The sequence below is a fragment of the Poeciliopsis prolifica genome, unplaced genomic scaffold, assembly GCF_027474105.1.
Source record: "Poeciliopsis prolifica strain line A6 unplaced genomic scaffold, Auburn_PproV2 SCAFFOLD047, whole genome shotgun sequence".
Classification (NCBI taxonomy): domain Eukaryota; kingdom Metazoa; phylum Chordata; class Actinopteri; order Cyprinodontiformes; family Poeciliidae; genus Poeciliopsis; species Poeciliopsis prolifica.
In genome coordinates this window covers 3,504,528-3,730,788 of record NW_026562422.1, presented here as the reverse complement: position 1 = coordinate 3,730,788, position 226,261 = coordinate 3,504,528, and the positions used below count along the sequence as shown (strand labels likewise).

The following is a 226,261-nucleotide window of genomic DNA, read 5'->3' as shown; positions in this document are numbered from 1 at the left end:
CTGATAAAATATAGTATACCCATTAATTGGCCATCATCCCAGCTATGCTCAAATGTTTGTATTTTTCCCGTCATTCTATCACAGAGATTTCCCACGTGGTGATGATGATGCTATCCTTCATCTCCTGCTTCCCTGAAGTGATTCCAAGCAGATGGGTGGAGCTCCAGGACATGGAGCTCCATTCAGGCGGAAAGTACACAAGGTGTGTGTGGCAGACTGTTGCTTTGTTACACAAGATAACTGCTGACAGAAAGGCCATCGCATCCTGCTGGAGAGCAGCCAACAGGGCCGACCTGGAGCAACAACACGCCTCGCTGCAACAGGAACCACAGAGATAAGAGGGGACACATCGCATGCACACACACACAGGAATGAATATGGCAAATATTAAACACGACAGGATTTTGAATTAATACATTTCCTTTTTTGTCATCTGCGTGACAATTTGAATCTCTCTTATTATGTTATCCTTCTTTACAATGTTCAGTTCTTACCTTTTTCATTCCTTTTTTTTTTTTTTTTTTGTCCAGGTTTCTACAACCACAAACATCACTGTGTTTTAATGGGATTTTAAATAGAGGGGCATAAAATTGAGCATAATTGTGAGCCGGGAAGGAAAACGATGCAGTAAACGGGTTTAAAAATTGTTCTCCAAATCGAGAATTGAAAAGTGCCATGTGCATGTGTGTGTTTCACATCGAAGTGTTGAAGCTGTGGTAGATGAGGAAAAAACAAATGTGGCCAGAGAGGAGCACATTAACACCATTTTCACACATTTACAAGAGAAATGTGGAAGTTTTCCGATGCCCAAGATTTCTAAATTTGTGAGACAATATCCAGATGTCCACCTCCTAAACGTACCTCCTGAATTTCTGAGGACTGCTGCAATTTCTCACCAAAAGTGTTTGCCTTTACAGTCTTCGAAAGCAGTCGTTTTTGTTCCAGATCACTTTAGGGTTCCCCACCCCCTACAAATTGTAGACATTAAAATATCAGAAATATCCTAGTTTCAAAATAAAAAATGCATGCCTTTAATTATGGAAGAGCATTTTCGTCCTTGAGAATTTGCTGCTTTTCGACATCAGAGAACATCCAAGTTTTTTCTTGTAAAGATGTGAAATTAAGCTAAAGGTCTCTGTGGTTTTGACAGAAATTTACTCCTCTATGGCCACATCATTTATTTTCCTTGATCTAAAACACTCCCGGTCAGTCAGATTTCATAAAAATAATTTTTGTACAGCAATAGCCAAGTCGTGCTAACAAATATGCTTTGAACCAAACCTCTCCGTTGTAGGCTCAACATCCTGCTTTTTTTTTTTTTTTTATTGAGAGATTGTTTGAACATTTTGCACTTAACTCGGCCGAACTTGGTTATGGGACACCAAATTTCATGGTGTAAACAATATTTTATTACTTTATTATGTATTCGATTAATTGAAAGTTTAAGTTCTGAAATCTTTTCACAAATTGAAACGCAGGCTCGTAATTCGTAAGCGTACAGACAAACAGTTATCTTAGTGTGGGGACTCTTGACGGCCCCCTGCTGGCCTGTAGGCTCAGTTCACCAGTGGGCTGGATCTGATGAGGAATGAATCGGACGATGGCGTCACCAGCACAAATGGGAAAAGGCAGATCACATACAGATGTTTCCCAGGAGGATAAATAGTATTCAAGTAATTGAACGCTTTAAATCTTCCTCTAATTACACCTCAGGGATTTAGACGCAGACATCTGCCAACAACTGTACATCAGGGAGCTTTGCTGCAGCATGTCTGGAGAGGATGGCGGGGCGACAGAGGAGCTATCCGGTTCAGCCCATTTACCGTTTAATGGCCCTTACTAAAGTCTGCGTGAAACATGAACATTTTAAGGGTCGTAATAGATCTGTGACCCGAAGCCCTTCAGTTTTTACCCTGCCTGGCTTTCTGTTTATTACCATCCACTTCATGACAGCTGATCTGGTCTGACCTGTTGCTGTTTTACCAGAGAGCAGCAGAAACCTAAAGCCCAGCTCACATCAGAGCCCATTACGGTGAAGGGTTTGCACTCACATAGAGTTGGATTATAATGGATGAAATATGGCTTGAATTAGAATTACAAGATTAAAGAGTTCAAAATGGCTGGTGAGGTTAAGATCCTTCCACAGCATTTCTGAGCTTTCTAACTGAATTATGGGACTTTCTGAGCCTGACCAACCTACATTCCCACCTCCACCTCATTACTTCCTTCTGCTGTGCCTTAAATAACCACATATCTACAGCGCCGGTGTAACGGCAGCCTGCCTACAGAACAGCAGTCAGAACAGCAATGGATCTATCTACAACTCTCTGTCTAGATCTATCAATTTAGACCAAAATAAAATTAGCTATCCAGAACAAGCCATGTGTACAGAACCATGTATCTGGATCTGTCTGTCTAGATCTATCTTAGTGGCTCAGTCTATGTGGATCTATCACTCCATCGTGACCAGGGATTTTTTGTTTCATTCTGGTGCAGACCATAGAGCAGAAGTTGCCAGGCTTACTGTGGGCAAACTCCCATTGGTTGGGCAGCTTCCAGTTGGAAGATCTTTTCCATTTCTACATCGGCCCACTCTTCCAAGACATGACAGCATCTGAGCGCGGTAAAAAAAAAAAAAAAAAAAGAAGAAAACACAGTGAGAACTCCACAAACCTGAAGGAGAGGTGAATTATTCAGTGTTTCTCCCAGTCCAGCGAACATTGCTTTTTTTCTTCTTTTTTTTTTTTGAAAGCCTCTCAAGACCCTCTCGCAATAATGCTGCAACTTGGCTTTAGCTCCAGCTATAAGAGCCAAGCACACAGTGCCTCCCTCCCCAGATGAAAGAGTCATTAGGGTCCTCCGGAGAGGCCCAGACGGAGAAAGCGGCGGGGGCGTTTCGTTTGGTTGTGCTGCCTTGCCGAGCAGTCGGACTGTTGTGATTTTGTTGTCTCGGCTGTCACGCCCCAGTGGAAGGGAGTTAGTTTGTAGGACGCAAGAGCCCCGAGGATGGTGAAGAAATGCTGGGAAGGAAGAAAAGACGAGGCAGAAATGGCTCTCCTCTCGTCGTGGGGCGATAAGAAAGGGTCAAATAAAGTGGAGGGGATTGCGAAAGGATTCGCACCCACTGAATTTGTGGAGAGCAGACCAAAGGAATAGGCGAAAAGGCCTGAGTCCAAAAATCCATCAAAAAACCTCCAATAAATCAAGGAAATGTTTCTTTGTGTTTAAGCCTAATATGTCATTTTATTTATTATTACAGAATTTGCTAAAGTTGCGCTACATGAACAGTTTGTTGCCTTGGTGACTTTATTAAAAGCACAACAGGCTACAACCTCAGCGCACAGAAATAATTAGAAATCTATTTTTTTTTTGTGGTTTTTTTTTTTGGATTTGTTCGAAATGATGGCAAAAAAGCTCAAATATAAACACGTAGTCACAGTAATGTTGTAGCTGTCGACAGGTTAATTCTGTGAATATTTCACGACTTATTAAAAAAGCTCATTTGTGTTGGTCGGTTCGCAGACCCGACTTCTCAGCACCGGCCTCATTCTTTAATAGGGTTGATGTCCGACTCATTACAGAAGCTTAATATTTCTATGTTTTGTCCACATTTTCATACGAGAGACCATTATCTTGTCGGAACGATGAGCAGTCTTGGTTTCCACCGTCAAAGTGGTGCAACGTGCAAATAAAATAATTGGTCTGGATTGGATAAAAATGAACGAAAGTTGACGGACTATGAATAAAAGTGAGGTTTGTCGCCATCAGAACAGTAAATTTAAATGAAGAAACGTCAAATACTCTGTCAGAATTATGCCAGGAAAAGTGAAAAGTCACTTTTACAATTTGTGTGGTTTGAAAAAAAAAAAGATCACAAATTTAAATTGAAGTACTTGGCTCCTATTTTTAAATGTAACTGAAGTTGTATGTTGCAACTTGATACCTACCCGACAAATGAAATAATTCAAATGCATCACCAGAAGTTGAAAGTATTGATTTTCATGCCAACAAAACATATTTCATACACATTCCTCTAAAGTGAAAGACCCCTGGAAAAAAAAAACAAACAAAAAAAAAAAACATCCATTTGCATGCTTTTTATTTTTCAATAAAGAAAACTGTTCTGCTTCCCGCGCTGCTCACTGAAGAAACAGTCAGCAGACACGTTTCCAGAACAACGTCGCCTTCAAAATGCAGACATCCACCATTTCTCTTTAAAGTTTAGTATCATCCCAGTATTGCAAAAGCAGAATCAAAAAGACTTAAAGTGCGGGTCGTTCATTTTCGATCTGAGCGATGGCGACCTTTTGAAAGAAGAGTCCACAAAACGTTCAGCTTCCAATTGAACGCTTGAGACAGCGAAAGAAGTCTGGAGTGAATACTGCTACAGTTTTAAAACCGATTTATAACCACTGGGGTTATTGAAGAAGAGTCTTTTTTTTTGGTGTGTTTTGTAGAAACAGTCCAGACCTAAATATGTCGCATTCACTGTAACAGATAGCAATTAATGATAAAAAGACGGCGACTATTTATATTGCAGGAGCAGGAATAAACGGTAACACTTTATTATGTCATGTCAATCATAAGACTGATATAACAGCTGTCATGAACGTTTATGACTGTAGTCATGAAGCGTCATTTGGTAAATAATGAGACTTTTTAGACAAAGTTTACACTTTTGATTGACTTTTAATGTAAGTGTCAATGCAATTCTGCATATAAATGTAATTATTTACCAAATAATGCCAAGTTGACACTTTTAATGACACTTTTAATGCAAACCTGCATTAAAAGTGTCATTTACCAAATGGCTCTTTATGACAACAGTCATAAATATTCATGAAGACTTCTTCGTGTTCATAACCGTGTCCTGTCGGCCTTACGCACACCCCTTCAAATAAAGTGTTACCGAATAAACATTTGGATTTTGATTAATGCACCTGTAAGCCACAAAAAACACAAATGTTTAAACATAACAGTGGATGTCGTTGGGTAAGAACTGAGGATTGACCTATGAATAATATTAAATGGACACTATTCAATAGAAAACACTATCGTCTGTTATATTCACAACAAAACGTTATGAGTGACATCTCTTTTCATTGTACAATCCTGAGAGTCACAGAAGGCATTTAACAGTACTGTAGCACTCAGTATGGCATATCGAGGCGTGTTTGAGGCCCACGATGAGTTACAGTAGTGGAGGGAACGTGAAAGCCAAACGAAAACAATGAAAAACTAATAATAAACTGCAGTAATCAGAGATAGCACGCTTACTTCTGCAATCCCAGCTTCCAGGGCGCTGTGCCTGTAGGCAGCAAATCCTTTATGTGGTCACAGTGGCACCTGCTTCTGGATTGTCTTGATCGATGGATCTTTCTTACTCTCTCTTTCATTCTTCATCTCTCCGTCCCCATTGAGCGTCTCAGGACGTTTTCCTGTTTCTTCATGCATGCCGAGAGGGGGGAAACTTCAGCACTGCTCCAGTTCTGCTCTGTGGCAGCAGAAGGGCATAATAAACCAACGCTGCAGTCCTTCAAACATATTTCCAATTCCAACATGGCCGAGCGCCGAAGCCCGCAGCAGGGAATGAGGAGTGTGTGTGTGTGTGTGTGTGTGGGGAGGACGAGGGGGGGGCGGTTCGTCAGTGTGAGAAGAGGATTTTACTGCTCAGTGGGACACACGCTGCGATCTTTGCAGCAGAAATAGTGAACCACCACGCCGTTGGGATACCTGGCAAACGCACTGAAAGACAACCAGAGGATTTATTATTATCCTTCCATTCCAAGCGTCACTAAAACTACAAAAACTGAATGTAACCTGAAAGGACTACTACTGTGCTTAATAAAAGTTAGCTCCGCTCCTCCAGGAAGTTGCGACTATTAGAACTATTAAAGGGAACGTATTATGCACAACTCATTGTTTTCTACTTCCATCCGGGGTTCTACTCCTCCTAAGAGCAGTCCAAGCACTTAAAAACAAACTGAAGAAAAAAAAAAAAACACCCACTCCTTTTTGGCAGTAAATGCAAAATAGCACAATGGCTGCTGGGAAAAAAACAAGCATTTTGTTGTTGACTAAATATTTAGAAACCGCTTGATGCGTTCTTGTTGCTTGTACGGAAGGCTCCACCTTTGCTTTTCAAAGATGTATGGTTGTGTAATTGCACGTCTGTTTCTGTAAACAGACTTTAAAACATCTCATTCTAAAAGGAGCAGAAGAAAATCTCACTATCTAAGAATTACTTTGTGCAAAAAGAAAAAATCTAAAATGTAATGAGCATGTTTTGCATAGACCAGTTCAAGGAAGCACAATAGGTCACATTTAATTCAAGTTCACTCATCAGTTGCAATTTTTCCACAAATCTGACCAACGTCCTCCAACATGGTCGCTTCTAACATGATTTCTGGGGAATCCAGGAGGGATTTTATCGATTGATGAAACTGACAGTGTTTTTTTTTAATTGCCCGGCGTGACACATGGAATAAGACAACCTTTCTTTCATCTGACATTCCCACACCATCATGCATCCCAAAAAGTCAGTAATTTTAGGCCACACACAAAAATAAATAAATAAATAAATAAAAAAAAATAAAAACATCGCAACATCCTGGAGGGAGATCAGAGCCCTTGATTTTTCTCTTATTTTCAAATATTACTAACACAAAACTCATGTTACCTGTTTCCTATCTTCTTCTTACAGACTCTGCAGGTTTTTTCTTCTGTTATGACACATTTAACCTGCTGGTGGAAGATTCGTTCTTCCTGCACCTGAGAACAGACACAAAATCAGCTTTAACATCTTTTCCCCAAACATCTTTCAGCAAGACAAAAAAAAAAAATGGAGAAAAGAACAACCATCCATCAGATGACATCATCCCAAGAAACATCGATGTTTCAGCATAATGAAGAATCCCCTGAATGATCTACACCAGAAAGTTTTCAAGTATTGTGTAAATGTCCAATCCCTTCAGGATTTTCTTTAACAGAGTATCAGATTCTGTTCTAAAAAGGCCCCCAGGAATAAGCCTGAACAAAATCTCTCTGCTAAGGCATCTCACTATCAGTCGGGTCTGCTATAAAGACATTTCCCAGATCTCACCCTGAGGAACTCGGCCTGCAGCAGACTCTTCAACACCTGGTTGCAGCGTTTCATTTGGGCCTTCTCCTCCAGGACGCTCTCCAGGAAGACCTTAATCTCCCGGATCTGAGTGTTTGCTGGGAGCAGATTGATAGCCTGGAGAAACGGAGGCCACAAAAAATACGGGTTTAAAAAAACAAAACAGGTCAACGATTCAAAAACGTGACATGGGAAAAGAGACACGCTGCGAATCTTGCCAAGTATTTTTGGTCGAGTTCCTAGTGCAAATATTTTGGTACACTTGAAATGAGACAAAACTAATTACTAGCTAACTTTTCAGCAAGCTAGCTAGTTTTAAGTGAATAATTCGTTAATATTGATGAAAAACTACTAGTTCCACTGGCAGATTATTTCAAATAAAACTTTTTGTTCAGTGAAACAATCTGCAGTGGAACAGTGGGCTTTCCATCGATGTTAAGGAATTTATTGACTTTAAAAGAAGCTAGCTGATTGAAAAGGTAGCTAGTAAGCTAGTTTAGTCTCATTTCAAGTGAACCAAGATGTTTACAACTTCACCAAAAAAACCTGATAAGATGTGGTGTTTTTGCAGTGCATAGGTTGTTTTCCTAATCCATGGGGTCTTAATGATTGAAAAGACATATTACTGAGTGAAATTCTGGATAAATTAGCGTCGATGCTGCATGTACATCTTCTGAAGAATTAGGGCAAAAAAAAAAAAACAACCCAAGGCTGTATCTCAAGTTTGTTACTCAAGCCTCTATCTTTTATTTATGGCAAAAGTTCTGAACTGAAGTGCAAACTAGAAAAGTGCAAAATGTACAAGAAGTGATTACCTTAGTGGTGTTGAGCTTGCTGTGGTGCAGCTCCAGGACATGCAGAGCTGCCTGCAGGTTGGCCTGAGGCTCAGTGAGCTCCATCTTAATGGGCCCCAGGCAGTGGGCGTCAGGGGGAGACAGGTACATGCGCAGCAGGGACAGATAAACCTGCGAGGCAGAGTCACAGCACTTCAATCTTCCCTACATTCAAGCTCTGTCTTGTTTTAGCTCAATTCAATCAGAATAAACGAGCTACGGAGGAAGACACTGAGGTTTTACTTTTAGATCATTCGAGCAGCAAACGAGACAGAGAAAGTGAGAGGACTTTCAGAAGATAACAGGAAGGCAGAGTTGCTCTGCTTTATCATTTTCTGAAAATATTGGACTAGTTTTGTTAGATTTTAAGAGACTACTCTCTCTAAAACATGCTGAGTGATGTCGTTTCTGCTTCATGTAATGAATACAGAACATCCAGGAAGACTAGAGAAAAATTTGAACTTTTATTTTTATGAAAAGATATTTTAAAAAGTCAGCTAAAATCAACATCAACAGGTTAGAACTTCATCAGAAGTTACCCTCATTTTCTGCACCTACATTTATATTCAGTTATTAGTGGGACAAAGAAAAAACACAAAGAGACTGAAGAAAATGTTTACCATTGGAATATAAAGTATTTAAGCTCTACTTTACTAAAACACCATTTATAAACTTTTTTCCCAGCCTGTAGAGAAACTCATTCATTTCTTGCCTGTGATTAATTAAGATGTTTTTCTTATTATCTCTGAAAAAAAAGAAAAATAATGTATTGACATTGTGGTACAGTGCAATATTTGCAATGTCATCTGCAAACATTACGACCAGCCTGATTTTTCAACCTGTGAAAGTTGAAGGGTCTCAGAGCAGATCCCTGATGACCTTCAAACCCATCTGTGACTCCCACAGCACACCTCATCACCGTCTTCCTCCTCTCTCATTTCCTTCACTCCCTAACTCACTAGCTCTCATCCAACATCCCTAACAATTGGACTGAACACCAACAGCCAAGTTATAAATGTAATTCTTTGAGCTTTAGTTTATATACTAGATTTCTCCTGTTTCGAAAGATGTGCTGTAGTTTCTCTGCTGTGATGATGGCGTTTATTGCAGAATGTGATAAAAACAACGGCAAAAACAAAAGTACTTACATCTTTGTTTCCTTCCACTGAACTGTTATAATGCCGGTGGCAGTATCTATACGATGAAAGAAGAGAAAATCATCATCAAGGTCTCAAAGACCCAAAAAATGCTCATAGTTACAACAGTTCAAATGAGTCATCCGCTCTTATAATTCACAGAAAGAAATTTGGCAACAAAGTGATTCAGAATCAGTAGACATTTGCTCATCTTAATTCCAGCGAGCGCTCAGAAGGCTGCTGTTGTTTGAGGTGGGGCGAGGCGGCGTTTGCACAGGTACTCACTCTTCGGCCATGCGGGTGTCGTTCAGGACGTGAACATATATGAAAAGCGCCTGCTCGTGTTTACCCATGCGACCCAGGAGCAGAGCCCGTTCCTCCAGCAGCCCTTCCAGATGCAAAACAAGGAGAACAAGGTCAGCGAGGCAGCCGAAGACTGGCGGCCTGCAGCGCTACATTTTTCTAAGATACTCTGAGCAGAAATAATGGGAAACACTTGAAACTTTACTGCTGTTCAATATGTAATCTTATATAACTTGTGTTTTTATATGTGTAAAAAAAAAGGCTTTGAAATGAATTAACACATTTTCAGAAGCGGCAGAGCTTCGGGGAACATTTCCTACCATCAAATGGGAAGTCGCTGATGAGTCTGGCAGATTCATAGCTGGTGGAAATATCCAAAAAAGTCAGCAGCTTGTTCCTGAACTCTCCCAGTTCACCTTGCTCCTGGCCGGCAGGAACGGCAGAAACCCCTACAGACAACAAAACCAATCTCATCAGCACAGTTAGTGAGACGATGGACATTGAAAAAAAAAAACGATCAGACGTTAAGAATTTTAAATGACCGTAAACTCCCTTTTTTTTGTTGTTGTTTTTTAGAATATCTGCTGATTATGGCGTTTTTGATAAAGTAAACATAGCAAATGTGTTATTTATAGTGCAGTTATGCATTGAGCAACACATGGAGGTACCCGACGCCAACACAGTCTGTCTGTAAAAACTTAAGATGCGTATTTGTTGACCCATTCTAATCACGATAATCCCTGAAAGAAAAGTCGTATCTCATGTTATGGCTTGATTAATGGAGACAAAGCAATGAACCCTTTACTGCCAGCAGTTTGTTTAATCTGCTACTTTTAATCTCTTTTCTAACACTAGAGGGCAATCATGCATATAGGAACATTTTACTGTGTTAAAGAGAAAACTTGCTCTCTAAATGTACAGACTTTCCATTTATCAATGCATAAATGACAGGACAAGTACCTCAACTTTGAATGTCTGTTTGTGTCATCCTACCATTAAAAAGAATGACACCATCTTTGGTTGAAAGTGAAATTGCTCAGATTGGATAAACAACCCCCGCCTCCAACAAACCTTCTGGCAGTGAGTTGAGGTACTGCTTCATCAGGCCTTGTACCCTGCTCAGATACAGCTGAATAAGCACATTGTGAAACTCGGGGCCCTTCTCGTCCCACACATAAATGATGTGCTCCAAATACGGGACGGCCAGCTCCACGAAGCCTTCCTTCAGGAACTGCAGCACTTTGTCTCTGGGCAAAGTCTCCACCTCGGGCAGATCTTCAGTGAAGATCTAAAGAGGAGGAGACAGTTTCAAAACAAGCCAATGTAAAAAAAAACAACAACAAAAAGAACCCAACAACAACAAAAAACAAGATATTTAAGTAACTTGAATTTCCTATTAATTTGTTTGCTCACTTTCAAGCCGTCCTCAGGACAGATTTTAAGCACCCAGGGAGAAAACTCCAAGATTATCCCCAGATTCTCTGATCCTGTGAGTGAGAAAAGTTCACAAGGTGGGGAATTACAAACAGTTGAATGTTGTTCAGTTTATTTTTCTTCCACTTCTTGATATCGCCATACTTCATGTCCATCACATAAAATCCCAATAAAACGCGCCCAACATTGCGGAAGCAACATGAAAAACACTTGGAGAATTTCAAGAGGTACAAATCCTTTAAACCAGTCAACCCGGCTGAATCTCACCCAGTCGTTGGAGGTACTGGACGGTTCGCTCATGACCTTTCAGAGGAGAGTTGGCCTTGGTGGATTGGTCCAGCAGGACCTGCAAGGCTGAAACAGAGCAAACAAAGTGAGAACAACAACATGGATGACAGGACAGCGGGAGGGAACGCGTGATTAGTGGTTTATACGGCACAGCAGGATGCCGTGTTTGTGACATAATCCAGCACATCCACAACGTTAGCTGGTGGCTACAAACAGCTGCTTTTAATTCAGAGGTAAACTTGAGCAGCGTGACATCACAGGCATAAATCAGGGCAGGCCAATTAGGACCAGCTGCGCCCGCAGCGTCCAGAATGGGCCGAAACCACTAAGAGCAAACCGCTGTGATTCAAGGAGGAAAGCTGTTCTGGCCGCGTAGCCTCACAGAGCTGATTCCCAAACCCCAAAGGATTCGGCTTTGTTACGAGCAGCTAACCGGTGCCTGGCGATGTTCTCCATCCGTAATGGACCAACTGGGCTTATAATGGCTGCATTGTGCAACTCTGAGCAGATATTTGAAGAAATGATCGGATCTGGGGCCAAATGAGACGGCAGCTGACAAACATGGAGCAGGCTGACATTGAAACCGCTAATTTAAAACCCGAGTCTCAAAGAAAAAAAAGTAGATGATGAAGCGGATCACTTGTTCAGCTTTCCACTGTCAAGCTGAACAGTTTATTTGCTGTGGCAAATAAACGACACAAAACAACTCAGACTGGAACGACAGCTATACTTCAGCTGACTCATAGTAACTTTCACATTTGAATAAAACATTTTATGTCCTTAATTAAACAAAGACGAGGACTGTAAAAAGTTGATGTTTTAAATGCGTAAATCATAAAAGGTGATTTAGATCTACCGCTCTATTGGATTCCCTTGACTTATCAAAGAGATGGACTTTAATCAGCCAAGGGAATCCAATAGAGCGGTAGTCATTGTTCCACCTTCGTTCTTTCTAGACAGTCCGTAGTAAAACATTTTATTACTGCAAAAGCAAAACAATTTTACAAAGTATTTTTTTGGTCTAGTTCATTGTGCAAATATCAAGTTTTGTATACTTGAAATGAGACAAAACTAACTCATAAGTAACTTTTCAGCAAGATGTAAGAGTTTTTTTTTTTAAAGTAAATAATTTTATAATATTGACAACAACAACAACAAAAAAACGCTTGTTCTATTGGCGGTTTTTTCCACTTACAACAGGAAAATCGTCTTGTTATAAGTTAAATAATCTGAACTAGAACTTTTTCATCAACTCTTTCATCCTGCTGAAAATGTACTTTTAAGCTAGTTTTCCTTCATTTCAAGTGTATCAGCATATTTTTTGTAGAAACCAGACCAAAAATATTCGGTCAAAATTTGTGTTTTTGCAGTGATGGCAATCAGTCAAGCATTTCAGCTCTCAGCCAGAACCAGATTGTTCTGGGCTAGACTTGTTAAAGCTGCATTATGTAATTTTCCATAAAAAGTGTTTTCAATGCATTTGTTGAAACTGTCACCATGTTGTGACTGTACAATATGATTCAGTTAATCTGTGAAAACATTGAGCTCCTCTTCTCCTAGTGCCAACTCAAAACAACCAATCGGGTCAAGGAGGCGGGGCTTAGTGCTGTCAATCACAATCTTGTGTTAAAAAAAAAAAAGATATAAGTCTGTGTGGGAGAAATTGTTCGCTGGGAAACTGTTAGTTTCCGTGAAATAGTGGTGAGAAAAAACACGTTGCTGAAAGAAGTTCTAAGAAGACAAATGGCCACAAGAAAGAAATTTGAGGTGTATCCAGTGACAGCTGCCTACCTTTTTGGTGCAAGCCCTTCTTTTCGTAGAGAATGATAAGCTCGCTGTACTTCTGAGACTTCTTCAGAACGTACTCGCTCTCCTCAATGTGGCAGTGGTTGTTCTCCAGTCGAAGGAGGGGGGAGACGAGGGCCACGTTGGTCTGCAAGGGACAGACGAACAAACAAAAAACAGCGTTTAAAAACCATCACTGCCAATACAGGACACCGGAACGACCTCTGCCTCATCAGATATGCAACAGTTAAACAATCAAAAACACAAAAAAGTTGTTCTGTTGTCATTCTACGGATGCATCTTCCAATTTCATAGCACATCTAAAAGTGAGGTTGTGTTTTGTTGTAGATAAGGTTTTCTTATCTCTACGTCAAGATTTTATGAAGTAGTTTTCAGGTAGATTATCAGTGGACATTAAAATCAGTGTTACTTAATAATAATAAGATTAGAATAATAAGCTGCATCTGAATGAACAAAAATTGACACTGAACACATAACTGTAGTGAAACATGGTGACGGCAGCATCATGGTGTGGGGGTACATTTGTTTTGAGGGGGCTGGAGTGAACGTGCATCTTCTATCAGTAAAGCAACCCTTAACAATCAGCCAGAGTTACAGATTAATGACCCAGTCAAAGTCCAGACCTGAACACAAAACAGAATCTGAAACCAATCTTGAAAAAAGTATCTCCATTTGATCTGACTGACTTTAAGATATTTTACAAAGAAGAAAATAAACAAATCTCTATCAGTAGATATAAAGCTGATCAGGACATCTCCAAATAAAATACTAAAATCAGCAGTGATTGATGATTGTTGCAAATGAACGCTATGTTAATATAAATGTACAAACTGTACGCTGATGCTTGTGGTCATAATGTGACAAAATGTGAAATAATTTAAAAGCGTGTGAAGTGTTTTCCAAAACCATGTGGAATAAATAACCAGATGTAAGTGAATAATTGACAAATGTCACTTTGGTCTTACGTGCAGGTAACATTTGAGCAGCGTGGTGTCGATGATCTGCAGGAGTTTTTTGCGGCTCTTAATAGTCGGCGTTCCTTCCATGAGCGGAGACGTTGTGGACGGGCCGGTGTCATTCAGCTGTTTGACAAGATGACTACGTTTCTTTGAGAACCAGACAAACAAAAGAGTTTTACCACAATTTATATTATCCCAATGTTTAAGGATTTCCACATAGGCAGAGTATTTTATTTAGTGTCTTTTGTAAACACACACCTGGGTGAGGTAATCAATAAGAGCCAGGTGAGCTTTCTCCAGTTCGGCCCCAGACAAGCTGGGCAGAGGGTTGGGGTAATGCAGCTGTTTGCGGTAGTCTGAAGGGAGCAGGTCCGGGTAAAGTCCGATCACATGCGTGGGATCTGCCGGCCACGGAACAAATATGTAAAATGACAAGATTTAAAAAGCATGTACAGCACATTAACGCAATAGGAAAAAAAGAAGGCGGCAAGAATTCTGTATTATCAGCCGTTCAGTGTTTTTTTGTTTTAGTTAAATTTTTACAGAGGATATGTGACGCTAACATATGAGCTCATAAAATACTGTTTCAATAGGAGATATGAAACAGTGACAAAATAATTAGAAATGATGGAATAATTACAAATTTGCATCGAGAATTGATTCAGCAAACGTAAAAACGATCCTTTAAAATTTACAAATAAACAAAAAACAAAGGGAAAAGACAGAGTACTTAATTGATTTGAGTTTTTGGGAAATTGATGCAACTGAGAGTGAGTATGTCTTGGTTTCTATTATTTTCTTGATATTTTACTGACAATTTATCATTTTTCATATTATCTTTGTCAAACTTATTTTTATTTTCTATTTTATCATTTAAATATCTATGCTGTTGTAATTTGGTCGGGTGAGGTTGTTGCATAAATAAAAGTACAGCTGCAGTATGTTGCATAGATTTGACCCGTGTGTGTCCCATTCGTGCTAGAGAAGTCATACCTGTACCAAGTTTCGCAAACACCTGCATGGAGTCATCAAACTTCTTCTGGCAAAACAGATTGAAGGCGTAAAGATTCTGGATGTGATGTATCTGCTGCTTCTTTTCACCATCTGAATCGTCCTTCATTTTCTACAAATGAAACAAACAAACAAAAACTGGATTTCTAGGGTAATTTTATATTCCACAGGTAGGCTGAATTCTCAGGGAAATAAAACGTGAGCTCTGCGGTTCGCGCTTACCGCCAGCTGAAGAGCGAGCTCGAACTGCTTGTCCTGGAGAAGCTGCTGGATCTGGCTGGCTATCGACACCGGCACCAGGCGCCAGACGAAGTGGTTGCTGGCGACGTACACGATGTTTGGCCTGCGAGAGACGGGAAAAAGCATTTTAGCTACAAGCATCGGCAGTAAAGATGAGAAAAACCCTCAAAATAAAATTGTTCTCACTTTACATGAAAAAAAGAAACAAATTGCAGGCCAATGGTTATCAAAATCTACTTTTTACTACCCACCTTTGCATTTATTTTATTATATACAATTCTTCAGGCTCAATGTTTGAGCTCTTGATTGTATTTCTAACTGATCATGAAAGATCGGCTCTGCAAGCGAGCGCCTCAAAACCTGACATGCAGAAACTTTTGATTCCTTTTAATCATGACTCAAAACATGACTGTTTAATTGGAAGAGCCAAAGATTACTTAAATACTTGGCATGTTTCTTTCTTTCTTGTCATTATGTCTTATTTGCTTATGCTTTCCTTGACTTTTTGATGCGTCGTTCCTCTTTGTTTTAGTGCCTTCTTGTTCTGTTTTCTGTACGAATCTTGATATTACTCTGCATTTGAACGGTGATATACAAGTAAATTTAACGTGCAGGTACAAAACGGGAGTAATACGGGATGAAATGGTAACGTGAACATCTGGAATGGGGCAACAAATTGGTGAAGAGGGGGAAAAACACAAACTGACTCAGTCCTCTTCGTTTCTAATAATTGCAGCCTCCAAATTGCAGTGCTTAAAATGTGGTCAATTTAAAAGCCATTATGAGAGTCTCGCAAAACAAATTTATTTCCCATAGTGGAGAAGCACAAATAAAAGCCAGAACATTTACTTGAAAACAGATTATTACAAAAAAGGTCAGTCTACTATGTCAAAATAGACAACAGTTTTTTTTTTCCACTTTTATCATCTCGTCTTGGTTTACGGCTGTGAAGTTGGTCTCACCCTGCTGAGGTGATGAAGCGCGGCCTTTGCAGCTCCACATTCTGCACCAGCAGCCGAGGTTCTAAGGTCCGTATCTCCACGTACCGCGGGAGGACCGCAATGATGTAGGGAGGCTGGTGCTCTGCGGGGATTAAAAGAAATAAAGTTATATTTATTTGTTTGCGTTGAACTGTTTTTTTCTTTCCAAGCTTAAAAGGAAAAACAGGGTTATTACGAGAAAGTTTGTGACCAGGACTAAATGAAACAGAATTTAATGGACCAGGAACTAAGGACACACCGATCCACTTTCTTTACTTCCGAAGTGAATTTATTGCAAATTTAGTAGCTTCACAACACAACTTTTATTTGTTCAGTCAGTGCAGTTAGGAGTATAACAACTAATGTACAATAAATAATTAGCTGACAAAAAGAATAGGTTGACTACCTTGGTCAAACATGTAAAAATGAACTGCAACAAACATTTTAAATGGTCAGAAGAACTCAAAATATAATGTCAAATACACCGTGTTCATATCAAAACAGCAGCTCTGGGAAGGTTTTCTGACATCCTGCAAAGAAATTCAAGCAGAAACTTTCCACAAACTCACAAGTTCAATGGATGCAACAATTGTGCAGGTGACATCAAAGAAGGGATCCTATGTTAACATGTAACTCATGAGAAGAGCATATCAAAATTAGAACTAGAATTTCTTTTAATGTCAGTCTGCACAAACAAAGCACAACAAAATGTAAAAAAATAGAAACTCGAAGTAACACAGAACAGCTGGGATGTGAAGAATAAATAAAATGAACAAAGATCCGGTTTCAGATGGAGATGCTGTGTGCAGAGCAACAACAGCTGTTGGGTAGAAACTGTTTCTTAGTCCGTTTGTTCTCGACTTTATTGCCCTGAAACGGATCAGCGCATCTCTAGTTCAACAACACAAACAAAAGGAATCTCTTTATGGAAATTCATAATCAGTGAGGCTAATTTATCTGCAAATCCAGCTAAAAGGCAACAGTTTTTGTAGATATGATTCACCTTGGGAGAAAAAAAACAACAAAAAAAAAAACCTTCAGGTTGTTTATGGACAGTCGAGCGGTTGAGGCCGGTCCGTTTAAACAGATCTAAAACGGCGCTGCTCGCGTCCGCCTCTGCCTTCCAGCTCTGCTCTGCTCTGTTCTGTATGAGGATGAGGAAATTGAAAGCTGCATAAAACCAGTGCTTGGAGGCTTCATTTCCTCTTGCTGTTTTTCCGTTCTGTATTCCGGTGAGAACAGAAACGCACAGCATCTTAAACAACTACAGAGCTCATCATGGACCCTTAGTGAACTAGTCATGAGGTAAACGCTTCATTTCCCAACACGCGGAAGTCAAAAAATGGTTGCGACAGATAAAAGACAGCTAATCTAGACTACAGCGGAAAAAGAAAAGGGTAAAACTTGAGCAAATACTTGACTTGGGCTTAAATATTACTTGACTATACAGAACAACTCAACAAACAAGCCAGTGGATGAGTTAAAAAATAAAACTACCATGTAGAAAATTGCTCAAAAAATATTAAGTATTAGGCATTATTAAAAATGCTGAAATTTTTTAAATCATCTGAATAGAGTTTAACAGTAGGAATTTGAGTCTGGACAAAATGGACTTAAAGTTTTGTCACAATATTTTATGTTAATATTGAGATAAAAAATAAAAGTGATAGAACCGTCCATTGCTTTTTTTTTAGGAAACTGTGATTGCAACTGTGTGCTACAGCAATTATGGTCCCACAGAAACAAATACTGCTCTTGAAAAACATTTCCATTTGTAACACACTTCTTTAGGACACTCTATCTACATACAGTGTGATTTCAACTAATCCTTGTTTCGCAGAACAATTGTGTTTACACTGACTTCATAATTTATTTTATTGGTTATTTCTGTTGTTTTTGTTTAATTACTTGGGATATTTAAAATGTCTTCTTGTTTCAGAGTTAAATCTTGGTAAGTATTTAGAGCTTGATGATGTGTTCTTGTATTATTATGCCATTACTTACTTGAAACTGGTCTCAAAAACAACAATATTATCGTTTATCGCAATAACCTCTGGGATAATTTATCATCCAGCAAAACTTGTTACGGTGACAGGCCTCTCCCTGGCTTTCAAATATGTTTACAAATTAAAACCTGAAAAGTGAGGTATACATTTGTATTCATCCACTGTGAATTTAGTAGTTGCTGTTTGGTAGTTGCAGTCCATTTAGGTATGGCTGTTTTTTTGTAGTTTTCATTTCTTATTTAAGCCACATAGATCTCTTTTCTGAGATCTTGTGCATGACTTCGCCTTTTGCCGTCTCTTCTGATTAAAGTCAAGCATATGTCAATGCTGGGGAATTACTCCTTACCCATGGCGATAGGAATATCGGTCCAGTTCAGGGCGCACTTCTGGGTGCAAACTCCTTCTTCGTTAAGCACCACGGTGAGGTCGTCCTGCCCAACAGCCACCTTCCCATCAGCCAGCGGGGCAACGAGAGGCTCCAACTGTTTCCCAGTGGGGAACAGCTCCTTGATGGAGCCGCGGCCATCCAGCTGGTTCGCAGCAAACAGAGTCCAAATGTGAGATTAGACCAACAAGCAACCGATTTCATTCAAATATAGACATAACCTGTGAAAGATCTTACAAAATCACCATAAAATCAAAAATATGATGAGAAAGAAAGGCACATATCAGCTCATCCATTGCTAAACACCTCAGATACAAACATATTTGGTGAAGTGCCGTGGTTTTTCATAGAGTAACCAGACAAATGTTACTAAACATTCTTAATCTAAGAACGTTTAGATTGAACATTTGACTGAACATCCTAGGATGTTCAGTCAACTCTCCTGAGAACTCATTTCACTCGCAAGACAAATCGCTGAGGTGCTTTTCACTAAGACATACCCGAATGAGGTAATAGTCCCGTTTGAAGCCAACACAGATGGAGTTTTCACACCAAGCCATGGACTTGGGAACATCTGGCACACCCAAGTCGCCCTGAGAAATGGAAACAAAAACAACGAGACGCCAGAATGCAGTGAAGTCAAAGGGGGCTGTGTGGAAAATTGAAACTTACATTACACGCACAGGCGCGCGCGCGCACACACACACACACACACACACACACACACACACACACACACACACACACACACACACACACACACACACACACACACACACACACACACACACACACACACAGGCGACTCACTGGGGTTTGATGAAATTTAATTTACCTGCAGCTCATGGAACTCTCTATCTTTCCAGTAATACAGCTGAAGTTTCCTTTTCACCGCTACACACATTCTGAGGCTCTCTTCTCCGGAGCTCGATTGCTGAAGATTCAAAAATATATACATAATGTTTAATTTGACACTAAAAAAGCCACAAATGGTGGTTACTTTATATAAACGCTTCAATTTTTTGGATGGAGGACAGCAGATTAGTTCATTTCAGTAAATTATGAAATGTGTTACAACTGTTGCGTGGCTTTTTTTTCCTCCCTCACATTTTTACCCTCCATATTTTGTCTCACTAATGGTTCTGCTTTCAGGTTCCCACTTGGCACAAAGGATTCACGGTTTATCGTGTTCAAACTTCCTTTTCTACACACACCGAGAACATTTTGACTACTCTGACAGCCATGAACTAATAATCCTTACGAAAAGCTTCAAACTGAAGCTAAAATGAAAAACAATCGACAAATAAAAAGATAATTTGCAGTCATTAAAAAACTATTCATAGACCTCAAACTGATTGACAAAATGCACTGCATGTTATTGGTATTTCAAGTGACAGTTACATTTAACTGTCAAATATAAGAGAAATGATACATTTCTTTCTAAACTTTATACAAATAAAGTTCTGAAATCATTCTCCATTAAGCTTCTCATCAACCTTGGTTTGCTTTCATGTCCCTGCCTCTACAGCATGGTGCTGCCACCACCATGACTATGGAGGCTGTGTGTTCAGGTGTGCAATAGTTTCTACACTCTAATTTCTGACAGCACTCCTGAAAAATGTGAAAAAATAGTTATAATGTTTTACAACCAAACGCTGCTTTGAGCTTTTGCATAAGTTAGTCTTTGGCCGATGTGCGTTAATTGATGATCATGATGCTGTTTGTTGAGTAATGTCCTGGGGGCAACAGGGGGAATCAACATAAAACACCAACAAAACACAGAAAAGTTGTGTTTTTAATGGCAAAAACAAACAAACAAAAAAGTTTAGATCCACAGTTTCTGGTATGCAGCTGCTTTTGCAACATTTTATCTCCAACCAGCTACATAATGTGTTCGAATAAACCAGAGTTGAAGAGCTGAAGCCAGAGAAACTTTAACTGACCTGCAGGTCACATGCAAACAGCGTGGTTCCTTTGGCCTTAGACACCACAGTGATCTGCTGGAAGGTCAGGAGGTCATGGACGTGGATGTTGTTCTCTGGAAGGCACGAAGGAGGTTTAAACAACTTGTGCAAACAATTTTGTTGCACCTCCAAAGAAAAATGCAAAAAGAACAACTTTTTTTTGGTTGGACTGGTGCCCCCAACCTTTAACAATAATAATAATAATAATAATTTCCAACACAAACATGGCAATTATGAACAAAATATTGCCGTTAGATACGTAATGTTGTGGTGGTAAAGAAACTGCAAAAACATATTGTTGCACTTTAAAGCTGTGGCAGGGAAGCTAAATAAAAAAAAGTTAGGTGCGCCAGTGCAAAAAGTTAGTCTGGAACCATGCACACAGCAGTCTTAATCTCAAATTTTTAGAGACTATTTTTAAGTCAATAAGCAATAAAACAAGAAAACGGATGAACTTCACATTTATGACGAATAAATAGTAGGTAAATATGATGCCAAAACTTACCCAAAAGACTGACGAGAATTTTATACTGAGAGACGACATACAGCTGGAGAAAAAGAAACAATAATGATGTTAAAATGCTTTTTAAACTGAACTCAACGAACCACAGATTATTTAAAAACATAAAAAACAGATTTATTTAGAATGCTACACATATGCACGAAGATGCCTGATGCTTCCTCACGAACTAAACAACTCATTTGTTCTGGCGTTGTTCCCAGTTTTCTCTTACCTGTTGAATTTTCTTGGAGAAGTTTTTATTAGACTTTTCCAAAGTCACCTCAAACCGGTTGGTGGCTGAGGAGAAAACAAATTAGGCATATTTCCCACTAACACTTTAAAAAATGTATATCAAAAGTAAACCTCCAACACTCAGTCTGTTTTACCTGCATCCTTCTTGATTCTGTACAGGAGAAGATGTCCTGGTTTTGTTCCAACAAGCAGCCAATCCTCTGCAGGGGCAAACACAGGGACAAAGTTTGAAATATAATGAGTTTTAAAACAGAATGTCAGTCTACGAAAAGTGGACCTGTTTTTTTTTTCCACGTGTTTTTTTAAGTTATAGAGCAAAAAATTAGACATGTTTTGATTTTTTTTCTTCTCTAAACTCTAAACATTTTGAGTGCATCCGTAAGTTGATCTGTGAGACGGAAACAGGATTAAAGCAAAGTTAAACTGTTGGCGGAAATACCTCCCAAAAAATATGTATATCATGACGCAAAACAACAATATTAAGCCTAACAGCTTAACAGAAAATCAACTTTACAACAGCGTTTAAAATCAGGGCCAACTTTTTGATTTGACAATGTTTTGTGTGTATTAGCAAGGACAGAAAACAAAAAAGTTTTACAATTACAGGGTCAGACATTATTCTGGAACAATCTTCTTATCCAAAGTTGAGTATCAGGCACACCCTTTTTATAAGTGAAAATTATTTTTATTTTTAAAATATTTGTATTTGTTACATAGTTGCTGTAGTAGTTCAACAGTTTTTGTTAACTTTTCCAACTTTTTCTTTATTTCAACAACAAAACAAAAAAAATGTATATTTTTATTATTATAAAAAATGTTTTTTGAGGTTATTTATATTCCTCACTCCTTTCCCAGACTTCGTATTCATACTGTGGCATCCATCCCAGCCTGAGAGATGTGAGCTGGGACACTCGGGACATAAAACCCACAGAGGGACAATAACCCTCTGGAAGATACTCACCCCACGCAGCAAGACAGTCGATCTGAAGAGGAAGCTTCTCTAAAATAGGCACTGGCTCATACGCGTCGTGCATCTTGAAGCGGTTTTGCTGACTCTCTTACACAATGTTTCTGCTGGGTAAATTGCCAGACAACAGCTGACGAGTCTTTCAGGGTGATGCAGCTTTTTAAGTCGCCATTAAACGCCGGCCGACCAGTTCCATGTGTCCAGAACGACCGTAGAAATTGCAGTCTGGTAAATCCTGGTATTCTCGGACAAATATGACAAGCGAACACTTGGGGTGATAGCCAGCTGTCGCCCCAACCAAACCATAACAACAGCTGACTGTTAGCGAGCTAGCTCAGAAGTTAGCTAGCAACAGCTAGTGGTGAGCATTGTTTTCTTTCAGTGAAAAGCGAGCCGAGGCCGCCATCTTTCTAAAAGACCCAAAGTAGCCGCCGGTGACAACATACACCCAATAATCGACGCAATAAAACTGAGAGTAGCAGCTCAGTTTTTAACTTCCACTGTTGCTTCTCGCCGCTTCCTCACTGTTGACAGCTGCGCGAGCGTTTGACAGGCACGTGACTGAACTCACGAGGACCGAATTAAAGGGGCAGTGGCTTTTATTTCTCCCTCCACCACAACTAAAGACAGCAAGAAGATTATTCACAAGGTGACCTTAAATTATTTATATATTAAATTTGATACTTGTAGGAATTAAGAATATTTTTTTCAAATATTTTATACTTTATTTTTTCAAATATATTATCTGTATGCCAGGAGGCCTGCCTGTGCCATCAGCAATAATATTTAGCTAAATATAATAATTTAGCAAAAATAACTTTTGCTTCATTCTTTGTTTCTTAATTTTAGCATAGAAAATTAAGAAAGAAATTAAGAACACTTAAGTGTCAATGAAACTGATTAACAGTCACGCGGCAAAAAACTAAGAAGGGAGGAGTTTACCGCTTGGAGAGCAAAGCGGGATGAACAATGATGAACACTGATTCAAAAAACCTATCCATTCATTCATCCAACCAAACAACGCTTTCACTCACACATTCACGCACTAAGGATAGTTGAGAAGGAGGAATACTTACCGTTTTGCAATGTTTTAGAGTGCGGGGGAAACCGGAGTACCCGGAGGAAACCCGCGCAAGCACAGGGAGTAACATGCAAACTCCGTACATTCTGAAGGTTCCGAGCTGGTCTTGAACCCGGACCCTCCGGACTGCAAGGCTCAGCGCTACGAGCTGCGCCACTGTGCTGCCCAGTATATTCCAAGGCTCCTATTAATATATCTTTGTAGCTTTTGACGTCACCGCCATTCTTTCCTGAAAACGTAGAACAAACATCCATCCGGGGTCTTTCCTCGTCATCATCCGGGTCTTTCCACATGACTTCCGGTGACAACAACAGCACTTGTGTGTTGCCCATGAATACAGTAGCTGTCATTTACTACGCGCTCACAGCGGAATTAAAAGCAGCTATCTATCACTTCCACCTCGTTACAGCGTCACTTTGTTTCACTGACACCAACACCACCATCGAACTAAAATGGACATGAACTAAAGTGAGATGGTGTCACGAACACAATATGGACATAAAACATATCTCGCTGGCTGACCCTTCCTCTCCAGGTAGAAATGAGGTTATTAAATCAATTCTTAAACTTAAACGACCTTTCTACAGTCACTTGCTAAAGCTACGCTAACATATCGCAAGCGTCTCTGGTTACCTAGCAACATGCTGGATTCCACTTCCTATTTTGACCTTTCAGAATAAGAGTGGTGATAAAAAAATATATAAAGAATACAAAATAAAACATGCAAACTAAAACTATGGCAGTGAAAGCAGCATTTATCTGACGTAAAAATGTAGACTGGTTGGAATCTTGTTTTCACTAAACTCCTTAACAGTCACCCGGCAAAAACTGATAAAGAGGCTCTGTGGAAGGAGTTTCCCTAGTTAACTGAATTTATGAGGAATAATTTTACCACGATAAGTTGGTCCTTCATAAAGAAAGAAAAATATTAATGGATTAAAAAAAATATTAGTTGGGCTGGACAAACGACTGGACAATTATGACAAGATAAAAGTGTAGAAGACGTCAGTACGCATGCGTGATTGGATGGAGAAAATCACACCAATTCATGGATGGACAAATAAATGAATGGATGGAGAGACAACGAAACGGACACGTTTGTGAATATATTCTGTGATGGATGAACATTTTAGACCACAGTAAATAAAGACTGGAAATACAGATATTACTTTACCGTTCATTAAGTGCAAAAAACAAAACAACACAAACTCATATTTTCATAGACGTTTAATACAAAGTTTCTCTGCAGAACATATGCAAAAAAGCTTCACAACAGATCCAAGTCCTTAAAGACTGTCAAATATTTCCAAACTAAAATATTCTTGACTCTTTATAAAACCAGAACGCAAGGATTCCAGAATATCTACACATATTGTCATAAACTGAGGAAGAACTAAAACTATATTTGCAGTGTGACTGGTAAAGCCTTGCACGATTATAACAGTAACTAACTATTCACTAATTTTCTGATTTTTTTTCTTTAAATGAATGCCTGAATTGGAGTGAGGTGCTAAAGTAAGCATCTATCCAATTACTGAAATTAGCCTCTAACATACATGCTGTAAATCGTGTGTCATAAACATAGGCCCACACCACATCGATATGAGGGGTGAGATTCTCTGGCTGCCATCCTGAACGCAACAATTTTTAATGTCAAAAGCAACACAATTTGGCCTTTCATAGACTATCCATCCATAACTTTACAAGTGAGTAATAAAGGAAATATTAAAAAAATAAAATAAAATGCAGCTCCTTGAGATAATCTGGGTAAAAATAATCTGGATAAAAATAATCTGAGAAAATGTACTGTTTAAATACACTGGCAGGAAAAAGTCTCTGTACCCCTCAAACATAGATGACAGATGATAGATTTCCGAAAGTCTGGCATGCATTTGTGGTCAGCCCCATTTACTCATACATCCCTACATAAAATCCAATCTCATGCAAAATCACCTGTGCAGTAAATATAATTAATCTCAATATAATTCCAGTTGTCCAGTGAAGGCCTCAGGGATTAAAATACACAAATGAGCAAACAGAATGATGACAACTGAGAGCACAGCAGACAGAATGTGTCGGCAGGGTGACGATTAGTCATGACCTCCGCAAACATGATCTTTAAGGCAAGAAGGAAGCCAGCGTTGAAAGGAAGTCATAAGAGCTTCTGCTTACAGTTTGCCGTAAATCTGTGCAAGGAAGAGAGGAAACACGTGGAACAAGGTGATCTGGTAAGAAGAGACCAAAACTGAACTTTTGACCTTTTTGCAAAATGTTTTTAAATCAGGCGTGTCCAATGTGTGGGCCAGGGGCCATTTGCTGCCCTTGATAACAATTTTCTGCAGCCCCTGACAACAAGTCAAGAGTGGTAAAAGCAATTGGTGACCCCAGAAATTTGGAAAATGTCAGTTTTTTAAAAAAACGCAATAGTTTGAAGCCCCTTTTCATATTTATGATCTTTAAACATTTACAGATTTTTTTCATTTCGAAATGTTATTGTTGAGCAAGAAAACTAAAAACAACAGCACCAAAGGAAATCATTTTGAAGTTAATGGATTTTGTGGCCCACTTAAAGCTTCCATTTGCCAGTTTTGGCTCTAAGGACATAAAGTTTGAACACCACAGGTTTAAATCAAAGCATGTCTTGGAATGGCTCAATCAAAGTCTAGACCCAACCTCAAATGAAAATCTGTAGAAGACTGGAGCGTTTAGGCTGTCCAACCCACCTGACGGAGTTGGAGTTCAGTTATTTACCTGTAAGAGACGCACCAGAAAAGACCTGCAGCTTTAGTTGCAGCTAAAGTCACACAGCACTGGCTCAGTGGGGTTGAAAACAACCTCATGCCATATTTTTCCACATATAAAAAATAACATTTTAATCCTTTTTTTAGTTATGCACCATCTTTTTTGATATACCAATCTAATATTTTCCCCATTATCATGTGATCAATTATGAAACACATTCTGAAAACAATTTCAAATAAGAGTCGGCACGTTCTGTTTAAGTGTCAGAACTCTGTGCCGACTTCAACAACAATACCCTGCTGTTTTCAGCACTATATGACATTTTCATGCTTCAGCATGTTCCAGTCGATCTAACGCCATTAGTAAGACGTCGTTGGATGGAAGATTTTTACCATCAGTCATATCCGCCTTAGTTGCACATGGTACCAATTCAAATATCACGGGAATAGGTTTCAGAATCTTATTTAACGTGGAAATGATGTGCTCTTGAGCTTACCCGACAGTGAAGACACAGAGGTGAAACAAACAGAAATGCTCTGCTATACATCGTCTCCTTGTTCTAACACACTATTTACACTTCTGAGCTGAACACAACTTGTGCAAAAAAGAAAACAATAAATAAATAAATCAAATATAATTTTCTTCCATGTTCTTTTTGGTGATGACATTTCTATCATTTCATTCATTGCTGCTTCTTTTTCTTCTTGCTTTTTCCTCTACTCCATTTTCGATCGCTCCATCTTAGTTTTGAGGATCTCCTACAAGAAAAGCACAGAGATTTATGCGCAAGAGTCAGCGTGACAGCGAGATAAAGGGCAAATTAAAGGTCAACGGCTGGAGGTCTTTAAATAGTGCAAACTGTGACAAGAATCATGGGATTGGCACGAGGGGGAAAGAAGAAGACTTTACCTCTTCCTCATCCAGCATAACAGGGAGAGCTCTGAATGAAGGGGAAAGAAGACGAGAGCGTTAGCATGTTGCTGACTATATTTCTGGACTGCTTGAATGCCCATACACTGTGGAATTCAGGCCAAAATGAAAATCCAAAATGATTTGAGGTGACCAAAATGACTGCAGTGACAGACTTACACATCAGCAACGGAGGTAGGAATGTTTTCTTCTACCCATTTCAGGTCCTCATCCTGACAACAAAAATGCAACATTTGACATAATTTAAAGCTTGAAGAGCATGACTGAAGACATAAAAATGACAGAACAACAGAGTCTACCTCTTTATTCAGAAGTTTCTGGGAGCCGTTGGCGTCAGGTTTCGAGCCTCGCATCTTCATTCCTTCTGGACGTAAAAATAAGGAAAGCTGAGATAACACACACACACAGATGATGACCGCCATTGGTTTTAGCCGTCAGGTTGTCATCACAACGCGCTAAATCTGAGATGTACACGTGATATATATATGTATATAAAAGAAAAAGGGACGCAGTGCTTTGCTGCTGATATTCAACACCACGACAACTACAAAATAAGGTCAAAGGGCATCACATTTCAAGTAGGTCATAGATGCTAACTTGACTTTGACAATCTGAACATGTAGATGTGCTGCAGAATTCAGTGTGTTCGATTCTTTTTTTAAAATGGCAGGTGTTTAAATTAGTGATAAAACTGTTGATAAAAACATAAGTACTTCTTACCAAAAGCTTCGTTAATCATAGGCTCCTTGGCTTCATCTTCTTCATCGTCTTCGTCAATAAGAGGGGAATGAGAGAACCTGGGGGCAAAAACCCAACCCAGGCTAAATTCAGTCATCAGCTCAGTAATTACAATTCATTGTCGCTTTTCCGAAGTCTCTCTAACCTCTGGCTGTTAACGGATGGTCGCAGCAGCACCATGATGACCAGCAGCATAGTGGAAAACAGGAGGCGCCAGAACGCATCGTCTACCCACAAGTCCCGCCAGCCCTACGAGGGAGAGAGTCGACACAGAACGCAACGGAAAGTAGGTTCGCGTTCTCCTCTCCACAAACTAAACAGAATTTATCAGAGAAAACAGAAACCGACCCTCTGACAGTCGACCAGCCGGAACACCTTGGTGGTCCAGATGATGAATATAATGGAAACTGTGGACACAGTTTGAAGCATGAGCTTTTCATTTCTTCATTTATTCACTGTTTTAGCCTGTGTAACTTTCTTTTTATTACCATCCACTCCAGGATGGTAATAAAAAGAAAATGTAAAAAAATGGTGATTGATGGACATAATGGCAGAGGCATGATCTGGTCTGACCTGTTGCTGTTTTACGATGCGCCGAAACCTAAAGCCCAGCTCACATCAGAGCCCATTATGGTGAAGGGTTTACACTCATAGAGTTGGATTATAATGCATGAAATATGGCTTGAATTAGAATTACAGGATTAAAGAGTTCAAAATGGCTGGTGAGGTTAAGATCCTTCCACAGCATTTCTGAGCTTTCTAACTGAATTATGGGACTTTCTGAGCCTGACCAACCTACATTCCCACCTCCACCTCATTACTTCCCTCTGCTGTGCCTTAAATAACCACATATCTACAGCGCCGGCGTAACGGCAGCCTGCCTACAGAACAGCAATGGATCTATCTACAACTCTCTGTCTAGATCTAGGTGTCCAGATATATAGCTCAAGATCAATCTATCTACATTTACCCTGACCTAGCTATCTAAATAAAGTTATAGAGTTAGTCCTATCAGTCTGGCTTTATCTGTATTGATTCAGCTAGCAAGCTAGAAAGATAGTTAGAGGGATTCACAGCAAGCTAAGTAGCTAGCCAGGTAGTTTGCTAGCAAGACAGCAAAAAGTCCATAAAAATCTACTATTTTTCTAAATTCAGTTTTTTTTATACCAGAACTGGGAAATTGTAAAAAAAAAAAAAGGCTTGTTTTCATACTTTTTAAGGACGTGTAGAGAAACCTGACTTTTTATGGTAACTGCTTTCCTTACAATTCCTGTTCGTATGTCAGAAGATGTAACTTCCTGGAGTTTGTGAAAGAAGCTTGGCGTACCTTTTCAAAAGAATAACTGACAGTAAGAAAATAATAATCATCATCTAATTAAGCTAATTATAATTTGTGTTGTGGGCATAAACAGACGGCCTAGATTTGGAAGGGAGGGATTTTATTGTGATGATGAATCTTTGCTGATCAGTCATTGTCATACGTTAAGCCACTGGATTGTGAGGGTCTTTCACAATATAAAACAAAATAAATAAATACAAAATGTCACACTATCAGCTTAAGAGCACCAATTCCACTCATACAGATACACAAACAGAAACCAAAGATGAATTGTTTTGCGATTAACTCATGGATGTGTTCTATGAACTTGAGTACAAAGCTAGCTTTTGAGTTTAGCTCCCTTGTTCTAGCCCGGCTTCAACTCACCGACAACGAAGAAGATGAGCGTGTTGGTAAAGTGCTGATACAAAGACAGCTTGACTACATTTCTGCGGAGCTTCAGGAGGCGAGTGGTTTGTGACAAGCTGATGAAAATGTAGATGCTGATTAAGGAGAACCTTCTGAGTATACATGGAAAAACAATACTTATACAGGGAACGAAATACCACTGGGAGTTCCTGTTTGGACTTGAGCAAGCTCACTTCAGTGAAACAAACAAAAATAAGAAAGGATATCCACCACATGACACACGAGTCGATGAGAGAGAGGCTGAGATTAGCCACGAGGGCGACGGTCCCGTAGAAACCCTGGAGGAACGAGACGACAGTAAAGATGATCAACCAGATCAACGGAGCGCTTGTCTGAACAGATACTGAAGACGCTAGCTTACAGGTCAGTCATAGCAAAAGTATTCATGTGCAGTCATCATTTTTTACATTTTCAAACACTCCACCCACAACGCTTAATGTATTTTAAATGGATTTTATTTGACAAAGTAGTGCATAAATAAAAATTGGAAGGAAAGTTTCACAAATAACAATTTTAAAGGGGGTTTGCGTTTATATTGCTATTCATTTCTTTCATCCTCAGATGAAGATTAATCATTAATATTCTTTTAATTTTCTTTAATTAAAAGGAACTGTGAAAAGTCAATTAATTGAATTCCTTTCTTAGACAGGAACCCAGTTTCTCCATTATTATTATTATTATCGTCACAGTTCTGATTACAGAACTGTGTTTTAATTTAAGAAAACAAATGTAGAATTTAAGAAAACAAATGTAAAAATGTCAAAATTGGCCAAACGACCACATTATGTCTGTCAGAAATGATCCAGACTGTCCTGTTGTTTACTTTAAAAATCCTCATTATACTTCCTCACTGCAGTTTTGTCATATTGAACAGGTTACACTGCCACCTAGAGGTGGAGACCTAAAATTTATATATACATTTTATTTTTCGCACTCTGTGGTTGTAAAGTTCTAGGGATATGAATACTGTCACGAAGAACTGCTTGTTTAAAAATGTCTGACATAGAAAGTTTGTTACTTACGCCTGTCACTCTGAGCACTCCGTCCACAGAGGAGAAGAGGAGGTAGAGGAGTCCAACGGCCACCAGTCGGTGCACCGTGGTACCCAGCCGTGGTCTGCACCGCGGGGAGAAATGGGGATAGTTAAGCCGCAGTTCAAGCGCCGGACTCTTAGATTTTTATCTTTTGCAGCAGCTGACGCACCTGACTATGCCGTAACCAAGACTGACTATGAGAACCAGGATTCGAGCCAGGGATCTTTTGAGCGCAGAGAGCAGCTCGGCGAAAATCACAGCTCCCAGGACTGTGAAAACAGAAACCAAAATGCAACGAGATGGACTCGGAAAAAACGGAAAAACAAATACGGCCAGACCCGAGCAAACATGTCCGACCGTAGTCTCCTTTGTAACGGATGCTCTGGTATTCGGAGTAGAAGACGGCTTTCTCCAGCATGCCGAGGATGATGACGGCGCCGATCCAGAACTGGATCCGCAGCAGATCCGTCCAGTAACAGGCGCACCAGAAGAGCCAGAGCGCCCCGAACAGAACGTACACGATGCACATCACCATGAAGAACTGGGAGAGAAACGCACGCAGCTTCACTTTGAGGCGATTCAAACAGCAACCGAATGATGTGCAGCTCTGATAAAGAAAAAAAAGGTCAGCGTATCATTCAGGAAATAAAGATGCGTACGATCATCAGAGGCCAGTCTGCTGGGGACGAGTAGTCATGTGGTCCTTTCATCTCCACTTTCACTGAGGAGTTAAAAGGGAATCTGTCACTGGTGATATTCAGAAGCTGAACTTTCTAAACAAATAGTTTGACGCTCACTTGTGAAAGCAAAGTTGAGCTGCTCTGCTAAGATGTCTTCAATCTCCAAGCCGCGGACCACCGGCTGCACCTTCACTATGAACAGGTAGGGCCCGTCCACCCACGCTTTGGCCACCGCGCCGATTTCCTGGAAAACATCACTTTGCCTCTTCAGTGAAAATGAGCCAAGAACTTTCCAGTCATATCCAGATTTGAGAATTTTGAAACACAAGGCGCCGATCCAGAGCCAGATTTTAATTTGAAAAAATTAAAAATAAAAAAAAGTTCACCTCATTAACAGATGCACCATTTTGCCGATATCAATATCCGATATTGTGCTGCTACTATATCGGTATAAGCATTCCAATATAGTATTTTTATATTTACTGATATATACATTTCCCTACACGTTCTGCACCATTTTAAGGTGACAACACCACCTACATCGCTTCCCATAATCCTGTGCTGTGTCACTATCATTGTCCCATTACTGAAACACAAACAGCAACAAAATGGAAATAGACATCAGTTTATTTCCAGTCCTATTTATCATAACAATAAAGATAAGATAAAAAAGTGACTAACATCGACCAATGCAGATATCGGTGCCAATATATTGTGCATCCCCAAGTTTTCAACTACCTAATTTTGGTTTTGCATGGTTGGGCATTTATCGTATCGTTTGTCATTTATCACATATTTTGAAAAATGTATTATTATGATAAGAATTGTGATTTATTGTTGTCTCAATAAATTTCAACTGGTGACGTTAAAAAAGAAAAAAAGGACTTTATTTTTATTTCCTCAACTATTTATTCCAGAAAAGTATCAATAAGTATCAGTAAATTTGAAAATAGGGTAAAACGCAGTTACTTTGTGCATTTTAGTTAAATGTAATAAAAGCATTCCTCACCGGTTTGTCAGGCCAAGTAAAGGTCTGATTTGATGGATCACTCTGAAAGACAAAGTTACAGTAAACAAAGCATACCAATGAAACCGTGTTAAACGAGGACAGACATTTCAGACGGTGTGGTCGATGACCCACCTTTGGACTGGACAGTGGCTGATAAGGGTTGAAGTCTGGGAAATACACCTGCAAAAGAAACTTTGCTTTTTCAAACGTGTTCAGGTCCTGTCGGTGTTACTGGAAGTGAACACGTTTTGTCATCTTTTACCTTCGGGGTGAAGAGGTAGGAGCAGTTCTCGAAGTACATGTAGCCCTGACTGTAGAAGCCGCTCCAGCCGTCTTTCAGCATGTGGTCCATGCCGAACATGTTCATCGCTTTGTTGTCCTTCAAAAAACAAAAACGAAAACAGAACTGGATTTCTTCTGCAGTTATGATTTACTACACAGGCTGACACTTTCAGAAAATATACTTTGATAGCATATATTTGCACATTTGCCTATTAACCGCATGACCAATTGAAATGAGCTCGATAGTTTCCATTCTGATGTTCAATATTTTTTGAAGGGAAATTTTGTTTGCGCATCATAATCCATTTCATTTACGGTCTTAGTTGTGTGGTTCTTATGTCAGCTTAATTTATTGTGTTTGGTTGTCGTGTTTTATTTTGGATTAGCGATGCACCAATGTAACGATTCGGGCTGACATGGAATTATTAGCATTGCTAATAAATGCTATTTGAACTAAGAAAAGCTGCAAATGACGACAAAACAGTTCCTGGGTTTGGTGGGAGGAGTGACGGCTATGAAGTCCAGCAGCTACGCTGAGTAGAAAGACCAAACACCAACAAACAGAAGCACAGCTCACTGGTGTGTTGAAGACCTCATTATAGCAAACGGACGAGCGCAGGTACCAGCTGATGTTAAAGGCCAGATATTTTTCGCATGACCCCACGTCATTCAGAACTGCACAGAGGAGAGTAAACAGGATTATCAGACACAATCGGGAGCAAAAGCTCACAGTTTTAAACAACTTTCACTCATTATGTTATCAAGAGGGATGCAGGGTGGGGTGAGTTCAGACAATGACCCTGAGCGCACTGTTTTATTTAGTGGAAAAATGCCCAGGCGCAAAGAAAAGTGGACAGAGAAAAGTCGAGCCTATGGAGAAACACATGTTGTGATGCGAGTACTTACACCTCATAAAGATGGTGGTGTTGGCGTACAGAGTCTTCCGAAACACAGCGTCCTGTGTCTGAAAGCACAACGCAGACAGCAATTGATGAGACTTTATCTGACGCAGCAACTCGTCTTTTCTGGTCCTTGGACCTCTATGAGGAAACAAGAGGCAGTCCGGCGCTCAGCCGCACGGCAGTGTCTGCTTTTGCCGATTATGGATTCCACCATAAATGCATCGTTTTCTAATGTCAATTGTGAAATTCAAGGTTTTTCTACAGAGGATAATTTGCAAATATACAGACACAACTTTCCAGGTGTTTATTAACGCATACTGTTCATTTTTGGATCGAAGGAAAGAAAGAAGAAATAAAGACAGAAATCAAGAAAGAAAAACAAGAAAGAAAGATGTGAGGAAGGATGAAAGGAACAAAGGAAAGAAAGGAGAGAAGGAGGATGAAATTGATTAAGGAAGAAATGGTGCATGGACTGGTGCAAGGATGGATGGAAGGAAGGAAGGAAGGAAATAAGCCTTTCCTTCCTTTGTTTATCAAAGGAAGTGAAAATAGATTATCTTCATAAAAATATTTTTCAGTGATAACGCTCAATTACATGTAATATTTGCAAATGCCCAAAACTGACACAAGGGTTGGGATTGTTGCTGTTGGAGCTACTTTTTCCACTGTTGTTTCCATGACAGCGCAACAAATATGAAAAAAATATTTGAAACTACTAATTAATACGGTTACTGTATGTTTTTTAAGAGCTGCAGCTGCCACATTTAATGTAACTGGAGTTGAGATGAAGTAGATTTGATGGTTCTGAAATTCTCCTTCGTGACTTTTATTATTATTATTTACATAAATACAACAAAATATCAATTTATTCCATGTAGTCCATCCCTGACATTATGGATAACTGGATCGATTTCTTGGTGAATGAGAAAAGATGAATGAACTGAAGGACAGACATGCAATTAAATCTTGGAGCTCAAGTTTATCTCTACATCTATTTATTTCGCCTATAGCACAACGTTTAGCATCCCTGAATTTAGGAATATCTTAACAGCAGTTATTATTACATCTTTTAAAAACATTTTCATTAAAAGCTGCCAGGCGAAAGCCTGCCTTCAGTTTGCTACAGACATTTCGGATCCTATCGAAGGAAAATGCAGGGTGTTTTAAAAAAAATGACAAGAACATCAGCAGCCATCATTAGCCCTGCTGACAGCAGCTGGACCGGAGGAGCGCTTTGCTAGTGGCTAGTTAGCTGCCTTAGCTACCAGCTGCTGAACATTTAGCACGAGCCTGGGCTGTCACCGTAGAAACGCTCGCGCCGAAGGTGAAACACTGACCGAGTTGATGTTCACGCTCCATACTGAGACCTCCGCCGCCCCGCCGAGGTGAAAGCCGACCGCCAAGACCGCCAAACACAAGCGACGGAACTGGACATCGAGCATCTTGCAGAAATGCACAGCAGGTGAGACGGACTCGCGTCAGCCTTCAGGTCCGGCTGGACGATTTTTGCCTGTCACTTACGGAACCGCCACAAGAGGGAGACAGAGGTCACGAAACAATTCGACGCTGGGTTTCGTTCATCTGTACCTTCCGTTTTGAAGCGCACTTGTTTGATTTGAATAATAACAAACACGAGATATTCAAAGTAAAATAATTTTTGAAACAAGTACGAAATTATTATTCTCTTAAGAACGTATTTCAGTTCACATATAATTATGTGTTTAAAAACGGGAAAAAAAAATTGAAACACGCAACCCTCGAATAATTTTTTTCTTCACAAAATAGAAGAACTTAAGAGTTAATGAAATTTAATAGACGATGTTATTTTATGTACTAATATTTGTATTAAATATATTTATTTTTCTTACTAAATAAAAAATCCTGGTGTTATTATTATTATTATTATTATTATTATTATTATTATTATTATTATTATTATTATTATTATTATGTGTTTTTACTTCCAAGCTTTCCACTCACAATATGGCGGAGTCGCCACGCATCCACTGATACGACGTAGGTTATCGTTTTATTTTGAAATTCCTCACGAACGCTTGACTTTCGTTGCGGATTTGACGCACTCACTTCCTTCCTCTGCACGCTCTGCCTTCAGCTGTCAATGGGAACACCTTAACTCATAAAAAAAACAGTCACTGAGTTTCACTGAAGGAGAAAGGACGACAGTGAACAGCCGCTGTTTCTGTCCGAGTTTGCTTGAAATGGCGGCAAAGAGCGAAGCTGTTATTAGGTATTTGCATGTTGCTTTGTGTTGTGTCTGTCCTGCAACTTGACCTTTGGTGTATTTTGATGAATAAAACTGAATGGAAAGAGTTTAGACTTGCACATTTAATGCTTCCTATCAGCTGAAAAGTATATGGATCTACTAATTCACTAGATTGCAGGTTTATTTACTTTTTTATTCACCAATTTTTAAAAAAATAGCTGAGTAATGAGTGCAATCTTTATATATATCTATATAACTGGGTTTCAGTGTTGTCCCGAATGATGAGGGGAAGGAGAAATTCAAAAAGAGTGAGAATGTTGCTTTTTACAGGTATGTTAAATGACATTGTAACGTCATAGAACATTTTTAAGTTATTTTTTTTTCGATTGAGAAAGATCCATGCACTATTAAATATCCGTCTACTTTTGAGGCGACAGATCCAGGGTCCGAACCCGAAATACCGACTTCTTTTGGATTCCCTTGTCCTCACGGAGAAGGGCGCACGTTTTGAGCTTTTGGAAGACCGCACAAAGGTTGGTTTACTGAAACTCAGCAGGAGAAAAATATCCATGTTTTTTCCACATTAAATAGGCTTTATTTTGGGAACAATGTACTCGATTTACAAAACAGAGCCAGGATTAGTCCAGTGATAAACCCTAAAAAGGGTGTCAACGTTAAAACTTTTACGTTTTCCATTAAAAATACAAACGCCGACGAGCCCCAGCACAGGTCAAAGGTCAAGTGGTTGTCCACAATTGCACCAAGATATTTGCAATGTTGTTCATGTCCTGTGCTGTTTATGTTCAATCGTTCTTTAGAAAACATAATCCTCTGGCTGAGGGAAGCCAATGTTTGTCTGATAAGGAAGTTATTTTTGTGCCTCATAAAAATTGATGGCACTTCCTAAATGAGACTAAAGGTTGCTTTTAAAATAACCCCAAGCTCGGCAAAAATACTGAGGGTCAACTTTATTAAAGTTTAAAATTTCTACGGTAGCGTGAAAAGATGTTGAGATGTTATTCGTTTGCATCGTTTCACATCAGGCATTAAGGCCGAACAGACAGAGAGCACAAAATTACTCTCCATGCCGAAGACATTTGAATTTCTCAAAGCAGGTTGTCACCGACTCTCGTCTGTTTCTCATCTTGTCTTGAATTTCTGTCTTTTTGTGAAAGAAATTCAAGAATGAAGAAAATCCTGGAAAGAAATTCTATAAATTTCTTGGTGGAAATTCTCAAAATTTCACTCATTCTTCATGTTGTCATGTAGATAATTTTATGTTGATGACATTTATACAGTTGTACCTCTTTAGTATAATTTCTCTCTGCCTCTTTGGTCTTTATCATAAGGTCTTTACCCTTCCACCCAAATAAACAATTTTCTTCATGAACTATTTTTTTCATCCACAGACCAGACTCCTTCTTTCTTTGACACCTTGCAAAAACGACACCGTAAGGATTGTAATCGATGAGATCTGGCCCATTAAACCCCGTTACAGAGTTCCAGATGTGTTGACTGGGGAACCTCCTGGTGAACAGTAGGAGCTACTGAACTTCCAATATCTCCTTGCTCCGATTATGTTCAGCATTCCTGCGCATGTGCATCAGTGGAAACTCACCGTTGTCTTATTTGCAGGTTGAGAGTGGAGAGCAAGACGAAGGACTCCGCCACCCTCTCCTGGTCTTCGGGACGATACCGGGTCCGAATGTGGCACTTTCCTTTCCGGCTGGAGGTTTTGTGTGATCAGGAAGTGATCGTCACCTTCAACTCCAAGGACAAACTGTGGTTTGAAAGCTTGCAGAATAAACCCAGGTGAAGTTGTAAGACAATCTTTTCATTCTGACAAAGATGGTGCTCCTATAATTACTTAAAATGTCTTTTTATTTTTTGTAATTTTTTTTCTCTGGCATCATCACTATGTAGTAAGGTGAGGAAATACGAAAACTCAAACTGCAAATTTAGGCTGCTCTTTATGAAAACTTCATTTGGCCTCTTGGTCGCTTTCTGCTTCTGTTTCAGCTGGAAGAGGACGAGAATTCACTGTGGAAGGAGACTTTCAGGAACTCTGAGGACATCAAAGCAAACGGTTTGCACCAGCTTTCGGTTTTATTTCATTCTTTCGTTTTTGTTCCCTTCAATCTTTTCACGGTTGTCACGTAGCAATCAGAAACTTTGATATAGTGACCAAAACAAAGCACTGTGTTGCAGGTACAGCTATAGGTTGATGTCCTCTACGCCACATGATGTTTATTTTGAGGTTATTAATGTGATTATTAATAATTAATCACTATTGTAATAATCTACCAAATTAGCTAATTTAAACACCTGCTCCACTGATCATCTGTCAGAAAGTTGTTTTTTGTTTTTAACTGAACCGATATTCCACAGCACATCTACATGTTAAGGTTGTCAGAGTCAAGCTAGCACAGCTGACCTGAAGTAAAGGGAGCACAAATGCACTCCCAACTTTAGGAGGATTTTTATTTTAAAAAAGTAAGACCATGTAAGGTTTTGCTTCTCCTTCAAAGTTACGTTCTACTTTGTGTTGCTCTGTCACATAAAATGCCCTCAAAGTAAATAAAAGTTGGCGACTAAAACTGAAAAAAATGTGAAAAACTTTAAGTCATTGACTGATTCTTGAGCTTGTATCCCTTTGGTAACCAACTGCTTGCTTCTGGGGTTTTACCTTTATTATGACAACAAATCCTGAATGTTGAACAGTACATCAATAAATGCTGATTTATTGATGTACTGTTTTTTTATTTTTTTTTATTTTCTGTTCCAGGTCCCAGCAGCCTCGGCGCAGACTTCTGCCTCCACGGGTTCCAGCACGTCTACGGTCTGCCGCAGCACGCCGACAGGCTGCAGCTCAGAGACACCAGGTGACCAGGGTTCACTTCAACCGTGTCATCACTTCAACCGTGTCATCACTTCAACCGTGACGTCAACAATGTTTTCCTACCGCAGCGATGGCGAACCTTATCGGTTGTACAACCTGGACGTGTTCGCCGCCGACTTGTACTGCCGGCTCGGTTTGTACGGATCCGTGCCGCTGATGGTGGCTCACAAACCAGACAGGACCGTTGGCGTGTTCTGGCTGAATGCGTCGGACACCTTCATAAACATCCAGTACTCCCCTTCCGACCCTCGGGTAAGCTTTTTTCAGTGAGATGAGAATGACTTTTTCTATAATTGCTTATTTTTCAAGGAGGACAGCGATATTATACAGCTTTCATGTTCAAGAGTATTTACAATTTTAACCCTGCTTTGTAGTGGCATACACATTTTGTCATGTCATTGCCCCACATGCAGAGTTTGGTAGTAACGAGTTACATTTACTTGAGTAACCTTTTGGAAAAACAGATAAAAACAGAGGAGCATTTTTCTCTATGATGTACGTTTGACTTGAGTCATTTTATTATTAATTATTGCTACTTTTACTTGAGTAAAACTTCTGGATTCTCAACCCACTGAGAGTAACTTCACTGGATGAAGAATAAATTTTAGACTTCTGGTAAAGTTTCATGTGTTTTATATGAAAAAATGTTTTTTTGCCTGATTTTGTTCGTTCTTTTTTGTTTGTTTGTTGTTTTTTTTTTCAAGTTGCTTTCATCTTGTCTTTAAAGTTCTAAAATTTCCACATAAGTTTTGGTCCATCTGATGATGTAATTTTTAAATATTGAATGAAGTTTTGGATAGAGACTCTTCTTGAGTAGCCTGTGAACCAAATACGTTTTTGCTCTTGCTTGAGCAATTTTGTGGATGGCTAGATTTTACTTAAAAGTATGTTGAAGTAGCTCTACTCTTAAGTACATTTTTTTTGGCGACTCTACCCACCTGTAACTTAATTTTGTGCTCATTTTAGTTGAGCATAACAACCTTTGGGAATGCCATCTGGTTAAAAGTTGAACATTTTCTCCAAAACAAAAAGGTGGTGAATGGTTTAATGAAACTTTTTGCAATGCACAGCAACTTTTTCATGCACAAAATGATTCCAGCGCCAAACTCTCCATCTCGCAGGATGGTAAAACACCTCCGGTGAAGAGGCGGCGGCCGGCGCCCCAGACCGACGTCCACTGGCTCTCGGAGAGCGGGGTGATTGACTGCATGGTTCTGCTCGGGCCCGCGCCCCGGCAGCTCTTCAAGCAGTACGCTCAGCTCACAGGTGCACAAGTGGTTGCAAATTTCTTGGAACATTTGCCGTTTCTAAGAAAAAGAAGTAAAGAAAAATCACTTTTTGTTATCTGGCCATTAAGGATACCAAGCCATGCCGCCGCTCTTTTCCCTCGGTTACCACCAGTGCCGCTGGAACTACAACGACGAGGCCGACGTGAAGGCCGTGGACGCCGGCTTCGATCGCCACAAGATCCCGTACGACGTCATCTGGCTGGACATCGAGCACACGGACGGGAAGCGCTACTTCACCTGGGACCCTGCTCTGTTTCCCAAACCGGCGGCTCTGCAGCAACATCTGGAGAAGAAGAAGCGGAAGGTCGCTTGCCAAAATTCGCACAATTTACTGAATTTTCATTTTGTTTTGAACCCTTTTTGTGTGTTTTAATTTCAGATGGTGGTGATAAGTGATCCGCATATTAAGGTCGACCCTGATTGGCCGCTCTACCGTGAGGCCAGAGATGAAGGGCATTTTGTTAAGGACAGAGAGGGGCAGATCTTTCGGGGCACATGCTGGCCAGGTGATGCCTGACCAAAAACGGCACCAACCTCTGAACACTTTGACGAAAGGATTTTTCTGTGCTTTTTCTTCTAACTGGAGATTGTCTTTAACTTTCTGACAGGCGAGTCGTCGTATCTTGACTTCAGTTGTCCTGAAACCCGAGCGTGGTACTCCAGGTGCTACAGCTTTGATAAATACAAGGTGATGATCAAGAGAGAAAGTTTGGCTTACGAGAAGGAGAAATACATAAGACTGGCCCTTTAATGATCAGTGTGTTTAACACCTGCTCAATGATTGTTTTTTTTAAAGGTACTTGTAATCTGACAAACAAAACTCACCTGAATATGTATTCTGATTTTTTGAATATGACTATTGGCATTGCTGATCCCCCACAGCATTATGAGTTCTATACACGCCAGAAAATCCAAAAAATACATGTATTTTTAATTCAAAATGCATGATTGGGTTTCTCAGCAGGTCGATTCAAATATCAGGGCTAATCCATACAGAAATGGGTTCAGAAACTTCGCACAAGCCATGTTTAATCTGCTTTAATCAAACTCTGGTTTGTTTGTCTTGAAAGTCTAGTTTGTTTTTGGAGGTGTGAACACGCAATCAAACTCTGGTCAAGTGAACTCTGGTCTGGCCTAAAGACCCTGGTCTCGGTTTGGTTGAAGTGAACACTGGCGCGGTTCGAATGCAAGCGGACCAGACACTGCTCCAAAAGCAGAAAGTGGACAACAGCACAGGGCATTCTGGGTCAGAAGAGTCAAAATAAATGTGCAAGTTTAGCACTGCAGGGAGAAATGGCTGGTCTTTCACCGGAGACAAAAAAATGAAAATCCTACAACCGCTAAAATCTGTCGCTACACCTTTGTCGTTTACATTTTGTGAAGAGGGAAGTTGCGCTGATTTTCTTAAGTTTTTGTGCCTTTTCGTTCAGTGGTTCTTGGCGCAACAGCACCACAGGCGAGGAGGTGAATTGGTTTGAATCGTTTGACACAGTGCAGTGAGAAAGCGAACCGCACCGACAGAAAATGTAAAATATTATTGGAGAAGATTTAATGCTATCAATAGGCAAAGCATTACAACCAAGAAGCAAAAACAATAACGCTCACTGACTCGATCACATATTGTGATCCTGTACGTGTCATGAAGGGATCGACGGCGTCGCTGTTTGTGTGGAACGACATGAACGAGCCGTCCGTCTTCAACGGGCCAGAACAGACGATGCCCAAGGACGCGGTGCACCGCGGAGGCTGGGAGCATCGGGAGCTGCACAACCTGTACGGTTTCTACCAGGTCCGAGGCTCTTCTCTTCTCTTCTCTCCTCAGCTACATTCCCATTCACTAGCATTTACTTTTTAAGCTGTATCGTATCATTGTGCGCTCTTGCAGCACATGGCCACGGCGGACGGTCTGATGTCCCGCTCCGGAGGCTCGGAGAGGCCGTTTGTTCTCACACGCTCCTTCTTTGCTGGGTCACAGAGGCTGGGTGAGGGACTCAAACTGGATCCCTTTTTTAGAGTTTGTGTCTGAAGTGATCGGGCGAGCCCCCCCAAGCAGACTTTTTTTGCTTTCATGTCGGATGCAGGCGCGATATGGACGGGCGACAACGTTGCCACCTGGGAGTATCTGAAGATTTCACTGCCAATGGTTTTGACCCTGAACCTGACAGGCATTGCATTTTGTGGAGGTAAGCCGCCTGGGTTATACTGCTTAAATTGTGAATGTTGATGTAAGAAGAAAAAAACAAAAACAAGAGTTTTTGACAAATCTGAGCTCATTTTTGCAGCCGCTCTGTTACTTCAAAGAAACCTCATCACTTTTCTTCTAGGGGTGGGCATTTATCGTATGGCTTATGATATATAGTGATACATTTCTTAGCGTGATAAAAATTTTGATTTATCAATGTCGCGATAAATTTTAAATAATGATCTTTTAAAACCTTCCTAATCCTGTTCATGTTATCCAGATTGAAAAACTATAATTTTTTAAAAGCACTAAAACCACAAGACAAATAAAACAGGTTTTCTTTGCTGCTCAGCAATAAACAAAGCATAGAATAAATTTAATTAAACAAATAAAGAAGTCAGTTTTTTGCATGATAAAGGCTTAGAGTTAAATAATTCTTTTGGTCCAGGATAAAAATAACTAAATATTATTGCTTATTCTCAGCAATAACAACAATAATTGACTCACTTTTTCTTTAAAAATGTTTGCTATACTAAGCCAGGTTCAATGAATGAATTAACAGTAGATTTGACTTCTCTAAAATCAGTGTTTAAGTAGAAGTCAGTTGATAAATACACTTAATATCTCCCATTGGAGGAAGATTTTAATAATTTCACTCTAATGATTAAAGTTTCTTGTTATTTGTGTTTTTTGTGGGTTCCAGCTGATGTCGGTGGGTTTGTTAAAGATCCAGATCCAGAGTTGTTGGTGCGCTGGTACCAGGCGGGAGCTCTGCTGCCATTCTTCCGCGGCCACTCCGCAAACGACACAAAGCGGCGGGAGCCTTGGCTTTTTGGGGAAGAGGTCACCACGGCGATACGCACCGCCATCCAACAACGGTATGTACAATAAAGAAAAAAATTCATGCTTAAAATGCCACAATTTTCAAGTCTTGTTTGGATTTTTTTTTTTTTACTTAAATGTTATTTTTTAATATTCTTCAAAGGATTTGGCAAAATATAATCTAAAATTAGTGGAAAGTGTATTAACTGCATTGTTACTCCTGTGCTTCCAGGTACTGCTTGTTGCCATTCTGGTATACTCTCTTCCACTTCGCTCACACCTCTGGTCTGCCTCCAGTCAGGTTAGTGCTGCTGCCCTCTGCTGGTCACCGACAGAACTACAGCTAAAAACGAGCTGTGTTGGGTCTGCGTTCTGTAACCTGCAGCTCAAGAGCCAGTAGTGACTCTAGGGACCCTCCACAATGGCTCTTTATAACTTTGACTAAAAATTATATAATAATATGATAAAACAAGATGGATTTAGCATTTTATTTATTTTTTTTCAAGGAATAACTGTATTGAATCTCCACTTTTTAAATGTATTTTTGTCACTCAGTTCAAAACTTTGTGCTTTTGTATATTTTTCTTTTTGCACAAATATTAAGTATGCATTCTCTCTTTACAATTTTTATGTGTTTCCCTTAATTCAACCCCCCCAGAAAGTAAAGAAGAAAAAAAAGCTATTTATCAGCAATGGCAACTTGTCTTTTGTCAAATTTCTGTCTCTAAACATGTCTTATTTATCTGAACTGAGTGCAACTATGGCTCTTTGGCACGAATAATAAATCTAATCTTGGTAAAAGTAATCCGGTCTGCACAAAAAACTTAAACCATTCATTCTCTAACAGACCTCTTTGGGTGGATTTCCCAAAAGAGGAGAACACGTTCACCGAGGACAACCAGTACATGATTGGTGATGAACACTTCTTTGACTCACTTCTCCATATTGACATACTACACATTTGTTTTTCTGAAGTTTGTTGTTTTTGTCTCACTTAGGGGGAGCCCTGCTCGCCTGTCCTGTGACGGAACAAGGCGCTCAAACAGTCAAAGTCTTACTTCCTGGCTCCGACGAGGTGAAGCTGTTTATAACTGAAACCGTTTATGAATATGGGACACTAAAGATTTCTTTCTGTCGTAGATTTGGTACGACATCAGCTCTGCAAAGGCATACAAAGGAGGAAAGAGTTTGAGTCTTCCTGTCAACCTGGACACAGTAAGCGTTTACTGTGGTTTACATGGCGCACACCGTTTTCTCACCGTTGTCGAATTTGGGGAGCAGAATGTGCTAGAAGGCCCGAAAGATCAAATCTTGCTCCAAATAATGTGTTTACGGATAGGTTTACTTTTGACAGGTTCCAGTGTTTCAGCGGGGCGGCTCGGTGGTCTGCAGGTCAACGGGAAGCGGCACGTGTACGGCCGACTACCAGAAGCTGCCTCTAGATGTCACTGTGGCCCTAAACTCCCAGGTAGCAACTGGAACTCAAACTTGATGTAACAGTAGCAGCTCAGACCAAACAGATTTAAAATGACTATTTCCCAAAAACATCAAAAAATTAGTAAACATGCAGTAAATACTAGTATTTAGTGTACAACAAAATTTTAATACTACTCTATTCTACTTCATGATATCAAATTTACTTTAGTACATTTTCACGTATTTGACTCAAGAGACCTCTAAAAAATATGGATAGTGAAACTCTACAAGTTCTTGCTCAAAAATTCTTGAATGTCAGAATTAAAAAAAAAAAAACTTTAAGAAACATCGGGGTGAAAAAGCAATTAATTTTTGAGAGACCCCATAATTTAATATCCGCAAATTAAAACTGCGGATATTTTCTGCACCTAAATGGAAATACATTTAGTGTTCATGACTACATGTAGCATACAACACCATCTACAACAACTCTTTAAAATCTTTGACCTAATATGCACATTTAATTTCCTTTTGGGATCAATAAAGTATATTTGAATTGAATTGAATTAGCTTTTGCACATGTAGTTACAATGAGGCTCTTCTGATCTGCGTGTTTTTCAGAACACAACCAAATTTTGTGATCAATACTTACAAGATTTGGTGTCAGAGCACATTTGTTACATTTCAAAATCGTCCTCCATAGACAGACAAGATGTGTTTTCAGCTGCATCTTAGAGCGTTTGTTAGTATTCTTGTGTTTCAACATGGACCATTTCTACCTGCATTGCTCCTAAATGTTCAGGCCAGCGCAGACGGAGAATTGTACCTCGACGACGGCCACTCCTTCCAGTACCGTGACAATAAGGCCTTCTGCCTGCGGCGGTTCAGCATGGCGTCGGGCCGTCTGCTCTGTCGGTGAGTCACGCTCCTGAAAACGTAAAAAGTCTTGGACTGGTTTGACGTTTGCTGTTGCGGTTGCTTCTCCCAGTTCGGCCAGTAAAGAGGGGAGGTTTGGCTGCGACGCCATTGTTCAGGCTGTTTCCATCATGGGAGTGAAGAGCAAGCCAACCACAGTGAATGTCCACGTCCCAGGTGAGGACGTCCCCGAAATGAGCACATTTACCTCGTACCAAAAGAAATTTGAGTGTCTCGAGGGAAGAACTTTTAATTTTACAGCACATCTGATCTTAATACATGATAAAACCAGCTGGGATCTGGGATCAATTAAAGAACGATGTCAAAACAAAATAAGGTTCTTTTGTTTTGAACGTCGTTAAATTTAATGATGGCTGTTTCGGCTGCTTTCTGTGCAACTCTTCTCCAGCAGAGGAGGCCATACAGCAAAAACACAGAATCTTACCAAGTATTTCTGGTTTAGTTTCTTGTCCAAATATCTTAGTTTTGTCTTCAGTTCACTAACTTACAAGTAACTTTTCTGCAAGATATAGGAGCTTGTTTTAAGTAAATAAATCTTTAAAACTCATGAAAAAGTACTGGATATAAGTGAAATAACCTGCCATTGGAAAAAGACATTTTTTCCATTTTATAACTTAAAATGTCTTGTTTCATGGGCAGATTATTTCACTTATCACTTTTAATCAATATTAATGAAATATTGACTAGTTTTTTCTTATTCATCTTGGAAGGGTTCTAAAATATTTGCACTAGAAACTCGACAAAAAACATTTTGTCTTTCTCTGAGACTCAAAAAAATTTGAATTTTGAAACTCTATTTGTCACATTCTTGCAAAATTGATCAGCTCTAAATCAGTGATCAAGAGTGAAATATTTTTGATGGAAGCCTCCCAGGCAGACCAACTGGAGTCATGCTGAAGTAAAAATAAATAAATAACTTGCTTACTTTGTGTATCTGCAGTAGCCTTACACCACCAGAGGGGGCTCTGATCCTTCCCATGCCTGCCGTTAATTGAGTTTTTATTACAAATGCCACAAAAAAAAACACATATTTAGCAATTGTGGTGTTTCAATTAAGAAATGCAATGAAATTCACATGTGGATAAGTTTGTTCACGCGATAAGTGATCCTCCTACCACATCCTGTCGTCTTCTTTGTGGTTTCCACCAGTAGTAACATCTGGTTGTCAATCACGTGACTCATGTGATTTAAAAAAAAAATGCTTCCCTGCCAGTTTTGCAAAAAACACTAATTTCAATACAGTTTAAAAAAACCCTCCTCATTATAGCGCAAAAAAATGTTTAGTGAAAAGGGGGAACTTTTTTGAAATTGCCGCATTTCCATTAACCAAATACATTTTCGTAATTCCAGTTAGCGCAATCACATGGTCAATGGAAACACAGCTATTGTTAAGTCAATTTTGTAAGCTTGCCTTAAAAGTTGCTTTAATTCAAAGGTAAGCAAGCCTCATTCTGATTTTCTCACCAGGTGCTAAAGTCGTCTCTGCTTCCTTTGAGTTCCTGGAAGCCTGCTGCAAGCTCAAACTGAACAACCTGAACGTCAGAGCGACGATGGACTGGGACATCCAGATCGACTGATCCTGGAGAAATCCCTGACTGCTTTTCCTTTGGCACTGATTGGGTATTCCCGTAATGGGAATAGTCAGGAATACGAGGGTTGCTAATTTGGTAGGTTGAATGGGGCAATATTTGACTCAATGAATGTGACTGCTTGGACTGATGAACAGTTTTGTTGCTAATGGAGCTGCAGACAAATATCAACATTACTGTAATCATTTGAAGTTTCAAAGTCTGAAACTTTGAACTTTCAGATCAAAGTTTTTTTCCTTAAACTGCTGATTATATTTAATCAAATATTATTTTCGAAGTTCAGAAGCTAAATCTACTCTCTCCTGCAAAAATCCTCATCCTAACTAGAATGTTATCTTGTTTAAAATGTCAAACTTGACTAACATGTAAAGGGAGTTTTGTGGTGAAATATGAACACAAAGTAGCACATAATGTGAAAATGAAGGTAAATGATAAGTCGTTTTGAATCATGGTTCAGTCAAAGTCCTGATAGAGCTTATTGAGAATCAGTTGCAAAGTGATGAAAAAGAGCAAAGAAGAAAATAGGCAGCTAATATTGAACATCACAATATTTACTAACAAGATTTTCTGATATTTTTAGAATGACTCTAATAAAAAGATAAAGAAAAACATACTTGTAGGAGTCACAAAAAGAGGTAAGATCAGTCCAGATTAATTGTTAACATAATGGCAGGAAAGCAGCATAATTTAAGGCATCATCTGTTGAAAATTGTTGGGGGGTTTTTGTATTGCAATGTCACTTTGTCCTTTCCATTTTAAGAATTAAAAGAAGAAGAATTAAAACTTTAAGATGGTAATTAAAATGTTTTTTCTGATCATTTTGGCTTTAATGTGAGAATTCCAACTTTTTTCCTCACATTTCTGACTTTAATCTTCTGAGACAAAAAGTCAGAATTTGTTTTTTTTTTTCAGTGGCCTTCAACGTCTTCCATACAAAAAAGGGAATCAGTTCAAGAGAATTAAAAGAAAATTGTGAGGTAGCGTGTGCTTATTCTGACAAACTGAGATGTCAGACAATAAGCTCCAACCACATATTCATATTGATGAATGACTCCTTAATGTCAATACATATTCCGTTATCGTCAACATGTGTTATCTGGTATAGAGACGAAACGGTAAAGAGAATATAACACGGGTGTTGCTCCCTGTCACAGCGGCAGCCTGCTCTGGTTGTGCTGAGGCTGCTCAACGCTGAGCTCCATTGAGAAGAGGTTTAAAGGGCTTGAATGCCTTCTGCTGAGGCAGGGCATCCACCAAACGCTCTTTCCATGCCCTCTGGCCTTTGTGTCACCCAACAATGATGGCAGGGCGAGGGTCGACCAATGGGAACGCCACAAAACAGTCGATGTGGTCCGTGAGCTTGTGGCGCTTGTGCGTCCAGATGAATGGCCGCCCAAAGGTGAAACGTTTCTTTCACGCCATGTGTGACGAAGGGGACAGCGCGGGAGACGTCACGCAGAGGAACAACCAATCGGATTACAGCCGTTTGGATTTATGCCAGGGTTTTTTTGGCTTGTAAGACTTTCGTACAGGTGACCAGGGCCGTTTTTTTTTCCTACCCCCTCACAAAAAAATTTGAAGGTCTGCCGAGTGGAGATGCCATACACGCCATCTGGCTTTTTCTGCGACCGGTTGATCCGGGAACGAGAAAGGAGAGACGGGGAAGGGTCCCTGAACAAGCCCATCCGGTTCAACGGACAGGACTACAACACCCTGAGACAGGACTACCTGCAGAGGAAGACTCTGTTTGAGGATGAAGCGTTCCCCGCCACAGTGGAGTCTCTGGGCTTCAAGGAGCTCGGACACAAGTCCAACAAGGTCAAGAACATCGTCTGGAAGAGGCCTAAGGTAGGTCGGGTTGGCAGGAGGAAGGGCAATCTCACACAGTTGAATTAAGATGGGGTGGACCACATTTGGGAGGTAGGACTTGATTTTTTATTTTTTTTATACACAAAGAAAAAGAATTTGTGAGATGATGTTGGGATTTTGTCCAACCTGAGAAGAAACAAGTGAAGCTGTCCAGGAAGAGGCTTTCTACCTGTTTTTTGAATGTTTTTTTTATAGTCCATGTTTAACCTGAGGTTAACTTTCCTTTGTGTTTTGTTTCCGCAGGAAATCAGTGAAAACCCTCAGTTCATTGTTGGAGGAGCGAGTAGGACAGACATCTGTCAGGGAGATCTTGGTAAACTCTGTCTCGATAGATTTTTAAAAACACATATGGAACGTCAGCAGATCACCGCTCAGTCTTAAAGTCCTGTACTTCTCCATGCATTTTCAAAAGACGACTTTATTTATAATTCTTTAGAGTTGAACTGAAACGCCGGGAATCTGATTTTATTGTTCTTGCCTTGTTGACATTTGACGGTGGCCCGCTGGCTGAAAAATTAAACATCCTATAGCTTTTTAGATGGCATAGAAAGCAAAGAAATGATAAGAAGCTATTTCTAAATCAACTTTTTTTCTACAAGTTTGCATTTAATTCAGGCTGGGAGATAGCGAGCGAGAGCAAGACTTAAAGGAGATAACGTGGAAGTTTTATTTTATATGTTAAAATAATTTCAAAATTTTCCTGAAACAAAGACAGAGTGAACTTTGATTGATGCTAGCCATGTGAAAATGTCAATTATGTGACTTGTTCACAAGCATTAGTTAAAGCCAATCCGACACCAGCTGCTCTTCGCCTCTATAGGTTTTTTTTGACGGTTAACATTTGTTTGGCTGAAACAAAATCATATAAAAACGAGCGGCGATTTTTGCAACAGTTTCCAACAACAATCTGTATTCTCAATAGTAACACACCAAAAAAATAAAACCCTGTAGGTTATTTCATATCCCAGGTATCCCCCACATACGGCCTCTCTGTCTGCAGCAGCCTCCCCCGTTTTGTGCTTACTCTTTTGCAAGGGAATCCAACCGGCAGCACTTCCCATTGTTGCTCCGTTCACACAACAAATAAAGGGGACCAAAGAGAACAAAAGTCTTGGCAGACACTGTTTATCATTCCCCGTTGTAAAAGAAAAAAAAAAAAAAGCACATTGTTCTGGTGTGACAGTTACAAAAACACAACGATCAGCACTTTGCAGAAAACTTTCCCTCCTGCAGGACAAAAATGATCAATATATTCTGGGCTAAATCTAGTCACAGACAGAGGTTGTGGCTCACGTTGGAACGCTCTTCACCTTCGGGCATTGTTCAACGTTTGTTTTCTCTGTTCAGGTGATTGCTGGTTGCTCGCCGCCATTGCTTGTCTCACCCTGAATGAGAAACTCCTCTACCGAGTCGTTCCCCAGGAGCAAAGCTTCTCTGAGAATTATGCCGGCATCTTTCACTTCCAGGTGTGATCATCTACTTTTCTAGCCACTAATTGTTACTTTTGAGCCATAAATATCTTGCATTTTCCTGGGTTTTCCATGAAAGACCAGCAGCAATGATTGTGAATAAGAAAGCCAATTATACATTGTTTAGACTGTTTTTCTACGACCAATATCCGAAATATTTGTCTTGCCTTTAGCCTGCGTTCAGAAGTCTATTTATAAGTGTGTATAATTCCATTTCAGTCAAAGCCGAGTTGTTCTTTAGTCAAAGTTTGTCAGAGAAAATTCAACACTTGGAAATGCCACAGAGCCGACATTTAAAAAGAGTGGTAAGAAAAGAAAACAATGTGACCATACCAGCTTTCAGCAGTTCTGTGTGTTCAGTGGTCCAGTCAAAGTCTCTAGATCTCAATTCAGGTCAGAATCTGCTGTAAGTTGTGGAAATTTATGTTTGTAGATGTCCTCCATCTATTTTGACTCATCTTGCTCTATTTCATTGAGAAAAATAGACAAGAATTTAAGTTGTTACATGTGCAAAGCCGGTACGTTATGATTCCAGGCTAAAAGCTGGAATCGTAACAAGACATGGTTCTACCAGCTTTTGACTCTTTTGACACTTTTTAGATGCTTGAAAATTGTGTTTTGTTTAGTTTTTTTCTGCCACTGCTGCTTCTCTTGGTCTGTCACATGAAATCCAAATGAAATGTCATGAACTTTGTTTTTTGTAATGTAACAAAATATAAATGCGTGGGAAGCAACAAGGCACCGTGATCACAAAGTCCAACAACAAACAAAAGAAGAGCCGGTAACGAAGGGACCACCACACACACTAAGGCATTGTCATCTGTCTCATGTATTCAGTTCTGGCGTTACGGTGACTGGGTCGATGTCGTCATTGACGACCGCGTCCCGACTTTCAACAACCAGCTGGTCTTCACTAAGTCGGCCGAGAGAAACGAGTTCTGGAGTGCCCTGCTGGAGAAGGCCTACGCAAAGTAAGTCGTAACACCTTAGTGTCAAAGAGCAGAGGCATTCCGGGGTGCTTTCAGCTCCACTACTGCGTTTATCACGTCTCAATCATTGCATATAGTCTACATTACATTAACTGGTTTCTTTTGTTTCTACGTATGTAAGTTTGGATGTGTTTTGTTTATGAAGTGGTTATATCTAGTAGTTATCTTGCACTGTGTCAGGAATTTCTTTATCAATTAATTGAAACTATGCTGATGTAATTAGCTGTGAGATTATGAACTTTATTAATTTACTCTATGGACATATTTGTATGTTGCTTCTTATGTCAAAGGTATTGGAACAAACCTGGAAAGGTTCAATGGATAAAGATGGGATTGTTGGGACTGTGAAAGCTTCTAATTGACTTGATCAATATCTTTTTAATCGCGTCTCACCATTAATTGTTAGAGGAAGTTACAGGCAGATTTACAAGTCTTACAGAAAAGGCTAAACGCTGGCTTACCAAATGGTGCTAATGGCTAAATTGCTCAAGACAGACATTTGGAATGTTTTTTTTCTTTTTTGAAAACCTAAGAGGGGATCTTTGTGGTGTGTGCAGCTTTTGTCAGATCTTACTCTTCTCAAACCAGGCTTCAGGCGTAATAGGGTTGCTAGTACCTCCGGGAGTTAGGGGTGTTAGTTTGTAAGCCAATAGGAACTGTGGCTGTCATTGAATAAGACTTAAAATTATTTGCAACAGCCCTAGAAACGTAAAACTATTTGGAAATGCAATGTACATACCAGACGAAAGCTAGAAAGGCAGTGGCCCAACACGATGCCGTGAGCTGCTCCCATTGGGGTACTCAATGTGAAATGAGCAATTTGTCAAGCCCTAGTGACACAATTCTGGTTTGGAGTTCACATACTTGCCTGGATGTTCAGTAATGAGCCCAAAGTCTGAATAAGCATTAGAACGATCAAAGATCACCTCTACAGGGGAAGGATCTGAAACCTTGTCTCTGATGGGAACTAAAGTTGGGGAGCAAGCAACAACCCTACAAACCGAAAAAAAAAATTCTGATTTCTAGATGTTTCGTGACACAAAATTAAGTTATTTGGTCCAGTTTTTCTACTCAGTCTGGGTCGCACTGAGGAGATGTTGTTAGCAAGGTGAAGCTGTAAGAATTTGTGACTGAAGGAGACGATGACCTTTATGTCCGTACGGCATCTGACCTCACTGCGAAAAGGGCTTATTAGAAGGGTGTTCAGGAAGAACGTGATACCTAATCCTACATGTGTAGCACCAAGTCAATCGCCAAAAAGGCAACTCGCTTTATTCGCCTCATTAATTGATCAATGTACGTTGCCCCCTTTTTAAATAGACAGATTTAAATTGAAAGGAGAAAGCATGACCGAAGGATCTCTGTCGCCTGTTGCTCTGTCCAGGCTTCACGGCTCTTACGAGGCCCTGAAAGGCGGGAACACCACGGAAGCCATGGAGGATTTCACGGGAGGCGTCACAGAGTTTTACGAGATGAAGGAAGCTCCAAAAGAGCTTTATAAGATCATGAAGAAAGCCCTGGAGAGAGGCTCACTCATGGGCTGCTCCATTGATGTGAGAGACTGGTTATCTTACTTTGACCATATAAGATAAGACTTTTTTGGGAGTTTTTGTTTGTTAGAAGTGTAATCTGTGTGTTGCTTTTGTTGTTTTCTCATATTTTCTCTTGCTCTGTTCTTGGCTTCTTCTTGTTTTTTTGCTCAATGTTTGGCTTTAGTCTCTGGTTCCCGCTCGCTTTGAGACCCGCACGGTGACGGGACTAGTGAAGGGTCACGCCTACTCCGTGACGGCGGTGGACGAGGTAAAACCGCCGGCTCAACCGGAACGCGTTGACGTGTTCGGTTCCACGGCATGCGACTCACCATTTCCATTTCTCTGCATCACAACAGTGTAAACCCTCTCAGCAGAAGGACAACAAAGTCCGTCTGGTGCGTCTCAGGAACCCCTGGGGTCAAGTGGAATGGAACGGCCCCTGGAGTGACAAGTGAGGATTTCTTTTGCTTTCCTTAAAGGCTTTATCATTGGTCTCAGATATTTGTTGCTTGTTAAGGAACTTACATCTTCTTGTTTATTTCCAACAGCTCCAAAGAGTGGGCCAATCTCTCCAAGGCTGACAAAGACAAACTGCAGCACCAAAGCGCAGAGGACGGAGAGTTCTGGTGAGTGTCGGGTCACTGAACATGCGACTGCTGTTAAAATGTTCAGATTGATTTAAAAATGCTTCAATGTCCAATAAATGAACTGCTGAGGACTAAAAGCTAGTTATTGGTTGAAACCACCTTTCAATCTAATTTTAGCCCCCAGTCTTTGCCAGTCAGTTATCCGTTGTCCACAGCCGTATGCAGATGATCCTACTGTGTTTCTGTCAGATTTGGTTCTCCAAAACTTGAATTTTTCTACTTGGAAGCAAATCTTTTGACAGTGACGAGTGAAGGGTTACGCCTTCTGTGCACTGGTGTGCAACATTTCAGGGGTGGAAGGGGGAATATAAGGGTTGGCTGCTGTGAGATTTATTACAGGCTATCTTGTCGGACAAAATTACCAAATATTTGGGGGACTTTAAATACAGAAAATGTTACACTGGGCCACACACACACACTACAGTGTTAAAACAGCAATAACATTTTAAAAGGGCACTTTTCCTTTCTTTCGTGGTGACTATTGTACTTTCTGGTGTGCTTCAGGATGTCGTTTGAGGACTTCAAGAAGAATTACACTAAGATTGAGATCTGCAACCTGACACCCGACGCCCTCGAGGACGACAAGATCCACAAGTGGACGGTTTCTGTGAACGAGGGCCGCTGGGTCAGAGGCTGCTCCGCCGGAGGCTGCAGAAACTATCCAGGTGCGTTAAAGCTTTTTATGAATCAAAAATATCTGTGCAGTTGATTAAAACTAAAACAATATCAAGAGAGAAACACAAAAAGCTCAACTGTTTGGCTTTTGCAAATCAGTGCAAAACCATAAAAGGCCAAACATGAAGCTTTATTTCATGTGAACGTGAGAATATTTGATCGTTCCACATCTTCTGCAGACACCTTCTGGACCAATCCTCAGTACCGCCTCCGCCTGCTGGAGGAGGACGACGATCCGGAGGACAACGAGGTGGTCTGCACCTTCGTGGTGTCCCTGATGCAGAAGAACAGACGAAAAGAGCGAAAGATGGGGGCCAACCTCTTCACCATCGGATTCGCCATTTACGAGGTGACGGATTTTACGCAAACCTACTTTTGTTTGAATATGGAACCGATGCAATTCGATTGTGTGAAATAATAAACATCCAATGTGTTTCCACTGCTGCTTGCATCTCTCCACAGGTGCCAAAGGAGGTGAGGAAGGTGTCGACAAAACATTCGTCAACTGTATCCTGCATTCGTTTCGATCGATCATCAAAGGGATTATTGTCTCCGTGCTTTTACCCGTCGCTTCGGCTCATCTCTGCAGATGCACGGAAACAAGCAGCACATGCAGAAGGATTTCTTCTTGGTCAACTCCTCCAAGGCCCGCTCCAGGTCCTACATCAACCTGCGGGAGGTGACGCAGCGCTTCCGCCTGAGCCCCGGCGAGTACGTCATCGTGCCTTCCACGTACGAGCCGCACCAGGAGGGGGAGTTCATCCTGAGAGTCTTCTCTGAAAAGAGGAACACCTCAGAGTGAGTGAGCGGCCTCGGGGTTGTGATGTGGTGGGGGAAAAAACCGGGTCTGTAATGTACGACGGTGAGTTAGGGTTACTGAAGATAGAAAAAAAGAAACCAAACAACTGAAAAAAAAAAAACTAGGAAAAACCACGGAAATCTGTGGACTGCAAAAGTCAAACATTTGTGAGAAAAAAATTATCTCTGAAAGTTTGAGATCCTTCTCAGGAATTTCAGATTAATATTACAATGTTAATATTTTTTATTTTCGCATTGAGTTAGATTTTTTTTTTTTTTTTTTACAAAATGTCTGAGATCAATCTCAACATATTTTCTTGCAAATTTAAACTTTTGAAGTTCAGAAATGTTGATTTTATATACATTTTCCAAGCTTAATCTCAATATTTCAAAGTATTTTGGGAGAAATGAATTACTGTTTGTTTTTTGGGGGGTTTCTGTCTACAATGGCCATCACATGTTGTTGTGGTAAAGGACAAATATATATATACTTACCACTAATATATATATATATATATATATTTTAGTGGTAAAGGCCAATATACCTTTTGATATTTCTGATGTTTGTACATGTTTCAGAAGAGGGCTGGGTTTTTGCTGGAGGTGTCAGATCCTTTTCAGGATCCTTTTCCTAAAGTCTTCCTGAAATGTTGCTACAGGCCTTTTTTTTATGTATTAGAAAATAATCCATTGGAGAACATATTAAAATTGGGAATCAAATTATGTGGCTTGAAGTGAGAAAATGGCTGTAGGTGTTCGGTTTGATGCATTTAAGGACTGGAAAGAAATCTTTGGCTGACTGATTCTGGTAAAGCAGCCATGTTTATAGAGAATTATTTCAATTCTGTGAATCTTTCTGAAGTTAAATTCTCACCCGACCTTCGTCAGAGAGGTTTTAAAAATAAATGAAGCATTTCCAGCAGTACCCAGTCCTACTTCCTGCATGTCACTGGGTTTTGATTTCTGGTTGCTGCTTCTGCTGTTTTATGTTGTTGGGTTGTGGGCCACATGTTTGGGTGGGAAAGAAAAAAAAAAAAAAAAAAAAAAGAAAGCCCCAAGAGCAAACAATTTTAACGGCAGTTTGATTTGTAGAACTGGAAGAAATCTGCCCGAGTTCGAAGCTGTTATGGAATCTTTTTTAGGACGAGCGGCTTCCGATATGGGCGTGATCCGGTAAACGTTCAAACCACCTGATGCTGGAAGAGCCGGCCGCCGGCGTGAGCCGCCGGAGGACGAAGCGGCAAACAGGAGGGATAGATGTGCACAGTTCCTATCAGGGATGCTGGTGTAAATCTCTGGTCAGAAGTTGACACATTGCTTTGGAAACGTCTCATTCCAACCGTTTCCAGGCTTTAGAAACCAGAACCAGGTGAACACGTTTGGCTTCACCGCGGATTTTCTATAATCTGCACATGATCAGATCAGACATTCAGACTCAAAAGTGATTTTACACCCCAAAATCTGAGTTAATGCCACCAAACCAGAAGGATGTCCAGTGCAAACGTCTGGCATCATTCTGGCCATAATTTGGCTGAATTGGTTTCCAGGAATGAAGCTAGAACTTTGGAAAATTTCCAAACCCAATTTGGGTGTATTTTATTGGTCAGACACAGTATGAGTCAAAATTAGAAGCACCAAACCCAAACTTTCATACTCATGTAAAGAAATAGGACCGAACCCAAGAACCTGTGTTGACAGGTTATTCTGAAGAAGAGGACAAAAATGTAACTATTTGGGCTCGATGCTCAGAATTAGAAAAATCTGAGTTTGTTAAAGCTGAAAAAAAAAACAGTGCAAAACTGTTAAGCATGGCATCGATTGGCATTGGTTGGAAGAAGTTTGTCCAAACATTTGTTAATTTTGACCCTTAGATTTGAGGTACACTGCAAAAACACAACATTTTACAAAGATTTTCTGGTTTTGTTTCTCCTGGAAATATCTTGGCACATGTGAAACAAGACAAAACGAACAAGCAAGTAGCTTTTCGGCAACATAAAGCAGCTTGTTTTGAGTCAATAATTCCTGAATATTGATGAAAAAGTACTAGCTCCTCTGGTCTCACCATATTTTGTTACATTGCAACCAGAAACACAAATATGTTCGCTTGAATTTTAGTGTGAAAGTAAAATACAGTCGCGAAGCAGAAGGAAAATGATACATATTATTTTACAAATAAAACAACCCAGAAGTTGGACCAATTGCCGAGCAGAATCAGTATATATGGAAGCATTCATGGGCCATGAATGCTATTAAGTGTACTAAGATATTTGCACAAGAAACCAGACTGAAAACACTTTGTAGGATTTTGTGTTGTTTGCAGTGAAAATCCACAAAAAAAAGAGAAAGAAATCAAACACGTCTTCCCAATTTGAGTTTTTAAAACTCGCTGAAGTTGCAAGTTGTGTAATCATTCCATCCTGGAAAAAAAAGAACTGTTGAAATGAGCCATTAAAAGCTTGAAACGGCCGTGATGAGAGGAGGCTGGTACCAGGTACCAACATGTAGCTTCAGGTTCTGGATGAGATGCTGCTGGTGTCACCATGGTGACTGCTGTTTGTCCGTTTTCACCCAGGGAGATAGAGAACAGGATCGAAGCGGACCATCCGGTGGTAAGTCTGACTTCTCCACGCACCCGTTTTGGTGTCGGAGCGACGACGTTTCATCTTGTTTGTTTTGTTTCTCTTCTTCCTATTCGCTGCCTGGTTGCCCCGGCAGCCGGCTCCAGCCTCGGTGGGGGAGGAGAGCGAGGAGGACCAGCAGTTCCGGACTATTTTTCAGGAGATAGCCGGCGACGTGAGTGAAAAGACGGGGCAGAGACTCGCATGGTTTGTTTCAGGGTCGGCCGCGTTGACGGCGAAAGTGTGTTTGCGCATCAGTCCGACGCTCGTTCTCTCCCTCTCAGGACATGGAGATCACGGCCGGTGAGCTGAGGAACGTTCTCAACAGGGTGATCACCACGCGTAAGTCCAACACCTTCCACAGCTGCAAGACTTTGTGTGTTATTGTGCGACGCCTCGCCAGAAAGCGGCGGCCATTCGAGAGAAGAGCGCAAAAGGACACGCTTCTGCGTTTCTTCTAGAAACTCAGAATCTGAAAAGTGCGGCGTGCTTTTGTGTTCGTCACCTCGAGTCGATAAAACCGTATTTTGCAGCTCTCAGAAATATTTATTCACTCTTGTTTAGCAGAATAGCTTTTGAGTATCAGATATAGGTCTGGACTTTGACTAGGCCATGCTAACATATGAATTTTGCTGTCATTTAAACAGGGGTAATATTTTGCCAGTAAAATGTTTTTTTACACGCAAGATTTTAACGAAACCCTTAAAGAAAGGAAACGTCTTTATAATTGAGTCCCATCTGTAGTTACATGAAAATCTAGATGCAATGGTATGTTCACTCCTAAAATAGTTGAGATTTTCCAATAGGTCACTCCGAGGTTTGTGGTCGTTACTATAGTAAGAAAGTTCAAGAAGTAACTTTTCTTTTAAGACATTATTTTCATCCCCCATCTTGTTTTCCCTCCAGATAAAGACCTGAACACGGAGGGCTTCAGCCTGGAGAGCTGCAGGAGCATGATTGCTCTGATGGACGTATCCTTTGTATCGAGCGCATCAAGCAGGCCGTGTTGTGCACAGGAGACGCAACCTGCCGAGACCCTCTGGTCGGGTCGGTGACGGACGGTCACGGCGCCGGGGGCAACGTCTGGGTTCAGCCGAAAACTCCGCTCAGCCTTGAGAAGTCGGGTCCTGTTTGATACAATCGACGCGGGGCTGCAACTGATCATTATTTCAGTGACACCGAGTGTTACTGACGGATCACTCCATCCATTACTCTCACCATTAGTCGGATGAAAGACGCTCTCATTCTGCAGATTCTTTCATGTAACCTCCAAAGCCATTTTTTAATGTAATATTACAAATGCACTAAAAATCTAAACAATAAGAAAGGAAATGTTTTATTGCCTAAAATACAACAGTGTAGCATTCTTCCCTTAGCGAACCCTTGACCATCTGTAGCAAACGACGCTAAAATAAAACTTCTAAGATCAACATGTGAAAAGCTCAGGCCTCGACTTAACGTCACCGCAGTGTTGATTCATTTTGGGATTAACTCTAAATAACTATACAGTTCTTTTTTTGTTGTTGTTTTTTAACAAATGTTGAACTTGGTGAAGCTAAAACTACTTTAGTTTTTTTTCTTATTATCTTAAATTCAAAATTCAAATAGATATATGTTTTTGTACAGTTTTGGTCTAATTACCACAGCGAATATGCTGCTATTTCAACAAATGGCCTTTTAATTAATTGATTACTTGTTGGGGAGTATTTCAATTATCGATTAATGACGATTAATCATTTCAGCCCTATTTAGGAAAAAGGATAAAATACCATCATAGGAAGAACAGACTGGAAGGCCACTTGGGGTTTAGTGCCTTGCCCATTGGCATGCGCTAGAGGGAAGCTGGAATTGAACCCACAACCTTCTGACTTCTCACCCCGTTTTGAGAAAACGCTCCCCCACATCCCCTGTGAAATCCCTCACAAGCACTCAGTTTGGTCTTAACTGTGTCCACTGAAGATGGACGGGACAGGAAGACTCAACCTGCAGGAGTTCATACATCTGTGGAATAAGATCAAGCAGTGGCAGGTGGGAAGCGTTCACACTGGTTTATGATGAACAGCCGAATCAAAGGCAATCGCAGCGTCTTGTCGTCTCTGGCGTCAAGGAAAATGCTTTTTTTTTTTTTTTTTTGCTGGCATTTGTCATTACGAGCAGCTGGGCTGGGCTGGTTTTCCGTGGTTTGTGCGACAAATTCACATGTTCCTGTTTTCCCAGGGAATCTTCAAACATTACAACGCCGATCAAACCGGCAGCATCAACAGCTACGAGATGAGGAACGCCGTCAACGACGCAGGTAAGAACAGACAGGAAGTAGTTTGGGTCTTTGCTGACGATGCGTCAGGAAGGGGGCAGGGGATTAAAGTTTAGTTTGCAGAAGTTAAGAGAAGCACAACCTTTTCATATTGTGACACACACATTGCTTCAAAGTTTCATTAGGATTTTATGCGATGATCCAACAAGAAGGGGGGAAAAAAAACTAGAAAATATAAACAAGCCCTTTAGAAAAAGGCAACTTCTCAGGTTTTGTTGCATATCCACTGTGAGATATTGGTTTCTTATTTTCTTAGGTCTTAAAGGAAAACAAAAACCGACGTGACGTCACCTTCCTAAACAACGGCTTAAGTCATTTTTTTTTTTTGTCAAAGGAGTTGTTCTGTTTTGTTTTTTCACCTAAATAATTTTTGGGGGCAAAAAATGCCATAGGCTGTTGTTTACGAAGACGGTAATAACACACTTACTAACAACAGCTAATGTATTCAGTCCATTGTCTTCTGTAGGCTGTTGATATTTGTGAAAAATTATGTAAAAAAAAAAAAAAACAGTAAACAGGTTTCAGTTATTCAACTCAGGCCAGTGGATCTCATTTCATAGTGACGACAGGAGCATTATGTCTGATGTTTTATGACTCGGGCTGAAACCGAAAACTGCACCCTTAAAGTGCTCCGATGTTATCACCGCGTCACATTTTTGCTGTGAATAACAAGAATTAACAAAAAAAAAAAGTGACTGTGAGATTGTTCCTGGCCCGCAGCCTAAACTCATCCTGTAAATGTTCTTGTCACTGTACAGCCATGTGTCTTGTGTCCTGTCCAGGCTTCCGTCTCAACAACCAGCTGTACGACATCATCACCATGCGCTACGCCAACGAGAACATGAACATCGACTTCGACAGCTTCATCAGCTGCCTGGTTCGGCTGGAAGCCATGTTCAGTAAGTTGGGCTCCGATTGGGTGTTCCTGCAGATGGCAGTGGGACCACAGGAGGGAGGCGGAGAAGCCTGCTTTTTTTTTTCTTGTTTCTTTTCACCTATTATTGTCATACAGTCACAACAAAGTGACAGGTTTAACAAAAATGGGTGGAAAAAATGTGTTGTTTATAAAAAGTTGAACAAATGCTCAGCAGCACTTACAGTTCAACGTTTTCCTTCTCAGGGGCCTTCCAAGCATTTGACCAGGATGGGGACGGAACCATCAGACTCAGCGTCCTGGAGGTACGGAGCCATGATCACGCCTGCATGCGTCTGCAGCGCGACAGCCACATTAAACATGACACTAATGTGACAGCAGCACCCATTCTGACACATTTATCTGCCTCCAACCTGGAGTTTACATGCACAGATCATCTTCATCCTGAGAGACGTTTAGGTTTGTCTGCATGGATTTCAGTTGTTGCTCAACATCCAGCCTGAAGTATTTACCAGCACACAGAAATCCTTTTATATTTTCACATTTTTAATTAACTGAAACTGACATTCGTCTTGATCTGTAGTGCATATACACTTAGGTAAGGAAAAGAAACTAGTAAGTTTATTCCTGCGCTGCAAATTGAACCATGAGATTTTTTAAAAACATTTCTACAAAAAAAAAAAAAAAATGTTTCGTCTTCCTCCTCCGTCTGAAGTGGCTCCAGTTGACCATGTACGCCTAGACGGGCCCAGCTTCTCCCAGGTGAACTCCACTCCACACCAGGACCAGACCTGCCAGCCTTTACCTCAGAACTCGGTGTTCAGCCTGACCGCCGACGGCTTTCATCCACATCAACTCACCTCCAGGAGCTCCAAAGGACGTGTTCACCTCCACCGCTCTGTTCCCTCTGCCCACCACCACCTCGGTCTCTTTTCAGTTGCATTTTCTTCTTTTTTTGGACATCACCAGCCGTTGTACTGTTCCTTTTCTCAGGCAGCAAACAAAACCAACCTCTTTTTACTGTCACGATACCTCAGAGCCCCTCTCATGCATCGTGTTTTCTTCTTATCCCATTCATCCCTCTGAACGTTTCTCATATTCGATTCTCATCAGGTTCTTTTTAATCACTTAGTTTTGTCAAGTAAGAACTTTTTTTCTGAACCATGTTGCACACAGCTCTGTCCGTGTTGGAGAAACTCAGGCCTCCTCTGTTCCACCTCAGCAGGGCTTCGCTCCCGCTCACCGTCTTTTGGTTTTTAAGCTCGATTAAAGATCAGAAATATGGATTTCAAACATTATGGCAAAAAGGGTTGAACTGCAGTTTTTTGTGATTCACTCCTCTCCCCCCAAAACCCCCCACTTATAAAAGCTTTGGTCAATTGAGTGTACTTCATTTTTAATCCTTTTAACCCAATAAATAAATATGTAGCTGTTGGTTTGACCATGTCTGATTTGAACATTTCTTTGTTAAAAGACGACATTTTGTCTTTTATGTTGCACACATTTTTTTTTTATTATTATTGACGTCTTAGATTGCACTTCTTTGAAAAAAAGAAAAAAGTTCTTCAGAACTTTGATAACAAATGAAAAAAACTTGAAGAAACTCAGGAATGCCAGGTAGGAGGTGAACTGAACACTTGCAGAAACAGAACATCGCGCTGGTAAAAATGGGTGGAAACTGCCTTTAAAAATGCCGACTTGCGCTATCAGTTACTTGGCTATTGGCATGCGAGATGAAACTTTATTCTTCCTTCATGGTTCTTCCGGCCGACACCTCTTCTTAGCACCCTTCAGATCCACACTCCGCGAGCAAACCACCACCGGTGTGGAAAATAAAGCTCCTGTGCCTTCTGCTCAATGCTCCGATTCAAAACCAAAACAATAATAATAGAAATAAAACACAACCTCACTTCACGCTTGACAAACAAGGTTCACGCAACTGTGTGATTCAACACATTCCTTCAAAAGAAAAAAAAAACGAGGAGTAACTCCGCGCAGATCACGTGTCTCGGTTCTCAAGTCAGACGATCGTTGGACATCTGGGCGAGGAACAAATGTTAATAATGACAAAAAAAGTCACTGTAAGCAAACAAAAACTCCTTGATCAACTCCAACTGCACTCTTAAATACAGCCGAGGGGATTACACAGTAATAACGCACTCAGTCCTGTAGTAAACCTGAGCTTCCGGTAACTTAATATGGAGAAAGAAAAAATAAAAAAAAAATAAGTTCAAGTCGCTCGATGTAACACATTACAACTGCACACTTATTAAAACATCTCAGGCTCATGCCGCGTTACAGTGAATCTCAGTGATAATTCTAGATTTTATTGTTAAAGCTGCAAAAACCAAAGAAAAGAAACAAAACAAACGTGTAACAGATCCCACAAACCTGGGCATCGCTGGAGTTTCTTCATCAGTAATAAGAATACAAAAACTTTTTTTTTGCGTGTTTCTTTCTCTCGCTTTGGTCAGTGACAGTCGAACAAAAGGACGGGAAGGAGTGTTTCTGAGAGCGTACTTTAAAAACAACACGACCCGCCCTTCCTATTTGCGGCAGAACGCCGGGTTGGATTCCAACGCCGGACATGAAGGATGGAGTTTGACGAAACGCTCGTCGGGCTCCCAGGGAGCGCGGCGAGGCGTAGAAGGTCCCGAGAACAAATACCCCGCCCAATATGGGAGGTTAAATGAGGGAGGGGTTAAGGTGAGAGGGGAAGAGAGGGAGAGGGGGGCCAGTAGTGAAAATACGCTCCCACCGCCGGCCCATTACGGCTCCGCTGCGGCCTCTTCCTCGGCGTGTTTCTGCATGTGCAGCGTCACCATCTGCGAGAAGAAAAACGTGATGAGCTTACAGCTTTGACTCAGCAATCAAAGCTGATTAATCACTCAATCAGCTTTGTGTGATTAATTGGTCACTCAAAGCTGATTTTGTCGAATCCCAAGGCATCGATCAACGTTGAAGTAAGAAATCAGAACCGAATCGATTCATCAAATTCAATTTCGTAATCGTGACTGGAGTGAATGGACTCAAAAAATACCATAATTTAGCCAAATTATATATGCATTTAAGATAAAATCACCTTTGTATGTAAATATGTTCTTGCCAAAACTCCTCAAGTGGCCCAGCTTTTGCTTCCTCCAGTTCAAATCCACTAGAGAAATGCTACTGTATTCCCCTTAGGGCTATAAAATTCATACTTCATTTCTTTTCAATATTTATGACTAAAATAATTGTTAGTTTCAGCCTTACAAGTAAGGCAGCAGTTTTCTCCAGTTTAGATGCAATTCTAGCAAGAAAAGTGTCAGAAACCTGCTGATGGTTGCTCTACCTGCTTGGAGTTGCTGCGTACGCTGAAAAACTCTTCACAGTTTTTCCAGCGGCACTTAAAGCTCTGGAAGTTGCCGCTGGCGTGGCTGTTGACCAGGTGCTGCTGGAGGTGCTTCATCATCCCGAACACCAGCGGGCAGCCGTGCCACTGTGAACACAGCAGTCGCTCACTGCACACCGACCGACTGGAACGTCCAGATACTCACAGGGCGATCAATAAGCCTCAGAGAGGAAAATGGAACGTCTGTCACTAAGATGTCGCCGTATCTTTACCCAGCAACGGTGGTTCTGCGTCAGGTTCAGCTTCACGGCCTTCGTGCTGCCGTCATAACATCCTGTGTAGATCTGAAACAAACACAGAGGTCAAGATATGGTTGGACTCGATATTTCACAAAATCACTTTCATTTCAAAGTCCCTGAAGAAAACGCTGAGCTCTCAGAAGACATGAGACAAAATCTGGAGAATTTCAAGTGGCACGAATAAATCTGCAAACATATCCAAGCTCAAAATGAGACACTTTGGTTTTCTCACCATGTTCTTATGGATGGCCATGCACAGCACCATGTCACTGTATCCGCCGTAGACCTGCAGCTGCTCCTGGGACTGTGGAGACGATCGGCGTTTCCTGTCAGCTGCATGTCGGTTTGAAGCAGAGGCAGCGTTGCTTTTTAGGGCGTACTCACCTGCAGGTCGTAGACTCTGACCACTTTGTCCAGGCAGGCTGTGACCATCACTTTCCCGAGAACGGTCACCACAGTAACAGCATGGCTGTGACCCTTAAACGAGCGCACGAGCTGCCCTGTCTTTTTTTTTACACAGTGAATAAAAATCAAATATTTAAACTAGTTGATCGTCCTTCCCACCAAAACAGATCTGAAACGAACGAATCCATGACATGAACTCACGTGGATGTTGTGAGCGTACACAGAGTGATCACTGGACCCACTGATCACCAGATCATTCACCACCTGAAAGGGGAGACAAGATGGAGGAGGCTGTTCAAAGTTTAGCTGAGCAGCATACTTGTGTGTGTGGGTGTTTTTTTTTTCCTCCCCTCTCTTGTGATGAGCTTCTCCCCGCCGCAGCCCAGGACCCACCTTCATGCAGAGAACGCCCTTGGTGTGGCCCTTCAGCGTGCGCAGCAGCAGCCCGTCGTGGGCCGCCCTCACGCTGATGGTGTTGTCGTAGGAGCCGACCAGCAGGAGCCTCCGGGCCCCCTCCTGCGACGAGGCCAGACAGCTCACGGCGCGCGGCCCGTGGCACTCGAACGCGTCCATCTGCTTGTTTGTCTAAAACAATGAGCAGCGAGACGTGAACCCGGTCAAGTGGAGCTGGCGGCGAAGCGTCACGCCGTTTTCCATCCATCTCACACACAGACGAACTTCGGCGGGATGAAAACGCAATCGAGTGTTAAGAGGGGAAACTTTGGCGCGTGTTTGTCGGGCTGGAACGGTTAATTGTGATTAATCGTGTTAATGGTGATTAATTGTGAATAAGTGTATTAATTGTAGTTAATTGGATTAATTGTGATTAATCAATTATTGAAATACTCATCCAGTAAATAATTCATTAATCGTACATTTCTTGAGTATATAGAATCAGAAAGGTCATTGGCCGAATAAAAAGATCTTATATTTGGTTATAATTAAACCAAGACCATGGGAAAAAAATATAAGTTGATGCTATTACATTTTAGGCAAAATAATATTTATTTTCTTAATTAATAAGGAACTGAGTTGTTTAATTGCATTTTTTTATGTATTTCTAGTAGAAAAATGGTTTAAGTGGTCAAATGAAAAATCTGTAAGATGCACAAATTTTTTAATTAATAGTTAGAATAATTGAGACTAATTGATTACTAAAACAGTTGTTAGTTGCAGCCTTACATAACTGTGAACTAGTGACTTTAATTTTTCTTTTCTTTTTTTTTTCCCCAGGAAAAAAAAAATCTGAAATATCAGCATTAGATGGGAGCAGATCAGAACCAATAGAGCGATTCAAAGAGTCAAAAACACGTGACACTGTCTTCCTTACCTTTAGGTTAAAGGTCACCACGGTACCGTTTGCCAGACCGGCATACAAAGTCTTCCACCGGCTGTGGAGGCAGAGGACTCGGTCGGACAACGCGAACTGTCGCTCGAATTCTCGCGTCTGTAGAGAACGTTGAACATGCGTCAGCCTCTAAGCGCGGCTCCAAACCAGAAGGTCAGATAAGAACGGATTTGACCTGGAGACTGTAGCAGCGGATGGTCTGGTCACTGGAACCGGAGTAAAGGCGCTGGTGCAGGGATGGAGCCGCGGACACCAGCAGGCAGGTCACTTTGGAGCTGTGACCCTCAAACACACCGACGCATTTATGGCTCTGCAACAACACAACTCCGTTTAACTCCCGGAGCTGCAGGCGGGGAGGACGGGAAGCGCATCAGTGAGCGGTCACCCACCACCAGGTCGAAGGCCTGGACGGTCCGGTCTCCGGAGCACGTGTACAGCAGCCCGTTGTGGATCTGGAGGGCGTTCACCGCCTCTTTGTGGCCAGAGAACGTTCCTTCGGTCGGGACCTCGTCCTCCCCACGGTCGGAGAACGCGTCTAAAAATAAACGGAAATACAAGCATGACCCAGGCTGGGGGATCTCACTTCACCTCTCTGGCTTTTTATACCTTTGTCGTTTTGGTTGCTTCTTGACAAACTTTTTATGTCAACAAATTGAGTTGTTGACTTTTTTAATGGTTGTTGATAAGTTTGTATCACTGGGGGTATTTTTTATTTTATTTAAAATTAAATTATATATTTATTTTCATTATTATTCAATTAGTTTAATTAGATGGAGAGGAAAATGTTATACTGCATCTTTTGGTGTCGATTTGATACAGAACCAGCATCTCTTGCTACTTTATTATTGATCCGATATTGGATGTGATATTGGCAATACTAATATTTTGGATTGATGGGCCTTCTGTACTATGATGTGCTCAAAAACTGACGTGACAAATGAGGTTTCACTACACCAACTTTCCTTCATTTAATATTTCCTGAGGAGAACAAATGAAATGTCAACAGGACGTAATAAGATTTTTTTTAAAATTATGTTGAAATAAATCCAATAATTGTTTGATCATTTGAATAAAATAAGTATTAACAACCATAAATCATACAAGCGCTTAAGTGCAAAGAAAATTTGACTTATTTAAGGTGTTGATTCCTTTGCAGGTTCAATACAGTGAGCGACAAACTGGTAACAAACAGGACCAGAAAGGGTTGTGAACTGGTGAAAGAACAAAGTGACTCAGAGCTTTTGAGCAAAACAATCAATGAGTAAAAAGCTGCAATCTAACTCAATTTCTCACACAGTAACTGAAAATGACGCAACGTGTAACTTCACGGCTTGGATCGAATTAGCTGAATTATTTCCAATAAATAAATGTCTGAAAATGTATTGATAACGTACCTGATGAGGCCCTGGGCATCGTGATGGGAAAAAGCAAATCACTGAGGAGACAAAAGATTCTCACATCAGACTCACTGCTGAGGCAGAGAGGAAAAAAATCCAACTTATGATTCCATATACTTTCTGAAATGTCATTTTGAAAACTTATTTTCAACTTCAAGTATTTCTTGTCATTTCTACAGGTATTTATTTTACTGAACATTTTTAGGCCTGAGCAGCTAAGCGCTGCGAAGGCCTATTGTTTCTGTACTGTTTCTTATTATTATTATTATTAGGCCCGAGCAGCTAAGCGCTGCGAAGGCCTATTGTTTTCCTACTGTTTCTTATTATTATTATTCTGCCCCCCTAAAGAGGGGCCTTTTTGGGGGCTTTATCATTTTCAAAAACTCACCAAAACTTGGCGGACACGTAAAGGGAGTTTCAAAATTTTGTATTTTAAGGTCATTGCAAAAATCCCATAAAAAATGGCTCAATAGCGCCACCTACAAATTTTCAAAGGACCCTTTGCTATTCACTTACTTTATCCTAGAGACATGAAATTTGGTACACTTGTAGAGCTCCCCAGGACGCTCAAAATTTACAATTAATGTCATAGTGCAAGTATCACAGGAAGACAGCCATTTTGGATTGAAGGTCCAATTTTGAGGCCATTTTTGCCGTTTACAGCCTTCGTATTTGATCGAACTCCTCCTAGGGATTTCGATTGATCGGCTTTAAACTCGGTCAGTCTGTTCATAAGGCATGTCCCATCTAAAGTTATCAAAACGGTGAGTTTTTGAGTATGCTGAAGGGGGGTTAGCAGGGGTCAAAGTTCACCTACTCGCCGTAAAAAAATAAACTGCTATATCTCCTACACAGAAACTCACAGAGGCACCAAAGTTTCTATGATTGATCATCATTGGGTGTCCTACAATACCCTATGGTCGAATGATGACATCACTTTGGCCACGCCCCCTGAGAACAGGAAGTGTAATGTTTTACTGTGAACTTTCACTATCTGACCCCTTTGACCTCATCAACATGAAACTGTGCCCAGACACAGAAGACATGTTGGTGTGTTGAGGATTCCAACCCCGACCAGCTTCGATGGAGCAGGTGGGCGTGGCGGCATGGCGAATTGACCTGTAACGCCATCGCCATACGTTTTGCTCTCAATTCCACAGTTTCTGTTCCAGCTGCTCCAACCTCACAAGGATGGATCTTCATCCACTCCCCGACAGGAATCCATCACAATATTTGGTGGGCGTGGCCTAATTTCTCTATAGCGCCCCCTAGAACACTTTAAATGATCAGCCCCAAGCCATGCTTTAACCTACAATTACGAAACGTTGTACACATGTGTACCTTGTCAGGACTTACAAAAAAGTCTCTTGGAGCCATGGTCTAATCCCCACAGGAAGTCGGCCATTTTAGATTGAAGTTCAGATTTTGACCCCATTTTTGCCGTTTACAGCCTCCGTATTTGATCGAACTCCTCCTAGGGATTTCGATTGATCGGCTTCAAACTCGGTCAGTCTGTTCATAAGGCATGTCCCATCTAAAGTTATCAAAACGGTGAGTTTTTGAGAATGCTGAAGGAGGGTTAGCAGGGGTCAAAGTTCACCTACTCGCCATAAAAACATAAACTGCTATATTTCCTACACAGAAACTCACAGAGGCACCAAAGTTACTGTGATTGATCATCATCGGGTGTCCTACAATACCCTATGGTCGAATGATGACATCACTTAGGCCACGCCCCCTGAGAACAGGAAGTGTAATGTTTTACTGTGAAAGGTCGCTATCTGACCCCTTTGACCTCATCAACATGAAACTGTGCCCAGACACAGAAGCCATGTTGGTGTGTTGAGGATTCTAATCCCGACCAGCTACGATGGAGCAGGTGGGCGTGGCGGCGTGGCGAAGTGTCCTGTAACGCCATCGCCATACGTTTGGCTCTCAATTCCACATTTTTGGGCGCAGCTGCTCCAAACTCACAAGGATGGATCTTCATCCACTCCCCGACAGGAATCCATCACAATATTTGTAGGGTGTGGCCCAATTTCTCTATAGCGCCCCCTAGAAAATTTAAAATGATCAGCCCCAAGCCATGCTTTAACCTACAATTACGAAACTTTGTACACATGTGTACCATGTCAGGACTTACAAAAAAGTCTCTTGGAGCCATGGTCTAAACCCCAGAGGAAGTCGGCCATTTTAGATTGAAGTTCAGATTTTGATCCCATTTTTGCCGTTTATAAACCATTTCAGTAATTCGCCACTTGGGGTCAGTATTGCTCCACAAATGAAACAGCAGATAATCAGGATGAAGAACAATATCAGTATTTCGCCAGTAGGTTGTCAGTGTTCCTCCACCGATGATAAACAGATCCACGGGCGGATGGGCGTGAAAACTTTGTGAGTGTGTTGCCATGACATTTCTAAAAGGATAGAAATGTCTCAGATAATTTTTGTTGAATTAAATCATGCAGTAAATGTAGCGTTTTCTTACTTCTTACAAACCATTTCAGTAATTCGCCACTCTGAGTAAGTATTACTCCAACAATGAAATAGAGTGCTTTAGAAACACAGCTGAAAATGATGAAAAATGACGAACTGTAGTACTTCGCTATGTGCATATGATCGGCTGTAAATGTCACGTGGATCATCCGACTGACGCCAAATTGGATACGTATGACCTTTGTTGACCTCTAAAGAGAACAACAGCATTGAAATATATTTTGACTCCACTGCGCGTCCTACATTAATCCGCCAGCTATATTTCCTCGCTAAAGCAATGAATCTATACCACATTTTTTTGCATCGTCAAGGATAGCCGCCGAACGCATAGATGCGTACCGCCTGGTGGACGGGCGCGGAAACTGCGCAACAACTTCTGTCTTAGCACGTGCGCAGCTTTGATGAAAACTGAGCAACAGCTTCCGCGGTGCGGGCGGAGGAGCTGAAAACTGCGTGAGAGCTTCTGTGGTGGCTGGCGTGAGGCGGCGGTTGCTCGTACCCCGCGGTGGACAATAGGCCGGAGCGGCGCTTGGCTGCGAGGGCCGTTCGAGGCTGCTTGCAGCTTTAATTAGGCCCGAGCAGCTAAGCGCTGCGAAGGCCTATTGTTTCTGTACTGTTTCTTATTATTACGATTCTCCCTCCAAATGAATTGGCTTTTTGGGGGCTTTATCATATTCAAAAACTCACCAAACTTGGCGGAGGCCTTAAGCCTGTTTCAAATTTACGTATTTTAAAGTCGATGCAACAATTGCAAAAGAAATGGCTCAATAGCGCCACCTTGAAATTTTCAAAGGACCCTTTGCTATTCACTTACTTCATCGTAGAGACATGAAATTTGGTACACTTGTAGAGCTCCCAAGATGCTCAAAATTTACAATTAATGTCATAGTGCAAGTATCACAGGAAGTCAGCCATTTTGGATTGAAGGTCAAATTTTCACCCCATTTTGTCGTTTACAGCCTTCGTATTTGATCGAACTCCTCCTAGGGATTTCCATTGATCGGCTTCAAACTCGGTCAGTCTGTTCATAAGGCATGTCCCATCTAAAGTTATCAAAACGGTGAGTTTTTGAGTATGCTGAAGGGGGGTAACCAGGGGTCAAAGTTCACCTACTCGCCATAAAAAAATAAACTGCTATATCTCCTACACAGAAACTCACAGAGGCACCAAAGTTTCTGTGATTGATCATCATCGGGTCTCCTACAATATCCTATGGTCAAGTGATGACATCACTTAGGCCACGCCCCCTGAGAACAGGAAGTGTAATGTTTTACTGTGGACGGTCGCTATCTGACCCCTTTGACCTCATCAACATGAAACTGTGCCCAGACACAGAAAACATGTTGGTGTATTGAGGATTCCAACCCCGACCAGCTTCGATGGAGCAGGTGGGCGTGGCGGCGTGGCGAAGTGACCTCTAACGCCATCGCCATACGTTTGGCTCTCAATTCCACATTTTCGGGCCCAGCTGCTGCAAACTCACAAGGATGGATCGACATCACCTCCCCGACAGGAATCCATCACAATATTTGTGGGGCGTGGCCTAATTTCTCTATAGCGCCCCCTAGAAAACTTTAAATGATCAGCCCCAAGCCATGCTTTAACCTACAATTACGAAACGTTGTACACATGTGTACCTTGTCAGGACTTACAAAAAAGTCTCTTGGAGCCATGGTCGAAACCCCACAGGAAGACGGCCATTTTAGATTGAAGTTCAGATTTTGACCCCATTTTTGCCGTTTACAGCCTTCCTATTTGATCGAACTCCTCCTAGGGATTTCGATTGATCGGCTTCAAACTCGGTCAGTCTGTTCATAAGGCATGTCCCATCTAAAGTTATCAAAACGGTGAGTTTTTGAGAATGCTGAAGGGGGGTTAGCAGGGGTCAAAGTTCACCTACTCCCCATAAAAAATCAACTGCTATATCTCCTACACAGAAACTCACAGAGGCACCAAAGTTTCTGTGATTGATCATCATCGGGTGTCCTACAATACCCTATGGTCGAATGATGACATCACTTAGGCCACGCCCCCTGAGAAAAGGAAGTGTCATGTTTTACTCTGAACGGTCGCTATCTGACCCCTTTGACCTCATCAACATGAAACTGTGCCCAGACACAGAAGACATGTTGGTGTGTTGAGGATTCCAACCCCGACCAGCTTCGATGGAGCAGCTGGGCGTGGCGGCGTGGCGAAGTGACCTGTAACGCCATCGCCATACGTTTGGCTCTCAATTCCACATTTTTGGGCACAGCTGCTCCAAACTCACAAGGATGGATCTTCATCCACTCCCCGACAGGAATCCATCACAATATTTGTAGGGTGTGGCCTAATTTCTCTATAGCGCCCCCTAGAAAATTTTAAATGATCAGCCCCAAGCCATGCTTTAACCTACAATTACGAAACTTTGTACACGTGTGTACCTTGTCAGGACTTACAAAAAAGTCTCTTGGAGCCATGGTCTAAACCCCAGAGGAAGTCGGCCATTTTAGATTGAAGTTCAGATTTTGATCCCATTTTTGGCGTTTATAAACCATTTCAGTAATTCGCCACTTGGGGTCACTATTGCTCCACAAATGAAACAGCAGATAAACAGGATGAAGAACAATATCAGTATTTCGCCAGTAGGTGTCAGTGTTCCTCCACCGATGATAAACAGATCCACAGGCGGATGGGCGTGAAAACTTTGTGAGAGCGTTGCCATGAAATTTCTAAAAGGATAGAAATGTCTCAGATAATTTTTGTTGAATTAAATCATGCAGTAAATGTAGCGTTTTCTTACTTCTTACAAACCATTTCAGTAATTCGCCACTCTGAGTAAGTATTACTCCAACAATGAAATAGAGTTCTTTAGAAACACAGCTGAAAATGATGAAAAATGACGAACTGTAATACTTCGTCATGTGCATATGATCGGCTGTAAATGACACGTGGATCATCCGACTGACGCCAAATTGGATACGTATGACCTTTGTTGACCTCTAAAGAGAACAACAGCATTGAAATATATTTTGACTCCACTGCGCGTCCTACATTAATCCGCCAGCTATATTTCCTCGCTAAACCAATGAATCTGCACCACATTTTTTGCATCGTCAAGGAGCGCATCCGAACGCATCAGTGCGTACCGCCTGTTGGACGGGCGCGGAAACTGCGCAAAACTTCTGTGTTAGCACGTGGCCAGCGTTGATGGAATCTGAGCAACAGCTTCCGTGGTGCGGGCGGAGGAGCTGAAAACTGCGTGAGAGCTTCTGTGGTGGCTGGCGTGAGGCGGCGGTTGCTCGTACCCCGCGGTGGCAATAGGCCGGAGCGGCGCTTGGCTGCGAGGGCCGTTCGAGGCTGCTTGCAGCTTTAATTATTATTATTATTTTCTTCCCACCTCTTTGGGGGGCTTTTTGGGGGCCTTATCATATTGGAAAACTCACCAAACTTGGCGGAGGCCTTAAGCCTGTTTAAAAATTTTGATTTTTAAGGTCATCACAAAAATCCCACAAGAAATGGCTCAATAGCGCCACCTAGAAATTTTCAAAGGACCCTTTGCTATTCACTTACTTTATCCTAGAGACATGAAATTTGGTACACTTGTAGAGCTCCCCAGGACGCTCAAAATTTACAATTAATGTCACAGTGCAAGTATCACAGGAAGACAGCCATTTTGGATTGAAGGTCCAATTTTGAGGCCATTTTTGCCGTTTACAGCCTTCGTATTTGATCGAACTCCTCCTAGGGATTTCGATTGATCGGCTTTAAACTCGGTCAGTCTGTTCATAAGGCATGTCCCATCTAAAGTTATCAAAACGGTGAGTTTTTGAGTATGCTGAAGGGGGGTTAGCAGGGGTCAAAGTTCACCTACTCGCCGTAAAAAAATAAACTATATCTCCTACACAGAAACTCACAGAGGCACCAAAGTTTCTATGATTGATCATCATTGGGTGTCCTACAATACCCTATGGTCGAATGATGACATCACTTTGGCCACGCCCCCTGAGAACAGGAAGTGTAATGTTTTACTGTGAACTTTCACTATCTGACCCCTTTGACCTCATCAACATGAAACTGTGCCCAGACACAGAAGACATGTTGGTGTGTTGAGGATTCCAACCCCGACCAGCTTCGATGGAGCAGGTGGGCGTGGCGGCGTGGCGAAGTGACCTGTAACGCCATCGCCATACGTTTTGCTCTCAATTCCACAGTTTCTGTTCCAGCTGCTCCAACCTCACAAGGATGGATCTTCATCCACTCCCCGACAGGAATCCATCACAATATTTGGTGGGCGTGGCCTAATTTCTCTATAGCGCCCCCTAGAAAACTTTAAATGATCAGCCCCAAGCCATGCTTTAACCTACAATTACGAAACGTTGTAGAAATGTGTACCTTGTCAGGACTTACAAAAAAGTCTCTTGGAGCCATGGTCTAATCCCCACAGGAAGTCAGCCATTTTAGATTGAAGTTCAGATTTTGACCCCATTTTTGCCGTTTACAGCCTCCGTATTTGATCGAACTCCTCCTAGGGATTTCGATTGATCGGCTTCAAACTCGGTCAGTCTGTTCATAAGGCATGTCCCATCTAAAGTTATCAAAACGGTGAGTTTTTGAGAATGCTGAAGGAGGGTTAGCAGGGGTCAAAGTTCACCTACTCGCCATAAAAACATAAACTGCTATATTTCCTACACACAAACTCACAGAGGCACCAAAGTTACTGTGATTGATCATCATCGGGTGTCCTACAATACCGTATGGTCGAATGATGACATAACTTAGGCCACGCCCCCTGAGAACAGGAAGTGTAATGTTTTACTGTGAAAGGTCGCTATCTGACCCCTTTGACCTCATCAACATGAAACTGTGCCCAGACACAGAAGCCATGTTGGTGTGTTGAGGATTCTAATCCCGACCAGCTACGATGGAGCAGGTGGGCGTGGCGGCGTGGCGAAGTGTCCTGTAACGCCATCGCCATACGTTTGGCTCTCAATTCCACATTTTTGGGCGCAGCTGCTCCAAACTCACAAGGATGGATCTTCATCCACTCCCCGACAGGAATCCATCACAATATTTGTAGGGTGTGGCCTAATTTCTCTATAGCGCCCCTAGAAAATTTAAAATGATCAGCCCCAAGCCATGCTTTAGCCTACAATTACGAAACTTTGTACACGTGTGTACCATGTCAGGACTTACAAAAAAGTCTCTTGGAGCCATGGTCTAAACCCCAGAGGAAGTCGGCCATTTTAGATTGAAGTTCAGATTTTGATCCTATTTTTGGTGTTTATAAACCATTTCAGTAATTCGCCACTTGGGGTCAGTATTGCTCCACAAATGAAACAGCAGATAAACAGGATGAAGAACAATATCAGTATTTCGCCAGTAGGTGTCAGTGTTCCTCCACCGATGATAAACAGATCCATGGGCGGATGGGCGCGAAAACTTTGTGAGAGCGTTGCCATGAAATTTCTAAAAGGATAGAAATGTCTCAGATAATTTTTGTTGAATTAAATCATGCAGTAAATGTAGCGTTTTCTTACTTCTTACAAACCATTTCAGTAATTCACCACTCTGAGTAAGTATTACTCCCAACAATGAAATAGTGCTTTAGAAACACAGCTGAAAATGATGAAAAATGACGAACTGTAGTACTTCGCCATGTGCATATGATCGGCTGTAAATTACACGTGGATCTTCCGACTGACGCCAAATTGGATACGTATGACCTTTGTTGACCTCTAAAGAGAACAACAGCATTGAAATATATTTTGACTCCACTGCGCGTCCTACATTAATCCGCCAGCTATTTTCCTCGCTAAACCAATGAATCTGCACCACATTTTTTGCATCGTCAAGGAGCGACTCCGAACGCATAGATGCGTACCGCCTGGTGGACGGGCGCGGAAACTGCGCAACAACTTCTGTCTTAGCACGTGGCCAGCGTTGATGGAAACTGAGCAACAGCTTCTGCGGTGCGGGCAGAGGAGCTGAAAACTGCGTGAGAGCTTTGTGTGGCTGGCGTGAGGCGGCGGTTGCTCGTACCCCGCGGTGGCAATAGGCCGGAGCGGCGCTTGGCTGCGAGGGCCGTTCGAGGCTGCTTGCAGCTTTAATTTATTTTACTTTTCTAATCCAATAAAAAAAAACTACAGTTAATATTTGTCCAAAGGAAGAAAATATAAATTGCATACACATCAGAACGAATATTATATAAATATTTTTGCGACTTTTTTGAGATGAGCAAAGTGATTCTGAGCGGATCAGCAGCTGGTCGGAGTTTGGTGATAAAGAGAAATGACCCACCTCTCAGAGGATTTGCACAAATCCATGTCGCTGGTGGAGGAAACCTCGTTGCACGCTAGGCTGCGTGGCTCAGATTTACACTGGTGGAGCAGAGGTGGAGTGAGCGTAGTTTGGACGAAGGCGTCCTTCTGCGGCTGCTGATCCACTGCGCCGACCTCAAAGTTCTCTGCGGGAGAATTCCACTCCGCCTTCTCGGTTTTTACGGCCAAACGCGGCGCGCCGAGCGGGTTCCTGCTCCCCTCGTCCGTCGGCAGGCTGGAGGTGCTGACCTGGGAGCCGGCGCTCGGCCTCCTGCGCTGCCGCAGCCACCGCGGCCGGGACGCCTCCTCGTCCATCTCTGTGTCGCTGCTCTGGAGCTGCTCCGCTCCCTGAGCCTTGTTCAACACCTTCCTCTTCTTCAGCTTCCTCACGCGCTTTCCGTTCCTCAGCTCAGACGGAGAGGCTGGCAGGTTAAACGCCGCCGCGGGCGGCGCTGACTGGACGTCGGCGCCGTCGGGGAGCTTCGCCGAGGTTTTCCCTGGAGCCTCTGAGGGCCTTGCAGATTTTTCGATGGGTGATGGTAACTTCCCTTTACCTGGAGGGTCAAGGCTTCTGTCAGGAAATAATCCCGAGCTGCAGGCAGCACCTGCAGAGTTCCACATGTAAACCAATTGGATTTCATTAAAATAATCATGTAGCCTCTGATCGCTAACTGGTCTTACCCAGCGGGTTTGCGTTGTCCGGGGTGGTGCTGTGAGCGCAGGTGGTTACGTTGTGATCAGGGTCCGGTTCGGAGCTGACGCAGACCGGAGACCGGGGCTCCTCCTTGATGACGACCTTCAAAGGCTGGCTGGAGGAAGGAGGGGAGGCGCACTCTGTGGCGCGATTTGGACTGGAAACCCCGGTGGCCGGAACTACGGGACATTTGATGTGGGAGGACGATTCAAGCGGCTCCGCTCCAAAAGAATCCAAGTGTTTTTCTTTCGGGTTGGCCTCAGACGCCTCCTCAATAGTACCTAAAAAGACAAAATAGAAAACTCATTCCATCGTGTCCTACACATGCACAAATGATGGTAATTTTCAAAGGGGTGATTATAACGTTATTTTTAATTGTATATGTTTCACCTTGCATGCCTTTAAGCAGGTCTATCCGTTTGTTTCTCAGTGAGCTCATCTCCACAGTAATCTGAAGGGGAAGAAAACACATGGCCAAGTTAGTGAGGTACAAATTCATCACTACGCATCACTAATACACTAAATAACTTAAATAGTTGGAACAAATATAATAAAACTACCACGATACCGACAGAAGAACTGAATGCTACGTGCGTAACGAGGCATTACCTGCTGTTTAACCATCATGAGTCGCTGCAGCTCCAGGAAGGCCGCCTCCAGCGCCGCACGGGCCTGGATCAGGTTGGCGTCCACATTCTGCAAGGACTGACTCAGCTCCTCCTCCCGCAGAGACACTGCAAGCAGCTGGTCGATATGCAAGCGCTCTGCACCAAACACAGAGCACACCTCGGTGTCAGTCACACTTTCATGTGTGCAAAAGTTTGATGATCGAAGACGGGAGACAAACCTCTTTTTGACTTGACTTTTCTTCGTTTGCTGTCGTGCTCCAGAGAAGACAGTCCTGTGCCGGTAGAGTCCTGAACGAGACAAAAAAGTGAAGCAAAAAGTGAGACTTGTCGTGTTTGGAGGTGGGAAAATGCAACATTGAGGATGAACAGCTGCTTCCCAAACCCACCCCGGCCGCTCGCCGCCGCTTCCCCGTCCCGTCGTACTGCTCCGCCCCGGAGCTGCTGTCCCCCAGCGTCAGATCAAATTGCTGGAGAATCTTCGCCGCTGTGCAGTGGAGATCGCCCTTCTGGTTCTTCACTTCCGGCTGACGCTCCTGCTTTTCTGAAGCGGAAGGAAGTGTAGACCCCAACTCCTCCTTCTCCACCGTCTCCACTGATTTTAAGGATCCGAACACCGACGAATGAGGAGCCGCAGGTGCGAGACTGCTTTCTGACAAGGAGCGTTTGCGAGTTTTGCTCTCGGAAGTGATTTCCATCAGCGACTCCCACTGGAAACCCTCAATGAGGGGTAGACCGTCCTCCTCCTGGCTTTGGGACTCCTGCTCACATGGCACCATCTCAATCCCAAACCTATTGAAGGTTTAATAATAATAATAATGCTAAACATGTTAATTTAAATTAATGTTTAAACATGTTAATTTAAATTCACAAAAAAAATAACCGTAAACTTCAATTCTGAGAAGTGACGCTCACCTTGGCATGCCTTTCCCCTTGTCCTGCTTCTTTCGGACCTCCTGATAAACCTGCTCCCAGTTCACAGAGCGGCGTGCGCTCGCCGAGTTTATGAGTTGCCTCACGGTCGGCTTGAGGCCAGAATCCTTTTCCGTGTCGCTTCGCTTTGACTCGTTTAGGTTTCGCACGCGCCTGGCGATGTTCAGGTTCGGCTCGGGACCGGCTGCTTTGCTTTTGGAGTTCATGTGCTTGGTGAGATCTCGCTTTATGACAAGGGTGAGGTCGAGCTTGGACAAAGTGGTTGCGTCCGACCCCGACGCGGCTTGCGCCTCACCGATTCTGCCGGCGTTGCTCTCTGAGCTCTGCCCGGCCTCGGAAACCCGCATGGCCTCGGCCTGGGCCGCAGGGGGGCTGTGGGTCTCCGCTCCGTTCCTGTTCTCCTCGTCCCTTTTGGCTGTAGAAGCAGACTCTGCTCCCTCTGTGGTAGAGGTGCTCACGTGAAGGGACTGGACAAACGTGCTGTCTTCTGCAGACGCCGACGGAGCTTTTTCTTGCCTGAACGCAACGGGCGATGTCGCTTTTCCAGAACTTTCACTCGCACTTCTCTCTTTTAAAGGTTCCCCCTGATTCTGTTGCTCCCCAAGGTGGTGTGTTCTCTCCAAAGAGCCTTTTCTTTCAAAACCAATCTGCCTGACTGATTGGTCAGGCAGATTGGTGCCTTTTGAGCGAAAAGACTCCAGAAGGCACTTCTCCTGCCTCGATGTGAGGTACCCATCAGGCACCTTGGTCCCACTTTGCTTGCCACCTGGCTTTGATTGACTGGAGGCCTTGCTGCGCTGAGCTTCTCCTTTAGCCCCAGAAACTGAGGAACTCTTCTGATCAACTTGCAGTGATGGTTTATTTGCCTTCTCACTAGAAAAACCAGACATAAAATTTTGGTCGCCATCTCTCTGAGAACCGTTACCTTTAGTGCCGCTACAGCTTCCGTCACCGACATGGTAGGTTTGGGTTGTGGGTTTTATCGGATGCCTCCCGTCCTTGTCCACGTTTTGCAGACTTGCGTCCACAGGTGCGCGCTCACATTGGGGCTGTTTCTGAGGCTTCGAAGCCATTTGATGTTTCTCTGACGTACTTTGGTGGGTCTCTACGTGTGACCCGGACGCAACGGGGTACGGTGACCAGCGACAGCTTTTGTCTAGCTTTGGATTGCTGCCGAGTGTTTTAGAGTTTTTACTGTGGTAGTCTGAGTCGGCCAGTGATGCCTCTCCATTTTGAAACCTGGCGTCCTGCTGAGCATTTCTGACATTTCCTTTACCTTCAAAGCAGGTAAAAGTCTGGCCTAAATGATTTGTTGCGTTGGTACATACAGGATTACACCCCATGAAACTGTGGGGCCTAGCCGTTGGGGCATACCTGGCGATGTTGTTGTGACCATAGAGCCCATTACTGCTCCCTCCATTGCTGAGCCAAGGCAGTCGCCTTTGCTGACCGCCATTGCCCCATGTCCTGTTGCTATTCATCCTATTATTGGAAAACTCTACAGTTGCCCATTTCTGTAAACGGGGGGGTTCCTGAGCGTGCCACGTGGCGCTCCTCCACTGTTGGTTTTGATGCCAGTGTCTCGCCTCCTCTCTGTTGTCATCATAATAACTGTCCCTGTGCCAAGACCTGTGGTGACCGGGTCCACCGAAGCCCTGCGGAGGAGCCTGCCACATACGCTCCAGGCGGTAACGTTCCTTAAGTTGGTCTAGCCTCTGTTGAAACTCTTCCTTTCTCTTCCGTTCTTCTTCTTCTTTCGCCAGCCTCGCAGCTGCAGCCTCCTTCTCTTTTCTAAAAAAAAGAAAAATGAAGAAATGGACAAATCTTCAGGTTTGAACTGTGAACGGTGACCAGTCCATTGGAAACATGAAAAAGTAAAATCAGCTACTTTTTTCATTCTCCTCATAGCTCCAGTTAGACATTTCTCAAATTCTTCAGAGATCAAGATAAGGTGCATAAAAAGCACTGGAGCAGAGGTCTGAACCAACTTCTATCTAAACTTAAGGTTGGGGGAAGGAAGCTTTTCACCATCAAAATTAAATTTCTTTTCACATTCCAGACCCTCAAAAGACTGACAATGAGGTGTGTATTAATATGTCCAGAAGGCATTAGGTTCGAGCCCGGATCTGTTTGAACTCTGTATTTGCCGTCATGCCTTTTCTTTTTTAGCCTGCAGGCCTGACACATGACTCCGGCCACGGCTCAGTGTGAAGCTGTGGCTAAAACAGGCCTGGAGGAACCGCACAGCAGAATATGACTATACATGGTATATGTTGACAAACTGCAGCTAGTTGACTCACTTCTGTTTACATCTTAGTCATGTCGCAAAACCTGAGAAACAAATCGATGCTTATAGGGTGTTTTCACCAAAACTAAGCAGTCTAATCTGGTTTGTACCGTAAATAATGCTCTTTTGCTGACATTCATTTTAAACAATGAGTCTAATGTTACTGTAGATTGGACAGTCGGCTCACCTGATCTGTTCTTTTCTCTTTTCGATCAAGTCCACCAGAGTCTGGTCGAAGTATTCCTCGTGGTCGTTTCCGGCCCGCTGTTTGTCCGCCGCCTCCACGTTTTGTTTGTGCGTGGCGCTGGAGATGTGGTCGGCGTAATCGGTCAGGCTCACCACCTTCACCTCACACACTCTGCACTCGTGTCCGCAGTCGCTGGGGAGGGAAGGCGACAGTGGGGCTTCAATCGTTCCCGCAGGCATGGCTCTGATAAGGTCTGGTTACAGTTTGCTTTTTCCACCTGAAGAGCCCACAGCTGCACACCCTGGCTCTGTTTTCCCTAACTTTGAAGTCTTAATAAACTCAGGAAAGGAGATTACTCGACAATCCTTAATATAAATGATCCGATTCGTCTCTCGCAGATCAGGAGGTAGCTAACTTAGAATTGTCTATCGGTAGAGTCTTAATCATCCTGATCTCAGTGTTCCCGTATTCTCAGCAGGCTGTAGGTGGCGGAGCAGCCGGGCCGGACCGAGGCAGCGCGTCAGTCTAAGATGTTCGGGTCCGGCCACGCGGCACAGCGCTGGGACGCGAGGATGGAAGAGAGGCCGGCGCCCTCAGCTCAGTGCGTCTTCATGATGGTGTCCGCTGCGCTCTGGTGCTCTGAGGAAGGCGCCGTCTCTATTTGACCTCTCTCTGCGCCCTGAATGCCAGAGCCCAGAGCCCCTCCCGGATGACGGCATGCGTTAGCTCTGGAGATCCCGACCACCAATCGCCATGCGGAGCCTGTGAAACCGAAGCCGAGTGCAGCTGCTCACAGACTCCTTTTTAAACCTCTCCCAGGGATGCCATCCTGTAATGCTACGGGGCCAGTTGCTTTCCTGGCTCATTCTCAATTTCTTCTGTAAATCTGTGTCACGGGGCGCTGCCACTTTGAGGCGTCTCGTGCAGCTGGCGTGCAGCACTGAGATAGAGTTACGCATTTCTGACACGATATTTCTGCTTTGGCTCACGATTGCCACATTTCAGCAACTTGATTGTAAGTGTGTCAGGTCAGGACAATGTTATCCAAACACACTGACACATTTTAGCAAGAACTATTAATGTATATCTTTATTCTATAACAGCATATTAATGTCATTGTAGATGGAAAAAAAAAGAGAAAATTTTCACAAAATTGTTTTTGATTTTGAGATTCATTTTGGAAGCTTTCTTTAAAAAAACAGACTTGGATATTTCTGACTTTGGAAAGTTAATATTTGCAAGAAAAATTTCAGAAATGGTACCCACAGGGGACATAACGAATTTGTATTTTTCTTTTGCGTTCCGTCGCAATAATATACACCATGTTCCAAACTATTATGCAAATTGGATTTAAGTGTCATAAAGATTACATTTTTTGTTGCGCGATTAAATTTGTAGATGGTATTGTGTGTCAGGGCTCTTTGAATCACTATAATTAATTTCAGAGAGCTGGTTATATATATTTATATTTTAAATATATATAACCAGCTACAAAATAGGCCACCAAATATTGCAGTAAGTGAGGAAACGCAAAAGAAATTTTTTTTCCCTTGTACAGGTTAGGTCATGGAAGTAACGGGGACATCCAAAATGGCACCTCCTGGTTGCTCTTTTGGCATTTGCACCACAAATGTACTTAAAAGCAATCGATTTTAAATGTACAAAGTAGCTGTGACTGCATTCCAAAGTCATTGCAGGAGATATCTGGCTGTTTCCAGTGACTTGTTGAATACAGAGCAGGTTCAGTCACAGGTACAGAAGAAACAAGAATTATTTTAAAACTTTACATTTGAAAACTGATTCTTCCGCAAAGCACACGGCTTGCTCGGTGAAAACTGCCTTTTAATTCAAAATGTCACATTCAGCCATGAATTGGGCTTAATACACTTCGCCGGATTCGGCCGCAGTGTGGATCAAGGAGAATTGGGACACACTCGAAAACCTTCAGCGGGAACTGGCATTTGAAGGACCCGAGCGTGGAAGTGTGAGTTTTGGCCCCTCAGCAGCCTAAAAGCTCCACCTTTTAGGCTGCACACAACTCTTTGCATGCTTAACATCAACACTGACTCTCGGCAGCCAGCCACATTCTTTTGGTCATCTAAGCGGGAGTCACAAGATGGCCCTTGACTTCTGGTGGTCACGCCTGTTGTTCCGGACAGATTGTGTCTAAATATACACGCCGCAGCTCAAACAGCTGCCAGCGACTACCGACGTGCAAACACATTTCAGCAAAACTCCTTAAGGCTGAACTTAAACCTCATCACAGTTTGGACAGGAAGTGAGCTCACCGGCCTTTGAGCTTCTCCAGCTCCCGGTGGTGAAGCATGCTCCTCATGTGCTCGTCCATCTCCTGCACGTGAAACGAGACACCGTTAATTCAGAAATCTCAAGTTGTTCTCAAAAGATTGAACATTTTTTAGTAAAGGCATTCACTTGACTTTTATATGAATGCATTGAGCGAACACACACACACACACACAAAATGTGTGCATAAAAATGTCTGACTTTTCTTTCTTTTTTTTTTAACAGAAGATAAGCTTTCCGTAATCTGTACACAAGGAGACACTCACATTTTGCTGCTTTTAATAACTTATAAAAGGTCATGGAAGGGTCGGAACACTGACACGGACGTGGAGTAAATCCCATGTCGGGCTGATTACCTGCTTGGAAGCGCAGACGGTTTCACACAGGATGCACTGTCTGTGTCCCGTCATCTTGAATGCAGGTGGATTTCAGCCCATCACTGTGCAGAAGGAGAAACCCATTCAAATTTTAGAAGCACAAATAAAAGAGGTGAACTGATTGCAGCTTTCTGGCCGATCACAGATCTTTAAAAAGACGATATTGACTGGAAGATTTTTTTTTTAATTTTTATAAATGACCAACACTGCTTAGTGTTATAAGTTAGAGGTGAAGAAATAAAATTAATGAATCGCAGTTTCTTGTCCTCGGACTTCAGAGTCAATTTTAAATGCTCAAAAATCTATTTCAGTCTACTCATATTTTTTTCTAAATTATGAATAATTCTTAATATTTTTATTTAATAAGAAACAGGCACAACCCTAACCAAGTACTGGTAGTTTAATTTACAGAATTTCATGTGCAAACTTTGTTTTTATAAACGTTTGTTTAAAAAATTTATTAAATTTGATACAGTGGAGAGCTTGTAGAGTTGTTTTGAATAAATGTTGTATTTGTTTATAGTCTTTTCCTCTCATCACTAAAATAGCTGAAACATAATCTCTACATGGTTTGAACAGAAAAATCGTTTCAGAATCGAATCGTTACCCTGAAAATCGGAATCGAATCGCTAAACACTGAAAGACTCGCATCGCTAGTAAAGGTGACAAAACACTTACAATGTTCCGATTTTATTTTATAGCACTGAACAATCCCTGTGAAACAATACAAACTTAAATATAAAAAAAAAGCTCAGAGCCAAACTAATTAAAGCAAACCAAAAAAAAAAAAAGTTCTGTTAACCTTTTGTCACATTTTTAAATGTTTCCATTGCTCTCTGACAGGACCATGGCTGATTTTCAGACCTTTGTGGAGGCACATAAACTCAGTTTTACATTTACGTACCAGTGGATTTGCTGATCTCCCAAAATTAAGGAAATCTGGACCAATAAATCGATCAGCGCACTGCTAATTGATAACATATCATGTCATATGAAGCAAAGTGACCATATTAGCTGCGAACCGCGTGCTTTTGCAGAGTTGCTCCACAGCATCTGATGTGTTTCTGCAAGCTGTAACCTCAAATTCTTCAAATGGGTGAGGTAAGGCAACACCGGTCTATTTAGTGCCTCATCATCACCGCCACAATCCAAATAGAAGCAGAGTTCAGCCCCGGTTTCACTGCATGGTGCTGATAGAACAACTTTGTTGCCAGATGCCAAAGAGAGTCGCGTCTGGACTCGTCTGCCACTTCCAAAGGGGCGAGGATTTAAAACCAGCTGGAGTAAAAGGTGACGCCAAACATCAGCTTTCAAAACAAAAGCCTAAACTTTAATGAGTTCCACTGTGATCGTTTAGTATAACATTTAAAATCTGCCAATTTGAGAAGATATATTTTATTTAGTCACATCTCATCTTTCAATTAAAAACAAATAATTATAATAATTGAAAGTCATAATTAGACACCTTTACAAAATAAATAATGCATTTCCAAACAAAGCAAACCTAATGATAGATAAAGATGTTGACAACTTTTAATAAATAAAACATATAAAAAAGCCAAACACCAATTATTCTTATAGTTTGCCAATGTTTTAAAAAGTAACTGCAACAACAACCATCAAAGTTTCCATGTTTCATAAAACACAGAGTGACAAAGTTAAAGTTAATCTGTTAAAATTGCAATATTATGGGTTTTTATTTATTTATTTAGTAGCAGGATCAATTTTGCACTTGCTGTTTTAAATAAAAGCAAATATTCTGAAATTATTTAGTCTTGGTTTCAACACCTGCAGCTGCCTGCTATAATAAGGAATCTTAGAAGAAAATGATTAGAGTTTCTACATTTAGTTTGGCTTCAAGGAGAACAAAACATTATTGAATGAAATTGTCTCTCTACGTTTTTGCATTTAGCAATATCCTACAAAAGCAAGACTCTAATAAGGTAACACTTAAACTGCGTATTACAATTTAATTAGCATAACCTAAACATCACTACAGCACAAAAACAATCAGTTAGCCGTCTAACTGGTAGTTAGCCATCTAACTGATAGATGGATAACTACCAGTTAGATGCACAGTTATATTACTTTGGCCTTACAACATTTAATGTATTCATTTATTAAATGTGATTAGTTCTTAAGTAAAACATTTATCTGACTGTTTTCACCCGTGTTTCTAAAAGAAATGGACTGATTTGGGTAGAGGGTCGCAGAGAGTTTGAACTAGCTAGCAAAGCTATTTAGCTTAGCTTCTAGGAATGTGAAAAGGACCCTGGAAATTTCTAAAATACACTCCACGGCTCCAGGTGTACCCAATTATAAATTTTGTGTCTGCCTCCAACATGCAAATGGAGTAATACTCAGCAGAGAAGTAAGTAAATAAAAAAAAGTTCCCTTCTGAGCTAAAGCTAGCAAGCTGGAAACAGCTTGTTTTACGACCCCCACCAGTTTCACCACTTCGCCACCATGTGCCTTATTATATTATCGTGACAAGAGCGCAGCTTTTTTTTTAACCGTAGTAAGTAATAAAATATGGCTGTCGTTTACCTTCATATGCTCCAAATGTGTGCAATAGTATGTTTATTGCAGAAGCGAACAACAACATCCTCCTTCGAACTACATCATGTGATGCGTTCAAGAGCACAGTCTGTGTAGGAGCAACGGTCACCATCAAAAATTACGACTCCCTCCCCCAAAACAAGTTAGTAGGTCATCAATTTGATTTATTTTATGTCCATTTTTGTTTAGCTGCCATCTACGTTTGCGTATAAAACAGCTTTTTAAATTTTATTAATTTTTTTGCATATTTATTTAAACATTGATCTGTCAGTGTTAAATCACATTTGGAGACAATATTTTGGGTATGAAATTCAATTTATTTTCAAAAAATTGAACTGTATGAATACTAAAAATTAACAAATTCAGAATTTAGGTTTAATTCCAACAATGACCACATTGACACTTTTTCATCAACACAAAATGTGGAAAAAGAAAAACATTATATGAAAATAGAACATTTTTAAAATTAAAAACACTAAAAACAAAGTTTTCTATTGTTTTGCACCTGTGCATATGTATTAACTGTTTTTTTGCAACCAGGTTGCTGTGTATTGCAGACTTCTGCCCAGGTCCCTCATGAAAATGAAATCCAGATCTCAATGGGATTTACATGGTTATATAAAGGAAATAAAAATAATTTTTTAAAAAGTTCATTTTTTGATAATCCCTCTTAAAATAATCTAGGAAATGTTTCATACATTTTATTTGTTTGACAAAAAACATAAAAGAGAATCACTACACTACTCCCTTCTCGAGTTACCTAGCATCCACAACTGTTTCTCAGTTTCACTATAAAAAATACATACAAAAGGGCGTTTAAAGAATCTCATTTCTCAGCAACATTACTGAGTATGTGCAAAGTTGTGTTCCAGGGAATGTTTAGAAATGCAACAAAATATTTCACTTTTAAAGGAAAATACACCCAAGGTGAATTGGTGAATCTAAAATGCTAAAATCTAGCTGTGTACAAACGTTACATTCCAATCCTTAGTGTGAATTACTCTCCAATTATCAAAAATATATATCAATAACAAGGTTTAAAAAATAAAAAAAGCAGCATGTCTGATAAAAAAATAATTCACTTGAACGTTTCTCTTCATGCCAGCATGTGCGAGCAGAGTTTTCCTGGGTTGCATTTTAGCTTATGGGGTTTAGCTCCCTTGCTTTATGCTTCAGGTGTCTCTTGCGCATCTTAATAATCCACTTTACGGTGAGCTTGGCGAAATTTGCAGCCTTGAAGAGAGCCATGAAGACGACACAGAGGATGCCGATGGAGCTCCACGGATTCGCAGTCACTATCTGCACAGAAAGAAGCACGGCCGACTTGAACACCGACAGACTCACGCGTGCAGGCTATTCTAGCAAGGGCAATAATATCTCTGGGAAAACCTACCAGCCTGATTTCCTGAATGTAAGGATCTCGCCACTCAAAGACAACAAAGAAGAGCTGAACCGTCTGTTCTGATTCAGGTCGCTTGTCGTTGAATTTCACCACTCCCGACTACAAGAAGAACGGACAAAAGTCATGAAAACGCAGCCTCCGATAAAGACGTCTGCTTGTGTGTGAGCTGGTTGTACCTCTTGCCGAAACTCCACCGCTTCGCTGCGTCTGCCGGACGTTTTCACGAGAGACATTTTGACCCAGGTTCTGAATCCTCCAGAAAAGGTCCACATGGAGTAATTCCGCTCGCAGTCCCTCATGAACTCTGACTTGTTCGCACTTGAGGTGCCAGGAAAGAGAGGAGACATGAGCTGCCGTGTTCAGACTAGTTCAACTTCAGACACCTTGAAAAAGTATCTAAACCCCTTCAACATTTTCACGTTTCATCGCAACGACAAACTTCACTGCATTTCATGGTCTGAACTTCGAGGAACTTCCTTTCGGTGGAAGACTTTCAGGATAAAAACTAAAAAGTTGCCACTATCCTCTTGGCTGCTTCCTAATCTTTCTTTAGCCTTTCGGTTTTTGTGTGTTAGCTTGTGTGACATAATGTGAGAAGATCCAAAGGGTATGAATATGTTTCGACGCTGTACAGCTGTTTGATCACATGTTTCAGAAGATAACGGTGCGCTCCCAACAACCTAAAGCTTTCACTAACTTTTAAGTCAATTTTCACCTGACGCTACCGCTTCCCTGCGTTATCTGGGTGACGTTTTGTCATCTGTGCCTGTCCTTTTACAGAGGTACAAATATTTCGACGTCACCACAGCGATGAGAGACAGTTTGTGAGACGCACTGTTCAGCCAAAGGTTTACTTTGTGGTGATAATATACGCAAGCGTTAAAGTAGTCAGATCACGTTTAAATGTTTCTACCTAACATATAAAAGCTTACAATAAGTGCTCAAAGAAAAAGCTGATTGCTTTAAGTTCTACATTGAACTACAATACAGTGAATAGATAGCCTGAAAACGAGCCACCATTGGCAAACACTTGATTATTTCCCATGGCAAACAAAGCAGGATCAATACTTCAGGATTCGCGCTTACCTTTCAATCAAGTCACTGAACTTCGCAAAGAGCATGTATGAAATGGCACTGAAGTCTTCCCGGGTTTCATTCTGGCTGAACTGGATGAAGATCAGCTCTTTGTTTTTCACGTCCGATGGGCCACGGACCACCACGGCCCGTTTCTGTGACACGGCAGGAGAGAGGATGCGTGGCTGTAAATCAGCGGCTGCGGTTCACATGAAAAGAATTCAAACCACTTAAAGGGACAGTATTATGTGTTTTCATAGCACAGTCAAGTGATTTTGCTACCTTCAGTTTTTATAAAAACGCTGCATCTTTCAAGTATGACTTAAAAGAAATGTGAATTTAACCTCTGGAAATAGGGCCTCTGTCTCTTTAAGAAGCTTCTGTTCTTTCACAAACTCCGTCCTCAGGAAGTCATCGCAACATGGCTCCTCTTTTAGCCCCGTAACAATGTTTTTACCAGCACTTCTCTGAGCTCAGTAGATACAAATTTCCACTAGGCATTTGCTGATTGGTGCTGACTAGTTTGAAGGAGCTGAGTGAGGGAAGTGAAAGCTCAGAAGCATGAAAACTGCAGCTCCTCAAAGGCAGGGCTAGGTCCACCCTGGCGTTTTGAACAGCTGAATGGTTGCCATGGAGACTAAAGGATTTCTCAAACATGCATGAAAGAATCAAAGCAACACTCCAGATATGTTGCTTTGCGTCACGTTACAACATGATGCAAATCTAATCCTGCCCCTTTAAAAGTTTTTCCACATTTTTTTCCAATTAAAGCCACAAACTTCAGAGTATTTTTTGGGGGGAGATTTTATTTGATAGCCTCTCGAAGAATGTATTGCAGCATCATTGAAGATTTGAAAATTGACGTTTAAAGTTTCGAGGGGTGTGAATTAATTTTCGGGTCACATACGTTCGACTGAATCATTGCGTTCACGCCTTACCTGTTTGTTCTCTGTGAACGGCCCAAGGTAAGTCACCTCTGTGGTCTCACAGTCCCCTTCCTGGGGCGTACCAGGGTCCACTAGAGGTGGGATGTTGTCGTGGTAGTGATGTTTGCAGCTCAGCAGCAGAGCATCGTCAGGAAACAGAGCGATACCTGATCAGAGGCAGGAAAAAACAAAAAAATGCTAGGAATTTTTTACAGTTCAGACACTCTGACTTGACACGTACTTTAGAGTGCACTTGCTTAAATTCATTTGATCTTTGTGTTTGAATTTGTTTTGTTTTTTTTCAGACGCTGCAGACACAACTGTTTTGGATCAGTTGCCTGGCACCGTGCGTTTCAGCGCTGATGGTATGTAAAGTGATGCGATGCAACAAAAACGTGTTATATCCACGTTTAACACCTTCGCTCGCTCGTTATTTACACCAACTTGATTGCCGGTGGTGCTAAAAAGTAGGTGTGAAATAAAGCTTTAAGGTGCCAAATACTCTCCGTCTCCACTATGTAAACACGTCTCACAAACTGTTCATTTTACCTCAACGAGATTTAACCAAAGAAAAACACTTTCTCCACAGGTGGAAACATAATTATCAGCCTGGATGATGGTTACTTATGTTGTCGTATCACAACCACAATTCTCAGAGTATTTTATAAGGATTTTATGTGACAAATCAACACAAAGCTGAGTGTAATTAAGAATCAGCATGCGCTGTTAGAACGGTGTTATCGGATGCGTGGCTCCACATATCTGGAGAATGTTTTACTCATTGTCGTCGTCACAGAACAGCTCAAGCTCAATCTGTGAAGAGCTGCTGTTAAATCTCGTCACAGACTCTTAATCAAACTCTGACCTTATCTTTGAATGGGCCACTCTAATCAGCTTTCCATTGTATCTCTGGTGTTAGCGTTCAGAGTTTGGAGCACCATGTTTCTTCAAGGATCACATGGTGCTCAGCTCCATCCATACTCTGTTCCACTGGGATCGGCACGATGCAGCTGTCACTGTGTTTCGCCATGCAAAATGCTTCAGGGTGAGTTTCAAAATTGCGTTGTTGTTTCATCTAGCCTTCAGCCACTTTTTTTTTTACCATTACATGGCTTAAGAAAACCTAAAAAGATAAATTCTGATGGCTTTCTGTTCGGCAGCCTCCCAGATTTGGGGATTGAATGACAAATATTTATCCTATCTAGTAGAGGAACTGTCAGAATTAGTTTTTTATAGAGGTGCCCAGACCAGGCCAGTCCAAATTTGAATCAATTAATTTATTTTGGATTTATTTATCTCTTGGATTTTGCATGTATGTCTTTATTGAAGAGGATGTCTCTGTATGCCTTTCAGTGACGTGAACATGATTTGTTGGAAAGACAAATGGGGTGGCCCAACAATTCCAAAATGGGCCACGGCCCCCTGTGATCCTCCCTTGGCAGCACCATTGATTCTATCACCAATTTGTCCCAGTACTCCAAAGATTACCACGGCTCTGCTAATGTTTTTGTGCTGTTCTCATACAAACCAGGAGGAGAGAAGGAGTCCACTTCCTTGTAGCTGACCGACATCACAGGCTGATTAAGTTTGTCCAGAAAGTCGGAGATGGTCTGGTAGGCCAGGAAAATGGCCACGGCAGTCAGCACCAGGTAGATGAAGATGAGCAGCACGGTGAAGACGTTCTTCACGCAGGTTTTGCTGAATCTCCGCGGTGTACTGTTCTCTTTCTCATCACTCTCTGAAGTAGAATAAGGAAGGGTAAAATTACGAGGAAGTGATGCTTTGAGACAAACTGCTCCATGCTGCTAAGTGTGTCTACTTTTCTAACGTAAACAGATTAAACCGCTTGCCTTGTCCGACGATGCTGTTGGACTCCTCAGGAACCGTCTCTGCGTTAACATCGTCAACATCGTAGAAAGAGTCTTGAGACGGACGTCTGCCTTCGTCGTCTTCATCATTGAACTGTTTATTTAAAAGAAACAGAAAAGCGCTCTGGTCTTGACATAGCTTTAAATATGCAGAGTGATTAAACAGTTTATATGATTAACCATGAAGGCCCACGACTGGGTGAAACATCTTCGGCAAGTTTGTGACTGACTTCGCAAAAATAAATCCGCAGAAGCTGGCTTTATTTTGAGAGAGATGATTTCACCAGCCCTCTAATCTGATGAAATCAGCAGAGGTAAACAGAGGTGGATGACAAAACAACGATTAGTACCGCCCATGCAAAAACATGCATGGGCAAACCAGCATTCATTTTGATTATTTTCAGCCGATTTCCTAAAACCATTTTGTTTCAAGTTAAACATTTAACCGAACACGCGAGGGCAACGTATAGTTAACTTAGGGTTGATTTTTTTTTCATGCAGTGTGACTGATTTCACAATGGAAAAAATGTATGAGGATTTTTATTTTTTACTGTTACTTTGATACAGTCTTATTTTGCCACAACTAAATAAGCAGTTCTGAAATGTATTTATATTGTGGTTTTATATTTTAAAAATATTTCAAATTGTTTGCTTTGGTTATATGTTGTTGGGGGTAAATACTGTTAGGGTTAGGATTAGCCCTAAAGTTTGAATTTTATTGAACTGAAGTAACACCACATATTTGGACAAACTTTATAGACTCCACTAGTTTATTGCGCTGCTACACCAGCTCTACTTATTCTCTTAATGAAGCTAAAGTTAAAATCACAGAAGGAAACATTAGAACTGTAACATTTCATCACAGCACCGAATGCCTTTTGCCCTTTGAGTTTGAACAAGACCCGTCCAAAATGGCAACAGCTGAACGACGACATGTTGCTTTGCGGCGTGGTGCTACATGACTTATTATAGGACGTCGTCGACAGCAGAGTCACATGACTCGAAGAGAGTTTGTTTATGGAATATATGAAAGATAAAAAAGGGGGGGCAGCTGTAATGTTACCTGTTGGTAGGAACTCCTGCTTCCCGTCGCGGGCATTCCTCCGCTTTTCTTTCCCTTCTAACTGGAGCTGACGTGGGAAGAAAAAAAACCTTGAAGCTGTTTCTAATTGTTCGCAGACCTGTCTTTAAGTAACGCGTGCATGTTTAAGGAAATATCGCTTCCCGAGCCCAGGGGCGCGCGCTCCAGTTCACCGGCGTCCACTCCAACCCCCCAGTCTGGCGGCCTTGGTGACGACAACAGCGGCCCATCCCGTGATGGCACCTGCACAGGCTTTAAAGGCGGCTGTTTCCTCCATCGTTTCCTAAGTCTGATGGAACCAATGGCTGAGACAAAGTTCTGCTTCTTCTTTTTTTAAAAATATTTCCCCCCCATTAGAGGTCTTCACTGCCAGTCACCAGACAGGAAATGAGGAGACAGACTCAGCAAATGCCTCACGGTCGGGAGTCGAACCCGCGACAGCAGCCTCTGTCTGTATCCCTGAAATTCATGTTTTTACTCCAAATACCTTCACTCTAAAAACACTGCATTCCTCCCACCCCCAAATAAAACCACCAGTTTTTTAAAATTATTATTATTATTTTTTTCACCAAAGTGATTTCTTTTAGGTATAAATCCTTACCTGATGTATTTCTATTTACACATGTGTGTCCTCGTTTATTTATTATCTATTTATTTCCACAAATATCAACCACTAAAATGCAAAAGGATGTCCAAAGAGAAGTTGGGTAAAATGTAAGTCAAATTTATCATTTATACAACACATTTATACACCTTAAGTTTTCTAGTTTTATAGTCAAATAACAACATAAGTATAAAAATTTAAATCATAACAACAACAACAACAACTATAATAATAATAATAATAATAATAATAATAATAACCCTTATTTTACTATATAAAAACCTCGTTGAGATATTAAATCTCTTTTTCAAGAGGGACCTGGCAACATAACAGTGCCATTTACGTTTACAATTGACAACATCGACATTCATTCAGAGGAATCTATACGTTTAGATTTAAAATAATTTTTAAAAATGCATGCAATGAAAAAAATCCTAAAAACTCACATTACGTAGTTGATTGAATAAATATAATTCCCCAAACCTTTTCCGACAAGACTGGTCACATTTCCGAGCGTTCACAAACGCAACACCAAAAGTGTGACGAAAGGGAAGTTGCTGGATGAGTTTCCGCACGAGGTCTGTCCAAACAACGTCCCTGCCATGGCAACGACGCAAGTCTGGGTCCCGCTCGTGCTTCTTTCTGTGAGTTTAGCCGAAGAGGTTCAGCTAAGTCACAAACCAGACTCAAAACCTGTGCGACTTTTCACTGAGGAAGAGCTCCAGAGATACGACGGCAGCCAGGTAACTCCTCGGTATATGAGTGTGTGTTTATGGGCGCTCAGTTCAGTAGTGATAAGGAATAACTCGCTGTCTCTGTGTCTCCTGCCTGTTTCAGGAAGGCCAGCCCATTTACATGGCAATAAAGGGTGTTGTGTTTGATGTCTCCAAAGGAAAAGGTATTTTTTCAAAGAGTGGAGCACGCTGAAAGAAAAGAACTTCTAAAAGTTTAACCCAGACCAGTTTTCTGTCAACCCACATGACAATATTTACTGTGAATAATGCGTCGTTTGTTTGTTTGGCTCGTTCGTTGCAGAGTTTTATGGTAAAGATGCTTCATATAACGCTCTCGTTGGGAAGGACTCCACCCGAGCTGTGGCCAAGATGTCCCTGAACCCAGCAGACCTGACATCTGACACCGTGAGTACCATAAAAGGCCCGGAGGTGCCACCCTCTTCATTGTCCGAACCGTTTTCAGGCCGATATTTGTCCACACACAGAAGGACACCCAATCGTTCTTTTGTTTTGACAACAAATCTGCATTTTCATCTTCTTTCGGTTCACATGAACGCACCACTCCATCATATTATGGGGTTTTGAAACGGTCTATTTTTCACAAAGGGGCTTTTCATTTTTAAAGAGCAGTGACCACTAAATCTTAACAGATCGGACCAGACTGAAACTCGTTACACACACCATCCTGAACTCTTGCTTTCACATGATCATATCTGCCCCAAGCATTTTTTGATATCAGACAAAAAAAAAAGAAAAAATCTTTCGTAAAATGTGAACAGTCTTCAAATAGTAATGTCATTCTTGTTCCTCTTTGCGATTCAGAAATGATTTTATCTCAGCTACGTTTAATGGTTTTAGGCATAATTTTACCACATTTGAATATAAGTGCGTGCTTTGACTAGGACACAGAAAAACCGTCACTTTGACGACAGAATTCATGGTTCCGTCGTTTACATCAAGTGGTCCAGTTTCCAAAGAAGCGAAGCAGCCCCTCATCATCACACTACCACCGCCATGCTCAGCCATCAGCGTGATGTTTATTTTTCCTCTTAAGTGTGCCAGTTTTCTACCTGTTGTGTCTTATTAATCCTCAGAATATTTTCCCCAAAATTTCAGAAATCTTTTTTTTTTTTTTGTGTCAAAGCAATGAAACAATTTTTCTATTCTATAAGTAAGGCAGTAATTAGGTCTGGGTGTGGCTGATAAAATTTACTCACAGGTGATCAATCACAGGTATTGTCAAGAAGACAGTTGGTATTGTTCATCACTTTGGCTTCACAAAGTGCACACAACCAAACTTCCTGCTGTTGTCACCAGAACCTCATCATCGTCCTGTAACTCATCGGATTCAGATTCCTCTGGAGCGAAGACGACCCTCATGTTTGTCCTCATCAGTCGTTACCAGGTGAAGGTCGGCGCTCCGCGGAGCCGACACGCAGCGGAAACCAGAAGCTTACACACGCCTAGTGAAAAGACTCACACACACCTAACGTTAAATCAGGCCAAACCTCTCCTGTGTCAGGCCAGTTAGAATTGCTAGTTATCTCTATTTGCTAAATGCCACAATAATGAGAGGAAGAACATGTCAGAAATTTGTTTATGGATGTCTTCAAATTGGAGTTTTGGTAGCATTACCTTTTGTGTGATTTGGGTCAAACCTTTTCAGTTCACAATATGATAAATTATGATTTGCTAATCTAACTGAAGCATTTGCCTCAAGATTATTACAAAAACCAACTAAAATATCATTGGACCATTTTCTTTCGAAGCGCTTTGAGGCATCAGGCATTGAAATAAACATTTGAAAATTTCAAAACAAATGCATCTTAAACTTGACGATATGGATCAATATTTACATTTTGCATCTGTGTAATTGGATCGTCAATCATTAATCAGTATCGATCGATGCGTTGTAGCACCGCTGGTGGAAAGGCGTCCCCACAGCATCATGCTACCACCACCATGCGTGGTTGATGTTCAGGATGACGTGGGTATCAGAGTAAATACCATGAGTAGAAATGCACACCACACTTTTCAGATATTTTTTTTGTTTGCAAAAATTGAAATCGATGTATTAATATTGCTATTCATTCCACTTCCTTTCACGGACAAGCGACACGTTTTATCGGTCTTTCACAAAGGTACAAATGAAATTCAATGAAGTTTGAGGTTGAGATGTGATCAAAAGTAAAAACAAGGCGACAACAAAAAACGTTCAAACTAGTATGAATAGTTTTGCAAAGCACTATAAAAATGTATTTTTCTTTTTATCTTTCCGTGTACAGACAGGACTCACGGAGGAGCAGCTCCAGTCTTTGGACAGCGTGTTTGAAGGGACGTACAAAGCTAAGTATCCCATCGTGGGTTACACCGCAGCGCGTCTCCTCAACGCGGACGGAAGCCCCAACAAAGACTTCAAACCAGAAGACCAGCCTCACTTTCCAACCAGAGATGAATTTTAACGTCATCTCAGGTTTTTGTTTTTCTACTCTGGTCAAAAAGTGTTCCGATGATTATGTAAGATTCGTTCCCATTATTCTTACTTGTTGTGTTCCCTGTGGGTTATTTGTCTTCTCTGTTTTTGACAAATTTCTTGAGTCATCTAGTTTTACCCTACTTGTTGCCTGAAAGTGCAGGTATAAAAGTCCAGACCTGGAAGGTCCCTGCCCTGCAACTTTTAGACGCGTCTCTGCTGCACCACACCTGAATAGAATATTTAAGTCATTAGCAAGGCTTTGGAGAACTGATCTACACCAGGAGAAGGTAATTAATCCATTTCATTCCAGTGTTTTGTACCTATGGCACATCTAAAAGCTGCAGAGCGACCTCGAGAACGAGCTCTGGTGTTTGAGACTCCTGCCTTAAAGAGAGATTTTATTAGTGTTGCTGAAAATACCAATATTCATAGAAAATGTTCATTTCAAAAATGTGAAATAAACAACCTACTGTACTTCCCGACTCTGTCTGCATTCTTTTCTGTTTGCATTTGCACCACCCTTTAAAAAAAACAACCTGAAACCACCAAAGTCATTTCAACAGATATTTGATCACTGTTCTTGTTAAAAGTGAAGCAGCTCATTTAAATTGCTTAGTTTCTTAAATTGCTTTTAAAGGGGAAGTTTGACGTGTTTTTCAGCCAGATAGTATTATTTTATAGCGCAGTCAAGTAAATATATATGAAATATTACTTAAAAGAAATTTGACTTTGTCATTTAACCTTGTAACTGGGCCTCCACCTTCAGCAAGTCATCACAACATGGCTCCTCGATGGCTAGAAGAATTTATTATTTTTTTGCATTCCTTTGTGTGGGTTTTGAGTAAGATCAGCTTGATGTTTGTGGTTTCTTCGTGACATTAAGATGACTGCGGAAACCTAGTTTTTAGATCAGAAATAGTTTGCGCTGTGCCTTACGTTCTTTTATTCAACTCGATCTGAGACGTGCAGAAAACATCCATTGTTTTTAACTGCTGCGTGTGCTGCCGCAGCTTTCTCCCTGCTCACAGGAACAGAATTCATCCGTTTCCCAGCAGAGCTTATAGGTCCCACGTCTGAGATGTGGCGAAATATAAGAAGCACATCCACTTTCCGTAACCTTCTCTGATCAAAGGTCACAGCGATACAGCTGCTGAGACGGGGGGATTGTCTTTGGGTGGAGCTGTGTGTCCAGGCCCTCGCAGCGGAGGTGAGTCCCTCAGCTCCTCACGTCACTGTTCACACTCTGCCTGTCATGTCAACAGGTTTTTATTCCCTCTGAGACTTTTTTGCTATTTGTTTTGGTCTGCTTGATTTTTCTGAAAAGTATATTTAATACCTGCTTAAATACTTTCGACCAGACGAACGTGGCCCATCGGAACAAATATTCTAATTTATCAAATAATCAACTTGGATATGAAGGACTAAAAACTTTGGAGTTTATTGTTCATAAAACCTTATGTTGTTTTTTTTTAGTAATTATTGCTGCAGAAAATGGTTCATGTCTCCTGGTTGGATGGAGCGCAGGAGTTTTCCATCCGATCCAAAACTCAAGGGAACAAACTCCTAAAACGGGTTTGAACGTTTTATGGTGAATTAAATGTGTTTCACAAATCCCACTCCTTAACTCTATATTAAAATGATAAATAAGAGTCTTGTGGTGCAAAAACAAGCAGAAGTTACAGAACACAAATGTTCAAGATTAATACATTTTAAAAACAGCATTAGAAAAGCAATAAATCATGTGTAATAAAAAAAAAGAGATGTCGCTATTGTCAAGTATTTGTATTTTACAGACAGATGCTGGGTTATTTTCCTCCCTCCATTCAACTCGGGATTTATTACTGCTGTGTAAAAGCAACAATACTTTGGATGATGTAGCAAATAGAGGCCAGGAATGTTCAGCTGTATGGAAGAAAAACCTCCGACCAAAAACGGGGATGGAAATGTTTTATTTCCCGTTTTAGCTCCACTGTCAGGTTTGCATTTAAAGCAGACACACTGAAAAGCCCATCAAGTCACCCAGCCTCCAAAAAATGTCAAAGTTCTTTATGGTGACATAAAAGACATAAAATATGTTTTCTAATGCAGTTTTTTAAAGGCTAAAATATGTATGCGTGGCTAAAGACGCGTTAAAAGAATGCGGCAGAGTTGGCTTGAAATCTCTAGAAGTATATTTCAACTTTTTATTATTTGAAAGGAAGCAGGAAGTAAAGTCAATATGATCTTACTGGCTTTTTGTGTGAAAGAGAAGTGAAAGGAATATGGAACAAGTTTTCCTAAACATTTTCTACACAAAAATCTGACAGGTGTGGAGTCGATCTGTTTTCTGTTCCCCCTGAATAAAAAGCATCAGGTCCAAATACAACCAGCGTGTCTACAAGCTTTCTACTGTGTTTTAAAAACAGTTGATTTTGGTTTTAAATTACTTCCCGACTTGCCTCAGATTAGAACCTGGATTAGATTCCAGTCTGGCTTGATGGCCGGTGGATTGTAGCTCAATCCACCGTTTCTGATCAGCATGCTACTCAATATTTCTGCTGTCTTTTTTCATTGTTATCATTATATCTCATCTCCACTGCATGGTTAAATCTTTAATCTGCGCTTTTAATCTTCTGCGCAGGTGTTGGCTCGGGATGTAAAGAGTCTGGAGTCCCCTGCAGCTCGAGCTCGGGTTCAGCTTTACCCAGAGGACACAGAGAGGGAGCTGATCCAAGACGTCACCTGGAGGCTCTTCTTCCTGCAGGTGAAGGAGGAGATTCTCTCTGGAAATGTCTGCTGCCCTCCAGATACGGCCAAGATCTTGGGACTTTTGCGCAGAAAACTATGAGCAGAGCAACCAGTGAGTAACTACCTGCAGCGCGTCACACCTGATAATTCACCGAAACATTGACAGACTTAATAAGTAGCTTGATATCTGAAGTGACAAGAAAACACCTGCAGGTGCTTTTGAATCATTTCGATCAGTGGGGCCCAGCAGGGGTTCCCTATCTTATCATTCTAATTGGTTTGTTGTCAAAGTTGCTGTGCTTCATGTTGGGTTCCAGTGGGTTTTCGGAAAATTTGTGGGTCTTTGATTTCACTTCTATTTATTGATTGATTTGATTTTTAGCAATATTTTTCAAAACCTCAACTCGATTTTAGTTCAATCCAGTTTATTTCTAGAACGCCAATTCACAACAAATGTCTCAAGACACACAAAAAAGTCATTTCAGTTCAGCCACTTATACATTTCTATTGATCCTAGTTGTCAAACAGCGCAGCAGCTCAGTTTATTATTCAAATTAGTTTCAAATGTTTTCTAAGGAAGCCGACCAAACTGAATTGAGTCATTCTCTTCTATCATTCAAGAACATAATCATCTGTAATACTTTTTATTATCATTATTATTATTATTATTTTTATATAGAGTAAATTATAAATATGCCTCTCACTAAAACAGGAAAGAGGCTGTGACCTAAAGGTCGCGCAAACGCTGGACATGTTCAGTGTTTCTTACTTCAAGATGAAGGACAAGAAGAAAGCAGAACTGTGGATGCGGTTGGTGTCCAAATCGACATTTAGCTGGCTCATTTCTTTAGGTTCTGCTGTGCAAAAGCTACATTATGATTGTAACACCACTGGCTGAACATATTAATAGCATCCGCACACCTTTACATGCAGCTGTGGACATGAGGTCAACGAACCAGCATTGAAACCTCAGTCATTGACCTCGGTTGCCCTTTCCGTTTGAGTTGCACCTTTGACCACACTTGTTCCAAACAGCCATCGACACATTCGTCTTCGTGTCGCTATGGCAAGGATTCAACGTCTCCAAATGTTGCTGTTCTCACAAAGCATTTGCTTGTTTCACTTAGTTATCTTAAAAATATGTATTTTTCCAGATTGACCCCTTCGAGTCGATTTCTGTGGGCTGACATAAGACAAATCTATGACAGGGAACGGTAAGTACATAGCGGTTCCTGTGATCTGTGTGATGTGTCAACTGTGACATCATATTAGGAAAAAAAAAGGAGTAAATTTTCATCAAAAAATTCAGGAAATTTGAAATCAGTCTCAGAAATTTTCTAGGAAACAAGAAAGTTTCCACGTTTCGAAAGTCAAAATATTTTCTGGCAGAAGTACGCAGAAATTTTGAGATTATTGTCTCAAAAAAGCTTTTGAGACTCCAGAAAATGTGGGGGAAAAAATGTCCATTCAGAAATCTCCATGTTTTTTGGGGGGGTTTTGCCTCCCCCCCCAAAAAAAATTACAAAGTGTTTCTATCAAATGTTCTGATTTTCAAAAGATTTTTTAAACAAAAATTTCTAAGAAAAGTCTCAAAATTTCTGGGGGGATTTTTCTGAACATTTTCTGATATCAATCCAAACAATTTGGAGTTTCTTTTCCTTCCAACCTACTCCGAAATCTTATTTATTCTGGGAAAATTTCTTTAATTACTCTCAAAGTTTCAGTCGTAGTTAACGGACTAACCGGGTTTTCAATTCCCTATGTAAGTTGAACAGTGTTTCATGAGGATTTTATTTTATTTTTATTTTTTTGCAGAATTTGAAGTCGGGCCGAAAGAGCTTCCTGAAGCTTCCCATCGGCGACCAGGTGTTCCACCTGCTCCGCCTCACACACCACTCCGCTCCCCCCACATTGCTCTTTCCTGTGATGCAGCTGCTCCCTGCTAGCAGAACTGGTTGTCAATGCTGAGGTTAGTTAGCACAGCTACCGATGACCACGGGATAAACGTTGTTTTTTCCAGTAACGGTGCGTTGTTTCTATGCTATTAGCACATTTAACGCTCACGAGAGTGATTGACAGCGCTAAGACACTCCTCCTGACTCTGATTGGTTGCTTTTGACCGGGAGCGGTGCATTTGTTCAGACATCAATAGTAGCTAAAAGAGGAAGTGGAGGAGATTAATTTTTTTTTTCCCCCACAGATTATCCGTGTCATACTATCACAACATGGTGACAGTTTCAACAAATGTGTAAAAATATTTTTCAGTTACACACTGCAGCTTTGAGCTTTTTAGAAAGAAATAACTTTTGGTAACAGATTCGGTTGAGCAGCTCGGTGACAATACACCGAAAACCCTCCGCATATCAAATCCCGCTCCTGCTGTTATTCCTTCATGACTCATGTCATCTTCAAACAAGCTACAGAAATAGCACGGCCAGTGGTTTTGTAGCCCGGCGCTCTCCGATCAAAGGTCACACGGAGGTTTTAGGCGCTGAAACAGGTGATCTCCTTTGGGTGGAGTTGTGCGGCTCCCCCAACCCCCACGCTTTCTGTCACACCGGAGGTCAATCTGTCGGCTTGGTGTCAAAGTCGGTCCTCCCACGTCTCCGCGAGCTATCTCCTGAGTTCAAAGGACACGAGTCTTGCCCCGGGGTTTGCCAGCCAGAGGCTGTCTTTATCAGGTGGAGGTTCTACTGGGAGTTGGCCACTGCAGCCTCGGTCAGCCTGGGATACACTTTCCTCTGATAGGAGCCACAGACCAAAGCCAAGATGTCCAAACTGGTAGGATTCCTGCTGTTTTAAGATACATTTTTACTTATTGCTATAGCCGCATGTCTTCTTCCAGGTTTGAAAACGGCACGGTGAGGTTCTGTAGACTAAACCCTGCTCGTAACGCTTCAATAAATCATTTATGATGACCCGTATAAGAACAAAAACAAGCTGGAATTGTGGAATTGTCCATGGCTTCTTTTTTTTTTGCGCTGGCGACATTTTCTTTGCTTCTTTCAGTTGTAAGTTTTATCAAGAGCCAGTGATCCTTATTGTCATTTACTCATTAACCAAATGTAGAGTTTGACCCACGCTGCACACATTCCTCACACTGGATTACCCTCCAAGTGTTACTTGAACTCAATGAATCCGTCTGTGAGATACGTGGTCATGCACATAATGATAATAAAAAAGGAACAAAACAAACAAAAAAACAACTAGTGAATTGTGCTTCTTCAAGTCAATAATGACATTCGCCACTTTCTTCTGGCGTTGAGCAAAAAAAAAAAAACAATAATGAAAAATGGATGGTAGAAAAACAAAGGCGTGGACCTTGGTTATTGCCAGAACGGAAAAAAGATGCACCTTTTCTTTGAAGATGGACATTTTTATTAAACAGGAAGCAATATGCCAGAAGATACATTTTTATTTAAACTAAACAGAAACTTAATGCCAAAAGCATCCTCTTCTAATCTTCTTTGGATTGATATAGGGCTGACTGTCAGACTGTTGATTGTGTCCTTGTTTCCATTCATGAAGAAAATAATAAAAACTAAATCGAGCAAACAAACAAACAAAACAAGAACAGAATCTCATCCAGCAGCAATTCTTGACAGTGTGGTTCCGATATCGTCAAAATGTGTCCGAAATGATCGATCAAACTGAAACAACAGAGTTTAACGATTCATGAGTCTCAAAGTCTTCAAGTAAAAGTTACTCAAGCGTTCAGCGTGAGACTAATAAGGCGGGCCAAGCCACACTTTACAACAGCAGCTATGTCTTTGTGTTGACACTGCAAGGCCTTGATGAACACAAAATGCTGACAACATATTTCATTACTTGACTTGATTTAAGTAATCAATGAGCAAAATTACACGTAAAGCGAAACTGCATAAATTTTTTTGCAAAGTGGCTCTTTGCGCGTACTGATGCTGATGTCACATCCGCATGAGCGAAATGCGGCTTTCTTTCTTCCGCTTTGAGTTACCATGGCAAGTCGTATTTCAGAAGCAAATAAAGCAATACTATGAACATTGTTGTCTTCCTGATATAATGAGCCTTTAAGTTTTCATGGATTTCCAAACGATTCTGAATTAAGAAAAGTAAATATTCATCGCTAACCAGTTAAAGCAAAGTTTGGAGCCTTCGCTTCACTCCGGATCAGCTTCTTCAGCCTGAAACTGCCGGGGAGAGAGGGATGGTAAATAAAGGAGCCGTCCCCGTCTCATTTCCATGGAATCCCTTCTGTATTCAGCCTGAAAGAGCGAGTGCATGGGAACGAGTGAGCAGAGCAGAGCCAGACAGTTGAGCAACTTATCCGCCTGTAAACACCATCCTGCTTGAGGTCGTCACAAGAAGAACGCAAAGTAATAAAATGAAACAGCAGCCTTAAGGAACACGGCCACATTTTTCTAAAAGCAACAAGTCTGAAGCTGAACAGTCAGCTGAACTCGAACTGTTAACAATTACCAGAGCTGCCCTGCTGTTAAGCTATTGTCGTTTCCGCTGAGTCTGCGGCGACAAAGAAGATGGCAGGAAGTCGTTCACTGAAACCTGCCATTTTAACTTGAATCCATCGCTGCTCTGTAAAATCGTCAACCACAATTTCCCCAAAAAACGAGCATTTGGAGAATGCTCACACGCTGCCATGATTTTTAATGTCCCGTCGCATGAACAAGTGTATTCACGCGGGATTTTAATTTCCTGCGTAATGAAAATTCAATTTTTTCGACAGCAGCAAGACAGACAAAGATTTGCGTCCATTTGTAAGGGAAGTGGAAATTGACCAAAACTTCATAATTCTAATTTGAGGGTATAAGGATTTTCTTTAGCATAATTTTTCTTTTTGCCAATTGTATCATACTGTTGTGATTGATGTATATTCACTTGTGCTTTTTGTCATCATACATGGCTCATTCAACATATGTTTCCATGTAAACACAAATGTTTTGTCTTGATTTTTTTCTGCAAGGGTTTGTGTGATCACCGTCAAATTGCACGATTTTAAAATCCCGGCCCGTGTTTGCTTGAACGTCAAAAGCATTACGAAAACACCAAATAAAGATGTTATCTCATACATGTGATCACATAAGGTGGAAACAATTTAAAAAAAAAGCTAGTGATGGTTCCATAATTTGATGTTCCATTGGTTCCTGCCCAACCTTTAGTATGTTTATCTTTATGACAGTCAGGGTTTGTCCTGGTATGACTTCATTAAAACTGTTGTGTATCTGCTACAAAGCCCATCCCAATCAATGGTTTTGTACTGTGTTTTTTTTTTTTTTTAATAACCAGTTGATATGAATTAAAACTGAATCTTTTTTTATCCAATTTGCGGAAATCAATTCTTATGCAAACTCAGTTTCAATGCTGTTTGCTGCAACGCCGGCACATCTCGCAACGCCTTTGTGCAAGAGGCAAGTGCAATGATATCCAACCTCGTGCTCGCATAGCTGGTCTAAAGTCTAATGAGATAGTGAGCAATTATGGTTTATGAATAATCCGGTTGACAGATCCACATTGAGGGTGCGCTTTCAGCAAAACAGCCCGTTATTTATGTCCTCCATTTGTGGACGTGAACGCAGCCAAACACAGAATTTGGGCGGATGTAGAAACATTTCTGATTTAAAGAATGGAAATAAAGAAACGACTGGAAAGAAGACAGGTGAATCCTGTCCAGAGAGAAAGTTTTTATTTGTGTAACTTCTTTTTTTTTTTTTTCAACGTGAATGTAATCAGTAAATTGCCCTTTTTGCACCGCAGGTCAACGTTCGCGTCACTACCATGGACGCAGAGCTGGAGTTTTCCTTTAACAAAAGCACCAAAGGAAGGCAGCTGCTTGAGCAGGTCTGTATGCTGCAGTCGGCAAAGCACACGTCCAACGGCAACGACGTTTTACCGAAAGGTTATTTTTACTTGCGCAAAGCAAAAGCAAAGCCCACCTCAAAGTGATCGTGATTCTGGAAGATCTGCAGAATCTCTTCTCTCTTTATAGAAATGTGATAAGAGGAAATCTACTGTGGACAGAAAGGCCATAAAAACTCCAATCAGCATCGCATCATGAAGCTGAAATTGAACTTTTGATGTTACAACTGTGGTGGAAAACTGTACCCCCGGACCCCAAACCCAGTGTGCAAGAACACAAAATCTTACTAAGAAACTCTGAATAGTTTCTGGTGCAAATATTTTGACGCACTTGATTTCAGACCGAAATAACTTAAAAGTAGATTTTCAAGCCAGATAAATGAGCTTTTCATTTTCTTTTTACATCAACAGTTCTTTTAATGTCGATACAAAAACTGCTAATTCCACAGGCAGGTAACTTCAGTGTCTTGTTATGAGTGAAATAATCTGCCAGTGGAGCCAGTGCTTTTTCCATTTCAATCAATATTTAAACTGATTATATTTGACTTATTGACTTATATTTTAATTATTGACTTAAAACGATCTCCTGTGTCTTTGTTCTATTCCAGTTATCTTATTCTTAATTCAAGTGCACAGAGATATGTGCTCTACAGTTTAGACAAAAATACTCGGTAAGATTTTGTGTTTTAGTTGTGTGGTGGCAACGTTTTCTTAAGCCAAGAGAAGGAAAATCAACTGATGGTTGGAGTTTGATCCTTTGTTTTGAAGAGCGAGTAAATCACCGTGAGGAAAATCGCAATGTTTCAGCTGCTGCTTTTAATGTGCCTGTTTTAGCTGCCTCTCTAATGGGCGGCAGCGAAAAGTCCTCATGCTTCTTCTTCTTCTTCTTGTGTGTTTTGTGTGGTGCCGTCAGGTTGCCAGGACGATTGGCCTCCGTGAGATTTGGTACTTCGGCCTTCAGTATGTGGACAACAAAGGAATTGTCTCGTGGCTGGTAGAAGACAAGAAAGTGGGTTTTGCTCTGTCAGAGTTTTTCAGTGCTGCAATATCGGGCCGGTTTGAACTTTTTATTTTTATTTGACAATTGTTTTTTGTCTTTCGATTGTTTAAAATAAGAGAGCGCATGCGAATACGCGAGTTGATGTTTGCATTCTTCACTGCGACGCACCGTTTTACTTTGTTTCAATGCCATATAAAGTTGATTCTTGAATTCCTCTTTTGTGTCCAGCTGTATATCAACCAAAGTCTACTTGATGCTTCTTTTTTTATTCATTCATGCGCATCCCCTCTTTCCTGTGCCCATTTTGACCTCCACGACCTCGCTGTCCGTGCAGGTGACGGAACAGAACATAAAGAACGAGACTCCCCTGCAGTTCAGATTCCGGGTCCAGTACTACCCCGAGGACGTGGAAGAGGAGCTGATCCAGGACGTCACCAGGAAGCTCTTCTTCCTGCAGGTGAAGGACCACATCCTGTCCGACGAGATCTACTGTCCCCCGGAGACCGCTGTGCTTCTGGCCTCCTACGCCGTGCAGGCAAAGTACGGCGAGTACGACAAGTCGGTGCACCGGCGGGGATACCTCTCCTCGGAGCGTCTGCTCCCGAAGAGGTGAGCTCAAACTGTGGGGAATGCTGCGAGGCGCTGTTCAGAGACACGCTCTTCCTGATGCGTTTAAAAGAACAGACCCAAATCTGTTCTTTTAAACAGATTTGGGTCTGTTTAAAAGACTATTTCAATAGTCTTTGTTTCAAAATAAAGCCAACGTGAAGTTTTTGTTTTGGAAATCTGGTGTCAAAACACTAAGAAAGATTAAAAAACGTAGGGACATATACAAAAAAATAAAATAAAATAACACCAAAACACAAAATATGTGCTTTTTTGGCACTCCCTGAGCTCCATACAATGTCATTTTGATAAAAGTTCCTGGTTACTGATGTCTATCCTGCAGACTTTGTGCACAGATGCTTCCTGCTCAGCTTGAATGCTTTTTAATCATCCAGCCAACAATCTAACATTTCCATGGACACCAAATATGTCCATGTTTAGCTAAATGCAGATTCAGACTTAAGGATTGGGTCTGAAACTTCCTATTATAAAGTTAATGTCTCCTATGTATTCGTGTCATATAAACAATTTAAATTTAAAAAACAGAAGAAAAAAACAACAACAAATACTATCAGATGAGCTTGAAATAGGACCCTTATCTATCGATGTGTTGGGTTCTTCCAAACTCACGTTCCTCAGTTTGGTGTATTGCAACCTGGCAAAAAAAAAAATTATCTTAACATGTTTATTGCTTTATGTCACTCCGTGTCATAATAAGCTGTAAAATTTCAAGGTCCTATTAAAGTAAGTGATAATTATCCTTTCCAGCCAACCTTTACTCTCATCACTTTTAACTTGTATTTGTTTTTTTGCTGATATTAGAAACTTGAGCATTAGTACAGTATAGCATTGCAAGTGCACTGAGATACTTGCACAAGGCCAAAAAACTCTGCTGCTTAATTCATCAAAAAAAAAAAAACCAACAACACCTTTTTATGTGTTACATGACAGTGTTTACAGTAAAACAGGAAAGCGGTTAATATTACAACATTGCATCATGCCACTTAGATTTTGATGCAGTTTTAGATTCCTCAACGATAGAGAAACATGTCAAACTTGGACTTTGTTAAATGTCAATGTTCCCTTCGGAGACATGTATTTGTTTGTTTGTTTTTCCACATATGCTCCGAAATCATGCTCGCCGATCACCAGGCACTGTTGCTAATTTAAGACATGACAACAACAAAAAAAGGAACGGGCCTCCGGAGCCTGCAGCGTGTGTTCACCGTAGCTCTGTGTGCGCACGCGGAGAGATCCCGCTTTGAGCCGCGCGACTCTCTGACAGCCTGTCTCTTCTCTTAGAGTGCTGGATCAACACAAGCTGTCGAAGGAGCAGTGGGAAGACAGAGTGCAGGTCTGGCACGAGGAGCACAAAGCCATGCTGAAGTGAGTGAAGACCGAGGGACGCTTGTATGTTACTGCAAAACAAATAAAAACATGTTCAAAATAAAGTTTCAAACATTTTGACCTTCCATGAGTCAAAAAAAAAAAAAAAGAGAGAGAGAGGGAGAAAAAGAAATCTGACACGAACTGCATGACTTTGAAGAAATTTGACATTTTCAAATTATACATTTTTGGAATTCAACAGGAAGCTGAATTAGAAACACCAGGTCAGGAATTGGTGTTTCTCCAACACTCCCAACCAAAATCCAATATGGCTGCCTTCATGCTAAACATTGTCATTCACAAGAGGGGACAACATTAGTTTCAATTCTGCCAGTTTGTTTCTCACACAGAGAACTACACAAATCCTGTTTATGTGCTTGTTGCTACATTATTTAGAGGCACATTGTTGTTAGCTTGCTTTGCTAACAAATGAGACTGAGCTAATCAGCTAAGTCAAAGAATAAAAATGTGTTTTAAAAAGAGTTTTAGAAATGGACAATAATAACGTTCATCGCTAAGAGAACATTCTATCCTTAAATTTGTAATAAATAAATCAAATATAATCGTAATGTGGCATCAAAAGTAAGTGATGCAGCTAAACTGTGAGTTCCACACCCGTCATCCCAATAGACACACAGTATCAAAAAACTACACATACTTTATCAAATTTTGGAGGATGTTCAGCACAATGTGCTTTGTTCTCTCACAATTAAACCCACATTGTTTTAATATTCAGTTATTAAATGTATGAAATAAACTTGAGAAAATCTGACTTTGTGCGCTTGGACTCTACTTTTCTTATTTAATTCTAGCATATGGAACATAGTACTAAATTGCATGTAGTCTGTGTCATGCATTCAATTCTGTATTGAATGAATGAATGAATATGCCGGGGCTCTTAGTGGAAAACGACGCAAAAGCTCAGGAAGAGATGAGGAAAATCTGGGATTATTTCCAGTTTAGATCGTCCTTTTCGCCATTCAGTGGGAAAACGTGTCAATATCTAACGTCTCACAGTAAAAAATGTCTCTGAACGAACGTTTTTGTGACTCCAAACAGGGAAGATGCGATGATCGAGTACCTGAAGATCGCTCAGGATCTGGAAATGTACAGTGTTACCTACTTTGAGATCAGAAACAAGAAGGGCACGGAGCTGTGGCTGGGCGTGGACTCGCTAGGGATAAACATCTATCCAAAGAATGACAGGTAAAACCCACAGTTTAGGACTTTATTGCAAATGTCTTTATTGATATTCTTTTTTGCTGCTTCATTCAGCATTTTTTTTAATGTGTATTATCATTGTTCAGTTCAAAAGCTCAGGGTTATACTATAAGCCTTATTATTATTATGACCTCTGCTCATGTTGACTGTAAGAGTACATTGACCTATTTCTCTGCCGAACGTTTTTTTTTTGTTGTTTTTTTTTATATATTCCAGGCTCACCCCAAAAATTGGATTTCCCTGGAATGAAATTGGAAACCTTTCTTTTGACAACAAGAGATTTGTCATCAAGCCCATAGACAAAAGATCTCCAGTGAGTATTTCAACAAGTAATCAAAAGCGTCTTCACATTCTAAATACTGAAACATTAGATGGGGGAGGGGGAGTAGGAAGGAAGGAAACTTTTTTGACCTGTATAAAGTTTGCTTTTTTCATTCCTCTTGAAGCACATCATGTTTCACGGGACACCAGCTCGCATCCACAAGGGCATCATGCAGCTTGCTCAGGGCAACCACCGCCTGTACGCGCGCCGCCGCATGGCCGACAACATCGAGGTTCAGCAGATGAAGGCTCAGGCCAAACAGGACAGGCTCCAGAAGAAACTGGAGAGGTAGACGAGAGCCACTTTTTCACATTCGGCCCGATTGCTTACGGAGGACCAACCCTGCCACAATTCTGAATAAATACAGAAATGTATAAGTGCCTCATTAAAGTAATTGCAGAGCCAAAACAGCGGCTTGACAAGAAAATTCACGTGCCATTAAAAGCAACAAAATAAGAGATGCATCCGAAAATGCCAAAAACAGAAGGGAGAACAGCATCACCTCCTCGAATTCTTGCATAGTAGCCAAAGACTAGCCTGGAGAACGTAGCCGCAGAGCTTGATTTTGTATGCTTTGTTTTTTTATTTTATTTTTTCTCAATATAAAAACAAGGAGAAAAAATGGGAATAAATGATGTCAGGAAATCTCTTTTAGGTAAAAAAAAAAAGAAGGAAAAACAGAAATATTATAAAGGGAGAAAATGATATCAGTTTAAGAAATAAAACTGCAGTAAAGTCACTTGGACATAAATTTACTTTTATGGGAAAAACATGTTTCAAATATGTTTGGTTGGTGATAAATATGGGGGCAAAAAGGGGACTTGGAATAAATAAACAACAGAAAAACCCAACGCCCAAGAAAAAAAGTAGACAAAAATTACAAAGCTTAAAAGTGCTAATAGACATATTTATACCTAATTAATGAATCAGTTATTATACAAAATTTCTTCTTTTTAGTGACATTTTTACCATAAATCCGATTTATGGTAAAATTCTGGCAATCAAGCTGCCGGTATTTAACCGTAAATTAGAGACAAGTTATGAAAAAGTTAAAGCGGATATGAATATTTTTATAAGACGCCTCCTAGGATGTAGGTAATTAATGTCTGTGATCTTGACTTTTTCTTTTTTCTCTTCTTATTTTTTTTTTGCTTTGTGTGTGTGTGTGTTTCCTGCAGGGATCAGCTGGAAAGCGAGAAGAAGAAGAGAGAAAACATTGAGAGGGAGAAGCAGCAGATGGAGAGAGAAAAACAGGAGCTGATGATGAAGCTCTACGAGTTTGAAGAGACTACTAAGAGAGCGGAGCGAGGTGGGGCGCACCACGTCACACGCAAGCTGTCTAAATACAAACCGGGCTCAGAAAATGTTCCCAAGAAGAAAAGACAAAAAAAAAAGAACCCTCAGATTCAGCCTACGGACTGACACTTTTTTTGTTTCTCTCTCTCTCTTAATGTCGCCACGCAAAATTGATTTTACTGCCCTCTGCTGTCCCTCCGTTTGACTGACTCAGACCGTCAGCTCAGATATTCACATGATCTCAGACGCTGAAATCCACATCAACAGAAATGCATATTTAGAAGAAAAGGAAGAAGAAAAAAAAGACCTTCCCGAAGCGCCTTACCGACGTGTGGTGCCTAATAGATTTTCCTGCCTGGCCCCGCAGATCTTCAGGAGCAGCTGGACCGGGCCATGAGGCTGGAGGAGGAGAGGAGGAGGGTGGAGCAGGAGGCGGCCCGGCTGGAGGCTGAGAGGATGGAGGCCATAATTGCCAAGGAGGAGCTGGCCAGGCAAGCCGAGGAGCAGATGAAGAGCCAGGAGCAGCTGGTGAGTGTGCAGCGCATAAGTTAACCAATCCCGATGGAAGTACGAACGCACGTCAGGTGGTTCAGCTTCAGCTTCTGCTCAAGTCCAACCTGAGGATTTAGGGTGAAGCTCCACACCAACGAAAGTGTTGTATTATTTTTACTTCTTTAGGTGCATGTGTTTGTTTTTCTTTTAAATTGCCTGACTTGAAGTCGCTTCGCACTGTTCCCGCTTCAGGCTGCAGAGCTGGCCGAGTACACGGCCAGGATCACTGAGCTGGAGGAGGCCAAGAGGGCCAAGGAGGAGGAAGCTGAGACATGGCACATGAAGGTGAGCGCTCTCACCGGCCGTCAAGGCAAGACGACCAGGAGGTCAAGAAAGGCCCCAATCAAACACTGTCCTCCCTCTGTGATCTGTGAGACATTCTCAATTCTTTGCCTCTGGGAAAACAGTTAAAAAAAAACAAAACAAAAAATAGTCCCCCAAAAATTCTGTAATTGGTTACAAATACTTCAGTATATATTAGTGAATATGTGCAAAAAAAGAAATCTAATAATTCCATGTTAAAGTGAGAAAGACAAGAGAACATCTTATTTATGTAAAGCAAATAATTTTTTTTTCTATGTTCATATCGACATATTTTCTCCATCTAGTCAGAGCAAAACTGTTTAACAACTGTAGGAAAGTCTTAAAGTCTCCATAACAACAACTAGAAAGGGTTGTTCTTATAGGACAGAAAAATAACTATTAAACAAGAGAAAAAAAAATCATTAATTTTGTTGTCCTTCCATCACAACTAAATACGTTGCATCCTAAAGCTGTTGGGATGTTCTACAAAATGTTTTGAATTAATATGAGTTTCAACAACATTTCATTTTTCTTCAGGGACAATAAAATGTTTCTGAGTTGAATTGAATTGAATTAGTAACACACCAGGTGGGTTTGGCGTGAAACAAAGAGCTTCATTGATGAATTAAAACCTTTTAAAATAAAAACATAAAAGCCCTTTTAGTTTTTTCTTTCATTGTTGTTTAAAGCCTTTTCTGTCACTAGTGGCATTCATACAGACAAGCTCTACTTATCTTTCATTTGCATTTAATTTGAATTTATTTTAATTGCAATTACTTTTTTTTTCATATTCCATTCTTGTTGAGAATTTTTTGCTCAAATATCTCATTACACTTGAAATAAGACAATTTAAATCACTAATCACTTTCCAGCAAAATACAGGAGTTACTTTCCAGTCAATAGATCTTTAATATTGACTGGCTTTGGTTTTGTCACCTATAGCAAGACATTTTGCCCCATGTTTTAAGTGAAATAATCTGCCAGTGGAACTGCTAATTTTTCACCAATATTAAACAAGTATTTCCTTAAAATAAACTCCTGCTTTATGTAGGAGTTTCTTTCTTGTAAGTTAGCTTTGTCTTATTTCATGTGTACTGAGATATTTGCAATGAAACTGGACAAGAAATACTTGGTATATAAAATAAAATAAAAAAACACTTGATACCCCCCTTCACTGAACAAATGCACAGAAAATAATTGTCAGATTTATTTATTTTTTCATGTTTTTAATCCTATAAAAGCCAAGCTTTGCTTGCCAGATCCATTAAGCCGTAGCTTCAGTTTGAGTGTCACGTCTCCGCCGTCCTCCGCTGACGTGGTTTCCCTCTCACGGTTCCTGCAGGCTGAGGAAGTGGAGCAGAGCCTGTTGAGGACGAAGGAAGAGCTGCAGAGTGTGAGGACCCCGTCCAACTCGGCTCCTCCGGGTGGCTCCCATTCCCCCTCCTCCTCCTCCTCCTCCTCCTCCTCGGACAGCGAGAGCGACCACGAGCACAGCGAGGAGAACAGCACCTACAGCGCCGAGCTGCACTCGCAGGAGATCAGCGAGGACCACCTGGAGGAGGAGCGACTCACCGAGGCGGAGAAGAACCAGCGCCTCAGGAAGCAGCTGATGGTGAGCTCGGGTTCCAAGGACACGACCGAGATCAAGCAAACCGCGCTTCCTCGAGTTGGGAGCTCGTTTCACTTCGCGAGGCGCGAGAATTACATTCGCGCACCCGGACAAACAAATTAGTTAAGTCCTGAAAGTACACAATCGTCATCACTCTTCCAGTGATCTCAAGGTTGAAGTCGGATCGATGCACCAAGCTTTTGACTAGGAACTGCAGTAAACCGACCCAGTGCTGAAGAGGCATGACAGTGTTTCTAAGTGCAGTTCGAATGTTCTCACTGTGTCTGCGTGGGTTTTTTTGCCAGGTCCTCTGGTTTCCTCCCACAGTCCCGAAATACGCATGTTAGGTTAAATGGTGATTTGAAACTCTCTGGAGGTGTGAGTGTGCACGCTTGTTTCTAGTGGGTGCAGTTTTGTAAGCGCTGCAGAGGAAGCTGTTTGAAAGGTGCATCCATGCAGGTTTAAAAATTGACCCGCCTTCAAATGTCAATGGTGGATGGATGGATATTGCGACTTGCACCCTTATTTCTTAGTTTGCAGCACTGCCGTGGTTTTGAATCTAAAGATTTCCTGACAAAAGAAACAAACAAAAACAAGAGAAAGCAAACATTTTGCTTCTACACAGCTTTAAGCTCATCAGGCAGATTTCAACGGCCTGAATAGCTAAGTAGTAAGATGTCAGCTAAGTTGAAAACTAAGATGAGCTAAGATGTGAGTTACGTTGTAAGATGAGATAAGCTAAGTTGAAAATTGTAAGCTAAGTTGTAAGGAAAGCTAAGTTAAGATGTAAACTAAGCTAACTTCTTAGCTAAGCTAGTCTCTTTTTTCACAATACTGAAAAAAGATTGCTATTTGTAAATCTTTCAGGAACCTTTTTCTCGTAGCTCGCGAGATCAAACAAAATCTTTACCCATCAATTGTACAAATGAGACAAAAATAGATTCAGGAAGTGTTTTTCCATGATTTAATCACCATACCCGACTCTTCATCGCAGGACCTGAGCTCAGATCTGGCGCAATCCAGACACGACACCAAGAAGACCCAGAACGACCTGCTCCACGCTGAGAACGTCCGGGCCGGACGAGACAAGTACAAAACCCTCCGTCAGATCCGCCTGGGCAACACCAAGCAGAGGGTGGACGAGTTTGAGGCTTTGTAGAGAAGACTGCTCCAGAATACCTCGGGAATGATCTCCTCAGCGTATTACATAATGTAGTGATTGCACCCAGTGGTGGTTCTGGCCAGAATGGCGCCCTTGGCGAGGCTTTCATGCCCCCCATGACTCACACACACTCCCAAAAAGAAAAATCCATTCTTTACGGCATAGGAATATTTTTTGTGACATAAATACCAAAGATAATACAGTAAAAGTGTCACAACTCACAAGAGTTTTAGAAAAGTGTAATCAGTGTAGAATAATTATGTCTATGATTAACCATTGTGCTTTTCATGCTAGTTTTAATCTGAGGTCTCGGTGCACAAAAAGCATTCAAAATATTCGACTTTGCGTTTTTATAAAAGTAATAGAGAATTTCTGTCCAGTTTAGAAATATTACGTTCAGGTCTGGTTATCCAGGTCATTTTAAATGTTAAACTAAAGATGAACAAATGAAGTTCCCTTAAAAATAGTCAAGTAACCCTTTGACATAGCACTGGCCACTAGCCATTAGCTAAAGCTGGAGTGTACAACCATTTTATTCCTTTTGTGCTTACACATCAGGCAACAGACGGATCACCTAATCCCCATTGACCGAACATGCAAATAAACAATTTAAAAGACCTTTTTCCGGCTTGATAGTTACGCTGGCCCTACGGCCATGCCTCCCTGGGCAGTGTGCCATATCCTCCACAGCAAGCAACGCCACTGATTACAGTCATATGTAACTTTAAGATCCGGAATAAGGATGCTCTTCAGCTGTATGAAAGTACTTCCATGAATTTTACTTGACTGCGTGAAAGTATGACGACCACATTTTATCGTGCTGGAACATTTCTAAAAAGGTGTGGGGGGACGGGTTGTTTGTTTGTTTGTCTTAGGATAATTGCAGAGGACATATGTTAATCATAAATTGCAAAGTTTGCATTTGCCGTTTAGTTTTCTGAAAACCCGTGACTTGGGTTAGATTTGTTCAATGAACACAATATGTTGTAAACAACCGTCAATTGCTAATAAATAACTACTGCTGCTGGATCTGTGACTCGCCACTGAAATGTGTTGCGTATACTTTATTTGTACTTGTAATTCAGAAATCAAAATAAGTCAGTTTCAAATAATAATAAAAAAACTATCCAATTGAACCAGACTGCTTTCTCGAAATCTATTCACAAGTTGTTATGCCTTCAAATTTTGTATCAAACTGAACCGGAACTTTATATCAGTGCATGAATTTTTTCACCAGCGCAAAGGTCTGTGACTGGCACTACATTTAACTGAATTATTCACTTGAAAGCTGTGGAAGTGAACATCAGTGGTCATGGAGAGAAATGAGCTAAATCCAGCTCCAATCAGCGTCCAGTCCGTCCTAAATGCTGCATAATGGAATGACAGCACACTTTTCCAACACTTTTAAGGTGCATTCAAGTAACTCTGGTACATTGGATTGTCTATCTTCCAAAAATAACAACAGTTTTTTTAAAATGTTTTAAATGTCTGTCTTTTTTTTTTTAATCTTAGGAGACAATATGAACCATTTCAAGCGGTTTTATTTTTACATAGTCGTCTACCCATCCAGTCAGTTTTACAGCGGCCACTTTCTGTTTGTTTCTCTCGATTGAAAGGAACTGAAAACATACCAAGACTTTAAAACCGGAATACCGAACCATGATTTGTGTGTACATTTGTAGTCCTGGCCAAATGGGTTTATGCTGATGTTCTTACAAACAATTCAAAACACCAAACTCTTCCCCTCCACAAAAACAGACACTTCTCACCGTCTGACTGTTTTGGGTTAAACTTCTGCCCCGACCATTTGCTTTTACCCTGACAAATACAGTTGAAACATGGGAGTGTGGGGGTGATCAAGACCCCGGAGAAGTTCCCTGGTTACTGAAAACTGGAGTACATTTCCACACACCAAGGCCAACATGCATGGAAGAAAGCAGCTTTTGAAAACCTGTGCATCTTTGTGTTGGTTACCCAAACATGTTTTTTTTTGTTTGTTTGTTTTTGCCCAGCAGTTTTCAGAGTGTATAGGTCCACCTTTTACTGCCATGGAAGGTTCATTACATTAACAAATAAAACTGTAAGTATAATCTTTGGTACTCTTCCAAAGATTGCGGAGGGGGGAGAAAAAAAATTACAAGAGACTGAGTGGAAGAGGATCCATCAGTGTGAACTCTCCTCAATGTTTACATAGGGGAAGGATGGCCATCAGGTTGCTAGACGACCTGTGCAGCAACAGGAAACAGGATGTTTAAATAAACACTGTTTCCTTCTCCTTTTTTTTTTTTTCCACATTTCAGAAGATCATATCTAGTAATGTGACAAACTTCTCAGCCGAAGGCTGAGGCACTTTGTTAGTGAAAGCTAAGCGTTTAGCTAGAGCTGCCACTCCAAAAAAATTTTTTTAAAAAGTCTGTGGGATTGCCCTGCGTGTTTCTTCTCCTTCTTTCTTCTTCTTCCTTTTCTACCGTATCTAAATATAAGACGGTGACAAATAGTCCAAATAGCCTACAGTAGCAACCCAACTGTGATGTGGGGGTGGTGCGGCTCCATCTCCAAAAGTCTCCTCTGTTGGATCCGCAGCGCGTCAAGAGAAGGTCGCAGAGCGCCTCAGCTGGCGCGCGCGGCCGACTTTTTTTTTTTTTCCCACCCTCCCCACCTTTTCATCTCGCCGCCATGAAGAGACAGAACGCCCGGACGCTCGCGCTCATCATCAGCATCCTCACCTACCTGGTGGTCGGGGCGGCCGTCTTCGAGACCCTGGAGTCCAAGCAGGAGAAGAGTCACAGGAGGCGGCTGGACGCCAGGAAGCACGAACTCATGCGCAAGTTCAACTTGACCAAAGCGAACTTCGAGGAGCTCGAGCTCGTCGTCCTGCAGTTCAAACCTCACAAAGCCGGAGTCCAGTGGAAATTCGCGGGCTCCTTCTACTTCGCCATCACTGTGATCACGACCATAGGTGAGCGCAGGTGGGACAGAGCCTTTCGGGCTGTCCCCCCCTCCCCAACCTCCCGTCCCCCATCTCTCTCTAGAGTATTTCGTGTCGTCGCGGTTTGTTTGTCAGATATTTCATGGATTTGTCACGTCGCGCGCCAGGTGAGACGGCACGTTCTTTGATGTTTTCTGGGGTCAGAAAGGTGAATTGTTGCTCCTTTTGCCTGGCTTTTAGAATCAGCGACTTTACGTAGAAAACTAAGAATTATAAAAATTAAAGAAAGTAATATTTGCCTTCAGTTAGAGGAATAAAGACAACGGTGGATTATTCAATAACACAAAATAAATCTAATAAATTAGATATGCCAAATGAATGTGCTCACTTGCATTTTTTTGTTTGTTTGTTTGTCTTTTCATTTCACCGCATTTTTAAGGGGGGTGTTTTCTAATATATTTCTTCCCACCACGCTGTAAAAGTTACTCGGTTAACTTAATTTGCCTTAATTTTAGAGATGCACCAATCAGAGGTTTTGAGGCCAATTTCCAGTCACTGATTTCTTTGAAGCTTTGATATGACTAAAGTTGAGCTCTCTTGACAATTTCAGTTCAATTTTAATGAAATAATGTCCAGGTGTGTGTCAGGTATTGCCTGAGTTAGTGCCACGCGTTTTCTGTGAGAGATAGCGGTGGACGTCACGCAGCCCTGCAATGAACCTGCTTGCAGAGTTTGCATTTTAAGAATACCTGTTGGTAACATACAGGAAGCTCAGCAACAATATTGTATTTATTTGTTTGTTTTGGTCAAACAAAGCCATGCTTTCTTTACCTCAACGAGAAGAGTTGGTTTTATGAAAATAACTTTGAACATCAGGACAGGATCACAAGACAATGATTTCTATGTGGACTTGGCCTGATGTAAAAAAGTAAACCTATACTGGTTGTGCCACCAGGGGGAACATCAACCAACCAGCGTAACTGGATAGCCGGTAATGAGTCATTAATATCGCTGTGGGGGCATTTTCTGTCCACTTACTTTTGCCAGAATTGTTTTAGTTCACCGATATTGGAGGCTCGGCCTTTAACACTGCTGGATTTGCATTCATATTTCACTGTGTATATTGGGTTCTCTCTGGTTACTTCCTGTAAAAGTCCAGAAGTGTTCTAGTTTCTTCAGGAAATGTTAATGAAAGACTTAACGTGATGAAATTGCTCTACTTTATACAGAAAAGATTAAATTAATCCAAGTCCTAATTTAGCATAGTGATTATAACAACTGTAATGATGCTATGCCATACATGTTGATTTGATACAGACTCATCAAAAATGTAGATTAAACAACAAATACATTTTGTAGGTGTTTACAGGTGACTCATACGGTAAAGTCTTCTCACCTCAGCACTTTCTTTAGCGTCTCACTAAGAGGATATTTATCACTTTACTGTTTCTTTTACATTAGCTTTTTTTCTTTATCTGTCTTTATTTTAAAAAGACAGATCCTATATTTGCATTTGTTTAACCAAATATTAAACTAACGGACCCAAAAATGTACCATTAGCTCTTAAAAAAAAGCTTCTTCTGAGTGCGAAAAGGTCTAAAATGATCCATCAACAAAATGGTTTACCAACAAACTTGTTAGCTGTTTTGTTGCTGGAGCTCATTAATTATTCATGAGCAGAGGCATCAATAGGCCAAAGTCACAACAAATAACTCATTTTAGTGAAATAGAGAACATGTGATGGCGTTCATTGTCGACCAGTTCTTAACTTTTAAAATGTAGTGATTAGCACCATTAGCTCAGTTAGCATCTCTTACTGGAGCTGCACATAGTCTACACAGCTAGGTTGTAAATGTTCTTAACACGAGTCTTTCACAATTTCAAAATCATATAATTGATGGTGGATAAAACCATAAAGAGTTTAGACTGGCTAAAACAAGAAAGAAAAGTTTCTATTTGATGTCGTAAAAGTCGCTAACTGAAATTATCAATCAATTACAGACTCTAAAGGCAATAATAGGTGATGTAAAAGAGATTAATCGGGTTGTGGTATGCTTATGACTACAAATTATTACTATAGACATATATTTTTTTCTGGTAATTTATAGAAAAAAAATATTTTCTTACTTTTAGATTTGTGGTTTCGATGGTTTGGTTTTTAAGCCTGAACTCCACTTGGGAGCCTACAAGAAGTTACAGTAAAACAACTATTTAAACTAACTTTGTGTCTACAATCAGAAATACAAACAAAAACAGAAAATACAAATGCAGTGATTGATTTTATATTTACATTCTCTTCTGGCCCTGAGTGGAAGGGGAGGAGCTAGAGGTGATTTGACCTGGACAGATAGGAAGTGCTTTTGGCTCCAGGTGCGAAGACACGGACTCCGCATCCGAACTGAGCGGTACCTGAAGTGTTCTTGGACTGGAGAATTTCCGACCGTAGCATCTGCCGCTCAGTGAGAAGAGCAAAACAACATGTGCTTTCACAAGTCCCCAAAAAACACTCCAATTACAACAGGGAAAGTTGGTGGAATTGTTGGTAATTGATTAAAAAAGGGAAAAAAATACTCAACAGGTCTGAAAAGTCACTTTCCATTGTTAAGAGTGTAACATAAAGACTAGGACTGAACTTATAGTACTAAGAGTCTTGGTTTATGAGTGTTTAGTTTGCTGAGAATATTTACTATTTGGTGTTACTTTAAAATGACCAGTGAAAGACATCTGAGGTCAGTTTTTTAAGACCCATATATTTGCCGTCCTGCACACTGTTACAAATATGTAATGTATTCTCTCTCCTCTTAGGTTACGGCCATGCAGCACCCAGCACCGACTCAGGGAAGGTGTTCTGCATGTTCTATGCTCTGCTTGGGATCCCGCTCACCCTTGTAATGTTCCAGAGCCTGGGAGAGCGCATCAACACGTTCGTCAGATACCTGCTGCATCAAGCCAAAAAGTGCCTGGGAATGCATCAGACCGAGGTCTCCATGGCGAACATGGTGACGGTCGGCTTCTTCTCCTGCTTGAGCACTCTGTGTGTGGGCGCCGCGGCGTTCTCCCACTGCGAGGGATGGAGTTTCCTGCACGCCTTCTACTACTGCTTCATCACGCTCACCACCATCGGGTTTGGAGATTACGTGGCCCTGCAGAGGGACGACGCGCTGCAGAACGACCCGCGCTACGTGGCTTTCTGCTTCGTCTACATCCTCATGGGCCTGACGGTGATCGGGGCGTTCCTGAATCTCGTCGTGCTTCGCTTCCTGACCATGAACACCGAGGACGAGCGGCGGGACGCCAAGCAGAAGGCCTTGATGTCCGTGGGCAAGCCCCGAGGGGAGGTGGTTCGTCTTCTACCGCTCTCGACCTCAACCTCGTCCACCGTCGTAGCCAACGACGCCCCGAAGGCTAAAGATTTAAAAGGTGCTTACACCGAGGTGTTGCATTTCCAAACAATATGCTCCTGCTTATGGTACAGAAGCAAAGAGAAGCTGCAGGGCTCCATACCCACCATGATCCCTCAGGAGATGACTTTCTCAGATCCCTACTTGCAGCAGAACAGTACCTGTCCTCACTACATGGATCCTGGATCAACAGGCTGTGTGTGCAGTCCACGTCAATGCACCAGCATAAGCTCCATAACAACAGGCCTACACATTCTGTCTCCATTCAATCTGTTTAAAAGACGCAGCTCCGTTTAGCCTTTCACAGCAAGTGATGACAACACTTAACTTCAACTAGATGTACGTGGTGCTACAATCCTGGTATTCCAAGAGTATACTGCGCAAAAAAAAAAAAAAAAAAGGATTATGCACACAGCAAAGTCTTGATCAAATATGTAATGCAGACAGAACAGTCAAAAAAGGGTTTCATTTTGAGGCTTTGCGTGTGTGTCCTCAACAGAGTTAGGTCCAACCAGTTTGGAGTCACGGCACATGAACACAACGTGGTGCATGTTATGCCTATCGGATGCTCGGCTGGTGAAATCAACAAAGTGAGGGGACGGTGAAATGAAGAGAAACAAGAACTGAATCTTGTTTTCCCCGCAGCAAATAGGAATTTTGCAATTTCATTAACGAGTGTGGCATTACTTCCTAAATGTTTCCTTTACTCATGCTGTTCCTTCATCTTTTAAGTTTAGAGGTGTATCAACATATCCAGCTCACGAGACGAGGTGAGTTTATGAGACAAGATTTTAGCAATATTGTTGTTATAAAGAATCTCCATTTTTGTTCCACAGATATAGAAAAGGTTTCATAAATCACTTTTCCTCTCCCTTTGCTCTCTGTTATCACAGTACAACATTCCAGTCCATGTTTGACAAATATATATATTTAATGCTTATCTCTGTCTAAGGTGACTCTGATGCGGACAAGAGACAAGCAAATGTCTCCCTGCTTTGTTTAAGATACTATAAAAAAGCCCTTTTTGCTTAATGGAAAGCAACTCAGTTAGCTTTCCATTAGCACCATTAGCGGCTAACGATTAGCCAGATATGTAAACTTTTGCATTACATCACTACCGGTATATTAAAATTTTTATAGGCTTCTTCAAAATAATTTTGGATTTTACCTACTGCATGGGGCAACTCAAGAACGGCTTCCTTTTCGGATAAATCACAAGCTTTCATAGCAGGGATCCAGAATAATCACTGGCACTTATTTCACCCGACAAGGCCACTGGCTGGGAGTTTTTTACTAGACGGGCTTTGATGAGAAATGTGGCATTTTATGAACACCAGATTTCATGTCATACACTCTTACTTAGAAGACAATGCAGTTTGCGAGAATTTCTCACAGCATTCGTGACCCATCAGAACTTTACCAAGTCTGGAATAGTCGACTAACTTCATATGAGTCACATCTGTAGCTGGAACCCTGACTGTCAGTGCTCTCCAACCAAATTGCTGGTGCTAGGCACAAACTTATGTAATTTGTCAGGTGGAAAAGTCTAAAAACAATGTGGCCACGGACAATAACACATTGAAATATCCTTTAGTTTGATTGGTTTTACCCTAGAAGTAAACGACGTACCACGAGTTCAGTTTAATTACGTTCATCATCAATTTGTCTTAATGAGCTTGATGGACTGTATTTACTGCAGGTTAAAGTGTCTTGGTTCATTTTCTTTCATTCATCTGGTTGACTGGTAGCTAAACTGTAGTATTTAGATGTTTGATGTTCTAACCCATATTGCAAGAAAATCCCCAAAGCCAGAGCTGGAAACAAAAAGAAATGCATTGCGGTTCAGTAATTATCTCTAGCCTATATGTAACATTTATGTACTGAATAATGGAAGAAATATTTCATGTAGAATTGTCTGTCAATCAGAAAAAATTTATCAAGCATTTTAAAATGGCTAAAAAAACAACAACTAAAAACCCGCATAAAACACAAATGAGTATCTAAGGATATTTCTATTTGATTTCTTGGCAACATAAACCATAAATACACTCTTTCTGATTTGTCAGGGATGTTTTTAAAAAATTTCAAATAAGATTCAAAGTTATCATAAACAATAGTATCTGTAGTAAAATGCTTGCCGTGCTTGGTGAAGAATAACTGGTAGAAGCTTAGTCAGTCCCATCCTAATTTTAGCTCTTTTGAACAATAAGAAATGATTCTTATCAATTTGACACAGTGTTATTCTCGTCGATATATAATTTGTACAATTTCACTAGGGATGACAGATATGAATTTTGTTTCTGTTTTCTCAAACTACATCTGTGTTGCAATGCTACAACTTGGAGGCTGCTAGCCGTATCAGTCCGCCTTATCAGCTGCGACTCATCGATCGGCTCTGACTCGTTCGCTTTCACCGCTCAGACTGCTTACTCGCTTTTCTACAAACTTATGCCGATAAGACGTCTTTCTGCTGCAAATATAAAGAACCTTGAAAATTGGATCGAGGATAATTCTTTTAGCTAATTGTCATAGGTTAGCCGTTTTTTGCTGCCTGAGGTTATTATGCTAAACTAGGCTAATTATTTTCCACTGCACAGCACAGCATATTATTGCAATTTTTTAATGCAATATCAGTAAAAAATTATATTTGGTACAATATTTGGTAGCTATAATTCAGGCAATAACACTGCTTTCCAATAGTTTACACTTAGATGGACTTTCTGTTGTGTGTCAACAACTGAAATAGACGTCAAACGATTTAAGCTGTACAGATTCTAAAATGTGGCTTAAATCCAAATGTTAATTTCATCACAATATCCAACAATGACTGACAATGTTATGTTTTCCTAATATTACGGAGCTGTGTTTGACAGTATGCTGTGTCTACTTTGCTTTTCAGGCAGGAAAGTCTCTTAGGCATTTCCTTAGAGCATTTTCATTGATGGCAACAGAACACAGAGGATAGAAGACCTGCCGAAACGCAACAATACACATTACACATAATGTGCACAGAGATGTGCAGATCACATCTGGAACAAACAGTAGATTCAATTGTGGGTTGTTGTTTTTTTTTGTTTGCTTTTTTTGGAGTCTGTTGGGGCAGATGGGAGGGGGGTTACCATGTTGGTACAATGTGTAATTAGTTGGTTGTCAGTCACAGACAGCTTTGCTTGAATAGACGGAATCGGGATGATTGATGGTTCAGAAAAAAGTTCTCTTTCAGCTAAAGTCTCACGTATTCCTGGGTACAATTTGGTGGTTTGTCAGTGGGTGGGCATGATGCAGAGTCGCATTTGCTTCATTTCGAGGAGGAACGACTCCATTTTAACCCCTGAAGATGAATTATTTCGATTTGCTTATCATTGTATTCTGTGACTTTACAAATAAGCAGCTGACAAAATCAATCAAGGGGACAAACTGTACCCCTTTAAAGAGAAAGTACATCCTTTTTTGTCACTGTATTCATTATTACTTCAACAGATGACTGGGGGTTATAAACTAAGCATCTTTGATTTGGTCTCAGCTATTTAATTGCTCCATGAATCTTGCGATAAATTCAGTTTTAAGGAGCCTTATTGCTCATTGGAAAAGTTATCAAGTTTATTTTGTTGCAGAGCTCTGGGTAAGTGTCACGGTTTTACCAACACCGACGCTTTTCTACCAGTTTTCTCTGGGTTTGTAGAAAACATTAGAAATTCTAAATGAACGGCAACATCTACATATTTTGGCCAGTTTCCTAAGACACAATTTCACCACATATCTGTACTTGGATTTTTTAAATGTATTTATTCAATGTATTTATTTTATTTTTTTTTTTGTCATTTAACGTGTTTTACCGTTTGCTTTGTTGGGTGAAATCTGGGACTAACAGACTAAACCGGTGCACGTATTACATGCAAATAAGAAATGATGTGATGTCTCCTCAGAGGATGAAATCATGTAGCAGCATCAACCTGTTGTGCTGGACTGACATACACATTTACATATGATTATTAAAGAAAAGGAACGTATGCTTTCGATTCTTTCACCAACAAAATAAGAACCTATTGTTAATTGTATGCAAAGGTTTAAAAAAAAATACTTGAGCAATGACAGAAGCTATATTTCAGGAATATTAATTAATTTTACAGGCCTGTACATCAGCAAGAACAGGGAAATTAGAAAAAAAGTGCAGAACTCCAAAGAGGTCTCTCCCACTTCCTCATATTTTCTTGACAACAGGCAACAAAAATGTTCTTGCAGCTTTGGGAGAGAGAACAAAGTTCTTTGTTCTTGCAGAATACTTATGGGCCTTAAATCTGTCAACAGTAAAACATGAATATTTTGCCAATAAAATGACTGGTTTTGAGTTTTTTGTTATGTTGTTGATGTCCTTTGTGGCTTGATAAATTCTGACGTAATTTAAGATGCAAACATGTTCATAATTACATTTTGTAGAAGGGAGTTTCTTGCAGTCAAGGCAAAAAGAAAGCACACATATCAGTTTTACAGATTTTTGAACATAATTTACAGAGATAATTACCTGGTCTCAGCCAGTTTGTAGAATTAAATTAATAGAACTTCAAATACATAATAATCTGACTCGACAAGTGAAGTCCTGAGTATAAAAAGACTGCATTTTCACTTACCTGAAATTGAGCAATTTGACATTTCATAAACAGAAATTCACACAGTTGAATTAAAAAGGAAAATCTTGTCAATCAAAAATTTTGTTGTTTGGCCGTATCGAAATTGGTTAATTTAGCAAACCTACAATGTAAACACACAGTGTCACATGATCCACAACCAGATGCTGCCAATGGCGTAAACGAAGAAGAAAAAGAAGAAGAAGATGACAGGAAGTGGTAGAAGGATGAGAGCGCGGCGTTTTTAAAATGACTTGTCGCGTGAACATACTCATTCACATGTGATTTTAATTGCATTAATGGTTTCTTAGTTGGATGTAGACAAAGTTTTGCTCACATTTGTAATGGAAACACAGCCAATGTATGAGGACCAAAACGTACGACCCAACATAACAGACAAGATGTAGAAACCGGTTGAAAACCTTAGAGACGCTATTTGACTGAAGAGTTTTTAATAACCTAGTTTATCAGTGATATCCCGAGGAGCGGTCTTCTGTATGAGCTTATCGTTGCTGAGGAATTAACCAGCTAAAAGAGGATGCACTTGCTCTTTACCATGACTGTCAGCGCATATTTTATCAATATGTGCTGAGGAAGAAAATCCTGCTGAATGTATAGAAATGACTATTAGGGCCCAGATGGTTTCCCCATGGGAATGTTGACTGAACTCCAGATCTGGACAACCTACAGTCACGAGTCTAAGTGGTGCAACCAACTCCTTTTTATGTTGCCCAAGAGAGTGCAGCCCTAACACTGACAAGGAAGCGCTTTTACTGGAAGACCAATGCAGCCAGAGGTACACAGTCAACATTTAAACAACAGCTTTTCATGTATTTAATATATATATATATATATTTATAAAAAATTATGAAATGTTAAAATAAGTGCAGGAAAGTAGACTTTCTATGCAGTATTGATTATGTTCACAACGTCACTTGTTGGGTCTCCTATGAGATTTTTCTATCTGACATAGTTCAAGTATGTTTAAGCCTCCCTTTGGTGGGACCATCATCTTTATTAATCTGAACCATAATATCCTCACATAGTAGAACAGTGAACAGTTTTTACGCTCAGAATTGCTTGGCTGCTTTAAATGGACCAGTGTTCATCTTCTCGGATATTCCACTTTGTTTGGGGAAGATGGGAAAGCTCATCTAAATTGTGATTAGGGGTGTCCCGATCTGATATCAATATCAGAAATCAGAACTCGGTGTGATATCAGCCAGAAGTATCGGATTATATCAACCTGGATCTAAAATTTCCTATACAAACACTCCGCTCCAGGATTTAGTCTGAACCACCTTCTGGTTAATAAATAGGTCTGTTGGTCTCATACCTACTGAATATCACTCCATCAAACATTTTCTAACGCACCACACAACAAGATAATTAATAAAAGTGTACATGATTTCTGCTGATATTGTATCAATATCGGTATCGGACAACACTCAGAACTGCAATATCGGTATCTTATCAGAAGTGAAACATCCACTCCTGATCTAGATGCAGTCCAAACAAACATAGATCTAAGTTTGCTAAAAGGTGAACCCTGCTGCATTTTGCTCAGTGTGGGGCAACAAAATGGCTATCTTACAAAATGAAGAGAGAAAATGCATCATTCAAAGGAAGAAGTGCAAGTCACATTAAATTGCTAATATCCAAAGAAACATCCTGGATAGTTGGCTGCCTGGTCTGCTGTTCAGACTGGACAGAATCTGGAACGATAAGCTATTGTAACTTTAGGACATTGGTGGCGGTGACAGAGAGTCTGCGTGTCGTCCATAAACATTTCTGAGTGTGATTGGGTGAATCCGGCACTTTGTTGATGAGCGCAACTACAAAAGTGCTGTACAAATTCAGCTTATCTACCATTTAGACTGGCCTTTATTGTACACAATTATTCATTGAAATGTGAGGATAAGATCTGTGCAAACCTTAGTGAGAAATAAAAATAGCCAGCAATATAAATAGATGACTGGCAATAAACACATTTCACAGCTTTACTTAATGTTGCACTTCTCTTCGGAGTGAGAAAGATGAGCTCAGCGTGAATTTACTCATTTTGCTCTTCCCTTCTGTTCCAGTACACAGAGAGCGGCTGCATCCACTGTTTTAATGGAAACTGTATGAAATATGTTGATGTCAAAGTCTTGAAACAGCATCCAGAGGAGCAACAGTGCAAAAAAATATGATACTCAGGTGGTAAGTAGATCAAATGACAAAAGATTTTTTTCTGGACGATAAATTGTCCCAGTAATTATTGCGATAAGCGATAACATTGTTTTTTTGTTGTTGTTTTTTCGAGACTATTTCAAGTAATGTGTTGTTTGTGGCACAATAATGCATTTTTTCTCTATCAGAGACCAATAAGCATTGATTTTGTGAGGAACACTTAATTAATGAGTTGGTAAACACATTAATTCATGTTGAAGATATTTTAAATATGCAAAATCAAAACCACACACAACCGAAAACATAACTCACATTAGATCAGATTATGAAGTCTCTGTAAACAATCAATTCCTTCAAAAAATGTTAATCATCAAAACGGAAATGATTGATCTCATTTTCATTTATCATATGATTGACTGATTGACTACTTAATGTGACAGGCTTATTGATAGACCATTATATGGATCAAAAGTAGCTAGCACAAGTTTTAAACAGTTTCACATTTTCTAACTTAAGATCAGACTTTTTTGATTTTTTTTTTTTCACGTTCTAATACAAAAATTTTTTCTTAACATTTTTTCTTAAAAAAGCTAAGCGCTCAGTCAGATCGGATGGAAAACATCCGCGGGCTTGAGTTTTAAAATCTTACCGCAGATTCTCAACTGCTTTTTGATCTAGCCTTTGACTAGGCCATTCTATCACAAAAATGTTTTTTCGTCCACACCATTCCATTGTCGTTCTCCTCTTTCTAGTGTAGTTCGATGAGTGTACTGTCAGTCACTGACCAGCATTCCTGTTGAAGAAAAGCATCCCCACAGCATGATGCTGCCACCACCGTTCTTCATAGTTGCAATGTTGTTTTTTTTGGGGGGGGATTTCTTTATTTTGTTTTTTTTTCTGACTGCAAGGCAACGAACCACTGCTGTTAATTATTTTGTAAAGAAAACGTCACTAAACAGAACCAAACTTGCAGAGCAGATACTGAGACTGATCCGCTAATCCGCTAAGAGCAGAATTATCCCATCAAACTGTCAGCAGCCGAGGGTAATTAGTGTTTTTTTTTTTTTTGTCATAGTCAAAATTTGCTCGGCACTCCATCCTTCCCAAGCAGGCTGTGCGGGCCGGTCCTGAGCCCGTGTATCTGCCCGGAGCCATTAGACGTGGACCACGGAGAAGCAACAGAAGGAGTGTCGACTGGACAAATCCCTGTATTGACCCCCTATCGCTAAAGCATCTGCTGTTTTCTACTTTGGCCACAGACCTGGCTATCTATGTCAAAGACAAAAATAGGTCCACTGAGAAGGTCAGCGATGGCATTACATCACTTGGCAACGGGTTTTAAAGAAAGAAGATATAAAAAGCCCTGAGTGGGCCCAAAGTTTGTGTCATTTATGAAAGGGATTGTTCAGGACTTTTTGAAGTGAGCTTCTGTAGGGAGGTTGTTGATTTAAAGGGGCAGTGTTGTGTATTTCTATGCACATGGTGTCATTTTGTAGCACAGTCTTGTGCTACATTTAGTGACTGCAAAAAGGCTTTATATCAAACATGACGCAAAAGAAAATTTTATTTGTGATTTAACGCCCTGAAATTGGGCCTCTGTCTCTTTAAGAAACTCCTGCTCTTTCTGAAACCCCGCCTTCAGGAAGTCATCTCAACATGGCTCCTTCATGAACCCTTTAACAACATTTTTACCAGCGTAGCTCTGAGACGTATCTGGTGTGATGAGCTCAGTGGATCACACCAGGTGTTTGCTAATTACTGTTGGCTAGTCTGAAGGAGCTGAGTGGGGGAGCCTGAAGGCAGGGCTGCTCCGTGAGGCTGAAGCTTGAAAACTGCAGCTCTGAGCAGGTCTCTGCAGGTTTCCAACATGCACGAAACAATCAAAGAAATCCAGGTATGTTTTTGATGAGGGAACAACGTCATAAGAAAATAAATTTAAAAAAAGTTGATTTTCTAATTAAAATCTTGAACTATGCCTTTAATGTTCAGTTTGAACTGAGCAGGGAAAAGTGTGTGTGTGTGTGTGTGTGTGTGTGTGTGTGTGTGTGTGTGTGTGCGTGCGTGCGTGCGTGCGTGTGTGTGTTACTTTGATTAAGACTGTCAGAAATATGCGTGAGAAAGTCAAATTGCCTTCATTGGCCTTTCATGACACAAGGAGAGCGCGTCTCATTAACCACCCCGCGAGCGTGTCAGTGAACGTCGCACCGCGGACGCCCGCTGTCTCTTTAATAAAAAGTTCGCAGTCGAGTGAAAAGTCTGCGAGGAGGCGAGTCCAAAATGGATCTGAAGGAGCTGGCTGCGAACGCGTTGGCCCAGAATAAGAAAGCGGCTCTTCTGGTCGGCGCAGCCGGAGCCGCACTTCTGGGATTTGGACTCGGATATAAATACATGCGGAAGCCAGAAAAAGCCGTCCGCGTGGGCGTCGTGTCGCAGATCCTCGTTCACCCTCTCAAGTCGGGCAAAGCGGTGCCTGTGAGCGTCGCAGAGTGCCAGAAAATGGGGCTGAAGGCTGGAGAGCTGGAGGACCGGTGAGTGAGAGCGGCTGCACCCAGCGGGCTTTCATTTATTTTATTTGTTTATTTGCATTTATTTTTAATCTGTCACCAATGTCCAAGGTTCCACTCGGTTCGATTTTCAACCCGCACATAGACGGGCCTGAGAAGAGGCGTCGGGTCATTCATGCGCGGCTTGAACTTTGAACTCCTCCACAGGTCTGAGCCTGAACTCCGCATCATGGTTTAAATGACATCATCCAATGAGCAATAAGGCTCCTCAACCTGCTTTACGTCATTAAATCGTCATCAGTTATGAAGCGAGCCATGAATTTCTGTCATGACGTCACATTTCAAAGGTTGTTTTTTTTTTGCTCCTCCTCAAAAAAAATTTTTGAAAAATTACCACAATTATTTACAAAATATGTCCCAGACCAAGAAGAAAACATTCATTATAATTATTATTTTCTGAAGGTAATCAAAATCATCGGCAACACTTTATTTTGACGGGGTGCACATGGACATGACACAATGCCTGTCATGAACATGAAGGAGTCTATGAATTTCTGTGACTGTTGTCATGGAGTGTCATTCGGTAAGTCATGACACTTTGAAGACCAAGTTGCTCTGCAGGCGGCATTGAGAGTCCAGTGAAACGGCCAACTTTCCACTAAAGTGACGTTGTTTGCGAAACCGTGCAAGGTTGGGACTTTTAATGCAACTTTTGAAGCAGCTTTGCATTAAAAGCGTCATTGTTTCCCGACTGACACTTCGTGACAACAGTCATAACCGTTCATGAAGACTCCTTCATGTTCATGACGGTGTCATGTCAGTCTTACGCACGTCGAATAAAGTGTCACCAAATCATCAAACCTCTAGTTTGGTGGATGCTCCACTTTGATCAATTGCAAATCTAAACAGGTGTTTTGGGGGTTTTTTTTATGTCAATGTTTCATTAAAAAGATGAAACATTGACAGTAGTTTTTTGTAGTTTTCTAGACGTTTGTTCCAGATTTGCTTTAAAAAAACCTGATCTAATCTAACCCTTTTGTGCTCTTTGAATTGTTAAATTGACATCATGAGCAAGTTCACCGTCTGCAGACGCAGGCCTAAGAAATAGTTGGAGTCGTTGTTGTTGCTCTCATTGCTTTTGATGCTATCAGAAACGTGCATGCAGGCTACTAATTGTTGATTTCACGTTCACACTTTCGTCACGTTGCGCCAAGATAAAGTCGTGCGTGCCTGTGAAGCGGACGGATGAGGATCCGCTTTTCAGAAATGTTTTAGAAATGAGAATCTGAAAAGTGTGGAAGACGTTTTGCGCTCCAGAACAGTCTTACGTAACCAGTCCAGGTTCGTGTTTGTGCCAAGTTCAGAGTGCGGAGCTTTTTATCTCCCGGGTTTTGGAGGTGATCCAGATATGCTGAATGTTGCAGCTGTGAAAGGTCCACCTGTGTGTGTGTGTGTGTGTGTGTGTGTGTGTGTGTGTGTGTGTGTGTGTGTGGGGGTGTGTGTGTGGGTGTGTGTGTGTGTGTGTGTGTGTGTGTGTTTGCAGACACTGGCTGGTGGTGACGGAGGAAGGGAACATGGTGACGGCCAGACAGGAGCCCCGTCTGGTCCTGGTGTCCCTGTCCTGCCAGGACGGCTTCGCCGCTTTGAATGGACCAGGCATGGAGGAGCTGAGGTTTCTGGTGAAACAGCCTGAGAATCCCGTCCTCGAGTGCAGGTATCATGGCCTCCACGGTTTACCTGCAAATTAACTAAAAAAAAAAAATTCCACCAAAATCCTAAAGAATAGTTTTCTCACTTTGCTGGGTTATATCTGGAAAATATATGTATGTATTGCTTTAAATAATTTTGAAAGAACTAAAGGAACTTAAGGCTGAAACAATTAATCGTCAAATAATCATCAACTAATCAAATAATCCTTACTAACCATTCGCTGAAAGAACAACAGAGTCAGAGCAGTAATTAGCTCTGTTGTTCTAAAAAATGCATACATTTTCTATGTAACGTTGAAGAAAAAAAACACTTATTTTCTGCAAAGATTTATCTGCTTCAAATTCTTGGAAAAAACAAAACAAAAAAACACATTTTGAATCCTCCGGAGGTTCATCTTTTTCTTTCTTCCCAGTCATTCCCAGAAGAAAAACTGTTTTATTTAAATATTTATCAATTTATTTGTTTATTTTTATTATAAATTGCATGGAATAAATATTTAAATGTGTGACTTCCAAAGAAAAAAGAAAAATCATTTCTGTGAATAAATACTGAAATAATTTGTTGGTTATAGAATCAACTATTTGTGCCGCCATTTAATGCATTGATTTCATTTTTGAAAACTAGATGTCAGAAATAATTTCATGTATTGGAGCTAAAGCAAGTCATGAAATAATTTGAACCATCAAACTCAGTGGGTGGGACTACGGCAGGCCCTGACGTCTGATTGGCTGCTTCATACAGCAAGTCAAAACAAATCCTTCTGCGTTTGCTACAACCCTGAAGTCAAATCATTACATTTTGTATTAAAGCAGGTTTTACACTGAGCCTCCCTTTCAGGTTGGTTTTTATGATGCATTGATTTTAAAATCTTTTTCTTCCTTTGCAGAGTGTTTAGCAAGGACGTTCAGGGCAGGGACTGCGGCGACAAGGTGTCCCATTGGCTCACCACTTTTCTCGGGGGCGAGAAAACATTTCGTTTGGTGCATTATGAGCCTCACATGAAGCCAAGGAGGCCAGCTGAGAGCGAGCCTCTTTTCCCCCAGTTTGAGGTAGCCATTAAATGCTGCTCCTGAGTTCAATTCACAGATGTTACAAGGTGTTCTTACACCAGTACATCCGGTTCGATTGGGGACCAAATTGGCAGCATTTGCTGTATTTTTAGCTGTTGCGGTTCGTCGTTTCAAAAGATCCAAAACCTGTTCATTCCCTGGCCTTCGGAGGCACTGCATCGTAAAGTACCGAAGGAAATGACAGAAAAACCTGTGAAGAAGACACTGACCTCAACTATCTTCTTCACAAAATTCACATATGCATTCGTGAGAGTTCGCGAGACGAACCGAGAGTTCGCGAGACGAACCGAGTTTGTGAAGCTGTTATATTTAAGTGTGTGTTATCAAGTAAATTTGTAATTCAGCACATGTCTGTGCTTAACAAAAAAAAGGAACGTTTTAAGTCAACTCAGCACCGCTTTTCTGCATTTGATCGTTATCGGCCGATGCTGTATCTCAGATATCGGTATCAGAAGTGGAAAAAAAAAAAGTTGGATCGCTGTGTCCCCACGTCAGAGTTCGGTTGCGCGTTCACACCTACCCCAAGCGAACCGGACTTTCCAAGTGAACAAACCCGAGTTTGCCTAAACTGCGCTGGTGTGAACGCACCCTGAGTCTGCTCATCTACTGAACTTAATGTCTAGTTATTGGGTCATCCAGCAGGTGGCGTACCCAGATTATGGGCCCATCATGCTGCTGTCGGAGGCATCAGTTAAGGATCTCAGCAGCAAACTGGACCAAGAGGTCACCACGGAGCGCTTCCGCCCAAGCATTGTGATAGGCGACTGTGAACCATTCGCTGAGGTGTGTTGGTCAGTTGGACAAAAAAAACAAAAAAACAACTACTATAAAACGTCTTAAAAAAAACAGATTTAACATCTTTGCTTTTCAAGTATTTGTTCTTTTATCTTCTGCTGCCCGGATAAATTCTCACTCGTCTGTTTGCTCCTGACTAATAGCTCGCCCTTTTCGAGGCGAACAGCAGGGACTAAATTTATCTCCAACTGCTTTGCTTTTTCAGGATTCTTGGGAAGAGATCCAGATTGGCAGCGTGAGGCTGCAGCGTGTAATGTCATGTGGAAGGTAATGCGGTTGGACGCTTTGCGCACAGAACCTCCTCGTTTGCCGACGGAGCCAGCTGCAAACGAGCAACAGTTTGCCCCCATTTGATTAGGATGGAGGCAAACTCAACCTGCAGTCAGTTTTTATGCTGGTTTTTTCTCCGTTTTTTGTAGGTGCATTTTGACCACAGTTGACCCAGAGACGGGTGTGATGAGCAGGAAAGAGCCGCTGGAAACGCTGAAAAGGTGACTGTATGGAAAGTGATGCGTTTTGTAGTTTGGATTGTGCTATGAGGATTAAAGACTTGACAGCTTGTGAGTGGTGGCAGTATGAGATTTAATCCCACTCTCCTTATGTTGGAGGGTGGGACATGAACTGGGATTTTAGTGATAATTTACAAAGAGAGCATTGCAAGACTGCTCCTTTTTTTTTTTTTTTTTTAAATCACCTTGTGATCGATCTGCTCTAATCGCAACTCTGCCGGCTGACATTCAGATCGTTCTTACAGGCGTTACTTTTATTGTTTGTTTGTTTTGTTTTCTAACAGGCTATTTATAGTTGCACTAGCAGAGTTGCCAGTAACAACCAAAGGAAACAGTTTAACAGTTTTAGTTTAGTGTTTTTTTCTCCTGTTCAACACTTGGAGATTAAGAAAAGTTGGTTGCAATTTGCAGCTTTGCCACAAGATGGCTCCAGATCCTTCCACATAGTTCCCCCCCCTTCCCCCCCCCTCTCCGCTGACATTAATATGATTTTCCCTATTGAAAGCTACTCTAGTATCATGGTGTATAATTGTTTATAAGTCTGTCTTCAAGCAGCTGTTCAGATTTTCCTTAGCAATAAAGCTAAACAACCTCAGTCAGATTGGATGAAAGCCATGTGTGAACATCAGTTTTTAAATCTGAACATTGAAATTTGACGAGGTCACGCTAAAGCATGAATATACTTAATGCTTAACTGGCAGTGCCAAAATTACCAAAAACGCCTGAAGGGTTATACCCAGATTAAATCAGCTGCTGTTCCTGAACAAGTTGGAGTACATGGAAAAGCTTGGTCTCTTTATGAAGATGACGAGCTAAATTTTCTAATTTCTTTTCAGTCAAAAATACTTTAACTGTTAGTAGTTTGTAGCTATTAAGTTTGTAACGCAAAAGAAATTGAAAAATTTAGCTTCACCCAGATTTTTTCTTTTTATTTCGATGTAAATACACATTGCGTTTTGAATGTGTGGACTTTGAAATATAATAAATCTGTACAATATAATGTTCTGCTCTTGAGTTTCAAATTTGATCCCCGGGGCCTCCTCCCGGTGGGACGTGTCTGGAACACCTCACCAGGGAGGCGTCCAGGAGGCATCATGACCAGATGCCCGAGCCACCTCAACTGGCTCCTCTCGATGTGGAGGAGCAGTGGCTCTAATCTTATTCCCTCCCAAATGACTGAGTGTCTCACCCTATCTCTAAGGGAGAGCCCAGCCACCCTACAGGAAAAAAAAAAATTCTGCCGCTTGTATCCTCGGTCTCGTTCTTTCGGTCATGACCCAAAGCTCATGACCATAGATGAGGGTAGAAATGTAGATGGACTGGTAAATCGAGAACTTTGCTTTTTGACTCGGCTCTCTCTTCACCACGATGAGGTTTTTTTACAGTGCAGCGTAGCCTGACGAGAAATTCTTTCCACAGCTATCGACTGTGTAAGCCATCAGAGAAGCACATCTACAAAAAGGCGCCGCTGTTCGGGCAGCTGCACACCGTCAAGAAGACGGGCGTCCTGCATGTTGGCGAAGAGGTCTACAAGATCACCCGCTGAACGCAGAAACGTCAGATCCAGTCGGAGAAGTGTTTTGATATTGGAACACTGGACATTTCAGTACAGAACGTGCTAACAAGAGGTTGATCTAAATTCATTTTTTGTAGCATAAAAACAGTTTTTTATCTATCAGTCATAGATGAGGTCATGGAGAAGCTGTAAAGTTGTGAAAAAAAATTCTCGTAATGAAAAAAAATTCTCGTAATCTGTTTTCTGTTATCTGAATCCCAATCACAACTGAAACGTGAATAAAGAGCATTCCTATCACTTGGACATTTGCGTCTACTTATTGATGACTTTGATGATGCGTTATCCTGATAAAGCTGTGCTTCGTGCAGAGGGTCTGGTGACTTTTCAGAAACGATTATTTCCTTACGGTCCAAACCTTCTTCAGGGCATTTTTAGCTCTTACAGCTTGAAGTAGCAGCAATATTTCACAATGTATGTCTTTGGTTGGAAGGAGGAAAGATCTAAATTTAGTAGTGATGGGGGTTATTTACTTTTTTCTTCTTTGTTTTATTTTATATCTAATTCTTATTACTGTGCTTGTAAGACAAATCGTCTCTCAACAGTTTTTTTTTCTGTTTCTTTTTCATTCTGTCTGGTAAAACTATAGCATTCAATCAAAAATACTTTGAATTGGAAAGAAAGGGGAAAAAAATACCCAGTTTATTGGGTTCAGAAGGAAATTCATTCAGGACGGTACGGAGAAGCTCCGCGTCCCACAGCCTGTAAACGCCCCACCTGTCGCTGTAGTAAATCTCATTTTCTCCATGACTTTATCAGCTTCTCTCTCCGTCTCTCTTTGTCATGGAGGAATGTTTTGGCCCGCTCCTCTTCCCAACGTGGCCTCGGTCCGCTGAGACGAGCGGACGTTCGTTTCTGCACGTCTTTCCTAAGGTCCTGTCTGAGCCTGAGATCCGTACTTTGACTGGACCATTACTGGAGCGTGCTGCTGATTGGTTAAACAAGTGCATTGTATAAAAGTTCCCTCCAAAAAGCATCTTTTGTTGTTGTCATGTTGAGCTTTTCAGTTTTGACTCTTTCTAATCTTCTGTGGAATCTGCTGTGCACATTTACACTGGAGGATTTCTCAGTTTTATTTGCAGTAGAATCATTTCATCTAACAAAACTGCAATGTGCAACTTTTTTTTATTATTATTATTGACATCAATGCCTGAATTTCAAGCTGTTGATTGGAGAAACAGCAGGACGAAGAGTCAGGAGTTCAGCTTTTCACTGCAATTCACTGTCTGCTCAAATCACTCAGGAAACCAACTGAATTCAAACACAAAGTTCACTATTTCAAATCCTCGGAAGCTGCTATTTAAAGCATAAAGTGGTTTCTTTACAGCTTCAGTCAGTATGTTATGCAAAAACAAAACAAAAATAAAGTGTGGGTGCTTTGCCTCATAGTGAGACCTCGTTTCAACTTTCAGTTTCAGTCATTTTCTCTCTTGGATCATTTCTTTATCTTACCAATTTTAGTTCATTCTTTGTTGAGTTGTTCTTATTGTCAGTGATTTTTATTTATTAATGTATTACGCAGCATTTATTTCTGTTGTTTATTTTTCTTTTCTCTCTCCATTGTTATTTTATTCTCATAGTTTTCCATGAGCTTCCCTCAGTCATCGCCTCCCTCCCCACATTAATGATTAGTGTGGCAAAATAACTGAGGTTATGTCCCAATTTCTAGATGAAATTATCATTGAAAGAGACGCACATATATATGCAGGGACAGTTTTTGTGGTTTTTTGGAAAAAAAAAAAAGATGCTTAATTGTGCTTTGATCCTGCACTGAAAAAAGTTTCAAGTTGGATCGCCTGTTCTCTTTCAAGCATTTTGCAATAAAAAGGCAAAATTCTGAAAGATGTTCAGCCAAACGAAGATGTTTCACATGTATGATATCGACCTCCACGTCTAATTTTTATTTGCCATGGCTTGACCTTGGACAATGCTAACTGAGCTGCTCTATTGGCAGAGCGGATCAATTCATTAACACAGTAACCAGCGGCCATTTTGAAAAGAAAAGGAAAGAAAGCCACATTTTGCCATTGTTTTCAACCACGTGAGAAGTGGGGTGACTATGAATTGGTGAATGTAAAAAAATACAATAGTTTGACACAATTGACCAACAGGTAGGCTATGGATAAACCTCACGTGCATTTGTGTTAAGCCCTCTTTACCCTGATGCTCCAAAATAAAAAAATTAGAGGGCAGCTTTCTAAAGTTATCAAAAGATTTATGTGTGTAAAAAAGACAAAACAAAACAAAAATGACCACATAAAATTCCAGTTGGATTCCTTGGAGCTCTTTGCTGCCGTCTCCGTTTCTAGTATCGGTGGAGAGGGGAGTTGGGGGGAAAAAATGTCACTCTTCTCCCGAGAAGCATAAACTACTAATCTCGAGATTTATGCGACCCCGGCGTGCAGCGCCGCGCGTGGAGGCTTTTAATGGGCTGCAGTCCTTCAGGCCGCAGTGATGCAGCAGCAGCTGCAGCAGCTGCTGCTGCCGCGTCTAATTACAGGCGGCTGCGGACGTGCGCGGACACTTTTAGTGCTTATTTTTAGGCCCCCTTGTGGTCCCGTGAAATTAACCCGATCTAAAAAAAAAAAAAAAAAAAAAAAAAACACACAAAACCGCTGAGCTCAGTGTAGTTATTGCGGGCTTCTGTGCGGGCCGGTTGCTATTTTAGACTTTTTTTTTTTTGATACGCGCCCGATGCAGACGGGCGACAGCAGCCGAACTATAAAGTTAAAAATAAAGCGTAAAGGAAGCGGCGTAATTACTCGCGGAGCTGCGTTCAGGGACCCGCTGGAAACGCTCTGGCAGAGGCAGGAAGGATTGTTGTGGATTCTTGGAAACTGCGGCGGCCTTGCAAAAGTATTGTCATGCTAAAGCCAAATTCTTATGTATTTTATTGTTGTTGTTTTTTTAAGTTCAATGCTCATGGGATGCCTGCAGCCCTCGCGGTCCAGATGTCCGGATAAATGAAGCTCGATTAGAGCCGACGACCGATCAATTCTATCGACTAAATCTGGTGTAGAACTTCTGCAAAAAGATGACGTATGGATATTTTCTTCTGTTGGATGTTGATATTTCTGGAAGGAAGAAAAGAGATCTAAAAAATAAATAGTGCTTATTTTCCTGCTTCAACGCAGGATTATTTTAACAATCGATTATTCAGTTGATTCGTCTGACAATCGAGCGTCTATTAGAAATATACTGAAAAATGCAAATAAATCAGTTTTTTTCTTTTTCCTTTTTACATAAAAATTAACATTTTATTGCCTAAAATGCAATAACATAGGATTGTATTCAGCACGTGCTTGCTCATGGATGAATCTGCAGCTAAAAAGTAAAAACACTTCTAACATCAACACGTGAACCAGTAATAATTTGTTGGATTGACCGATTGATAACTGAATAGCAAAAGGTGCTTAAGTTTTAAGATTTTTAAATCTGAAATGTCAAATTTTGTTTTGAACAGTTGTCCAATCAGAAGACAGACATCATCTGCAGCTCATACACATTTGAGCACAGCTTCCTGAACACTGAAATCATTGGCTTAGCATAACCTCTCTGCAGTCTCAGGAAAAGGTCAAAGGTCGATGGTCCTGGCAGTTTAGAAGCTGAAATCTGCTAATCTTTTTTGGCAGAGAAGCAAAAAAATTTTTTTTCTTTTTACAACAAAAAGCTGAAATGTACAAAGCAGCTGACTTTTTTCTTTTTCTTTTTCTTTTTCTTCTACAGTGTTCCGGCACTTTTGATGTGCTTGCTTCTCACCCGAGGCAACGTCTGTCGGACTTTGCTTTGGACGTTTGTCTTGGTTGCGTTGCTGAAGACGACACGCTCCGTGTCGGACGTCGTGACGTTCGGTCCCGTTGTGACCCGTGGGTCGCTCCTCTTCGAGGTGATCTTGTTCCCCCTCAGGCTCTCTGACAGCTTCTTACCCTTTAAACCGTCCGTGGTGCTCTGGGTCGTCTTCGGCTTCGCCTTGGCTCTGCCGGGCGTCTTCGCCGCCATCTTCTTCGCTGGCGGTTTCGGCCTCCTGCCCACAGCGTTCTTGTTCACATCTGTCTCCTTTAGCTTTTTCTCTTTCTGCCACGATTTGTTCTTGTTCTTGCCGACCGGCTTGGGCGGTGTTTTCCTGTCCGGCTTGGCGGCAGCGGCTTTGCTCGTGGTGCCGGCTGCAGTCGTGGTGGGTCTGTGCCGACCGCTCATCGTCGGCGGCTTGGTGGCCGGTTTGTATTTTCTTAGCGGTGGTCTGGTCGGTTTCTCGTTTGTCTTCAGCACGGTCTCTGCAACGGCACACATGCTGGGAGTGAGAACTCTGCAGCCAAATATTTTGTACCTTGTAAAAATGGAGCATTTGGGAACTGAAATCGGGTTTAAAATGTTTGGCATTTCCCTCTTTAGACGTGTCTGGTGTAAAACGGGAGACCGCTTTTAATAGTTTTATAATGTAACAAATATGGCTGTGTGTCCTTGGTGTAAAACAGAGAGAGTATGACGGTCAGAAGACGAGTATATTATAAGGATACTGCTCAAAAATAGATTTTAGTGTGCTTCATATCTTGAATAAACTCTTTAATATTTTTTACTTTTTTTACTTAACCTAATTCTGGTAATTCTAGAATTTTATCCACAAACTCGTTTTTTGTTTTTTCCAAACAGCAACCGATTGAATTTGATATTTCATTCATGGAAACTTAACAACAATTTGTTCACATTGTCTCTTTCTCCCGTCAGTCACATAATTTAAACAATCTCTAAACCATTGGAATAGAAAAATTGGCTTCTGACCCTAAAAATCGCAATGAAATGGAATCAAGTGTTCACATTAAAGTGTTTTTTTTTCCCCATCGCTTTACTTTTAGAGTAAACATTATTCAAATGTTTACTCTGCTTCGCACAGGAAGGTTATCGACGGCGCGCCGCTTCCCAGCTTCATTTCCGGAGTGGAAAATCACCAGATTTACTGTAAATGTCCACAAAAAGCAAAGCTGACGACGGTTCAAATGGCTGTTGGATCGGCTGCTGTTACGCTTTTCAGATTGTATTTTCTTTTAAGAAGGTCCAAGTCCACTTTGGACTTTCTCTCAAACTGGCTGTGAGTTTTAGCCTTCGGGACCAACTAATCTGTAGTATTTATACAAAACGAAGAAGTAAATACTGTCATCTGCCGCAAGACAGGAGCTATTTAGAGCTGACCTTTTACACACACATGGTTACTTTTACTTCAGCTTTTCATATATATGTCTGAGTTTCATATGCATGTCTGAGACCCGACAGATGATCTAATTACAGGAAGGTGTAATTTACTGCAATATGTGTGTGAGCCAGTTTGGACTTGGCTTGTCCCAGCTGGCTGTGGAGTCTTTTGTTTTTAACGGCAACGTTTTTAGTCTTGGCTGAACTTTTCAGAAAGCACAGCTTCACGTCATTATTAAAAAGCTGGTGGCATCCGGTGTTGATGAGCGTCGTCGACTCACGTTCACTGGCGACGAACGGAAACGTTTTCCCTTTCACCTTGACAGGAAGAGGCTTCTGCTTGCATTTCCCTGGAGGAGCTCTCCTGCAAAAGTCGACGAGTCAAACTCATTAAGTTGTTCATATTTTTTTAAATATAAACTGCTATTTATAACATTAAAAAAGAAAAACAAACTACATTTGATCTTTCTTCTTCTTCTTCTTTTAGGTTGTTAAACTAAGCCATAAAAAAAAACAAATAAAAAAAACAACTCGGCTTCAAAAGGCTCGTTTGTTTGCCGGCCGGCAGGAAGTGCAGGATTAGTACCCTCACGCTATTCTGAGACCCGACAGATGTTCCCTGGGGCAAAGCACGCAACCTCTGTAATTGCTCCCTCCATCTATAGATGTGTACGATGTGTTATTTAAGTAGCCTGCGTGCTTAAGTTGCTCGCTGTCGGCAGCGCACGCGTAGTTTTGAGATCAGGACAAATTCCTTCGCCCCGTTCCTCGGTGCATTTCTGTGAAGCAACCATTTGAACCTAAACAATCTCAAACACAGCAAGCACTGGAAAAAATGTTAGTGAAAAATGTAGGGTAAACACTTGTAACTTTATTTCTATCAATTTTATTTTGTTTTTTTTATCTTAGAGACATCCTGACTCTGGCTTATCTGGAAAATAAGTTTTCCAAGGTCGCTTTTTATTGACTTTAGTCCTCCTTTCAGTGCGATGATCCCACAAGGTCTTTTAAAGAAAGGTCACTGATCACTGGCGGTCCGCAGGGCTGTGTGTTAGTAGCTGTTTTCCCCATTGACCATCTAGTTGCAGAATTTGACTCAAGAAATAGTGGATCAGTGCTTTAGTGGAATATCGGCAAAGTTTTGCACACTCTTATAATGGAAACACAGCTCCTGTTGGCTTTGTTGACCTTTGACTGCCGCCCCAATTGTGAGCTGAAGCATGTCATAAAACATAACAGCAGTGCACCTCTTCACTAATTAGACGGCGAGGAAGTTAACCGACTCAAAGGCCCCGGCGGGGCAACAGCAACCTAACAAGAGGTCACTGTTGAGTCCAGGAGAATGTGAACGCCACAACAGCTGAAAACATTGAAATGTCCATCTTCACGACTCCCACACAGGAAGTCCACTCTAAGCGCGCTGACCTGCGACCTCTCAGTCTGATTTGGTAGCCGCTGAACTGAAGGCGCTTCAAAGAGCTGAGGAAAACAGCCGGACCTCGCGCCCATCTGTTCAACGACTGCAGAGCAGATCTACTGAGATTGTAAAAGGTCTCTCTCGCCGCGCACATGGGTTGTTGTCAGACTGTCTGCCCTCTGGAAATGGTTACTGCAGTCTGCACTGCACAACAGCTGTGTTCAACAGGAGCTTCTTATTGTTGGTAGGGGCCATTTGTGTTGGCACACGCTGTCTGTTGTCTTGCGTTGAGCTGTAAGAAATACAATTTGCTTCAACTCTGTCACACGGCACGGATGACGATAAAGTTCGCTGGCTTAAGTACAAAGATCCGAGACTGATGAAGGCGCAGGAGTGTAAAGCTTCAGGACTGCTGGATCATTGCAAACCAGATAAACTCGACAAAGGTGGAATTTGGTCGGGTTTCCCGCTTCAAGAAAACCGGATCAGTTCAAGTCTGATCGAACACAAAACTGTTTTTAAAGGACTCGAGCTCCTTGGCTCTACAGTCAGGCTGGGTGTTTGGAGGTGATTTACATGTAACCAGGCCGCACAGGGTTCACATCAGCGTCGACCCATGTCGGTCAGATTTTAACGGCGTGAAACGTTTGCTTCCATCTTTCTGCTGTTTTAAGTCTTTTGGGAGGAGGCGGTGAGGAGGTCGGCCATGTGATGGAGGAGCAGATCACATCGCAGTGGCTGCAATTGTTCATGTGGGAAACACTGTTCTTGTCAATGCTGTACTTTAAACTGTGGCAGTTTTTTATTATGGGTTATAAAGGCAGTTGCCCAGGGCGACAGCCGAAAGGGGGGAGCGATTAAAAAATCGAAATTAAAATAATTTCTTTTTTTATGCACCCATCCAAAATGAATAGCAGCTCTTTATTTACCAATCTCTCCAGTGGCTTCTGAGCAGTCTGCCGTTCAACTGACGCCTCTATGATTTCAATAATAATTTTTGTGATGATGATGATGATGATGATGATGATGCATTAAGCCCCACAAGGAGGAACGGTGTTGCGCTTTCACTTCCTTTCCTGCACCACATATTTGAAACGACGAGGCGGGCCTGCGCTCTGCAGAGAGCCACTCTGGGACCGATTCAGGGAAAATGCAGTTAAAACTTTCCCAGAGTGAGTTTAGGAGAAATGGAAGGAGAAATCCTACCAGCTCCAGTGCAGAGCTCCAACTGAACAGATGTTGGAAAGGCGGCTGACCTCAAACCTGCGCAAAGACTTCACAGCAGAAACTGCAGGAGCGTTCCAAATACATATATATTTATTGAGCATAAATATATATGTACATAATAAAGGCCGTGGAGTATTTTAAAGCATTCCTGAAACATCACAACTGCAAGTCACCAGGACATTTGGGACATTTACATAAAAAGACTCGGTCATTCATCGGAGCGAAAGAGGCCTCCAGAGGAAAGATGACCCCGTCTTGCCTGTCCTTTTCATAAACCGATGCATTTCTAGAATTTCTTGAATTTTGCAAGTAAAGTGTATAAAGTAAGAATACTTCTGTTGATTACTTAAGAAAACATATAAACTAATTCTGTTTGGTGGCAGAGTAATGATGCTGGAGAGAAAAACGGATCACGGAAATTAAATATGAGTTTATTAAAATGGACGTTTTATGTCTTCAGAAAGAACCATTTCTACAGAGTCCTTATTTTGCAAACTAAACCCATAGAAGAAATAGTTCATTCTTCCTGCTACTGAGCTGTTAAATGACTAGAAGTGGATCAGGTAACGGTTTTGTCTTTATGTCTGTTCTGCATAATGCAGCGACTTGACTGTCAATGAAGCGTCCAATGTGGACTCAACGAGGGGGCCAGCCAGCCGTCCAGATCTAAATCCAGTCGCATATTTACAGCAGAAATTGAATGGGGGTGAAAAAGTGCTTGACAGGACTCTGTCCTGCGAAGCGCATCTGTCAGCTTCGTGTGTTGGAACCTGATTGAGTGTTTTTCCAGACTGGAGTTGAAGCCTCAAAGAACTTTGTGTCACAAAAGCCAGAAGGGGGACAGGAAAGGAACCGTTGTGATCCGTTTCCGTGGATGATTGTATAACTTCTATGAACTTTGACTGGCATAACGCCTACTTGATTTGTTCTTTATAAATAGTTCCAATAAAGCAAGAAAGTTGGACTTCAGCTAATGAGGTTGGTGTCACAGCTGAAGGACTTTCTCTCTTTTGCTACGAAGTCACAAGTGTGGCGAAACGTCCTCCAACAGCACTGAGTGTCGTTGGTACGGTGAAAGAAACATTGAGTAACTTATGTAGAGTGTATGAATACCACTTTAGATATTAAACATTTAATTAAACTCTTAACAGCAAATTGCAAATTAAAAAAAAAAATGTTAAAAAACCTTAAATTTGTTTCAAAAGTTTAAAAAAAATCACGTTTTGAAACTCTTTTGACTTTTCAAATTCAAAACTTTCTGAAATTTTTTCAAGACAGTTTCCGAAATTAGCCTCAAAATTAAAATGTGTGTTTTTTATAGAAATTTTCTTGGTGGAAATTTTCTCATGTTTTTTTTTTCCTTCTTTTTTTTCTACCTACAGATCCTTAACACGCCGCCTGCAGGATTCTGTACTGCGATGTGTAATGAATGAAAATCTACTAAGGTCTGTGCGTGATGCCGTACCTGGACGGGTCCATGAATTTAAACACCGTTCCAGTCGGGGACATGGCACTGGCGTACGAAGTGGCCAGAAAATACAGCTCCCCTGGCAAGAAATCACAAACAGATTGTCGCATGGAGGAAGAAAAGTTGGAAGTCGCAATGAGGAACTGAGCAAAGCCAACCTGCTTCATCTTCAGCGAAGGAGATGATGAATTTGTGGTGATGATTGAGGAGTCCAGGAAAAGAGCAGGTTGTTGTACTACCCATGCATATGCTCTTCTCTGTCCAGGTCCCGACTGCTTTGTTTTCCTCTAATGCCATGAGCCGACTGAGTGAACGAAAGGAATCGGACGGATAAAAAAAAGAAAAGCCACGGTTTTTACCCAGAAGCGTTTTTTGAGTGTGCATTCCTTCTCTTAAGGAGCAGAAAACCTTTATTTTTAGTCTGGATTTGGCACAGATCAACGCAACCTTACCCAGTCATGAAGTCTCCAAAAATGTACAGGCCGTTCAGATTCGGTGATTCACATCCTCTGTACACATAGCCCCCTGTCACAGACTTCCCGACATGATGGCTATATGCAAATATGGGGAGGATGTCATCTGTTGTGGCACAGAAAACGCACGTCAGACTTTACTAAAAATCTAGCGGATGGGAAAACTCTTCCGCCAGAAACAGCAGGTGGTGAAAGTGTCAGAAAATGGCTCCTCGTTTCCACTCTCAATGGGAACAGGAAGCAGTTCCTTACTCAGAGAGGCGTTCTGGCACAGCTTGATGTCGTAGCACTCGAAGCCCTCCTTCGCCCTCCACCCGTAGTTCCCCCCTTTGACGATGATGTCGACTTCCTCGTAGCGGTTTTGACCGACGTCTCCGCAGAAGATCCGGCCGCGGCCGGAGCCGCTCACCGGGTCGCCGCGGTCCACAGAGCATCGCCACATGTTCCGTACGCCGTAGGCGAACACCTCCGGTCGAGCGTCCGGGTCTCTGGAGAACGGATTGTCGGGTGGGATCTGGTACGCTTTCCCCACCGGGCCGCTTCCATCCACATCGATGCGCAGCACTTTGCCCAACAAAGAGCTCCTAAATAACCAGATTTACAAAAATACGGAGAGATGCACAATATTAAATTTTTAGTCAATATCCGATATGACATTGCATTAAAACTCATTTGGCCGATAACCGATATCAATACCATATATATTTTTCAGAGCTAAAATATCGCATTACCTTTGTCAATTTAGCCTGCTGCCAAATGGAAATGCTACAAATGAGGCTAAAAATGATGCAAAACTTTCAACTTTCATGATGTACACAATGGTATCTGGAAGACTTTCCATAAATCAATGACAGACAAATGGAGAAATGCCTAAGAATATTCCAGATAAGAAGCTGAAGCTGAATAGAGTGTGTTTGTCTGTGCGGGCCAGCAGTGTCTCAAACATGAAGGAATCTCTTGATTGGTTTCAGAAAAACTCCGGCTGCCAGAACGGCCTAGGCTGACACTGAACTCACATCCAATTGAAAAAAAAGAAAAATGAAGTAACCGAAGATCCTAGTCCACAGAATGGAACCAAAGATTGCTAACATCTTGTGTGAGTTTTATTTCTATGGCCACATTTAAACTGAGAAAAATGATCAACTTTTCCCACATGATTGGATTTGAAAAGGACCTGTGACCTTGTGATGACATTCGTTGTGAATTTGTGCTAAATGAGTAACGCTGAATGAACGGAGGCTCTCACCTGTTCTGCGCGTTGCCGTACTTCCCGAATGGATCCCCGGCTTTCCCACCGTCTCCTGTGAAGATGTACAGGTGGCCGTCTTGACCAAACAGCAGCTGACCGCCGTTGTGATTCGCAGCCGGCTCCTCGATTTCTAAAATAACTCTGTGGATGAGAAAAGGGTCCCAAAAAAGTTCACGTTTGTGCCTCGAGCTCGCCATTGTTAGTGAGCAGAAAGCCACTGTTGGAGACGACAAATTGTGTTCTTCTTGAACGAGCATTATTATCTATTTTACAACTCAGAGCACAATTATGTAACTGTCACCTTCAGTTTTAAAATTTTCTTTTCTTCTTTTTTTTGTCTTTTTTACCAGCGTTGCCCTGAGAAGCTGCTCACACAATGAGCCCAGCAGATGCTCGGTTCCACCAGGTGTTTCGCCCAGACAACAGCTCTGATTGTTTCGCCCTCTAAATCCTGTCGGATTATGAAATGTAACCATTTTCATTTTCCATCGTCTTTGCAACCTTGAGGTGCATTATTATGCATCTTTGTTTGTCTATTGCGTGGCAAAATGCGAAAAAAAAAAATATATATATAGTTCTAGGGAGAATACTGGATATTGCAACTCATGCCAACACATTTCTGATTATAATAAATCACAATTTCAGAAAATGCTCTGCAGATTTGATGTGACATAGATTTTTGAGGGACATTCCCACTTGTGCTTGGATTTGAAGCACAAACCCTTTAAATCCAAGTAGCTTTGTGTGATTTGAGCTGTCAGCTGGAAAACACAGCAGGCTCTGCAGCGAATTAACCCCGCACCCCAGCCGAAGTAGTAAGGGAGAAATATTTCTTCATGAAATACGACCCGCAGGCGAGCTTTCATCCAAGATTTACTCCCTGCTTCTGTCATGTCCGGGGCGAAGCTTCACTCTAATGCTCTATTTGCTGACAGAGGCCTGGGGCGTTTATCATCTAGATAGCTGCAAAAACACGACAACAACAACAAAAAACAAACAAACAAAAAGATTATTCTCATGTTTAAATGTTAGTTAATGACACCTGAGATTTCTTTGGCCTCTGTTAGAGTTTCGGGGGGATTCTGCCCCAGACAAAATGCCCCGGCCTCAACGGCAACCATAAATCATGAAACACGTCAGTGCAGGCCTTTGGAGCTTTTACAACATATGGTTACATTGCATGCAATGACACACAATAACAGATTTCGCTGGGGGTTAAATTGGCCCAGTAATTATTGCGATAAACGATAGCATTGTTGCTTTGAAACCATTTCAAAGTATTATATTGATAGTGGCGTGATAACGCAAGCTGTCTCTTTCAAGGACCAATAAACTTTCACTTTGCAAAGAGGCCAAACTAAACACACCCAACCAGAGAACTATGAATAAAATGTAAATAAAAAACACTTAAACTAAGCCTGTCGCAATGAATCAATTAATTAAATGATAAATTAAAAGGAGATGGATCAATTCCATTTTGATGATCAATATTTTTTGAAGGGCAATTGTGTTTGCAGAGACTTAGTATTACATTTGACTTAGGCTGTAAGTGTTTTTTCTTTCCATTTGATTCATTCTTAAAATATCTTCCATTTCCAGTGCGAAGTGCTCTGCACAAAATTAAAGTTTATTTGTTTACTCTGAAACTTGCATTATCGTGCCGTTACCGATGAAAATGGTCTTGAAACAACAACATTATCAACAATGTTATCGTTTATCGCAATAATTATTGGGACAATTTATGGTCCAGCTCAGTTTGTTATCGTAACTTACAACGCAAACCAACATTCTGATGATATTATTAGTCATCGGAATGGAAACATCGATCTCCTTTTCATTGATCGTGCTGTTAATTAATGAATTGCTCAAATAAATATCGGAGTGGCATCAGAGGCTAAACTTACCTCTCAGAGTAAGGATCGGCGACGTTCATGTCGCCCTCGGACACTTTCATCTCGCTGATTCGGATTTTGTCCAGCTTGCCGTTGACCTGGATGGAGTAGTAGATGAAGAAGCGGCCGTTGCGCCGGTACTTGGGGTGGAAGGCCATGCCCAGGAAGCCCCTCTCGTCCCCCAGCCAGGGAGTGGTCAGCACCTCCCCGCTCATGTCCAGGAAGGGCCGCTCCAGCCGGCTGCCGTCGCGCAGGTACACCCAAACGAAGCCCAGCTGTTCGGCGATGAACATCCTGTGGGTGTCGTCGCCGCTGTGCAGCATCAGCACCGGGTTCCTCAGGCTGTTGGCCACCTCGGTCAGGCACACCTGGAGACACCCTCTGGGGTCCTCCACCACTTGCCCCAGGTTGCTGTTGAGGTCGGGGCTCTTCAGGACCCTGGGGTAGCAGTAGTCTTGGTCGGAGAGGTCGACGAGGCTGCAGAAGGTGGTCATGTCCCGTCCGGACGTGTCCAGCAGCAGCTGGTTGTCGGTCAGGTATCGGAGCACGTGGCGGCACTTGCTGTGGAACTGGGAGCAGTAGTCGAAGCAGAGTCCCGGCAGGTCTCTGATCGGGGTGTAGGGGTCTTCCGCGTCGTACAGGTGGGCAGCGTAAGGAGAGCACTCCTGGATGATTCATCAGAAGATGTTTAGGCATTGATGAGATGACGACAACAACAACAAAATATGTCGAACGAATCACGATGCATTGAAAATGTCAAAAGGATCCCTTTAAGCTTTTATTCTGGGTCAAGGTCAAATAAGTGAAACATAAACATCTCCGAAGAGTTAATTTCAGTTCTAAATAAACTAATTATCAGTGTGGATGATGTGTTAATTTAGATTTCTAAATTAACTCTGTATAGTGTATTTTCCAGGCATAGTACAGTTTTATAGAACAATCAAGTCGTTACCTTCAGGTCTAAAAATGCTTCATATATCAAACATGACTTAAGAGAAATTTGACTTTGTAATTTAGTGTCTTGAAATTGGGTCTCTGTTTCTTTAAGAAGCTCCTGCTCCTAGCTCAGGTCTGATGTCATTCCTAACTCAGAAGAATCCAGCACTGCTCACTGATACCAAAACCAGTTTCAGTGTATGTTGATTCATGTATTTTAGACTTTGTGAAGCCATCTGTCATTTGTAACTAGCTTACACTGTTATTATAGCCATTGATTCTAACCATACAGGAGAAGCAAACTAAAAAATAAAATATTTGGATTTTGAAATGTAGAGTGGTTTTTAAGTGTGTTAACTATTATGTTAACTATTTTAAAGTAACATCAGCTCATAAACACAAAATTTGCATCAAAAAGTTATTCTAAACGTAGATATATGTATTTATTTATCATACTAGCTTTTATACTCTTGTAGGCCCCCTAGCGGTGTGGAGGGCCTAAGCAGGCACTTGGGACAGCTCTGCATCAGGACCACCAGCACCCTCAGCATGATGCTGCCCCCGCCATGTCTGGCAGTGTTTTCAGATTTGAAAACTTTACCCTGACTGATTCACACATACTTCTGATTGTTGTGGTGCAGCAGCGTAATCTCCGTTAATCTGACTACAAAGCTTTCCTGCTGACAATTTTTGGCTCATCCACACAGGCAGGCTGAGGGTTTCAATTGCGCCTGAAGGCGACAATTACAGAGCGGGCACTTTTCTGGTGGTCAGGACCTTCTCGGTTAAACTCGCCTCACTGTGGACGGCGGTCCGGTTAATGCTGGAGTTTGTTCTTAAGACATCACAACAAATTTCCTGTAGGCTGACTGTGAAGGTCTGGGTCCAAAGGGTGGGACTTTGAGCCAGTTGGACTTTTCCAAACAGACAATTTCCCCAAACATGTCCTGTTTTTTTTTTCTTCTTCTTCTTCTTTGAAATGGATAAAAGAGACATAAAAATTCTGGAACATCCTCCCCGACATAAACGCTGTTGAAAATTTATGGACTACAGATAGAAGCCTATTCTGTAGCAGAAAGTCAGCCAGTTTAGAGGAGCTCTATCAGTTCTGTCAAGCAGAATGGTTGAAAATACAAACAGAAACCTTGCAGAATTTAAAATCTACAAAAACCAGTGGTTACGTGCAACTTGCTTATCCGCACTGCCAATCTTAAGAGGTTGTTTTTTTTATCTAGTTTTTAGTGCAAATATCTGAAGTAACTTTTCAGCAAAGATATACATGAGCTTGTTTTCAGTAAATAATTGCTTAACCCTCTCCAGGCAGGTGTTGCAGATTTGCAACAACTTAGACTGTCTTTTCAAGAAATTTGAGCCTGAGAGGGTTAATGTGGATGGTAAAGTTCTTTTTCCACTGGAAAAATAGTCTACCAATAGGAACTACTTCTTCATAAATTTGAAGGAATTGTTGACTTAAAACAAGCTCACATTTCTTGCAGAAGAGTTACTCGTAAGTTATTTTTTCTTATTTAAAGTGCATTCAGATATTTGCACAGGAAACGAAACCAAAAATACTTGGCAATATTTTTGCGTTTTTGCAGTGGAAACATCAAAGGATGTGTATGTGCATGCGCGTTTCATTTTGACTCTGTTTTGAAGTTGAGATTTCCCACGTGCTTTTAACAATCCCTGAAAAAATTTTAAATTCTTTCTTTCTTTATTTTTTATTTTTTGTACGTTGTGCAAAAACAAAAGCAAAGCAGCTTCAATGTATCTTTAAAGCAAAACCTTGGGTCGAAATTTCACGCTTACGTCGCACTTTCAGGTATTTTCGCGCGTCCTCAGCTTCTGCATTATGTTCGGCGTCAACAGTTATTTATTCATCTTCACCTGCGAGGTCATGCTGCGCAATTCCGCCAGAATATCAAATCCGAGTCCATCGGAGCGTCGATTGAATGTGAAATCCCCCCACCGTCCCCCAGCTGTGGAGGCGGTGGGCGGTGTATACGCCGCGGGCTCACCTGGCACATGATTTCCTTCAGCGTGTCCTCGCACAGGTCGTAGCCCGCCGTCTCCAGCTGCTCGATCACGTCCCAGTATCTCTCCGCGATCACGTTGTCCATCCTCTGGTCGCAGCAGCCGAACTGCTCGTACTGGGAGCAGAACTCTAGGTGCCACTGCGGCTTGAAAGGCGGCTCGAAGTCCAGGCACTGAGGGTGAGCTGATGCTGGCTGGATGGTGGCAGACAGCGTCACTGAGATGATGATGGTGATGATGCTGGAGAAGATGATCTCTGTTGCGCCGCGTGCCCGCTGTGGGGAAGCACGCGCCGCCGCTGCCGCCGTGCGTAAAAGCGCGCAAATGGCACCGCTCGGTCGGAGAGCATCCCTCTGCTCGCTCGTCATCGCAGCCGTCTGACTCCCTGAGGCTCCTTTACCATCCACTGCTTGTTTATATAGGCGGCCGGCCTCGCGAGGTGGTGCACGTGCGAGCAGGCGCGCTCTCAAAAGAATGCGCGCAACTTCTTATGGCGTTTTTTTTTTCAAACTCCAATTACGTTTCTAGCCAGACTTATTAGTAGTTCAATTAGCAAAAAACAAAAGTAAACGAATAAAATTAATGCTATTTTAATGTCATTCCAAACTTATTTGTGTGGTTTCTGCACCGCAGCAAAAGTTGGCAGAGCTTTACGCACGCACGCACGCAGCACGCACGCACGCACGCACACCACACACACACACACACACACACACACACACAGGCTTAAAGCAACCCAAACTGTAATTATGTCGCACATTTATGTAAAGCGCCTCCGGGCAGAGCTGGACGCCCCCTCTATGTATAAACTGTTCCAGCTTGTCAGAAGATATTTTAATATAAAGTCTAGTCAGGTGTGGATTACACAATTTTGAGCTGCTTCCAATAAAAACACACTGCTGAGAGATAATGTAAAGGAACAGTGACAGACCATTAAAAAAAATAACAAACAAAAAAAAGGGCCCACATTGACAGATATGAATAGATTAGTAGTTATGAAGCGTCGTCTGGCCTGAACTGTCTGTTGCCCTGAAATAATTTGTCAATGGAACAAGCATTTATTTATTTTTCTTTAATCAATTTTGAGGATTTATTGACTTAAAATAAGTTAATAAATCTTTCTGAAGAGTTAACTATGAGCTTGTTTTTCTTATTTCAAGTGCACTAAGATATTAGTATTAAAATGAAACCTAAAATACTTGGGAAGATTTTGTGTTTTTTCAGTACAGTATTGGCCCCTTTGGCCCCCTGAGAGCAAAGGGGCCAAGAATGAGGCCTGCAGTTGTTTTTTTGTTGTTGTTTTTAATGCTTACAGCTTGTGGTGGAGCCGCTCTGGGCAGAAAGCCATATCTCTCGTAATTACAAGCACCACCGTGGATTGCAAATTTACATTTCCAATTGTATTTGCTGGCATCTCAAAATATAGTTTCCAGGTTCTCTTGAGATTTCCCCCCCCACACACACACACACACATTACTACATACATTTCTCTTCGCTGAAATGTCCAGCTGCGAGTAAACAAACGGCAAAAAAAACAATAATGTATCCATTTATTCAGCCTGATCAGAAAAATAAGTGAGCTATGATTGAGAGCAGGCGGTTGGAGGAGGCGTACCTGAATTTGGAGAGAAGAATGGAAGAAAACACCCTAAATCCAGATGTGCCAAAATCGTAGAGGCATACCAAAAGTCTACTTGCGTATGAAGCAAGGACATTTAAACAAAGCACTCAGTAAAAGCTTTTGTGCATCGCAAAAATGTAAGAGAAAAAAATTCAACTTGAAGAACATAGAAAATAAATGTTGAACACATGAAGAGAAGCATATGAAATAAAGGTGTGAAAAACCCATTAAACATATATATATTCACACACATATATAAAATTGTGTGTGTGTGTGTGTGTGTGTGTGTGCGTGTGTGTGTGCGTGTGTGTGTGCGTGTGTGTGTGCGTGTGTGTGTGCGTGTGTGTGGTGTGTGTGTGTGTGTGTCGAAAAACGTCCTTTCTGTTCAGCTCTCTTATCAAGATACACTGTAGTGACAGCATCTGCTCGGCAGATGGCAGCAACGAGTTCAATGGGTGCAGCAGGACGAGGAAGCGGAACTACGTCACTTTCTTCTGGTATTTGTTTTGGTCAGAACAAAAACGTTGAAACTTGGCGAGGGAAATACATAAACATCCGCACGAGCTCTTCAATTTAAAACTCAGAGTCACGTTTTTACTCGATTAATTTCCAAAACTCTGAAACAGACATGGAGTCCCTTGAAAGTTTATAAAATGATAAGTTAATATTTTTATTCTTCATCTTTTAGCGTTAATGTGTTCTCCAACAAATACAGGTAAGGCAAAAGTATTTCTTGCTGTTCTTTGTTTTTAACACGGTTCCGGTGTTACGTTTTCAGCAACAACAACAAAAAAATGCTCCATAAAACGTTTTAACGAAAGCTATGAGTTGTAAAGGGTCATAGTGATGCTACTTGAGGTTTTCTGTTCCCGTATATTTTTTATTTACGATAAAAATCCATGTCGGACTTTTATTGTGAAGGGTGGGCTGCTGTTTCCGGTCAGATAGAAGCTAATGCTGGCTGTCTTGATGGGCGGCGGAGAGGCGCTGCCAAATCTGGCAGCAAACTAGATTTCCAACACCTCTGCTGCCACAGTCCTCCGTCATGGCACCTTAAGCGTGTAACCAACCCGACGTGATAGCTGACTGCATCCTGTCTGTTTGCTGCGGCTGAGCCAGACGCTGACCCCGCCGGAGACACGAGCCGCGGTGCGGACGGGCTGAAGCCGCCACAATGAGCTCCGAACACCAGAGCGACAGCGAGGACGCCGACGAGTCGCAGGATAGGCCCGGCAGCACCGGTAAGAAAGAAGACCCCGCTGGAAGACCGACACAGTCGGAGGGTGAAGAAGACGCCCCGCAGAGGGTCTGTGCTTCGCCGCCGGGGAGCAGCCGCGAGGACCAGCCGGAGGGCAGCGCCGGCTCCTCTCCTCCCCGCCTGGAGGATGAAGAGCGCCGCGGCTCACCGGGCGCCGCTCCGCAGGCGGGGAGCGGTGGAAGCTCCAATAGCGAAGGCTACAGGGGGAACAGCCTGTTTTCCTGGCTGCAGAGCAGGACTGTCAGACGGGGGCTGTTTGTAGACCCAGCCAGGGATAACTTCAGGACAATGACCAGCCTGTACTGCTCTATGAACCCGGCCGTGGAGTCGGTCAATCTGAGCTCCCAGACCCACGGAGCTGTCTTCAATCTGGAGTACTCACCGGACGGGTAAGTACCGAGATGTTTCAGGACGCGGTCACAGGTTTCACTGATTGCACTGACACATGCAACGACTCTGTGCTTCACAATTTAAACCATTCGTCTTTGGAAGTTTCATCTGAAGTTCACGTCACATGCGTGATGCGGTGCTGCATGTCTTTAGACAGCTCCCCACAGCAGTCACAGCTAATGAGGACAGTCGAGCCTTCTTGACTAGACACCACATGCAGGACCTAAATCCTGCAGCCAAACCGGGTCAAGCTGTCTTGTCTGGGTCACGTTTGTTTGTGTGCTCATGTGACACGGTAAGTCCTTCCTGCACACTGTTGGCCTCGACAGTCTGCACACACGCAGGTGCGTCTCAGTAAGCTCGACTACGATCAGGACCGGAGTCAAACTCGAATACAGATGATTTACTTCTCTTCATTTTCACGATTATGGTGTGCAGCTCATGCTTACCTAAAATTCAATTTGGGGCGAAACGATTTACCGTGATAAATCCATTGTTAAAATAATCGCCAACTAATTTAGTTGTCGACTAGTCGTTAACTGGTGTAAAAACACTAGTAAAATGACATTTGCTACTGTACATAATATATATATATATATATATATATATATAGATTGCATTTTAAATGAAAAATCCTATTTGAATGTAAATATTTTCTAACAGAACTCATCAAGTAGCAAAGTATTAATGCTTTAAGTATTAAATATTTAATGCTTTAAATTCTATCAAAGTCTAACATTAAGCATCTTTTGCTATGGAATTGTTAAAAATAGTCAACTAATCAGCCCATTCTGTACTGACAAGGGAAGCAGAAAGGAGTTATTTAGATGCTGAACTGACTCTGTAAAACTCAGGACAGTTGCAAATCGCAACTAATTGTGCAAAGTGTACACAGAGCACTTTTTCCCTCCACTTAACTTTTTTGGCTGAATTTTTAATTTTTTTTTAAATTGCGAGTTTCCCTGCCTGTAAGCTATAATAGTCCAAATAAACAGGAATATATGGTTAATATGTATAATTCAGTGTGCAATTAATCTGAAGTTATACTTTCTTCTACTGCAAGAAAGTAAATTTCCCATATTTTAACACGTTTGTGTTGTGATATATTGTGCTGCTCTATACTTACAATTTACTGAGATACACCTGAGCGACGTAACTCAGAGCATTTTATACAATGCTCATTGCATTTTTCTACGGTTTTACTACTATTATTATTAGAATAATGTTATCGCTTTACTGTTGCACTATTCCCCCTCTTTCCTAAATGTAGAGTAACTTGGATGATGTCCCAGTTAAAACCTTGTCCCCGTCTTGTGGTGGCTAGTAACTCAGGTTTGTGCTCCCTGCTCAGGTCTGTGCTGACTGTGGCCTGTGAGCAGACAGAGGTCCTCCTGTTTGACCCCATCTCATCCAGGCACATCAAGACCCTCACAGAGGCCCACGAGGATTGTGTCAACAACATCAGGTGCACTTCTCACACTTAATGTCAGACATTTAGGGGTTTTTAAAGCCGGTCTGAATCACCACGTGTCACCCGGAGAGAAAAAAATTAAGGCGGACGGATTTTTGTTCCTGGTTGGGAAGAAACGTCAGTTTTTCTTCCAAGATGTTGTTTCCACATTATTCAGAATATCTTTGACATTTCAAGCTTATCATTTAAAATTTTTATTCATGAGATCAAATTTGGACTCAATTCCAGGGGTGGGCATTTATTGTGTCACCATTTGCCATTTATTGTGATAAATTTCTGTTGATAAGAATATCGATTTATTGTTATCACTATAAATTCCAATAAATGGTGTATAAAACCCCCCAAAACTGTCCAAATTGTTGGGATTCCTAGTTCCTCTACAGTTTGTTCGATGAAAATATCGACATACGATTATATTCAGTTACTGTGTGCTGTTTAGTGACACAAGTCGCACTTCTTTACGTGAATGGTGTCGTATTGAAGTGTATTATAAATGATTTTCAAGAGCAATATTTATGTTTGTGAGACTATGAATACTGTCATACAGTCACAGCCACACAGTTACCTTTAAAAAAATGTATAATTAATAAATAGTTTTTAATCACTTTTATTGTTATCAAATATAGCTATATGATATTTTTAGCTATGTTTAATTCTTCATATTTTCAAGATTATGTAACTGGAAAAAAAAGGTCAGCCTTTTCTTCAGCTCCTATTGACCCTAATGTAGTTTTTATGTGTACAGCACATTGGTGCATCTGAAGTTGTTTTTAAATGTGTCCCGTATGTGAATGAACGAGCAAACGAGGCTCAGAGGCCAAAGGTCGGCTGAAACCGCCTCGTCTCTCTCCAGGTTTTTGGACAATCGCCTGTTTGCCACCTGCTCCGACGACACCACCATTGCATTATGGGACCTTCGTAAGCTGAGCTCCAAGGTCTGCTCGCTGCACGGCCACGCCAGCTGGGTGAAGAACATCGAGTACGACACCAACACTCGCCTCCTGGTCACATCCGGCTTTGACGGCAACGTCATCACATGGGACACTAACAGGTCGGTTGGGTTTGGGTTACGCAGGACCTCTGCAACGGCATGCATCAATTTTGAATCTTTAAAAAAAAAAACATCCTGCGAAATATCCACTCAGTCCTATACTTTCCACTTTAACTTTTACAACTTAGTAAAATAAAAAAAAAGAAATGTTATTTTTATTCATTTATATTGATTTATTTGTGTCACTACTGCTCAGAATGAAGTCTGGATGAAAACTTTAGCTCAGTTTGGATGAAAAGTATCTATAGATGTATCAGTTTTGTAGTTTTATTGGCACAATTTGTTCTGTAAGTTTAAAGTTTGTGGGTTTTAACATTTTTGCATGATGTGCATGACAATAAAAATAAAAATGAGAGAATAATCATCCTTAAACTACAGCACAATAGTTGTTTTGCAATGAAGTGATTCACGATCCATGTTGTCGGTTTTAGTACTGCAAAGTTTTCCTTACTTGGTTGCTGGGGTTCTACAAGGAAGATCTAATTTATTTAATTTTGAAATGTTTATGCATCTGAAGGCTTAGTGAAATCAACTTATTTCCTTTTATCACCTCTGTTAAGTAGTAAGAGGAAGTTTAAGTTAGTTTAGATGAATAAAAAAGCCCTTTAGCAGAAAAGGATTCTGTAAATATCTGAAATTTATGCCATTGACTCTCTCCTCAGGCCATTTCCTCTTTCATTTACCTCTGTTGTTTTAATCCAGACTGCATGTGTTTGGTTATTGCCAACAGACTTAACAAGTGCCCTACAAAAAAATTAAATTCCAACTTATTAGAAATATTACTGCATTGTTAAACGTAATAAATGTCCTCCCTGGAAGGTTTACGGAGGACGGCTGCCCGCACAAGAAGTTCTTCCACACTCGCTATCTGATGAGGATGCGTCTGACTCCCGACTGTTCCAAGATGCTCATCTCGACTTCCTCAGGGTACCTACTCATCCTTCATGACCTGGACCTCACCCAGTCCCTGGAAGTGGGCAGCTACCGCATGCTGCGAGCCCGACGGACCCCGCTCAGCTCAGGTCGGAACACAGTTGTCGTTTAAAAACAGAAAGAAAAGCAAATTTAAGCCTCTCCACAGAGTGTCCCAGCATCCTTAAAAAGTCTGGAATGCGTCTATCTAAAATTAAGGCCTTACAGTGTGTTAAATTAATTGGGGGAAGAAAAAAAAATTCTGCCTTATATACGTTTTCTTTTTCTCGTGGAAATTTATTGTTGCGCAACACTTTGAGGTGATTAGTGACCTTTTCACTGCGTCTTAAAAAGTCTTAAATTTGTATATCTAAAATGAAGCTCTGAAAACTTCCCAAATTCATAGAGGGAAAAAAATAAGTTTGCAATAAGTATGTTTTCCTTTTTCTCGCAGAAAAAGCCCGATGTCTGTTGCTCAACATCCTTGAGTTACATTTTTACTGTAACTCAAGGATGTTGCAACTGCTGGTAACTAGTTGCTGAAAGCCAGTTTGATTTTTAATGCCAATTTTTGCTATTTTGTTTTTGTGTAGTTCTGACATAATACAGGTCTTAAATTTGATTCATAGTGGTCTTAAAATGTGTGTCTAAAATTAATTAAAATGTTTTAAAGCAATTGAGGGGAAAATAAATTTGCTTTAAATATTTTCAGTTTTTTTGTGGGACTTTACTATTACGCATAATGGTCTTTAAAAATGTCTTAAATTTCATTTGGTGAAACCTGTAGAAGCCATTTTCTCAGTGATTTTTAATCCATTTTCTTCTTCTTTTTTTTTTACCAAATTGAAATGAATCAAGTGAATTTAAAGGAACATTATTTAAAAACAGAACTATAAAGTTTGTGTGTTTTTACTTTTTTTGTTTTTTGTATTGTTTTTCTACAGATGGAGGCACATCAGCGTCCAGATCGACAGCGACGCCCCGTCAGGGACACGACTCCAAGCTTCATCCTCACAGAGAAGGTCAGGGATGATCTCAGCTGGATACTGACATCCCAGCGTCAATTCAGCTTCCAGGACTGTGATCAAACGTCCTCTCTCCTCAGGTCTGTCCCCACGGAACAGCCTGGAGGTTTTAACTCCTGAAATCCCCGGGGAAAAGGACAGAGGGAACTGCATCACGTCCCTGCAGCTGCATCCCAAAGGCTGGGCCACGCTCATCCGCTGCTCCAGCAACATGGACGACCAGGAGGTGAGGAACCTTTCACGCCATCGCAAATCCAGATCTGCTGCCTCGTAAAAGTATTTCTGATCTTCAGCCACCACCTAATTTCGCAATTTAGTCCATTGAGTTTAATATGATCTCACTACGAAATCCCGCTGGTCCCTGAAAGCCTCAGAGGGTTTATTAGGGCAAATTATAGAGCACATGGCATCATGAAGACCAAACAGGTTTGGGATAAAGCTGAGCAAAATGTAAAGCAGGGCAAGTTCTAAAACATCTGTCTGTTTATGTGCAAAGCTGCTAGAGATATACCAAAGAAATCTGGAAATGTCTTTCCATGGACAGTTTCTATTTTTTACATTTTAATTTTTTTTAAAATTCTTTCCAATTCACAATGCTTCACAAGAATGTGTTGACTTATTACATAAAACGCTCAGCTTTATGGTTCTAACTAGACAAAATAAGACAAAAAGTTCATTGGCATCAGTACTTTTTTCAAGATGCTGTATTTTTAAGCCACAGCAGTTAGGAGGTACCATCTGTTTTTATATCACTGCAACCACAACTTGATTTCATAATTTTCTAAAAATCTAAATAGAGCGATGGTGCTCATTTGGCATAAACTTTTCTCGTCTCGATTCCTGACACTTCTTCTTCGTTTGTTCTCTTTCTCCAGTGGACCTGTGTGTACGAGTTCCAGGAGGGGGCGCCCACTCGGCCGCTGGTCTCTCCCCGCTGCTCCCTGCGCCTCACCCACTACATCGAGGAGGCCAACGTGGGCCGGGGCTACATCAAGGAGCTGTGCTTCAGCCCCGACGGGCGGCTCATCTGCTCCCCTTACGGCTACGGCGTCCGCCTGCTGGCCTTCGACGAGCGCTGCAGCGAGCTGGCCGACAGCCTGCCCGTTCAGACCAGCTGCCTCCGGGAGATCCGCTCCATCTACTCGCACAGCGACGTGGTGCTCACCACCAAGTTCTCCCCGACTCACTGCCAGCTGGCCTCGGGGTGCCTGAGCGGACGCGTGGCGCTTTACCAGCCCAAGTTCTAGCATCCGGCGTTGTTTAAAAAAAAATTTTGTTTTTTTTTCAACCCGATCACTGCAGACCTGGGGAAACGCGTCCCAGGCTAAATCGCTGCATATGAAGGGGTGGAAATGCATCATGGAAGTGTTTTACAGGTGGTTACTTTTAGCACATTTGTGCACAGGATTTGCTGAAGCCAACCAGAGATGCACTGATCTGAGTTCTATTGCCAATTTCTAATCTTTGCTATTTGTACAGCTTCAACCTGCCGATACCGACTTTGGTCTACTCCAGTTTCTGTTTGAAAACTAATATATAGCATAAGAAAATACAAGAACAGAATTCAGGATATGTTTCTTCCTTGTTTACTTCCCTTAAGCTGCTATTATTTATTTATATTAGGAGCAGAAACTATGTTTTGAAAAAGTATAACCATAAATTACAGCTACTGTTCTTTTACTAATCTGAAATTCTAGAGTTGACATTTTAAATGACCTTTAGCATTTTATAGAAGTGATTTGCATCACTAAACAAATGCTGTATTCTGTTCAGCCTTCCTGTTGTCTGTGAAAGTCTTGCTCTCTCTTGCTTTCCTGCACTCTTGATGAACCTCAGACTTATTGGTTTCCCGTGTTGCACCTCTTTGCTTACTCTATCTTAAATTTAAGCGTCTGACTGATTGTGAAACTAGCTAACGTTGAGTCTTCGCTCAGTAATAGCGTTCACTTCGAAGAGTGTTTTGTGCGGTCAGGTAGCACTTCCATTTGGTGCATTCACCGACTCAAAAAAGATTGGATTTTAACGTGTCCTCCACTAGGCAAAAAGAATCGTCCAGCAGATTCCTCGATGCATCTCTACAGCTAGCTTAAGAATGTAGAGTGTTGCGCAACAACCCAGGTCTGCAGCTGTTAAACGGGTTGAGTTCGTTTAGGTGCTAGCCGTCAAACTGACGGCCATGAACTGGCGTAAAGAAATGACAGACTGAAGCTCTGGGCTAATTGCCAGGTTGCAGCAGAGGATGGACACTTTGAGCCCTGGATTTCAAGACACGACACAGAAAAGCAAGCTCAAAATTGAAATACAAAGAAATTGCGTTTTTGTTTTTACAGAGGAAACTTCCTGAGCTGAAGTTCAATGCAATTCTCGATGCAACTTGATATCAGGCAACGGCAAACTGTTGGTCGTGTGTAGCTCCTATAGTTACAGAGTTGCTTTTGGCCTCTAATAGTAAATATTTGTTTTCTTCCGTCTCAGGAGGACAACATTAACAGTGCAAAAAGTCTAGTATTGTTGAACCCGGAAGACGAACGGACTTTTGTGTACGCTGTTTAACTCGACTTCCTGCGCCGCGCCTGGTGCCGCTCTCTGCTGCTTCACTCATGCCTTCGCCACAGGTGCTGCTTCTGTGCTCATACAATCTGAACTTCAAGGACCTACCCTCCTTTACCTGCCTGCTGCTTTTTTTGTCCCCAACATCTGATCTCTTTCCACGGTCCAGATCCTCTGTTGTTTTTAAGGGTTTTACTTGGTGTATTAATATTGGCACTAATCGTTGCACAGCGTTTGATTTGATAATCACTTCAGAGTTGCTACTCTGTAATCACCTCTCTACTTTCCCCAAAGCTTTTATCTAAAGTCTTTAGATCGCAATATGTGGTCACCTGGAAAATGGAGCACTCGTAAAAAGGCGGCGAATATTTCTGCGTCATTGCAACTCAAAGATACATAGTTTCACCCTCTTTTGGTCTTAGCGCTACGCTTTATAGGAGCGATGCAGGCGCCAAGTCTGATGAGAGTTCTCCTATCACTGTTGGTTCCTCGAACCACGCATTGCACGCACACACGGAAAAAAATCGGAAAAGCGCAGGCAAGGTCAGCGTGAGCAGGCTGGACCATGCAAAGGCTCCAGCCTGTCAATGGGGTCCCATTGACTCTTATCTCTTACTGTTGAGGGAGGGTCAAGAACTATTTCTAATTTTTTCTTGTAGCCTGCAAGTTTTGCCTAAAATGTGTAGGCTGCTTCACATGAGTTAAAATGTTCCTCAAAGTTAAAAGTTTTTATCAACGACTGTTCAAGGCGTATAAAAGAGCACAACAGATGCTTACAAACATTTGTTAAAAGCCTGAAACCAAATTAGATATTTCCATTGAAAAATCTTACAAGAATTTTAGAAAAAAATACCCCGTCAAGAAATATTTCCGACTGCTCACTGAGTGTGTAGGCAAGGTAAATGTTGGCGGTTAAAAGAAATGGGCTTCTGTCCTACATCGTATTTATTCCCCAGGCCAACAGGAAATCTTAAAATGAATGACTAAAATAAAAACAAAGCTAAAGTTGCATTAACTCTATGCTATTGGTGGAGGTGCCTAAGCCCCTTTTCCTAAAACATGGTGGGTAAATGTTACATCCTGATGTCCAAGCTATCATCATCTGATGGTTTATATTAGAACCTGAATAAACCATCAGGCTCACTCATAGCAGGTAAACTGTCGGATTGAGTTAGCTTTAAGTGTTCATTAATGTCCTTTTACAGCCACACACTGCAGCCATTGTTTTGTTAGTAGAACACTGTTACCGCTCCCAATGACTCCAGGACACATTAGAAGTTAGCTAAAGGTAAAACTCCTGCTATGCACATCAGCCTTTCTGGTGATTCTCCTTTATTATTTCTGCTCTATGCTGAGCTGTCAGTTGCCAAAATATGATTTATGATGGATGAAAGTGAGCTGAGAACTTCTGCTGGTATAGATTTAAGAAACGCTTCTATTTAGATCGACCTTTTTTGTTGTTGTTGCTGTTGTAAATCTACTTTTCTCTCGCCACTGTAGAGGGCGCTGTTGCACTCCCATTTAATTCAGATTTTCAAACTAATGTGTTGATTACAACTAGTTGATAAAAGTAACAAGGGATTAAAAATCTGTGTTTGATAATTACTATAACGTCAGAGTTGGGAGGGAAATGCGACTGGAGCCGTTTTGACCTGAATTTGGCTTTTGAGGTAAAGGTTCAATAACGACATAAATTAGATTTCACTTCTGGTCTCCAAGTTTTCTCCCGTTGGCGTCACGCCGGGACGGGCGTCGTGCCTCAGTTTGCCGCTTTCATAACCTTCAGGTCAGTCAGTCGTTGGGTTCGTCTAAACGCGGACGCAAACATTTCTTAGCCACCTTACCGGCGGAGTGTGAAGGGATTCTGTGTTTCCTCCTCTGTTTTTACTTCAGGTACACTCACGACCTCTTTGAAGTGTCTTATCTATTTTCACTCCGTATATTTACGCAGAAAGACTGGGGGGGAAGGGGAGAAAAAAAACTGGATTTATCATGTTTTGTGTGTTATTTTTGATTGTTGCTTTGAATTTTAACTTGTATCTAGCCATGAGTTTCATGAATGTTCACACTATTACCTTTTTTTTCCCATGTGTGCACCATTAAGTGATGAAGGATGGGTAGATGAAAATAAAACATGGTGACATGCTTAAAGTTGCTTCCAGCATTACTCTTACCTATCCAGCAAGTACTCTGGGAACGATGGTCAGAAAGGACAAAAGGTGAGTCACTTTACCTCTACTGACTGCCATGTATGAACTTTTTTGTTTGTTTGTTTGTTCGGTCAAATCTGAAAAGTGTGTTCGTCATCTGTAATCGTGCTACACTTCCATAAAGGCCAGATTTATGGAGTCCGCAACTAATGGTTACCAACATATTTACCTACCAAGGCATGACCTTCCACTTAATTCAAAAGGAGAGCATTAAACAGTTAATTCTGGTGAAACCAGCAGCATATCCACCTTGTTCAATTCTACACTTTCAAAGTATTAACATCTTTCTAAACGCAGCTCCACAAAAAAGTTTTCACCGCCTTTACACATGGATAACTTGTTATAGCTTTGTTATGAAGCGAGTCTGTAGGACACTGAATCAATCTAGGATTTTTTTTTTTGCAGTTTTGCTCATTTTTAACAAAAATATCACAAAAAGCTGAATATGACATTTCATGCTTGTTATATTTTGTTGTTTACATGATTATTGTTTACGCTCAGCGAAAACTCCACAATTAATTCTCTCAGTAAATTCAAATTTCATTCAATTTCCATGAGTTACTGCATCAGTGCAACGTGGCACGGAGGCGTTCAACCTGTGGCTTCGCAGGTTGCTATGACGACAGCCTTCAGGCCATCTACGTAACTCTATAGACTATGGGGTTAAAGGTCGAGAATTGTCTGGTCAGTCAGGTACACTAGTGGTAGTGTACTGTCTTGAAAAAGCTGTACATGTTGTTATGACCGTGTCGTGTTGTTAGGAACTGAAGGACCTGCATCGTCTCAATAAACTTTTTTTTTAAGTAGGGTTGAACACTACACTTTATTAATGTTCAACTGACACTTTATTTCTCAACCCTTCATTATAAACTTTGACATTTTGCAACATGAATTATCACATTTATTTGGGAGTTTGAGGCCCCCAATGCAGAAAGACAATGTGATATATATATATATACATATATATCAGACCAGCTGACAGAGATTCACATTCTACTTATTACACAAGAAAAAAACAAAAAAGAACAGGAGAAACTACCTGATATTTTTCCCCTAATTATCCAGTTAGTTTGATGTTTTATAAATGGCTCCATGCTCACGTTTTGACACCCCACAAACTAAAACTGTTGCAACACAAATCCTGAGAAATGTCGCTTCCGCAACTAATCCGCAGTCACCAACAATAAGAACTTTGCATCAATTTCCCAATAAAAGGCATGAAAGATGTGTATGTTTGGGTTTTTCTTTTTCTTTTTTTCTGTTCTCGGCACAGCTGATCCTGCAGTAGAAGACAGTTTTTCTTCCTCGGCGCTTCGTCCTCCTCCTACTCTGCGGATCCTCATGAGGAGCGCGCGCGCCTCGCCTGGCTCTCCCTGCGGCGGTTGATGGCCTTGGTGCTGGCGCGGAGCTTCCTCATGCGGAGCGCGCGCAGCCGCAGCTGGAGGTCCCTGGGGATCTTCTCCCCTTTGGCCCGCAGCTCCTTCAGCCTCTGGACGGGCGTTTTGGTGAGGACGAAGTCGCAGGTCGTCGGGCGAGGCTCCAGGCCGACGCGGCAGCGACGCATGGACGGAAAGTACCCCTCGGCCCACACCGCCACCTTGTACTCGCCGGGGTTCAGCAGGCGCCAGTAGTCCCCGTCCGCGGCTGAACGAGGCGAAAGACGAAACACGTGATCAACAACCGGAAGTTACCACTGATTGACAAGAAGAAGAAGACGCCAAAGTGGTAGTAACAGTAACAGTAACAGGTTTTTTTCGGAATATTGACAAAGTTCATTTGCTGGCTGACCTCTGCAACACTCGGTTTTGTCACCGCCAGTGAATGCAACTTCCATGAAAAGTTCTTTGGGTAGAAATTACGAGATTGCCAGAAAACGAATTTCTCGTGGGGAGGGAAACTCTCCGTGTTTCCTCTTTGTGAAGAAACACAAAGAGGAGATTTGAAATCCAACAAATAGTCAATCCTTAGCTCGACTCAAAATAAACGAGAAACAGAGAGGACGACCAAAAAAAATAAAACAAGCACATCTCCTATCACATCCTCATGTGCGCTCGCAGAGGGGAAGCTGAACAGCAGGTTGGATGGAAACTGCAGGACTGACCTGATCTGATGTCGTGGTCGTGGTCTTCCACCTTGACCACGGCGTTCTCTATCCCTCGCTTGGTGCTCTTGTCTCTGATGACGCCTTTGATCCCTCTGTGAACCTGAGTGAGGAGGAAACCTGGCATTGATGTGCCGCAGCCCCGGCAAGAAGCTCACACATCAACAAGCGGCTTATACTTTTGTTACTTTTATTTCTCCTCTCCTCTGTTTTATTTCTGTTTTTAAAACCATCATGAAGGCATGGGTGTACTGAAGGACCAATTCACTGACATGCAATCGTTCTGAGGGCAACAGTTAAGGAACTACGTTTTAAAATGAAGAAAAAAAAAAGTTAAACCTTGTGAAAAAAACAACATAATAATAATAATGTCGATATTCATGGAGATAATTAAACAAAACACACATCTGAGAGAGTTGTCGGGACCGACCTGCTCCATGTAAACCAGAAGAGACTCCTTATTGTTCTCCCACTCCGCCGGAAGCTCACTGGCATGAGGGAACTTATCACAGGACAGCTCCACAGTCACCTCCAAGCAGTTGGTGTGCAGGTAACTGAAGTCATTCATGCCTGCAGAAAAGACACAAAGTGGGTTAGGGTTAGGGAAGGGTTAGGGTTAGGTTAGTCTCAAACGGCATAGTCATATTTATTAATGCTTTGCCACCAAACAGGAAGTGACTGTGTTTCCCACCAGGAGGCCAGATTTCACGTCACGGCCCCTCTGAACACGACTGAAAGTGATTCTTAAGGCTTTGCTCTCTGTGCAAAGTCCTAAATATGTTGATTTAAAAAAAAAATCTCTCTTAACTTTAGGATTTAGGAAAAAGAAATCATTTTGATGATCCCACCTGACCTAAAACAGGAAAAAGATTCAACTAATTTCATGTCAGGCGATGAGAGACTAGTTCAATGGGACAGAGACATTTACATACATAAACAACATTTCTGAGCTCTGAAAGGTGAAAATTTGTTAGAAAAAAACCCCCAAGAAATTTTCTAGACATCAATTTGGAAATTTCTTCCAACTTTTTGAACATTTTTGACTTTTGAAACTCAGAAAAAAAGTCTAGATTCTCATCTCAGAAATTCTATAAAATGTTTCAGATTGAGCTCTAGATTTAGGTTTTTTTTTTCTAGCAAATCTTCAACTTTTTAAGTTTGAAAATTTCTCTGCTTTTTGGCGACAGTTTAATCTACAGTGGCATTACATTGTCATGTTCAATTTTTTTTTTATTCTGCATCGTGCTAAAGGAAACCCGTTTCACTCCTGATTCAATGAACCTTTAACCAATTCAAAACTTCTTTTCTTAACAGTGTTTTTGTCCCTCCCTTTGTCTGCTAGACTAAACTAAAACCAGACAATCCTCTTAACTTCCCTCCTCAGCACTTTTTCTTTTTTCATATACATATATATAACTCCAGTGACTCACTGCCTGGGACCGTGTGCCAGGCTCCGCCGTTGATGATGTTGTTGTGCATCTGGAAGTCTTCGTAGTGGCAGATGCGGCGGTCCGGGTTGGCCAGCACCAGGTGCGTGGAGGCGTACACGGTGGCCAGCCAGCGGAAGAAGGCGTCGTCCGCCGTGGGGGTGTTCTCCTGGGGGGCCCAGTCACGGGTGCAGTCGAAGGGATACGTGACGACCAGCTCCCCGCCGTGGAGGTTTGCGCTCAGCACGAAGGGGATGTCCTGCATCCAGCTGATGACTGCGCGGGTCTCTGGAGCCACCTGAGCGGAGGCGGGTGAAAGTATTAGGATTCTCAAGATAAGTGGGGGATAATAAACTGGACTTTTCTTATGTGAAAAGCATCACTGTGATGTGCTGCAGTTACTCCTTACCGTGGCGTCTTCCTGCGTGTAGTACTCTGGGATGGGGATGTAGTGGTTGGATACTTTAGATGGATCAGCTGCAGCCTCCTGGGTGTCCCACATGATGTTGTTGAGGTCTGGAAAGTTATGATTCATGTCGATTCCTTCGTAACTGTACCGCCCTTCGGCCCAGCCGGCCAGCTCTGAGCCCTGCAGCCAATCAGATCAGCCCGTCAGACATAGCGTCAGGAATGTCAACGGACACGTTCAAATACGACGACGCCCAACGCGTCGTCGTTGGGCGTCGTCGTATTGGGCGTCGTCGTACAGAATTATGGCAATTACATTGCCATAATTCTGTGAGAATCTAATTCATTGATTAATTTACAATTTTACTTTATTATCAGGTGTTTCATGTAGATCCCTTTTTTAAAGGAGCAGCATTGTGTATTTTCCACTACAGTGGCTGGAAAATACATTGTGCTATAATCAAATGCTGTACTTACTTGACTATTGCACAATCAAAAAAGTGCAGTGCCTTCATTTGTTGCAAAAGTGCTGCACATGACCAAAAAGGAGCCTGACTTTGTCATTTAGCACACTGAAGTTGGGCTTCTGTCTCTTTAAGAAACTTTTGCTCTTTCTGAAACTTCGCTTTCAGAAAGTAGTCAGAGAAGCCATCACAACATGGCTCCTCTATTAACCCTTTAACATTTTTACCAGCGTTTCACTTTGTATAATGAGGTGCTCAATTTCCACCAGGTGGTCTGCTAATTGCTGCAGGCTAGTCTGAAGGAGCAGAGCGGGGACATCCTCGGAGGCGGCGCCAGCTCCGCCCAGGCATTTTGCACAATTGCATGGTTTCTGGGAGCGACTCAAAAAAATCTTCAAACGTGCATGGAAGAATCAAGGTAACACTCCAGGTATGTTCTTGATGACAGAATGACATCATAATAGGATGTAAAGCTCAAAAACGTTGATTCTTGCAAAGCACTCCCCCTTTAAAGAAAACTATTCTCAATGTTTTCTTCAAAGACAACAATAAGAACAGTTTTAAAGACTTTATGACGGCTCTGTGAGAACTCTGTCTGGCATCACCCACCTTCTTGTAAGCTACTTCGTGTCCGTCGGGGTTCATGGAGGGCAGCAGGTGGATCCGCGTCTCTGTGACCAGCCGTACGACGCGCTGGTTGCCCTTTTTGTACTCTTTGCATAAATACTGCATGAGGTTTAGGACGAGCTCCCGACCCAGCGCCTCGTTTCCATGCATCCCCGCCACGTAGCGAAACTCTGGCTCACCTGCCAAGAAGACAATATAGAGGGCCTCTTTCATCACCAAGGAATAAATGAGGGGGTAATTATGATGGGTCGACAGAGGGGTCACGGAGTTTATTCAAACTCTGGCTCTTATTTTTCTTCATAGTCCAGGGGAAAAAAAGGAGCAGATTTTTCACTGAGATGCCATTTTTAGAGTTTTGAGAAACACTTTTGAACTGGACCGCTGTCAAGCTCTGATTGCCTAAATTACCAGCAGATTTTCCTGAATGTATAAAGAGAAAAAAAAGTCAAAGTATGTAACATCCCTCAAAGATTTCACATCTGCTGTGTCCTTCATGTTACTGGAGATTTTATTTAATGGAGCGATGTAAAGAGGTGTGATATTGTCAAGTGGAGAGAAAATAATATTCTATGGGATATTATCTAAACATTGTGACATGCAGTTGTTTGCGGGCGCTCTGATGCCTCCAAATGAAATGCAGTGCAGCACGTCGCCACCAGGGGGCATCGTGTAATCTGTCTTTGGGATCAAATTTTGGAGCTTCAATTCAATTGAAGCCAAGATCATCAAGGAAGATTTATTTGTACTCCAAATATGGCAATATTTATCACAGATTGATTTGTGTGTGTGTCAAATCTTGCATAATTGGACCAATCGAATCGTATTTACTGACGCTAACGTTAAACGCATAACAAAAGTTAGCGGAAGCTGAGCTACATTTGATGTTTTGCATCCACTCTTAAATGTTTTCTATTTCTTTTTTACAGCTGCAGTATCTGCAAAGTTCCCAGAAACTACAAGTCTTCATCCCTTCCTTGTGGTTTGCATCAGAGTCACACTAGGTCAGAAAACCACTTTTATTAACAACAGCTGTCAATGCGTAGAAAGGGGGAAAAAAACAAAACAAGAGAACAGAAGGACTTAAGAAATGTATTTTCCCTAAGAACAAAGCAGAACATGCAGCACCGCATTTGATTTATTTGTGCTTTTTGGCACAAACGGAGCAACCAAAGCAAGCATTAAAGCACGAGTCTAAATGTCTGAAGACAATATAACAAGGCAATCAAAAAGTTAGTTTACACGAGCCCTCTTTAGTCACTGGGTCGCTGTGCTGCAGGAACCAGGCTGTGTAAACACTGCGGGAGGGTCAACTGGGCCTTCGAGCTCCTAAAATCTCATGAATGAACCTTGACTACCCTCAGTTTTTTGGAAAAGTGCATTTGCCAAAATATTTTCCGGATAAAAAAAATTTTGGGAACACACTAGAAATATCCAATCTAATGTTTAATCTGAATTAGTTTAGAGGATGTTAAGAATCAAGATTCAAGTTTCTTATTTATTTAATATTGTCTGTTATACTCATAATGAACAAATTAAATTGTGTTGTTTTTAAATGCTAGTGAAGCTGTTGGTGTATTTAAGTTTGTAGACATATTGAATAAAAAACTGTAATTCAGTCTATTTATGTCTGTGTTTAAAAAAAATAAACATTTTAAATCAATTCAGCACTGTTTTTCTGTATCGGATCGGTCTCGGCCAACACCAACCCTCAGATGTCGATATGGATATCGGTATCGGAAGTGAAAAAAGTGGGTCGACACGCCCATGCGTTCAAACACCTGGTATCTAAAAATCTTGGATTCATCTCATCTCTTTTAGCAATTCTTACCGAGTTCATGTTTCCCAGGGTTATCCGAGATCTCCATGACGTAGAGTTTGAGGCCCGTGTAGCTCTTGCCGATGGTGTAGATGCGGGTGATGTCTGGACACTCCTCGGTCACGGACTTCATGAGCTGCAGCGTCAGAGAGATATGCTGAAGTAGAAAGCCTTCAGAGGGGTTAAATCTGGAGCCAATCTGCCAACAGTCTGACTAAAACCTTCTGCTTCAGCTTCATGGGAGTTGAGGTTACTCATCGTCTGGCTTTACCTTTCTCATCTCTTTGTAGTCGTGGTGTCTGAAGTCCAGATTATCCCTCGAACCTCTTTCCTGCTGGTCGGGATACGGATCTGTTGGATCTGTGGGCAAAGACCAATGCAGGTGTCAGTAACCTGGTTTTGCTGATCCAATCTTGCCTCAGGTATAGTCCGTGTCCTGTTTTGAAAGTCATGCATGGCAATGACTCACAAGCAGTGACACACTCTGTGGTTCAGACCCGGCAAATGTATGCATACCGTGGACACGGCAGCCGAGTATCTCGGCCCTGAGGCATATGGTCCCGTTGGAGTACCAGGTCTGAGGGTTGATGCGGATGAAACGGGCCACCGAGGGAACAGGAAGGAGCCCGAGGACAGGAACCTCCGGGTTCTGATTCCCCTCGAATATCTGTGCGATTCAGGGAACAATCATACACAATGCCTTTTTATCGGGATTTCAAAGAGGTAAAGACAGTAAAGGAATTTTAGTTTCATACCTCAAAGGTCTTACGTTTGTACTTGTAGCAAAAGTTGGGTCTAGGTATCAAAGGGGCTGAATCCAATAAGGATTCACCACGTATTAACATAAATCCCAATAAAATACCTTAAAGTTTGTGGCAGCAATTCGATCAAATATGAATTAGTTCAATACTTTAACAAACCAAACTGTTGGTTTGAAGATTTAGGACATTGAAACTGTTAAAATTGAATGTTCTTGTCAGGCGTGATTATGATGGCCACCTACATTTCTGTTCAAAAGCTTTTACTGTAAAAATATATAACAATGAAAGAAAGCGGCAGTGGTCACAAACAAAACACAAGAATTCTCATTGCACTTGAAAGGTGATAAAATAACCTGCAGCCTTATTTTAAAAAATAACTTATGTACTTATTTCCATGACCTATGTTCTAATCGGACATAGTTTTGTATTCTTTTGAAGTCAGTGTACAAAGACTTTTGTTTCATTTGACCCTCAGTTTACGTTTTTTTCTGTAAAGTAAGTCCTTCTGCAAACAGTAAAGAAAACTACGAATCAGCGTCGTGCTTTTATTCTCCAAAAGTCTGGACATGTTACAAAGACAAACCGTCTGAGAACATGACCTCCTTGGCATCAAGAGTTGTCTTGGAATGGAGCAGAAAACAGAGCAGACATTTTTTCTCCCCCCTCCTCTTTGTCCTACTTTTTCCTGGAAAGAAATCCGATTTTTCCCAAAGATGGACATGTGGCGCTTAATGGAAAAACAAAAACGCTGGAGGTGGATTGCTGACTCAGAGCACACCCTGGATGACTTTGGGCTTCAGCTTAATTTGTGTTTCACGTCTGACTTTTTTTTCATCATGAAACGGGCGAATGTTCCCTTGAGTTTGTTTAAGTCCACACTTCTTCGCAGCTGTTTTTTATTTCCTCCTGCTTTATTTATTCATTGAGATCAGAAACCTCTCCGACGAGAGAATCCTGACCGAGATTCACCAGCTTTTAAAATGAACTTAAGATGATGGAAATTGGTCTGCGAGGCTTTAAAAGTGGACAGTATTTAAACAATATAATCAGCGTAAAGCTGACATTTTTCACATGGCGCATTAAAATTGAGATTAAGCAAAAGTGGCGCCAGAACATTTGGAAAGGAGTGAAAGTCAGACCCCCATATTTAAAACTACTGGTGATTTAGTTGTTGAATATAAATTCAAAAATGGTTTGTTGATAACAAAGGGAAGTAAAATGCATATTTATTTTTTTTTTTAATTCATTAAAAAGTTAGTGTATATAGTAATGACTGTAGGCAGAAAAGATCTCCTGCATCAGTCTGGATTTGTTTGACTTTGAGTTTGAAGAGGCCTCTAATTCAAAGCAATCAAAACGTTCATGAACGTATCTTCAGATCAGATGACAGATCTTACCGCCTCTTCTGTTCCGTTCATGCAGGTCTTCCACTCCACAGTGTCGTTACTCAGCTGAACCTTGTAGGTCTCAACCCAGTCCCAACTGCAACGCCAACCGAACGCAGCGCATTTAGTCGTCGACAACGAAAAAAGCAATGAAACGTGATTTCAACCGCAAATTGATTGCAACCAAATATGTTTTGACTTGTGTGTCAGTCATAGAAGACTGTGATAGTACCTGACCTCCAGATGGAGTTTCTGCCCTGCAGGATGACTCCGGTGAACAGGGTGAGGTGAAGGGCGTCCACTTCCAGCCACTGGTGCTGGTCCTTGAACGCGGCGCACCAGGCTCCGTCGTACTCATCTCCGTCTTCAATCCCCGACTGCGACAACAGAAAAAGAAAAAGAACAAAAAAAAAAAAGGAAGGAAGGAAGAGGAAGAAAAAGACGTCTTTCTTCTTTATTTTGTTTTGTCAGCTGCAAAATCCATCAGTGGGAAACGTTGCATGGGAGTTTTTTGGTGTTGCATAAGTTGGCCTACTTGCAGCTTAACTGCTTTCAGATGGCAGACGGAGGGCGGGGGGAACAGGGAGTGTGCAGTAAATTTAAGCGTTGTGTTAAACCTAATTTCTCGCAGACCTCCCGCCGAGACGGACTGTTTAAAAATCAAGAACCTTTTATAAACACAAAAGCTCAGTGCTCTGCAAAAGCATTCACCCTCCTTCAGATGTTCGTAAGAGATCGTGAGCGTGACGTGAACTGATTATTGATTATGATTAGAATTCTGAAAAGTGCGGCGTGCATTTGGCCGGACAATAAGAGAAGCAGTCCAAGGTGACCTGGCGGTGATTGTGTGTTGCAGAGAAGCATGGTGGTGGCAGCATTATGCTGTGGAGACAAGTGTTTGTCAGATACGTCTTGCATGAACTTACACTGGAAAAGGAAAACGGATGATTCAGCTTTTTTTTTTAAAATCAAGTGAGTTGCAGGTAATCACATTGAGTTCACACAAGTAATAATATTGAGTTTATTCAATTGCCGTGTTAAACTAAGGTCTACAAAAAAAAATTAATTCTATTACATCAACTCTTTCCATTCTCTTTTCTCTGAGCATACACTGAAAAATATGAGCCAACTTGTAAAAAATGTATATTGTTGCAGCTAATTTGAGTATTTCCTGATTTGAATAATTCTGAAATCAGAATCATGAATCACTTGAGCTAAACTAATTCAATTAGCTGCTAGAAGAAAACCTGTGAGGCGCTGCAGACGGCTCGAGTCTCAGGCTGTGGATTCAGATTGTAGTTTATTTCTTTTTACGCAACAATCCGATTTACTGTATTATCAAACACAGCGTGCAACGTTTTACTTGTAAATCACGTGGCGAACTTTAATCAGGATCTGTTCAATAAATTTGGATATTTAAAGTAGCATCCTAAAGTTAGGTTTTCAATAAGCCCACATTTCCGCAGGTATATTTTATTTTCAATGTCAAGCGAAGGCTTTCAAACATTCACCGGAGTGGAGTGAATCTATTTTTGTGATAACGTTTCCTGATGTAAATTTGCTGTTTAGCACTATTCTAAAGCATCGAAAGGGTTTTGAAGACAGACAAGTTTCTCGCGGGATGACGACGGTTCGTCTTTAGTCTTGTTCCAAAGAGTTGAAAAAGAAAAAAAGTTTTTGCCGTCACATGCTGTGCATCGTTTCTATTCACATTTTCAACATCCCGAGCTGTGAGTGTTCTGTGTTTTCTCTGACCTGGATGTTCAGCCTCCCTCTGTGGGGACCCAGGCCCGTCCTCTCCTGGGACGAGGCTCGCACCTGGCTGTCGTCGACTCTCAGCGACTCCAGGCCGAGCGGAGGGCAGTCTGCGAGCAAGACAGCAAGTTTCAGAGACGTGACGCGTGACAGCAGTGGGAAACTGTGACGACCTGAGGTCCTCAGAGCTCGCTTTCTGGTCTGTCGACGAATGCAGCGAAACACGAGATGGATGACGCCAAAAAAATGAGGTTTTTGACGTGGGTTGTTATGTAAAACACCGCTAATCGGCTCAGTGGAATGTTTGAGGCCCTTGCCTCCTCAGAAGGCCGGGTTGGGACGGAGGGGGATGCAGATAAGACGAGGTGCAGGAGGGTTTGGATGCAATCTGAGACGAGCCGAAGATCCAAGTAAAAGAAGAAAAAAAAAAAAAGAAAATGTTTAGCTAGAGCAAAGTGAGAGGAGCTCCGGTTGCAGAGAGGGTTATGGATTCGAATGAGAAATGTTGCGGTTAATAAAAAATGCATTCTGAGTTTGGGTGTGGGATCTGAAACGAGACATCCTTAAGGAAAAAGGATTAGGACCACTGAAAAAGAGTTTTTTTCTCAGGATTCTGATTTTAATCTCTGAATTTTGACTTTTTCTACCCAAATTCTGGATTTTCTTTCCCTCGGAATCCTGAGAAAAACGTCATTTCTTTCCAATCCCCATCTTCTTACGTACGCCTTAAATGTCATCGGAAATTTAAAAAAGAAAAGTTCTTATGGTCACTGTTTGTCAAACAAAGGTTTTTAGCAACATAAATCTACTATTTGACTGATCTAATACCTTCGTTGTCTTCTGAAATACAGTGTAATCTGTTTGGTGCATTTCAACAAACTGTCCCAATTGGGAAGCACGGCGGTGGGAGTGTGATGCTGTGGGCTCTTTTCTTCAAAGGCGACTGGAAAGCCAGTCAGAATTGTAAAAAAAAAAGAAAAAAAGAAAAAAGATGGATGAGATTGGGGCCGGGGGGTGACGCTTCACTTTCCAGTACAGCAATTACCCCAAACAGCCAAACCTGCAATGTGTTTGAATGGCCCAGTCAAAGCCCACATCTAAATCCAATTGAAAATGTAATAGAGCTTTAAAAATAGTGTTGTTCCCACCAAGTTTTTTTAAAAACACTTTGAGTGTTTTTGTAAAAACACTCAACGTCACCAGTTGCTTTCTTTCCACTTCACAATTAAATGCCTCTTTCTGTTGGCCTGTGTTGATCTAAGCAAAATATATTAAAGCTTCTGGTTGAAGCAAGGCAGAATGTGAAACATTTTGTTCCTGGTTTACTTTTTTTATATATATATATATAGGGCACTGTATGTTATGTAAAGTCAGATTCATCTCTGTTCCTCTGTGGAAGGAGATCATCAGAAGAACAACAAAAAAAAATTCACACTTATTTATTTGACGATATAAAACACAAAGTGGTAAATTGACACCTGAAATGTCCCTGAATGCATCAGTTAATTAACTGTGGGTTTAATTGAAACTGAGTAACGTTCACACACAGCTTCCCAAAAGGATTCATTTAGTCTTACCCAGTTTTGCTTTCTTCTCATCTTTCCTTGTGGGATCCCCTCTCTCCTCTTCTCCCCTCTTGTCTGCCCTAACATTGCGTTCACTGACCGCAGGACTCGCCGTGGAGCGGAGCTGCTCTCCCCCTGCTCCACTCCGCTCCCCCACAGTTTGAGCCTCGGTCCAGTTGGCTGACTCAGGGGTCGTATAGTTGGGTAAAAGAGAGAAACTCTCTGTCGTCCATTCAGCTCCGCGTACAAAAACATTTAGAGAGAGCAGACACGCCAAAACGCACAATGACTTTGCCATTTTGCTCAAGGGTTTTTTTCTTCTTTCTTTTCTTTTTCCCCCCCTTCCTTCGGCAGAGTTGTGATGGAGGAGAGAAAATCCTGGGTAGTTAATACCCTGATGGACCCAGACCTCCAACCCTCCTCTTTCAGTCCCTCCTCCTTCTCTCTCTCCTCCCTCCCAGCTAAAATCCCAGCTCAGTTCCCACGAAAAATGTCAAACTCAGAAATGACTTATGTAGCGTGAAATGTGCGCCTTGATGGCCTGCAACGACCCACTTCAGTTAAGTATGTAGTCATTTCAGAAAAAAAACAAGTTCCACCTCAAATGCTTTCAGCGAGCAAAAGCCAAAAGGAAGCAAGTGTGCAGGATTGAGAGTTTATGTAACAAAAGGTTTGTCCGGGTCAACAAGGCCTCCGAGGCAAGTCTGTAAATGTACTAACTGGTTCGACGTAGTAGCTGTGATTGAGGTCTGAGGAGTAGTGAAATGGCAAAACACAGTCATTTCAACAATCAATATGAATTGACTTTTCTATAAAAAAAAAAAAATTTTAAACTGGTAGCAGACAAAAGAATTTGTCCGAGATCAGAGCCTTGTGGAACTGATGTTGGTTTGTGTGCAGAAAACATTTTACACACGTGCTAACGCAACATCCTCATCTGAGCTTATTTTTCGTTTATTTCTGGACTGATTCCCGAATCTTTGAATTAGAAGACACTGTGGACGTGTAACATGTATTTCATAAAATACACTGTGAAAATCATCCCTCAATTTTTTTCCACCCAAGCTAACTGATTAGCCTAGTTGCTTTGCCTCTTGTGATGTCGTTGTGCCCTTATAAGTGACAGAAAGTTACCACCGGATAGCATCTTATATCTATATGTACGCATGATATTTGGTGTTTAATGCAAAAAAAAAGAAAAAAAAAGTTGTTTAGAAAGTAATTCACATTTAAGTCCTAAAAGTGAATATTTTTGCTGAGCAGGTGCTTCCTGTGTTTCAGGAACACAGGAAACAGTTACAGCGTATCTATTTTTATGTGGTGGGTGACATTTGACATCAGTTTACACCAGCAGATCTTTTACATATTTCATTAGTAATCATCACTGATTTGTGTTTGTGTGTGAGCCACTCTTTCAGAGTCTCAGAAGAAGCCGATCTGTGTCAGCGTTAAAGCTGACAGTTTATGTTCATGTCACCCAACCTGGACGCTTTTAGATTTGGACGTTTTCCATGGACACGTTTATCTGCTAAAGCTTCCACCGCTTCTAGCAAAGAACTCTGCATCCGTTACGCATCATGTGTGAACAGAACACAATAGCTAATTGCACACAGATAATGTTACCGTAACAAGTATTGCCTCTTGGACAGACTCCATGGAGTATGTCAGAAGCTGATGTTATATTATTCAAGGATCAATAAGGGGTTTTTGTTTTTTCACCTGATCAGAGTTTAGATGTTTAATAACTTCTGTTGCATGAAGAAAAGCTTCCTTCCTCTGTAGAGATAAGACACACGGCTGATAAACTGATCAGGAAATGCACCAGTTCTTTTTTCTTAGTCACCTCCTGTGCAACATGATGCACAGCGGCTGCATTGTACGTACTGGGACTGGTGAGCTATTCAGTAAAAAAGAATTGCTGTGAGAATCAGTCGGTTGCATATAGACAGGATGATTTTCTGATGGAGAAACACATTTGATGACTCAAAGCAATCAGGAAGGCAATGGCACAGATTTTAATTTTATGTATTTTAAGTGTCAGTAAAGAGTGATTTGAAAAATAAAAGCTACACCGTGTCACAAAAGTATTTATTCCCCCTCCAGTTATCAAAATGTTGTTTAGTAAAGAGCCATGATTTCATTCAGTTCAAGGTTTTACGACAAAAGAAAACAAAAAGCTTTTGGGGAAAAAAATAACATATTTTCTATTCTTCAAAATATTGACAAGAAAAATGGTAATAGAATAAAATAAATAAAGAAATGAAGCATATGTTTCCTTGCACTTTCGCTGACATTCAGTTGTGGAAATGCAATGCAATTTTCCATCCACTGTCTAGTCCAATCACGACAAAGATGGACTCCATGCTCCATATTAGGGAGGACCTAAAACTGACATAATTAAAAATAAAAAGCAGGAATGTTTTCTTTAGCATTTTCCTTATACATAAGATTATTTTTTGTCAAGAAATGTACATACAGTGACACCAACAAACCCATTTAAAGAAAAAAAATTAAAACCTGCATATTATTACATCTAAATTTTAATAATATTCGTTTATTTATTTATTTATTACAATGTCAGACATTATACAACCACTTTCCACCTTAAATTTGAACCAAAGCGACGGTAAAAGGTGGCCATTCATATCATTCTTCCTGACAGGGCACGCAGTTTTACTTTGAAACGTAAAATACCTCAACCTGATTGGCTCTTTTCTTCTTCTGACGTGGACGCGTCGAAGTGGCCACGCAGGCGCACCGAATCATAACACCGCATATGAAGTCTCTTCACTCGTCCTCATGTCGCGCGGGTCTTTCCGCCTTATTTATCGGTTCCAGTGACAGGTGTAGCTGCAGCGCGTGAGAGGCCGAAGTAGGGGGATGGACAGCGGGGCACGGCCGTGAAAACATGGTGGCTGCGAGGGCTGACCAGCTGGAGTTAGCTTTGGCTAGCAAATGGCTGCTCGGCTGGGACGTCTTGCCACTGTGACAAGTAAGTGAACCGCCGCTACTTTTAGCTGCTTTGCCGCAAACATCCGCTCTGTCAGCGACCTCAGCCTCTCATGCTGTACAACTTCAAATAATAAAGCAAGACTTTGCCCTTGTTTTGGGGGGTTAAAACGCAGAATTGCAGGCTGTGGGTCCTTCCTCTTCTAGCTTAAACTCTGTTTGTTTTGTTGTTGTTTTTAGATGATAAGACACGGGAAAGAGTGTTGAAGCAGAGGGAAACTTGAGCCTTGCCCCCTCCCCAAACAAGCATGTGACAAACGGGCTCCAGTGTGACCAAAGACTTGGTTGCAGCCAAAATGCCTCGTCTGGATGAAGTGGCCAACATTGCCCTCAGGGTGCCCAGCATTCTGGTTCTGGACCTGCTGTACAAATGTGACATCGAGGGTCTGACCGAAAACCTCAAGGCTAAAAACGAGGATATGCTCTTCAAATACAAATATGTCATCTGGAACATGTTCTACCTTGGTAAGTATGGCTTTATGATCAGTTTTAACAAATCGCGCCATCCGTGCAGAAAGAAAGCATCCCCGTGGCATTATGCTGCCACCACCGTGTTTCACGGTGGAGGTGGTACGTTTGCCTGAATGCCCGTTGACCAAAATGTTTGATTCTGAGCTCATCTGCAGAGCATCTTTTCAATCAGGGCTGAAACGATTAATCGTGATTAATCGATAATTGTCAACTAATTTAGTAATGGATTAATGCTTAACTGGAGTATGCAGACTTGAAAAAAGGCCCTTTGCCGAAAGAACATATTCACAACAGCAATTAAGAAAAAAACTGTACATAAAGTATAGAAATATTTTGCTTTTATGACAAACAAAATAAAATAAATTTGACCAAATACTCTGGAAATACATGAAAAACTATTTAAAAAGTTGTCTACGTCGTTACCGAACTGCTTAGCAGATAGTCTTCTTAGCTCACCTAAAACAGGAAAAGTTTATCCTGATGAAATGTCATAATAAGAGACCCAATTCAAATTTAGCTGCGAAAATAAAATGTGAAACAACATATTTCCTTCTGTTTCACATCTATCCATTACGCATCTGCATAAAATCCTTGTACGTTGTGAAGTTCGAGGTTGTAACTTAGCAAAATATTTTGAGGTGTGAGGGACGTGGATCCATTTTCTTGTTTTGGAGGTGCTGCACCTGAAGGATTCAGCCTCTCTGTCCTCGGTTTTAGTGAATCTGTGGAAACTTGACTTCTGTGCCCGTCTTTGTCTCCCAGCTCACCTGACAAACCTGGTCGTGTTGATCCTGCCACTGAGACACATTGTTACGCTCTACCTTCATGTCCTCGTTGCCCTCCTCCTGTACATGGGGCATCAGATTTCCAAGTGAGTTTTTACATCCTATTTTCTCCATAACGTCAGGATGTCAGGAGGCACTCTCATTACCAAAAAACGTTTATTTGTACAGTTTTTTACTATAAAGTATTCTCTCTAAAGTGAATAAGGTCATACTATGAGTTAGCCAAAACTTTCTTTAGCTAATTGTGGCTATGCTACACTATGTATCATCTTAATCGCTCTGCTTGACGTTTATTCTTTAATATGAATACAGAAGTCAGTCCAGAAGTGGGGAAAAAAATATTTTATGAAGGTGTGGAAGCAGACGTTAATGTAGCTTTAGGCTGGGCATCACTCGTTTGCTAGCTAAGCTTTTAGTTAACACCGGTGGGATATCCTGTAATAGGATCATGCTATTTCTTCATCTCTTCGTTTCCCGTTTCTTTTCCAGGGATTATGTCCGAGAGGAGGTGCAGCTGGGATATGAAGGAGCGGTCTATCTCAATTCTTCGGCCTTTAATAGATTCGTCTCTGCCATGACTAGTGAGTACTTGAGCCAAGTTGACTCTAAATGTTTCTATGTGCTTCCTTTCGTTTCGGTCGGTTAGGCTTTTCCCCCATAAAACCTCCTAAGCCCAGTGTAGGGGTGCTAAAACATCTTATTTTTGTAGCAAGACCCGTTTTTTTATGTGACTGCTTTTAAAATATTTATGTTGGGAATTAAACATTTTCAAGTCAATTTGAAGAACTGCTAATAAAAGCCGCTTTTACTAATAGCAGCTAATTCCTCAGTAAATGTGAACTTTTAGAAAAAGTGTTTTCTTGCACAGACTCCTGTTGCTTTGCACCGCAGCAGGAACCACGCTCTGTTCCTTAATGCTTCTTTTCAGCTGGGGCTGAAGCGATTAATCAGATTAATCGTGAAGAATTGATTATTGAAATCATCGTCAGCTAATTTAGTAACTGATTAATTGTTTAAAGAAATCAAGAATTGATTAATAAAATAATCGCTAGGCGCAGCCCTGTTTTCAGCTTAATCTTGTTTTTGTGCATAATGAGCCTAGGAAAACTTTTTCTTATGTCCTTCACGTCTTATAATAAACTTAATTTTGTTTTCATTTTTATTTCTTTAACAGGGAGTTTATGCGTTTGTCTGAAAAGGGCAAATGGAGCACATTTTTCTCAGTAGTTAAATTATTAAGACAGAAGGGAAAAACTATTTTACTACAGCTACAAAAAAAAAGAACAATATCATCCAAAATAAGTAGTTTGCTTTTTCTGTTTCTCCAACGACAGGTCAGATCATCCTCAGCACGCTCTGTGCCTTCCTGATGAAGACCAGAAAGGTGTGGCTATTCTCCACTCACATGCTCCCCCTGCTGGCCCGACTCTTCGCCGTCCCTAATGCCACGCTGCTGACCGTCAACACTTTCTCCATGGGCCTGACGGTGGCAGGGATCGGCCTCTTTTTCCTCGCCAACCTGTTTGTGCCATATCGCCTGGCGAGGGCCGCCTACTCAGAGCTGCTCCACCTGGAGGTATTCCTTCCCCAAAAACCTCAGTCCGAACGGTTATTTTGCGTCTTTTTGTATGCTAAACTAAAACGCTGATTGTTTTTGCAGACTTTTTCTTTTTTTTAATACATTTTTTATGTATTAATTCACCAATTAGTGCATACAAGACAAGCATTACAGTCTAACAAACAGAGGTATGGTTTTCCATTGACTAAATAATTACACAATTTGACAAGTCGAAAATAAATTAGTATCATGAAAACATGTCAATTCCCCCCTAAAAATTGTTAAATTTTTATGAAGGTCAACTATCAAATTTTTAAAAATTTTTTTATTTTTATTTTTTTTGGCTTTATCAAAATTGGTATATTTGGCGAAACTGCAGCTTTTGCAGTTTTTGCAAAAAAACTGCCAGATGTGGAAAACACTTTTCCACATCTGGCTGCAACGTCTGGCTCTGTTGCAGCCAGACGGAAACTACGAGCAAAAAGAAAACAGAAACCAGCCGAAGTATTGTGTTTTTTCACAATTTATGGCACGTGACTTTTATTGGAAACACCACAACTGTAAATTGTATTTGTTTATCTTTTGACATTAGAGGAATATCGACAAAGTTTCACACATTGCTTCCAATAGAAACGCAGCTACTTGAAAGCCTTTCAGGTATCTTTTCATGCCCCATCATCACCGGGGGCCTCCTGTCTCCTAGGTGATGGAGCTGTACAGACTCCTGGGGTTGGGGATCTCTCTGTGGAACCAGTTCGCTGTTCCGGCCCTGTTCAGTGTCTTCTGGTTCGTTCTGTTCGCCGTCCAGCTGTGCTCGAACGTCATGTCCTCCAGACCCTCCGCGACTTATCAGGGAATCATGTTCTTTTTGCTCACTAGGTGCGTTTATTCTTTGATTTTTGCGTTCACACTGCTCTCTTTTTTTGTGCCTGTTTTCTATTTAATTCATAGTCGTTTTGTTGTGTGTTTGCTGAACCACGCAGCGTGTCAGAATGTTGCGCCACGCCGTACTCTCTGTTGGGCCTCACCTTCGTGGTGTCCTATCTGGCTCTGGGACTTCTCAACCTCTGCAAGTTTTTCCTGGGAGGTTACGCTGCGGTGCAGAACGAGAACGTCATGCACAGGTGAGACGCCGTCCACCGACTTCCTGACTGTTCTCGCTTTCTGGTCACATCAAGCCACAGGTTGAAACGTCACAGACGCTGGACCGTGTGTCAAATGGTAGCATTTATTCCACCAGGTGTTTTAAAACCCGATTCAGCTACAGTCAGGTTTTGTGATTGTTTTTGTATTTTTTTTTTTTGCAGTATAAATCACTAAATTTGTGTTGCCACTTCAGAAGTATTTCCAAGGAATTTTGCAATATGTTTTCCTCATTAAACCCCTTTGAAAAAAATCTACATATTGAAGAAAAAAGTAAGGCTGAGGCAGCAGAAATACTCCCACCTGCAGGTGGGAGCCAGTAGTCAGTAAATGAAATGCTTTTTGACAATTTTTGCTGGTAAATTTGCAACACACTCGCAGTTATGCGATGCTGTGATAACATCCTCAAATTTCTTGATTTTGGTTGACAATTTTTTCAGTTGTGGAATTGTGAAGAACTGGAAGGACTGATGAGGCTGTTATTAAAATCCACTCAGAGTCATCAGACGGAATTCTTCAACTCAATATGCGAATAAACATAAAACAAAAATCGTTTAGCAAACAGAAATAATTTTGGTATGCCTAACAAGGCTAAAACCAGAAAAGTTTGATCTGATTTATCTTCAAAGAGTGAGGAAAAAACTTTTTTTTTGAGTATTTTTGATTATATCCTTACGTCAAATAACAAAACGCCCCTCGACCTCATTTGACTTTGACCTTTGTTCCAGAACGTATTGTGCAAAATTATGAAGATTTCTTCACAAAAATTTTTTCTCAGTTAAAAAAAAACAAACATTAAATTGAACCAAAAATATTTTGACTTCTCCTTGTGCTGGTTTCGTCAGAGGCGTGACCGAGGGAATCACTCTGCTGCTGCTCGCCCTGCAGACAGGCCTGCTGGACATGCAGGCGCTGCAGCGCACCTTCCTCCTCAGCATCATCCTCTTCATTGTGCTGACTTCAACCTTGCAGTCGATGATAGAAATAACAGATCCCATCATTCTCGCCCTGGGCGCGTCACGCAACAGGTACCAACCGCTCAGTGAATCAGAGATGAGAAAAAGTTGTGAACTATATATATACGTATATATATTCTTTTTTCTTTCTTTCTTTCTGCTGTCCTTTGGTTTTTAGAAGTTTGTGGAAGCACTTCCGTGGCCTAAGCATGTGTCTGCTTCTGCTGGTTTTCCCGGTGTTCATGGCTTATAAAATATCCCAGTTTTTCCACATGGACTTCTGGCTCCTCATACTGGTTTCCAGCTGCATGCTGACCTCCCTCCAGGTCTGTTTGTCATCATGTCATGTAAAATAATTGAGAGACATTGCTTTAAAACATGTGTATTGCTGTTATTCATGAGGATAAAATTTCTTGAAACGTGGTCCCTCTGTAGTACGTAGGATAATATCCTACTTTATTTTTTGCGCCATGTATTTTCTTTTGAAGTTACAGAATTTGACGTTCCTGCACAAATTTTACTTACCATTATACAGTTGGCGTAGAGGCTGGATGCAAACTGTGTTTGTCCATGTTTCCATGTTAGTTAATGTTTGCCTCTTAGCTTGTTTGTTTTGCTTTATTTGGCAGCAGCCCAACATCAGTAACCTGAACCCCTGATGGACGTGTCTCCATATTTTTCCTCTTTCCGTTTTTGGGTTCAGGTTTACAGCTCACAGTTGTTATATTCGGTTATATGCACTTGATAAAATTATCAAAATGATCATTTTAAAGACGCCACGAGTCACTTCAAGTTAGTCAGACAGCAGCTTCACTCAGATACTCTCACCTACATTTGGCTCAGACACTGGGAGAAAAATGTGCAGTTTATTGTCATGGGTAAACGTAGCGAGGGACGTTTAACCATTGATTTGATTATGAATCTGACTCTCAGATACCAGAGTCTGATTAAATGGACAGAAAGCACAACAGTCAACAAAGAAACTTCGTGAAAAAACGCAATTTCTTGCTTAAGAAAACAACAGCACTGACTTTCTGCTAGAGCTTGTTTTGGTTTTCTGGCCAAGTCAGACTCCTCAATGTGTCAAAACCCAGAAAATAAACAGCTGTAGCACTTTGAGTTATAAGAGTAATATTTAATCTAAATGCCAGACTTTGACTCTTCCTAAACCCTTGTGACCCTGGAATAAACAGAGTCTAATGGGATTTGGATAGACAGTACTAAAAGCCCTTCCTATATTGCGTCGGGGTACCAACATTTATAAGCGCATTGTTGTTTGACTGCCGTCGGTTGCTAATGAGCAAACACAAACTTTTACACTCCCAAACATTCACATATACGATGCATGCGTCTCTTTCCTGCAGACTTTGAAAGCACAACAAATATTTAAAATGAAAAGGAAAAAAGAAGAAAAGGAGTAAAAGAAACGCTGACTCTAGCGTGTTTTAATCGTTCCTAATAAACAATGACGACGACGATTCTTGTCCAGGTCACAGGCACCATGCTGATCTACTGCCTCTTCATGGTGGAGCTGTTCCGCAGCGACCCGATCGAGAGCCTGGACGAGGTCATCTACTGGGTGAACGCCATCAGCAGGGTGCTGGAGTTCCTGGTGGCGCTGTGCGTGGTGGCCTACGGCACCTGGGAGTCGCTGTTCGGCGAGTGGAGCTGGATGGGCGCCTCCGTCATCATCATCCACTCGTACTTCAACGTGTGGCTCCGAGCTCAGTCTGGCTGGAAGAGCTTCCTGCTCCGGCGGGAAGCGGCGAAAAAGATCAACTCCCTGCCCAGAGCCACGGCGGAGCAGCTGGACCAGCACAACGACGTCTGCTCCATCTGCTTCCAGGTGTGTCGCTCGTTCCACCAGGGGAACCCCGTCAGTTTTCCACAATCGTAATATTACTTTCTTAGCTGCAAGCTTTCCATACACCTCAGTCGTTTGCATAGCAATAATAAGTGAACTTCAAAAGATTTTTAACTCAAAAACACGACGGGCCGCTCAATGAATGACTGCTCTAGCAACCAGCCACTGGGCTTAGCAAGTTTTCTGAGGGAACCCTGTCATATTGTTCTAACACTATGTAGTTTAGGTACAATTGATTTACTGAGTCTGAAAAATCTGTAAAAATATCAGATTTATTATTTTCTGACCAGTTAAGTCAGCAGTCAATTTCTTTTCTAAAAACTGATATACTCATTCAGTTCTGATTATTATTTTTTAATTTACAAGTTTAATGCAGTTTTGGAGATTTTAAACTGAGTAAATAATTCAGAGATTAAAATCGGTCACTTAAGTTTTCATAAAACGACTACAGTTTTGTGAAAAAAATCCCAAGTGGACAAAGTATTTAAAACGTCAATAAATTGTATCCACGGGAGCGTAGTTGCAAAACGGAGCCTGGAGCCGTTCTGGTCCGTTCTGGGTTCAGGTCCGCTCTGCAAACAAACGGCAGTAGTATGAAATGCGTCACGCCGTGTGGGGCTTTTGAGACGCGTTCTTCCTGTTTTTCCAGCTTGACTCCACCTTCTTTACCTCACGCTTTTGTTTTGTTTATTTGCAACACTGTAAATACAGATGGAGATCTAAATGTATAATATGAATCGGGGCGGAAACAAAATATAAAAAAAAGCTCATTTAAAATTAGAGCAATTCCTCGTTCTGAGAGTTCTGAATCAAGTTTAAATAAAATAAAATTATAGAACACCCTGTTTTGGAAAAACAGCCTTTAGTCAGAAGCGACTTCAAATTGCGGACTGCTACAGGTGCCAGCATATATCACCAACTATACCAACTCTGAAGAATTCGAATTAATATAGGTTATGACATTTAATTTCCCTTTGGGAATCAATAAAGTATTTTTAAATTTCTTTTAAAACCAGATTTGTCTTTCTCTACAGGAAATGAGCTCTGCTGTCATCACATACTGCGGCCATTTCTTCCATGGCAACTGTCTCCGCAAGTGGCTGTACGTGCAGGAAACGTGTCCTTTGTGCCACCAGACGGTCCAACCGACACCGGCGGGTCAGGACCCGGCTCCGGGGGACGACGGCCCGGCACCCCAGGAGGAACTGGGGCCGGATCCGTTCGCACAAGAAGGAGAGCAGCACCTGGAAAGGCCGAGCGATGAGGGAAACCCGGATCTCGCCCGGCAACAGCCGGAGAAGGAGAGCGAGAGGGAAGGCCGCCCGACTGAGCCTGAAAGCTTAGTTGTCCAAGATTTTGCAAGATCCGACAGTGAACTGGAGGTTAGGTTTAGTTCCCAGAACCAACTGGGAAGAACTTCTGAGGACTGTTGCAGCCCGTTTGAGGTGAACAGCACAGACTCATCTTCGTGGACAGATGTTGGAGCTATGAGCGAGAACCAAACGGCCTCCGAGTTATCAGTACTCCACGGTTTTGCGTACCATCCCAATTGTGCCAGGACATCTAAATCGAGCCACAGCCTTCAATCACACGAGGGAAACGTTTGTGATGAAAATCAGAAGCTCGTCTCAGGTGGTACGAGTCCTGTTGGCGCCCCAACATCTCTCGTATCATGTAATCAAAACTCTGCCGACTCCGTGACGAGTTGTCACGGTTTCATCACGCATTCAGATGTGATCCTCAAGGCGCCGTCCTCGGGTACCACAGATTCCCATACGACGGCGGCCGACTGCGCTCCATCTGTGCCTTGATGGGTTTGAAGTCCAATTTTCCTTATTGGGCTTGATTATCAAACACATCTGCCTTCTCTATGTGAATCAATTATATAAAAAGACCCAAATATCTCTTGTATGGAATGTTCTTCACACTAGCAAAAAAAAATACGAGTATTGGACCTATTTGTGTAGACTTACCATACAATTGAAAAGCAGAAAATTATTACAATAACTGTCATGAACTATAAAAAAAAAATCATCTTGAAATAATAGTTTGTTTTTACCATTCATTCCACTTTTCTCACCAGGTGTTAATTGATTAGTTTATTAATTAGTTTATTGATTAATTGATTAGTACTGCAGTTTACAAATTCACTTTGATAACCTTTTTTTTCCCTAAAATGTGAACCATTTAGAACACGTACATCTCAATAAATGAAAATGTGATTCAAAAATTCTAACAGTAATTACTTCAAAAAAAGTAAAACTCAACAGATGCACGAAACAGTCATTAGTTGTAAGTCTCAACCTCGAGATGAATATTAATGAAGGGTTTTATGTGATGGTGGTTGAAAGGAAAACGTGACATGAGGAGGTTTTTGCCCTTAATCAAAAATGTGTCTCAGACTTTGTTTAAGCCCTATCCACTACAACTGACTGAATCGTTGTCCCTGTATATTTCTTCTTTTTCTTCCAAATAGCACAATGCATCACATGTCGATTCATATTTTGGTGTGTTTATAAAGGGTCAAATTTCACGACCGCTCTGACCAGTTTAGTTTTACTGTGGGCTTGCACCCAATTTGCCATCATATCCGCTGCGTCACGCGCAGTTAGGACCGCCTCCCGTCGTCATAAAGCTTCACTATATGTAGACAGCCGCTAGTTACCTAACAGCGTCGACCGAAACCAAAACGAGAGGAGCGCAGTCGACTAACGACTCTTTTCTTTTTTTAAATTTGACACCGGCACCTATTTAGTTTCAAACGTGGGGACCAAGAGTCTCGTATAAGTAATTGTCGTTGTGCGAAAAAGGAGAAGAGAGCCTAACATCTGGTGTTTGAACTCCGCGCATACGTAGTTTTAGCACGCTAGCTAGCTAGCCAGCCAGCTAATTGCGCTAGCTAAAGAAGAAAGGCCGTCGAGTTGACCCAGCGTCAGTTATTCCAACTGAACGAATCGCCCTGGCAGATTACAGCCGACGTTCAGTAGCTGGACCGCAAAACCTTCACCCTAAAGACGAGAACACCGAGAAAGGATGGCTCTGAAAAGGATTCACAAGGTAAGACACCGTCGTTGAAATGTTAGCTCGTCGCGTTAGCCGGGCTAGCCACCCACAATGCAGCCGTATCCTGTGAAACCAGGCGGTGTTGCGTGTTCGAGGAAGCGTCAACTTCACAATCCTTTCACGTACGCCACTTGGATGAATTTTGAGTTTAGTCAGTCGCCGGTTTGCGTTCTTCTAAACTTCGCCCTTACCGGCTAGCACTGACGTACGTCGGTTAAGGTTTATTCGCTGAACACCAGGCGGCTCGTTGGCTATTGTTAGCAGTTTCAGTTACAGGCTAACTTTGTTCGTCGAGACGGGTTGACAACAAGATGTCGCGTAGTTGTCACAGTTCTTAATACCTTCACACACAACGCGCGGTTTCGGGCCCTCTGGTCGCCCAGAGCTCGTGCTGAAGTGCGGCAGTTGAGATACTCGGACTCATGACTCATTTTCTTTTCTTTTTCCTTTTTTTTTTTTACTTTCCGAGTCCGTCTTTGTACTCTACGCCGGGTAAAATTCTACATTTTCTGGGAATTTGCTCGTACTCATTTACTTATATTTACATTTACGTCGAGCTGTTAAATGGACACTCGCATGTTGACAGGTCGGCTCAATTTCTTCACTCTAGATTATTCCTTCAAGGAAATCCCTCAACTTGTTTGTGAAATGGTGTCTGAAGGCCGGGGTGGGGCAATGCTTCCACCTCACTCCAAAATAGCTGTATACCCATAAATAACAGGGTAGCTTTTACAGCACGTACATGGGGCGAATTTTCCAGTTTACGGTGTAAGATGATGGTAGGTGGTCCACAGATGCATCTGGAGAATAGAAAGGGGATCAACAGTGTCAGTGGACAGGGAAAGGACATCTTGACACTTAGGATTTTAAAAGCTCAATTCCTTACACTGCTTTTAAATAATATTGACCCATTACTGTCAGCTAATTAGTTGTTTTAACTTTTTTTAAAAATTATTATAGGAACTTAATGACCTGGCTCGTGACCCTCCAGCACAGTGCTCAGCTGGCCCAGTGGGTGATGACAGTAAGTTGTTTTTTTGTTTTCCATTTCAGCCACATTATTTTTCAAAAGAACCTATGAATTTACTACTGTAATAATTTGTAAAGATGTACAGATTTGGCTTATCCTCACCTGCTGTTGTTGCTCCTCTGCTGTAGTTTTCTTATTTTATTCATGTTTTTTCAAGCATTGTAGGTTCTTTGATTTTTGTTTTGAATTTGAAAGAAAATGGAGATGGGGGAATAAGACTCAAAATCAAAATGAAGTGGATCAGAAAACATGATTAAAATGCTCAAATTGTCCTTTGTCAAATTTAAAAGTGAAAGAAAAGTCACAGTTTGGATTGGTAGATGAAAACAAAATATGCAAATTCTTGCCTCTTATGTATAAAATGCCTTTTGCAGAGTTACCCAGCGAGAGGGAACAAACATTTGCTGCCAGGAAGCTATCAGATATCTCTGGCTGAATACTTCCCGTCAGAGCACATACCTGTGACCTTTCACCATTTTCTAATGTTTTGCTTTCTGTTCTCCACAGTGTTTCACTGGCAGGCCACAATCATGGGACCAGTAAGTATTTTATGACATAACAGTTGCGCACCGACATAAACCGGAATGGCGTTCTTGAATGTGTCCGTAAGATAAAGGTCAAAATTTGACTTGAAAATGTTAGAGAGCTGCATTCAGGAAGTGTTGATGAATCCTTTCTAAAGCAAAAACTGTCCATGTTGTTTCAGAGCGACAGTCCATATCAGGGAGGAGTTTTCTTCTTGACAATTCATTTTCCAACAGACTACCCCTTCAAACCACCCAAGGTAAGACGACGCACTCAATAAAACTACAACGCTAGAACACATGGTCGCGGTGAAGATTACATTTTTTGGGGGAGTTACTGTCCCTATTTTATTTTTTTCTTAATCTTTCCATCAAAACACGTCTTGTAAATCAAACTGGTTTTTAGAACTCGTTTGTTTGTTTGGAAACCTGTGACGCACTACTTGAAGCAGGCCGTCATCTCTGGAAAAGAATTTAAAATATGTAACAAACGTGCGCAGTTTTCCCTTATGTAACATATATCTTTTTTTTTTTTTTTTTTTTCTTTCTTCCCCTTCAGGTTGCATTCACAACAAGAATTTACCACCCAAATATTAACAGTAACGGCAGTATCTGTCTGGATATTCTCAGATCACAGTGGTCTCCAGCACTTACTATTTCTAAAGGTATGAATATTCATGCGAGTCAAGTGGTGAGATTTGGGTTTATTTTTTTTATACACACACATATTAAGTCTTAATCTTGTGAAAACAGAATATTTATTTATTTATTTTTATTTTTTCCAGTTCTTCTCTCCATTTGCTCACTCCTATGTGACCCAAACCCCGACGACCCTCTAGTGCCAGAGATCGCACGAATCTACAAAACAGATAGTCAGAAGTAAGTAAACATGTTGAATAAACTTGAAAATGAGCCAGTTGTATATCTGGGTAACGGTCATTTCAGCTACATATATATAGATGTATACAAACTTTATTTGACAAACTATATTATCAATTTAAAATGGTTGGGATCTGTTATGTAATCTGGTTTCACTTTGTTAGGTACAATAAACTAGCTCAGGAGTGGACAACAAAATATGCCATGCTTTAGGGTAAGGTGAAGGGCTGGAGCTGCATCTTGGCTGCTGCTATGAGACTGGATGTGCTGCCATGCTCTGACCTCACTGGCCTAACCAGAGGCTTGTGTCTGTGTTTATAAAAGGGGAAAAAAATGTATTGGTCAAATTGTTCCATAAGATATACAGGAACCCATTTGTTGGTCTTTAGGTTTCGATTTATGCTTAAACATTTAACCCGTTTTTATTTTGACACTGAGACACAAGATCATTCTGTGCAAAAATGAAATTCAGATACTTTTTTCTGTTGGTAGAGTTGCACTAGTGCTGGACAATAAAATAATTTCTATATTGCTACAGACACGTGGTCAATCTCAATAGATAATACCTCTGATAGGATGTTCAATCATTTCGCAGATCCAGATCAGAGGAAAGGCTTTAGCCATTGGTGATTGGTGTCAACCAACTCACTCTTTTGTCACCTAGCAACAAAGTGCTGAGTAACTTGCGCAGCAGCAACAGTTTAAATTTCCTCAGAACCACTGAAAAAATACCAGCATGGAGTGAAAACTGTGGCTAAAAGAGGAAATGTTCTGCCACCATTTCATACATTTGGAACAAAAAACCCTAATCAATAATAATGATCTACTGATATGGAACGCTTGTATCATGTTTTTCAACAGCCATATTGTCCAGCCCAAAGATGCACCAATCAGATTTTTTGGGCCAGGTTTTGCTGATACTAATATTGGCTGATTTTCTTTTGTTTTTTTAAAAAAAAATTTTTTAGTCTTATCTGTCATATAAGGGCATTCAAACTTGTTTATAGCTTTTAGTTTATGGATTAGCACAGTTAAACAGTCTTTGGCATCTACTAATAATGATTGACGCAGCCAAAAGCAGTGTACATATATATTTTTTTCTTATCTCTAAGATTTCCAAAAGGTGTCCAGCATGTTGTAACTCGAACATGTTGGACATTAAGACGGATAAATCTGATGGCAGAAAACTTTTCATTTAATGTCACCCAAGCCAAAGTGTCTTGTATATCAGTGTTGCCTGGTAGTGATTGCTTATGATGCATTCAATGATCAGGAAAAAATATCCCAATTTTTGAGTCTCCAGACAGGCAACAGCTGAATCATTGGTGTGTCTGTATTTATCTGTGAAATACAGACATCTCTTTTCCATATATGGATGAAAAGTGTACTAAAATTAACTTCCATCATCACAATTTGTATTTTAACAAAATTGGAACAGGGTACGTGTGCATGTGAAAGATTACTAACTTCAGCATGAACATAATTTCTCTCTAAAGTCTCCCATTTATGTAAATGGAGACAATCCCTGACAAGTGAGTGAGTAATGTAGGACATGTTTTTGACCTGAAGGTGCATGATGTGTTTGATGAAGTGTAAAGCTACACGACAACCTCAACGCCGAATCTGAAATAGTTGGTATTGATAATTAACGACCGTCTTTCTCCTCACAGATACATAAAAATGGCAAAAGAATGGACACAGAAGTACGCAATGTGATGACATCGTTTGAAGAGCAGGTGGAAATCGTTGCTGGTTCAAACTTAAAATTACGGGATTCAGTTGGTTTTTTTTTTTTTTCCTTTTTCACTGTATTTTTGGTTAATCAATGCATTTTACCTCCCCTCTTTTATTTTTCTTTTCTATTTTTTTCCCACCTGCACGCTCATAAGAAGATAGTGTTTTCTCTGTAGGTCATGCCAGTTTCTGTCAAATTGTGACTCCTTTTTGAGTTGAACAGAAGGAAAAAAAAAAAAACACCCTCCTGAGAACGCTCAACACATTGTAATGATTTTCACACTTCAAAACTCTGACGCAGCTGTTCTCTCCTGAAACGTGCTGAAAAATCAATCTCACGACGCTCTCTCCAATTCGTCACCCGTCTGGATTTTTGTCTCTGATCGCCGCATTTCTCGTTTCCAAAAATCCTTTTTCTTTTTTTTTTTTGTCTTTTGAGCTCACAGTATCTTCAAAATTTCACGTTTTTTTTTTTTCTTCCTAATTGGTGGTGTTCTGCATTTTATCAGATAGCAGAATTTGAGCGTGAGGAAACTGGTTGCATCTCATGAACTGAGGTGACATCAGTAGCTTTCTCTGATCAGTAGTGTAGGAATCTGTTATCTGATAAGTGTATCTTATTCCACTGTCCAAGTGTACAGAGAAGCAGAGCACATATATCAATGTTAAGGAAACCAATATAAGAAGTTCAATGTTGTATTTTATGCATGTTAATAAAGGTAGGCTATTATATCTGATGTTTCTGCAAATTAAGTGAATTGTAAGGTTGGCACAGTTGGGGGTAGGGGAAAAAATTGGTTCTTCACAAATGCTTTCCTTTTTTTTTTTTTTTTTCTTCTGTTATCTAGAAGCCAGTAGATGAGCATTTTTCTTTTCTTTTAATTTTTATGCCCACTCAAACACTGTCTTCTTGTAGCCCTGACATATTGATGCAAAGCTCAAGGGTTGATGATCAACTCGTAGCTCTGTTTCTTTTTAGTTTTCCCTTCAATAAAGTTTCTTCAAACTATATTCTTTTGATGCTGTTTTTCATCAATGGAAGATGACAAAAAAAATAATTATTTGCTCAGTTCAACGCTGTGGGTGAAAATCTGTGGAACTAACTGCAATAAAGTGGTTTGATTGCAAATGGGATGAATACATTGTGATCAGTCTCTGAATGATACCATAGAAAACACAAATCGATTAATGTATTCATAAACTGGACAAATTGTAGACTGAAAACACGCTTGTAGCAGACAGTTGTCACCATGACTTGACTGAAAATACTGCCTTCTGATTGGTTAAACTGCGCAATAGATTACCAAGCTTTTGGCCCCGCCCACTCAATGGGCGGGGCGAAAGTTTTATTTTAAATGAAAAATGTAATTGTTACTGTGGGATTACAAAATTGGTTTTGCACCAGTTACACGCAACTTAAGTAGTGTTTTTCATATTATCAAAATGCTAGTTTTAAAAATGTGCGACTTTGGTATTTGTTTTTTTTTTTGTTTTGTTTTTAAACAATACCAGTGTGACGGCCCTTTTTTGTGCTTAAAACAAAACGCTTTGTTTTCGCGCTACCAGTATCACTCCGCCATCAGCTGCCTGCCACAGCTTTTGTCACGTGACGAACACGGAAGCGCTCTTCCGAAATCACCGGCCAGCCAGTCATGGGCGCGTGAACTCTGCCTCCATGGCGCAGGTTTGGACTCCGGTGAGCTGGGCTGCGCTGTGGCTAGTTGTCGGAGTTCTGTCTTCAGCGGAGGAGCAGCGACTGGAGCTGAGTCTGAATGGGAAGTGGAGGCTGGCGAACTCCAACGGGTCGCTGCTTCTGCCTGCGGAGGTTCCTGGCTGCGTCCACTCCGCCCTGCTGCGGCAGCAGCTCATCCAGGTAGGAAGGAAAATGTTATCAAGTGCCATGAACTTTCAGTCGATATAAATTGACATGCTAATAACTCATTATCTGGGCACCATAGATGATATTCCACTGTGGCATGTTGTGAGGGGTGGTGAGTTGGCAAAGCACTGCTGATCCATGGCGTTTGCTTTTGCTGCTCCTCTTTAAAACTGTCTGGCTGTACGATTAGAAAGCCAAACAGAGATAGGACATGATCAGACTTAATAGAAATTTCTAATTGGTAATCCATGACTTATTTTGTCGCCTCGATGAGACACGGATGCCACATTATCCCTGGAGAGTTTATGCAAAAAAACAAAAACAACAAAGAAAAAACGTTGCGACCTCTGACCTGCACCACTTCATGGTGTTTAAATGTGAACATGTTTGAAATAATAATAATAATAAAAAGATGCCATTTCATTTCTTCTTTATTTTAAAATAAAGAGAAAAGCAAAACCTTTGTCAAAAGATGATGGAGGTATTTTTCTACCGTGGGGTTTTGATATTTATGGAAAATTATGTTTCAGAAAAAGCAGGTTTCTAAATATATCTAAAAAGGATTACTGATGAATTCAATGCAATTATTCCACGACAAACTATTAGCAGAAATATTCAAATACAAAATAATGCTACATCAAAACAAACTGCATTTTCTTTTAACTTTACAGTTTTTTAAAACTATATGTCACAGAGATGTTAACAAACGCTTACTGTGTGCTTTAGCTCACATTTTCAGCACTTGTGCGTGAGTTGCAGGGAAAAATTGTTCTTTTTAAAATCTTTTTTTGTTGTCGATTTCAAATAAAATCGTGTTTCGTTTCTGAATTCTAGGACCCATATTTCAGGTTTAACGATGTTTTGTACCGATGGATCGCCCTCGACAACTGGACGTACACGACCACATTCGCCGCGTCTCCTCAGATACGGTCGGTGTTCTCGTTTGTCATATCGTCGCTGGGCTTTTATGACCCGTTTGTTCCTTCTCTCCTCCATCAGGGTCAAGCAGAAGGCGCTGCTCGTCTTCGACGGCGTGGACACCGTCGCGTCCATCTCTCTGAACGGGATCGGCCTGGGGAAGACGAACAACATGTTTCGCAGATACGTGAGTTCGGCTCGAAAGGGACGGGGGTCCGGTGTCGATTCGTGCCAGTGTGCCGTCTCTTTAAAACTCTCTCTCTCGTTTGTGCGGAGAGCAGGACTTCTCCGTCGGAGAGCTGCTGAGAGACGGTGAGAACGTTCTGGAAGTGGCTTTCCTTTCTCCGGTCCTGTACGCCGCGGCGCGGAGGAACGCTCACTCTCCCTACGCCGTTCCTCCTGAATGTCCGCCAGACGTCCAGAAAGGCGAATGTCACGTCAATTTCATCCGAAAAGTAAGACGGAAATGTGCTTTTTTTTTTTTTGCCTTGGATACAAAACGACTCGTCCCTTTTGGATCAGTTCTGCCTATTTTTGTTTCTGGACAAAAGTTTCAGCCCGTACTTTGTTTTCCTTTCTGTCGGATTGAATTGAGTCGATTCACAGATTCTCCATCCGATGTGTGTCCGGACTTCTGACCCGATCATTCTCACGGGCCACAGCTAATGATCAGTTAAGCAGTCAACTATTCTGACAATTGTTCAGGTGAAAAGATAAGAAATTCATTGCAAAAAATACATATAAATAAATAGTTCCATTCCTTTTTAAAATTAGATTGTAAACATTATTGCATGAAATGCAGTAACATTTACATTTTGCTCAAAGGATGAAGCTGTAGCTAAAAAAATACTTCAAGCCTGTAGATGTACTGTGTAGTTGGTTGGTAAATTTATTTTGTACCAGGTGAAACTCAAACTGTGCGACTTCAGTTATAAGTTAAGTTCTTTCTATCAAATCCAAAATAGATTTTTTTGCACAGTTCTATCTTAGTTATTGCTCTGTTATTATGTCAGAAAAATTTCAAGTTTTTTTCTGTCTGAAAACTCCAGTTGGCGATCACTCAATTACAGAATTACTTGACGATCGTCTCAATCATCGATAGGTCACGATTAATTGTTTCAGCCCTAATTTGTTGTCTTAATCGTCCCGTCGTGTGTTTTCGCTCGTCACGTGAAAACGGTTTCAAGTCGACTTTTACCAGCTTTCCTGTTCCGTGTATGAACTTCCCCACAGCATGATGCTGCCGCCACCGTATGGCACCGCGTTCATTGCTTTGTTCAAGTTGCTCCACTGTGTTGATTCATACCTCTGAACTTTTTTCAATCCACAAGTCGATGAATTGCTGTCCGTTGGTTTATCGCACACACACACACAAAAAATGGATCCTAAGAATTTCCCTTAAAGTTTGTAGTTCTCACATGAAAGCGTCACTAGTTGAAAGCTGATCTTCATCTCTGTCTTTTTTTAATGCAGGAGCAAAGCTCCTTCAGCTGGGACTGGGGGCCTTCCTTTCCCACCATGGGCCTTTGGAAAGGAGTCCGACTGGAGGCGTTCGACGTCCTGCGGCTTATCCAGCTTTCCTCTCTTCCTCTGTACGGTAAGTTCCATCTGCTGTTCGTCTCCGACTCCTTTGCTCGCTCAGAACTGCAAATAGAAAAGAAGAAGCACGCTGAGTCTCAAAGGAATCTTGGGACTGTTTGTTTCTTTGCTCCGCTCGTCCAGATCGCAGCTCGTCTCAGTGGAGGCTGCAGGTGGAGCTTCTGGTTGACGCAGTTCAGTCGTTCCGCGGCAAAGTGGAAATCTCCGTGTCTGAGCTGAACTCCAAACGTGATGTCCCGACGATGTTCCTCCAGGGAAAGTTCAACTACAACTTCACCTTAAACATCAGCCAGGTGCCCTGTTGAAGTTTTAGAAGTTTTTAGATTTAAATAATCCCCTTTCTGATCATGATTTTGTTGTTATTGTTGTTGTTGTTGTTTTGTCCAGCTCAGAGAGGTGAAGCTCTGGTGGCCCAGTGGACTCGGCGATCAGTCCGCCTACCTGCTCACTGTCAGGGCTTTTCTGGGGAAGTTTCTGATCCTGCACAAAGAATCCAAGGTCAGAATCTTCCTCTAGTTTTCAGACCTGCAGTGCAGCAGGCTCACATTTACGATCAAACTATCATCTAACCGTGGTGAAAATTTCAGTATGATTTGGATTCATTGTTACAAAGATAAATTCCAATTAAGGATGTTTGAAAATGGTTATTTCATTTCCTCCTCTGTTTGTTCCCTGAAAGCGTCAATAAATCCATAAATTTGAGTAAATATGGTTACAGTTTAGTAATAAAAAAAACACTTCATGTAACTAGTGCCCTAGCAAAGCCTATTTAGTGTTTTTATGAGCAGTGTTTGTGTTTTATGGGCTATGATTACATTGGCATGCAGTCTCATGCATACATTTGCCCAAAACAAGACTGTAAAGAAGTTTTAAATCATTTTTATTGTTATCGCAATAAAGATCACAAAATATAAGTTTTGCAGTCTCTACCGCTAACCCGTACCTCACACACACCCTTCAGGCTTCAAAATATTAACTTAATAAGTGTCTCACCGCATGTTATGTTGGAATCTAAGGACATTTAGTTGCTGGAAGTTATTAGACTTGCAGAATTGAACTTAAAATGATAAAAAAAAATTAATATCTTCAGTTATGAGCTGAATATCTGTTGCAGGTGTTTTTTCGCACGGTGGAACTCGTCCAGGAGCCCGTCGTCGGATCTCCGGGCTTGAGCTTCTATTTCCGCGTCAACGACCGACCTGTCTTTCTCAAAGGGTCCAACTGGATCCCAGCTCACTCCTTCCAGGACCAAGTGACACCGGCGAGGTCAGTCTCTCCTGTTCAGGGAGCGGCTTGCATTAAACTCCTTTTGACGCCACATACTTGCTAAGATCTCCCTACGATCGTCCTGCAGCTTGAGAAACCTGCTGCGGTCGGCCGTCGACGCCAACATGAACGCGCTACGGGTCTGGGGAGGAGGCGTTTACGAACAGGACCTGTTCTATGACATCTGCGATGAGCTGGGCGTCATGGTAACGTCTGCCGACCGTACAGATCCATCACAACCAGTCAGTATTAAGACGATAACGTCCAGAAACTGCAGTGTTCAACATCAGAAACAAGAAGCGCATCACTGAAGATCAGAAATGAATCTAATGTCTATAACTTTGTGTCTGGTAATTGTTTTAAAACTCGTCTCAAGTTCTAAAATTACATAAAGTAGCGTGTTAATATTACATAATCGGATTTGACCTGTTTGGCCTGCTAAAAAAAGCTGCTACCTGCCCACTTTCTGTCTGATTACGGTACTCTGTGTTTTCCAGCCACAAAGTACCATTTTATTGCACAATCAAGAAACCCATTTATTATAAAAATGGGTTTATATATAAACTACACAAATGTAAATATTTAAATCTACAAAAATGATTCATTTATATAAATATACACTATATAATTATATACATTTATATTTGTATAAATTAGACAGTCTTTAAGCCTTTTGTTTCTTTTTGTTTTGGTGACTGCCCTACACATAATAACTCCCAGAGACTGTGGCGGCTTCGTTTAGACGTAAACAAACCGACGACCAGCGGACATTTTTTTTTTTTTTTTTTAATTGAGAGCAGATCTTGCACTGTGTGAGCCCCGCTGTACAAAAGGGCTCTGGAAGCATTAAACCCTGTGTGTTTAGGTCTGGCAGGACTTCATGTTCGCCTGTGCCATGTATCCCACCGAAGACGACTTCGTTCAGACGGTGAGAGAAGAGGTGGCCCAGCAGGTGAGGGAACACGGCGACACAATCCGCTTCCCGTTTGCTTCCTGTCTGCAAACAGGAACGTATGCACGTTGAAACGCGAAGGTGATCAGAGAAACATCCACGCCGTGGACCGGTGGTGCTCACTTCTTCTGCTGCTCAGGTGCAGCGCCTGAAGTCGCACCCATCCATTATTATTTGGAGCGGGAACAACGAAAATGAAGCTGCCTTGGCGACGAACTGGTTCAACATCCCAGCTTCCCTAAAGCCGACATACGTGAAGGACTACGTGACTCTTTATGTGAACAACGTCCGGCAGATCGTTCAGCAGGTCAGAGTTTGAGGGGTTTTATTTAAGGCCATATGCAGATCAGGAATGTTCTTAAAGGGAAGGTTGTGCCAGAACATATTGATACAAACCCCCGATTCCATCAATATGTTTTTAATTTTTTCCAATAAAAATGTAAAAAAAAGAGCTCTGTCTTCTTAAAGTCAAATCATTTTGAACAACTATTTACACTGATCTGTCCCTCAAATATTTCACAATGGTTTTTATGATTTTTTATTTATTTTTTTGCTGTCAAAATCACTGCTTCTGTGCTGTTAATTTATAAATATTTGCAAGAAACTTATCAATACTTGAGCTTATTATGTATGGCGGTAAACTTATGGAGCTGAATTGGGGCCATAAAGTTTGTTCACAAGAAAAAGAAAATGATTTGAAACTTTAAAAAAAAGTTTAAACTGAACCAATAATCCACTTTGAATCTTAAATGTAGTTTTTTCAGTTTAAAAACTTTTTTCAGTTTCAAGTCATTTTGTTTCTTTTCTTTTTTTTTTTCAAAACTTCATGGTCTTAATTTAGTTCTACATGATGTGATTTATTTTTGTTATCGTATCAATCACAGGCTTTAGCTGAAGCATCGTGTAGCAGTCGTAAAAAACACCGCCACCTGCTAGTCTGAAGTCTTTGAACATTGAAAATTTGAAATAAACAGAATTCTGAATTGGCACAAAATATGTGGAGGTTTGTTAATTTCATTAAAATTTTCCACAATCACAGACTTGTGAAAGACTTGAAGAACTGCGGATTTCCCTCAGAAAACCTGCTAAGCGCCAACTATAAACCTGACTTAATCCGTCTTTACTGTAACTGTTAGTTGTATATATGTTAGGTGGACCACCAGGGTTTAGCTGCCCCCCCACCAGGCTAATTATTTTATTTTTTTATTCTTATAATACACTGGGAGAAACATTCGACTGATTCGGCAGCAAACTGATAAAAACTGTTGAATATCAATCTGACTTGATTGATGTGATGCTTAGTTTTTTTTAATGATATTTTAACGACACATATCCGCTCCAGGAGGACCCAAGTCGTCCGTTTCTCGTCTCCAGTCCGACCAACGGGGCCGAATCGGAGCAGGAGGGCTGGGTGGCGGCGAACCCGTATGACCCCCGCTACGGAGACGTCCACTTCTACAGTTACTACCTGGACTGCTGGGACTGGAAAACCTTCCCCCGGACGCGCTTTGCCTCCGAGTACGGCTTCCAGTCCTGGCCGTCTTTCTCCACTCTGCAGCCGGTGATTCAACAGAAGAGTTTTCTCTTACGCTTTCAGAAAATGTCATGTTTTTTTTTTGTTTGTTTGTTTTGTGTTTTTGTTTTTTGGGAGGATTTTTGCTAGACCAACTCAAAGCAGCACATAATTATGGACTGGAAAGAAAATGTGTACACTTGTTCTCAAAAATTTGTCAGGCTTTTTGTTTCTTTCAGTCATTCCCTCCATAAATTTGACTTTTAATCGAAGCAAAGTAATTGTAGATAGTTAACCATAAAAAAATCCTATTTGATTTAGGGATAAAGGAATATAGGGGACTAAATACAAATACAGGCCACACTTTTCATATCATTTGTAAAAAGATCTGAAATGTGTGCATGAAATGACCAGATGTGAACCAGATGTGACCTTGTAAATCTCACTTATTGGTGGGTAAAAAGTTTGAAAAAAAACACAAAATCTTTCCAATTATTTTTGATCTAGGTTCTGGTCAAACAAAGGTATGCTACGAGCGACTTCTCAACAAAATCTAAGAGCTTAATTTAAGTCAATAATTATTTAATATTGATTTCAAAATGCACCAGTTCCACTGACATTTATGACAAGACATTTTCACACTTTATAAGTAAACTAATCTGCCAGTGAAACTAGAACTTTTTCAAATAAATATGAAGTAATTATTGACTTCAAACAAGCTTCTGTGGCTTACAGAAAATTTACTTGCAAGTTTGTTTTGTTTTATTCAAACTATTAAGATAACTGCACTAAAAATTAGACCAGACATACTTGGTAAGATTTTGCATCTTCGCAGGTTAATTATGAGGAATTAACACCGACCTGGTCTTCCATATTCGCTTCTCACAGTCTGGATCTTTTTCCTGCTGCTGCGTTTTCAGGTTTCTGTGCGAGAAGACTGGAGCTACAGCAGCAATTTCTCTTCCCACCGCCAGCATCACGAAGACGGGAACCACCAGATGTTGCAGCAGGCCGCACTCCACTTCGTCCTGCCCAACTCCACGTTTCCCCCGAAGAGATTTACAGACACTCTGTACATCACTCAGGTGAACCTCTTGACACACCTCGTGTCCCATGGAAATGATAGTTTAGAAGCATATTTTCATCTCTTTTACATTTTTTTTCTTGTCTTTAGACAAGGGAAAAGACCATATGAAAGACCAATCTGTCATTAACCCTTTAAAGCCTCATGTCTCGTTTTTGATCCGATTATTTCTTTAACAAAATATTTTCCTGAAACAATCTGCTAATCTGTAAACGCGTTATGCATAGATGTTTAAAAATGTATAATTTGCTTCTTAAATTGGTAAAAGTGGGTTGAATGCTTTTCAAGTATCATTCAGTGTTGGTTTCATTGTGTTTGTGAGAGTTATTTTTGGTTTTGACGAATAAATGAACGCAGAAGCCTGACGTATCTATTATGCTACAAGCAATTTGAGAAAACAAGCCACAAACTGTCTAATGAAACACAATCGGGACATAATTCTTTTTAAAAAAGTGTTTGTCAGACTTTAAATGGCAAACGCATAACAAATGAAGTCTATTTAAAAAAAAAAAAAAACATCCATCCAATGTATGCACAAACCTGAAGTTCAATTGAAAGATGTTGTGATTTATTTCAATAATAAAAATGTGAATCCTGGTTCGTCATCTCAGTTGTGTCCTGATGGTTGCGCAGGTCATGCAGGCCGAGTGTGTGAAGACCCAGACAGAGTTCTACCGGAGGAGTCGAAGTGAAATAATCGAGGGCAAAGGTCACACAATGGGCGCCCTCTATTGGCAGCTCAACGACATCTGGCAGGCGCCGTCCTGGTCATCAATCGGTGTGTGATCTGATACTTGGACTGCCTTCTTTTTTTTTTTTTCTTTTTTTTTTTATTCTTTCGCATCTGTGTTTAGATTTTTTGACCGACAATTTTTTCTGACTGTTATTTCGATGGCCACAAGGAGACCAGCTGAAGTTCCAAGGCTGTGTTTTGTTTTCCCTTTGTGCAGAGTTCGGTGGGAAGTGGAAAATGTTGCACCACTTTGCTCAGAACTTCTTCGCCGCAGTCCTTCCTGTGGGTTTCGAAGACGACGACACGCTGTTGGTCTACGCCGTCTCTGATCTGAGTCGTGACCTGGAGCTCAGAGCTGTGGTTAGCTTCGACTTGTGCACCTTTGAAATGTGTCACAAATTCCAAGCGGTATTAGTGGCACATAACTGTGAAGAAGAGAGACAAGGAGGCAGAGATTTTTTTTTCCTGTTTTATGCACATTTTTAATTAAGAAGATAAATAAAAAAAACCCTCTAGTTCAATTAAACTTATTTTAAAAACTGTCTATTTATTTAAGGGGCATCTGATAGGATCATAATGCCTAGTAATTTTTTAAGATGTGTATATTTCAGAATATTTCCACATTTATTTCTATTTTATTGATTTATTGTATTTTATTTTTTTTTATCTATTACTGCTTTTAGAGTCTTGTTTCTTTTTCCTTAATGTAAGCCACTGTCAACATGTCTTAGAAACAGTGTTTTTTTTTTCCTTTTTATCAGTCACATATCAGCAGAAACAGTGTTTTGTTTTTTTTCCCCTCATCTCTCTCTGTGTGTTTGTGTGTCAGGTCACAGTGCACTCCTGGGCTGACCTGGACTCTGTTTGCACGTTGACGTCAAAGCCGCTGCTGGTTTCCGGAGGCAGCGCCGCCGTCATTTACAAACAGTCTGTTGCCGCCCTGCTGGCCGGGTGTGGTCACTGCAGCCGCCTCACCTGCCTCCTCACCTTCCACCTACGAGACGAAGACGGCGCGCAGCACGGCCCAACCAACCGCCACTTCCTCTGCTCTCCCAAAGACGCTGTGGGGCTGCAGAGACCCAACATTACTGTAATTAGATATCCTAAATTTGTTTTAGACACATTACAGATGATAAAATCCACAATGTTTTGGGATTTTTTTATTTATTTGTAAACCCCTTATCTGCCATTTCAAGTTTTAGCCGTTTCCTTTTTCTCTTTAACGTCCTTAAGAGGCAAAAAAATGTGTTTTTTTTTTTCCCCTTGCCATCCGGATAAGGTGAAAACTTAACGCACCTAACTCCATTTTTATTGTAAAGTAAACACAAAGACTCCCCCAAAAACGAGGCAAGGCTTCAAAACTTCACCCCTGCATCATTGAAATGTTGATAATCCAGACAAATCCCTCAGACCGTGTCTGTAGTAACAATCTAAGCATCACGATAGTAACACTGTGTCCATCTTACTTTGAGGAAACAGCTGCGATGTGATTCATTCAATGACCGTAACACATTAAAGCTTATCAGAGCTGATATAATGCAGAGAGAGAGAGAGAGCGGTCGATGTTACACACCTCCACAGTTTCAAATTTTTAATGAAGAAACCAAGTAATTAATTAACAATTTAAAAAATTTATTGCGAATTGGAATGTTAGCACCATTGCTAATAGCATTCCCCTGCATGTTTTCCTGTACAGCGAATTGACTCTTCCATTAACAGATTTCTGAACATTTCCCAGCACTTCCTACTTCAGCACGTTCCTCGACCAACATTTGGCCTCTTCAAAGTGATGAAACGCAGCAACTTTTACAGTAGACGTTCACCTTCCCATTAGCTGAGAGGTCGTACTCTCCTGATTAATGTTGGTTTCCTTTCTAGAAGCTTCTAAACCGTTTATGTTCGGTTTTGAACACCGAATGTACCTAATGGGAAAACCAGGACTTCTCTACTCCTGCACAGCTTTGACTTTTTGGATCAAGTGTTAGTTGATTGATTTGTTTCTCTTCCTCCGCCAGGCGAAGGTTCAGGAGGACGAGTCGGGCTTCACGGTCACCCTCCGCTCCGCCGCCGTGGCTCCTTTCGTCTGGCTCGACGTGGGAAACGTCCCCGGTCGCTTCAGCTCCAACGGCTTCCTGATGGTTACAAGAAATGCAACCGTCAGGTTTGATGCCTGGCGGGCCACCAGTGTGGGAGAACTGTCCGGATCGCTCACAGTCACAACTTTAACGGACGTTTACTGACCCGAGACCCGCCAGTTTGAAGTGGATGTTTGTAGATAAGCGAGAGCCTCCAGTTTACAGCCTTTGTTCCTAACTGCTGTTTCACACTTGTGGGACTTTTGAATGTGATGTTTTTTTGTTTGATTGTTTGTTTCCTAATCCTCCTGAAACAATAAAAATAGGATTGTTAGTATTTGCTACTCTTGAAACAGGGTGAGGCTCTGCATGAGGTGAGCAGCTGAGTATCTCAGGGATGTGAATTTTTACAGTACATGAAGCATTCATACTCCCACAATTTGTCAAAGATGTCATAATGCAGAATGACTTGCATTTGTTTTTTTGCTTAATTTTGCACCTTTTGTCACATCAGACTCTGATGCTTCCCACCGGGAATGTTTTGTACCACAGACATTTAACAATTAAATTTAAAGACCATAAAAGTCGCTGCATTACAAATGCGGCCACAACTTTGTCAATTTTTTTTCGCCGATGCAAATGTATGTATACAGTACATATGTAATATTTATCGCATTTTTAATTGGTGGCTGGATCACGTTTTTAAGGGTGGAGAAACATCGACGCTGGATTGGACATCTGTCGACGAGTGACGCACATCTGCAAGGCTCCATGACGATGCATTAGGGAATAGCCACAAAACCAAACTGTTCCAAATTGGGATGAGCACAAATCTGTCACAAGAAGAGCTGAAGCAACTTGATATCCTATCTGACTCCTAAAAAATATGGCTTAAATTGATTCTGGAAAAATTACTAATGTTTTAATAGAGCACTTAATAATCAGCCTAAGTGCTGAAATGAGCTGTACAAATAAAGTTGACTGAGTGCGCAGCTGTATGTTTGGGTTCTTCACAGAAAGAGAAAGATATCTAGTTTAATTATTTTTGACTGTTGGGGAAAAAAAACAGAACAATTAATTCTATTCTCAACAATAAAAACAGAGTTAGCCAAATTTGCCTAGTCAGCTTTTAACTCTTAAGTAATTGTGACCCTACTTTCTATGAAAGAAAACAAATACTTTCTTACATTTTCCATTGTAAAAATATTTTAATTGGTTATAATTTTGCCCTTAATTACAAGAAAAAGTTTATATATGTATCAATGTTCTGTGCTGTCAGGGCCAAGTTTGAGTGAGCCGCACTTTTGAACACCCCCTATGTGTGTAAATATAGTTAGTTAACCATGCGTTGCCACAAGAGGGCGACAAGGTTTCCTTAGTTTTAAAGTTTTCTTCACGTTTACTACCTTCATATGTCACTGTCACAAACACGATCAACTAAAGACTGACAGCGAGTCACACATCCCGCGCGAGCTCCAACACTTTCCTCACGTCACACATTTTCCGACAGAATCTGCTGAATAGCACACGGGACCTTCATCACTGTTTGGTTGTGAAGCTCGTTGTTGTTGTCCAGTGAAAGGGGATTTAAATAAAGCGTGGAAAAGAGAGAGCGCGCGCGCGACCTCGTTCGCTCGGCCCTCCTCGTTATTTCTGGTCGGAGCGGGGTTGACCTTTGAACCTCATCCACCTCAGAGAGCAGAGGTCGCTCATCCTACCGAGCAGCTCAAACCGCACGAGGAGCGAAATAAAGTAATCACGAGAGAGACAGAACGCGAGTGCACGCGCACTGGGGTCCGTGTGGGGGGGAGAATTTCATCAAAACTTAATGGCTCAAACACCACGGACGTGGTGATTTTTTATTTATTTATTTTTTACCGGGCTGATTTAAATGCTCTCACGGCGGCTGCTGTAGTGGCTTTTTATTCCCGGGTCAAACTGCACTCCGGAAAAACAAACAAAAAAAATAGAAGAAAAAGTGGAGATGTTTGACGTGAAGTGGCTCGTCGCGTGCGCCCTGGCTCTGAGCGCGCTCACCCACGGCGCTGAGGTGGCCGGGCGGAATGGCCAGGAATTCCTGGAGGATATTTTACACTTTTACGGCGAGAATGAATCAATTGCGACGGCGAAGCTCGAAGACATGCTGCTGCTGGTCTCAGCCAGAAGGTCTGAGGCAATAAGTGAAGGGAATCCGCTGGAAAGCAAAGAGGTCTGTACTCCTTCACTTCAGTGAACAGTTGTGAGTCTTTTTCCATTTGTTTTCTTTTCTTTCTTTTTTTTATTTGTAGAAATAAATTTATTTATTTATTGTTGTCATTTTTATTTTCCTTGTGAATATGACTGATGTGTGGAAGGGCTGTTTCATTCACCATTGATGTATGTTCTGCGGGAGAAAATCATCTTTAACCCTTTAGATTGTGATGCAAGGTGGTTCTTTGAACATCATGAATATTCAGTGGAAGATAGAGAAATGTCAAATTCATTTTCAGAAATTCCAGCATACTAATAATTCCACACATATAACGTATCATAGATACATTATACCCATGATAAATGCACAATAAATCGACAGTGTTCACAATTTACGTTATGCCGTTTTAGGGATTGAAGGTTTCTGAAAGCACATTGCCCGCATAGGTTTACCAAAACTTTTCTTTATTTGCTGAACAAAATGCCTGGATGGATGTAGCTCCGCCCTCGAGATGCAGCTCCCCCTGCAGTTTCAAAGTTTCCAAGCTTTTGCCTCACATAGCAGCCCATCTCCAAGTCTCCCCCCACTCGGCTCCTTCAGACTAGCCAGCAGCAATTAGCAAACACCTGGTGGAACTTTATGTCGGCTGGGCTCATTATTTGAGCTGCTTCTCAGTACAGCGCTGGTAAAAACGTTGCTAAAGGGTTAATAGAAAGAGGAGCCATGTTGTGATGACTTCCTGAAGGCAGAGTTTCAGAAAGAGCAGGAGTTTCTTAAAGAGACAGAAGCCCAATTTCAAGGCATTAAATTACAAAGTAAAATTTATTTTATGTCATATTTGATATATACAGCATTTTTATACCAAATGAAGGTGGCAGTTATTTAAATGCTATAAAACAGTGAAATATGCCTGGAAAACACACAATATTGCCCCTTTAATTATTATTATTATTATTAAGGAGCTGGATTAATTCTTGAGCTTAAACAAATAGAGAGCACAATAATGAAAGAACATTATGTTGAAATACTGACCATCACAAACCGCTGAACTCAGTTCCATAGTAAACTTATGGGCAGAACTTAAATGGTTTCTATAAGCGAGGTATTCTTCTAAATACTAAAGAAATACATGCAAACTTATGATTTTGAAGATGGTAAAAAATGAAAACAACCCAAAATACACAACTTAACTTTTTAAATGTGTGGGTTTTTTTTAAAAAACAACACAGCCAAAGTTATAAAAGAAACATATTTATGAAACCTACACATCTTTAACAGAAACTATTTTCAAACTCTATCCATTACTGTGTAATAACAATAATACTTTACGGTGCAATATAGTGTTAATCGGAGCTTTCAGATGGAAAGAAACTCTCCACACAGCAAAAAGCCAGAAGTGTGGAAGAAATAATGTCTAATACCATCTGTGTGTCCCTCAGTGTCCCTCAGCGGAGCAGATTCTGTCCCACTTTGGCTTCAGTAACGTCACTGAGCTGACCGTGGGACACCTGGGGCGGATCTGTCCCGCCGTGTTGACCCAGGTGCTGCTGCCCTCCTGCCCCTATGTCAACCCGATAACGGTGCCCTCCGTCGACTACTCTGGTGAGTTGCTGCATTTCAACACTGTTTGGACTTCTTAATAGGTCCAGCTGGACTTATTAAGAAGTCCAGTTCTTCTTAATAAGTGCGGAGGGGCCCTTAGAATTGTCTTACTTTTTACCCCCTGTACTGGTCGTGACCGACGGGTCACGACGGTTTATTGCCTTAACTGAGAGATGTGGCAACACTTTCAGCCACAGTGACTCGGGTGGTAGATCTCTTTTACTGAGGTTTTTCTTCGTGTAAATGATTACGGGAGGATCAGGCCGAATGCATCACGGGTAGCATTTCTCCTACATGATCTCAATTCTGGTTCTATTAAAAGCTTAGAGTCAGAAATTACATTAGTCATAGTTACATATTTGTTCTGCAATAGGTTGTTGGAAATCTGCCCTAATAAATCACTTGCAGACTGCAATTATTAGTGCTTTTAATTATTTTGTCCCTCTTGGTCAAACAGATGCATTTATGCCACCTCGAACGTTTCAACATTTTATTATTGAACGACCAAAAAACTTCAAGTAAAAATGTGACCTGGATTCGTATTCAACCACCTTTTGGGGAGAGTTTATTCAGAGCTACGATATCTAACTTGAAATAAGAAAATGCTTTAGTAACAGCTTCTGTAATGATGGGGGGGAAAATCTAGATCCATTTTTAATAGGTACTCAATCACATTGTAAGCAATGACTGGTTCTTCATCCTCCTCAGCAACTGGCTCCAGCTGTGTTTGACTCACAGATGGTCATGGTTGAAAGAAGTGTATTCATGGTACGTACACTTAGGTTCTGAATGGTGTGTGATGTCAGCGGTACGCTTGCGTCCATTTCCTGTTTGGTCATTTTCCTTTTGATCATCTCCTGTTGCTGGCACAGATGTCACGCTGCTCTTCTCCGGGCCTTTCTGATGTGTTTTCAACAAATCCACACCCAGCTGTTATGTCAAAACGTTGTTTAATTTCAATCTAGCAATCAAGCAATTTTAGCTATAATGCACCCTTCATGTCGGAGGCAGTTTGCAGGAAGCACATAACGAAGGGCATTTCTGACCTGGGTTTGAACCATCCAAGGTCACAGCCTGCAGGTGCAAATACCAGAGTTGTGAAGTGAATTAAAACTGGTGGGATACTCCCTTTAGTTCCCATCTCTGAAAGAGGCCTGGTGGATATTAAAAGCATGCACTTTCACCTCTTCTTCATTTCCCTGATCTACTTAATTGCTTAATAAAATAATAATCAAAATGCATTTTGATTCGTTGTTGGTTGACCCGGCGTTTCACCTGAGGTAAGACTTATTTATTTCCTTAGCAACGCCCACTTTGTCCACAGTTGATGCAACGGTCACAAAACTCTCCTCTATTGCTGGCAATGTTTACAGCCACATCTCCGACTTGGTCTTGACTTGGATACAGGTAAATGGGTCATTAACCCGTCTCCGGATGTCTTGCATCTCACTTTTTAAGTTGTCTGATGGCGTCTCGGAGCTCGGTTTCTGTGTGAGAGGCAGATGATTGCACTTTTCCAGTTTTGTTTTGGTTTTTTATATCCTGGTGGAAGACGGCTGTTCTTGCTCCCAAATCGCTGGCTTTCAGGTCTTCGCTAATCCTTCTGAACTTCTGTTGCCTTTCCCATTCGATGCTGACGGCCTCATTAGTCTTTCCCATCAGTACATCATCTGTAGCTGTCAGATCATCCAGGAAGTTTTTGAGCTGGTATTTAACATCATCATTAATAAGTCCTGTTCCCACTGCTCTCAGAAACTTCTTTTGAGTCAGCTCTGGGCCATAATCCTCTTCTGAACCAGGTTCTCTAGATGCAGCGAGCGATCTTTCTTTTAACTCTATTGCTCTAAACAAAATATTTTGTGGAGACTCATTACTCTCCTGTGTAATGTTAATTAGACGATGGTGCCTTATAAGAGACAGATATCTGTAATATCCATTCTGTCAAGAAAAGAATCAAGTTTATCGTCGTGAGTCTTCTTATTATCAGTTTTGATGTGCGTCATCTGACTACGTTCCGTCTGTCATTGATGGTGGCGTGCTTCCAGCAGGGAGCGCCGCCGTGGCCTGACTTTATGGAGTCACTGACCCGCTGGCCCGGTTCCCTGCTCTGAGCCGCTGACACAGATTGTAAAGAATTTTCCCTCCCCCACATAAAGCTGTGTTCATTAACCCAAAACCTTTTCAGATTTCCTTTCAAATAGCAAGAACCAAGATGCTGCTCGATGGTTGGCAGCACTGTGACAAGTTCAGTCTACATATTTATCCTCGACAACTGAAAACGGTTGTTTCTGTAGGAGTGGAGTTGAAAACAACTCTTCCAGCCGTGAGTTGACTCATTTTTGTATAGGAACTTCTGGGGCTTTTCTCCAGCTTGTTTGCTTGGTGAAGGTGATGTGGCTTCAGTCTGGTTAAGTCTTTCCTGCTTCTCACACTGTCACGGTGTCAAGATTTTTAAGCCATCTTTTGCATCTGATAATAGCAGTTAGCGCTTCGCTAACCACAGACTATCAACGTTTCCAAATCCAGCAAAACAAAACAAAAAAAAAAAAAACACAAAACAAAACAAGACCCAAAAAAAATCAATGTCGATTGCTGAAAAAGACAAAATAGAGCAACTTCACTGCCCTTCATTAAGCCTACCTGTTAGCTGCTGTTTTAGCTCATAAATTCAATAATTGTTTGCCTGATTCCAATGTGTGTTCAACGTTGTGACAGTGTGGGGTTATGGATTTCTGGCTGTTACCATCATCAACCTGGCCTCCCTTCTTGGTCTGCTGCTGATCCCCTTCACCAAGAAGCCTTATTTCCCTCAAGTGTTGACTTACTTTATAGGCCTCGCCATCGGGACTCTCTTTTCCAATGCTGTGCTTCAGCTCATACCTGAGGTCAGTAAAGATTTGGAGATTTCTTACATTCTTATCGGGTCAAGAAATTCAAAATCTAGGCACACTTTTGCTGCTTTTGCAATGGAGCTGAAAAACAAATAATCAAGCCGAGAACCCCTGGTTTCTCAACCACTAAAAAGCTCTCTTCTGTTTTTCCTTCACAGGCTCTGGGTTTTGACCCTAAAGCAGATAACTACGTGGCAAAGGCAGTTGGCATATTTGGAGGATTTTACCTTTTATTTTTTGTGGAAAAAATTCTGAAAATGTTTCTCGGGGTTGGACTTGAGGTAAGCTGTGTAGAAAGTTAATTTGTCCGCTCTCTTTTAGAAGTGATGCTCTGTTCCTAAACAAGTTTATAGTGCTTCATTTCATTTCTATATTGTTACAATATAGAAATAATAGAATATTGCAGTAAAGGGGAAAATCTGCTAGCATCCTGCGACATGAGAGCAAAAAGTAGGGGAAAAGGTGTGCTGCGTAATTACCGTATGCTTCATAGGAACCGAGAACTTTCTCTGGCATCTCATTAAAATTACTGTAAACTTCATGAGTTACCCATCAGAAAATGTTAGCCGTTTTGAATTTGTAGCTCTGATATTAGCAGTTAGATGTTTTTTGTAATTGTCCTTCTCCAGAAAATTATCACCAATTAATTAGTTTTAAAGGGTTACCTGTTTGTTTGAGAATTTGATGGCGAGAAGTTTGTTACCTTTAGCCTACATTAACTGGCTTGTCCTCACCCTTGTAATCAATTATTTATTTTTTTATTCCATTGATGGCAGTGTGATCCTCAGATGTGAAGTCGTCTATACTTTACCCCTGACGAAGTCTTTCTGCTCATGTCAGACTAACCTGGAGAACAACAGCCTCCTGCTCAGTTCCACGTTATCTTGAGAGTAGCTCCCTCTGGAGATAAGATTATAAAAACAGTTTGCTTTCCTGAACTGTTATCTGCAGGTACCATGCGCTTGATAGGAAACTGCTGCTGAAGACGTTCCACTATCTCACCTGACAGGATTTAATCACTGGGATAAGGTTGTTTGTGCGATGAAGTTAAACACAAAACATGGAGCAGGAGGAAATGCAGTGACCCTTTGACACGATTTTATTTATTTATTTTCTTACTTCTTTTATTTTAGTTTCCCAATACAAATCATCAGTATTCTGTTTCCTCTTTGTTTTCAATGCTGGTCCTTTAATGAACTCATCTGACGCTTGTCGTCTGTGTTTCCAGCACGGCCACAGCCACTTCACTCCCGTAGACCCGCCTCAGGAGAACAACGTCCAGAACGGAGACGCTCGGGTGAAAAGCAACTCTATGGTTTTGACCAACATCGCCACCGTTTCTACGGATAAGAGCAGTCCGGCTGTCGAGCCCCAACAGGTTCCGTCTGAAACTTGTGACATTTTTACTGAAAAGCAGTGATAAAACTGTTTCATCGGTGAACAGGGTTGATTGACGTTTAGGGATTGAAATGGGGGATATTATTACTCTTACTCAGTCTGCCGTAAGCTGCTCAAACAACATCCCATTTGTGGCTAGTTACCAAGGCAACAGCTAGAGATTATAGTAGAAATCAATGAACTCTCGAATTATTCTGACAATTAATGGATTATTCTTACGATTAATCGGATTGAAAATGTGCCACATTTTGCAGATTTTTCATTTAACCACTTCAACCTTTTTGTACAACCTTAGAAATCCATAAAAGATGCAAAACAAAAACCACCAGCAGCTAAAACGAAACTAAAACGTCACTATGTGAAAAGCTCAGTGCTTTCTGCTACAATGTAGACCTCATCTGTTGATCTTGTTTTTTCTCCAACTAATAATTGGATAGCAAAAGGCGTCTAATAGGGATCATTTGAACTGAGTGAAGCTAAAACAATGGTGTATATATACATATATGTGTATTTTTTTGGCTTAGTATGTTGCTCTTTCAGCATCTTTGTCTTTTTTATTGAGTCTGTATACACCAGGTAGCAATTAATCGATTACTAAATTACTTGATAATTATTCCAATAATCCGATTAATTGTTTAAGCCCATTTGTTACCTTTAAAAAGACTTGCTGATGGGACTCCTTTTTTGTCTCATCACGGCTGATGACTTCCGCGTTTCCAAAAGACTTTCTAGAAAATTTAGCGGTGTGTTTATGGGACCAGCAAGTTCCCAAAAGCCAACGACTTTAAGCAGGTACACCAACGTTATTGGTGTACCTGCTTGGTGTACCTCATATTAGTAACTGGCCCATGTCTAAGAGGGAGAAATTTCTGCAACTTTTACCACTGAAAAGTGCAGGTCGGAGATTAATAAGGTTAATAAATTACAGCGATTTGTCTGTCATCACATTGCTTCTGGTATCTAAAAGCTAAGCAAACACGAGAGAAACTGATCAAGGAGAAAAACTAAGCTGTGAGGAATTCGATCCCCCATCATGGTAAAGGGGACCCATTGTCTGACTTTTACACAAAGAGTCCTTGTTGGGCCATAGCTAGTATAAGCTGCTTTTTGTCTCTTTAGAGGGACTCCAAGCAAATGCCAAGAAATCTGTTTGTCTCTGTGCATTCTCCGACTTCCTGCTAGCAACACTCGAGCCATTATTTTTCTAATTAAAGAGATCTGCTGCAAATTCTTAAGTACAGAATAATCAGTACGGGCAATTCAAGTAATCAGTCTTTTTTTTCCCTTCTTAACAAGTTAGAGGAACAGCAAAAGGCAATGATCCGGCAAGTCATTCTATACTGTTTCTTTATTTTCTGATTGAGGTGAACTTTAGCGTTTGAACTTTGCCATTGATTCCATATGTTTGCTTTGACATAACCAAACACAAGCGTTTGGCTGCATGCTTTTTAACCCGCGTGTCGCCATTCCAGGACGCCCAGGCGTCGGAAGTGATGTGTCACTGGCTGCGCGGGAAGCGCATCGCCAGCATCAAGACGGTGGCCTGGATGATATCTCTGAGCGACGCCGTGCACAACTTCATCGACGGTCTGGTCATCGGCGCGTCGTTCACCGTGTCCGTTCTGACAGGGTTCAGCACGTCCACCGCCATCGTTTGTGAGGAGTTTCCCCATGAGCTGGGTGAGTGGCAAAGTGCCATGCATTCTGTCAAACCAAAATCCAGTGCGCCCACATTCAAACCCAACCGGCGACTTTTCAGTGCATCATCTGAAAACGCATGTGGTGGCTCAGTCGACCTGCATCAGAGAGGTGGCTAAGAGGTCCATGCAACATGTCAATGAGTGAAAAATGATGTAATCATCTCAAGCGTTTGTAACATTTCTGTTTTGTCATCTGTAAAATGCCGCGAGCCATTTTTCCTGCTGGCAAGTTTGTCTTTGGTTGTATTTACCCAGAATTCCCTGTTGCTGTAGTGCACTTCCTGCTTTTGGAGCGGCCTCCGGTCCGCTTGGTGTTCACATATACATTTCAAGTGTGCCTGAGTTCACTTCAAGCAAACAGAAACCCACTAGTTTTGTAGGAAGACCAGTTTGCTTCTCTGGTCCGCATCAGATTTCGATTGTGCATCACAGCTCTGCAAACGACCCAGACTTTCTACGCAAACGGACTAGAGTTTGATTAAAGCAGAATAAACAGTTCTGGTGTGAATGCACCCTAAAAGGAAACTTTCTGGACTGCACTCAGTGACCTATGTCTGGCAGAAGTCCAAACAACACATCACCCTCCGCATCCCATGTTCAAGGTGCAATGTGATGGCACCGTCAAGCTGTAGGGTGTTTTCTTCAGCAAGGATAGAAAAACTGGTCACAGGGGATCAGAAAACACGTATTGTTAAACTCCGTTCACCTCTTACTAGGACAACAACCCTTCACCGCAGAACTACAATGGAGCAACTTAGATAAAAGTAAGGTTTCTGTGCTAGAATTTCCCAGTTGAAATCCAGAACAGACTTGGAAAAACAGTGTTCACGGATGCACTCCATCCAATTTGACTTTACTTGAGTTGGAAAAATGTTCTTTCCCTGTATGGCTAGAAGAGACATACCAAGAAGGGTTGTAGATCTAGGTGAGACAAAAAGTGACTCTGCAAAGTATTGACTCATTTGTCACTGCTTTGTGTAAATCGAGATCACTGGGGATAAAATGTTAGAGTTCATGGGTTGTGAATACATTTGTGAGGTAGAACACCATCCTGTATTCTTTACAGTAGAATTTAGCCAGAGTTCAGGCGAAGCAGAGTTGTTTCTTTAGCTTTTTTTTTTTTTTTTTTATGCAGCTGGTTTTAAATCAGTGTTTCCTTCTCTGCAGGCGACTTTGTTATCCTGCTGAATTCTGGAATGAGCGTCCCGCAGGCCGTTTTCTTCAACCTGCTCTCGGCAATGTCCTGTTATGTCGGCCTCGTGTTCGGCATCCTGCTTGGAAACAGCTTTGCCCCGAATCCCATCTTTGCCATCGCGGGGGGAATGTTCCTGTATATTGCACTAGCAGACATGGTGAGCTGTCCATCTAACCGTGTGATTTAAATGTGTTTGTTTTACGTTGCCTGGCACTTCAACCGACTGACACCTACTTATGAGCCTGAAACTTGTGTCGTTTGAGTATTTTGTTTTAACTGATTTGCTTTCTTTAGCTTTACTCTGCCAGCTGTTTCAGCTGGGAAAGCTCTTGCAACACACCCGGCTCATTGGTTCAGCCCAGATACTCTTGCTGGGGTCACCAGTGCAGCATATGCAAGCTAAACATATAGCTGTTTCTCCTCTGATGGTCAATGGAGACCTGTGTCCTATTAAGTAGAAAATATAGTTAACATCAGACAGAAAAATAATTAACCGGAGGCTTGATATTCCTTAGAAATAAATGTCTCATGAAGTTAAACACAGCAAACCTAATGGTTCAAGCTTGTAATGTCGCCCCCAACTGGCTAAAAAGCAATTATGTTTAATTTTGACAGGAAAAGCCGAATTAAAAAAAAGAAGGGAAAAAGATATCTGGAATTTTTTTTGCAAAATGAGACATATTTGGTTTGATTTCAGATTCATAAACATTAATCAGTCACATGTTGTGGGAAAGAGACCGAAGAAAGACATTTTGACATGAGGTAAAAAGGTGAGGGATCTACTATTTACGTTGCACAAATGTGTCTTGTCAGGAAGCTCGTTGATAAAAGGCAAAACATTTGATAAGGCTGAAACTTTGACACTCACAGGTTGTTCTATATTTAGCTTACATACACTTTCTAATAAAAAGACACATTGTCTCCCCTCAAGTCTAAAGTCAAGTCAAACCAAACTTCTCTTGTTTTGGCTCAATCAGAATTACCAACATTATTTCTATTTGCTCAGTGCCACAAAAATAAGAGAATATGTCAGATTCTTTCATTTTTTTTAATTATCGTCTTCTAAATCAGAAATTGACATAAATTTTTGTTCAGTATTTGTTGCCGTTGTCTTTGAACTTCACGACTTGGGTTAAGTCGTTTCGGCTTCCTTCCACAAGCTTCTCTCATTATTGTGTCACTTAACAAATAAAAATAATTCTGGTGATTCTAATTGACCCAAAACAAGAGAAATTTGAGTTGCCGTAACATCGCAGTGAGGAAAAAAAGAAGAATGTATCATTTTTGTTTTCCTTCTTTTTGGCTTCAACTGGCTGTTTTGTCTAACATTGTCCGGTTGGAGGTATAATTCATGTTTATCCTCCGTTGCAGTTTCCAGAAATGGACAGCATAGCAAAGGAACAACAAAAAACTTCAAGCAAGATCGTCTTCTTTCTGATCCAGAATGCCGGGCTGCTCACCGGCTTCGCCATCATCCTGCTGATCACCATGTTTGCAGGGGACATAAACCTGGGATAGGAGAGGAAACAAAACTCCTCACGCTGTGCCTTTTTTTTTGTTTGTTTTTGCTCACACAGGTTGGACTGAGTGTGAATGTAAAATGAATGTCTGTACAAACTAAACCAAGTGTTGAATGAGCTGTGATACCTTTTTTTGGGGTGGGGGTGGGGACTATCAATCTAGTGAAATGTTTTCTCCATAAGAAGGGAACTTTTATACAATCAACATTAAAAAAAATAAAAATCAAGAGCATTTATCTTACAGAAACAAATTATTTTTAGTCTTCAAATGTGAAATGACTTCCATTTACCTAATGTGTTGTATACAATTGAATATAAACTGGTGATTTTTAGCTCCGCTTCATCCGTTTTTTTTAAACTCTGTTCTGAAACAAGCTCTGCACCACTGTTCATCTGAGTTTTGTTTTCTTGCTCCCACAAACTTTCCAGGGCATATTTTGTTCATGCCTATGAAAAGCTTGTTATGATTGATGAATTGCACACAGCATATGCTCTCTGCAGTGCTAAGACATCAACAATCTCTGCTGATCAAAGTAAGAACAGCCTCTACAAAATTATTAAGCTTTTAATACATTGACGTTTCAACCCCCGGGACACCAAAATGTCTGGTTAAATTTGGTTGCGGTTACAAAATTTAAAACGTATTCAGTTGAGAAAATGGAAGGAATGGATGTAAAAAAAAAAAAAAAAAAAAACTTTATTACTGCTTTTTAAATAACTTAAGACACAAACACCAGTGCATGTTTAGTTAAGGTTCTAATTTATGGGTTATTTATATTTTTCTTTAAGTGTAGAATAAATTTCTTTGTACGACGTGTATTTTAGGTTTTTTATTTACTATAATAATAAAACTCAGCGCATCAGAAACAACAGATAGTCACGCAACTTCACCGAAACTCCGGAACAAAACCGCTTTTCTGTGTTTTAACTACAAAGCTGCCACTCCCAACATGGCTGCCCCGTTGACGTAAGATCCGGAAAGTCCAAGTTCTCTGTTCACTTCCAGCACGCAGTTCACTTTGGAGTAGACTCTGGCTGCAAGAGACTTTAAACACCACATTTGGGCATCACCATAAAAGTAAGTACCTTGTGTTACCTTCCTCTAAATCTCACTGGGACGTCGCGGCTTCCGAGTTAGCAATGATGCTAGCTGCTGTGAGCTAATCTGGCTGTTGTCGTTTCTTAAAGGCAGGAACGTGTGCGCAGTCTTACTCGCAGGTTGGTGAGGATCACGCGAATCTAACGTTACTGGCCTTTGACTAGTTTGCTAAAAAAAAAAAAATCTGGTTCGAAACCATCATGACTTCTTCTCGCGTGATGCGCATGAGGGATGCTGCTGGAGGTCATCGTTGGTAAAATGTTCAGTTTCTGTGTTTGAATAGTTTTGCTCTCGTCATTCATCACACAGAGAGCAACAAAGTCAAGTCTTTCAATTCTCTACATCTGAGATGATGATGATGATGAGTCTGTATGTAATTGCAAGGGAAAAGTCATGATTGGATTTCTGTTGACCTCTGGCAGTGTGACAACGCACTATGTTAATGTAAATGCTGAACAATATACAAACCTAAAGCTTTGACCAATTTTAATCCCATGTTATAAGAAGTTAAATAGCTTAACTACCACTCAGTTTTTTAAGTGCATTTACTGCCTTGTAATAACTTTTATTTTCATAAGTTTTTTTTTGTTTTTTTTTCCCCCCTTCTGATGGTTGGAAAAAAAAAAGTTTTTTTGTTACCCTTTTTTTTCTTTTATATCATAGATATTTTTGATTATACGAATGTATATGCAATTGTTTAAACTGAAATAAAGCTTTCAACCCAGTTACTATTATTGGGGGCTTTATGGGTGTTTACTATGTGTAGTTCAGGGTATTGGTAAAGGATGTGGGAGCAGCCAAACGCTCATCAGAAGTGTGTTTACAGTAAGCATATTTTCAGGCAGGTAGTTTGTGGTTTGTCAGGTTTTCGCTGCTCCTTCAAAGTTTTTTTTATGATGCATAGGTGAAGGGAGCTTTGCCCCTCCCCCACTTGTTGCTGTGCATTAGCTGCTTCTCTGTGTTTGGTTCTGGTGATGCAGAGCAGACCTCCTGGAAGGTTGATACGACGACAACGGATCTTGAATGTGTTGTGGTGCTAAGCCATTTAGTGATTTATAAGCCAAAGTTTTTTATTTGTATTTAAAAGTTTCTTTTCTGAGCTACAGGGAGCCAGTGAAAGGACTATAGGACCGGCTTGATGTGTGCTCACTTCCTAGTTTTAGTGAGAACACAAACAGCAACTTTACCCCTTTAAGGTTACAAAGGCTGACTTTGTAACTGTCTTCATGTGCCTCTGAAGGTTTGGATCAGGGTCCATCACTACACCCAGATTTCGGGTCTGATCAGTAGTTTCTAGCTGTAATAACTGAAGCTGTGTGCTGACTCTAGATTGTTCCTCTTTAGGTCCAACAATAATATCTTCAGTTCTGTTTCTGTTCAGCTAAAGGTGGTTATGGTGATTTGTTCTGTGCCTCTACTCTGTGTTTGAATGGGTTTATGGTCACCTGGTATCGTAATCCAGAGCTCTGTGGCAGCTAATTTTATTACTTGCTATTTTATGAGCTAGCAGGAACATGTAGATGTTAAACAGGAAGGGGGCCCAGGATGAAACCGTGGGGTACTCCACATGCAATTACAATTCACCCAGTTTGCCACTTTTAACATTTTCGCCTTTCTGTTTTTCTGGACCAGCTGGGCCATGGCCAACATCCAGATCCGAAAGTACCGGGATGAGGATTCTGAAACCGTAAAGGAGCTCTTCACCTCAGGGATGAACGAGCACTTGCCTGCGTCCTTCATGCACGTGCTGAAACAGCCGCTGACTCAGATGCTGCTCATGTGCACCTTCTGCTCGCTCATAGCCACCTCCCAGTCCCTCGTGCTGCCAGTCCTGGCCGTCACCCTCCTCCTGGTCGGAGTCCGGCAGATGATCGTCCACATGTTCAACGGCTACATAGACGCTTCTTTGAAGAACGACCTCAACGACATCAGCGAGACCTACCTGCGGAAGAATAATTCGTGTTTCTGGGTGGCCGAAAGCGACGGTCGGGTGGTCGGCATGGTGGCGTGTCTGCCCGCCGAGAATATGCCCGAGTTTTTGGAGCTGAAGCGCATGTCAGTGCGGCGCAGCCACCGAGGGAAGGGAATCGCTAAGGCTCTGTGTCGCACAGTGGCGGATTTCACTAGGGAAAGAGGTTTCCCTGCCGTCATCCTTTACACGTCTATAGTCGCTACCGACGCTCAAAAACTGTATGAACACATGGGTTATAAGAAGTGGAGGGAGTTCCCCATACAAGAGTTTTTTGCTAAAATCATCAACTTCACTCTGATTGAGTACAGACTCGATTTAGAGGAAGATAAATAAAGCTAGTGAAACCGACAAACTCTTTAAAACGTCTTTGTACTTAGTTTATTTCATCTTTTTTTGTGGCAAGTTCAACTTCCATCTATCTAAATCATTACGCAGCATGTTTTCTCCTACCGTTTTTGAGTTGTTCATCTATGTATTTAAAAATGTCAGTAAACAATAATCGTGTTAAGGAAGCCACATTCCCCTTTTCCTGGTCAGTTACTCCGTTGTGGTGCGGTGTATAGGCGCGGTGGCTTCTGGTTGCTGATGTGAGCGTGTGCAGGTGCATGGGGAGGTGTGGGGCGAGCAGTTTTTCATCGAAAATAATGTACAAATATTCTGCCTGGTCATCACTGTAACTTGCTACCAAGTTCTGCAGGGTCCTGCAAATAAACTGACTTAAATGAGAAAAACCACGGCGCCTCCACTCTGGCATTCATTAATGAGCTGATCTCTGGTGTTTGGTGGGGTTTAGGATAATTTAATGTAAAATTCATTATATAATAATTATACTTTGATCTTTTTGTAGAGCACATCAGTGTTTGTAGTCCACTGTAGCTTCCAGTCTAATGTAACACCCAGGTGCTTGTACGATGGAACCTGCTCCACACATCAGATTGGGAGCAAATGTATTTTCTTGTTGCAGAAACTGACGGCCATTTCTACGGTGGCCCTGAGGTTGTTGACATAGAATTTTAAGTTAGCACAATACTGCACAGGATAGCTTTGACACATATAAAATATAACATAGAAAGTTAAAGTACACTCTAGGTTCATATAAATTTAGATGAAACTAAAAACAACGGCTCAATCTCTGAAACGCAGATAAATTCTTAAAAGGAGGATCAGACAGAAAAAACAGAAAACATAGGCCTAGACTCCTTGGATCTCTTGAGATAAGGAGCCTATGCCAGGCAATTAACAAAGTCCTGAGCATGGTTCAAAAGTTCACTAGGATCTTAAAACTTTTTATAAATAATTTTATCTATATTAGAATTAACTATATTTCTTTAAGCATGTTTTTAAATAGTTACTTATTAGATCCAAACTTATAGTCATTATTTAGCATTACATTGTGTGCAAGCTTGGTTAAAAATACAAACTACTTTCTTGTGGAAACATTTTGAGGCACAGATAGCGCTGCAGCTGCAATCATATATCAAACTGGACAGCGGCTGATACGAGAAGGGCTGGGCCATATATCTGCTTTTGGGGCTCTTTAGCAGGAGGTAATAAAATTAACATTGAGACAGCCCACACAAAGGAAAAGAACACACCTCCTAATGCATATATTTAAATGATGAGATTACGCATTCTATAAAATGATTTGGTTTACAGCAGAAGTTGGAATCTCTTTGTGCTGGGTGAGAGTTTTCCCGGAGGATGCATCTTCTGTCTTTTTTACTCAGTTCTTTGTCTCTGTTCTGTAATGTCTTGGACTTTTGATATTCTAGGTGAGGTGCTTATTGTAACATTCTTCTTGCATTGATTTTCTCTGGATAAAACTCTGAATATCTGAAGTCTGACGTCGTATGATTGCTCTTTTCTCTCTGCACACTTACACAGACACAGGAATTCGGGACTAAGAATTAATTAACGAGCTAAGATCAAGTTCTTCATCTTTTTAATTCTTAACAATTGGGGGCTTCGTCCGGTCCTTTTTCTCTGTGTCTCTGTGTGTGTTGCAGTGGAGGCTTGTTTGTTTGTGTTAGCCTGTGGAGCGCAGCTGGAACGTTGCGGAGTGATCTGCAGCGCGGCTGTCCCCGCGGACTGATCTTGGTTAGTGTGTGATCTCTTTGTGTTGTTTTGTTTCTTCTTATTCTACTGAACCATTAGATAAGCTGGTTACACACCCGTAGTTGGCAGTGGCGCGCCTCAACCACACTCGACGGAGTGTGGATTTAGCTAGGTTGGTCCGACCTGAGATTTTACTACACTCTAACGGAGCCTGTGAGATGGGGTGTGAGACAGGAAGAGGCCTGAATCGACCTTGGAGTTTTGGTTCGCTCCGAAAGCAGCTGATTATTCGCAGGGCTTATGAGAATTGGCTACGGTTGTATCACCACGTTCCGGTTTTGTTCTGGATCGAAAGGACCTCCAGATTTAAAAGTTGAATCACTTAAGCTATTGCCGAGCTTGAAAGGACTTATGCTAAATTGGGAGACGGTCTCCTTCCGCAGCAACTAGTGCTGAAAATGAAAGTGATGTGCAGTGAAGTGCAAGAGACATTGGGGCCCCAAAGAATTAAACTCTTCTGTTATCGATAACAATAGGGACTTCCTTTTGCTTTCTTATCTTTCTTAATTTTCCTCGTTTGTCTCTGTGTGTTGACGTTATTTGATTTTTTCCTGTGTGTTTTCGCTGTTTTTTGTCTGTTTGTGTTGTTTCGCCGGCGTGTCTTCGTGTCTTTGTGTTTTTGTCTTTGTGTTTATGTCAGTACGTTATCTGTTTGTGTGTCGGAGTGACTGAGCCGTTGTTTGTCTGTGTGTTCGTTGTGCGGTGGCCGTGTGAGTTTTGCCGTTGTCTGTGTGTTTTACGGCTCTCTGTATGTTATTGTGTGTATGTGAGACGGCGTTTGCAGCTGCTGAGTGAGTGTTGTGTTATTTTGCCGCGGTTTGTGCTTATATACTATTTGAGAACTAATTATAAGAATAATACTCTCTAATATTAATAATATTAATAATACTGATGATATAATTTTTATCAGGCTATGTGCTTATATGGCGGTTGATTTTAATAATAACGTGTTAGCTTGTTAGTCTGCCTCTGTCTCGTGGCTTACGGTACAGGCGCATCTACGGAGCTACATTAGCATTTAATTCAGCAGTTGGCTTGTTACGTTTGATGTGACTGCGGCTCGCTTTACAGTTCTCATGGCAGATGTAGTTCGTCAATAAAGTGATGGTGTCATTTTGATTGTCTGTTACACGTAGGCAGGTCGGTGGTTGTTACACATTGTGTCTGCAGAACAACTGCAGGCTGATTTTTTCCCTGGACAGATGCGTCTGTGAGTTTACAGGAGGCGACACAGGGCAGAAAGTTGTGGACCCGTTTTGGTGAGTTGGCCAGGCATTGAACACTTCTTTATACAATGATTGTTATCTGTGACTTTTTATGGGGAACCGGTGAGTTGTAGTGATAATGCTAAATTAAATGCGGTGTCTGAGGTTTTGTCGCACCTCAGTCTACTCCATTCTCTGCAGTGCTGGCCTCTATTTTAGTTGTTGATTAGAGTTTACAGGTAGGACCAGTTTGCAGGGTCATTTTTTTTGTTTTTTTCTCTCTCCTGCATAAATGTTTGCTAAGTAAATGTGTTGTTGGTAGCTTTTCTATGGTGATTAGAATTAAGCCTGTTGATTTGTATAGATCGGATTACAAGTGTTTTGCCTAGTTCCGCCTCTTAACAGAAAAAAAAAAAAACAGGGAGGTGTGATTGTCTGTGGATAGGATTGGATTACATTACACCAGTATTAAAATCCCTTCACTGGCTCCCTGTGGCTCAAAGAATATATTTTACAATACTGTTGTTAGTTTACATATCACTGACCGGTTTAGCACCACAATACATCTGAAGATCTGCTGTTGTATCAACTTTCCAGACTATGGTTCTGGTTCTGGTTCTGATTTTGCAGAGCCAGAACCAAGAGAGGGAAGCAGCTTTCAGCATCTGTGCACAAACATTTGGAAGTTAAATTAGTGGGTGGTCTTGTTTCGCAGGGCCTAGTTTCACACGTCATAGTCTGGTGCGGTGTCATATTGCAATTCTAATGAATGAGAAATATATAAAAGTACTTGTATAATGACTAAAATATTAGACTCTTGGCTGTCAGACTATTAGGCTGTCCCGTTTCTTAGATGTGTCTCCTTTGTCACACTGATTATCAGTCACACCTCTGGAGAACAGATGTGAAACTTTGTTTTTGGTGTTGTTCCGTTCAAATAGGAAAGTTTGTCTTTTTGGACTTTAATACTGGTGCTGTGTTGTGGATTAATGTCTTTTATTTACTTATGAGGGATTTAAATTTGATTTGGGGGAATTTCAGATTTTTAGGTTGGACGCTTTCAACTAAATTTTTATGATTTTGCATTAAGCGCTAAATCTTCCGTTTTTTTTTTCCCCTGACCACACACATTTTACTTAGTTTTGGCTGTTTTAGATGCGGACCTGGGGAATTTATTTTCTCTTTTGCCGCTCTGGGTGTTATTTCTAAATTTTTGTAGGACATTTACATACATCCCTATATGTTTTTATATGAGGCCATAGAGTTGTGGAAGGCATAATGTTTTTTCTGATAAACTATATTTTTATTCTAATTTGTAGGAGCATTTTCGACTGGATGTGCTGCCTGTTGTTCCTCCCTCCGTGTCTATATTTGATAACAAAAACATTCAGATTTGACTGGTGGTGATGCTGATTAATGGGGAATAATTTGTTGCATAATTTGCATATGTTTCAGTCTATGGAGAGTAACTGGGTGGAAAAGGGGGACTTCACTAGTGATTGTTTCAGCTCCAGTTACTGGATGCTTGGTATTCAGTGCATAAACAAAACAAAATATCACTTGTGGGTGTGGCCATGGTGGCTGCTGCTCTTACACTGTCTATTTTTCACTCAGGCTCCTGTTGCAGGAACACGGTTTGGTCCACACATCTATGATGCTCCAAATTTGCAGACTGAGGTTTCAGCTTGGCATGGTGGTCACAGGCAGGGGCTCAGATGGTCTGGTGTTAGGAGAAAGGGTGGACGACGAAATGCCTGTCATCGCTGTGGCGAAATGGGACATTGGGCTCTGCAGTGTCCTCATAGGTCGCCGTCATCTGCGGACGATCCTGTCCAACGGACTTTCCCTGCTGAGCAACCTCCGAATGCTGCAGTGATCCCTGGCGGTGCTGGACGCCACCCTCACCATGGAGAACGCTGACATGCCCCACAGAGGCCTTTTGATCAGGAGCGTCGGCAGATCCCCTGATTAGCGGGACAGTTGATGGACATTTATTGTCATTTTTGGTGGAAACTGGAGCTCTTTTTTCTTTCCACTATGAACACTGCCATGCTTTTTACAAGACTCTCATATGAATGCACAAGGGCTGAGGTTCTCTGAGGTGAAACAGACTCTGTCAGTGAATACATCTTTGGACACGGTGGGGGCAGATG

At 41.3% G+C, this 226,261-nt stretch overlaps 18 protein-coding genes across 28 annotated transcripts; 12 read left to right on the top strand and 6 right to left on the bottom strand.

Annotated features, from left to right (window-relative positions):
• Positions 1 to 4,082: 4,082 nt before the first annotated feature.
• On the bottom strand, positions 4,083 to 23,882 carry vps39 (VPS39 subunit of HOPS complex). 2 transcript variants are annotated; one of them, XM_055057270.1, is made up of 24 exons: positions 23,263 to 23,882; positions 21,354 to 21,419; positions 21,200 to 21,264; positions 20,971 to 21,013; positions 20,445 to 20,539; positions 19,337 to 19,435; positions 19,002 to 19,094; positions 18,463 to 18,646; positions 16,093 to 16,213; positions 15,113 to 15,233; positions 14,873 to 15,002; positions 14,138 to 14,280; positions 13,886 to 14,026; positions 12,906 to 13,047; positions 11,094 to 11,180; positions 10,806 to 10,879; positions 10,464 to 10,680; positions 9,713 to 9,841; positions 9,375 to 9,477; positions 9,102 to 9,147; positions 7,936 to 8,085; positions 7,103 to 7,237; positions 6,680 to 6,771; positions 4,083 to 5,745 (listed from the first exon to the last, which is right to left on the bottom strand). In XM_055057270.1, exons 1-24 carry the CDS (start codon positions 23,615 to 23,617, stop codon positions 5,664 to 5,666), a joined length of 2,913 nt encoding a protein of 970 aa, XP_054913245.1. In that variant the 5' UTR covers positions 23,618 to 23,882; the 3' UTR covers positions 4,083 to 5,663. The 2 variants fall into 2 exon arrangements, with proteins under 2 accessions (XP_054913245.1, XP_054913246.1); XM_055057271.1 differs by lacking the exon at positions 23,263 to 23,882 and adding an exon at positions 22,181 to 22,760.
• Positions 23,883 to 24,479: 597 nt separating this feature from the next.
• LOC129377374 (transmembrane protein 87A-like) lies at positions 24,480 to 34,933 on the bottom strand. Of its 2 annotated transcripts, none has more exons than XM_055057279.1 (20): positions 34,669 to 34,933; positions 33,336 to 33,393; positions 33,007 to 33,104; positions 32,410 to 32,526; positions 32,280 to 32,327; positions 32,148 to 32,189; positions 31,256 to 31,382; positions 31,118 to 31,179; positions 30,816 to 30,999; positions 30,628 to 30,727; positions 30,447 to 30,540; positions 29,631 to 29,702; positions 29,383 to 29,491; positions 28,026 to 28,084; positions 27,823 to 27,926; positions 27,660 to 27,736; positions 27,239 to 27,300; positions 27,099 to 27,151; positions 26,919 to 26,949; positions 24,480 to 26,767 (listed from the first exon to the last, which is right to left on the bottom strand). In XM_055057279.1, the coding sequence occupies exons 1-20, from the start codon at positions 34,771 to 34,773 to the stop codon at positions 26,726 to 26,728; spliced, it is 1,644 nt and encodes a 547-aa protein (XP_054913254.1). In that variant the 5' UTR covers positions 34,774 to 34,933; the 3' UTR covers positions 24,480 to 26,725. The 2 variants fall into 2 exon arrangements, with proteins under 2 accessions (XP_054913254.1, XP_054913253.1); XM_055057278.1 differs by having other exon boundaries at positions 27,239 to 27,303; positions 34,669 to 34,932.
• Positions 34,934 to 35,417: 484 nt separating this feature from the next.
• On the top strand, positions 35,418 to 47,477 carry ganc (glucosidase, alpha; neutral C). Its single transcript, XM_055057372.1, has 25 exons — positions 35,418 to 35,579; positions 35,823 to 35,885; positions 35,986 to 36,088; positions 36,965 to 37,092; positions 37,191 to 37,367; positions 37,479 to 37,482; positions 37,575 to 37,641; positions 38,341 to 38,437; positions 38,523 to 38,706; positions 39,576 to 39,720; positions 39,812 to 40,047; positions 40,123 to 40,249; positions 40,352 to 40,431; positions 41,389 to 41,532; positions 41,629 to 41,725; positions 41,825 to 41,926; positions 42,629 to 42,803; positions 42,980 to 43,048; positions 43,595 to 43,659; positions 43,746 to 43,822; positions 43,888 to 43,962; positions 44,102 to 44,215; positions 44,966 to 45,078; positions 45,152 to 45,255; positions 46,567 to 47,477. Exons 1-25 carry the CDS (start codon positions 35,551 to 35,553, stop codon positions 46,674 to 46,676), a joined length of 2,685 nt encoding a protein of 894 aa, XP_054913347.1. The 5' UTR covers positions 35,418 to 35,550; the 3' UTR covers positions 46,677 to 47,477.
• Positions 47,478 to 48,068: 591 nt separating this feature from the next.
• Positions 48,069 to 61,914, top strand: capn3a (calpain 3a, (p94)). 3 transcript variants are annotated; one of them, XM_055057023.1, is made up of 21 exons: positions 48,069 to 48,536; positions 48,801 to 48,870; positions 49,905 to 50,023; positions 50,864 to 50,997; positions 52,400 to 52,568; positions 52,732 to 52,815; positions 52,904 to 52,998; positions 53,096 to 53,173; positions 53,699 to 53,859; positions 54,049 to 54,218; positions 54,332 to 54,352; positions 54,459 to 54,667; positions 57,240 to 57,276; positions 57,383 to 57,460; positions 57,570 to 57,627; positions 58,192 to 58,265; positions 59,245 to 59,313; positions 59,503 to 59,581; positions 60,382 to 60,498; positions 60,720 to 60,778; positions 61,189 to 61,914. In XM_055057023.1, the coding sequence occupies exons 1-21, from the start codon at positions 48,285 to 48,287 to the stop codon at positions 61,213 to 61,215; spliced, it is 2,160 nt and encodes a 719-aa protein (XP_054912998.1). In that variant the 5' UTR covers positions 48,069 to 48,284; the 3' UTR covers positions 61,216 to 61,914. The 3 variants fall into 3 exon arrangements, with proteins under 3 accessions (XP_054912998.1, XP_054913000.1, XP_054912999.1); XM_055057025.1 differs by having other exon boundaries at positions 48,070 to 48,536; positions 54,332 to 54,343; positions 58,192 to 58,256; XM_055057024.1 differs by having other exon boundaries at positions 48,070 to 48,536; positions 54,332 to 54,343.
• A 58-nt stretch (positions 61,915 to 61,972) lies between these two features.
• Positions 61,973 to 86,089, bottom strand: znf106a (zinc finger protein 106a). Its single transcript, XM_055057022.1, has 22 exons — positions 86,004 to 86,089; positions 83,436 to 83,518; positions 83,064 to 83,125; positions 80,776 to 80,967; positions 78,284 to 80,092; positions 77,758 to 78,160; positions 77,590 to 77,659; positions 77,352 to 77,506; positions 77,133 to 77,193; positions 76,730 to 77,023; positions 76,029 to 76,653; positions 67,251 to 67,291; positions 66,246 to 66,391; positions 66,032 to 66,166; positions 65,839 to 65,955; positions 64,902 to 65,093; positions 64,710 to 64,772; positions 64,488 to 64,607; positions 64,336 to 64,407; positions 64,077 to 64,148; positions 63,805 to 63,951; positions 61,973 to 63,298 (listed from the first exon to the last, which is right to left on the bottom strand). Exons 2-22 carry the CDS (start codon positions 83,487 to 83,489, stop codon positions 63,242 to 63,244), a joined length of 4,887 nt encoding a protein of 1,628 aa, XP_054912997.1. The 5' UTR covers positions 83,490 to 83,518; positions 86,004 to 86,089; the 3' UTR covers positions 61,973 to 63,241.
• Positions 86,090 to 86,311: 222 nt separating this feature from the next.
• On the bottom strand, positions 86,312 to 93,586 carry pacc1 (proton activated chloride channel 1). Of its 2 annotated transcripts, XM_055057020.1 has the most exons (9): positions 93,454 to 93,586; positions 92,349 to 92,415; positions 91,268 to 91,379; positions 90,946 to 91,155; positions 89,430 to 89,584; positions 88,504 to 88,646; positions 87,594 to 87,735; positions 87,409 to 87,516; positions 86,312 to 87,314 (listed from the first exon to the last, which is right to left on the bottom strand). In XM_055057020.1, exons 2-9 carry the CDS (start codon positions 92,382 to 92,384, stop codon positions 87,153 to 87,155), a joined length of 1,068 nt encoding a protein of 355 aa, XP_054912995.1. In that variant the 5' UTR covers positions 92,385 to 92,415; positions 93,454 to 93,586; the 3' UTR covers positions 86,312 to 87,152. The 2 variants fall into 2 exon arrangements, with proteins under 2 accessions (XP_054912995.1, XP_054912994.1); XM_055057019.1 differs by lacking the exon at positions 93,454 to 93,586 and having other exon boundaries at positions 92,349 to 92,554.
• On the top strand, positions 93,501 to 96,654 carry nenf (neudesin neurotrophic factor). The gene is made up of 4 exons (XM_055057021.1): positions 93,501 to 93,713; positions 93,808 to 93,868; positions 94,006 to 94,109; positions 95,990 to 96,654. Exons 1-4 carry the CDS (start codon positions 93,573 to 93,575, stop codon positions 96,164 to 96,166), a joined length of 483 nt encoding a protein of 160 aa, XP_054912996.1. The 5' UTR covers positions 93,501 to 93,572; the 3' UTR covers positions 96,167 to 96,654.
• A 4,808-nt stretch (positions 96,655 to 101,462) lies between these two features.
• ezra (ezrin a) lies at positions 101,463 to 115,353 on the top strand. The gene is made up of 13 exons (XM_055057283.1): positions 101,463 to 101,688; positions 104,659 to 104,742; positions 105,674 to 105,769; positions 106,095 to 106,369; positions 107,669 to 107,752; positions 108,812 to 108,958; positions 109,190 to 109,286; positions 109,420 to 109,583; positions 110,474 to 110,604; positions 110,959 to 111,119; positions 111,336 to 111,428; positions 112,789 to 113,058; positions 114,050 to 115,353. Exons 1-13 carry the CDS (start codon positions 101,677 to 101,679, stop codon positions 114,212 to 114,214), a joined length of 1,779 nt encoding a protein of 592 aa, XP_054913258.1. The 5' UTR covers positions 101,463 to 101,676; the 3' UTR covers positions 114,215 to 115,353.
• A 1,394-nt stretch (positions 115,354 to 116,747) lies between these two features.
• kcnk3b (potassium channel, subfamily K, member 3b) lies at positions 116,748 to 124,868 on the top strand. Its single transcript, XM_055057014.1, is given in 3 exon segments — positions 116,748 to 116,870; positions 116,873 to 117,176; positions 119,952 to 124,868. Coding segments are annotated over 3 exon segments (1,320 nt in total). The 3' UTR covers positions 120,845 to 124,868.
• Positions 124,869 to 129,560: 4,692 nt separating this feature from the next.
• marc1 (mitochondrial amidoxime reducing component 1) lies at positions 129,561 to 135,751 on the top strand. 2 transcript variants are annotated; one of them, XM_055057405.1, is made up of 7 exons: positions 129,561 to 129,872; positions 131,392 to 131,562; positions 132,445 to 132,607; positions 133,271 to 133,411; positions 133,629 to 133,690; positions 133,843 to 133,914; positions 135,352 to 135,751. In XM_055057405.1, the coding sequence occupies exons 1-7, from the start codon at positions 129,622 to 129,624 to the stop codon at positions 135,476 to 135,478; spliced, it is 987 nt and encodes a 328-aa protein (XP_054913380.1). In that variant the 5' UTR covers positions 129,561 to 129,621; the 3' UTR covers positions 135,479 to 135,751. The 2 variants fall into 2 exon arrangements, with proteins under 2 accessions (XP_054913380.1, XP_054913379.1); XM_055057404.1 differs by having other exon boundaries at positions 133,268 to 133,411.
• A 3,029-nt stretch (positions 135,752 to 138,780) lies between these two features.
• Positions 138,781 to 151,756, bottom strand: hhipl2 (HHIP-like 2). Its single transcript, XM_055057220.1, has 9 exons — positions 151,373 to 151,756; positions 148,431 to 149,083; positions 146,524 to 146,667; positions 145,530 to 145,861; positions 145,257 to 145,383; positions 144,963 to 145,108; positions 144,802 to 144,883; positions 140,974 to 141,056; positions 138,781 to 139,779 (listed from the first exon to the last, which is right to left on the bottom strand). Exons 1-9 carry the CDS (start codon positions 151,754 to 151,756, stop codon positions 139,226 to 139,228), a joined length of 2,505 nt encoding a protein of 834 aa, XP_054913195.1. The 3' UTR covers positions 138,781 to 139,225.
• A 2,216-nt stretch (positions 151,757 to 153,972) lies between these two features.
• On the top strand, positions 153,973 to 163,817 carry wdr32 (WD repeat domain 32). Its single transcript, XM_055057362.1, has 7 exons — positions 153,973 to 154,656; positions 156,009 to 156,122; positions 156,982 to 157,179; positions 157,999 to 158,201; positions 159,036 to 159,113; positions 159,197 to 159,342; positions 159,992 to 163,817. Exons 1-7 carry the CDS (start codon positions 154,184 to 154,186, stop codon positions 160,361 to 160,363), a joined length of 1,584 nt encoding a protein of 527 aa, XP_054913337.1. The 5' UTR covers positions 153,973 to 154,183; the 3' UTR covers positions 160,364 to 163,817.
• An 853-nt stretch (positions 163,818 to 164,670) lies between these two features.
• On the bottom strand, positions 164,671 to 176,553 carry LOC129377267 (probable carboxypeptidase X1). 2 transcript variants are annotated; one of them, XM_055057086.1, is made up of 13 exons: positions 176,198 to 176,553; positions 174,621 to 174,730; positions 173,103 to 173,242; positions 172,878 to 172,962; positions 171,236 to 171,386; positions 170,991 to 171,079; positions 170,732 to 170,855; positions 168,886 to 169,082; positions 167,814 to 167,993; positions 167,408 to 167,702; positions 166,408 to 166,547; positions 165,978 to 166,080; positions 164,671 to 165,520 (listed from the first exon to the last, which is right to left on the bottom strand). In XM_055057086.1, the coding sequence occupies exons 1-13, from the start codon at positions 176,481 to 176,483 to the stop codon at positions 165,216 to 165,218; spliced, it is 2,205 nt and encodes a 734-aa protein (XP_054913061.1). In that variant the 5' UTR covers positions 176,484 to 176,553; the 3' UTR covers positions 164,671 to 165,215. The 2 variants fall into 2 exon arrangements, with proteins under 2 accessions (XP_054913061.1, XP_054913062.1); XM_055057087.1 differs by lacking the exons at positions 174,621 to 174,730; positions 176,198 to 176,553 and having other exon boundaries at positions 164,672 to 165,520; positions 173,098 to 173,167.
• A 2,384-nt stretch (positions 176,554 to 178,937) lies between these two features.
• zmp:0000000662 (RING finger protein 145) lies at positions 178,938 to 188,016 on the top strand. 2 transcript variants are annotated; one of them, XM_055057085.1, is made up of 11 exons: positions 178,938 to 179,177; positions 179,375 to 179,659; positions 180,428 to 180,536; positions 180,940 to 181,031; positions 181,785 to 182,026; positions 182,712 to 182,887; positions 182,992 to 183,132; positions 183,997 to 184,179; positions 184,289 to 184,433; positions 185,597 to 185,953; positions 187,006 to 188,016. In XM_055057085.1, exons 2-11 carry the CDS (start codon positions 179,491 to 179,493, stop codon positions 187,780 to 187,782), a joined length of 2,391 nt encoding a protein of 796 aa, XP_054913060.1. In that variant the 5' UTR covers positions 178,938 to 179,177; positions 179,375 to 179,490; the 3' UTR covers positions 187,783 to 188,016. The 2 variants fall into 2 exon arrangements, with proteins under 2 accessions (XP_054913060.1, XP_054913059.1); XM_055057084.1 differs by having other exon boundaries at positions 184,286 to 184,433.
• A 596-nt stretch (positions 188,017 to 188,612) lies between these two features.
• On the top strand, positions 188,613 to 194,212 carry LOC129377268 (ubiquitin-conjugating enzyme E2 D2-like). Of its 2 annotated transcripts, XM_055057088.1 has the most exons (8): positions 188,613 to 189,028; positions 189,995 to 190,058; positions 190,572 to 190,603; positions 190,771 to 190,848; positions 191,148 to 191,253; positions 191,374 to 191,467; positions 191,632 to 191,681; positions 193,138 to 194,212. In XM_055057088.1, exons 1-7 carry the CDS (start codon positions 189,005 to 189,007, stop codon positions 191,678 to 191,680), a joined length of 447 nt encoding a protein of 148 aa, XP_054913063.1. In that variant the 5' UTR covers positions 188,613 to 189,004; the 3' UTR covers position 191,681; positions 193,138 to 194,212. The 2 variants fall into 2 exon arrangements, with proteins under 2 accessions (XP_054913063.1, XP_054913064.1); XM_055057089.1 differs by lacking the exon at positions 191,632 to 191,681 and having other exon boundaries at positions 188,617 to 189,028.
• Positions 194,213 to 194,794: 582 nt separating this feature from the next.
• Positions 194,795 to 206,202, top strand: manba (mannosidase, beta A, lysosomal). The gene is made up of 17 exons (XM_055057399.1): positions 194,795 to 195,074; positions 195,915 to 196,009; positions 196,080 to 196,185; positions 196,280 to 196,453; positions 197,472 to 197,595; positions 197,721 to 197,890; positions 197,985 to 198,095; positions 198,712 to 198,863; positions 198,952 to 199,069; positions 199,729 to 199,815; positions 199,955 to 200,122; positions 201,158 to 201,376; positions 202,249 to 202,413; positions 203,046 to 203,190; positions 203,363 to 203,505; positions 203,975 to 204,235; positions 205,161 to 206,202. Exons 1-17 carry the CDS (start codon positions 194,877 to 194,879, stop codon positions 205,383 to 205,385), a joined length of 2,661 nt encoding a protein of 886 aa, XP_054913374.1. The 5' UTR covers positions 194,795 to 194,876; the 3' UTR covers positions 205,386 to 206,202.
• Positions 206,203 to 206,883: 681 nt separating this feature from the next.
• On the top strand, positions 206,884 to 218,107 carry slc39a8 (solute carrier family 39 member 8). Its single transcript, XM_055057265.1, has 8 exons — positions 206,884 to 207,429; positions 208,851 to 209,013; positions 211,729 to 211,898; positions 212,063 to 212,185; positions 213,133 to 213,282; positions 214,775 to 214,982; positions 216,170 to 216,354; positions 217,569 to 218,107. Exons 1-8 carry the CDS (start codon positions 207,205 to 207,207, stop codon positions 217,713 to 217,715), a joined length of 1,371 nt encoding a protein of 456 aa, XP_054913240.1. The 5' UTR covers positions 206,884 to 207,204; the 3' UTR covers positions 217,716 to 218,107.
• A 113-nt stretch (positions 218,108 to 218,220) lies between these two features.
• Positions 218,221 to 221,522, top strand: LOC129377367 (probable N-acetyltransferase camello). 2 transcript variants are annotated; one of them, XM_055057266.1, is made up of 2 exons: positions 218,221 to 218,795; positions 220,449 to 221,522. In XM_055057266.1, the coding sequence occupies exon 2, from the start codon at positions 220,456 to 220,458 to the stop codon at positions 221,119 to 221,121; it is 666 nt and encodes a 221-aa protein (XP_054913241.1). In that variant the 5' UTR covers positions 218,221 to 218,795; positions 220,449 to 220,455; the 3' UTR covers positions 221,122 to 221,522. The 2 variants fall into 2 exon arrangements, with proteins under 2 accessions (XP_054913241.1, XP_054913242.1); XM_055057267.1 differs by lacking the exon at positions 218,221 to 218,795 and adding an exon at positions 218,817 to 218,935.
• Positions 221,523 to 226,261: the final 4,739 nt, after the last annotated feature.

Bases quoted from the DNA above. Each gene is read 5' to 3' on its own strand.
- vps39 (XM_055057270.1), bottom strand. From the start codon at position 23,617: ATGACAGCTACTGTATTCATGGGCAACACACAAGTGCTGTTGTTGTCA. The intron at 14,027-14,137 runs GTGTGTGTTTAC...TGGTTCTCAAAG, and splicing joins TTATTGATTACCTCACCCAG to AAACGTAGTCATCTTGTCAA. The intron at 9,148-9,374 runs GTGAGTACCTGT...TTCATCGTATAG, and splicing joins GACACCCGCATGGCCGAAGA to ATACTGCCACCGGCATTATA.
- LOC129377374 (XM_055057278.1), bottom strand. From the start codon at position 34,773: ATGCTCGATGTCCAGTTCCGTCGCTTGTGTTTGGCGGTCTTGGCGGTC. The intron at 32,328-32,409 runs GTAAAAGATGAC...TTTCTTTTGCAG, and splicing joins CCTACCTCTTCACCCCGAAG to GTGTATTTCCCAGACTTCAA. The intron at 31,383-32,147 runs GTGAGGAATGCT...GATGTTTTCCAG, and splicing joins TTACTTGGCCTGACAAACCG to GAAATCGGCGCGGTGGCCAA.
- ganc (XM_055057372.1), top strand. From the start codon at position 35,551: ATGGCGGCAAAGAGCGAAGCTGTTATTAG. The intron at 40,048-40,122 runs GTCGCTTGCCAA...TTTTAATTTCAG, and splicing joins TGGAGAAGAAGAAGCGGAAG to ATGGTGGTGATAAGTGATCC. The intron at 41,726-41,824 runs GTGAGGGACTCA...TGTCGGATGCAG, and splicing joins TGCTGGGTCACAGAGGCTGG to GCGCGATATGGACGGGCGAC.
- capn3a (XM_055057023.1), top strand. From the start codon at position 48,285: ATGCCATACACGCCATCTGGCTTTTTCTGCGACCGGTTGATCCGGGAA. The intron at 52,816-52,903 runs GTAAAACCGCCG...GCATCACAACAG, and splicing joins CCGTGACGGCGGTGGACGAG to TGTAAACCCTCTCAGCAGAA. The intron at 59,582-60,381 runs GTAAGAACAGAC...TGTCCTGTCCAG, and splicing joins GAACGCCGTCAACGACGCAG to GCTTCCGTCTCAACAACCAG.
- znf106a (XM_055057022.1), bottom strand. From the start codon at position 83,489: ATGACGGGACACAGACAGTGCATCCTGTGTGAAACCGTCTGCGCTTCC. The intron at 80,968-83,063 runs GTGAGCTCACTT...TTCCCTCCCCAG, and splicing joins CTGGAGAAGCTCAAAGGCCG to CGACTGCGGACACGAGTGCA. The intron at 66,167-66,245 runs GTGGGTGACCGC...GTGTTGTTGCAG, and splicing joins TCCAGGCCTTCGACCTGGTG to AGCCATAAATGCGTCGGTGT.
- pacc1 (XM_055057020.1), bottom strand. From the start codon at position 92,384: ATGCCCGCGACGGGAAGCAGGAGTTCCTACCAACAG. The intron at 88,647-89,429 runs GTAAGGCGTGAA...GCCGTGTCACAG, and splicing joins CGTTCACAGAGAACAAACAG to AAACGGGCCGTGGTGGTCCG. The intron at 87,736-88,503 runs GTAAGCGCGAAT...TGGCACCTCAAG, and splicing joins TTCAGTGACTTGATTGAAAG to TGCGAACAAGTCAGAGTTCA.
- nenf (XM_055057021.1), top strand. From the start codon at position 93,573: ATGGCAACGACGCAAGTCTGGGTCCCGCTCGTGCTTCTTTCTGTGAGT. The intron at 93,869-94,005 runs GTATTTTTTCAA...CGTTCGTTGCAG, and splicing joins TGATGTCTCCAAAGGAAAAG to AGTTTTATGGTAAAGATGCT. The intron at 94,110-95,989 runs GTGAGTACCATA...TTCCGTGTACAG, and splicing joins CAGACCTGACATCTGACACC to ACAGGACTCACGGAGGAGCA.
- ezra (XM_055057283.1), top strand. The intron at 104,743-105,673 runs GTCTGTATGCTG...TGGTGCCGTCAG, and splicing joins GAAGGCAGCTGCTTGAGCAG to GTTGCCAGGACGATTGGCCT. The intron at 111,120-111,335 runs GTGAGTGTGCAG...TTCCCGCTTCAG, and splicing joins TGAAGAGCCAGGAGCAGCTG to GCTGCAGAGCTGGCCGAGTA.
- marc1 (XM_055057404.1), top strand. From the start codon at position 129,622: ATGGATCTGAAGGAGCTGGCTGCGAACGCGTTGGCCCAGAATAAGAAA. The intron at 129,873-131,391 runs GTGAGTGAGAGC...GTGTGTTTGCAG, and splicing joins GCTGGAGAGCTGGAGGACCG to ACACTGGCTGGTGGTGACGG. The intron at 131,563-132,444 runs GTATCATGGCCT...CTTCCTTTGCAG, and splicing joins AATCCCGTCCTCGAGTGCAG to AGTGTTTAGCAAGGACGTTC.
- hhipl2 (XM_055057220.1), bottom strand. From the start codon at position 151,756: ATGACGAGCGAGCAGAGGGATGCTCTCCGACCGAGCGGTGCCATTTGC. The intron at 146,668-148,430 runs GTAAGTTTAGCC...TCTCATCCACAG, and splicing joins GCCGATCCTTACTCTGAGAG to AGTTATTTTAGAAATCGAGG. The intron at 145,109-145,256 runs GTAAGGTTGCGT...TCGTTCACTCAG, and splicing joins TTTGGAGACTTCATGACTGG to TCGGCTCATGGCATTAGAGG.
- wdr32 (XM_055057362.1), top strand. From the start codon at position 154,184: ATGAGCTCCGAACACCAGAGCGACAGCGAGGACGCCGACGAGTCGCAG. The intron at 159,114-159,196 runs GTCAGGGATGAT...CTCTCTCCTCAG, and splicing joins GCTTCATCCTCACAGAGAAG to GTCTGTCCCCACGGAACAGC. The intron at 159,343-159,991 runs GTGAGGAACCTT...CTCTTTCTCCAG, and splicing joins GCAACATGGACGACCAGGAG to TGGACCTGTGTGTACGAGTT.
- LOC129377267 (XM_055057086.1), bottom strand. From the start codon at position 176,483: ATGGCAAAGTCATTGTGCGTTTTGGCGTGTCTGCTCTCTCTAAATGTT. The intron at 171,387-172,877 runs GTAAGATCTGTC...TGAATCGCACAG, and splicing joins TGAACGGAACAGAAGAGGCG to ATATTCGAGGGGAATCAGAA. The intron at 167,994-168,885 runs GTGGGTGATGCC...GATTGGCTGCAG, and splicing joins ACGAAGTAGCTTACAAGAAG to GGCTCAGAGCTGGCCGGCTG.
- zmp:0000000662 (XM_055057084.1), top strand. From the start codon at position 179,491: ATGCCTCGTCTGGATGAAGTGGCCAACATTGCCCTCAGGGTGCCCAGC. The intron at 182,888-182,991 runs GTGCGTTTATTC...TGAACCACGCAG, and splicing joins ATGTTCTTTTTGCTCACTAG to CGTGTCAGAATGTTGCGCCA. The intron at 184,434-185,596 runs GTCTGTTTGTCA...ATTCTTGTCCAG, and splicing joins GCATGCTGACCTCCCTCCAG to GTCACAGGCACCATGCTGAT.
- LOC129377268 (XM_055057088.1), top strand. From the start codon at position 189,005: ATGGCTCTGAAAAGGATTCACAAG. The intron at 189,029-189,994 runs GTAAGACACCGT...AAATTATTATAG, and splicing joins CTCTGAAAAGGATTCACAAG to GAACTTAATGACCTGGCTCG. The intron at 191,468-191,631 runs GTAAGTAAACAT...TCACTTTGTTAG, and splicing joins TACAAAACAGATAGTCAGAA to GTACAATAAACTAGCTCAGG.
- manba (XM_055057399.1), top strand. From the start codon at position 194,877: ATGGCGCAGGTTTGGACTCCGGTGAGCTGGGCTGCGCTGTGGCTAGTT. The intron at 197,596-197,720 runs GTAAGTTCCATC...CCGCTCGTCCAG, and splicing joins TTCCTCTCTTCCTCTGTACG to ATCGCAGCTCGTCTCAGTGG. The intron at 198,864-198,951 runs GTCAGTCTCTCC...ATCGTCCTGCAG, and splicing joins GACCAAGTGACACCGGCGAG to CTTGAGAAACCTGCTGCGGT.
- slc39a8 (XM_055057265.1), top strand. From the start codon at position 207,205: ATGTTTGACGTGAAGTGGCTCGTCGCGTGCGCCCTGGCTCTGAGCGCG. The intron at 213,283-214,774 runs GTTCCGTCTGAA...TCGCCATTCCAG, and splicing joins CGGCTGTCGAGCCCCAACAG to GACGCCCAGGCGTCGGAAGT. The intron at 214,983-216,169 runs GTGAGTGGCAAA...CCTTCTCTGCAG, and splicing joins GGAGTTTCCCCATGAGCTGG to GCGACTTTGTTATCCTGCTG.
- LOC129377367 (XM_055057266.1), top strand. From the start codon at position 220,456: ATGGCCAACATCCAGATCCGAAAGTACCGGGATGAGGATTCTGAAACC.